The sequence below is a fragment of the Drosophila melanogaster genome, chromosome X (assembly GCF_000001215.4).
Source record: "Drosophila melanogaster chromosome X".
NCBI lineage: Eukaryota > Metazoa > Arthropoda > Insecta > Diptera > Drosophilidae > Drosophila > Drosophila melanogaster.
In genome coordinates this window covers 20,711,945-21,000,302 of record NC_004354.4, presented here as the reverse complement: position 1 = coordinate 21,000,302, position 288,358 = coordinate 20,711,945, and the positions used below count along the sequence as shown (strand labels likewise).

The 288,358-nt window shown below is 40.7% G+C and overlaps 13 protein-coding genes, 4 long non-coding RNA genes and 1 pseudogene across 27 annotated transcripts, besides 18 other annotated features; 10 read left to right on the top strand and 8 right to left on the bottom strand.

Annotated features, from left to right (window-relative positions):
* Window positions 1–3,701: 3,701 nt before the first annotated feature.
* Window positions 3,702–3,785: a mobile genetic element.
* Window positions 3,786–15,056: 11,271 nt separating this feature from the next.
* On the bottom strand, window positions 15,057–15,617 carry CG11666 (uncharacterized protein). The gene has a single exon (NM_167721.3). It carries the CDS (start codon window positions 15,580–15,582, stop codon window positions 15,292–15,294), a length of 291 nt encoding a protein of 96 aa, NP_728377.1. The 5' UTR covers window positions 15,583–15,617; the 3' UTR covers window positions 15,057–15,291.
* Window positions 15,618–21,434: 5,817 nt separating this feature from the next.
* CG44426 (uncharacterized protein) lies at window positions 21,435–22,017 on the bottom strand. Its single transcript, NM_001298575.1, has one exon. The coding sequence runs from the start codon at window positions 21,923–21,925 to the stop codon at window positions 21,656–21,658; it is 270 nt and encodes an 89-aa protein (NP_001285504.1). The 5' UTR covers window positions 21,926–22,017; the 3' UTR covers window positions 21,435–21,655.
* Window positions 22,018–34,883: 12,866 nt separating this feature from the next.
* On the top strand, window positions 34,884–35,776 carry CG1304 (uncharacterized protein). Its single transcript, NM_134574.2, has one exon. It carries the CDS (start codon window positions 34,900–34,902, stop codon window positions 35,680–35,682), a length of 783 nt encoding a protein of 260 aa, NP_608418.1. The 5' UTR covers window positions 34,884–34,899; the 3' UTR covers window positions 35,683–35,776.
* A 437-nt stretch (window positions 35,777–36,213) lies between these two features.
* Window positions 36,214–36,281: a mobile genetic element.
* A 516-nt stretch (window positions 36,282–36,797) lies between these two features.
* Ser6 (Serine protease 6) lies at window positions 36,798–37,698 on the top strand. Its single transcript, NM_078702.2, has one exon. It carries the CDS (start codon window positions 36,816–36,818, stop codon window positions 37,593–37,595), a length of 780 nt encoding a protein of 259 aa, NP_523426.1. The 5' UTR covers window positions 36,798–36,815; the 3' UTR covers window positions 37,596–37,698.
* Window positions 37,699–37,887: 189 nt separating this feature from the next.
* Window positions 37,888–43,258: a mobile genetic element.
* Window positions 43,259–43,496: 238 nt separating this feature from the next.
* Window positions 43,497–43,841: a mobile genetic element.
* A 14,278-nt stretch (window positions 43,842–58,119) lies between these two features.
* Window positions 58,120–59,525: a mobile genetic element.
* A 1,274-nt stretch (window positions 59,526–60,799) lies between these two features.
* Npc1b (Niemann-Pick type C-1b) lies at window positions 60,800–65,434 on the bottom strand. Its single transcript, NM_134573.3, has 6 exons — window positions 64,175–65,434; window positions 63,719–64,020; window positions 62,631–63,587; window positions 62,161–62,570; window positions 61,876–62,030; window positions 60,800–61,686 (listed from the first exon to the last, which is right to left on the bottom strand). The coding sequence occupies exons 1-6, from the start codon at window positions 65,348–65,350 to the stop codon at window positions 60,922–60,924; spliced, it is 3,765 nt and encodes a 1,254-aa protein (NP_608417.2). The 5' UTR covers window positions 65,351–65,434; the 3' UTR covers window positions 60,800–60,921.
* A 1,309-nt stretch (window positions 65,435–66,743) lies between these two features.
* Window positions 66,744–69,331, top strand: CG11227 (uncharacterized protein). 3 transcript variants are annotated; one of them, NM_167719.2, is made up of 3 exons: window positions 66,744–66,949; window positions 67,040–67,446; window positions 67,529–69,331. In NM_167719.2, exons 1-3 carry the CDS (start codon window positions 66,820–66,822, stop codon window positions 67,541–67,543), a joined length of 552 nt encoding a protein of 183 aa, NP_728372.1. In that variant the 5' UTR covers window positions 66,744–66,819; the 3' UTR covers window positions 67,544–69,331. The 3 variants fall into 3 exon arrangements, with proteins under 3 accessions (NP_728372.1, NP_608416.1, NP_728371.1); NM_134572.3 differs by having other exon boundaries at window positions 67,040–69,331; NM_167718.2 differs by having other exon boundaries at window positions 66,744–66,982; window positions 67,040–69,331.
* Window positions 69,332–69,447: 116 nt separating this feature from the next.
* Window positions 69,448–69,804: a mobile genetic element.
* Window positions 69,805–70,540: 736 nt separating this feature from the next.
* Window positions 70,541–71,333: a mobile genetic element.
* Window positions 71,334–73,252: 1,919 nt separating this feature from the next.
* On the top strand, window positions 73,253–239,232 carry shakB (shaking B). Of its 8 annotated transcripts, NM_001258859.2 has the most exons (12): window positions 75,211–75,325; window positions 76,690–77,005; window positions 82,830–83,468; window positions 171,006–171,868; window positions 194,320–194,476; window positions 207,565–207,698; window positions 207,759–207,948; window positions 224,055–224,209; window positions 224,741–224,805; window positions 226,746–226,912; window positions 226,973–227,151; window positions 227,530–239,232. In NM_001258859.2, the coding sequence occupies exons 5-12, from the start codon at window positions 194,426–194,428 to the stop codon at window positions 227,720–227,722; spliced, it is 1,134 nt and encodes a 377-aa protein (NP_001245788.1). In that variant the 5' UTR covers window positions 75,211–75,325; window positions 76,690–77,005; window positions 82,830–83,468; window positions 171,006–171,868; window positions 194,320–194,425; the 3' UTR covers window positions 227,723–239,232. The 8 variants fall into 8 exon arrangements, with proteins under 8 accessions (NP_001245787.1, NP_001245788.1, NP_001285503.1 ...); NM_001258858.2 differs by lacking the exons at window positions 75,211–75,325; window positions 76,690–77,005 and adding an exon at window positions 73,253–73,341 and having other exon boundaries at window positions 83,352–83,468; window positions 227,530–234,712; NM_001298574.1 differs by lacking the exon at window positions 75,211–75,325 and having other exon boundaries at window positions 76,334–77,005.
* Window positions 105,258–105,522: a mobile genetic element.
* Window positions 109,521–109,586: a mobile genetic element.
* Window positions 117,677–118,489, top strand: I-3 (Inhibitor-3). Its single transcript, NM_167716.3, has one exon. The coding sequence runs from the start codon at window positions 117,762–117,764 to the stop codon at window positions 118,407–118,409; it is 648 nt and encodes a 215-aa protein (NP_728367.3). The 5' UTR covers window positions 117,677–117,761; the 3' UTR covers window positions 118,410–118,489.
* Window positions 119,685–120,178: a mobile genetic element.
* Window positions 125,000–125,362, bottom strand: CR11235 (annotated as a pseudogene).
* Window positions 130,906–132,314, top strand: CG1314 (uncharacterized protein). Its single transcript, NM_134567.2, has one exon. It carries the CDS (start codon window positions 130,964–130,966, stop codon window positions 132,098–132,100), a length of 1,137 nt encoding a protein of 378 aa, NP_608411.2. The 5' UTR covers window positions 130,906–130,963; the 3' UTR covers window positions 132,101–132,314.
* lncRNA:CR43193 (long non-coding RNA:CR43193) lies at window positions 134,572–135,490 on the bottom strand. Its single transcript, NR_133533.1, has 2 exons — window positions 134,972–135,490; window positions 134,572–134,917 (listed from the first exon to the last, which is right to left on the bottom strand). It is a non-coding gene; the product is annotated as a long non-coding RNA:CR43193 (long non-coding RNA).
* Window positions 140,500–140,575: a mobile genetic element.
* Window positions 143,215–143,421: a mobile genetic element.
* Window positions 155,978–163,522: a mobile genetic element.
* On the bottom strand, window positions 174,662–178,157 carry CG15450 (uncharacterized protein). The gene is made up of 2 exons (NM_134565.2): window positions 178,020–178,157; window positions 174,662–176,013 (listed from the first exon to the last, which is right to left on the bottom strand). The coding sequence occupies exon 2, from the start codon at window positions 176,009–176,011 to the stop codon at window positions 174,788–174,790; it is 1,224 nt and encodes a 407-aa protein (NP_608409.1). The 5' UTR covers window positions 176,012–176,013; window positions 178,020–178,157; the 3' UTR covers window positions 174,662–174,787.
* Window positions 178,525–178,667: a mobile genetic element.
* Window positions 193,831–194,173: a mobile genetic element.
* Window positions 217,022–217,537: a mobile genetic element.
* Window positions 218,282–218,762: a mobile genetic element.
* On the top strand, window positions 219,083–220,153 carry CG32507 (uncharacterized protein). The gene is made up of 2 exons (NM_167715.2): window positions 219,083–219,968; window positions 220,034–220,153. The coding sequence occupies exon 1, from the start codon at window positions 219,150–219,152 to the stop codon at window positions 219,729–219,731; it is 582 nt and encodes a 193-aa protein (NP_728363.1). The 5' UTR covers window positions 219,083–219,149; the 3' UTR covers window positions 219,732–219,968; window positions 220,034–220,153.
* Window positions 222,496–222,537: a mobile genetic element.
* A 117-nt stretch (window positions 239,233–239,349) lies between the features above and the next one.
* lncRNA:CR43838 (long non-coding RNA:CR43838) lies at window positions 239,350–240,567 on the top strand. Its single transcript, NR_073666.2, has 2 exons — window positions 239,350–239,929; window positions 240,154–240,567. It is a non-coding gene; the product is annotated as a long non-coding RNA:CR43838 (long non-coding RNA).
* A 109-nt stretch (window positions 240,568–240,676) lies between these two features.
* On the bottom strand, window positions 240,677–241,814 carry lncRNA:CR44710 (long non-coding RNA:CR44710). The gene is made up of 2 exons (NR_123972.1): window positions 241,269–241,814; window positions 240,677–241,192 (listed from the first exon to the last, which is right to left on the bottom strand). It is a non-coding gene; the product is annotated as a long non-coding RNA:CR44710 (long non-coding RNA).
* Window positions 241,815–254,337: 12,523 nt separating this feature from the next.
* Window positions 254,338–255,338, top strand: CG15452 (uncharacterized protein). The gene is made up of 2 exons (NM_134563.2): window positions 254,338–254,622; window positions 254,883–255,338. Exons 1-2 carry the CDS (start codon window positions 254,556–254,558, stop codon window positions 255,161–255,163), a joined length of 348 nt encoding a protein of 115 aa, NP_608407.1. The 5' UTR covers window positions 254,338–254,555; the 3' UTR covers window positions 255,164–255,338.
* Window positions 255,339–259,994: 4,656 nt separating this feature from the next.
* Window positions 259,995–260,765, bottom strand: lncRNA:CR45059 (long non-coding RNA:CR45059). The gene has a single exon (NR_123971.1). It is a non-coding gene; the product is annotated as a long non-coding RNA:CR45059 (long non-coding RNA).
* Window positions 260,766–264,342: 3,577 nt separating this feature from the next.
* On the top strand, window positions 264,343–265,848 carry CG1324 (uncharacterized protein). Of its 2 annotated transcripts, none has more exons than NM_001298573.1 (2): window positions 264,343–264,509; window positions 264,573–265,848. In NM_001298573.1, exon 2 carries the CDS (start codon window positions 264,604–264,606, stop codon window positions 265,480–265,482), a length of 879 nt encoding a protein of 292 aa, NP_001285502.1. In that variant the 5' UTR covers window positions 264,343–264,509; window positions 264,573–264,603; the 3' UTR covers window positions 265,483–265,848. The 2 variants fall into 2 exon arrangements, with proteins under 2 accessions (NP_001285502.1, NP_608406.1); NM_134562.2 differs by having other exon boundaries at window positions 264,573–265,559.
* Window positions 265,849–288,358: the final 22,510 nt, after the last annotated feature.

The window sequence follows — 288,358 nt, the reverse complement described above, 5'->3', positions numbered from 1 at the left end:
GGAAATAATTTGATTATGCTTGATTTGCTTTTGAGGCATATTTGTGGTGTAAACAGTGGAAAAGCTTCCCCTATATCAAGCTACGCCATTTCATTGACTTAATGCGCATAATTTATGCGACTTTAAAGCCCTGCCCCATTAATTAGCTGTTAATCAACACTGGGCAACATGCAAAACATCGGGAAATTGCCAAAATGCCACATGCATAAAAGTTAACCAAGTTGATATTTAATTGTCAATTTGCACGACGCCATGTGCACTCCAATGATTTTCCGATCCGCGCGATTTGCCCGCCAAATCGCTGGCCATGTAAAGTGTTAATAATGGGATTAAGTCCCTTACACACGCCTACACGCACACCCACACACACACACAGGCATATTAAAGCAGTTTCCAGGGTATATCTACATATGTTTAATTGCTAATCCTGCAAAATTAATGAGCGGCCATCGAGAAGCCTCAAAGTATGCTGTACAAGCGTTTTATATGTATTTAATCTAATTTGAAAGGGTTTCATCAACAATTCAATGGCAATTCAATTAAAGCAGCTCGCAACTTCTTTATCCCTCCTGTTTTTCCATAAGCGGATAATAAGTTATAAAGATCGGACAATTAATTAGCTGTTAATAAACTACTTAATGCTAGTACTTACACAAGCAGATAAGTCTCGAATTTACATTCCATAGACAATAGGACGTGCTAATTGCATATCAAGTATATTTTGTATTATCTTCTACAATTAATTCTAATTAAATTATAAGATCTATAAATTCTTTTTACTGTTAACAAATCAAACCAAATTAACATGCAGTCATCACTTTTTCTGGCAGTGCGCCTTATTGGCCGAATTAAAAGCCATGTCCATTTCAGAGAAGCTCTTACTGTTTATTTTCAGTCAAAATTCGTATGTTTATGTCCTTTACAGTGCGCATACTTAATTCGCAGCTGTTCGTCCTTTTTTACAACTACTCACAGATTTGTTGGCTTAAGTCCTTGTGTCTAACTCTCGTCTACGAGAGAGACAGACAGACAGACAGACAGATAGACGGTCGAGGGTGTGGGAAAGAGAGAGGCAGCACACGTGACTAACGCTTTATTACCATTTTTCTTCATTAATTTAATTTTTTCGTCTGCAGTAAACTGCTTTCGTATGCAATTTTATTGTACTTTTGCACTCGTGCCTGGTGCGCTTTGTTGTTCCGTTATGCTGCGCACAGTTTCCCAGTTTCCCAGCTACCCAGCTTCCACCCCAGTTTTCCCACCACTTTTCACACGGACTTTCCATCTTTGCTCCTGTGTTAATCCCGTACTTCTCTGCTTTGCTGGCAACAAAAAAAAAATAAAAATAAAAATAAATAAAAACATGGCAAGTTCTGCTGCTGTTGTTTTATTTTTTATTGCCGCGCAAAAATACAAGTTTGACTGCCTCGGCAATTGTTTTCGCATCGTCTGTGTATGGGGCTTACCCTATGAAACTGGGATTGCCACTTGATATTTTGGGCAATGCGAAGTGTACGTAAGTCAATAAGCCTTAGGCCAATGACACATATTTTCCAATTTATTGACACAACCCATTTAAGAGCCGTCACCTCAACAGATTAGTTAACATATGGTTGTAGTTAAAACATATCGATCCTGGCCACACTGGCCACTAGGCTCCGCTTTTGAGCGGAGTTATTAAGTGATTCAAAACTATCGTGACAATGGCGTATTCTTATACAGAGTGTTTGGGCTTCCATGTGCCAAGCGGAGCGTTGTGAATTCTACATTTCTGCGTTCGCTGTTTGTTGTTGTCTATACTTTCACCGCCCCATTCCTGCCCAGAATTTTCTTTGTGGGTCCTTTGTTTCGTTTTCGTTTTGCAGTTCGCTTTGTGTGCCGGCTTTTTGCAGAGAGTTTTCCTTTGCCAGTTGAGTTTTCTATGCCGGCAAATTGTTTGCATTATTTATGGTATATTTTCGAAGATTTATAATGGAGTCGCAACCGAGAGGGCCGCTCTCGCTCCAGACTCAATAATATATTAATGAGTATTGGGCCTGGCTACCTTATTATATATTCGATCAAATCATTTTTCCAGATTTCTTTGAGTTGTTGCTTTTTATTTATTTTTTACTTTCCAGCGTCTTTGAGTTGCTGTGCTATTTTATTATTTATTTTATTTTTTTTTTTTTTTTGGCAGTTTTTTCGCTTTTGATGAAAGTTGTGTTGTTTGGGCCAAGTGTTTGGCTATTTCGGCTCTTTGAAAACTTCCTACTTTTTCACATTTTACGAGCAATTAAGCGAAAGATGGCAAAGTACTTGGCCAAAAAAAAAAGTGTGTGCTTGCACTGGGAAAAACCGATGTGTAAGTGGGTCACCAATCATCGTTTGTAACGCTACTTGAATGCCATTGTCCAGCAATCGCCAAATTATTATGATCGCAAAATTGTTATGGTGCGAAAATATATGGCAATATGTATCTGAAGCCTATAAACATTTTTATGTTTTAAATCATATCGAAACTGCAAATACCAAATTATAAGTTTATGGGTTTTTCTTGGTGCACAACATATACATATATTTGAGTGTGGAAAAGTTGCTTAGACTGGGAAACTCGTCTTTTCTCTCCTTCGCGCACGCTTTCTGCAAAATACCCTCTCACACAATCATAAATATTTTAATATGCTCAAAGGATATGTGTGAGTGTACGTCACTGGAGCAGGCATCAAAGTTTTAACCACATGCTAGCAACTATTTTCGCTTCCCAACCTCGAACCTGCCCGTTTTTCCGAACCCCCCTTCATCTGAATTTTCCGCCCCTCCGGTAGAATGCAAAAAGTTAATTAATAAAACATCAAAAAGTTCTACGTTTTTGTGTTACAATAAACTTTATATAAACTCCATGCATTTTACGCTCTTAAGCGGACCTTTCTGCAAAAAAAAAAAAAAAAAAAAATACCTCACACACAGGAAAAAGGACTAAACTAACAGCAAAATCAGGAGCTGCAAGGACGTCCACATCGACGTCGACTGAGGCAGCGCGGTCGCCGTTGACTTTGACGTTGCCCGAAAACTGTCTGAAAATTGCAACAAAAACAAATCGCTGGAAAATGCGAAAGAGCAAAAACAAACGTTCCTATAGTTTAGTTTAATTTTCACGAAAAGGGTGGAAAATGGAGCGGCAGCCTTCCAAATGAATGTTAAGTTAAGGAAGCGGTATACACAAACTAAATGTTTTTACCTAATTATGCTGATTGCTTCCGTATTTTAGATAGGATAATTGGCCAAAAATGCAATAAAAGTGTACGGAAATCAATTACTTGTACAGTTTTAGAATAGCTGTGAGTATTAAAAAATATTACAAATATTAATTTTATTGTTACAATAACAACTAAGAACCATTAGGGCTTTGATAGTTATATTATGCCTTGGCTGAATCTTTTAAATGAGGATGATAATAAAATTTGGTTAGATTGCTTCGACATAGACCTTGCTGAGATCGAACCAGTGATTTGTAAGGGAATTCCCGATCTGGTCCTCTTGTGTATTCACCAGATGGACTTCTTTGCACTGCAGGAGTTAGTGAGTAAGTGAATAATTTCGGAGAAATATCACTAACTACTATTGTTCTCATCACATATCTTTAAAGATAAAGATATCTTTAACACAACGACTACCAACAGATGGAGCCACAAAGTTAAGCGCAAAAAAAATCTAATTTGAAACGGACATGGCCAGATCGACTCGGCTAGTGATCCTCGTTAGGAATACACATGAAAACTTTAGAGCATCGAAAACGCTTCCTTATCCAAAAATGCCGTGCTTTGGTATTATAAATTGTGCTTTTTATTTAAATTTTTAAATTTAAATTAAGTCTTTTAATAATCCAATTATATTTCAGTCAAGCATGTGCTCAAAAGGAAATAACCATATAATGTTAGAAGTTATCGTGATTAATAAACTCGGAAGTGAAAACTAGCTCTCGACTGTCTTAATTTTTTTTTTTTGGGAAATAATTTTCACGTACGCGTCGTAAATTTGGTGCTACGTTTCGAGTGCCATCCCTAACACATTCAACATGCACGCTGCATACAATACATATATACATAGATATATGCATACATATATATATATATATATACATACATATATACATATATATTTATGTATATATGTACGTATATGTAGGATATATAGAGCTCTCCTTCTGGAATTGGGACATGGGGTTTTTGGGTTTGAGTAAGTGCAACTGGTTTATTTGGCGCTCGACAAAGCGACATCGAAACTTTCGCCAGTCGAAAAAGTTTCTGCTACGTATTCAGCTTGCAACAGCAGCTGCTCCTTCTTCTTTCAGCCAAACCCCCTTTGGCTACCGCCCCTGAACGGGCGCTCCAATTGGAGCGTCCCTCTGGCTGTGGCAGCTTTAATTGGAGTCCGACTGGGCATTTAATTGGACTGTGATTTGTGGTGCGCATCGCAAACGTATCAATAACATGCTGCAAATGTTTAAAAAGCAAAAACTATACACACACGGAAAAAGATACCCGGATGGTAGATAACTAGTTCGAAATGGAGATACTCTCATTTGTGACGACAGAAATGTTCGATCTAGATAGGTACTATATATAGAAAATGCAACCAAACAATCAGAAGAGGCTTGACCTGTTTTAAAAGTGAATTTGAAACTTATAAGCGAACAATTCCATAGTTTGGCAATGCGTTCTTGTTAATGTCAAACTGATATACAGAGTTGCTTTTGAATTTCCAATCGGCACGGAATATAAACATCTTGCTATTCATTCGCATTAAGATTAAACCCATATACACCAAAAAACTATGATATGCAGCTCTACCTATTGGCTGAGGGGTATTGAAATAAAGGACATTTCAGGTAAAAATTATGCGGGCTGTTGTCGACATTGGCGAGGACTTGTTTTTGGTCCTCTCCTAGGTTATATTTTTTTTTTAACTCGCTTTGCGGTTGGACCACACAAACCGCAACGGTAGCTCAACCAGAAGAATCTGCCAACTGCAACTCCAACACCGCACATATTGTGCACACAAAATAACCATGCGAAGAACTTCCTGCCCATTCCGCTTTTCGGATGGCCAAAGCATTCTGGGTTTGTCGGGATTTCCCGCAAGACGAGGCTAAATTGTGCTGACTTCAAATCGGATGCCAATTAATTCGCTGGCATGCCACGAAAATTAATAATATTGCGGTGAATTTTCTTGACCCTTGTGGCAGCAGCTTGGACTCCAGAAACCAGAAACCGCGAGTGTTGTACAATTAGAGGATAATACAAACAATTACTATAGATTTACACTGAGAAGTTACTTGGGACGGCTTACAAAATAAAACTCAAGTTTTATTTCTTAGATATTTTTTTATATTTCAAATTTCTATTTCAATTGAAATCAACCAGAATCTAGAAATGTAGTTTTTATGATATGTATTACTAATATATTTACTAATCATATTATAAAGTGAATATTGTCTATTGAAATTAATTTTAAAGCTTCAATTGGATTGTAAAAGTTATGTTAACATATTGATTAAAATCAAGATGCCATCCATTAAGTATAATTATCATATCCAGCTTCTAGTAGATATATACATTTAAATTAACGAAAATCAAATAAGTTGGATCCCGTTTTTGAGACTATGTCCTTATCAAACAGGCAGATATCGCATCTCTCGCTCATCAATATTACATTTGAATTAATTGCGTGGCTGTTAACGTTTGTTACCTTCAGCTCGATTTATTTCCCACTTTTCCCAGCTTTCACCCATTTGCTCTGTGTGCTGTGTTTTGATTGAGGGACTTGCGGTGGTTCTTGCGCACAGAAGGGCCCCATGAGGGTTAAGGGGGCGGCGAGGGGTTAATACAGGTGGGCCTGCGGCACACGCACAGTGCACCTCGCCAAAGATTAAATCATATTTAGCACAATGAGCCAGGAGTCCTGGGATGAATGAGGCCTGAGATTGTTTCAATATTTGCCAGTCGTTTATTTTGCGCTAATTTAAAACTAACAGTATAAATATTGATGGGGTTGGAGCCCCTGCCACGCCCCATAACCTAATCGCAATACGAAAGGGAAAGCGAAAAGTGTGGCATGCCCCCTGTGGCCTTTGCAACGCCACTGGGTTCACTGACTGGTTTTAATAAGCATGCACTGAAAGAAATTCAGTCGATAAAAAGTCTGATTTTTGCTACGTAAAACATTTTTATAAAAAACAGTTACCAGTAGAAACGGTATTTTCTATTTAATTTGATATTGCGGTATTTGTGTTTTTGGTGATATTGATAATAGTTTTATTTACATTAAAACATTCATCACTATTTTTTTTCTTCAGCTAACTCGTTAGGATCCCACAATCACTGCAGATTTCCATTTCTTGGTGTATACATATGTATATATGTAGTCGCACACACCAGCTTTGGTGCGCTTCGTTACTATGTCGAAGTTCAATAGCTGAGTGAGTGCTGTCATATAGTCGAGAAACTCGTCATTTTTGATTAGTTAAACCAGAAATATTCAATTGAAAGATTATCAACATGGCGTTCATGCTTAGTTTTACTTTATTTCTTTTCAACTAGTTAACCGTTTAAAGCTTAAACTTATTTTGTATTCACATTTGTCAGCTAATCAAACGGTATAGTGTTGATTTCTCGCGGTGTAGTTAAACGTCTTTTCCGGTTGGCAAACATTTGCCGTGCGCTTAGTTAACGGCCTGCCACAGGTACGCGTACCGGTTGCCGAACATGGTTGAGTGCCCCTGACGCGGAGCGGCGCGAATTAAGCGCAAACAAACAGGAGGCAGCCACGCCCCTCCACACGATCCAACCAACGAGTACCCACACCCATGGATTCCCAAAGGCCCATCAAATACACGCGTGCCGAGCACCTGAAAATCAGAGTTGGCGGCTTTCTACACGGAAAAGTAGCCAAACTAGAGTAGAGAGTAATGTTATGCCATTGCATATCTAAGATAAATAGTTCTTCAAATTATTTATAAATTTCATTTTTATTAATTTCATTTTATAGTCATAACTTATTTGTTTCGCCTCTCCTGTTAAGAAAAGTTTATTGCAATTAAATTTGGCTTTGATTTTATTTCAGCTTTTAAAATGGCCAGAAATAGCCTTGGCAAATTATTCGTTTTTCCGGAGGAAAGCATGAGCAGAAGCTGAGGAGCGTTCGTGAGTCCCTCAGCAATTGGTTTGCCGCTTTTGCTATCATTTTCAACAACTGTTACAAAGAATCAAGAGGATTACCCCTATATCTTAGGTTTAGCTAACTGGCACACTCGATGAGAATATTACCCAGCACATGAAGTTGTGGTAGTTATGTATTGCTTTGCTCGAAACATAAGTTAATTTGACATCGCAGAGTTATGAATTAGATTAAGGGAGAGAGTATAAGAATTAGCTTAGTTTTCAATTAAAAACTTAATGGCAATCTGAAAAAAAGTATTTAGCCGGCTTATCGTGAAAATTCAGGCTGATAAACCCTTAAGAATTTAAGATTCCTGGCATACCCCATGGCGATACCCATTGACCTATTGAAACAGTTGAGGCTTGAAAAGCATGAAGCCATGATTCGTGAGTGGCCAAAGGAGTCCAAACAGCAGCCCAGTTCCTTTTCCTTTTGCCATTTCCCATTTTCCAAGCCCCCCTTTCACTTTTTTTCACCCCTGTGCACCATTTTCCTGCGTGGGCGCGAGTTGCGATGATTGATGACAATGTTGGGAGTCGCTTATCCCGGCCTTTCACTTCCCATCCCTAGCACCCCTAGCCATCCTCCAGTGCACTGAAAGAAATGACATGTTGACAGTACAGCAGTTTTTATGTCTTTAACGATGAAACAACAATAAAAACAATAAAAACCAAATCCATTTTATATTTAATTCAAATGTTTTCGTTATTTATCTGATTCTTATTAAAAACCTAATTATAGAAAAAAAAACATTTGGCTTAAATTGCTTTAATTTTAAGGAAATATGTGTTAGGTGGGACAGCTATAGCTTATGTTCAGGTCTCCTGATCGTCACACCACATTTTTTTCCGTGCATTTGAACCATTACGTTTTGGGGCACACCTGCTAAGTTTCGTTATGACTGTTGTTGTTATTCCTTTTACTTTTCTGATTTGTATGGATTTCCGACTTTCCCTCTTTTCGCGTGGGTTTATTTCTTTCTAATGTTTATTTCATTTTGGTTATGCCCCTGTCTTTTTGGTTTCAGATTCGGCGCTAGAAACATATGTAAAATTCATAAAGCAGCGGAGCAACTTTTCCCTTTTCGAGTCATGGACTTTCCTCTTAATTCTCGCTCCTCCTTTTGATACGTGGCTTGGGACATCAGGCAAACATTTTGGCCATGGCCAAGGCAAACACAAACGGGAGAAGAAATGCTTTCTCGGCCGGTCTTTGTCTTTTTTGCGTTTCTTTGTTATATTTTGCAGGCAGTCACTTGTGTGTCCAGCATCCCAGTTGCTCTGCGCTTGCTTTTGTTGCACGGAATGCCACACTTGGAGAAATCACATGAACTGGTCACACTCCTACATTTGGTAATTATGTAATAATGTGCCCGATGGTGTTCAGCAGACTAATGTCAATATGCTTACTAATGATAGGAAACTCTGATGAACGGATGCACATTGTATATATCGTACAAGTTTAAAATGAGTACCATTAACGTTCTTTCCCAAAAATATTACATATTATATACATTAAAACAGTTTTTAAACATCTTAGATACATAATACTTTCGAGCACACTGTTTCACAGTGAAAATGACACGATACGCGGCTAGAAAGGAGAGAAAGAACCGCGATTGATGGACTTCACTTATGCTGCGTTACAAATTTGAAGCTGAAGCGGTCAGCATTTTTCCCACCTTCATAAAAAAAAAAACGCCGGAATGGAAGGAACGAAAATATGTAACTTCATAAAAATCATCCAAACGTTAAAGTTTAAATTCCGTTTTTTAAAGCATAACGTTATGATATAATTTGATATGATTGAAGTTACTCGTACTAATGCTTTACAAAATAAAAGCAAATGAAAATATTTGGCATTTATGTATGTTTTTGTATATATGTATGTATATGTATTATGTTTTTTAAATATATACTTTTAGTTTTATGTTATGAGCTGAAATACCGATATTAAAAAAAAGAAGTCGTTAATACATTTATGCTACAAATTGTTTTTTAAGTAACTTTTTAGTGAATGCGAATGCCAGTAACGTTCAACTGTTGTCCTGTGGGTAGGTGTCCAGCTAATGTACTCATACTGCTGCCTGGTGGGAAAATCCCTCCCATTTTCTTGGGAAAAACTCGTGTCCTTGTCGCTGTTATGCACAAATGTTTGTCTTTAAATTAAACTTCATTTCGGCAACTTTATGCGGCCTGTCCCTGTTTTTCAGTCCCTTCCGCCCAAATTCTACGTGCCTCGCTGCCACTTCATTTTTCGTGGAAAAGCGGGAAAAGTGGGAGAGCCGGGGGCGTGACCGTGGTAGTGGGCGGTTGAAAACGAGAAATTCATTTTTCAAGTTGTAGACCGGCCTGGTCGGATGCTGCTGCACGTTGAGACTTTTACTTGTTAACGGGGTCATAAATCATGCGTGAAAATATCGAACGGAAAACAGATTTTCCTGCTCTGTACCGCCCGTCGCGACCCTACCATCCACAACCAGCCCACCAACAAACAATGAAGAGAGGCTCAAGCTGATGCAGCGACGCTTTTTGGCCAATACACAATCCGTGTCCGAGTTTTGGACTTCTCAAAAGACTTCTCAAACAAAAAAAAATAAAAATAAAATCCCCACACTCACAAAAAGAGGAATAAATCCATCCTTAAAAAACCATATCCCGAACCCTTTTCGGTATGCGAGCTAATAATCGATTTGTTTGTTTGTTTTTAATTTCTTTAGGTCCGAACTTTGACTGCTCACGTAGGACACCACCAACTCAATGGCAATCCCCGAATCCTCGAATCCTTGAGTCCCGAATCCTGAAACCTAAATCCCGATCCCAAACTCTTTTGCTAATGTGCAGCTGCTTCCGCTTTTTGGCCCATTCATCGTTTTTCTATTTGTCATTTTTGATACTTATTATTTTGGAAAGGGTATGCTCCTAATGTAAAAACTTCTTAAATAAAAAAACAACTTTTTCAGGAAACTATTTGCAAGACTCTGCACAAGACTTGCACGGAAAGAACTGTGTACTCACTTAAAGAGCGTATTGGAAACGCCATTTTTAAGGGGTATTTAAAACACAATCAGAGTTATCATAAATTCTCAAATCATTATTTTTTTCTGTTGATTTTGTAGTTTATTTTTCGAGCGGGCTGCGCTTCCTTTTTTTTACAGCATCGCAAAGCTGATTTAATAACGATTTTCTTTTCAATACCTGGGTATAAAAAAATAAGTTCGAAGCCCCCTGAAAACCTGAACCACTCACGTGGTTTTGTGCACTGCGTGGCTTTTCAGTCGTTCCTTTGGTCCTGCCCCCACACCCCGATCCTTGTGCCTTGTTTTGTTGCTACCTGTGCTGAGTTTTTAATGAAAATCACATCAAATCGATATGCACAGGACGAGACCCTTTAAGCCATCAGTGGATGGCTCCCTCCCAGCCGGGCCATGTCGCCACCGCGCTAAACTTGAAACGCTCCACAAAACGCAGCTCAGGCCAGAGTCCTTTTGCCGCTTGCCAGAGGCGTTGGCACAGGGGATCGGTCAAGGACCTTTCAAATAGGTGATAATAATGCCCCTGTGTGAAACGAATTGGATTGTAGTATTTTTCAATGCTATCTAATAGCTGAGACTGCAGTTCAAGAGTGAGTTCTATAAAAAGAAGCAGCACCTTTTATATTATTTATGATATATATCTATTTTTGTAAAACTGGGCTATATCAATGCAATATTAATTGCTTACTATTGATTTTTTTGATAGATAACTTACTGGTTTTTAAATTTGTTTGTTTTTAGGCAAATATCTTCAAATGGCATAATTAATTAATTAGATGCATTTTGCCTTTTCTCGCTTGTTTTCGGTCGTGTCTATTTTTTCAAGAATATTTAAGTATTATTTTGAAGGAAAATCACGGTCAATTTGCCAAAACCTTACTTATTTAGCACATCTTACGCCGACACCTCTGAATCCTGGCAACGCTTTCAGACTCTTCAATATGCACCGGTGTATTTTCAACAAAGTGGATTAGAATGGTCCTTATGACCAGGCATGTCCAAGACAGAGGTCCCTACAGGGGAGGACTTTCAGAGGGTTCCCGGAGCCAGAGACAGCAGTTAGATGAATGACCATCGATGACTAGATGGAGCATGGAGCATGGAGAATGGAGCATGGAGCATGGAGCATGGAGCATGGAGCATGGAGCCCGGAGCATGGAGCATAGAGCCCGGAGCATGGTGCATAGAGCCACAGTAAACTGCGGTTAAGGTGCAAAGAGTCCCGATGGAAAGAGACAGGCAGATATCGGTCGAAAGGGACGGGGTATTAGCCCAATGCATTTCATATTTTTCTGTTGCGATGGTAAAACCACCGCAAAAGCTCAATGGCCAAACGATGGCCCAAAGCAAAATCACAGCCAAAGCCCCCAACCAAATGAACCATCACCTTTTTGGGGTTTGCCAGGATTTTTATGCCGTTCGGTTTGGGAAAAGCCTTTTACCCATACGAAAAACTATTTTTCGATATGGTTTTAAATACCTCTTCAAATGGAATTAAGGTCGTCCGGGTATATTTCCTAATTCACAGGCTGTTAAGGGAAATTTCAGGAACCAATATATAAATATAAGGGTTTAACCTGAACTAAATACACTAAATGAGCTAAATATACTAAATAATACGAAAAGCGATATTTGTGTTTTTACTAAATCCATAATTAAATAATGCAGCTAAATATGGATAACTGGAAATTTGCCATAAGTTAGTGCATTCAAACTTTAATGATCTTCTAGCTCTCGTGTTGGGAAAATTTTCTGTTCTGTTGGTATTTATTTTATATTTGATTTTCGACTCGTGTGTGTCTTCTGTTATTTTTTTTTTTTTGATATCCTGCTATTTTGGTTTGTTGACGATTTTTTTTTGTTTGTTTGTTTGGTTGGCTACAGATTTGGGAAGCAGAACAGCAGCCACTGACAAATTCTAATTGAACTCCGGTGCAATTGGCAGGGAAAAGTTGGCCGTGTATGGTGGAAAGACATATTGGGGGAGTTGGGGATCTCGTTTGAAAGGCGCTTAGCAGGCCGAGACAAGGCAGAACAAAAATGTTTAGTTACAGTCGAATGACGGTCACCTTTTACCCTCCCAGGTGTTTTGGCAACTGTCAAAATACAGATGCATGCCAGGGGCGTGCCAAAGGGGCTGGGGACTTTTAAAGAGGGGGGAAAGCAAACAAACACCGCAGACGTGAGACGAACCGATGATGCCGGCACACTCGTATGCACACGGTTTAAGCCGCTGGTCATTCGTTGATTGCCACACTATCTCTCTCGTTCCCTCGATCCTTGTGGCAGGCAACCAATTAGGTGACCCTGTATGACACTCGCCCACCTGGCAGCACCTCCCACGCACCTAACCACCCACCGGCCCTTTGAACTGGGGTCATGATGTCAGTGAAAATGCAAACTTTTTCATTCCCCTTATTTGGACGGTATTTTGTGTTTGCAGTTAAGGCTATGTTGCAATCAAATAGACAAAGAAAACATTCAGAAAATACTTTTGTCAAAAACTATTAATGGATTATATCTGAAGAATACCAAAAAAAAAAAACGAGGTAAATTCTTAATAAATACGTATAACAAAAATCGATTGTACAGTCCATGTACAATTACACCATATCCAATTTTTCCCTGTTTGATTATGTTCAAACATTTTGATTAATATTGGACACAATAATCTAAAATGGTTTTAAACAACACAATATTTATTTAATCATTGTGGCATACTGTATTAATATTGCACATATTTGGAGTATTTACACTGCACATTGGTAAAAACCTCATTAAATATTAAGGTATTTTAAATAATATAAGATTCCCTCAAGTTTATATTCTACTAACATATTATTACGCAACCCTCATATTGAGGCAGCATTTCAAAGACAGCGGCTTGCAAAATGTATTATAATATACATTTGAAACATTACTTTATCAAGCAGTTTCGCGTTATGCGTGGTCGAAATTCAAAAATGAAAGAATGTGAAATTCAAAGTAAAAATCTATGGTCAAAAAAGCAGCATTTCATCCCATTGTGTGCTCCATACGCATCCTTTCCATCCAGTTTCTATCTCCGGCTCGCCAGAGTTAAACGCACATTTGCGGTGGCCAGTCGGCTTGCCACTCACTTACTCCCACACACAGGCAGCTATGATGATATTGATGCACTTGAACTCCGATGGGAAACTGGCAGAAAACTAGACATTGTTTACATAATTGCAAAACAATATTAATATGAAATAGGGTAATCTCGATATAAATAAGAAATAAGATATATAAATAAGAAATTTAGAACATGAATGCTAAAGGGGATTTGTAAATAAAATCCAATAAGCAAATCCAAGCAATAAACGGTTTAAACTATTATTATTTGCTCAGTGTCACTGGACTGCGTTTTGTATGTTGCACATGGAGTTGCAGCAGCTGCAGTTGTTGCTACGATTGTTGCTGCAGCTGTGCGCCTAATGAGGAGGGGCGGCCATGCGGCACGTAGCATCCATCGGTGGCAACATCGGGCAAATAATCAGCATATGTCCTCCGGAAGTGCACCTGCCCATTAACTGCCCGACTTCCTTGACCCTACGCCACTACCCAGTGCCGAAAAATAAACGAAAAGTCGCACGACTTTGTTGAGGGGTGCCAGAAATTTAACAAAATAATAGTGGAAATTACACTTATGCTTATTCATTGAGATGAGGGATAATTGAACTACAATAAATAATTGCCTTTTTCAACACTATAACATACAGTGGTAGTAGTCAGTTTAGTTCTAAAGGCACAGTCCCCAAAATTCCAGGTGGCAGTTCCCTTGGGCCAAAGTTCACATGTCCTTTGCAAGTGAGTGAAGCGAATCACGGTGAAAAAAAAAAAAAAAAAAATGGAAACCAAGATGGCACACGCACACTGTGTGCCTCCTGCCTGTGTGTGGGAGTGTGTGTAAATACGTCAACAATTTTGTGCAAAGAAGGATTTCAATTTCCTTTAAGCGGAAGCGCGCTGTCAGTTTCGCATTTTGCGCCACAAATCATCAACTCTATCTGGCCCTCTGTCCCTGGCCATGGACTTTTCACCAGATACCATACCACATAGATTGCAACAACACTGCACTTTCGGTAGGGCCTCCGGGTTGGGCTGAGAGCTGGGGGCGTGGCTGGAGCAACAGCTACACATCATCCATCCATCCATCTAACAATAAGCGTCCAGCAACAGCTACTACTTCAGGCCAAGAAGCGGAGAAACGGAGCGAAGTCATCCATCTAGTCAGCCATCAGTCAGTTCAGGGCAGTTTTGCATCGCAAGTTGGGGCCACACTGCCCGGCGAAATGTGAACTTCTGAGCCCAGCATCTGGATTCTTCGGAGAATACCAATTGGGCCAAAGAAAATGGTGTGCACTCTTTTCGGGAAATACTATAAGTGGGTCAAAATCAAAAACAAGTAAATTCTAAATAAACCAGTCGGGTTAAGGCAACACATTGATTCAGTGATTCATTCATAATATTTGGAATGTAAGGAAGCGAGTGTAGTTTCTATGCATCCATTATTTGAATATTTCTCAGTGTAGTTCTGTTTGCACTGGCCTTTGTCTAAGGGGGCGGGGCAGGACGGTAGACGGACCTGGGCCGGGTGAATTTATAGCACAATGTCAACAGTTGCCGCGTAAATATGTAAAATTGTTTGTAAATAGCAATTTCGTTGAGCCCCCCACGCCGTCGATGCCGAAAAGCAAACGATGTGCGTCAATCGATGTGGAGGAGAGCAAACTTAATTTACCTTCAATTATGCGAGAGGTGTTAGAAGGCGCTATGTTGAGTTTAGAGGACTTTTTGATTTCTGGTTTCGAAAGTCGAACGGACTTTAATCTCTTCAAATCGAGTATTTATCAAGGCACAATTAACTATCTTGCTTTTATTAAGCACATCAATGCATTGTAAGTTAAAGGGCATGGTGGTACAATGGGTCGTATGCGTATTCTTCTGCGCGTTACTCATACGACGCATGAGAGCCATAACTTTTTGTAAACTTTGAAATTGAATTCTAATTTGACATTATTTTATTTAATTTGGCATTAAGGATGCATGGCATTTAGGGCGAGTGGAATGGACATGGCGGGCTGGACCATTCGCTCACTCTCCATTTCCAATTTACGTTCCAAGATGTCCTCTCGCCCAATGTCGATGTCTATCGGCTGCCAGTGATGGTAGCTTTCGATCCTCGAGGACAATGGAAAAGTGCTGCACACGGTCGTCAAACTGGAGTTTTTGGTCAGGTCATGGTTGTACTGCTCCTCGCTGCTCGTGGTTACCTCGTCGAGATCCTTATCCACATCCTGCGCCTGCAACTGTTGCTTGACATCCATTGTGTTCGAACGATTTTAGTTTTATTTGAATTTTTATCGGAGTTCCAAAATAAATTGTCTGCTGACAACTAATGCTAATGGGAATGTAAAATGCTATGATTGGGACTCTAGGTCGTAACTGATAACCGACACCATTTTGGCTTAAGTCAACAATTTGCTCTATCCTCGCCATCGCGAATGAGTTTCTATAATATATGTTAACCTAGTTTTGTAATCGGTGAATAGCGAGTAATTTAACTTTTAGAGCTAGAACTTTATTGTTTTAACACCGATTTAGCCAAACCCTCTCTAAGAAGTAGTTTTGCTCCAAGCATTTTAAAGTCTTTTACATATTTCCTATGGAAGGGGATCTAAAGAAGAAATGCCAACTGGATAAAGGGAGACTGCATCACCAAATCGCTTTTGCATGCAGCTGACCATGAAGGAACCGCCTCCAGCTTTCCCTCGACTTCCCCTATTTCCGCTCCCTTATCACCCATCCCCTGTCAACTGCCAAATGCCACGCCCACTGACCAAGCTGCCCAGCCCCCGGGTCAGCAACCTTGATGGCTGGCAGTGCGTTAATTGATTGTTCGGCTGGCCCATCATTATCGGCAGAGGGAAGGTCCTCCCGACTTTGGATCTGGCACATATGCCAGGACGCAGAACGCAGGACGAAGGAACGCAGACGGTTAAGGCTGACCACTGGTCATGCCGATGACGCTGATGGACAGCAGTCGGTGGGTTTAGGGAGTGACCAAAAGCAAGGGAAAAGACCAAAACAAGCAGTGTTGACAAGAAAATTGCTTCGATTTGGGAAAACCAACTGTGGGTATTTGGCCCAAGCCAGAAGTAGCCAAATATTTGAAAATTGTAAACAGAAAATTTATTTAGTTACTCTGTCTATTTATAGATGTGCGGGGCATAAAATTTGAATGTACAATATGAGAGATTGTTAACAAATAAATTTTGTTAACTTATAAATTCAAGGTATTTCAAATTTTTAATTCAATATTGGATATAACATGATATATAACATGATATAACATAACTAAATGCTTCTTTGGACTTAGCCCTGTTTAAATAGTGCTTTAGATTCAATGAAAGAAAACCTAGAATTGAAATGAATTTTTTTTTCTTTGGGCTCTTGGAACGCACTTGTACATGCCCGCAAATGATTCGATTTTATCGATATTTCGATATCGTTTCGCTTTTCGTGGTGCGACAGAGAGGGCTGCCGGGAGTGACAGGGAGAGATAGATGTGGCAAAAATCGGCATTGATTGTCCGTCCGGTTCATTGCAATCGCTGCAATTTAAGCGGGCAAACTTTTTGGCTCACTTCGCTCCACTTCCTGCGCTCCTTTTCGCCCTTTTTGTTTTTGGCCTACATAGAACACGGATATGAAACGCCGACTCTATCTATCGCCCCATCTCTCGTACCCTCTACACATCGAAAAAAAACGTGATTTAGTAAGATACTTTTCTGTGATTTAACACATTGCTCAGGACAATCGTTATTTATCTGGATAGCAAAGTATATAATATTTCGATTGTTTTAGAAATGTTAAGTGTCGCTAATGTTCAAAAATATATATCGAACATTTTCTTACTCCATATTGTAATTTTCACGCTTATATTTGAAAGGCATACATTGCCTATTTGTGTCTTAAGCACATTTATTTTAAGTGTTTCTATGCCCGTCTCGCTTTAACAGAAGTAGCCATCTCTGTCTCACCGCAGTGGAACTTTTTTAATACGCAACACGAGTGACCCGCTTGCGGACAATTGGAATTGTAACTTTTGATTAAATTCGTTGCAATGGCAACCGGGTGAAAAATCGAAGGGAACGGTTGTGAAGTGGGAACGGGTAAAAAAGAGCGGCATAGGGGTGGACCGGGTAAAAATAGGGGTGCACCGGAAGAAGAACCGGGACCGCTTGTGTTCAAGGCAAGCCAAAGGATAAACTTTTTGCGCTGGTTTTTCAATTGCATTTGATTACCTTGTTGCGTGGGCGGACACTCCGCTTGTTGCTCTCTCTCTCTCTCTCTTTTCCTCCGTTCACCTTCATCACTTTCGTTCGCCTTCGTCGCTCTCTTTCTTTTCAATCTGTAACGCCCACTTTCGGGAGTTGTTTGGACGGCACTTGCGAAATCAATTCGAAAACTATGCGAGCCCATGGTAAATATCCGCCCATCCTTATTATTTCCATATCCATTCCCATTTTTATTATTATGATATTTATGCGTACATCTATCTAGCGCTTTATGTTTGCTCGGCACACTTGCAGAAAACATAGGAATTTTATAAAAACAATTTGTTCCGATATGCGATATTATGTGTATATAGTTTGTGCTCTATTCCGCTCTGATCCATGCAAACACACAAATGGACACGGACACAGATGCAAATATTTGCATTGAAAATGTACAAAGCACACACAGTCGAGGTCAACAAAATAGTGGTATGTACATATATACATATATGCTTGATAAAATAAATAATTGTGCAATAATAAAAAAAAAAAACACTTTTTCTTACCCAGTAAGCTGAAGTGCTGCATTTGATAAAATAAAAATTGATTAATATTTGATTTTACTCTTATCTTTATACTTGCATACATTTTTATCAATGTTTTGACCACCATCGTGGGTAAACTCTTAGATGGGATAAAACATTTTGTTTTCGCATTGGCCTCAAGCTAAACAAATAGGTTTTTCAAAATTACAACAAAAGAAACGAAATAACAATTGCTGATGCGCAATAACAAGCAGTTCCAGAAGGAAAAGGCAAGGGTCAAATAAATATATTTTGCATTTAAGTGCACATTGAAATTATTTAAATCAAAACATAGCGATGACATTTAAATTTAGAATTGTTGCGCACCTATTGTCAGTATATCTGCTGTTTAACATTTTAAGTTACTTTGCTCATTGAAAAACTTTGTTCAAATCCCCAAAGTGTGTATGTACATTTTTTTAGGATTTCCTGCGGCTCAGCCCGAATTTTGGCATTTGTTTTTTGATCAATTAACATAGGAATTTATGGGGAATTATCGCTTACGAACATAGGCATTGGCAAAGAGGTTAATGAAAAGGACCATGATGAGCAGGAGGATAGAGCAGCAGGCGGCAGGATAATAAAAAGAATTCTCTAACCATTTTTTTGTTGGTTCGAAAATCAAAAATCTAGTAAGACCTCTTCTTTACCTCTGCCCAAAATGTGTGAGTGAAATATTTACTCTGGAGGAGTCTCAACCTCCCCACCAACTCCATTTTATTGCCCCGCCCACCCTCGCTCCCATCGCTTGTTTCACTTTGTGCTCACTTTTTGCAATTAGGCGAAAAATTCAAATTCAAATCAATAGACAAGGAAAACTTTTGCTGCAGCACGTCGTCACGGCAGAGGGGCATGTGGAATTCATATAGGGCTGCAGGACCAAGAAGGACCCAGACCCAGACCCGACCCGACCAGACCAGACCAGGCCAATTGGCCAATGCCAGCGGCTTCGTACGTGTTCGTCCAAAATAATGCCGGTACACGTCAAAAAACTGGTTAAAATAAATTATGGATCTTTGCTTTAAGACGTTCACATGACTGTAAGTGAAATGGTATTAATAATCAATTGCCTTACAATCCATAGATTCTTAAGCATTAGCCGTAATTATTACTATTAGGATATAATAGTATACTTACTTAAAAGCTTAAGTTATGGTCGTAACTCATTTGCGGTCGTAATAATTCAAAACCCACAATAACGATGATTAGTGATTAAACCTAAATAAATTTAGTATCAGCTTCAAACTTTTAGGAACCCGATATATTCATATACTCTATACGTGTTAAAGTCGTTATTTTTAATCAATTCGTTGTCAATTTTTTGATCAATTGTTGATGTCAACACTAAAGTTTGTATGTTTAAAGTGTACTGTTCCGTTTAAGGATCCGGGTCCTCGGCCTGCGAATATTTGGGTATGGGCATTCTCCCCAAGGAGACGCTGCAACAAGCGAAGATGCTGAAAGGACATGCTGGATCTGGAGCTGATTCCGAGGACTGGGGCTGACGTTGGGGCTAATGTGATTTCGTACGTTCAATTTGTGAATTGCCTGGAACACACGTACAGTGGCGGAGGGCTCGGGGGTCAGGGCAGGGGGCTCGAGGGGTTTTTGGGGCTTCAGGGATCGGGGGTCCTGGGACAACGGCATATGCATAACTACGTGGCATGTGCATTTTGCTGGCTTTTCTTTTCTTCTCCCCATCTTTGTTCGCTTTTTTTGGCGGCAGCTTGCTCATTGTCGTGCAACAATTTAACATACAACGTGGAGGAAATTATTTGGATATCCGACATTGGAAATACCCAGTGAAGTGCTTCAATAAGCAGTAAGATATCTGCCAAAAATGTATAGAGCAAAAATATATTTAGTAACCATAAGCAGTGAACTTGCATCCTGACTCCATACTACTACATTTTTTGTACATATCGTGTACATAAAGTTGTGATAATAACTCGAATTAATTGATAGCACTTAGGAAAATTTGTCTTAAAAAAGGATGCATTCAACAAATTGCATCAAAAGGGCCATTCGTTTGCATTGCCATATGCTTCAAAATTTTCCAGGGTATCAGGAAGAACGAACTGTGCGGGAACAATGCTGTCAGCAACATGATTACCTACAGCGAATGAAGGAGAGGCAAGATCCAGGGGCGAAAGAGAGGCCAGATGGATGACTCGGCCTGCAATCTGCAGTTGAATGCAATTCGTGGCGAGGAGTTCAGTTGGAGTTCTCAGTTCCCAGCTCCCAGTTCCCAGTTCCGATTCAGAAATCGCAGTCCGATGCCAGCTGGAGTTGGGCTGCATTAAATGTAAGGCAGTGTGCCAGACACACATATTGCTGAAAGAGACGGCAAAATACATAGGCGGCGAAAGAGACAGAAAGATGGACTGACTGCGGCAGAGACATTTTGCATTAAAATTAAGGCAAATTTATAATGAGCCAAAATTGTCGTTGCGATGCAATCGCCGCAATATATAATATATGGCGCATATAGGATCATACATATTCTGTGTATATATCAGCATATATGAGTGTATGCATATGAAATATATGTGTGCCTGGACGTGACTCCTGACTCATGACTCCTGTCTCCGTATCCTGGCTGGTTTCCTTGTCCTGCTCCCGAGCCCATTATTGGGGTAATTTATAATTTGTTCATTTAAATGATTACAAAGGCAGGGAGCACGGAGGCCAAGTATGTATGTATGTGGGCACTTGCAACTATAAAAATGAAATGCATTTTTTTTAATACCGCCAAAGAAATGGTTTTTTCTATTATAGATATCGGTTAAAGGACTTGAATGAAGCTGCTGGCTTTATTTCTTATAAGTTAGTTTGACTATCCTTATTATGTGCATTTCAAGGCTCAATCGAATCGAATCAATGCGAAACGATTATAATTAGCTCTTAATTATTATCAGTTTTGGCTGTATAATTGGTACGAAGGAATATAGCTAGTTTAAATTGGTTTTAAATAATAAATTGCTTGTAAAAGAATGGAAAATTTTCAATGTAGCATGGATTTTGCAAAGAAATAAAATAAAACTTCGCAGTATACAATGGACTTTAAATTACTGAAAATAATAAAATATTTATCTGTTTTCACTGGAAAATCGCCATTTTGCAGGAGTGCAAGACATCTGAACTTTAGGGAGCATAAGAATAGCCCACATCTTGCGTATAGCGAAAATGACATTCTCGACTAGATAAAAGAAAATATAAGTTAATGTCTTAGGAGAGTGCAAGATTTTACTGGAAAATAAGCACGTGTTTTTGTTTTTTTTTTAAGGAATACAACCATTTGTGGCACCTGGTCATTAGGGAGCATGTGTGTGCGCATCCGACTGACACAACTGAAATTTAAAGTGCAACATCAATCACTGGTGCAAACGGGGACAAGACTTCTTCTTTTCTCGCCTTTTGGCAAGGAGCATTTATGCCTTGGCTAGGCCCAGAATATATATCCTCGCTTCCTGTTGCTCAACACTTCAGATGATCCCCCCGCAGAAGTCCCAACTGGAATTGTAATGACGCAACAATTTAAAGTTTGTCGTTGATGCTGCAAAACTCGGTGCTAATGGCGTCAGCGTCAACGTCTCTCAACTCATCTTTGAGCCCCCTTCTCTGCGCAGCTCCTATCCTCTGTCCTGTCCTGAGGAACCAGGACCCAATCCTTTCGTCCTGATCCTGTCCTGCCATCTTGTTTTTGTTGTTGTTGATGACGGCGATTATTTGCGCCATGAACACATGGAAGCAGCTGCAAAAGGTGGCGTCCTGCATCCTGTAATCCTCCTCCATCGACGTCCCCATTTTTAACCCACACCGCCCCGGCTGCATCACAGTTCCAACCTTCGGCCAGGTTGTCCAGGCGGAAAGACACTGCTATACTTTCAAAAGTCCCTTGACATAATTCTCCATTATATTCTTGAACTCAAATAAATGGGATAAAATAAAATGTTACTGTAAGTGTTCACTTTAAAAAGTTCTATTTCGATTATTTCTCCAAGTTAAATGACGAAATAATCAATGCCCCAAGTGCAAAAGCTAAAATTCCTGGGATGAAATGACAATTTCAGTGTTAATCGCGATAAGAATTAGTTTTACCAGCAAGTTTCTCTCAGTGGATTAGCGACTCAGTGTGCAGCAATTCAAACTTTAAGCTGTCGACAAGGCAAAGTCGAGCACTGCAACTGCACACAGTGCGGGAGAGAGAGAGATAGAGAGAGAGAGAGGGGAGAAACCAGGCTAAAAGAGACAGAAAGAGCCAGACACTTGGCAATACAAATTGAAATACTTCTTCCTCAGCTTCTTCTATATCTATACATATATCTATACCTGTCTCCGTCTCTTTCGCTGTGAGTTTGACTGTTGCTCTGCAGGATGTATTAATATAAATGAATTATTCGGATGAGGCAGTATACGGTAGTATTCCCCTCGTCTCCCTGATAGATATTATGATGGATACGCCTTAACGATGCTGCCGACGACAAAGGACGCGGAAGGACGAAGCCGCTTGTCTCCAAAAAGTTGGCCACAACTTTATGGCTTTATGGCCACGAAAACCTGACACTCACAACAGAGTCTGAAAGTCAGCTAAGAGAACATGAAGACTTCACTAGAGTCCTGCGTCAGGATCTAGCAATTGAAATGACCAATGATCGATCAATGCGATCAATTTATACACTAAGGTATGTAATACATTTGTAAATACCTATAACCCATAACAAACGAGATTGTAATAAGCAATCTAAACCTTGAGTATCTATTTCTGATCCCAGTTGGAGTAAGTTCAGTTCCAGAATGTCACTTGAAGAACTGCACTAGCTTTTACTTGGTTACAATCCAAGTACAAAGCACACGGGCACACATCTTGACCCGAAAATTATCGTCATACCGTTCGAATTTCCATATCCCATTCCATTTAAGTTTTCGGCGTTGCACCCGATTATGGCCATGGCCCTGTGGCCGTAACTGCATTTTGTTTGACAAGTTTGTTTATATAAATGTTCGGCCACGGGCAACACAACGCACACAGCTTAGCACACGAGTGGTACAAGGATCTGCGTCCAAGGATCTGCACCCGTTGTTGCTGTGTTGGAAACTTATTGTCGTCGCATGGCACATTTCGAATGCGCCCGGGGCAAGTTCGCCCGTCCGCTGGTAGCTAATGATATAATGAGCTAATCAATACAATTAATTAGCATTATCTGCATCTTAAACGGAGCAGTGGCAAAAGGCAATCGGCGATGTGGAGTGGAATGGAAATGGAATGCAGTAGAACTGAGCGAGGTGACCCCAAAAAGCCGCAACCGAATCCCAATTTGACTGACTACTTGAACGACCGAGCTACGGGGAACTTTATACCCATACACTCGGCGAAATGAATTGCATATAATACAGGAGTCGTAGATGTTAAAAAGTTTGCTACGCTACCCTGTTTAAGCTTTAAAAACATGCTTTTGGACACTAGCTCAATTGCCTTGACTATAGTGTAGACACTAAATAAGATCGAATGAAATAAACTTATCGAATAAAAAATGCCGTCCATTACACTCCACAGCACCATAAGCTTTTAATGTAGATGTGCGTAAAGTAATTTCATTTTTCGGCTTGTGATCCGTCCACATTTTGTTTTGGGTGTACGGATGGGATGCCTGAGAAGGGGTCACTCGGGGCACCTTCTGGGGTTGGGTGAAGGTTCCATTCCGTACTCCGGTTCCTGTGGTGCCTTTTGCTGCGTAAAAAGTGGGCTAAATGTCGTTGGCAGTCGGCTGGCAGCACAGCTGGGATCTCCTCCCAATCTCATTCCCATTTTCAAGCCCAATCCCAAACCCGAGGCAACTTGAGCGCTGTGAAGCGCTCAACGAAATGGTCCAATTGCCGGGCAAGTGGACCAAAAGTGCCGACGTCGCCTGCTGGATCTGTGTCTACTTGCTGTCTCCCATTTTCCCCTTAACTCGGACCACCGTCCTACCATTTCCGACTTTATATATTCAGCAACCATATCCGGATAGTTCACACCTTGGTTTTGGTCCTCTGCTTAAACTTAAGCTCTGAAGGATTTATAGCGTGTACAGCCTCTGTTCATATACAATATAAGCAGCCGATTAACTCTTCGTTTTTCGGGCAACAATTACGTTAAGTTGATTAAATGTAAACCAAACAAAAGTTAATTACAATCAGTGTTATCAGTGTGTTGGGGTCGGAGGAAATTAGTGCTTTATAGCTAGCTTTGTAAAAAACATTCATTGTGCCAGCTGATGTATTTCAGCATATTTAAACGCTATGTAATTGACACAGGCAACCTATTGAAGTGCAACATTTTTCATATTTTAATAAGCTAAATTTTCATTTTAGCTTCGGCGTTTGAAAGTCATATTGAAAACAACCCGATCAATGGCGAGAAATCCCTAAGCCCCAAACAATTTACGCACATTTGCCAATTAATTATGGCACGAAATTTGATTTCGTTTTGCAATTAGAATGCAATTCCATTTTTATCAACGGATATGCGAGCCACGATAATTTATGATGGAAAAACAATTAAATTTATTCAACCCAAATGTGCTGTAATGAACGTGGGCACAGCCAAACGAGCTATATCGATGGATAGTTAGTTGTATATATTATTGATAACAATAACAAATAACTTAAGCAGCTTTTTGTGGTTGCAATTCCGCAATTGGGGGTTTTTGTTAAATGTTTTTTTTTTGTATGTTGTATATACGGGAGGAATTGCACAAATATGTAAGCATAATGTAACTACAATGCATGGGAGCGTGGAGCTGAATGCGAGACAATACAAAATGGTTCGGCCAAAAATTCTAAACAAAATTGTGGGCACTAACCGAAATTGCATTTGCTGCACTCCAACATTCTCTATTCTCAATTTTGCACTTTCCACCCATTTTCCGGGTCCGCTTTTATTGTTGCATGTCATAAATGATGCTGCTAAAGAGTCAAAAATAATCCGCTTTTGTGTGCATATCACAATCAAATGCTAACCACCAAAACGCACAGCGATACACTCCCCCCCACAATAAAAATATACGAAATAAAAAAATCCTCACAGTTGGCTTATCTACAACACTGAGGACGATAGGTTAGGTTACGATGGCTCTCAAAGGATTCAGAATGCCATGGCTCCCGTTAAAAAAGGTACCTGGTGAAGCTGCATCAAGTGAAATCTGGTAAATCAAGGCAAAGGAATTTCCCAAGGGTTTGAGGTTAGACTTTAGAAAGACCATTTGTTAAAGTTTCTTAAATCAAATCAAATAAAGCAGGATATATATATTTCTAACTTATAATTTATATAAATTTCATGACTTTAGTTTCCTCTATTTAAGTTTAAAGTTCTACAGTAGCTAAGACGATTTTTGACTTTACTTTTATATCCACTTTCACCAAAGCAGATCATTAACAAAAATTGCAACTCTCTGACATATTTTACCAACAATTTCTCCCAAAATGGGCTTAAGGTGGGGTGGGTGTGGCAGGGGGTCAGGGCAACGGTCATGTGTGGAGCATGAGGAAGTTACAAACAACATGGCGCAGCATACCAGCAACAAAAGTTACAACAACAGCAGGCACATCAAACGCTGCAAGAACTGGGACGCTCATACACACGCAAACAAACACAAGTACTAACACATACTCACACATGCATGACCCCGTGGCACCATGGAAAATTGTACCAATATTGTTGCCAAATCCCATTTAAAAAAAATCTAAAATTAATACAAACTTGAAAACTCCCACTTAATGTTGCAAATCGGAAACCTCAATAGATGGCGCCACTACAATGATATTACCTATGATCGGGCGATTTTACTATTGCCCCAATAAGTCCTTTTATTTCAAATAATGAACGTAGGCTTAATACTTTATTTTGCCTTCTTCTTTTGTTACGTTATTTAATCTATTTTCTTAAATACATTTTTTTATATTAGTTCATTTTTGAATCAGAATTCAAGTTATTCCAAAGTTTATTCCCAAAATTTCAATGTTCAGCCCAGAGTATATGGCCAGGATCTATTCAAATGCCCGCTAGATAGCGCTGGACCAGTCGTCATACACACAGAAATATAGTATTAAATAACAAAAAAATGCTGACATTTAAATTAAGGGAGAATTATTATAGAATTATAGATTCTTAAGTAAGCAACTAATCTTAATTTTCTGTTTAAGGCAGCTATAATTTAACAATATTAGTTTTTTTCCAAAATTATTATTAAATAATTATCAATTATAGATTTAAAATGAAACGTATTTCTTTAAGCATTTGTAAAATCTTAATTTTATTTTAAGATATGGGTCTTCGTAATTTCTTTCACTGTACTCCAAAGTCTAGGCTTAAAATTCGATGCCTAAGAAAACGCAACAACAGCTAGCAAACAACAACAAAGAGAAGAAGGAGAAGAAATCAACAGTAACACATACTCACCACAATCACACTCACACACATGCCGCCATGCGCATACGTATACACACACACAAATTAAAAATGCAGATTTCTATTGCAACATTCGGAAGTGCTTGAAAAATTGTTGTTGCCACTGCCGCTGCATCATTCCCAGTCATCGTTATTGCCAGCTCCATTCCCCATCGTCTTCGTATACTTCCTCGGTCTATATAGTATATCCCCATAGCTTCCTGCTGTTCCTGCTTCGGTTTGAAAAGCCTCGCAGAGCTCTCACCCTCATTGTTTGCCGCCCCTTTCTATACCCTTATTTCATCCTTCTCCGAATCTCCACCTCTTCTGTGCTTCATTCGGTTGTTTTGAATGCTCTGAATAGGGTAGCCATAAATTCGTGAATATCCTTTAAATTAAATATAACACCGGGTGAAAACCTAATATAAAAATGGTCATGACATTTATAAAAGAACATTTTAGGCACCTCGACGACAAATACGATTGGTGTTTTAAAGAACAAAAATATTATGATCATTTATAAAAAAAAAAAACAATTATTTTTCACATGTCAAGAAAAAAATATATCTAATTTTTGAAGAATGATGTGCGTATGCTTATGCGTATCTGTGAAATATATCGATTAAACTGTTGCTTTTAAAAGTTTACAAAACAAAATCTTCTAAGAGTGTTAGAAACTTCGTTTACTCTGAAGTCGAGCCTCACTCTTTGTTTTCTCGTTTTTGTGTTCAGCAATAGCATCAAAATTGCAAAGAAAAGCCAGCAAACAGTCAGTAAAATATTGTAGCTGGCAGCTGCGCGAGGGCTCTAAAAGAGGAACAACGCAGAGGACTGGGGCTAGTTTTGTATGAAAAGCGAGCGTAACAAAACAATGAAAACATCGTCGTCATCACAATCATCGCCATGCGGTGTTTTCTTGCCATTTGTTTCCCGAAACTCTTTCACTCACTCCTCTGGCTATCTCTCACCCTCAGCGTTCCCCTTCTCGCTTCAGCACGCATAAAACCAACAAAATGAAAACGCAACAACAACAATAACGGCTAGAACATCCGAGTGAAACGTGGCCAACAAAAAGTACAAATAACCCACAGAAGAGGCGCTAATCCAGAGTCCTGAGTTTAAGACCAACTTTTAAATATCCTTAAAAACAAAGTAGCAATGCACATCGATTGAATTCAAAAACTAAACTTAAATCAAGTTTTCACGTTTTATAAAATGTGTGATCAAATCTTAACCCAATTTCCTTTTTTTGGCGCCCAACGTGGGGCCCTCAGCAATTTCTCCTGCTATACCGCTGCTTTAGGTACATCGCAATTTGTATTGGATTTATTGTCTTTTTTACATGCCCGAAAGCTTTGAAAGAAAAATTCGATGACCCGATGTCTGTTCCTAAGGATCTTGGCACCAGATAAGCTCCTTCTGTAGCAATTCTTCGAGTTATGAGTGTTATTTTAATCAATATGCTTATAATCCCATCACGTGTTTAATGGTTATTAATGAATAAACAGTTTAGTAATAGTTGAAATAATGGTAAAGCATGAGATATTGTTGTCTAAGATTTTCGTACAGAAATTTGGTCAATAAACCGGTTCTAAATGACAAAGAAATCCGATAGCCAAGAGTCAAATGGAGCTTACAGATTTTCTTCGTTTGATACTACACCCGGAATTAGGGAAACTGAAATTTCAGCTAGGAATTTTGCCAGCCATCGGGTGGCCCGGAGTTAAGGTCTTACACTGCCGTCGTGCCGGGCCCATCTTCTTTATTTTAGCCAAACCCAGTTACCAAAGTCTGGTGCTGCTGGATGGGCTTGCATCGAGTTGACCCCCTCCCCTCTTATGGTGCATGTGTGCATTGTCTTTGATGTTGTTGTACGTTCGGCTTCATCTTCAACTGCAGTTACAGCTCTGCATTCGCATTCTCGCACTCGTAGCCGTAGTCGTACTATGTATATCTGTGCCACGTCTAAGTCTAATGTTTCAAGCGTCAGCAGCAGGAGTACTGCACAAAAAACAACACACAAGAAAAAAGTGCACAGGGGGGAAAAGAACAAAAGCCATGGCCAGACAATTAACCAGCCATCAGTCATTTGGTTTTCTGCATGGCACGCATCAGGGAAGGTTGGTTAAGTCCCAGTTTCCCAGTACCATCCCGGGCAGAAGGCAATGGGTGGTAAGGAATGATACCGAGTGAATGCGGCTCCAGGGGAGGTAATCCTCCGCTTAGGACAACAAATATCAACGAAAATTGTACAAAAGCAGGTCATATCGTTTACAAGCGACTAAGAAACATACTACCCGTGTATGCATGCGAATTGCTGTTTGCAAACATTTTATGTGTTGAATAAGGTTACGAGAGTCAGATAATTTAGCATTAGACAACACCTGATTGTGTGATTTGCGAATTCAATGACATAAACAAAATAAATAAACAGAATTTCATAAGCAGATGACTCTTAAAATTAGTTGCCATGCTTTCAATTGACACTCGAATAAAATAAATAAGTATATTAAATCAAATTGCTTCTGTGCGGCATCTAATGATTTCCATATGAACACGCCTGTGAAATATGTATATATATATACTCGTCTGTGTATGTGTTTGCGCCTTTGACTGCACAAAACTTCGCATTGAATTTTGAGAAAATTTCAAACATATTTAAAAGATGGCGCATAAATTACGTGCAGACATATTGGCCAAGTGCAAGACAAGGCTTGAATCCTGCCCGAGTTCGAGTTTCCACACTTTTCGTCCCAGTCTCACCACCCCCTAAGTGTGTATGTAGAAATTTATGGCCACCATAAATTGCATATTTCCCATTTATTGAATTAATTAATTTCACAAATAAAATTGTGAAATACGAAGCAGACAAAAGAATTAAGAACTCGAAATTGCTAATATTGATTAAACTTTAATTTTACGATGGTAACATTGAAGTTTTATTGATAGATTTAATTAGAACATTTAGTTATTACTATCATCTTTTGAAAAACACAAGCAGTAGAATGCCTAACTTATTCATGGCACTTATTGGGGAGTGCGAAATACATAATTTTACTATTTACTATTTTACTTAACGAAATATATAGTTTTCACTTAACCTCAAGATTCAAGACTATGTTTATGCTTTATAACTATAGGCCATTTTGTTTTTTTGTTTTGTTAAATTTAGCACTTGCCATTTGATGCCACCGTCTATGCCACCGAATTTCACTTTACATTGGGAAATTAGACCACAACTGACAGGCGGCCATCAAACAAACATACCCGAAACCGAAATAACCAACTGCAGTGGATTGCAGGCCTTGAAGGGATATTCAGGCGGTGGAGCAGGGCAGGATCAGTCAGAGAATTGAGTTCCTGGCCAATCCTTTGGGCTGACAGACAACAAGTAAATTCCATTAAATGTACGAAATGGAAATTAATTTCGGTTGCATACCAAAACACATATGTGGGAGGATTTTTATGTTTTCATTACGGAGTCGAATCTCCAAAGGGGAAATCATGCGCCAGTAGTGAGAAAGTGAAATGAGCTGTCAGCGGATGAAGGGTGGTGGGTGGTGGGTGGTGGGTTGTGAGTGCCTGAAGATGTGAAGAAGGGGGGAAGCTAGGGGGTCACCGGGTGACCCCTGGCCAGGACAATGTTAATTTGAATTGCCTGGTGCATGGTCCTTTGGCGCATGTCGTTGACTCCTTGCGGCAACTAAATCAAGTGCTGCACGTGGCAGATGCACTGGGCCATTCCTCCTTTTCGTCTTTCTCCATTTCTGCTTTCTTTTCCGTCCCTTTTCCCGCCTTATGCTTCTCAATTTTCGTCCTCTTTCTTTGCTCTCTGTCTCGAGCGAGGTTGATGCTCTGTTATCGCTGTTTGGCCACACTGGAATGAAAATCGTAGCGCGTTGGTAACATCGTATTGTTTTTCTGAATTTTTATTCGCCTCCCATATGTGAATAGCAAGTTATAATATATCTTCGTCTACAAATTTTTCAATATTTTTATTTTATTACAATGCATTATTATTAGGAAATATAAAATACAAATAATTTTGCGTCTAGTCCTTTTAGTTTCGTACGACCATGAAGTAAGGTTATCTGAAAATATTGCAGCTCGTTTAAAGCCAGTTTCAAGATCATAAAAGTTTTTTCAGTGCTCGAAAAGCTGAAAAAGCTGATGGGCGTGAAGGACGTGGAGGGTTTGGTTGGGTTGGCAGAGTGGCTGTACGCCTCCTTTTTTGGCAAATGTCGCGAGTCGCGAGGCGTCGCTAACGTGGACATGGACATGAGCAATGTGCAATGGCGATAAGGAGGAGTTCCCGCAGCGGACATGGGCATTCCCATTCGAAAATACCCCCACTTCGGTGGCATAATTGGCCAGTCAGTCACCCCACTTCACCCCGCCCCAGGCACTCCACAATCAATTGAAGCGTAATGGCAACAGTTCAATATCTTTTTGGCCATTCTCCACGGGATTTCGTTGCAGGCTGAAGATGATGGCCACCACGCCGATGATGATGCTTCAATTATCTATTATGGATCTAATGAGTTGTCATGTTCGGATATTACGGGAATTGATTCGATTGCGACTGTTTTGTTAGTTGCAGACGATAAAAATAGTTCAAGTTTAGGGGGCTCATCATATTTGCCAGCTTTTAGTGGCTTTGTATTGGCCTCGCTGGCTTTCGATGGGTCAATAACCCTGCGGAGTCTTTTATATATATCCATAATTTACCTGACCACTATTTCTACTACTAATATCTAATATATCTTAAAGACTTACAAATACAACTGGCTATCCAAACTGGCAAGTCTACAAAATGAGGGTAAATATAAATTTAATGGTAATTAAAATATCTTCAAAGTATTTAAGAAAAGTATTGAAATTACCTGTAAAATTAAAGTATAAAAAATCGTTGTTTTTTTGTATATGATGACGCGAATTGTGCGTAGCACTTTAAGGACTGCACAACGAAGTTTCTTAAGAGCATCTTAGCCTTCGCTTAAGCCAAATCTGTGCCTTTGAGAAATGTCCGTTGCATTAATCAAAAGCCAAAGAACTTAAAGGCAATGACTAATATTTTTGCTATCAGCAGCGCCAAATGGCCAACGCTCGCCACCCCTGGGAAACCGCCTGCCCATTTCCACAGTGTTCCCCCTTGGCCATCACCTATGTGCATATTTAAGCTGCAGGGATGTACATACATACATACATACATGCAATTGGCGGAGTACATGGTTTACCTGGCTTCGGGTTTTTGGAGTCGCTCGATGTGGAGTTCGAGGTTCCTGGAAAGCAGGAGGAGGTGGGCTTTTCCGAGGATTGATGCTGCTGGTTTTGGCTTTCGGTGGTTCGCTATCATTGCACAAGTGCGCAAAATTTTGGACTCAATTCACGTGTTCGGCTGCCAAAATTGTTGCCTGGTCTCTGTACCGCCCAACCTACCTATAACAAACAGCCTCCCCCCTTCACCTCCCCCTTTCCGCGTATAACTCTGGTACCGCCTTTCGCTCCATAAATTTGCACATTGATCGCCCTGTGGCGCTGCCTCTATATATGTCTGTCTGTATGTATTTAATTCGATAACAGCGGCAACGGTAAAGGGAGTTGTTCGAAAGATTTTTACCCAACTCAGCGCAACCCCAAACTGCCACCCCCCTGTTCGCCCCCTTTGCCACTCCCCCTGCCACCAGTATTGCACTCTCAAGTGCAGTGAAATAGTTGTGAAACACTTTGCCAAAGATGAAAGATAAATCCAAAAAAAAGCAAATGGCAGTGCACAGGCAGCGCACCAGACCCGAATCATTTTTGCATAACTTTAAAAAATTTAATCAAGAGTATTTGAGATATTATAAGTGCACTGGGAAAAAAAAACATTATTTGTGTATCTTTGCACATAGTATGCTTTCGAAGCTCTACTATAGTATTCCATCTTTCATTTCGAGTTATACTGTAGAAGATACTTGAATTTATTCGCCAAGTCAAAAAACATTTCTATTACGGCCCAATATAATCCTATAACCAAATTTCGAACAATTACACTCATTTTGATAAGGGGTATTTATTGCGTTATTTTTAACTTAAAACTGAAACGGGCTAGCAATTAAAAATGTGTTGATTAAACCAGTGCTGGTAAGTTCTCTAACAGGTCGAACGAAAGCTGTGCATAATTTAAATGTCTAGCCCTCATCCCGCTGCCGCGTCGCGGGCCCTTTCACTGACCGCAGCCCGTGGAATGGCATGGAAACCTGGAAAAGGGCAAAAGAAAATGCGGAAGGAAAACAGAAGTTCATTTCCGCAAACCGAAGGTTAAATACACTTAATGCAAAGAAGAAAAATTTATGTGTGTATACTTTAAAAAACATCGATTCAAATTAATTGAAATAATAAACTTAAAAAGAACAGAAAGTTATCCCAAGATATGAGTAAGCACTTCAAATATCGCCAATATTTATCTATTACCAAATTGAAATAGAATTTAATATGCAAAAAATAATATTTTGTTAAGAAGAAGCATTTCGAGTGTGGCTGCGTAGGGAACACAACTTCCCTCTAGGCATTCCATTTATCAAGAGAGAATACCTCAAACATCCGGCCTGCCACTGTCAATAATTAAGTGCGAACCTTGATATAAACTTTACGCCAACTCCGCTGACGGTCGACGCCTCTTCCTTCTCTTTCGCTGTCGGTGCACTCGAAAAAAAAAAATCAAATTGTTAAGTACATTTTGGAAATTGCACCCAATGCAATTCAAGCCTTAGCTACTATTTCTTGATAAAAATGATATGTGAATAGTATTGACCTATATTCCGTTAAATGAATGTGCTGTCATAATAACTTAAGTTAGAATCAAGGAATGTATTGTTGTTTCTTGATATCTCATATATCGATATCTTTTGTTAATATTACAAATCAATGATTTCTTTGAGTGTTCTGCTGAAAGGTCAGTTTCTTTTGCTCTGTCTGCGTTTATCCTTTCGAAGGCTCTTCTCTTTTTGCGCTCGCTTCGTTTTGATTAAATTAAAAAGTTACCACAGCCCCTCACCCGCTGACAAACACAAACAAACCCACATTCGAATGCAACCAAACGAACAAGCAAGTGACGAGAATTCCCTCAATTTCCCACCGTTCTTCTCTAATTGTGTCTTCAGCCGTCAATTGTTGCTGTCCCTTTCCAGCATGCCACAACCGCTCTCTTTCGCACACCCAAGAACAATGCGACCCTAGATGAGCTAATAGATTTATCATGAATCGTTTTACAGTCCGTTACCGTTATTGTTTATGTGCTACAGGTTGAGGGATTGTCCTTTAGGTGTCTTCTCTGTATTCTCCTCCAATTCTCAGTGGCTTTTTGGCATGCCTGTAGAATTCTTTTTTAGGGATTCACCTGTTGAGTTAGTCATTCCCATTAGTATTTCGTACAGCCACACGGCAATAAAAAATATAGAAAATTGGAATTCAACATGACGCATACGCAGTGAAAGTATGTTTCAATTCATTGACACACGCACGCACAGACCGCAACACCCTGTCATGCTCACATTATTGAAACATGTTCTAATTTATGTATCTTGGCAATATAAACGAATATGCCAAGAACATTTGGTGCCTAAAGCATTGTTTTATTTTAGATTGGAAGTACACATAAAAAACGAAGATAACATAAAAAACGATTTAATGTATATAGCCTAGCCACTAAAAATGAAATGAATCGCCGTTCCATCTCCCTTTCAAGAACTGCAAGCAAAGGATATATTAAAGTCGAGGTATGCGACTGATTAATAAGCTTTTCATTATCGATTGGCGATTCATTTTTGTAGCACTCACCAAGAGCCTTTGATTATGTCTGTGAATTTAACCATCGAAACATTTTTATGCCGCAAAGTATGCATCTTTTCAATCGACTGACAAGGTCAAACTATGGACTGGATTGCCCCATCAAGATAAGTCAAGCTTATCTGGCCGAATCTCCGCGATAGTTGAGAATTTCGATAAGATTTGCTCATACATAAGGCCAAAATAGATCGATAAGATATTACAGGCTTAACCGCTAGCTAAGCCAAGGGGCCAAAATGTGAATGCGAATGTTCACTACTCAGAGATAGCGACAGCATTTGAAAAAATATGGTTTCAAAAATATCCAACAAAAAAATTCTATTTACGGAAATGAATTCTCAAAAACTTTTTAAAATTTGTGTGCCCATTGGGCAATTTTTCGTTCGACTTTCGCACTAAATCATTTATTTTAGTTCGGAAGTACACATATTCGTTAAGTACAGATAATGAAGGTGTTATAAATTAAGTAAAATGCCAATCTATATAAGAAGGTACCCCTCTTTGGGGCTTGCCCATTTGGAATATGAGATCCGTTAAGGCAGCGATTTTGCTCGGTAGCTTTTTGCTGCTGTTGGCAGTGCCCGTACATTCGGCACCTGGTAGCCTCAACGGTCGAGTGGTGGGCGGTGAGGATGCCGTGAAAAATCAGTTTCCCCACCAGGTGTCCCTGAGGAACGCCGGCTCCCACAGCTGTGGAGGTTCGATTCTGTCCAGGAACTACGTCTTAACCGCTGCCCATTGTGTAACCAATCAGGACTCAAATGGCAATTCCGTTCCAATTGCTGCGGAGCGTTTCACCATTCGAGCGGGCTCCAACGATCGATTCAGCGGTGGAGTCCTTGTCCAGGTGGCCGAGGTAATTGTCCACGAGGAGTATGGTAACTTCCTTAACGACGTTGCTCTGCTGCGACTAGAGAGCCCACTGATCCTGTCCGCGAGTATTCAGCCCATCGATCTACCCACTGCGGATACTCCAGCGGATGTGGACGTCATCATTTCCGGCTGGGGAAGGATCAAACACCAGGGAGACTTGCCACGCTATCTGCAGTACAACACCCTGAAGTCCATTTCCTTGGAGAGGTGCGACGAACTGATCGGCTGGGGAGTCCAGAGCGAGTTGTGCCTCATCCACGAGGCCGATAATGGAGCGTGCAATGGGGACTCCGGTGGTCCGGCCGTATATAACAACCAAGTGGTGGGCGTGGCCGGGTTCGTGTGGTCCGCCTGTGGAACGAGCTATCCAGATGGATATGCCAGGGTGTACTACCACAACGAATGGATTAAGAATAACTCGGATGTGAAATAATGCTGGCATAGCTGTATTGAGGGAATTTCATTTAAATAACTGCTCAACGATAATAAGAATTGTTTGTGTTGACTATCAATAAAGTTTTCATTTTAAATAGCTTCGTTCTTAGCAAATGTTTAAAATTATCTTAAAAGTTGGAAAAAATCGGGCTTATTCTATTATGATTATTCTATGACGTTTTTACGCAACCAACTTGTGTATATAAATCACTTTTCATGAATTATCTAACATACGTCTATGAATTCAGCCAGAGTTCGTGAATTGGCGATTGTACAATTTATTTGACAGCGCCATCCGATAAAGGAAAAGGAATTAGATACGTCTTCAATTTTCTGAATTGGTTTTCCCTTGACCGGTGTCAATTCGAAAATAATCTTTTCTATTTGCTTTGGTGACTTTTGAGCTTTTTATTGTAAAAGATTCATTGAAATATATGTAACAGGTAGAAAGGAGCTTTTCCGACTCTTCTAAATCGATCAGGCCAAGTCCGTCTGTCCGGCCGTATAAACGCCTCGTTATATTGACGCTCCACTCTAACGCCCACATCCGCTCAGAACTGCCACGCCCACATTTTTGAATTAATATATTATTTTTTTTGTCAATGTTTATAGGTATTCTAAACATACCTATAAACAAACCTATAAACATACCTATAACAAAACATATTGAAGCCTTCTAATTAAGCGTAAAAATTGTATTAATCACCAAACATTACGAAAAAATGCACAAAAATTGTCTGCAGCAATGATTCTGAGCTATTAAATATGAGATATAAAATCTATCTGTTTCACACATTAACCTATTATTGCTATATGATACATTCCCCCTTTACAGTGCGATATTTGGAATATGTTTTATTGATGACTATGTATTCAAAACTGGTCAAAGAAAGTACTTTCCTTAGATTTGACCACAAGTTAGGCCAACGAGCCACAAAACAATTAGTAATGACATAATTTTCAATCGCCATGACTCCTCGATTAGATTTATTCACATTGAAGCACCTATAAAATAAATCTCACGCGATTAGATACGGATAAGATAGTGTCTGCTGGAAATCAGAAGGCTAAATTACCGGGTGTCCGAATATAAGAGGCAGTCGCCAAGTTGGGCATTGCCCATTTGGAAAAATGACATTCGGCAAAGTAGCGATTTTGCTCTGCAGCTTTCTGCTGTTCTTGGTGCTGCCCGTACAGTCGGCGCCTGGTAAACTGAACGGTCGAGTGGTGGGCGGTGAGGATGCGGTGAAAAATCAGTTTCCCCACCAGGTCTCCCTGAGGAACGCCGGTTCCCACAGCTGTGGAGGTTCAATTCTGACCAGAACCTACATCTTAACCGCCGCCCATTGTGTCTCCAACGAGGACGTGAATCATGTGATTACGCCAATCGCTGCGGAGCGTTTCACCATTCGAGCGGGCTCAAACGATCGATTCAGCGGTGGAGTCCTTGTCCAGGTGGCCGAGGTAATTGTCCACGAGGAGTATGGTAACTTCCTTAACGACGTTGCTCTGCTGCGACTAGAGAGCCCACTGATTCTGTCCGCGAGCATTCAGCCCATCGATCTACCCACTGTGGATACGCCAGCGGATGTAGATGTCGTAATTTCCGGATGGGGAAGGATCAAACACCAGGGAGACTTGCCACGCTATCTGCAGTACAACACCCTAAAGTCGATAACCAGGCAGCAGTGTGAGGAGCTGATCGATTTCGGATTTGAGGGCGAGCTGTGCCTGCTCCACCAGGTGGACAATGGTGCTTGCAATGGCGATTCCGGTGGCCCGGCCGTATATAACAACCAACTGGTGGGCGTGGCCGGATTCGTCGTGGACGGATGTGGGTCCACCTACCCGGACGGATATGCCAGGGTCTTTTACTTTAAGGACTGGATCAAAAAGCACTCTGATGTCTAAGAATGTCAAGCACGCAAATGAATTTAACCTAGAATATAAACCAATTTTTTTTGTATAAATTTAAAAATGTATAAATAAAAAATTGTTTTATTTATGATAAAGGAAGTGTTAAAGGTTTGGTATTTTTTTTAAATGTTCCGTAAATCACTAGCGTTGAAATTAAAAATGATTGGCGTTTTGTTTGCACTTGAGAGATAAGCAATCTCGGGAAATCAGGCGTGTAAGTGTTTCGATCTATACAATAAATTAATGTTCAGGCTAGATTAATCATGATAAATAATACAAGGGCTGTCAGTACCACTTCAACCTCCGAAGAGATAAGTCGTGCCTCTCAGTCTAAAGCCTCGCTTCGCGTAAGCCCAAAACTCTTATCAGCAAAATCTTGATAAACAAATATCAACCACAAAGAGAAAATAAAAAACTTAACAACAAAAACAACAATACCGCTAATCCGGGCTCAAGCCCTTAACCAACAATCATGACAGACCCACCAAACATTTACAAAATCACTTCAAAAACATACCAATCCCAATTAGGCGAACCTAAATTTATAATTATTAAAAGAAATGACAACAACTCTTTCGAAAGAACTTCACCATTCATCATAAAAAAATCGGTGGACTTTGCCTGTGGAGGAGAAGTTGAGGGATGCAAACGTACAAGAGACGGCAACCTGCTAATAAAAACCAAAAATGAATTACAAGCCAGAAAACTCCTAAAACTAACAAAAATTGCAGATGAGGATGTAACAGCAAGTGAACATAAAACATTAAACTTCTCTAAGGGAGTTATTTACTGTAACGACCTTAGACACATCGACGAAGACACAATTCTACAAGAACTAAAACCACAAAAAGTATCTGAAGTTAAAAAAATAATGAAACGGCAAAACCCCAACTCTAACTCCGACACCAACAACATCACATTAGTTGAAACTGGACTCATAATTATAACCTTTGAATCGCATAAGCTCCCCGAGATAGTACGAATCGGGTACGAAACAGTCCGAGTACGAGACTATATCCCACTCCCACTTCGATGCAAAAAATGCCTCCGCTTCGGTCATCCAACACCCATATGCAAAAGTGTAGAAACTTGCATCAATTGCTCTGAAACAAAACACACAAACGACGGAGAAAAATGCACAAACGAAAAAAACTGCTTAAATTGCCGAAATAACCCAGAACTTGACCATCAACACAGCCCAATTGACCGCAAATGCCCTACGTTCATAAAAAACCAGGAATTAACAGCAATTAAAACCACACAAAAAGTTGACCATAAAACGGCCCAACACATATATTTCGAACGTCACGGCTTCCAAACGAAAAACACCTACGCCAAAACACTTACAAACGGCACAACCCAGAGGACAACAAACACTCCATCACCTAATATTCACACAAACACAACCCAATCACAACAACAAAATCCGCACCACACACCCAAATCAGCAGCACAAAACACTTCAGCTAAGACACCAACAACTGAACCAGCCAAAACAACCTTACTATCCAACCAACCACACCAACACCACCACCACCACAGCTACGACAAACTAGAAGACATGGATACCGACTACACACCTACCAGAAAACCATCTACGGCATACTCATCACAACTCACAGAAGACCTAAAAATAAAAATCTTCCCTAAAGATAAATCCAATAACCTATCCATAAACCTTAAAGCATCAAAACTAAAGGCCAAAGCCCACAAAAACAAGCACACTAACAACAGCGACAGCGAATCCATATAGAACTCTACACAAAACCCTAACCGTTAACACTACCTTTAAGTAAGTTATAAGCTTTAATTTTCTCACAAATGTCCCTAACTATAATCCAATGGAATCTAAAAGGATATCTAAACAACTACAGCCATCTCCTTATTCTAATCAAAAAATACTCCCCCCACATAATTTCCCTCCAAGAAACCCATATACAATACACTAATAACATTCCAACCCCAATAAACTACAAACTATTAACAAATATTGCCACCAACAGATTTGGGGGCGTAGCACTACTAGTGCATAAGTCAATACAACACACTGTCCTCAACATAACAATCGATATAGAAGCAATAGCCATAAATATAGAATCTAAACTTAAATTAAACATATTTTCCACATACATTTCTCCGACCAAAAACATAACTAACCAGACACTCCATAACACATTTAACATACAACAAACACCCTCTCTAATTACGGGAGATTTTAATGGATGGCACCCATCCTGGGGCTCCCCAACAACAAATAAACGAGGAAAAATAACTCATAGATTCATTGACAACATGCACCTTATCCTGTTAAACGACAAATCTCCCACACACTTTTCAACACACAATACATACACACACATAGACCTCACACTCTGCTCTCCAATCCTAGCCCCCCACGCCAAGTGGAAAATACTAAACGATCTTCACGGTAGCGACCATTTCCCTATTATCACAACACTATTCCCAACAACCAATCCACAAAAATTCTACAGACCCTTTTTTAAACTCAAAGAAGCCAACTGGGAACAGTTCAACGCTCTTACCCACCAAACCAACAAGAAATACCCCACCTCCCACAACGTAAACAAAGAAGCCGCTCTAATCAATAGAATCATCCTTTATAGCGCAAACCTCTCCATCCCACAAACCTCACCTAACACACATCCATACAGGGTTCCATGGTGGAATAAACACCTCGACCAATTACGTAAAGAAAAACAACTTGCCTGGAAAAAATTAAACCGCACAATTACTGTTGACAACATTCTAGACTATAGACGCAAAAACGCAATATTTAGATACGAACTAAAAAAGAGGAAAAAAGAAGCTTCCAGCTCTTTCACCTCAACCATCCATCCCACTACTCCCTCATCCAAAATATGGGCCAATATAAGACGCTTCTGCGGACTTAACCCAGCAAAACAAATTCATGCCATCACAAACCCAGTAAATAACGAGACTACATTGGCTAGCAACGAAATTGCTAACATATTCGCACAACATTTCTCTGACCTCTCCGGCGACTGGAACTTTTCAGAGGAGTTCCGGAACAATAAATATAGAAATAACATACATCTCTACACCCCCTCTCCAATAGCCCAAACCATAGAAGAGAACATAACGTATCTAGAACTTAGCTCAGCACTACAAACATTAAAAGGATGTGCTCCAGGACTAAATAGAATCTCGTATCAAATGATCAAAAATAGCTCCCACACAACAAAAAACCGAATAACGAAACTATTTAATGAAATATTCAATAGCCACATACCTCAAGCCTACAAAACAAGCCTAATCATCCCAATCCTTAAGCCAAACACCGACAAAACGAAAACTTCCTCATACCGACCCATCTCCCTCAACTGCTGTATAGCAAAGATACTTGATAAAATAATTGCGAAAAGACTCTGGTGGCTAGTGACATACAACAACCTAATTAACGACAAACAATTCGGGTTCAAAAAAGGCAAATCGACTTCGGACTGTCTACTCTATGTAGACTATCTCATAACGAAGTCAAAAATGCACACCTCCCTCGTCACTCTTGATTTTTCAAGAGCCTTCGATCGAGTAGGTGTGCACTCCATAATCCAGCAATTGCAGGAATGGAAAACGGGTCCCAAAATAATAAAATACATTAAAAACTTCATGAGCAACAGAAAAATAACTGTCCGCGTCGGTCCGCATACATCAAGCCCGTTACCCCTATTCAACGGAATCCCCCAAGGTTCACCCATATCCGTAATACTTTTCCTCATAGCATTCAACAAATTATCCAACATCATATCCCTACATAAAGAAATTAAATTCAACGCATATGCCGACGACTTCTTCCTTATAATAAATTTCAACAAAAACACAAATACAAATTTCAACTTAGACAATCTATTCGACGATATAGAAAATTGGTGCTCCTACTCAGGGGCATCGCTTTCCCTATCCAAATGTCAACACCTCCACATATGCAGAAAACGTCACTGCACATGCAAGATAAGCTGCAACAACTTCCAAATTCCTAGCGTTACGTCCTTAAAAATTCTAGGAATAACCTTAAACAACAAATACAAATGGAACACACACATAAACCTACTTCTACCCAAACTACACAACAAGCTAAATATAATAAAATGCCTATCTAGTCTTAAATTTAACTGCAACACGCATACACTACTTAATGTCGCAAAAGCAACAATTATAGCCAAACTAGAGTATGGTTTGTTTCTGTACGGCCATGCTCCCAAAAGCATTTTAAACAAAATAAAAACACCGTTTAACTCCGCTATCCGTCTAGCTCTCGGCGCATATCGCTCTACCCCAATAAATAACTTACTTTACGAATCGAATACTCCCCCCTTAGAAATGAAACGAGACCTTCAAATAGCCAAACTATCCCAAAACCTAATCCTCTCCAAAAACACACCAATACATAAGTTCTTAAAGCCTAAAAAAGCTAATAAGAAAAAAACATCAACAATAGACCGAACAATCAAACTTAGCCTAGAACTTAATCTACCCTACAAACCAATAAAACTCCATAAAAACAAACCACCATGGACCCTCCCCAATCTAATAGACACGTCACTTAGAATCCATAAGAAAGAACAAACATCTCCAGACCAATACAGAAAATTATACGAACACACAAAGAATAACCTCAAAACACACAATTTCATATTCACTGACGGTTCAAAAATTAATTACACAATATCATTCGCCATTACAACGGAGACAGACGTCTTGAAATACGGCATACTGCCCCCATATTCATCCGTCCTCACCTCCGAAACAATCGCCATCCTAGAAGCAATAGAACTTACTAAAAACCGAAGAGGCAAATTTATTATCTGCTCCGACTCCCTATCAGCAGTAGATTCAATTCAAAACACAAATAATAACAGCTTTTACCCAAGCAGAATACGATCGCTAATAACGCAACACGCACCTAAAATTAAAATAATGTGGATTCCTGGCCATTCAGGAATAAAAGGAAATGAATTAGCCGATCAAGCTGCAAAATCAGCAAGCAGTATGCCACTTATCCTCACCCCAAACATAAATACCACAGATATAAAAAAACACCTTAAAGCCGACCTTGCGACAAAACAGAAAGAACACATAATAAACTGCAGTCCATGGTACCAATCTATTAACACGAACACCTCACACCCATGCGATTACCTTAAACAATCCCACCCAAATTGGACCAGACTCGACCAAATAAAAATAATACGACTTCGACTAGGACACACAAACATAACCCACCAACACTACCTAAATCCCAATTCAATACCAACTTGCCCGTTTTGCCAAGGTGATATTTCTTTAAACCACATATTTAACTCATGCCCATCCCTCCTACAAACCAAGCAAGATATATTTAACAACACCAACCCTCTAGACCTTCTTAGCAAACCCAATCCAGATAACATACAAAAACTCATACTTTTCCTCAAAAAAACTAAATTATACCACAAAATCTAAAAACAAAACAGGCATTTGTACATAACAAGCCAGCAATTAGTTACCAAATTAGATATTAACTAAATTAAGATATAATAACATTGTAAATAAATATAGCTGTAAGCCCCGTAGCTAATGCTATACTATCTAAGTTAGTCTAGTTTTGTAAACTATTCTATCTATCATAATAATAATAATAATAATACAAGGGCTGTGAATCTATATCATAAGGCTTTGGTACCGTATGATAAGGTGTTAGCTTGGGAACTGTTTCGTCGACATACTGGACATGGGTGAACAGATATTAATATATATTTCTTTATGAATCACAAATTATATTTGTATACTCTTGCAGAGGATATATTGATTGCAGTCAGATCTTTGCAACGCTGTAATGGCGGCAGTTCACTTCATTTCGACCATATAAAGTAGCCATGTCCGTCCGTCCGTCTGTCCGTATGAACGTCAATATTTCAGGAACTATAAACGCTAGAAGGTTGAGATTCAACTCTAACGCCCATAAACCTCACACTGTTGAACCATTTTATTTAATATTTTTATTAGTCTTATAAAAATTCTATCGATTTGCCAAGCAACTTTTTGACACGCCCACTCTAACGACCTACGTCTACTCTGACGCCTAAAAACAGCCCAATTAAGTATATAAAATGAATTTTTCTCCCCAATTTCTACCGATATTTCTTAAAAATGTTAAAAATTGTCGGTCTCACTTGGACTAGCTCAGTAACGGGTATCTTATAGTCGGGCAAGTCGACCATAATGGTTAACGGCTGTGATATATACCCTAAGTTGTGATTCTTAAAGAATACCTAGTGCATGCTCATTAACTTACATGGGTTTTGTATAATTCACTTTGCTGAAACGGTGAAATTTCTGGCAGGGGTTCTTCTATAAAGTTTTGGATTCCCCATTCTGGCGCCCCTTTTGTGTGTTACACATTTTTTGCATATTTGTCAAGCAATTTTACTCTAAATTTGCCAATTATGCGCATTTTTTGAGCGTGACCCGAATGGCCACCAATACCCAACTGAAAAAACACATACCAATACGGAATTGTACTTGTGTGTGTATTGAGAATATGGCCCTTTATCGCTTTGGCTACATTGTCTCCTGGCCATTGTTTTGCACGAGGGTCGCTATCAAATATTAAACGCTGTCCAACTGGGCTGAAAATGAGGTGAAAAGATTACCTATTATGGATGATAACATGGTAAAATAGTAACTTTTTGAAACATATTTTATGAATTTTTTTTAGAAAATTTTTTCCTGTCCTTTTGTTTCTGGTTAGCGTTTCGTTTCAATGGAGAAGTATTATATTGTTTTAAGTCATGAGCATTTGCTTTTGATACCAATTGTTTTAGCTGCCCTCGCTTAACTTTTTCTCACTTATGGCCCATGTTGTTGCTGCGATCTCGCGCATTTTCCAACTTATATTGGCATAATTTATACTTTAGCAGCATTTTTATCGCTGCGCTCCGCGCGATACACCAAATACAAAATCAAATAAACAATGGGCCGCTGCACAGGAACAATAGCAATAACAATATGCCAGTTCATCGTTAGCCCCACTCCCCACCAAACAAAAAAAAAAAAAAACGTATCTATGTACATATATGTGTATTTCTGCCCTTAACCCTCTGCCTTAACCCTTGCTGGTGCATTTTTCGTGCAGTGTTCTGTGCGTCACTTTGCCCGCTTTATTTATTCACGATTTTTGCGTGAGCCCCGTTCGATTCTTGTTTTTTTTTTCGTTTATTTATTGATTTACAATTTATACATGCTCGGTCGCACATGCAGTCACACAGTACGTATGCGTTATATTTGCCATCGAGTGTGTGTTGTCATCATCGCAGTCATCATCGGCATCTTTATTTGGCTTCGGTTGCGAATCCGCCTGAGTTCTGCGGGCCGCCCTCTCCCCTCGGCCGCCATGTCAATGCCATCAATCATTGGTAGCAGCATTTTTATGTAAATAATTAAAATAGAAAATAATCGTGAAATAAGGGGACCGTGTGTAATTCTTTTTTGGCGCAGTCTGCTGAAGAAGATGATTGCAGCGCAGCAGTTTGTGGCGATAAAGTGCCGGAATTTCCCATGAACCTTGTCGCGTGTCGCTCTTCATAATTTTCCCCTTAAATTATCGCGAATGAAAAGCCAGAGGCGTGGAAATGAAGTGGAAATATTTGAGTCCATAAATATGGGGAGAGCAATGTGGGTGCACCGCCCACATATCTATTTGTTTGCAAGCAATCCGCCTATTTGACTCGCAATTAAGGAAATATTAAAAAGTATTTCGTACACTTGTGGCGGAAAATGGTTTTATTGCTTGTTTCGATACAGGTTCGTTAAATTTTCCACTGGAGTGAGCCAGGAAGTGACCATCAAATTGTTGGCCATCTATCAATCCATCCCTATAAGCTGACACTCACTCGGCGGCCACTCCCAGAAGCACTCGCAATTTGAATATTGCCTTCTCCAAGTCAAGAGTTATTAAATTCCACAAAAATAAAAACATTTCATTCATTATTTTTCTGTTATCTGCTGCAAATGGAACAAGTTCGCAGCGGAAATTGTAAACAAGAGTGGACGGCTCGTCCGTCCACTGGAACTTCGATCTGGCTTCAGATCCTTCACGCCCTTTTCGGACGGACACGTTTTGCGATATGTCATCATTCGATTTGGCATCGATGAAATGGAGGGACTCAACTATATTGTCGATTCGACTAGTGCGGGCACATTGGAATTTTAAATGAAAAGGAGCATCGGGCTCGGGACTTTAAATACTGGGCGATGAGGGGGCCGAACCGTGTGTGTGTTTGGCATAAGAATGCGTCCAAGTGTATCAACGATATAAACTTCTACGTCCACGTAGACAAACGAGTATAGCCCGGCATATAGCCATGTTTGCGCACATATCTGGGCATATATGTGTTTTTATTTAAATGAATTGCACGCAACAGCAATTCCGAAAATTGGTTTCGGCAGGAGAAAAGAGTTGTGCGATAAGAGATATTTTTTACACCATGCTTTTGCAAGGAGCCAACGAAGTGAGAACTTCTCACTGAGATGGTGTGTGTTCGACACTAATTGTCTTATAAAACAATACTTATTTTGTGTCTATTGCAATCTATCATCATGTAACATCAATTCTAATTGTAAAGCCTTCAAAACTAATCATTTAACCATTAGTTCTCATATGATGATGCACAGTTCCAGCAAATTATGTATACGACACGTGCTCGTTGGAGGTAATTTTTCAATAAAATCAAATTTTAAAAATTGCCATGTAGCAAATATGAAGTTGGTACATAAAACTTAGAAAGGCAAATCCTTTCTAAAGACATTTAGTTTTAATAGTACGATATGGAGTAGCTTATTTAATTAAATCAATCAATCTGGCTTACAAAAATAACATACTTGTAGGTGCCGGTATGAACTATAATTTTGGTTCATTCCGCACCTTGGTTCCTACAATAATGGTTAAACAAAAATAATAGAAATAACTCTCTGGAACGCACACATAAATAAGTCCACACACACACACAGTCAAAACAAGCGGGGGCGACAGACATGTGTAAGTACATACATCTGTGTATATTGGGAAGTGTCGTCGGTTGGTGCTACTTTTGCCGCAGGAAGCGGTCGCAGCTGTGGGTTTTAAAATTTCAATTCATTTCCGTTGTGCATACCGTATGTACGTGTGTACATACGTGTGCCTGTGTGTGTGCGTGTGTGTACGTGTGCTCTACAACAGCCAGCCGACAATACACACGCAGGAGGGCACGGGCACACGCACTGGCAAAAATGAAAAACAAAATGCGGCTAAATGGCAGACAGGCCCAAAAACAACATACCAACAGAAACAGCAACAGCAACGGCAACAACACGGCCAGGTCCTTTCTGGTCTGGCCAGGGCAATTTATGTGCCGAAAAGGCCAAACAGAAACGAACCTGAGGCCTGGTACCGGAGATCCCCCGAAACCCGAAACCCGATCCCCTATACCATATACCATATACCCTATACCCTATACCCTATACCCGATGCCCTATCCCTATAGCCGATACCCGTGCGCCCACCACACCAGAAAGCCATACTGAAGCCCCATGCAAACAGTGACCGGACCTATGGAGGATTCTACATACATTCCAGATCGGATTCGAATCGGGAATTTCCTCTTATAACTTCTTTCACCATGAAAGGACTATGTAATTGAGTTGCTACATTTTCACGTTATCAAAATACAGTACGCCTCAACTTGTTGGCAACTTTTGAATAATATTTGTAATTGGGCACGCTGAGAGATGTATTATGGTACGAGAATATTTATCCTTGTTCTATGCACATGAACTCTATGGAATATAGGGTATATCCTGGTCGATCTTGTCGACAAATTGCTTCTGGCTTGCTTTATGTTTAAAATGTAAAATGCTTCAAGTCACAAAATTCAATAAATGCTCAGTGCCCAGTGCAGTGCCACTCCCTTTTCGCCACCCACCGCCCCGCCGCCCACTCGTTGGGCGTGGCACAATGGGGTAAATTGCATAAATGTATGACAAATGAATGCGTTGAATGCAGCACTAGCACAACGTTCGCTCAGGTGGCGGCATATCATAGGTGCTATTGTGTGGCATTGCCACACACACAAACACGCAGGCACACACCAACACACACACGCGCACACACGCACACGTGAAAGGGGAAAAAGGGGTCGAAAAGGGGTCAAAAAGGGGCTTCCCAGCGGTTGGCACCCTCGAAATTAAGCGATTGATGAGAGGCTAATGAGCGGGAACCGCAAAATGAAATGCAATGAAAAGTCCGCTCGATTGTGAAGCGGTGACAAAAGGAAAATGTGCAGTCCATATATCAGTAGGCATTTTGTGTGATTTGGTCACTCTGAGGTTGGTTAAACGATTTTAGACTGCAACAAAAAAGGTAGCGATTTGGCACAAATTATACAATAGGCGAATATGAATGACAGTAAGTTGGGTATAAATATTTGTGTCACTGGATAATTGGTATGGTGTATTAACCAGCAAACACGATGAAATTCGGATGAACTTCTTACGAAAAGAAACATCTGTTGACATTTTTAGACCACTGCTCTGAAACTAAAATGGTTTAAATATGGCAAATACGTTTGGTATGTATATAAATATTCGTTGCATCTTTAAAATTGATAAATTGATAAACAAAATTTGAACTTTAATTTGGATTGCGAAGTCGAAATGAATTGGTTAGAACGCCCGAAAGCTTTAGCTTTTCAATTTGCCTGATTGGGCGTTATCCCAATACAAACTAGATGATGGCTTGGAACAACAAACAGGTAGAACGAACCGATCACGTTGCGAATTCCCCAGAGCAAGCAAACATTGAACATTCGCCTCGATGTTGGTTATGAGTATCGCATAAAGTAAACATATTTTTGGGGCTACAGCATTTGGCCGCGCCTACCATGGGCCAGCAACAACAACAACACCATAGGAGTATCCAACGAATGCAACTACAACTACAACACGGCTCCAACAACTTTGACCGCAACAATGTTTGGGTCTCAAAACTTTGAGGACATTGCAGCTTGGCCTACTCTATCCACAGGAACCGTCTACTGCAGTTGGAGGTTTGCGACTCATTTGCAGGATAATGTAATGTATCTATCTATGTAGTAGGAATACAGATTTATTGGTGTTTCAACGCCTTTACTTGAACACATAAGATGTGGGAAAGCTGAAACTTCTTTTTAACATCTGCATTTAATTTAATTTTGTACTAATTTCTATCATATTTATATCATATTTGTAATGTAATGATTACAAACATTACGCAGAGCAGCAAACAGTTCGTTGGGAAAAATAGCGGACAAAGTTTCTCCATTTGCTCAGGTTGCTTTTTGTTGCGCTACTGGGAACGTGCAAAGATTTAGCAAAAGTACTTAGGCAAGCAGCCAGTTTGGCCGGGAAAATGGAGTTCAGCCCGTCTCGAAGCTGAATCTGAACCCGAATCTGAACCCGCATCTGCGGCTGGAGCTGCTGGAGCTGCTGCAGCAGCTCTGGGCCATGGCAATAAAGGTAACCTTCTTAATTTGTTATGACTGTCATTTTGGGGCACGTAAATGGGTGCGGCTCCGCCGGGCAGCTGTCCTGACCCGTCTCCAATCCTCCTCCGATTCCTCTTTTTGCACGGAGTACTTGGTGGGTATCTGGGGTATTTGGAAATTCGCTTTTTCGGATTCTTAAAAGCTATGGTTCTATTTAAAAAGAGGTCGCCAAAAAACTAACTTAATTTTTTGTTTATTTATCTTCTTTGATTTATTTATTTATTGAGTATAATTTAGCCAAATTAACATTTACTTGTCCCTGGGATTAATAAATATATTAATATTTAAATGCCATTTTGCTCATTAAAGTACCTATTGCCCATATTGTCCTTTTTTTCATTCTGCTGATAGATATACACGAATTTTAATTATGAATCTAAAGATCTAGCTGTAGAAATAGAAATAAAGTTTTCGTATTACAGGGTATTTCCCAGTTCAATAGCTCCTGCCTGGGCTCTCCCACTGTTGCAGTTCTTTTGGCTAGTTGGCGTTTTTGCTTCGTCGTCGAAACACCGCTGGCGATTTTGGCCCAAAAGTGTGGGCCACGTCTGCGTTTTGTCCCAAAAGTTGTTGGAATATTTGCATTGGGCTGTCGCCGGCGTTGGAGGAACTGCGATTTGGATATAAAGTGTGCAAAACACAAAGAAAAGCGCCGCGGCGAAGGGGTGGAAAAGTTTGCATTGTTTACTCTTTGTTTTATTTTTCTTGTTATGTATATTTCTGATAGTTTTCTTTTTTAACCACGTAGTGTTAAGCGAAAACTAAGGCTAATACAAGATGAAATTGAGATGGCTGACAGAATTTTAGAAAATACACATTTTTGTCTACCAGCAATGCCAGTACTTATTTTATTAGAACAAAGTTTGAACATTTGTTGCACGCAAGATATCGTATCGACAAGGGCTTTTAGCTAATCAAACTCGAGTTCCATGGATATAGATGATCCCCGATGGAAAATAAGAACAAATCCCCATTGAAAACTAACGTGTGGGCAATGCACAATTTTGTGCTTAAAGCGAGGAGAATTCCCTTCAGGTCATCCATCGATAGAAATGTTACCAGGAGCATGTTCATCCCGCTGACTATTTTCAAACACCCCAAAAGCCGCCTGCTGTGCTACCTTGTGCCAAGTGCTCTGGATTTTTCCCCTCCGTATTTCCTGTGTTTTTCCTCATTTTTTTTTTTTTTTTGGGCCCACGCTAAGCACACAAAAACATAATTTGTTTGCTTGTCATTTTGCCATAATACGCTGACAACAACAATAACAAGGACGAGCACAGCAAGGAGGCCAGGAAAATTCTGGGATGTTCGGCAAGGGGGAAAGGGTGTAGGCTCCACATAAGAAGCGGGCGAAAAAGAAAATCAGGCACAAATACTAATAAACGTGAATGTGAGGGATGCTGCAGAGAAAAGAAAACTCGCGCTCACCACTAATGTGTTTTAATTTTTGGTCATAGTGTGAAATACGCAAGGTGGGTCGTTTCCATTGGATCATAGTTTCTAACACAGAAAGTTTCCATTTTCAACACAGAAATGTAAAATTATATAACATTCCGAAAACTTTCAACCTTTTAAAATAATGGTTAATGTCAGCTTAACTATAAAAAAAATTCTAAAAATATACGACTTATTCATTTGCATTTAATTGTAATTGTAAGAAAGAAAACTTTGAATTTTCTAGTTATACGCACTACAATCATTAATCATTTCTATTGCACTTTCGCTGCATCCTATTAGTATGCGTATTCAAGAGTATTCAAAATGTTTAACATTGTGATATGTATATTAACATTTGGTTTGGCTTGCTGTGACAAGACAATACTTAACCAATAAATAAAATATATTAAATTATATCATTGCCGTAAAGGGCATCGCCTTTAAGCCACGTTTCGCTGACCCAAGTGGTCAGTGTTGGATGATTTTAAAGGTATCTGGCTACTCAGGCCACTGGCATGCCTATTTTCGGACTCAGGACTCTGCTCACAAAGCGTAATGAATGTGCTTACGAATTGGTTATTATATTCCTAGGGGCAGAACGAAGGACTTGCAGGACACTGGGCAGGCGGAGGATGCAGGGCTTTCTGTTTGTTTGTTTGCTGTTTGCCGTTTGCTGTTTGCTGGCAATGTGTTTGCTTTTTTGGCTGCCTGTTGACCTGCAGAGCGCAAATGGCTAAAAAGAAAATTGAGCGCAAAATGCTTAACAAATATTTTATGACTCCGAAGTTCAAACGCTTAAATGTGGCAACATTGTTCTTGGCCCTGCTTTTCGGCTCTTCTTTTGTTGTTGCCGGCAAATTACCCACAGCAGCAGCAACTATTTTCCGGCATGGCATATTTTTGGTCCTGCTCCTCCGAAACAAAGGGACAACAACAGCAACACACACAGCACACACAGGGAAAAATAGCTGGAAAAGCAGGGAAAATGAAAAAATTTTATATATACGAAAATCAAAATAAAAAAAAAATCGGCAGCAGCACAAGAAGCCAAAAGAGTGGGAAAAAATGGTTCGAAATTCCTAACAAAGCATTTTAACAATTTGCTGACATTATAACGGCGACAAGTTGAGCGAAGTCAATAAACTGTTAACTGAAACTGAACAACAAAATGTGACAAAACGAATTCGGCACGCCGACGTTTAAATACCCTGGCAAAACAAGGATATGTTGTCAATATATGTACAAATCGATTTTGGCAGACTAAATCGGCTAGGTTCAAAATATTACGACACTAATTAATTTTTTTAATAAGTTGTACTGATGGGGTATAATATCGTAGTAATGTGGGTATATGTGAAAGGTTATTGTTTTTAGTCTTTTTTGCGATACCCCTTTAATTGTTTTTATGTAATATATTTCTGTTTCCTAAAAACGATCGATCAAAAAATGGGAAAAATTTAAGAAAGTTTATGTCACGACTTAACTAAAAAAGGCTAGCCCTAATTAAGTCCTGACAATATATATTGTAGTACCATGTTTCTAAAGTCCGTTCAGTGTATTAATTTCTTTGTAATCTTTGCATATTCTACCCGACCCCATGCAATTTTCGTTCTGAAAGAACAATGCTTCCTTGAATACCGAGTATATGATGGGTATAAAAACCAGGAAAAACGAAGTGCGCCAAACTGAAAAAGTGCTGATAGTAATAGACTGGAAAGACGTGCATCAATAGCGCCTCAAATGCCCCATAACATTGCTCGGCCAGGATGGGATAAACGGCGGTGCGGATCCATAGAGGACCTCGCCGTGGGATTGACGAAAAAGTTTTTAACAAAATTTCCGCAGCAGCAGCATCAATGTTTGGCAGCTGGCAGCATAACCGGCATGAAACTTCATTAAAGCGATAAAAATCAGAATCGAGGTGGCAACCAAAATCGAGCCACTGAAATGGTCAAGGAAATTACCAGACAATTGGCTGCCCTACGATCTAAGCCAAAAATAAAAATATTCCGAAAGTTACAATAAAGGGTGAATATATCTGATAACGTTCAATTAAATTAATAACAATATTGAAAATGTGTGTTCCATTTATATATTTTTAAAATTGTATCAATAAAATCTTGTTCTGTGTTGTGTAAGCTAATTAAACCGCTTCCAATTGGAAAGAGTAAAGTCAGAGGATCCGAGTAAAAATACGGGCACAAAGCATGCTTCGCTCGCCGCAGTCAAAATATCCGGCGGTGCCACATCACCTAAACGTGCAACAGTCGGCAACAGGGGGTTAGGCCACGCCCATGGATGGACCGCCGCCGAATACGAAGGCTCCCAAAGTTATTAAACTTGTTCGAGAGCATGTTTATGCAGCAGGATTCCCGCTGATTCCCACTCACCTGAATGTGGACCACCCGTCTCACCTGATTAAACGCCGTTCTGGCCAGTCAAAGATTTATGACGAATTGTCTGGCCTCCGCTCCGAGTGGGTGGATGTGGTGGTGGTGCGATTATTAATTATGGAGTGAGTTTGGGAATGGCTGGCCGCCAATGGGCGGGGGAAAAAGTGTGATTTAATGTGCAGGTGCTGCCAGCACATATTACTATAGCCATTTTGCACTCACCGATGATGGACATTGATGGACGTGAATGGGGAAGTTTATGCTCTGGTATTGCATATGCCGCAGATCGCCCCGAAAATGTATAGGCTCGTGCGAATAGGACGATATTCACTTGGCCATGGCAGCCCGAAAGTAGGCATTACACATTTTCGGTAAGCCAATTCCCCTTAAAAGCCAAAAGAATGGTGCAGAATGGTTACTGTGTTTAATAAACGTAGTTCAAGCTGAACTATAACTTAATGAACTTTTCAGTGAGGAAAAGATAGACAATCAGATTTTGGGCGCCACAATTTACCTTGAAATGTGGCTTGTTAATTAGGGCCAACTTAAGTGGATCTAACCAAGTCAAGACTTTTGACGTTTGCGATGTGCTTGGCCAAGATTTTAGTGGCCAACCATAATGGACCCGAAGGTCGGAGAGAAAATATTATGTAACGAAAAGAATAAAAGGGCAGCAGCAACAAAAGAACGGCATAATTTGTGCCATATCAAAAATAGTTGCCCGGCTGCGTGTTTTCTTCGCTTTCGTCACTTTTCTGCTCCAAGCTCGTCGGACCCAAAAGAAAAGCGGGAAATCCGGGGGGAGATATACAGACTGCCATAAAGGAAATCAACTATTTTGATTGAACGCACACACACACACACATGAGCGCACAGCGGAGCTGAGCAGCGCTTTTCGGATAGCAAAGATTCATAATTACGATAAACAACGCAGCACTGAGAGAAAACATGGGGTATCGTATCAGTGGGGGGGTGGGAAAATGTTGGGCGGCAAACAGCAGCGTAGATAAGCAAATGCTCCCCAGGCCGAGGTTTCCTTCTTGTTGCCACACGCCGCTGCCGCTGCTGCTGCTGCTGCTGCTGCTGCTGCTGCTGCTTTGTGATAAATCACAAGGGGATGCCTCCTTCGTCTTGGCGGGGCCATAAAAGATACCAGAAAAAAAGGGGAAAAGCGTGAGGGAAAACTGCGGGAAACAACAGGGGGTGCGAGAAGACCAGTGGCGGAGGCCCAAACGCCAGTGGCCCAGGGATAAGAGCCGCTCTCACCGCAATCAGTGTTCTCTGTGCTGTGCTTTTAATTGATATCATTGGCCATGATTTTAATTGAACAGTGGCTGGCCATAAGCCAGTAAAAATTATCCTTGCTCGGCCGCATTCCACAAAACGAATTCAATAGGATAGCTTATAACTCAGATATGTAGGAATCTAGAAAACAAAAACTTTTAAAAGTGAAATATAAGAAAGATGTTTTTGCATTGACGATTTTACAACTTGAGTGATATCTATGATATCTATTATTTCTATGATATCTATAATGAGTAAGATCCTCTGAAATATTGAATATTTTTGCCAAATCCGGGAACATCTGTCTAGCCCCTGCTGTATGTGTATCCGTACGTGTCTCTCTGTGTTTACCAGGCCATTAATTGGATTATCTAGCGCTTCGTGGCAACACAACAAAATAATTATAATTTTTATAGTTTTCACTCTCGCATACATTCATGGGTTCATTCGCATTCATTGTGGGGTGAAAAAATTAATTAAAAGTTACTATCTTGCGTGTTGCAATCTATCGAAGGCCAATCAATCGATAGTTGCATTGCCATCTTGGCTGCCATTTTGCATCGCATTTATAAGCCACCACACACTACTACTCCACACCACCCCGCATTACCCCCTCATCATGATTTTCCACCAATTTTCACCAGCTGACGACAACGCAGTTAGATGGTGGGGCATTTTCCGGGCTGCTGTTGAACTCATGCTGTGCAGGCCTTTCCATGTGTTGGTCAAATGTGTGTTTGACATTTTCGTTATGTTCGGTGGACGGAGGCGGGCTGCAGGGGAAATTGGGGAAACATTTTCGGAGGGCGGGGAAGGTTGGTGTTCGGTGGAAAACGTGCGCCATTTAATGCAACCAGCTGCTGATGCTGATGCCTTTGTTGCTGCCGCTTTTTGCGGCATGTCCTGCGTCCAGGCTCCTGCATTTTGCATGAAATTTCTCAAAACTGTGCGCATTTGTTGAGGTTGTTGTTATAATTTAGTTGGAAATTGCTGTCACACCCACACAATCGCAGCCTCCGCACATATGTACACACACACACACACACGCACGCACATTCGTTCGCACAACATTAACCCACTGAGGCAGCGGTGTCAGCTCGGCTTGGATTTAATCTCTAGTAATTTGTTTGATTTCTATTATTGGCCTGTCACCCGACTGCCGGCCACAAGAAAATCCGGCAAACATTCACCAAAAACTTGCAATGATGGAAAGACTTTCTTTCATTTTCCCTGCATTCCTAGCGTGCGTGTAGTTTATTGAATCATGTATTCAATCATTTAAGACAGCAGCAGCTTTAGCTTAAGCTTGTTTTTTGATTAGGTTACTCTTTTCAATTTGCAAACGTATTAAAACTAAGTTCCAGCTGATATCGTTTAACAAATTCTACACATTCTTTGCAATTGCCTAAATTTATGCTGAACGCTTTGCCAAACCCTTCTATCTAGTTATAATTTTAATTATGCTGCTTAGGGTTAAGCTTTTATGAATTTCCAATTTAATTTCAGAGGCAAAAATAAAAACAGAACTAGTTGCAAAAAAAAAAAAATGAAAACCGAGCGCATTCGCTCACGCGCTTTCGCTTGGCTTCAGTTTCAGTTTTCAGTCTGGCCAAAACCCCTTGGACTGACTGGGAGCTAACCAGCCGCCTGTGCTGTGGAACCCCCACCCCTCCTCACCACCTCACTGGGCCAATTCCACGGCCATGGCCATGGCCAGTTGGCCAGTTTTGAGTTTTGTCAGTGTTGATAACTTTTCTGGCTAGTGAAAAACGAGCAGCGTGGCTAAAATGGGCTAAAATGGGGCAAAACGGGCTAAAGTGCAGTGGCGTGATGAGGGTGCTGGGGGGAAAGCTGTTGGAAATGGGTTTTTGGCCTGCTGCAAGTGTAATTTTAGCTAAAACGCGAATTGCGAATTGGATTGCGGCTTATAAGCACGTTTATAAATTACTGATTCGTCTATGGACTAGGTTAGCCGTAGTCCCCCGGTCCATAGTTCATCGTCCAAGCCGGACCCGGGCTTATGTCAGCGAATGAATAAATTAAATATTCCATCTCCATCATTGAAAATGTGGCCGTGTGTTTATGTGTACTCTGCTTTAATTAACTTTTTTTTTTACGTATGCTTGTGGCAGATTGGGAACTGCTAAAAATTGAATTTCCTCTTTTGTAATTAATTTGTATTTAAAACCAATATTAGACGGCAGCCAGCATTGCCAATCGTGGCCAGAAATTCCGGCTTAGTCCGGCTTAGGCCTTGTCATTTGACCCAAATGCAACAACTGACTTTGGCCCTTCGGTTGATTGCATTAATTAGGCCCGGCAAAAAAATGGACAAGTACATATATGGCTATGGAAAAGCAATAAAGTGTATAATCCAAAGCAAATACAACTGCTAATTGGAAAATAATTGAAAAGTTTTCACCAAAAAGGAGTGCGAAAATTTGGGTATGATGAAACCCGAAAGGTGAATATGTTATGTTATGAACCTTGACTTAATTAATAATATTTAAAATAATAATTTAAATTCAAGCCATTCGATTGCGCGTTTTGAAGTGTAAATTTATAAAATGAAAAATGGCAGAACACGAAAAAAGCCCCCACATATCTCATTCCAATTTCCGTTTCACTCTTGAACGAATCCCGAAATTCCCCAACTAATTAAAAAACGCATTATTTAAAGTGCCACAAAAAAAAAATATTGAAAATGAAAGGAAATCCCCAAGGGCAGCCAAGTGAGTTTCCCTTTTGGAAATCGGGTTTTTGTTTGACCGCCGGTTTTATGGGCAGATTGCAGATACGGAGATACAGATAAATACGCTTTTCCGGCCTTGCCACGCATCCAATAAAATCGATTAATAAATATGCGCAAATTTTATTTTAATGCCTTCCTCGCCGGCACGTGAGTTATGACCTGGTTAAGAGTCCTGGCCTTTGGCCTTTTGGCCTTTTACGACCTATGGCAAGCCGCCTAAATTGGCCACAAATCGTGCGAAAATAGCAAAGATCTGTTCTGTTTCTGTTTTGCATTTTGTGGCCTTTGCACATGCCGCAGCCAGCGTAAAATCAATTAATTTAAATTTTTATTGCCACACTTGCCACATTAATTCGTTGATTCGCCTCAATTTCTGGGCGAAATGTGTTGTCTGCTCACACGGATGATTTATGCGAGTCTGCAAAGATGCTTCTAATGGATAATTCATCTGCATGGTGTTTATGTGTCTTCCCTTCCAAATGGCAAATCTTCACTTCTCGACAATGATCGGGAACATGGCCCATGATGCGCACTTTGGAGAATTGACTATTATCGGCTAGTACCATATTTGTAACATTACATTATCATTATAAAATACTATGTACCTTATTTTTTTTATTTTCGAAATTCTAAAATAATTGCAACGCTTTGTATTTGTAATAAAATATTACGTGGCTTACAGGGTATTTATAATGGTATAATAAGAATTCATACATTGCCAAATCGAACTTCTCGTTATGAAATTCACTTAAAATTCACAGTTTACGAACTCAACCGCACTTGTCCTGCTTTACGCCTCCAAAAATACTCAAAGATTATTTAAGTATATGGATGGGCGCCATTCACGTGTTTATTTTCTGGCCGAGATGTTCCAGCTCATTGGGTTCATTTTTGGCATTAGCACTTGGCATTGTTAAAGCACTTTGAATGGCAATTAAGTAGAGGATGAAAACCATTCCCACCCTACAACACACGTACACACACACACACACACACACACACACGGGCGCGCGAGCGCAGCAATGGAAATATGGGAAAATACACACACTCTCACACGGACAACTCAATTTGCAGTGCAGAGAACTGCAAGGGTGGCACTTTTTTACCACTCGACTCACACCCTACAATTTTGTGTGCGGGTGCTACTCGCCACGCACATCGCGGGTACTTACAAACACACAGTATAAATCTGAACATGCAGACAAGACACCCCGTTGTGTGCGCACCCGAATCAATACGGTGTTTTGCGTCGCGGGTGCCGCTCACACAGTGCCTAAAAAGGGATGAGTGAGAAAAACACTTGTGGGTATACCGTTAAACACATGGGTGTTTCCAAAAATACTCGGGTGTTTCCAAAAATACTCGAGTGGTCTCGTAGGTAGTCGAGTCAAATGGCGCCATACATAATGATTGTTGAGTTCTTGTGTCTTTGGTCCAGTGTCTCGGCTGTTAATTGCCCCTTTTTTGTTTTTTACGATGCAATTACTAGCTTGTTAGGATTCAGTATTATTTGGAAGCCAAAGGAAAAGGTCACAATAATGGCAGAAGCGGCTGATTTCGTTAAAAATAAAATTAACAATGGAACATACTCAGTTGCCAATAAACATAAAGGAAAAAGTGTTATTTGGAGCATTTTATGTGACATTTTAAAGGAAGATGAAACTGTTCTGGACGGATGGCTGTTCTGCAGGCAATGCCAGAAAGTGCTCAAATTTTTACACAAAAACACCTCCAATTTATCCCGCCATAAATGTTGTCTAACATTAAGACGACCAACGGAATTAAAAATTGTTTCGGAAAACGACAAGAAAGTAGCTATTGAAAAATGCACCCAATGGGTTGTCCAAGATTGTCGGCCGTTTTCTGCAGTAACCGGAGCCGGATTTAAAAATTTGGTGAAGTTTTTCCTACAAATCGGCGCTATCTATGGGGAACAGGTAGACGTCGATGACTTACTACCTGATCCAACAACATTAAGTCCTTATATTTAATAGATACTTTTTAAGCCCACTATGTTTTTATTATTTAGATTGAGACATTAAAAAACGTAAAAATCAACAAATGCCGTCTTTAATTGCAATTACTTTATGTGTTTGAAATGGGAGGCACCCATTGAGTCCATCAAAGAGCAAAGACATGAGCACAAAAATTTTCTTGGGTATTCCCTTTTACCCTTCATTTCTTATACCCGTCACGCTTCCACCCATACAAATTTTAGGCGTACAAAAAATGACCAGAGAACTGCAGCCCGCATACAAAAAATGACCTGCGGCCGATCGTTGACTGTGCGTCCACTCACCCATACGGCTCTTGCGCAGCAGGCCTCGGGTGGTTTTTTTACTCGTAACAAAAACACAACGTCGGTAAAACACTCGAGTATTTTGTGTTGCCGCAAGTAGGGTGTCAAAAAAAACGGGGTGCCTAGAGTACCGAGTGTTTATCGGGTGGACGTAGAGTGCGAGTGGCGGGCTGCAGTTCTCTGATTTGCACTTCATCTGTTGATGTGAGTGTGCTGGTAATTGCTAATTGATTTTGCCATATGCATTAGTTGATACATTTATAATTATGCCTTTCAATTGTCGGCCGTTTGAAGTGCCGGCGACTCGATGAGGCATGAATCTTAATGCCGCACACATTTCTCTTTCTCATTAGGTGATTATGATTGAGGGCGAGAAAATCTGGAAAAGCGGCAGAAGCGGGAACCGCATCCCTCAAATTGCTTGGCTTACTGACCACGGTGCATGCGGAACAACACTCTAAACTTTATTAATTTTAATTAAAAACACTCGACTCATTTCGAGGGTTAAGCGATTTTCCTCCAGCTTTTCTCTGTGTGTGTCTGGTTTCCATAAGCCGCAGAACACTCGACTGGCCAGCATGCGGCGAGAACAGTTAAAAACAAGAAAGCCATCATCAGGAAAACTTACTCCATTCGCCCTTTTGGAGCCTCGACGACCCAGCAAGTTCCCTTTCTCAACAGGTTGACCTGAGAATGCCGAAAATGGGTAAGATGGGATAGCTGATAGCTGATAGGCGTAAAAGTTAATTGTTTCTTGACAAATATATTTATATCCCCCTATGCAAAAACTCAACATAATCATCTCGGAAACTGTTAGGCAATCGTAATCCGGGTAAGAGCACCCAAGCTTCGACCAAAGCGAATAGGAAATATCATTAAAAAATCTGAACTGAAGTTAAACTTCTGCCCAAAAGGCGTAAGACGTTTTGTGTATTCCGAAAGTCCAGGACCAGGGCACCAAGGATTCAGGATAAACAGGGGTTGGCCAGAAGCCCGGGGCCGGGAAATCGTTGGGTTGTGCGACTTTTTGTTTATTGTTTTGACGCCGCACGCGGCAGTTGGTCGCTTTAAGCCATAAAACGCAAAGGTGCGACGACGATAAACTATGGGCAAAAGGCTCAACCCCCCATTGTTAATTGTCTTGGGCCAAATGCACGTTTTAAAGGAGAAATTATCTTTATAAATATACGTAAAACTGTACAAAAAGAATGGGTAAACTCTATTTCCACGAACTTAAGGCTGGATTAAGTGGAAAATAGCTAGTAGGTCTCGAATGGGAAATGGCGTTCACTTAATTTCATCGAAATCTATCTAGTTGAAATTTTATTTACTATAATATATATTTTGTGTAATTTAAGCTTAACAAATATTACGAAATTAAGTTAAATAGTCCATTTAATTGTCAATTTTGTCGGTTTTGTTCGATTTATTTTTACATTAAAAGCTCTTTGTGCATAGAAAAATCAGACCGTTTAAGGCAGGCATACAAAGGATTTCAGACACACACTGACAGGCACACCTTACTGACTAAATATATATATATATATATATATGTATATAATTATTTTTTTTATTGCGATCAGTTGGTTGTGATGGTGATAGATGCGGTGGGCTCGGCTCCTGAGCTTCTGGCCAATTTTTGTGGTGGACCCAGGAGACTGAGGAGAACAGGCAACAGGATCAAGCCGTGGGCTGCTCCAATAAGGACAATGCCCAGATACATCCGGAAGTAGAACACCTGGAAGATTTGCGAATTGGAGAAGCCCAGGACAACGATGCCCGCGAATTTGGTGAGAGTTATGCCGGAGAGGACACTACTTCCGGTTACATTAAGGGAGTGGCGTGCCCGCTCCTGGGCAGTTCCTTCCGCCCTTTTAAAGGACCGCACTATATGCGCCACAAACTCAACTCCAATGCCCACGCAAACCACCAGATTCACCAGCGATATGGCATTAAGATTAATGCTCCACGCCCACATCATGCCCAGCATATTGATCAATATGCAGATCACCATGAAGAGAACGATGAACGTTGATGTGATGTCCAGACCAGTGATCAATAGAGTGACCAAGAATATGGCCACCAAGGACATTCCTAGCGAAAACATTGCATCTCCCCAGATCGTCAGGTACTGCTCGTAGTAGATGTAGAAAACACAGTACGCGAATATCTCCGCGTCCACGTTATTCTCTTTGAACATCGCATTTATCTCCCCAGAAATTCTTCGCACTTCGCGCAGCTGCGAATAGAATTCTTCTGAGGTGGTCGATGTTGTGGAATATTGCATGAAGTAGCTGTCCTGTACAGTGGACATTCCCACATCGTCGATGGTGTAGATCACGGCCTTAAAAAATAAAAAATATGTAATTTGATTCAGTTATATTCATTTCCCAAGCTTAAGAATGTAAACAAAAGTTAAATCTAAATAAATGTATTCTATATCTGCAATATGTCTATTCTAAATGCTATTATCATTGAAAAAAAAAGTTATTTGTAGTTATAATTATAAATCCCTAATTAGGATATTACTCACATCAGCGTATGAAGCTCTACCAGCCTTGGCACACTCGGCATCTGGCAGATCGAATAGAAAATAGGGAATGTACTTGTTGAAGGTTTCGGCATCAGGTCTTAGGCCATTCTCAGTAAATCCTCGTTCACAGGGCAGACAGTCTTCACTTTTGGAGTCTAGAAATAACAATAATAATGGTTACATGCTTTTTATATCGTTTTGATTGTGACCTTATAACATTTTTCCTATAATACCATTGCAATATTATTGAAGTAGAAAAAACGAAAGGATTCGATGAATACTCACTGCTGGAACAAAATCCGCCGGTGGTGACGTTGTACTTGCAGCAATCGCTGATGGCCAGCCAATCGATATAGTCATCCAGCCAGGAAGAGGCCGGTCGGGCCAATGACGTAATTTCCGGGTACTGGGCCTGCGTGTAAAGCTGGACGGACAGTGAGTTGTTATTGCACTCGACTCCGCCGCATATGAGATTCTGTTGCAGCGGTTCGGAGTAATTGAGTCCGGGCTTGAGGACCCAGTAGACCGGAGCTCCCATCGCTAGCAGGTCGACCATGTAGCGGAAATACTTGACCACATGGGAGTTTTTCGGCATGGACATCTCTTGATCTAGACCCTTCTCAATAGAGGGCGTCACCATAAGCGAAAGGCAGGTAATCACGGTGAAGATCAGCAGCACGGACACCTTAACGGGCCTAAAATGGCAGTTAAAATTAGGATAGTATGTAAATGAGTGCCCAGGTGCGCTCACTTACTTCGACAGTAGGAAGGGGGAATAGAAGTTCTTGAACAAGGTCTCCAGCAAGCCGACCTCCTTGGGTCTATCCACGCCATCGCCATCCTCGTCATTGATCTTCTTTCCACCACTCTTTACACAGCACAACATGTCCAGTCGTCCGTCCAAGTAACGCTTCTCATCGATGGCCATCAGGGCCACAAACGCGGTGATCTGGAGCAGAAAGTCCAGGAGAATGGCGATGGCGGCATACATGGCGAAGGTTTTTACAGCGGGCATATCCGAAATACACCCGATGGCAAAGCAGGCCATTTCGCTACCCGCCGTCTGGAGTATCGATGGACCCACCTGGCCAATGGCCTCTCCGATTGCCTCATGTGTGGTCTTAAATTTCGAATGATCCAGTCTCTGGTACGTATGCACCATTATGAAGATATTATCCACTCCAACAGCGAGCACCAAAAACGGAATCACTTCGATCGCCAGCATTGTGGTGGTTACATCGAGGTAACCCCAGAAGCCCAAGCTGCACACCACTGATGCCAAGACAATGACTATGCCTCCGATGGCCAGCATTATCCGAGACTCCCTCAGGAAGCCCCGACAGCTGCGAATGTGACCCAAAGCTATGGCCACGTACACGAACATCACCACATAGCTGATGACCACAGTGCTCACTTCTCCCTCGGATAATTCCACAATCGCATCCTGGATGGATCTCTCGGCCATGTAGGCGATGTCCAGTCGATCGCTCTTGTAGTCCCGCAAGAAGTCCACGAATAGCTTTTCCCACTTCATATTCGGCTCCAGCTTGGACTCGTCGTTATAGTTCCGACCCAAGAAGGTGAGCACTAGTCCGGTGGCCAGCATGTAGTCCGGATCCTCACCCACCGCCACCTTAGGCATGCCACCGACTGCAATTCCAGGCTCAATGGGTCCGCCAAATGTTCCAAAGCAATCCTCCATCATGGGGACTCTGAAAACACGAAATGGTAAATTTTGGATGAACCAGGTCTGGCAAGAAAACTTAAATATCTTGACTTAATTAGCTTTCGTCATTATATTTGTATTTGTATTTTTTTTTTTTTTTAGAAATATGTTGCTCACCGAAGACAATCCTCCAATTGATTGAGGTAGTTAATGGTATAGTTATTGCTATCGACATAAGAGTTCTCAAAACGATCCATATCGTGCTGGAAATATCCATAAACCGACTGGATTGCGCAGCGATCGACTGTGGGCGTTTCACCAGCCATTAAGACAGGGGCATAGCAGATCTTATCGAGGCCCTCATTATCCGCCATACCCAATTTCATAATAGAGTCCTGCAGCTCGAAGACTTCCTTTAGGAAGTTATACTCGAAGGCTGGACCAAAGTTCAGGACACCATTGGAAGTTTCGTGGGTGAACTGTAAAGAGTATCGAAGATTTTGATAGATTTTTAGGAGGGCTTTTAAACAAGTTACACAAAACTGGACAATTTTAGTGTCTATTATTGTTGCGATTTCAAATGACCTTTTTACTTAAACTGACATTTTAACAGCCTAGTTTATTGCTACTTACATATGTCTGATTGACGGCCTTTACGAACATCTGGTTGGTGCGATAGAACGGGCCGAAGTGCTGATCGAAATAGTCCTTCTCGATCCTCGTCTGACTTTCCTCGCCTGCCCATAGTTCCACAGGATCCGTAGTGATGGTCATGTACCGAATGCCGAAGGACAGTCCGGCGATGGCCCAGGAACAGAGTGCCAGAACTATGACCGGGTGTTTGGCACAAAAGGTGCCCCAGATGCGGAAGCCATGGTAGAAAAACTCGCCGAAGAGGGTGGGCATGCAGACACTAGGAGCCGATGTCTTGCCAAAAGCACCCCAGAAAATAAAGAACGAAAGGGCGCAGGCGATGATTAATGCCAGAATAAAGGTGACTCCATACAATCCTGCGATCTTCCACAGCTCGTCGGGACCCGTAGGAGCATCGGTCAACGGGCAGGACTCCTCGCAATCGATGCAGGCGCACGCGTAGCTGTCCTCGTAACTCTCGCCGCACTTCAGGGGGCTCAGATCGAGGTATATCTCATTGGAACCCTCCTCCGCGTCCTCCGACCATTTGTAGTTGATCTGGAACGGCACGTAGTCGCCGGAAACGTCGCCCATGAACTCGTACCATCTCCGGTAGTTGCAGGTCTTGGCATTGTAGCTGCCACAGCCCAGATCCATGGCAGGACGTCCGGTTTGCGTGTGCTGTATACCAATGCAGCTGTTGTAGATCTTCGATACCGTATCATCTGTAAGTCGATAGTCAATGTATTTCACATAGTCCACTCCTGCATCGTTTGTGTCATTGTAGGCGGTCAAGAAGAGAGTGTGGTTCTTGGCACAGGTCATGGCGCATACGGTCAAGGCCATGTTTCTTGTGCAGGTGGGACATCTGGAGAAGACACCATCTGCTTGTGATAATCCAGATTCCATGGTCTCGATTTGGGCCGCATCGCAGCACAGACTGAGCTCATCCTCCCCACTTTCACCTTTGTACTCCTTGTACAACATTGGACATCGCTTGGCGAATATGGCTTCTGAAGTTGGGCTATTCAGAGGTCTCGCTGGATTCGTGTCGCCCTTATTCACCCAATGGGCACCTATCATGTGACTCTGACCATACCAAATGCATCCCAACTGCTCTGCGCTTTGCGACCAAGCTCCGGCTATAAGCCATATAGTTGCAAAAATCACTTTCATTCCGACACTAAAAAAAAAAAAATATAAACAAATAAGCCTATAGAACTCTACTCTTCGTAGAGAGTGAAAACAATTCGCGCCGGCAGCACGCCACTAACTGAATCAAACCCAGCCCAATCCACTGACCATTAACACATTAAAAGGTGGGCAGGCTATATCGGAAATCGGGTTGAGTACCCATCGATTAGATTTCCCCCGTTTCCAGTTTCTTTCGCTATTTTTTTCCCCCGTCCTTATCGCCAGGTGATAAGCTTCTGAATTCATTTGGATTTTGTGTTGGAGCAGGCTTAATGGGTATGCAGAGGGACCTTATCTTCACGCGGATTAATATGTTCACATAGCGACAGGTGATCGAAAAACGATTAGATATTAGAGGTCAATTCCGAATCTAAGTCCCTTGCAGCTAACTTCTTTGGATGGCAGAGTAACCAGACAGTAGCTCTCTTCGAAGGTCTTTCATGCAGACACAAAGCTTTATAATAATACTTAATAATGAAATGATTTTACACTTAGATTTGTAATTGGCTTCCCCCAATATTCGCTGTTGATAAGAAACTTAGTATCTGTAGCTCGTGGAATCTTTTTGATTCTGTTTTTCAGCGCTATTGCCGTTACCTTTATTTTACTCAAACATTTACTATATTTGCTCTTGGCAAAGGTGCACAATAATCCTTAATTCAAACTTTTTCACGTTAACACTTCGCTGGAACTGCACCTGTGCAGACACCTGAGCTTGTATCTTGGGCTTATCGTATGGTGAATTGGCCCCAGAGCAGCTGGCTCAGCTCGACGGCACAATAAAATCGCGATCGGCTCTTGGCTGGAACACCTGTTCCCTTCTTTGTTGATAAGTTAAAAGACCTCTCGAGACCCTCGACTGCCGTAAAGTTTATACTGCTCGGCAACTTCGGCGCGAAGGTCTTAATCTGCGCCGGATGAGTGATTCACTGAGAAATACCAACCACCTGAAGTAGCCAAAAAATTGTTGGCCAAGCGAGTGGCATACGTTTGGTTTCCGGGAATCGAATGCTTCGTTCCTGGAACTAAATTAGATTTGAATAATCTCCAATCGCATTTGTAATTGTAATTAAACATACTATTTTATATTTGAGTCTTGGCAAGTTCTCCACAACGTAAATTTATATATTCAATTTCAATAGATGTTGATTTAATTGTGATCATTTAGGAAGAGGAACCCAGAAAATGATTCGTGGCATATATGTACATAAGTGTAGAGCTTAAAATTAAAAGCCTTCGTTGGAAAGTATTTACAGATGTTAGTAAATTTTTGGGAAAATTCTTTAAAACAATTGCCTATGTGTTTATTCGATATTTATTCGAAGCAGAAAATTGTAATCGTATCTCGTTCGTTTTATCAATCAGATGGCAAGCAATTTTTTTGCTTGATCTATGTGAAAGTCTGGTAAAATTTCATGTTTAGGTACAGTTTTTAAATTAGTCTAAATGAAATGGCCAAAAAGTTCTGCTACTCGGAGAAAAAGACCCTAGCGCGTATTAAAAAAAAACAGAATCACCGTGGAGTTCCGGATTCCCAATTTGAGAATGGTCAGGATGCTGAGGAGGAGGATGGTGATGGCGGTAAGGCAATGGGTCCAGAAATGGCACCGCAGAGTATGTTCTATATCTTATAAGTCTATAGTTCAAGTCAACTTTGTTTCAATAACTTAGAGTTGGGCATTCTGAAAAACCTTGCCAACGGTTATTTGAAGTTGGTCCACGAAATCGAGACCCACCTCTGCCTTCCCGCGCCTCGTATGGTCGAAGCTAAACCAGAGCGTGAGGTGGGTGGGAAAACCGATCAAAATACCGAAATCGAAGAGGAAATATCGCAATCTTCAGAGGATACCACTCATCCAGGAATAGGCTTTGTGAATTTGTATAGGCGCAATACTCATTTTGAGTGCTTGGGAATTCCTCTAACTTCCTTGGAGCTGTTCTCTATGGAACGCCAAAGAAATGCTGACACTGAAGAGCCGGCTTCATTGAAATCTCTTGATGAGCGGTTGAGTAAAGAGACCGAATGGGTTCCTGAAAGAAATATATCGAATGAAGCTGATTACGATCCACTCGAAAAGGTAAACATCATAGAAAATACTTCTAAATCGACATTGATTCCAAGAAAACCTGATATAAACAAATTCATTCAAAAAATCAAAGGTAAAACTGTCCTAGATCAGGAAACAGACGCAATGCTCAACGAGGAACATGAAAATCAATGTTCAACGATTGAGCCATACCAGGATTTGCCCAAATTCCAGAGTCGATCCACCGGTTCACATTTAAAAAATCCAAAGTCCATGCAATCCTATAAATGCGGTATATTTCCAGCTAAATATACTACGAAAAAAATAAAATCATTATGCCCAAAAATTCGTGAAGTCGATAACTGCAGTGAAACGACCAAACACAGATGTCATATCGATTTTAGGAACGTTGGTGGGCCGAAATCGTCTAGATTTAAGAATAAGTCCAGAAATACCATGATCAATGAATCGATGTTGTTTCCATCATCATCTATCTGTCCTTGTAGACCAGAAGGTGAATCGAAACGATGTTATCCCGATAAAACCATCGCATTACATGGAGGCTCAGGGCCCAAGGCAGCCATACCCTCAGCGTTGAAGACTCATTTATGTAGTAGTGACAGTGAGATGTTTGGGGGTTCACACGACCCTAATCCAGTGGAGAGCTCTTCTATGAAAGTATCCGGTAATTCTACGCCAGATAAATTGTGTTTGAAGAAGTCTATCAGTCCGATTGTTAAATCCGATTTCGAGCCACTAGAGCCTTTGCGTTCCGACGATAGCTTTACGGAGGCGTGGATGAATTCGAATTTTAAGAGGGTACAAAACCAACAAGACCTACGGATCGGCGGGCTTTATCGTCGGGGCGAAAAACTAAAGTTCCAGCCCATTGATCGCCTAGACGCGGGCTGGGTTGGTCTACCGCTGTTCAAGGACTCGGAGGAGTCCCTGGAAAGGACACAGTACTTTGTGACCGAGTTCGATAAGCTGAGTCACGCTGATAAGGTGCAGGACATAGAGTTGCGAATGAGCCAGTTGCGGTGGCTGCACGCCACGTCGGATCATGAATATCGCCAGCACTTCCGGAAACAGAGAATTCCCTTTAAGAAGGTCTTGACTAATTCGGTGCAGTATGCGTGTCCTTTAAACAACGACGAATGTCCGGCTGTGATGAACGACACTCTATTGGCACACTTTGTATCCCGGCATTTGGATGAGCCGGGAAAGGAGTTGCGTGAGATTTTCGAGGGCGAACAGATGCTAATGATCTTCAGTCCCAGGGCCTTCCAGCTGGCCAAGACAGAGTGCATTTCCGTGCTGGGCTACGGGGGCGTTCGGAATAAGCCCTGCACCCTGCCCGCCGTCAGATTTATGCTCACACCGAACTCAGGCTTACCAGAAGCCTACGACCATTTCGACGGACATTTGCCACTGCTCGTGATGATTTGCAGGAACCCGATGGGCACTGTGGAGGGAAGGAAGGAGCGGTTCGAGGGTCTAGAAGACGAGGACACCCTAGCTCTGTGGATGGTCAGCAGGGATCTGCCATGCCCCATCCACGTGGCGATGACTGTACTCAGCCGACGACTAGATATCACTAGGAGCTCCATCATGAAGGTCCGCGGTCTCCACAAATCGCAGGATCCTCTCGACTTCATGTTATCCAACAAAAACTATATGCGCCTTAGCAATCACGACTTGCGCGTCCTCACCAACGATCATAGGGAGCCAATATATCTGGAGATTGTTGTGAAGGAATACGTCGATATACCTTAACGCGTCTTTTCAGCTCATTTCCAAGGCGTCGACTAAATCTATCACATAACCCTTAGTGGTTGGGCCCAGTTTTCTAGACATTTCAATACTGGAGGTCTAACATAGTTTAGAATTTACTTTAATCTATTTTCGGCCAAAATTATAAAATATTTAATCTGTTAAGATACTCTATTTGGATGAGATTAAGTAGATTTACGACAGGGGAGACTGTGGTTTGCAACTCAGAAAAGGAAATGTAACTAGCCAAATACTATAAAAATCAGCAAATTTAAGCGCCTAATAAAATTATGAAGAACATCCAACAATTTTTCAAAAATGTGGCGGTTTTAGGGCGTGGCACAAAGTTTTTTGGAAAATCTATAGAACATGTCTAATAAAATTGCGAAAAATATCGCTAATTGGTTTAAAAATGTGGGCATGGCCATCAAGAATCTTTATGTTGAAACTCAACATTCCAGCCTTTAATGTTCCTGAGATATCGAACTTTATACGGACAGAGCTAGATCGACTCGGCTATTGATCCTGATCAAGAATATATATAGTTTATATTGTCGAAAACCCTACATTCTGCCTGTTACATACTTTTCATCGAATCTAGTATACCCTTTTACTCTACAAGTAGCGGGTATAAAAATGTTGTACATTTGGTCTAAGATTGTTTTAGTTGCGTTATTGCAACGTTGCAGAAGAAGTGTCCTGCTAAGCCAAAGCAGATATGCTCTTTGAATTACGTAAAACATTGAGTGGACAAAGCGTTTCTCCGAAAATTCCAAATTTTGCAAATATGTATAGAACCAAATGGAAAAGCGTTGGCTCTGAAGTTCTAACTTTAACACATTTTTATTTACCAACTTCTTCGGGCAATTGGCATTTAAAGGGGTTAATGTCTAAAACTTTGATCTTGAACTCAGTATATACTTTGTCAGATTGGCCTATTTATATAGCTTTTTGCATTCTGATCATACGAACCCTCCTCAGGTTTACTTCCTTTTTTCATTATTTCCCTTTATTTTATTTCGAGCTTTAATTACATTTTTGTCGCTCTGCAATTGGTTTGTGGTAGTGATTCGTTTGCTTCCTGAAAAGTTTACGATTTGAAAATCAGAAAAATAAAACTTGCGATAAAATTTACATAACTTTCGGTCGTTGGCAATCCTAAGTGTCATCATGTGGCAAGCACATACACCCACCAAAAAAAAGGGACTCCCTCACTTAAGGAAGGCAGCATATACTTGCAACACCCAAGAAGAATAATCGTTTTCCGGAGGGGGAGATTCGTCAGCGCCAGTAGAAAAAATTCAAATCAAGCTCATCGGGAGGCGGCAATGACTGGCACGCCCACTAATCACATGGGAACTGAAAAGTTGTTGAATTCTATAGTCGAGTTAGCCGACTTTCAGATACCCTTTACTCATCTATTGGAAATGTCAACGTCAAACTTCATATTTTTTCTGGCTAATCGATAGATGTTACGAATTAAAATACATAAGTGTGCTAGGAGGGAGCTTCCTAACTTTTATAGTAGAGGTGGAGAAACATCAGTGTCATCGATGTTCTCGGAAAATCGCCAAAATCGATGTTTTTCCATCTCTACTGCGCATTGGAGGAGAAAATTGTAAGTATAAATTAATTTTCCATATTTTCTAATACAATTATTTAGAGCATATTGCAAATTTATTGTGACTTGCTGGTTGGGTTGGCTGGCGTCGTGGAAGACAAGGATAAATATCTGAAATCTTAGTTTTCAATTCCCGTCTAAGGGTGCATGTATATATTTGCATACTGGATTACTTCTTATTTTATTTAATTGCATTAATAAGTATATTTTTTTTATAGGTGCATTTATCGGACCAGCCGCGGATGATAACGTAGATGACAATAAGTTCGTTATGTTTTAGTTAATATACTGACTTTTTATTTAAGCCATATTGAAAAAGAAAAAAATCTTTTAACTAAACAGATACTTTTTTGTTTTTATTTAAAACATCCATGTTTAAAAAATCGATATATATTTCGCCAAAAACATCGAAAACATGGACGTCCGCCAACATCGATGTTCCTTCACCTATATTTTATAGTTCCTGAGATCTGGACGTTCATATGGTTGGACAGCCAGACAGAAATGGCCAGATCGAATCGGCTATTGATCCTGATCAAGAATAATCCACTCTAAAATAAATGATTATTTTTTGATAGTCAATGCTTATTTTTTAAAATACTTTACAATACCAACTCCTACAATAGATAACTGAAATCATAATTTAGAAATAAATTGTCTAGTTTAGTTTACTTAGTTGAGTAAACTAAGTCACTCTACTACATCGTTCATGCCTTATAGCTCCCATCTGAACATACTTCACACCTAAACATGTTCCCATTGTTATGTTTACTTGCTGATTTTTGAATTAACACAATTTATTGTAGAATGGGTCCTTATCACCCCTCCTCCGTATATTAAACGTATATTTTATTTACCGGTCGGTCAAACAAATCCAAGTTCTTTTTCTTACTCATGCTTCTCAAATTAAAGCACACTAGATTACATGCTTCCTTAGCGAAAACGTTTCCGAATACTAATCTTATCCGGGTTGTGGAACTTAAAGATAAATAGATCACTACAAAGTGGACACCGTCGAGTGGTTTCCATTCCTTTTATATTGAGCGATTTGATTGAGACGAGTGAAAACTGCTTATATAGTAATAATTATTGTCTAATGTCTTTTCGGTATCTACGGAGTCTAAGTACATACATGTGTTTTTAATCATTATCACTAGCCTATCAGATACGCTATTTTAAAGAATCAGCCTTTAACACCGGAATTAAAAAATATGCATATTCCATATATTCCATAGGAGTTCCACTCCTTTATCGTTAACAAAGAACCTCTTAAATAGGATGACTTTTATATATATCACCTGAAAAGGTGGTAAGTATCGTAAGTACCGATGTAAATTTTACACAGCGTTAAGCCTAATATAGACTATTAAGACTATTTTGTAATAAATATTAATAAGAATTAGTATTGTAGAAATATATTAATCCCCTTTTATAGGATATTTCGAATTGTAACCGATAAAGAAATTTATATGTCTTTCTCTTAGCTTCATTTCAAAACTGAACTTTGCTTACATTTGTATTTCACATATTTCAGATCGCCTAAGGGAAACGATCACTTTGCAGGGCTATTAAAAGTCTCTTGGCCAATATTTTTGTCTCTTAAAAGCTTTTCCTTTAATCTCTCGAAGCGTTAACAGACTGTTAAGCTATCTGTCTCACTTCAGCCTATCTCTCTCCCTTTTGCCAAGCCATTTTCTCTCTCACTGCACTGCAGCTGCAAACTTTTGGTTTTATTTATTTTTTATTTGCCAGCCCAAAATGCTATTGAACTCACACGCACACATACTCAACCGCGTACAACCGGACTTACACACACACATGTACACAAATTATAGGGAACAGATTTAAATATGTATTTAGCTTGCATACCTATATAATAATAGGAACCTGTATAATTAATATAATTCTGTACAATTTTCAAATAAAATTAAAAATATTCGAGATAAAACGAAAATCGGCCAATTATAAAGCCCACCCACTGCAGGACCACCCAACGCAATACCGCCGGGGACACGTGTCCTGAAAATCCAGACCTACATCAACAAAAGCAGAACCGAGTTCCAAATCCCGAATCCCGATTCCCGATTCCCGAAGCCGAAAAACTCGTAATGCGCCGCTGCAAAGCTATACCCCTAGCCCCGATTACCCGCAAATAACCCCTATATCAGTGCTCCCGTTTTTGTTACTGGTTTTCGGCTGGCTATTCCTCCGCTCCATTCCAGGCGCATTTTCTGGAAAATTGTGTCAAGCTGACGACACAATTTTCAAATCGCATGCCCGGAGTTTTGCACATTGCAGTTTTCCGGCTGCACGTTGGCGAAAATGCGGTTCTGCTGAGCGAACTGCGAGCGGGTAAATCGGAAAATCGCAACGGAGAGGCAGAGAGAGAGAGCGTGAGCGAGAGAAGTGCCGTTCTTTTGCCGGCATGCCACACAAAATAATAACGGTACAGTAGCCCAACAGGAAGTGGTGCATTAACACGCGCCGCTTTTCACCTCGAAAATTCGTGCTAAAATCAACACAAAAAGAAAAGTGGAAAACTTCGCGTAACAGTAAACAACAAAAACATTTTAGAGTCCTTGTGTGTTCATGTGTGTGTGTGTGTGCGGAACGCCGTGTGTGTGTGTGTGTGTGTGGGTGGAATGCGGCATTCGATTGCATCACCTACTAGTAAATAAAGGAGAAACAACAGCCACAAATGCCTTTTGTGTTTTTTGTGAATGTTCAGGTGTGTGTATGTGCTTGTGTTTGTGGGGAAAACTCTCTTAAATTAGTTGGTTTATTTTTTAAAGCCAATTCAAAATAATTTCGGGAGTTTCCTGAATTAACTGAATTTTTTAAATTTTTTTTTCGGTGCCTCAGTTTGTTTGAAGTTTCTCAAAAAACTAGAACTCTTGATTTGTTTTAACTTAAGATGTGGAAAAATATTATTATCAGCACTTCGATTTATAAGATCTAATAAATGTTATTGAGATTAGGTTCTGCCATAAAAGATTATTTAATATGCACATGGAAATTCCGATTTTTATTTGAAAATTGCCGATCTAGAGCAAAACTGTATTTTTATTACAGTACAAATTAATAAAAAAAAACAATGAGAACGTATAGTTAAAAAACCTGCGTATTTATGAATACAACTTATGCAAAGTTAATGTTCGAATGATATACCTCCGGTCTACAACACACATATAATAGTTTACACATAGTTTGGCGATAGGCCTCGTCTTTTTTATCTAAGCAAGAAATTGATAGAATCTGTTGTATTTATTCGCATCAATTTGAAACATTTTTCGATGAATGTGCCCGCATTAATATGCAATATTTTTGTTAACCGCAAAAAGGCAAAACCGGCGGCAGGCCAAAAACCCCACAAAAGGCGAAAGAGTGACCAAGAGCGAGGCGGTGGGCCAGGGGCGTGGGAATGCGAGAGAGGGGATGTTCGGCTTGAAAACGTGAAAAGCACGTGCAGCACGAAAAGGGACGGAAAAGCGGCGAAAACTTTTCGGTGTGAATGCCTTCTGCACAGACACAAAAACGAGTTTTTTTCGGCCAGCGTCGCTGGAGACGTCGACTGCGCTCCCGGCGCTAACAGCGCTGCAGTTGGAAGCGATCTCTGTTAGGCGCTAAATGTTAACTGGGGCCAAATGTGAAAGGACGAAATGTTAGTAGTCAGCTCTTTAGATTCTGTTGCATATCCTGCGTATTTTAAGTATTTCACGAAATATGTGATTGCAAGCTGCCAAATATATTAATATACAAAAAAAAAAAAATGGTATAATGTTTAGACTCTCAATTAAATAACTAATACTAATTTATTACCGTTTTATTTTAAATTAGATTGAATTTTTATTTTTAATTATATTGATTGTAATTTTGTTAATTCAATTATATTAAATAAAAAGGAAATATTCTAGTTTCGTACTTATATATGTGTTTGTTTGTTATATGTTTGGTAGCTTTTCTAAAAATAGTTAAACAAATTTTTACTTGTATTTATTAAAGGCTAATTTATATACGGCTAATTATTAAAAAGCCAATGTGTGAAAATGATTTTTCTGAATATATTTCTTGTATTTGTTCTTACCTACTCCAATCCCACTTCCCTTTGTTGCACTTCTTTCTCTTGTTGAAAAATTAGCGCTTCAATGTAGGCAATTTGTCAATTACTGATGGCAATGCAGCAAGCGCACAACAGGAAGACAAACAGCTGCAGGAGGAGCTGCTCGTCCATCTCTCTTCGAAAAGCTCCGCTCCCTCGCAGGAGAGAGCGCGGCAGCGACGTCGGCAGAGAGACACGAAGTGGCATCGCGTCACTTCGAGTCACTGCCGAGCAGCTTGCCCTTCCGCTCCCGCTTACACACGCTTACCGCAATTGTCTGTCTGCTTAAGACTTCGGCTCCACTTCGGGCGGCGCTTCGGCTGTGCTGCCGTCGTCGGCGTCGCCGTCGGCTTTTCAGCTGAATTTCGTTTTTCCGAATTTCCCTGCAGCAAAAACAGTTTGCATTTGTTTTTCCGCGTGTTCGCACACGTTCACGGGTCTGCGTTTTGATTTGGTTTTCCCACATTCCCATATTCTCCACCTGCCACACATCCATATCCACATTCATTCAAATTCTCCACTACTCCTTCTTGCGGCTTTTTTTTTTTTGGGCAGCCGCAACACCGTTATTGCACCGCGTGTGTGTGAGCCAGTGTGTGTGCTTGTGTGTGAAGGATTCGAAAAACTACGCTTGGGATTACTTCTTTTTAGGCTATCTGGCGTTTCGCTATTAAATAAAGAATGCGCTTTTTCCATTTCCAAAATTATAAATTAGTTTATAATGCTTTAAAAACATTTGTTAATTGATAGTTGGTTATAAAGATTTTCCGTAAAAGTAGTTTGATGTTGACAGGATTTTGTTTGCTAGAAAATTTAGAACAAATTTGGTAAATAATTTTGATTTTAAACTAGACTTTTTGTTTTTGCAAAATGCTATTATTTATGGTAAATTTTAGAGAAAAGCTCATGGTGAGCAGTGATTTGTAAAACTTAACCGTAGTTACTGAAAATATAATGGCATTTCTAAAGGCGCGCATCCTGTGTAACTCTGCGGGCAGTTAAAAGATTTACAGAAAAAATTTTGTTCACATTAGGTCTTTTTAAAATTTTCTTTAATTTTGTTAAAAACTGTTGTTACGGAAAATTGTGCAGTCTAAACCCATTCAAATTTAGGGGCTTAACGAAAGTAACATCAAAAATGACTTATTAAAATGCTGATGATAGTTTTAAAGGTTCTTATTATACTTAATGGGATACGGTTCAATGTACGGAATTAAGAAAATATCTAGAATATAATTTCGAAAATTGTCACTGGTTTTAGACAGAGTTCGTAGCCAATGCAGTTTTGGAGAGAACCGAATCTCTCCAGAAGTTGCAACTCCGCAGCGCCGGCGGTAACTCTCCCGCTGCCAGCGCTACTGCTGGCGTCTCTGCCGACCGCGATAGCGACGTCGACTGCGGGCAGAGCAGAACTGAAACTGAAACATGGAAATCGTGAAGAAAAGTCGAGTCGTGTCGAGATCGAAGCGCCGAACGGAACGGAACGAACGGAGCTGAACGGAAGTGCAGTGCAAAGCGGAAACGGAAGCTGGAGCAGTATTCCCACTTAGTGCTTGGCACGCACACACACCAGCTCGCGCGCACACACACACTCAACCGAACACGCACGCACACACACACGTGCGTTTGGCGGCGTTCCCCATAATATTATTTCCTATATTTTTTCAAACTTACAACGCGTGCAAGCGATTGATTTTTTTTGCAAATTTTTTTAACGTGCTCTCTCTTTATACATTTATAAAAATACGAAATAAAAACGAAATATATAAAATCAAATGTAACGAAAAACAATCCTAAACAGCAGCGAGCTTAACAACGTGCGGTGTTGTATGTAAGCCTGCCGCAGAAATCAAATGAAAGTCCAACTGCAAAGTAATGCTATAAGAAAGTCGACAAAAGTGGCAATATGCAGTGCGTGTGCATTGAAAATCCAGATATGCAGCGGCCACAGGGTATAGTACTTTGGACAAGTGACATATTCCCCAAACGCCAGTGAAAATCGAACGAAAAACCAACGCCAACCAAGCATACGCAGACAACACCGGAATCGCTGGGAAACCGGAAAAAATGCTTGGCAGCCAAATTGGCTGCCTTTGAGGCTGAGTGAGTGGCTCAAGGTGTGTAAACCTATATATTCCTTCATGTACGTATTCTATATGCTGATATCGAAAATTAAACACCAGTGTGTAGCCCCCATGGTTTTTTTTGTGTATTTTTCTTGTGTTTTTTTTTTTTTTATGAGCTAAGTTCGCTGATTTGTGGCCAATTTTTGCCAAACACTTCCGCTTTTTGGATGTACGCGCTGATCGGAATGACCTATTTCACCGGGAAATCAAAGAATATTTCAAACGAATAAATATTGAGAAAACTATATGTTTTCTCTGCTTAGCCATTGCGAATGTATTCAAATAATGGAATTCCATCCCAGTAATGAAGTGTGAAAAGGCAATTGTTTATCAATTGTTCAATAATAGAAAATGAATAATTAAATATGCCAAAAATACTTTCAAAAAAGCAATGGCTCATCGTACACATTTTTTTTACTTGGTTTTTCTATTAAATTACTGAAATTAAAACGCGAACATTTTTATTGAAAATTCCTTGTGGTTTGTTCAACAACATTATTTTAATGTTATTGTACATTTTGAAGATAAAAATACTATTTATTTGAATCTATCGGTATTGCAGCATTGATGTTTATTTAACTATATGTCATTCCATTTGCTTATTTGAGTTATTATTTTTATTGCATTTTCTTAAAATATATATTTTTTAATTATATCGCAACATGCCAAATGCACACTTATTCAATTGCCTTTTAAATTAAATCTTTTCACGTTTTCCCATTGTATTTTCTTTATGATTTGAATGGGCATTTAGCCCAAAATCTGCATATTTTTTTTGTATAGCCCTTTTGTTTTGTAGTTCAAGCAAGTTTGTAAACAAACTATGGCGTCAGTTGCCGTCGCTAGACTAACATAAACAAAATAAAAAAAAAAACATTCAAGCGAAATAGGAAAAAGTTACAATATTTTTAAAATAAATGCCGAGTTGATTTGATGATTTGTTCATGTCTTTCGGCATCTTTGCCAGGCCATCGCTCATTGAGAACCCAGCGAACCGCAGCGGGAAAAACATCTCCCGATCTCAACGGTCTTTTTCTGACGATCTATTAATAAATTTGATGCATAGCCATCCCCTTTGGTCCATCCTATTGGCCAGATCGTTCTTATGCTAACTTAAGAGGGCCTTTGGGCATTTAATAAACGAGTGTTTCGACATTTACCGCGAATTACACAAATTCTTTTATGTTTGCGGGCAAATTTTGCAATGCTTTTGGGAGAGTAAAATTAAACAAATTTCTTTTGGTTTATATTTCTGATCAAAGCTAAATTTCTTTATATTTGGATAAAAAAAAAATAGCAAAAAAATGAATAGCCACAGCTAAATACTTTCCTAAATAAAAAAGATATAATGGCCCTCGGTATAATTGATTAATTATTTAAAACACAACTGCACAAATCCTCTCCCAAGGCAAAATAATTACTCATCAAGTCTTAAACATATTTTCATTTTTTTGTTTAATTTGGCTATATTAAAAAAAACGCTGTCACATCCATTAATGCTCAATCGTAAAATTATTCAGAATTTCGCAAAGAAATGGCCACTTGGCTTCCTCCATCACAAATAATTATTGTCAGGGGCCTTCTCCCCTCTTCGTTTGTTTTTTATTTCAATGCATGCATGTGTATGTTTCGGAATCGGTTCCGCACATTTTGTCATATTGAATCATCAAAATGGAGGAAAAACATCAAAATGGCCACAAAAAATTAATGCAAATGCTGGCGCTTTCGCATTTAATATGCACAAATGACAAAAAAAAAATAAAAAACGTTCGATGGGGTAAAAAAAATTCAGGCGGAGCAAAGTTGAAAGCAAAAAAACAATTGGAATAATTGTGCAATATAAGGACATATGAAATTTCATTTCAATTTTGTTTTTGCATCTCTTTATTTATTTATATAAGCAGAAACAGCGCAGAGGAAATCATGTCCATAAACTGAAAATTGCCACGCCAGTAAAAACTCAGCCACACACGAAATGAACAACAAAGACTGCAAGCCCAAATAAAAAAAATGTATGAAAAACCCCGAACAACTAAATTGATGAAAAATATTATAAATAAATTAAAATGAAATAAATTTACTCGGAGCCAGCATCATCAATTGGTCAGGCAAGCAGAAGAGAAATTGTCAGAATCATAATCAAACTTTTCCGGTACAGGGTAATCACGGGTATACTTGCTTGGAGATCATTTGTTTAAACCCAAATTAAGCAATCTATCACAATTATTTCATATTCAATAAATAATCATATTTTGACTTATATGCTTAATTATATTAAATCGCAAAATCCTTTCATCTTGAAAACCAACAATAAGATAATAAATATATTTTAGGAACAGGAAGGGTTCAACGCGCCAGTCATTGCTTATTGCGATTTCGGTAGAAAATCAGTTTTTTGATAGATTTCATTTGAGTTATTGTCATTTCACGCTTGACCCAATTTACGAGCAGGAAAAAGGAAACAACATCGCAGTAGAAAAATCAGATGACAGGATATTTAGGAAGAAGGAACATGGACGAAAGTGTCGCATATTTGTCGCTATTTTCTTTTTTTTTTTTTTTTTTGATTTAAGCCTGGTAAAAATCTATAGTGGAGCACACTGCATAATGGCGAATAATGCGGGCTGAAAACAAAAGTGACTTCCTTTATTGTCGTCTCGACATATCCTTCCATTGTGATCTGAGTTTCAGCTACGGATTTGGGCTTTGGATTGTTGGTTCTGGGTTTTGGGTTTTGGGTTTTCGGGTCCTGCGCCTGGCCTCATTTGTCCTAGTTTAAATGGTCTTTAGGTCGCGCATTAAACCATTGCAAAATTTTGCATACATACATGCACACTGCCAGCTCTCTCTCTCGTCTTCTTTGTGTTGGTAACTATCTCTGTGTGTGTGTGTGTGTGTGTGCGCCTTTCTTTGTGCTTGTATTTATTTGTTTGCTGTTGGCTTTGATTTGGTTTCTGGCCTGGCCTGCTATCGCCATCAAATCAGGCACACAAACATAATTGTGCATGTGTTCGTGTGTTTGTGCCTGCGCCAGGATCTTCGCTCGATGTGTGAGTGAGTATCTGTATGTGTGAGTGTGCCAGTGTGCCAGTGTAAATAGCAATTACAGGCCAACTACCCGCGACCCCTTCTTCCATCCATGCTCCATGTGTTAGGGTAAATATACATAATCAAGCGAATGCCCCCAAAAACGAAAATGCAATGAGGCAGCGCACAGAAAACAACAAAAACACTATTTTACACTCGCCCAACAACAACAGCAGCTTGGGTACACTTGAAAATAAGTCAGCTCTCAGTTTTAGATCGGCAGAAAAGTTATTAGGTTCAAAGATAACAATTTTAAAAAATTTATGAAATTTATGAAATTTATTGCCAAAGAAATAGTTGCAAGTACTAACTGTAGATTATTATTATTTTTTAAATATTTTCCACCGTTGAGTTGAAAATCCTTAGTAAATATTGAAAAAATATAGCAAACGACCGCGCTAATGCCCCATATATTTCAAAAGTAGTTACCGTTGTGAAATATCCATGTTTGTTGGAAGTAAATGTATAACTTTTTTCCGTGCAAGCCCACAGCAACAATGTTGCACTTAAGCTTCGCCTGCGCCCATAAGTATGCTTCGATAAGTGAGAATAAGCGTGCCTCGTGATGACGATGAATAGCGAAGAAAATGGGTGGCTAAAGAGGAGAGTACATAACGATGCACTAACTTAGTTAAAGTACTTGAATGAAGATGAAAAATTGTCTAGCTAAAAATAGAATAACCAACGTGCGCACTTAAAGGAGAGGAAAGCTAATGGTTGAACAAAATGCCAATAGATGGATAGAGTGCTGTATGTAGTTGCTTTAGGACAAGTTTCGGTTGGATGTACTAATTTTAATATTATATTATATTTCCAATATACGTAACAACTAAAATAAGTGATATTTCGCATCGAAGAAAATATTCTCCGCTGGACTTATACACGCTTGAACGCCATCAACCCCATCTATCCACTGTCCGCTGCTTTTCCATTGAGTAGTTCGCCCAACGAGACTCGTACAACTAAAATCATCTTCTTTACCTTCAGCAAGTGGCTTCCACAAAGTCCAAATGAAAAATCCGACAAAACCGCGTGAAAGGGTCGCGCAAATGGGTCGCTTCCCATGTCCGGGCCCATATGTAAATTTCTGAAACTAACTGAATCAGACAAGTAAAAACACCAAATTTAATTACATAGTTCGGAACGCAACATTGGGTGGAGGCAGACGGCACATTACACAATATTTATTTAATGGCATGCCCTTTCATACATAGAACCGCCGCCAATTTATGTCGCCCAACACAGAGGTCTTCTCCACCAAAGCCATCCCTGTTATTCGCCCTGTGACCGAGATTCAGAGCTGGCGATGACGATGAAGAAGCCCTAACTCAACCCCTTTTGGCCCACAAGAAGTTCGACTTCTGGCTTTGTCTTGAAAACGAAAGCAGCCCGGAAATGTTTGTGCCGGCCCCATCGTATATAGTAACTACTTAACTGTTCTAGACCGTACATCAAACGATGGGGATTGGCAAGGGGTGAAATGGCGGTGTGTGCTTATATTGTATTATTATGCAGCTACCTTGCATATGGATCGAATATGAAGGAATAGAGTTCTCCAGTATCATAATATTTTCCAATAATTGTTACTTCAAAATCAGAAAATCAGATAAGCGGCGAAGAGTGGAGACCTCAAAATATCAGATTAGATGTTGTGGAAAAGAAGAAAAACCAAAAAAATTGTAAAATGTTCAGTGGGCTGTATGTTTAGAAAAATTAGCAATGAATATTTCCAATGACAAAGTTTCTTCATTTTTTTTTTGTCGTGAGTTTAAAAAACTCTTTTTGCCCAAGTGAATCTTTTGTACATATTTTATCTTTTCTCTGCCGCTCCTTTTGCGCTATCTCTTACCAACTTTTCGCTTGCCTTTCGCAGTTTCGCTTTAAGTTGGCTTTAATCACGGCCCGCATATGCATGTGGGTAAATGCACTGGCGCACAGATATGCATATAGCATATATGCATATATATATATACATATATATATATATAAACGGATATATATATATATATGTATATACATCTATATATACCGACAAGTCTGACAAGCCCGATTTTCCACTTCTCCGCCACTCTTCTGTCTCAATAACTTTGGGCTTTGCATTTTCGTTACGTTTCGTATGCAGCTTTCGCATTAGTCTATCTCGCTCGCACTGCGGATGGGCGTGGAAAATGGGGCGGAGGGTGGCGGACAGTGGGCTGGTGCCACGCCCCTCTGCTCGCTTGTTTAATAGCATCCGAAGTTGCTGTTGTTGTTCTTGTCGATGGTACGTGTTGGGAATGTAGGACATTGTTATGCAGGCAGGCGGCACAAAAGGAAGAGCAAATGAGTGCGAAAGAGACGGGGCTGGTGGGCGGTAAGGCACGATGAGGTGGGAAACGGTGGAGGGGGGGGTGTGGCAGGAGTAGGCCAGCCGCATGGCACGAAATGTGCAACTCAAAAGTTTTCGTCATTATTGGCTTATGAGGTGAAATTTATTGCAGCATAATTCAATGGAAGACGGCAACGATCGCGGCGTCTCTTTCGCACTCTGCCGTCCCTTTCTTTGTCTTTGGGTCAAGCAGAAGGCAATAAAATGAAAACCAGACGATGAAATGTGATGGAATTGAAAAATGATTCCACACAGGCGTCTCCTATTTAATAAGTATTTTATACTACAATATAAACTGCACCATAATAAATGTGTTTTGATCTTACTCACTAATTTCTTTCGAAACTTTTCTCATTTCAGCACGGAGACCTTTTTTAAGACAAAAGCCTAGAGAAACTAAAAAAAAAACTTTCGAATTATTACGAGAATCTTCTATATTTGAAATATTTTCAAATTCAAATTTAAATAACTTTATTCTTAATAAACTAATTGATAATTAATTACATAATAGTAAACAATGCTCAAATAGACTGAAATAGAGTCCAAATATATTACGAAAGTAAAATGCAATTAATTCAACATATCATATAAATTAATTAGAACAAATTGCATTTAAGTTATTAAAAAGCAAGATCAACCAAAACAAAGCAAAACAAGCGTATAATTAAACAAAATATTAAAAAAAAAAACCAAAAAAAAAAAAAACACAGGGCTGCAAATCCAATGAACAAAAGTCAAAAATAAACACGAGAAGACTCGAAAATTAAGTGAACAAAAATATAAAAGCAGATCAAAGTGCAAAAAGTGTGTGGTGGCTTCATCGCGAAGAACAAAAACCCATCAAATACCGCCTAATTCATTTCTTTCAAATACTCCGTTTAGTTCGCGTTTCAATTCAATTTAATTCAATTCAATAAATTAATATGTTAAGCCCAAAAGCCAGAAGAACGGCGACATAAATGGATCATCAATCGTAGAGGCAGCCGAAAAGAAATCAAGGTAAATAAATTGAAATTCCGCCAAGATCTTTGGGATTATTTGTAGTAATTTTCCGGAATTCAAGACATGCATTGGATGGGATGGGATTTTCCTGGGAAATGTATGAGAGGTCATGGCATTGCCCGCTATCTTGCCTCTCTCTCTCTCTCTCTCCCTCTCTCTCTCACACACACTCTCGATTAATTTTCAACAAGTGCCTGTTCCCCTAGGTTTCTATTCTTAGACAAACGATGCCTTCCCCCGGTGCCACCATTCAAATTGTCTTCATTTATTTGTTGCTGCCGCCCGTTTGTTTGTTTGGCTCCTTGTGAAAAATGATTTCTTAATGAGTCGCAACTGTGCGGTAGATTGAACAGAAAAGGCCCCGAAAAAGATTTTCGGAATAGATTGGCATAGATCATCGCGAGTGTTACACCGACAAATGAGCGGATGAAGTGAAGTGATGCATGAGAGTACAAGAGATATCGAACAAATTGTGGGGAGACAAATTGGTAGAATATGTGAAGTATAAATGCTAGTTCACAATTTTAATATACATATTCACAAAAAATGACACTAATCTAATATAAACCTTTAAAAACTGTCAGCTACTTGGTTCGTTCGTCTGAAATTCAATCGATATCAGTAAAATTGTCAGCTAGACGAAAAACGAAAAACCACAAAGTAGCGAATAGCTGAAAGGAAGTTGAGATTTCGGGGAATATAAGTGAAAAATCAAAAATCACACTAACACACACACACACAGCGAAGAGCACACGGTGCTTCATTAACATCATTCCACTTTAGTAACTCAATTTGGAAGCTGAAAATTCGTGGCACATGTGCGACAGCTCAGGAAACAAGCTAATTTCAGAATCAGACTCTGAATCATGCACACACACATTTATATGTAAGGATAACGCTGACGAAGCGAAACCAATTTCAGCGCTGAAAAATCGAGCAAAAAATCATAAAAAGGGGAATGATTTCTCTTCTTTGTGGCCATTCTTCGGGATTCATTCATAGAGCAATCAGAAGAAGATGGGGCGGGGTTAGCACTAATCAAATCAAAGAGTTCGAAGGAGCAAAAAAAAAAAGGCACTTCCGAAGGGGAAGGCAAACAAACAAACTCGAGACAGGAAATGAGGAGCCATGCGAGGTTTTCTTCAGCCAGCCAACTGAGATGATAAAGAATCCTACAAACGCACGGCGAGCAATATCAATAACATGTGTTTCAAAATGTTTCAAGCTGAAAATGTTTCGCAGTTCCATACGTGATGGCATAGGTAATGGAAATGAAATAAAATTGAAGAAATTAAAAGTGAGGCCATGTCGCGGCCTACTCCACCTTTTGTTGGCAATAAAAAAGCTCGTTTATAAAACAAACATGCCAGACGTGTTTTCCCTGCCTTGTCACTCGGCGGCTTGTAAGACTTTCCAACAGATTCACGCCCCCTTTTCCATGTGCGACCCCCGTTCCCCACACGATTTTCCACTTGACTCGGGCGGCAATAAATACAATGAAAATCCCTGCATTCGAGAACAACACATTTCGTTTAAATTTCTAGCCAAATTCCAGGAATGAAGTGGTGCTCATATAAATTAAAGAAGATTGGCTGAGTTGTGAGATTATGTATTTTATAAGTGCTGACTTACATATCTTGGAATTGAGTTTGATTCCCCAATTTATAAATATTTAATATGTCTTTACCTTTTAATTTTACCTGAAAATTTATTTCAAGTCTGTTCTGTAATTTATATTTATACTTTCTTTCTTTAATTCGGTTTGGTAACATTTATATGTTTTTACATATTCATTTAACAAAACGTTTCGCAAAATCCCCTTTACTTTATATGGCACTAGAAGATTATACAAAATTCGGCTTCGGCCTTTGTTCTCTGTGTTTGCCTTCCAATTTGTCCAGCGGGAAAACACCTTTCAACGTTGTGTGAAAATCCCCAACATGTGTCCCATTTCTACGGGGGGCGTGGCAGGGAGAGCTGATGGATTTTTAGTTGTTACGGTCGCCGAGTGTCGGTCCTAAAGGCGTTGCGCATACGCCCCGTGGGATGCCAATGGCATAACCCTTTTAATGCGCTTCCATATTTTACGCCGCCCACGCAATTTGTATTCATCAGACGTAGATTTCTGGGCTGCGATTTCAGTTGTAATTAATTTTAATGCAAACATTTTTGCGGCTTGAGGCGGCGTTTCATTTGTTCCCGTTTACCGCTTGATGTTGCTAATTTTTATGAGCATAATGATTGATTGATTGATGGATGCCTGAACGGTTGAAGGGGTCGGGGTTGAAACCAAATGAATGCTGATGGTTCGGTTGAGTGAATTGCTTTTTGATAGATCACAAATATGTCAGCGGGGATGAAGGGGGCCAGAACGGTCCCAGTTCATTGTTCGTTGTTGTTGGGCGGACCAAATGGAAATCGAAATGGAAATTCCATAAAGAAAGAGACAAACGAAAATAGAAACGAAATTCAGTTTATGAAGCGCGAAAATGGAACAGCGACAACTCAAATTGGATTAGCCTCATTACCCAAACTAAGTTCACAAATACTAAAATAAAAAAGCGATAACTGCAGTAGTGTATACGTATGTATGTATATGTATTTATGATATATATGGAAAAGGCATTTTGAACAGAAGAAAAATACAAACCCGCAACTTTAGGGCATGTAAGTACAGGCGTTGACCTTTCTTTCGCTTTAAGAATTAAAATATTACAAATATCTGCATATATAAACTACAACTTAATCAGAAGCGTATTTGGTTGCTATCTTAAATTTCAAAATAGTCACAAGAGTACTGCATCTTTCCGGTTCCTTTGTTCAAAAATACTCTTTAACTCGTTTTTTCACTCGCAGTGCAGCCATTTTTCTTTGTCCCGATATCAGCATTTGGTTGAACTTTTTGCATTTGGCCAAACAAATTGTAAATTTAATTTGAGCCCCAAAAAGAGCGAAGGGTCGTGGGAAGCACACACATATAATTGCCACATGTGGATGGGGCTCAAAGGAAGTTCAGTTGCAGTGGAATGCATTTGGTTTTGCATCTCGCATAAAGTTAAACTCTCATTTTTTGCGCCACGACGTTCACAATAAATAAAACTCTTTTTTCAACAGCAGAGGCATGAATAAATTTTGCACAGTGAATGCCTGAATGGGTGGGAAAACTGAGACACATTTGACAAGTTCATAAATTATCAGGCATGGCAGAAAAATGTGTGTAATTTTTTTGATTGTTGAAAATTTCTCATTGAAAGCCATTCGCCTGCGTTCCCACTCCTTTAGAATGTATTAAACACAATATAAAATGGCTGAGAACATTTCCATTTCAAATGGGGCGTGGCAGGCACTTGCAAGGCAGGAAATAAATAAAAGGAAAGTTTCGCTGGCGCAAAAAATATAAAGAAGAGAATAAAAACTTGTGTACAGCGCATAAAAAGCAACAATAAAAATCCAACAAAGTGAGACACAGCCACCAAAACTATCGCCAAGTATAGTTATCCCGTTCCCCAAAAAGGGGAAACTCCAACGTATAGTACAAACAAAGCTGGTAGAAAGCGATTTGGGAGAAGAATTGTAAATGGAAATAATGGCCAATGCGGCGTATGCGCGATTTAAATTTTTCATTTCCAGTGCGCCAATACAAACAAAAAAAAGGGTGCTGAGCGGGGCTTTAAATTATACAAAGATGTTTTGCAAAAGGGGAGGAAACACTGGCAATAGATTATAAACAGATTCCATGGAAACTGCGGGGACTTAAAATAAGTTACAGTGGACAAGAGAATCTATAAATCGTTTTATGCACCAAATAAATTGAAAAGACGAAAAGGAAAAAAATACAATAATTTATTCGTAGATTGCTTTTGGAACTTTTGTCTTTGGTAATCATTCTTAAAATCTAATAAAATTATATGAAAGCGCAACAATAAAATTGAAGTAAACATTAAATATATTGATTTTCTCTTTTTTTTTTTTACTTTACACTTATAAAATAAATATTCCATTTTCATTTAAGTATTATTTTCATAGGAAATATGTTTTCCCCACTTTTTTTCCATTTCTTGTTTTCAATTTTTCAACTACTATCCGTTTTGCCTGTAAATCTGTAATTTTCTTCAATTTCGAGCCCGCTTGACTTCTTCATTTATCAATCATCCGCCCAGTTGCACTTGGATGACTTCATATGCAAATAGTTTGCTCTAAGTGAATATTTTCTAATGTGTTTTGCGCTCGCTTCTGGGGAGGAGCCCGGTCAAAAGCCTTTCAAGTGAAATGCATTTGCCCCTTTGGCCAGGTCATTTTTTTTTTGTATTTCCCCAACCTTAGCCCCAACACTATCGCATATATACAAAATTTTTGAGGGTCATTTTTCTTAGGGGCAAAACAAACTTCTTTCGCCCCATTTTCGTCGCTGCTTCTTAACTATCTCATGGGGTAAAAAATGAATCGGGGCCCCGCACACACACACACATGCACGTATACTTATGTGCGGAGGGGTAGCCTATATGGCATACAATGAATAATGGAGGCCGGGGGTCCTGGAAACCAAAAAGAACGAGATGCCGTAGCTGAAGCGTTGACAACTATAGAAAATATTATAAGGATATGCGACCATAAAGCAGAAGGAGACCAAGAACAACGACCAGCGACAACGAACGTCGCCGGGGAAGACAAATAAAAGAGAAATCGTTTATTGCAAAAGAGCCCATAAATTGATTTTTTCAAATAAAAATAAAATATCGACACACGAATGGGGAGCACCACCAACACCACCATCGCCCGAGAGTCAGACAGATAAAATAAGCCATCTACCATAAGGAGTTGGGTGGTGTTGGGCGGTACGACTGTTGGGCTGTTGGGCTGATGGGCTGATGGGGTGATGGGCTGTTGGGTGGAAAGGACTAAGTGAGATGCTGCCAAGATACACGACTCAATAGCCTGCTTGTGGTCCAAAAAGAAGCCGCCTCCAAGACGCCAAGTAGAAAAAACCCACAACCGGAGAGGAGCGATGAAATGGCCAAAAAGAGTGGAAGATAGTTGGGGCAGAAATACGTAGGAGATGGCTGATGGAGAAACATTGTCCTCGGCGTCTTTGTCGTCATCAGAGATTCGCCTACGTCCTTTTTGGCCAAGGTATATTGTCTCCCAGCCCATTTTCCTATTTTCCCATTTAAGTTAAAAACTATTAGGAGGCACCCGCAAACCACCCACTCTAGTAGTACATAAATTACATGAACCCACACATTTACCCAAAAAAAAAAAAGGAACTACGGAGTTTCCTTTGGTGAGGGTTGGATGAATTTTTATTAAAAACTATGGCCGTCTCTTTAATAAAGATGTGAACGGCACACGAACACATGGAAACACGGAAACCATCATCAGCCAGGGAACATAAATAAGGACACACACAGACGGCATTTATCTAGCCCAGAAAAAAAAAATGATACAAAAAATGGTAAAATGGTAAAATGTTAAAATGGTAGAGGCAGTGGAAAGTTGGTAGAAAGGGCGAAATGATAGTTTTCCGGAGGAGAGAAATGGTGGTTACATAAGAAGGATATTTGATTCCATTTCAGTTCACATCATTCAGCTGAAAAAATATGTTTTCCTTTATGGATTTTTGCGATGCTGGTAGTCTTTTTGGCCTCAATTCAATAGAAACCGAAATTAGTTGATAAATTTGACCTAGAACCTTTCTAATGATCGTAAACCTATCCTTGGCAGATTACCCAGTAAGCACCAATCCAATTGATTATGAATTATTTATAATTGCCAAATATAATTCAAGGAACATGCCGTTCCTAATACGATTCTTACTTACTTGCTCGTTTTAGTTTTCAGACATGGTAGCCGCAGTTCTACAGTCTTTCAATCCCAGTATCCCCGCCATAATCCTGCTCTAGAAAAAAACCGCACTCCAGTGTCGTTCGTTTCTCCGCCCATAACTCGCAACATAAATCAATTTGGCCATTTATTTAGCAGCAGGCAGCAGGCGACATTTGCATTTGCTTATTAAAAGCGGGGCGAGAGACAAGGAAGATGGAACGAGTAGTCGTGACAAATATATTTCACAATTTTAATTGGCCAAACAAACTTGAAGTTTTGAAGTTGGAACCGAGTTGAAGTTGAGGCTAAAAACTTGATTCCTTTCTTCGTTCGCTGCAGTTTCTGTTTTTGCCGCTTCCTTTTCTTCGTCTTACGCTGTCGCATCTTCATTGTATTCATATACCCTTTTGTTTCGTGGGCATGGCAATTATAACGTGCAGCTTAGAATTGGATGACTGATTTCTGGAGTTTTTGTTTCCGAAAATGTGTGTTTTTTCATTTTGGATACGTTTTGAAATATTTGAAAATGAGAAGAGCCTTAGCAGATAATAGATCGCTTTAAGCGTTAGCTTTTTACGGAAGTGGCGCCCAACGCGTGCGTTATTTTATTTTAAACTTTTCCACCGATTTTAAATATGCTACCTGCAAATATATCATAATTTGGTGAATCTAATTCACACTGATTAAATTTAACCCACATTCAGTGGCCACCATCAAGTGTATTTGAAAGTTGGAGAGCAACTGAACTTTCGGTTGGCCTGTTTTTGTTTGCTGCTGGCAAGGGAAAAGTTTCCAATCCAAAAAGGCAGGTTGGCTAAATTAAAAAGAGTGCGTGGTAGGAGCGGGGTGGAGATTCATTGGCGGCAGTTCCAACTTGGCCATAAACTTTATCGCCAAAGCAGAAACAGGCGCATCTGCCGGAGGTTCTCGATGTTCTTGGAAATTCAAGCCTGGAGAGTCTGGGGCAATCATACATCCATATCCTCATGTTTATTTAACGATGCTTTTTATGTGCAGCGCGAAATGCAAAAAGGATTAAAAGTCATCCCACTCAGCCCTCATCTCGGGATCTTTCAAGTGGCGTGAAATTTGGCACTTTGAGTGGCGTTTCTCGGTCTTTACGTAACTTTTAACTAAACTGAAAGCACTTTTGTGTGTGCGTGCTAAAATATTAAAAAACATCATTTACTTTCGAGTCTCATAAAGTGGTCTCAAAAATGTGGTTTTCGTTCCCTATTCCGGATATGTGTAGGCACTCGCCAGAAACTTTTTCGCTTCGATTAGTAGCCTTTGATTTAGTTGCCATAAATTTCATTTGATGCTAAGCGAATATTATATTTTTATAAATAAATTGACAGCAGGGAGTAACATCAAAGTGTTATGTCCTTCCATCGCGATTAGCTATCAATTTTTGATTTTAAATTTTATGGTTAAGAATCGGAGAGACAAACTTATGATGAAAAGAATTTTAATTTCTACTTTCAGGGGCCAAAAAGTAAGTCATATAAATGGCAATGTGACTCGTACTTTTTTGTGTGGTATATCCACACGTATTGAACCAACACTCGTTGGTATTTCCGTGTCCTCTAAATGTTGCCTTTTCTTTTACATATTTCTCATACATTTTCATACACTGTACACTGTCATGTGCACTTTTCCCCCTTTGCTGACAGGTTTTATACTGTTTGCATTGGCCAATTACGTCGGGCAAAAGCAAATGGAACGAATGCCAATTGGTTGCCAGATAAAGAATGCAGCTGCAGACTCGGATTCAGATTCAGATCCGGATCGAGATCGGCAGAGACGCAGATACGAGGATATGGCTACAAATGCCAGCGCGGGTATATTTTTTAATATCACAAATGGAAGGAATTATTATTGAAATATTTGCAAGGCAGGAGGAGTCAGGCTCCTTCGTGTCCTTTTGCTCCTGTTTCAGTGTCTGTTTCAGTTCCTTCCTGCTCCAGACCGAGATGACATTATTTATGGCAGCTAGTGGAGTGGAGACAAGTGTCCTCCAGCGGTCTCCCTCGAGCAATTAAAACGCCAAACTAATTAGATGAATTCTGTGTGATTTCCGTATAATTAAATTGCCCATTTGAGTGAAGTCGAGTAGAGAGGAGCCTTCGTTCAGCTGGAAGATACTTGATTTCTAAAAAGCAGGAAGCAACTTTAATTTTAACGGAAGGTGGAGCGATAGATTTGTACATTTCATAGAAATATGCCATCATAGACTAATTAGCTGTAGCTGTCTTTTAAATATTCAAATAATGGACTGTAAATTATTTTTCCGCATAACCACAAATACCTCTATATATATTATTTGTCAATCCATAACTCTAGTTGTGTGGCAAATTAAAAGCTAAAAGAAATTCTGTTTTGAAAGTCTATTTGAATTGAAGTTGAACAAAATACCTGCCGTTTAACATCTCCTTTATGTCTCTCAGTGTGTGAAGATGTTTTACAACATTTATAACATGCTAACTATACACAACACACGGCTGGGACTTTCAGTTGCCACCCACTCGACGTTTAAGTTTTCGGTACTTAACGTAATTTCCTTTTGCTGGCAACTTTTCCACCCACTTTCCGGGTGGATGGGTGGCTTATTTTTTGTTTGGTGGGTTGGTGCGTTGGTCGGTTGGTTGGGTGGTTGGGTGGTCGGGTGGTCGGCTCATGTTGATGGAGCCTCTAGTTGAGCTAAAGATAAATAAGCAAATAGGCAAATAAATCTTCATTTCAACTTCTTGTGAGGCTTTCTTAACTTTTTCTCAGCTGCTCAGTGATGCTACACCGCCTCATGCCTTTTAAGTTTTTGCGTTTCGCTTCCTTTCCGCCCTGCATTTCCCCCTGAGCTCCTTGTGCTTCTTAGCCAATTCAAAAATTTCCAACTTACGCTAGTAAATTGTTCGGGTAACATGCACTTAAGTATGCCGTACCCCACTCCGCCTGCCGCCGGAAAAACCTCCGATTTTCCTGCTCTTATTTTTGGTACCCGCAGCTGGAACATGTGTACCATGCACACGCTTCTGTCTTTCGACCCTGTTCTCTTTGCTCTTGCCATTAAAAGTTGAGCCCTGCAGGGCGAAAGTTTTCCCCGAAAACGCTTAGCCCTGCTAACCAGCCAGCCATCCTGCCAACCAGTCATCCAACCGTCCAACCACCCACAACCACCACCCACTTTTCCAGCTTTTCATTTTTGGGTTCTTCATTGTTCGAGTATTTTTGGTATTTTACTTTGGTATTTCATTTGCGTTGTCTTCCCTTTTTATTTGTTCTTGCCATTCCCGTTGTCAAGTGCAACATTTTGGGGTTGCAATTGGGAAAATGCTCGAGTGGGCGGGGAGTGGTACTGAAAATGGGGCCGTGAGTGATATGTAGGTGACACGGCAAAAAGAAGAGGGAAAACTTTGCTGGCCGTAAGTTAAGTGTCAGGCTTCGGGAACTAATTAACATATCGAGTAGCACAATTAGGTCAGCACTGAGATGGATAAATTATTAAATCGAGGGCCGAGTATAAAGTTTCGAAATTAATATTTTATCCGTTTAGCATGGCTGTCCGTTTAAAATTGAGATAGACTGTTTTAAAGTAGTAGTAAGTAAGTAGTATCACATTTACATTTATGTGATTAATCTCAATAAGTAAGAAATTGATTTATATTTATATGTTCGGTTTCACTAGGGAGTCCACGAAATTTCCGCGTTTCTCCGGTTACTGAGTTGCATTGTTGCATTGATTTAAATTTATGATGCCCAACGTCAGCAGCATGCCAAAAATTTGATTACAAACGTAAAAGTTTATTTGTTCCCTCGGCTATTTTTTTGTTGCTTGTTTGTTCGCCGTTGTTGGCAGTTAGAAATGAAAGAACTTCGTGTCCCCTCACCTTGCCTTAGCACTAATTTCATTTTGCAGGTGAGCCTGCTCAACTATTCAGCGAAAAAAGGAGGAGAGTAGAATTTCTGCCTTGGCTGTCCGGTAGAAATGCCCTCTAGTGCCTATTTTGGAAGTATACCTTTCAATCAAAAATTTGTAAGACAATTTGGCGAGCAAATAAAATAAACAAATATAGGATTTCGTATGGTAGTCAATATCTTATTATGCATAGTTTTATAGGCCAAGGGAAGTGTTGTTCAAAAGCGTATATGTTGGTTTTCAATGCTATAATTATTTCCTTAAAAATTATAAAAAAAATACCATATCCTTATGAAACAATTAATTATTAACAGCTGAAGTGATTCTTAGCTTTTTTGTGAAATTCTAAATGCAATGGGTATTAAATAGTTTATTCCATTTAATGCTGGTTGCCTCCTTTTTTCGTCATAATCCGTCGTCTGTCTGCTCTTCTAGCCTGAGTCATTCACTCAGTCAGTCATTTATTCAGTCATTCATTCGTACACTTCCTGCATACCTTTGCATATTTTTGCAATTCAGCGGAAAGTTCACTTCGCTCTCGCGCTCCTCGCCACTTCCTCTCGCTTTTCCGCTCTTCGTCTCTTCCGCTTTTCCGCTTTTCCGCCGCCGCCACCGTCGTCGTCGCCGCCGTCGCCGTCGCCGTCGCCGTCGCCTTTCTTCTTCTAGAGCTTTGTGTCCTCGGCTTATGTCAGTAAACTGTAAATATTTAATTAATTTGCATGGATATTTTTTTATGCCATCTAAGTTGAGTTTATTAGTCGCGCTGAGATGATGGTGTGGCTCTGTGTGCGGGAGTGTATGTGTGCTTTGCACCCGCTTTTTCGCTTTTCCGCTTTTCCGCTGTTCTGCTTTTGCTCTTCACTTCGCTTGGTTTTCACCGCTTTGTGGCTCTGCATAATTTACCAAGCTCTTTAAATGCGTACACGTGTGTTTGTGTGCCCGTGTTACGTTTGCTTTTTTGCTTCACCTCCCCCATTCCAAAAATCCAAATCCTGTAAGTCGGAAAATGACCACAGCTGGAGGACCGTCCATATTTTCTTGCGCTTGAGACACAACTTGACCAACCGACGGAAATTGTAGGGTGCAGTAATTAGATCCCAGGCCGTGGGATCTTTCACAAGAAAAATGTTAGTGCAAACTATTTAGATTTTTCAATTTTTAATTGGTATCAAAATTTGATCTTTTAATAATATGTAATAACTTTACACTTATTTTTTCTGTGTCTTCTATAATAATTTTTCCTTTATGCGAAAAATAAAAAAAAAAAAATTCTCTACACAGCAGAAACTACTTGGGAAAAGGTCTTTTACTGACCCCACCTCCTTGTCACCCCATAGTCCTTTTTTATCCGCCCCCATTTTCCATTTTCCACTTCGCACCGCTCTTGTGCGTTTGTCCGTGTTCATTATTGCGGTTAATCTGTTTGTTCTACTCCACTCGTTGTTTGGGTTTCACTGACAAAGTTTGCCCAAAAAAAAAGTGCCCAAAAATGCCATTCCTTTTTGTCCAATTTTTTCGTTTTTTATTTGAGGTGAGTGTGTTTTTTTTCGTCGTTTTTAATAAGCTTTACTGGATGGTCAGGTGCAAAAAAATGAAGCGAAAGTGTTGGTCATTGGACGAGGGGATGATGTACAAATTTTGGAGGTGGAGTGCAGATTTTCCGGGGCAATCATCTGCCTGGCACGTTGTTGACATCCAAATAATGGCTTTGCTGCGGGGGGCTGGAAAATGCGGGGATGGTGCGGTGAAAATGACAAAAAAAAAAATGGAAGCTGTTATGCGGCAACAATGCAAACATATGCTAAGGATACACCCGGAGAAAATACACTGTTACAGGATAAAGAATACTTGTTTAGGACAGAAAACACTAAAGTTATGTGAAAGAAAATACACAAATTTAAAGAAATTAAGAGTATGTGCAGTTTACACCTCTCTGGTGAAAGAAGATGGATATACACTGTGTGAAAGAGATGGCAAGAACGAGCTCTGTGATGGCTGACACACAAAGCCCGCGCTGTTCATCAGCTTGCCTTATTCTTCACATTTCCCTTATCACATTTGTTGCTTTCCCTCTTCATCAACATTTCCTTATCATTTTCTTCTTAATCAACATCATTATCATCATCTTGTTTTAATTACAAAAAAATGCAAAAGCACGAAAATGCCGCTGTTTACCAAATTAAATGCTACTAATTGGACGAGTTTAGCGTCGCTCAAGTGTGTGCTTGCCCCGCCCCCATTTTCCCATCTGCCCCACCGACAATTTTCCACCGCCTGTCATCATTTTCCGCACACATAACAGGCCCACGCCCCTATCGGCGGTTATGGCTTTTGACGGCGGCCCATAAGAATTTTTAATGAAAGAAGTTATTAGTATGTATCAGCAGCATCGTTAGCAGCCCAAAATGAAAGTTGAACGATGTGGCCGGGGGAGGTACTTACATATGGATGTATGTAAATTGGTGAGGGAGTGGCGAGGGTTAATCGTACACAAGTAGAAAATACTTACTAGTAAACTTCTGACTGAGTTAAAGCCCCGAAACAAGCACTAAGCCACCGTTAAGCATGTTATGGGGATTACAAAAAACTAACACTAACACGCTGGGGATAAATAATATTGTTTGAAAAGCTTTTGTGCCACAAACTTGTTGTACTTCCAGCAAAATATTTAAATGCACCTTAAGCTGATTTCAAACTTCCGGGCCTTAGTTGCTCCTAATTCCTGAAGGCTCACTAATCGCTGCTGTCCTTAGGTTTCTGATGATGCAAGAAATCCATAGCAACGGACCAACGATTCCACTCAGCTGCATGCCACATTATTTATTTAAATATTTTTCGTATTTACTCATTTCACGGGCGCTGCAGCTGCAACCAGCAATGACATACTTTGGAGAAAAGGCAACCAAATGCAATCCACTCGGCGAATGAGTAACGTCAGATGAGCCGCTCCACTTTCCACTCCCCCACTCACCCACTCGCCCACTTGCCCATTCGCCCTTCTAACTGCTGCCCTCTACACTCGCCGCCTTTCTCCTCTCTCCACTTTCTTCGTACACACTCTTTGGCGCTTTATGTGGGGCATTAAAAGCGCCGACTGCCTGCAACATTTCCTCGTAACCCCATCAGCCCTTCAAGTATTATTAATAAAACGTTGTCGCATCGTTGAGCGCATGATGTAGCCGCTTAGGAAAAGTGGGCGGGTAAAAAGCGGCCAAATGGGGCCAGTGGGCGTGGCCTGACAATGCTTATGGAACAGCGCACATTTGCAACAAAACAAAATCCGGAAACCACGACAACGACCAACAAATAAATACGGGAAAGAAACGGGCGAAAATGGGCGGCATGGGCGGAATGGGCGGAATGGGGCGGGCAAAAGCTGGGTTAATAGGTCTCCATATGGGAAGGTCTAGCTCGGAGTGATTGTGCCCATCGTATCGTTGGCCACCGAGATAAATTGCACTCATATATTCGCAGAAATATCGCTTAGTTTCCGGTTTCAGCTCTACTTCCCATAGATTTCAGCCTTCATAATGATTGTAGCGAAAGAACCTTTGGCAATAAAATTGGTCTAAAAACCAGGAGTCGTTGTTAAGGATTTTGAGAACTATTTAGTTGCATGAGAAACATAATAGAGTAGTATCTTATTAGTGAGGCAGGTTTTTTAAAATCATCGTTCTATTGCAACTGAAACAAAAGTTATTTCTAGAAAATTATATATTTGAAAATATATAAACTGTTTAATATTATTTTTAATTTGAAAACAATAATTGTAATGGCAAAATGTTCTCGTAAGCCTCGTTTCTCAGATTTTGGGCATAAGCATGTGCAATTTCTGCGACTTCCAGTTGCGCACTCATTTTTTTTTTTCACAAACAGATTCCCGCACAGCTAAAAAGTATTGCATCCTTGCACTCACACACTCAAACATACACACACACAGAGAACAGGCACAATGTGGAAATGTGATGACGTAGATGTTGATGAGACGTCGACGTGGCCTGATTGACGCTGCGAGCCATTGTTGTTGACTTGGCAGTTGGTTGAGTGCCAGGGCGGAAGTGGAAGTGGCTCCCAAAAATATAATTCATATTTAATACGCACGCGGCTTAGTGTGTGCGGTGTGTGAGTGGCCGAGCTCACATAATTAGTTGCAGCACACACACTGGGGCACACACACATACGCACGCACATATACGCGGGCAGACAACGGAAATCAGAATTTATTTGTACCAGAAATAAATAATTAAAAATGCTTGGGCGGAGGTTTTTCCGGAGATCTTCCAACGAAAACTGTGCAAAATTTAATAAATAAATAAATAGCAAACGAAGTACACTCACACACACACACTTACAAGTTTTGACATGCCACACAGCTTCGAAGTTAATTAAAAATCGCCAAGAAGAGACGGAAAATTGCTACCAGTTTTCCCCGCAATTCGGTCTGAGGAATGCCGGTATTAGTAAGATATTTGGAAAATCTAGCATCGTTTTTCAATGAACAATTTTGCCTTATCTTTGCCGAATTTCAGTTTAGCTAAGCGGCAAATTATTTGCTTAATTTACTATATGCACATATTCCCTTGAATAGTTATTGAATAATATTTTCGATTAGCTAGTCTTAATACGACAAACGTTGTTCGATTAATAATATATGTAGTTATTTGTCAATTTAATTGAATTTTGATAGTCGTAACAATTTAAATAATCAAATTAAAGGTTTCTACAATAAAATAAGTAATATTTAATGCTCTTCTTGCTGTTCCAATTGTAGTCAAAATTTCTTGTGGGGTCAATAGGTATTTTGTTCATTGGGATTACCAGTTTATTCCCTCCTAGTTTTCGGGTTGCTTAAGTAATGTGGGAACTGGCAAAATGTGGCATAAATATGCATGCAGCTTTCCTTTCGTGGCTCATTTAAATGCAAACAAGAATGAAACAAATTGAATTTTCTATTTAATTAGACAAGCTCGAAATCGATTTTATGTGCAGATAATATTCTCTACATATTTTTGAAGAGTATTTGCAAAGATTCGCCATTAGTGAAATGCGAATATAACTAACATAAATCCCCTGTGCGGAAATGAGTTCACAAAGCTTCAAATGATTTCTATCTTTGGGGCGGGGCGTGGCGGAGAGGAGGGGCGTGGCGGAGCTGCGCCTCATTAATTTAAATTTTCAGCTTGTGTGTATGTGATTTTATGAAATTAATTTCCACTGCATGGCACATTCTGTGGTTATGAATTTATTAAAATTGCTGGGCAAAAAGAGCACCAAATGGCAAATTAAGCAGTTTAGGAGCAGATTTATGTGGGGCCACTGTGTAGGCCAAAAGTCTTTATGAAGTTGCTAACATTTATGGCCAATAAATATGCATGTGTATTCAGATAAAACATTTGATTTTTATACCGCTGACAAATCAAAGCGAAATTGCGTATACGCCATGTGCGCCCTTGTATCTGTGTGGCTTTGAGTCAACCGAATCGGTTTTTATCGCCGCCAATTAGGTTTGATGGCACGCAAATTCTATGGATTATCTCTGACTGCCTTTGAGTATTGAGTATTTTTTCGGATACATAATCTTTAGAAACACTGGCCTCAAATGGCGCTCAGTTGTCTTTCCTCTTTTTGTACATTTTCCCTGAAATTTTTGCATTTAACGCTCAGGGTCACTGCTCGTTTCAACCTGACATGATTTTCCTCTTGGTGATCATAAATTTCATTTGCTGTTCATTGTTTTGGCGTGTGAAAATCAACGCATCAAAAAGATTTGACCGATACAGTTTTGCAATGTCGAAAGATTTAATGTTACAGAAAAGGTGGGGTATATAGTTTCTGAATATGATTCAAAAAGTTTTTGTTTTAACTAACTGAACATGCTGCTTACAACAATTTCATTGAAAAAGTATTAGTAAAATAGTATATTTAAAGTTATGGTTTTCCAAATCGTAATTAATTTGAACGGGACATTCGCGAGTAAGGTTTGCTAGTTTTAAAGCTGTTAAATAGTTGTTTTTTTTGTACTGGATATCTTACATACCTTAACTCTCACATAAACTTGAAATTTTAGTGGTTTCACTACTGTGCTTCTACATTTGCATTTGTTCGCTGGCTTTGGTTTTTCTTTCTTGTTTATCTCGGTATTTATTTAACATTTTCCGCGCTGTTTACTGGCCAAATAAACTTTTCCACACATCATTAGCTGGGAAATGGCAATCAATGCCAGACGCGGGACAACATCAAGCAGACTCATCGCTCTATAGTTGCAGCCCGATTTTTCCATAGTTTCCCCCTTCAATTTCCCGAGCTCGATTTTTTCCCTCTACTAATTTGGTGCATTCTTGCAAGCAGCCTGGCTTTTCCAGCTTTTCTTGATTTACTCGGGAACGTGCTAAGTGCTGGGCAGCAACAAAAAAAAAAAGTACATTGCACGATCAAGTGAGCAGCTCCATAATGGTCGTTTTTAGGCCACTGACTTCACGATGGGCTCGTCTGACAATCTGGTTAAACAGGGGCTGGGGCCACTGATGAATTCCCTGTTATTGGTCACGTACAGGCGGAAAAGCCGGGAAACAGGGGCTGGCGGAAAAGCCACACAAAACAGTTGACTTGTGCACTTTGTAAAGAAATTAATAAGTGAACGTCCTCAAGTGCAATTTATTAATCGGGAGAAGGGGCTGCGTTTTTAACTATACTTGACTAAAAAAGATAATTCTTAAAATCAAAGATAGCATAGCATTGCATAGCAATATATGCATATATTTGCTGTGTAAAATAAATTGTTTGTCAGCTAAAGGAAGAAAATCAAAGGCACGCGTATAAGCTATAACAACTGCTGTTATTTGTATTAACAAATAATCGTCGAGGTTTTCTGTCGTTTTTTTTTTATCACTTTTGGTGATCATGAATATAAAAAAGAAACAATTCGATTTAGCTATATTTATAAATCGAAAATGAAGTCTGCTGAATACCATACCAATGCCATCCTGTGGAAAAGAAAATGCTGCTAATTTGCCCCTAAACGTTTCTTTATTAATTTATGGCCCTGAAACGCACTGTAGTCGCCATAGAAAACCAGCAAATCAAATTTGTTTGTTGCTGGTTACATTATTATGCGTATTATTATCATTAGCCCAAGTCCTTCCTTCCTTTGGCACTTCCTTTCCCGATTTTTCCACAACCCCCCCCCTCCCCCCACCAGCGCACATAATTCTATTTTCCTTCACGACATTTCCTTAGCTGATTTTTTTCGCCAGCGTCTTTCTCTGGTTTTTATGACCGAAAGTCGTAAAGGCAAATACCAGAACTGGAGACGAAACTAGATGGGGCTGTCACGGAAAAGTGTGTGGAAATTGGGGGGAAACTCCGCGCTTGTGGCAGCGTTAATGCGATCTTTCGGCCACGTTTATGGCATTGTTTAAAGCCACGAAAATCACAGGACTTGACATAAAACTCCTTGCAAATCTATAAGGAGATATATAAGCATATAGTGTATATGAATGGAGTGGCAGTTGAGCGTTTACAAATTCAATTTAATGGCTCGTATAATGCTCGTTTACGATCCCTTATATATTATGCTCGAGCACAAGTTAATTATGCTGAACGTTAAATAAACATCAATTAAAAAGTTGTTGCCATGCAAACATATTTCGTGCATTTTAAAGACAGGAGCGGAAAAGGCGGAAAATGGACGCCCGACACGACAATAAATATTCATAGCCGAGGCTGAATCGTAAAACAAATCAAAAGTCATCAAAAAGTGCACTTTGCTCTAATTCCCTATCACTCTATCCCTCTCTCTTTTTTTTCTGGCTTCTCTTATTTATTTTTGCCCATTTCCCTGACAAGTCATGCTATGACCTATGACCCCATCCCCAGAACCCACGAATAAAGTATCGAAAAAATGGGAAATCAAGGAGAAAACACACAGCAGGAGCAACAATCAGCATGGCAACAACTGAGCCGGCCGAAAAACTTATTAATAAACGTTATGACGACAACAACAAGGCACTGTGCCCCACCTTCCCCTGTTTCGCCACCCCTGCACGACCCCTTTTGCCCCCCCCCCCCCCCCTGAAGCACCGAACGACTTCCAAATTGGCAAAGTTGGTACGAAAACGAAACGGGCCAAGCAAATAACAAAAACCAAAAAAAAAGGGGGGGGGGAGGAAAGCCAGTGCAAAAGCAATGACAACAAAGGCAGCAGCAAAGGAGCAACATCCACGGCAGCAACCAGCAGCAACATTAAGAAATTTCGAAAAACAGAGACGGAAAACCAGCAGCAACTGAAGAAGCAGCAGCTACTGCAACAGCAACACCAAATACGAAGCCATTCGAGCGGTATAATTGAGAAACTGTTTTCATAAAGCCCAGCAGCAACATCAGCAGCCTAGCGGCAACTCGCAACAGCAACAGAAACTTGCAACAATGAGGCAAGCTGGCTGGAAAACAGGGAATGCCGCACACAATCCGAGCTCCGAAATGGCAAAAGTCTAGAGTACAGTGGAAACTCTGCCGTAATCAATTGGATCTTATGAACCAACACATCTCATTGTTTTCTGTGAGTATTTATTTATTTATTGGAGCAGCAGAAAATCAAGAAATGCAGCAGGCATTTGCAGCTCCCATAAGCAAATAAATACCACATATATATGTACATATGAATAAAAGGAAAAAGGAATAATTAAGGCTGCAGGTGACTCCGAACGAAGAAGAAGATGCAAATTTATACGTAACTTTTCAATAAATTTGTATGTGCATAAATGTATTATATTTAGTTTATTTATAGTTTTCTACTTCCTTTGGGTAGCGAATATTCACATTTTACCGGACATATATGTATTGGTTAAAAGGATCGATAGGTTCTATGCCCTAAAATCATATTTTTCATCAATAGATGCTGAATTTTTGGTCAATCACAAATCAAAAATTTTGGCCTTGCAAAAAGTAAATGGCATAAAAACTCTCAAATTGAAGTTGTAGGTCTTCTATCTCAAATATGGATGTCAAATTTGAATATTATTATGATTCTCCCAGCTTATGGGGCCACTGTCATCGGCACCCAGGACAATTAGCATTTTGTGGGCGATTTCTTGGCCATTTCTCATTTACCATCTTTCCATTGTCTGGCAGGAACTTAAGGAGCACAGCGAACGTAATAGTGTTACCCCTTTTGTGGGTTTTGTTGTCGTCGCAGCATTTGTGGCAATTATAAGCGGAGGTATCGTAAGTGGGCAGCCCGGAAAGTCGACAGGGGGAGGCGCGGAGTTGATTTCATCATTTTATGGGCCCCGCGGCGTGTAAACAATTTACAATCGATGCCCAGCTGCTGCGATGTCCGTATAATATGTATGAAAATGAAATTAGTTTCGTCATAAAATATTCATTAGTGCCGATTCCTATTGTAATTTGCATTAATTGAATTGTTTGTTAAATTGGAAAATTCTCGCCAACATTATAAATTGTGCTTAGTTTCCGTCCCCGAACTCCGGTCCAATAACCATAACCATTTCCTTCTCGACAATCCCGCAACAAGGACAATAACCATAATAATAAAATGAATTAAATATGACCCGAAAGCCGGCATCAAAGCCCCAAGCCCAAACTCAAACCGAAGCCCAAAACCCCAAGCCCAAACCCAAAACCCAAACCGATTCGCACCGAACTGAACCGGGTAAATCCAACCGCACTGTGATTAAACAGCTCAAACAATTGTCGCACGTGCGTCCATCTCGGCACAATGGCAAAAATCTCACACTCGACCGCAAATTGAATTTAAAATGAGATCCGAATATGTACGTGTACAGTGGGTTTCGGGAGTGTAAGGCGGTTGCCGGTTGGACATTCCTCGGACCAAGTCATGCTTAGGAAGTACACTAAGCAAAAAAGCGGAAATGGTTGCTTCCAATTTCAGTATATTTCATTATAATTAATCCATAATATAATGCATTTCAGTATAATTACATTTGTTTTAGACATTTAACAATAACCATTGGTTAATTAAAGTTTGGCTTATAACGTATGGGAAATACCCTTCAAATCTTTGATAAACGTACCGTTTTATTCCGCAAATCGCTTGCTAAAATTTACAAACATTCCCCTTTTCCTCTCGTTTTTTTCCAGGTAAGCCCACGTGAATTTCCCCCTCGAGCATCATCAATTTATGCGCCCAAATGTAATGATGTGTATGTAAGTGAAAAGACGATTTTCTTATTGATTAAATTACACACACATGAGCACACACACTGGAAAGAATATATATTCCGATTCCCCCAGCGGCGATAAATTTCGGTAAAATCTATATCTGTAAATGCGATTTCGGTTTGTTGGTTATTATACTTTGATGGCCATTGGATTTGGCCAAAATGGGCATATTCGATTTGGTTTTTTGGCCAAACGTTATACAATCGCTACGCAATTTACGCAGAAGAGTTCGCAGAATAAGTGCAATTTTGTATCCTAAAAATTATGGGCAGTAAAAGGACACTGGAATTGCATGAACGATTTCTACACACAATAAAGCGGATTATTTTAAGCGATAGTTAATTTGCGATAAACACCATAAAAGAGATAACCCAGAAAGAGACCCGGGAAAACCGTAGGGCATCACTTTGACCTCAATTCAAGTTTTTTATGCAAGTCTATTAGTGATTTTAGTGCGTGTAATAGGCTTATGTGAGTATGAGAGTCTTGGATGCCTATTTAATATAAAAGCTTTAAAATATCTATAAAATATATCTTGTTAAATCAGAAAATAAGTCCTAGTCCGATTTCAAGTTCGATTCCACATATACATAATTGGTATTAGTTTTTCGGTTTATATTTACGGAGCATTATAGTATTTTTTATCTGGTAAGGGAATTTCCTCTATGACTTAAACAAATCTTTAAGATCTGTGCGCTTTAATTGGTAATCTCCATCTGCAGTTCTGCCCATCCTTCTTTGGCTGGCCATATTAATCTCACAATTCGTTATGGACACGATTCCATTGCCGCCACTTAATTAATCCTGTCACACATTGCCCGGGCATCCCGCACTGTCTCTTTCCAGCCGTGTATGGCCCTCTCTCTCGAACACGTCGGTCCCTCTCCCTCTGGTGTTCACCTTCGTTGACCGCATGCGGTGCTTGAATTTTATGTGTGGCTCACGTAAGTATGCTACGCCATTTGGCCCATGAATTAAGCTAGGGGAATTTCCCTTCCGCCCATCGAACGGCGAGGCAATCCTGCTTTGCCAGGACCTTTTGCACGCCTTCGTGAGGAGGACACGCCAAATAGTTTTGATGCCCATTTAATAAAATTTTCTATCTATTTTCCTGTCTCAGCTCGACGACTTCACCCTGAATTCGTTTTGTCATTTATAGTGTTTTCCCCACTCTATGGCCACGCCCCCGTTTGGCGACTGCGGAAAACACCGCCCAGGCCGTCACAGCTTTTCCTCGACTTCCTTCTCCAAAGCCGGAAAGTGAAAAATCCCAAACGGAAATACATTCATTTGCTTGTTTTACTTTTCCAATTTCAATGCCAGAGATTTTTCTCTCTCAGTCGCACACATCGTTACATATGTAGGCAATGTGGGCGGTGATGGCGGAGAGGGCGTGGTCGGGGGACCTCGTGCCGCAGTCACGTTTAAAACATTAAAGTTAGATTTATGACTTTTCGGGTTATAAAATGACTTTAGATTGATTCCCGTCACATGATGACAGTTTTTCGTTTTTCATTCGCCAACCAGCAAAAGGACTTAACCCCTCCCCCATCGACCATCCACTACCCCCAATCCATTTTCCCAGGAGGTCCTGCGGCGAGAGATCCTGGGCACCATGTGTAGACAATGAATTTTTGAGTTGCTCGAAAGCCAGGCAATCGGGGGGGGGGGGGGGGGGGATTTAACTTTAGTATAAAGTTGGAAATGCTCGAAATTGTCTTAAGAGTTGCTTACTCATTTGTGGTATTACTCACAAATATTTTAAACAGAATAGGCCTTATATCAATCTTTTTTTTGTCATATTTTATAAATACAAGTGATTACACCCGTTACTCGTAGAGTAAAGGGGCTTACTAGATTCGTTGAAAAGAATGTAACAGGCAGCGTTTCCGACTATATAAAGTATATATATTATTAATCAGGATCAATAGCCGAGTCGATCTAGCCATGTCCGTCTGTCCGTATGAACGCCGAGATCTCAGGATCTATAAAAGCTAGAAGGTTAAGACTTAGTATACAGATTCTAGAGACACATACACGCAGCTCAAGTTTGTTGACCCATGTTGTCACGCCCACTCTAACGCCCACAAGCAAGTGCCACGCCAACAATTTTGATTTTTTTTTGTTTTTTCTCATTTTATTCCCTAATACCAATGGATTCCAGAAAAATTATGAAAATCTGAGCACTCTCTTTTGTTTTTTTTTTTTTTGTGTATTTAACTGTTCCATATATTTCCTTTAGATTTTGTAGCTAAAGCAATAGACCACCCTGCTTCTCAATTTCGCAGGATACTAAATGAATTGCAGTTTTCGCCGCTGATAGTTGGCTTAAACCGTTGTCGCTTCTTAGCGCGCACTAATGTTAATTCAACATTTTGGCCTAATCAAAGGCCATTTTTAATTAGCCGCCGTCCATTTGCACGCTTTTCCCCGCTGATCTGCGTGGATTTTCCGCTAACCTCAAATGCTGATGAAGAAATGCCATGACAGAGTTGCATTTCCGATGGAAACCCCTTTTGGAAAATGAAACGGGGCCATCGTGCATTCATTAGCGTGTCGTTGGGATCTGCTCTCCACTTTTCTCCTGCTCCTCTGCCTCACTCCTGCTCACAATCTCTCTCGCTTTTGCGCTGGCACTCTGTTGGCAAATGGAAAAGTCGGAAAAGTGGGAAAAAGGAAAATCAGTGGCAACCGGACCGCGATAGAGTTATCAAACGTAGCCACAGCGAACTATTAATGAAGGCGATGGTGCGGGGGGACTTGCTGCGAATTCCGCGGGGAAAGTGGGCGGAAAATGGTGGGTGTGGGTTACACTTTACGTGCCACTGCACACATTGTGGGAGAAAGGGATGGCAAGATGTAGAGCGCACAGAGAAGGATAGATTCGAAGCGCTAATTACGTGGTCATTAATTGCGCTAATTATTTTTCATTTTGCCCCCGCCCCCCTTGACACGTTGCCCTCAGGTTTTCAATTTCCATCCATTTCCATTTTTGCGTCATTTGCATTCCGTTTGTTCCTTGTCTCCAGGTTCCCCATTTTGTTGTCCTGTTTTTTACGCCTTGGTATTTTCAATTTGCAGCCCGTTGTTCCCGAGGGGTGAAAACAAAAAAAAAAAAAAAAAAACGCTTGGAAAATGAAAATGCAGGGCAGGTGACTTTTCCTCTGTTCCATACCATTGCATTTCCCGTTTTATCGCATTTTTTGCTCGGCTTCACTTTTTCAGTGTTCTTTCCTATTGAAAAATATTTGATCACCACTCTGGGTTCTTTCGTTTTAAACCACATTTCCAATAGTTTATTTTCTGTTTTTTTCTTTAAAGAACCTTTCTGATTTCACTTCTTTTTATCTTTAAACATTTGCTTTTTTCAATGTGATTTCTAATTTATAGATTTTTCCATTTTTAAATGTTGATTCATTAGTTTGAGTAATACGATATTGCAAATATCAATAGGCTTCTGTATTTCTGTATTTAATATTTATTGAATTATTGGCAATATTATTTATTTTTTGTGTACCCTTTTTTTGCATTACTACTTTTAATGCATAACTAATTGTTTTATATTCTCTCTCGGAAAATCCCATTAATTTCATTTGAATATTTTAAAACAAATGGTTTCATTTCCGTTGAATTCCCAACAGGTATTTTTCACTTCGACTATTTTCCCCCACTGCGTTTTCCGCCTTCATTCTCTTCTCCACCACCTACCACCCACAATCCACAACCCAGCTCCATCTTGTTTCTTGTTGTTGTTATTCAGATTTTTTCATTACGTCCATTTTCTTATGCACATTTCTGTAATAAGAAAATGCGCATGAGGTAATTTTCCTGGCTATTTGCAGCATTCTACAAATTGAGCACACTGAAGTGCGGGGCAAGTGGTTTGGGAGGGAGAGGGCTAAGACCGGTGGCAGGGGCTTTGGAAATGGTGGAGAAGGAGGTGGGGCGTGGCAAGTGGATGGTTTGGGGTAAGCCGCAAGTGACCGACATTTTGTGTCATCGTCGACCAGAAATGAAAATGGCTAAAACCGTGGCAACGGAAAGATGAACACGCTGAGGGGGGCGGGGCGAGGAAGTGCTGAGGGGCTTGGCATCCACCCAGCGCGAACGGATGGGGGAGGGGCGCCAGGGAATCGGTTGTGTTGGTGTCACTGGTAATTTGATGAAAATGATGCCACCGCTGCTCCATTTTACACTTGGCGCTAATTGAAAGTTTCATCAGTGGGAACGAACTGGCTATGGGAAAGCAAAGGGGGCGTGGCATTTGTAAAATTGAAAATGAGGCAAAATAAAACGAGAGCAGTGAGCATGGGATTTCCTTTGAATGCTAGATGATCAAAAAGGATAATTGAAGGAGATTAAAGCGGATTAATTAGATGATGAGATAATGAAGAGTTAAGGTGACTTGTAGATTCTTCAAATCTGTAGAGGCTTGATGTACTAAATATGAGAAATAGGTATGATTTCAATTAGTAAACTGATAACTATGCAATAACGAGTGCGAGTACAAATTTTTTTAGTATAAAATGTATATAATGAAATATGTGAAGCTCTCTGGATAACCGGAGACTTTTTTATTTTAACAAATACGCTCATGGAAAATCGGGGTTTTTTCAAGACAAATTACGGGAGTGGGACATTCAAGCACACATGTTTCCAAAGTCATTTTCTTGGCACCCATTTAGGGTCTTTAGTTATCCGCAAAAGTTTTTGGCTCGGGATTCCGGTTTGTCTAATGAAATAAATGCGAACTAATTATTTATTTAGATCTTGCTCCCTCGCTCGCAGTTTGCTCAGCCATTCAGTGAAGAGGGGAAAACTTTTCATTTGGCTGTCGGCGTAAAAAGGCCAACGGAAAATCGGGAAAGCCGAGGAAAGCACAATTTTCGGGGCACACATAAGAGGGCATCAACATCATCATCATCATCATCATCATCATCATCATCATCAACATTGTGGAATGTTTCAACAGTTTACACAAAACTTGAAATTAATCAGAAAATTGTTTGGCCAGTCCAAACTGCAATTTGCAGTTTTTGCTGGCCGCCAAGTTGAGGGCAAATATATGATGGCGCACTGTTATGATGACCGAAGGACCAGCAGGACATAATCTGTGACACTGTGTATCCCACCGACCAGCCCAGCGCCAGTTATCCCTTCCATCGCCGCCTTTGTTTGTTTAAAGCTCAAACAATCGAGGAAAGAGAGGGATTTGGCGGGATGTCCCGATGTCCTGGACTTGGGTGGGCACGTATCTAATTTATGCCATCTAAACAAAATACAAACAACAAAGGACCAACACAAAAGTTTTCCTTACCACCAGGACATGTATGAATGGGTATGGGTGTTGCCCGATTTGGCTATCTATAAAACGCTTTTCCACCACGTCTCTTTGCCAAAGTGTTTTGTCTAACTTTTGTCTTTCGGCTTTATGAATTGTATCTTTTACGGTTCTGGTTTCTGGCTGGCTGCCGTAAATAGCCTGATATGATTGTTTGTCTGTCTCCCGATATTAAATACAAATATATAAATATATTCTCGGGACCAGGGGAAACAGAGACATAAACGGACAGTTGAGAATTATTGCCGATAAAGTTCAGATTGGAAGGGACGGACGCAGACGCCGTGACTTGGACAGATTGAACATGTCGCCGCTTTTCCTCTTGCCGGCAAAAACGGTTACGCTCCAATGTTCCTTATATATATTCTATTTATTTTCGTTAAGTTTTCTCCCAGACGGACTGGCGAGGCGTGTAATTCGATACTTGCCACTCCACGGCAATCGCCGGGCCACTTGAACGGGGTAAGATGCTAATTCCCCTTAGGAATACCTCAGAGGGGTATATAAACAAATTTTATAGATATATTTATTCATAGAGCTGGCTAAAATTTGTAGAGTTCATCCAGAATTGTTCTGGTTTCACTGGCTGCTTGCCCAGCAGTTTTACAACATTTATTTCGGGTTTCAACTTTTCAAATTGATTGACCAGTGTTTAGTTTTTCGGCATTTTCATAGGTTTAGGCAAGAAAGATCAATTTAAACACAGCGCAATTAAAATTGCTTTACAATAGTTTGAAAACAATTTGCGCTGCATAGTCGGCACAAAATTAACATGCTGAATCCCAAAACTCTGTTTCTATTAGTTCTGAAGAATTTGACGTCCATACAGACAGACAGACGTACTGTACAACGCGTCGCAAAGGACGAACAAATGAAAATGTGCGGCTATATTTATTATACATATGGTCAGAAAGAGCTAATGCAAAGTATTAAAGAACTGGGCCACATGCTTTTAGAGGCTTCCGACTTAAAATTATGATCATGTTAGAGTATAGAAATTTTCGGTCTTATATTTTCTATACGGTTTCTGGGTTTTTCTCTAATACTTTTAGTTCTACGGACTTGCAACACTTTTGAACTTTATAGCTCATACTTTGCATACATTTCTGCAGAGCTCCTTGGCCACACAAACGCATATCCAATATGCAGCACATTTCCCATGTGTGTGTGTGTGTGTGTTCACTGGCTGGGTAAATATTATTTGACAACATTTGGCTTTGCAAAAAGCCAAACGGCAAACGGGAGCAGATGTGGCAACGCCTTATCCGTATGTCCCTACCTCCTCGAGTGTGAATGTGTGTGTGCTTAAGCATGTGTCAAGTGGCCGCCATTGTCGAGGGAAAACGAGAGAAAAGTGCGAAAAATTGCAAAAAGTGCAGGGAAAAGTGTCCGCAAACTTTGCATATTCGACTGCTGCTTGCATTAATCAAAATGTTAAATAAGAAAGTGGAATTGAAATTGATTTGCAGGCGAGAAGGCAAATCCTCAATATTATTCCACCTTTTTGCGTTCGTCAAGTGGCAGTAGCAACATCATTTATACTTGGGCACCCGGTGGGCTGTGCGACACCTGACAAAAGGACACTTTTTTCAGCTCCTTATTGGACATGGTCCAAGGAGTCGATCTGCAGGAAGTTTGCCTCGTGAAAAACTGCAACACCATTCGTTTATCGCCCCTGCGAACATTGATTGGCAAGTTGACTTCGAATTTGGCGTCTTGCTTTCTTTATATTCCAGCAACTTTTAGTTCGATTGGGATTGGTTTTATCAGGCAGAACGGTGAGCGAGTTTGGTTGACAGTGAGAAAACGCTTGGGAAAACCCAGAAGTATTCACAAACTATTAAACGACTCATTTCCATATGGATTTCAAAGAACGTCTTTCGTAAAGGTGGCAAGTGTTCCATATGGATCCAATATATATTGTAGTTACAAAACAACATTTTACGTAAGGCTAAATGTGTTTAGTTGTTTCTAAGTCTTGAAGAAAGCTTGTCTGCGCTCGAATCCCTAGTTGTGAAATTCTTAAGTGTTCTGAACGCACTGTGCCCTGTGTTTTCATATCGTACATACATCTGGCCATAAAAAATTCGTGTCGAGAGCTGGGTTTGTCGATTGTCGAGAGGTTCGCCTTACAGCCTTATGTACGTCTCCTTTCGCTGGTAATGCGCTAATTAAAATGCCTGAGCTGTAGCAAAAAGCCGAGCATTTTCCTGGCTCTCAGCTGCAATGGAATGCAACTTGCCACTCGAGTGTGTGTGAGTTTGTGTGCGTGTGGTGTGCGTAGAGGTTCTTTGGGGAAATGGAAAGAAATAAGTGCGAGGGGTTCTGGGTCCAGGGGATAAGCTTTTTGACTTGCCACTTATTAACTTGCCAAGCAATTATGGCCTGAAGATGGAGCTGAGAAAAGATTTCAGGTCGTTGGACCTTTTCCTTTTAGCCTGGTTTCGCTATCCTTATCCTTATCCTTATCCTGCCGATGCTTTCTCTCTAATTGCTCGGTGCCCGGAGAAGTTCCAAGGGACAGGAGCAGGAAGTCCCCGCTCGTGTGTGTGCTCCTAATAGGTAAGAATTTTCCAAGAGACAGACAACGTCCGACTATCTCCATGGATCCAGATCCAGATACGCATCCACATCCACCCTTTTCCCCTCTTCTCTGACTGACTGACTGTCATTATCTGCATCAGCACGCGTAAACTTCGTTTGCACCAAAAAAAAAAAAAAAAAAAAAATAGCAGAAAGCAGAAAACACCTAAGAAAATAGAAAAAAACATTTATAAGGACAAAAAAGGAACTCTGGATATATGGGCGAGAAAAGATGGCAGAGGGGTAACTGCAGGCGGAACAAGAAGTCATTTCTTTTAAGCTCAGCGGAGGCACTTTGCCAGCTGCAGTTTGAACTCGCCGCCTTTTGCCTGGACGCACAGTGGGACAAAAGTGAAAAAGAAAAAATTAGGAACACCTGAAACATAGTAATACAAAGTAAAATACTCTCAAAAATGGTCATGCACTTTTCTGTCGTAAACCTGGTTAAAGTATAGGGAAAATAATAATACATGTCTGCGTTTACTTCATTAATTATTAAATCTGTGTAATATATAATATGTTAAATATTTATATTAAAGGAAAAATGAAAAATGGATGAGCACTATCAATTTGTAGTATTGTGTGCCGTAGGCATAACATTTCTTTGCCATACACGAATACTTTAATATATTCAAAACAATTTGCAGAATTAACAAATTCTACCAATTTGATACATTTTGTGGATTTTCATTTAATGCCTGCACTCTGTATTCACCTTCATCATATGTCCTTTAATTTCCTGCACCTTTACGTTGCCTTTAAATGTTGTTACATTTTTGCTCCTTCAAGTTGAATTATTTCTATTTCTTACATTATTTGCTGCTGCCTTTTGCAATTTTTTTTTTGGTTATTTATTTATGCATGTAACATACCACACACTTACCTACTTACCCTCTTCCATCTCCTCAGAGTCCGCTTCTCTTTTTATTTTTTGGTTTCATTTCATTTCCTCGGCTGACTTTCTTCCTTCTCCCTTATGATGCGTTTTCTCCGCACCGCCGGCGCAATTCTAATGGGAATTTACAATTTTTCACCAAAAAGCGAGCTTTTTCTCCTGCTTTCCGCCAGCGTTGTTTCTTGCATAAAATGAAATTGTATTGCATTTTCCCCCATTTTTTGTGTTTGCTGCTTTATGGCTGGACACAGAACTACTGCCTCAGCAGTAGGGCACCAATGGAGAGCACTGAGAAAAAGTACGATACTTTAACCATCGGAAGAGTGTCAATTCTAGAAATCGTTGCCTTTCTGTTCTGTTAGGTTACGGAAAATCAGGAATTCACTTTGATAGTGAGTTTGGCCAGATGTGTCTAATCTTCAGCATTCCAACGGGTACGGTGTTCAACAATATATCACTTGAATGTGCAATGGCACATTTTAAAGTGTTCTACTTTAATTGTGCTGAGGTGTGCATTATTATAATAGTTTTTCTACCTGTGTACTACTTGGAGGCAGCTCCAGTTACTGCTACTCCAGTTGAAAGTTGCCGCTGTCTTGGGCTTGGCTTTTTTTTTTTTATTGTATGTCCATTGCTCGCCACTCTCCAGTGAAGCACAATGGAAAATCGCGAGAGCAACATGAAAATTTATGATGCATTTCTTTTGCTGTCCCTCACCGTTTTCCTATTCCCCTTTTTTCAGCTGGTTGTTGCTTAGTACAGTACTCCCTCGCTTTACTCGCTGCTGTCGCATCTCAGGCTTTCAAATTATTGCGATCTTAAGTGAAATGTATATAATTGTAATGGAATTTATATTAGATTTTTTTCTTTGCTTCACTACGGGAAACTGACAAATGGTTGGGTGCAGGCAGCCCAACGAGCTCCCAGTCCATGGGGAATACCATTGTCAACGGCTTCATCTCGTTCCCTTACCCATTCTGTTATTTATTTTGTTTACATTTTGCTCGGCCAGATGGTAGAAAATCTGTGACACAGATTCCGTTTTATTTATTTCGATTACTTAAGCTCAAGAATCATAAAAATAGTTTGAGTGAGCCAAGGACGGAACGGAAGTGGAGAAGGAGACAGAAATTAGCTGGAGCTTAAGCTCGGACAAATAAAAGAAATTGAAAGGATGCGAACGGGCGAAAGGAAGTCTCAACTTTCAACAGCAAACTTATTTGATTGAGAGCAGTGCAAAATTGACATTTATTGTGGAGCGAAAAAAATAAGTGGGGAAGTGAGCTCGAAAAGTCAAATGAAGACGTGGAAGTGAGATAAAGTGGCAGCAAATGTAAATGGTCAATGGGCAGCTAAAGTCTCAACGATGTCTCACTGTGTTGATTTGGAAAACTGAATATGCAATTTGTTAGGCTAAGGATGATGGTCAATTTACTATAGTTTTAGAAGTGACTTTCATGTATTGGTCACACTACAATATTATTAAGTTAGAAGGTGCATTAAAAGAAAAGGGCGTTTTGCAAAAGATTGTGTTTCTTTTTATATTCCAAATCAAATTTCGCCTGTCTGCGTCGTACTTAAAAATGATGGGAGTTATAGATTGGTTAGATAAGAAACCAATGACAGGAAAGGCAGAAGCATACAAAGGACTTGGAGGTCCCAAGTGAGGAGCAGTCTTTCAGATGTTTTCCTTTTTTGTTGCCATCATTTGTGGATGTTGGATAATAGAAAGAAGAAAAGTGTGGCAAAATGCGAGCAAATAGTTTTCCGCATGCTGCCGCATACAATAGATTTTCCTGAGGGTGGATTAAAGGCGGCGGCAACTTCTTTATCAATTTTATCTGAGAAATATATTTCCGAAACATTTGCCATTATATTTGCATTAGTAGCCACAGCTTCCGCTTTCCTTCCCACCGTAACTATGAAATGTGCCTCAATTCCAAATCCTTGCCTTCTTTTTTGTTGGCTTACAGAAAAAATGTTTTTCCCAACCCTGCACTTGAAAAAATACCCGACTAGTTTCGATTTTATAGTGAATTTTAGACCAAATGCATATTATTTAAGTAGGTATGATTATAGTATCTTCTTTTGCGGAGTTCAATGAAATAGCTTTCTAAAATTAGCATGGCCACTCTTTACAGTTGTGATCAGTGAAATGCATAAGTCAGTCAAAAGTGTGTTAAAAAAAAAAACATATATTTTGTGCAACACGTAAAATATTTAAAATTTGACCAAATAAGCAGTCACAATATTAAATATTTTTCTATATGTGGGCATGTCGTGTTGGACAGTTTGACGCCAATGAAAAGAAAAAGGACGCAGCCTAGGCATTCAAAGAACTATCTTCGCACACCACGCTACATACATACGTATATATGTACATATGTATGTTTATACCCACTATATGTATATGTGTGTGGTCTATTCCCCAGCGGAAACTGCTTATCACACATTTCCACACAGCCTCGCAAAATCACACACACAATCCAAATACAATACAGGAATGCCAAAAAAAGAAGAAAAAAAAAAAAAAAAATACGAAATACACTATGGTGCGGAAAAGGGGAGTCGACTAGTAGAGTAATAGCATAAAGAATGATGCGTAGACATGATTTCCGTGCGGTTGATTTCGCTCTCTGTCTTCGTTTTTACCGGCACACTGCTTTCGATGCAAGGCGGAAATTGTTAAATGGAAATTTCCATAAATTTCGAATAGCATGGGGTAGCAGCTATATTATTGAGTTACTTTCGAATATTTTTAAGAAGCATTTTTGGTTTGCTAGCATAGATATTATTGGGTAGCACCTTTAAAGCAATGGTTCCTGAAATGAAAACCTAAAAATGGTCGTTGCACCACTAAACAAGGTACATTATTTAATTCATAGACATACTAAAATTCATGGAATGAAACGTTTTTGTAAAAATCTTTTAAAAAAGCTGATTTTTCCCTTTTCTTATTGTACCTGAAATGTTTCCCATTCGCAATTCTTCTCCTCTACTTTCTTTCTTTTCTGAGATTTTTGTTTGTTTATTTTCCATATTTCTTGGAGCCAAAGTTCCACTGTTTTTAGAGGGACTTCCTGCTGCGAAACTATACGCTCGGGGATTTAGTTTCTGGTACCTTTTTGTGCGTTATCTGCTTGATTTTGCATGCGGAGGCAGAAGAGTGCCGAGCGGCGATAGGGATTTTCAAAGGAGCAGGATCAGGAGCAGGAGCAGGAGCAGGAGATGAGGCATGAGAAGGAGGCTGCCTGAAGTAGCATGTAATTCATCTTATTCCCCAAAGACAACCACACCAGCGACAAAGGAGACACGGACGCTTGAGCTTACAATTCCGGCGGGTAAATTTCTCGCGCAGATGGGTGTGCCGGGAAATACGGAGAAGAGGCGAGGAACACAGGAGACCGTCGAAGGCGTTGCTGTCGTCGCATTTTGTGCGTGTCTCCATTGGGACATAAATGCCATTTGTGGGATGGGTCAGGTTCCGACCAGACACGCGCCTCATTATGTGCCACCCAGCTTCCCTTCTCACCAACACCTCCTTCCCCAATCCCAATCCCCAATCTCCTTTTGACGCATAAAATGCGTAATGAATTTTAGATTTCATTTCAATGGCTCACAGAAAGAAAGTTATGGCTCCAGCCGCTCGAGGATTTGGTTTTCCTTGGATATAACGACCCCGCGTTTTCACTTTCCCTGCTTTTCCGCCTTGCCGCCCACTGGAAACTTTTATTTGACCGTTAAGTGCGTGAAGAGCAGCCGCCAAGTGTTTACTCCAATGGTCTGCAAATAGTTTTAGGTGATTCCCCAACTGGGTGCCGCGGCAAGTGCCTTTAGTAAAAATACTACGCCCCACTCGGTGGGTTAAGGGAAAAGGGTGAAAATGTTTTAGCTGCGAGATTGAATGCTGCAAAGACGCGAACGAAAATAAATTTGAGCCAACAATTTGCTCAGAACTGAAATCCAACTAGAATGTCTTCAACGTTCTGTGTCCCATTTACGTGTTAATCTTATTTAATGCTAAAATATAGTAACACAAAATTATCCAAAAAATTATTTAATTAAGTAATAAAAATATATGGTTGACTACCGCTTATACCGCTTACTCATTCGATTCGAACCACATTTTAATGGAAAACAACAAACTGAACATTTTGTTCACCTCGTTTTCTGTCCTGTGCGTTGCACTTGAACCACTGGCCACGCCTTTTATCCGTACGGCAGCCGGGGAAGTCGTACCTATTCAAACGGCATTGAGCATAATTTTTCATTCAGGGTCTTTGGCTGGGCTCTGTTTGCATTTTGGACGCTGCGGCTTCGCTTTTATTATCTGCTGCAGAGCAGACAAAACCCCCTTTTTCGCCCGCAAACATAATTTTTCTTGCTTCTAATGCCAGATAAACGCAGACAAGAAGTAAAAAACACGAGGCCAACAGAATAAAAAAGGTTAAAAAAAGTAAAAAAAAAAAAAAAACTAGAGGGGAAAACTGAAAGCCAAGAAAACGAAAACGAAGCTGGCACAAAGTTCCTTAACCCCACAGAACAGCAGCCATCATATTATTTTCAACATTTATTTGCCATGCGTAAATAAAAAAAATAAATACGAATATATATGTATATATATATATATATACATATACATGGGGAAAGGGCGGATTTTTGTGCAATTTTCAAAGGCCAAAGTGGTAAAGTAAAACGGAAAATGACTTTCCCAAGCCGCCAACCGCCCCACCCATTTCTCACCCTTTCTACCAATAATAAATGCAAAACTGCACCGGGCAAGGAGGATTGCATTTTAGGTAAACATAGAGCCCGCCAAAGGAGCTGCTCTGGGAATTGGGAAACTGTTTGGTGAGGGAAAGCCTGGAGAGTGGGTGGGGCGAAATGCTGCGGGCTTATTGGGACGGGGGCACTGCGGGGTTAAGGCGTGTCCTGGCGCTTGTCCAATTGACGTAAATCGTGCACAAGTTTTGGCAGCCAAAATGACTGCGGATAAAGCTGGAGACGAGACAGCCAGAAAGAGAGGGGCAGGCAAGTGGAGAGTGAGGCTGGTGAACAGGCGGAGAAAGAGAAGAAATAAATGGCAAGAGGTCAGCAAACTTGGTGGCTCACAAGCTGCCACAACACCTATCGAAACTCGAAACTCACTAGCTGTAAATTGAATATCTCCTTAAAAAGTGATATGTAAAAAGGAATAAATGGAATAGAGGAATAAATAAATAATTTGTATTAATTCTCCCATTGACATAACTTTAGATGAACATTATGCACATACATGTATTATAACTAAATTATATATGTAAGTAAACATTAGGTAAATCCGGTAACTGACATGATTCTGGTAAAAAAATAAATAAATGATTAAACATAGTTATGTGAACAAAAGTAAAGATCACAAAGGCTCTTCTCAAGCTATCATCCTGGAAAACAGATATAGGACATATATAACTCAGTAGTATACATAACATGTAAATTGTAAAGTTTTTCTTTTTAATACATCCAAATTTCTAAGCGTATATTTCTGATTTTGTTAATATGGATTCGAATTGCGATTTATCGATGGTCAATGGTCAAACGGAGCCCAAAGACCCAAAATGGGCGTCGTCGTCAACCCAGATAACTTCTCGGGCATCGGAAACCTTTTCCGGAGTTGGCTCGGCGATAAGCACTGAAACGTCCTTGCAGCCAGTGGCCGCGCCCACGATGTACTGCCTCCGATTGGCGCAGCAGAGGCCGATAACCGAACGGCACGTCCACTTTCATGCCGGCGTTATCGATAACGAGCACATGAACCGGCGCAAATCGAAATGCTGCTGCATCTATCGAAAGCCACATCCTTTCGGCGAGAGTTCGTCCTCCACGGACGACGAGTGCGAACACTGCTTTGGTCATCCCGAGGTGAGAACTCGCAATCGGTTGGAAAAACAGCGGATACAGGAACAGCAAAATGGGTGCAGTTGCTGTCATCATCACCATCGACTTCATAGTAATCGGAATAATCGACCGCCTACCGAAGAGATCGCGCAGCATAAGGATGATCTGGCCAAAGAGGAACCAAAATCGGTAGTCAACAATGAAAGTAGTCTAAAACTTTTAAACGAGGAAAATGTAAAATCATCTAAACCAGAAAAAAAAAATAATTCAAATAACCGCCTCGAAGTAACTTTTGTAGAGCTTGATTAAAATTGGAATTTTGCAAGTTTAAGTACCCGATACTCGTGTTGAATTAGTAACCAAGAATAAAAAAAAACTGTATAACTTGTAAATGTATCTCTTTATGTTTTTCATATTTAATTTGATTGCTTAGGATAGATGAGGTTTCGTGAAAATAAATTTAGTTTATAAGACAACTCGATTAGTGCGAAGACCTCTTACTTCCCAACTTTGTATTCGAGATGCATTCATCCGGCTTCATCGGTTTACATGTCGACGTGAATCAAAGTTCAGAAAGATTAATGAAAGTAAAGCAGAAGTTCTGATGCCGATTCTATTCTATTCTAACTGCTCTATTTTACCGATACAAATTTATGATTATAATTTGGATAACTTCGATAACACTATGACCAATTCGTTGCATATTAACCTCGGCATTTGTATATATGTGCTCTAACTTAATTAACTTTTCACTGTTCCTCTAGCCGTTTTCGCAGGCAAAGAAAAGCCGAAGAAAACCCGCTTAGAAAATGCTCTTCTGTTCTTGTCACTCAGCGGGCAGAAAACCGAAAAAAAAACTGACACAACGAACAACAGTGACGCCTACCTATACAGTGGCGTGTGGTGTCCTGCGGAGGGGCGAGGTTTTCATCATGTTTACGCCCCAGAATTTCCTGCCCCTCGCCGAGGAAGCGCCATCGTGTGTCTATTGATTGATTATGCGAACTGTCTGCGCGAACTTGTAACTAGATTAATGAACTTTTTGCAGTGGATGCAGTGCATCACAGATGCTAGTGGAAAACCCGCATTGAAAGGCATCCTCGCACGCCCGTGCGAAATCCCTCTTGAAAGCAGCGCTCTATTCGAACTCCGTCCCTGTGTTGAGTGGGGGAAAAATTTAAGTTGCCAGCGAAGCGAATGTGGAACTCGATGAAGCGGCGGGAAATGGGAAATTGAAGTGTTGCTGTGCTGACGGCTTTGTGGTTGTCGCCCTGTCATCCTAATCCCTAATTCCAGTTGCGTTTGCAGCTCTATTTTAAATTGAAATATCACATGCAGATCTATTCAGAAGCTTTCCAGTTCGTGTATAATATATAAATATATACTAAATATATATAATATAATATATAATATAAGTATATATAATATATATAATATAAAAAATACTAAATATATTATGTTCGGCAAATTTTTCGCCACTTTTTGCGAACTTACTCTTAAGCTTCTTTATTTAAGGTATTTCATTGCTGTATATATATACCATTATTATGTTGAGTGAAATTAATTTATATATATTAAACTCATTTTTATACCCGTTACTCGTAGAGTAAAAGGTCATGCTAGATTCGTTAAGAAGTATGTAACAGGGCAGAAGGGTTTCCGACTATATAAAGTATATATATTCTTCTTCATGTCCGTCTGTTCGTATGGACGTCGAGATCTCAGGAACTAAAAAAGCTACAAGGGTGAGATTTAGCATACAGATTCTAGAGACATAGACGCAGCGCAAGTTTGCTAGCCCATGTTGCCACGCCTTTCCTAACTCCTACAAACCGCACAAAACTGCCACGCAAACACTTTTTATATATGTGTTGATATTTTTTCACATTTTTATTAGACTTTAAAAAATTTTTATTGATAAGCAAAAGCACTTTCAAACAATTTTAAAATTTTTTCTTATTTTATTCACCAATATCTATAGATATCCCAGAAAAATGGTGAAATTTCGCGTTCGCATTCACACTAGCTGATTAACGGGTATCTGATAGCCGGTGAGCTCGACTATAGCAATATCTCTTGTTTCATTTGAAGAACTAAAATATTTTCCTTTTAATTACCTTTTCCCAATTTAATTACATACCTCAATTTTGTGAATTAGTCTTTTTTTAATTTATAGTTACGGCTGCTGTTCCGGCTCCTCATCCACTTTCAATTCCCTGTTTAATCTGCGAAATATTTCTGTTGCCAAATGAAGCTGTGGCTGACAGGGGCGTGGTGAAAGGGGCTGGGGGCCTCCTGAAAAGGGGCTTATGCAATCCTGAGCACATGGCATGACACAAATTTTGTGGGAAGAAAATATTAAAAAAAAAAAACCTCGTACAAAAAAGTGGAGCGAAATATTTCTGTTTTGGTTTTTGCGCTCCTTCTGCCAAACTTTGAACCCCTATGTGTGTCCGTGCGCTAGTGTGTGTCTCTGTGTGGCATTAAGCCACAACTCAATATGTGCGCCAGTGTGAGTGCGTATCTGTGTGAGCCAGTCGCGTTAGTCGTTTTTATGAGGTCTCTTGGCGCTTGATTCCGCGGCCCCAAACCGCATTTGAAGTGCCTCCGCAGCAAGAGGAAAAAATATATCATATATATGATATATACATATATATGATTTGCATAACTCACACATGTGTGGCCATATCCCCACATATTCCGTATAGCTCTAGCCCTTTTAACTTGGTCAATGGGTCGCCGTCAACGAAGCTGAATGTTTCCTCTTCTCACATTATTTATTTTCCCTCTTTTCTTTTTTTTTTTTTTGTGCTGCGCTCTGCTCTTTTCTCCGCTTTTTCAGTTTTAAGCAGGACGCTGCGAAAAGGACGAAGGATCTGTGCAAGGCAAATTGTTCCTTCTTCTTCAATGATTAAGTTGATGAGTCCGCGGATGACATCAAAAAATGGATGCTTGGAACATGACACAAATGCAAGGAATAAAAGGGGACAAATTATGAAGACATATGTATATACACTAACATACGCACATAGCAAGCAAAGAAGCTCTGCGCCTAAATTTCACTCAATTCATGTGTGTCGGTTTTTCCTGGTGCTCTTCGTCACTACGTGTGCCGCTGACTGATTTCAGTGGCAAAAACGTAGGTGTATACTTTTAATTTATCTGTAATCCGAAAATTAAAATGACCAAGCTAATTAAGCTTTGGGATAAAATATAATTGTAGTCGCTTTTCGGACAACAGCAATAAGGTAATGCCATAAACTCTTCTCTAATTTCATTTACTAATTGCCATTAAAATTAATCCAAATCCAGCTCAGTGGGTCAAAAAATAGGGACAATGATGGCCAACACCTTGGCTCTGTTGGCCATGGTCCCCAAAATAGCTTTGAGGTCAGCTATAAACAATTTGCGAGCAATTCCACAAAAATATTGTGGTTAAATGTAGGAAAATGTGGGAAATGTGCTACAAGCCCGAAGGACCCGAAACTCAAAAGACTCGGAAAATGAACCACAATTAAAAGGGGTGGAGGAGTGACTTTTAAGAGGGGAGTGGTATGCTATCTGCTTTGGGGCTCGCCTTTCAACCGCTTTTCCACCGCTTTCCCTTGACCAGATACAAATAATGAGGCAGACCACAACAATTACAGCAAACAAACAAACGGAGCGGAGCAAATAAAAAAATATAAATCTGGAAAAAATAAAAAAGCAATTGAGGCAAAAGAAGCTGGGGAAACACTTGCACGAGTTTGTACGGGTATGTGCGTTTGTGCCAAAGTGAATAATTTCTTTTTAATTTCCACTTAAGTGACTTTTAAATGCTTCACATACCGAAAAGGAGCGGGGACTCGACGAGGCGCGGAAAAGCAGGGAAAGCCAAGGTGGCAAGGAGAATGACGATGGGGCCGAAAAAGAGGGAAACGAGGGAAAAGCGGGAAAAGGCAGCAAGTCAGACGACACGTCACTTTGACGCCCTCTGGTGTTGGAAATTGGCAGGTAAATGGAATACGCGGCAAGGGGCTGGACTGGGGGGCGTGGCAGGTGTTGACTGGCAGCTGACCCCATATTTGATTTCCCCCCAAGTCAGTTTTCCTACTCAGGTTTATCCCCGTCTTACTTCCGCCTTCTTTGTGACTTGTTAATTTACTCACCAATTAATATAATTATATTGCCACCCCTTTTTTGTATGTCTCTTAATATTTGCGAAGCACTTGTTTCTCCGTTTATTCTCTACTTTCTAGACCTTCTTATTGGGTATTTCAATTCTTTCTACTGAACATAAAATTGGGTTTCTTTTTTATACATTTTTAAATCTACTTTCAAAATAAAATATGTATTCGTATATGTTTGCCTAAACGAATTTTCAACATGTCATCTAAATTCACTCCCCTTCATTCTTTCATATTTTTATTTCAGGCTCTTCAACGTATCATTGACTACCTCATGATTTCCAAATTTTATGCCCCGCTTTCATTTCTCCTTGCCGTTTATGTAATTGACTTCATTGCCAACCATCGATTCAAGTACAAGAGCAGTCTTCTTCCTTTGTGCCCATCACTTGGGCTTTCTGTCGCTTTTTCCCTGTTATTTATGGATCACAATTTGAAGGCTTTTGAGCAGTTTTTGAGCATCGAAATGAATCCCACTTGAGAACGCACAAAAAATTGGTAAATGTGATATGCAAATGGGGTCGAAAGATGTGACTGTGGAAGGGGGAAACATCGACAGCTGAGTCAGCGACAAGAACAACAAATAAAAGGCAGTTAAAATGCTGCATAAGCGGTAAAATGGAGAAAATTTGAAGAGGGGCGAAAAAGAAAGTGGTGCGTTTTTACCTTTTAATTGTTTTGTTATTCATCGTTGTTTAAGGAACACGCAAGTTACAGACGAATTGAAGAAATGTTTTTAATTTATTATTCTCAGCTACTTTGTGAATTTTTATAAATTTTTTATGACTATATATTATGAACATCTTGAACACATCTATAACAGTCCGACTCAAACATTGATTCCCCAAGCTCAACCATAAGTTACGCTCACTCCTGGAGAAATTAAGTATACGCACACGACCTAAAAATTTAACTTGCTTAGCAAATAATAAGAGCACTTCTAGCATGAAAAGTATGCATTCAGTTTCTCTTATTAAAACCAACTAGCTATGGTTTTTTCCGATACACGGAAGCCATGTTGCGTATACGCCCTGTGCATCAAAAGGGGCAAGCAAATCTGGCCAAAGAGGGCAAAACGTAAACATAAATAAATAACAATAAACAACAATAAAAATTGACTCCTTGTGGCATTCCTCCTCTGCCACTTTGACCAACACAAATCATGGGAGCAAATCATGCGAAGCACCAAATACACACACACACACCCGAAGTCACAGGGGTCGGAGGTCATCTTTACGCTGATGTCTATGACATTATCAGCAGAATTTATTAAATGACAGACACATAAATATATAATATATTAGGCCATAAATATATGGGGGCAGGCAGGAGAAGGACTTAGATAGGCGCTGTTTATGCGACAAAGGTCGACCAGCGAGTTACCCTGGAAATGTGAGTTCACAACGCGTGCACAAGTCCTAGATCATACACCAATTATTAAGCCACATGCAGCGAACTGAATATATTTCCTTTTTACAGGGTATTTGAGGGAAAAATCCCACCAGACAGGAACAGCAAAAAAAGAATACATGAAAACGAATTACAATATTTTAATTTGATGTTATTATTATCGCGCACACATGCTACACATTCTCTCTCCCCCGCAATATTATATACATTTTTTTTTTTTATGATATTTTATTTATTTTCCAATGGTTTTTGGAGTGGAGTGCGAAAATAATGGCAGTGGCGAAACCGCACGCACATGTACATGTATTTCTGCTGGGGGTGTGCTATTCAAACGAAATTATTGACATCTAAATTAGAGGAATTCGGGATCTCTGGCTTTCTTTTTTGCTATTTGGGTGCTTCGTTTTCGCTTAATTTCGATTTTATTCCGTTTGATGTTGCGCCCTGATTGGAAGTGTTCTTTAAATGCAAATAAATCTGGATTTAAGAACACTCAGCGTGAAGTGGCTTATGAACATTTCGCGGCTTGTTTTTCGCCCCATATATCTGTAAAGCATTTTTAAGTTCGCACCTAATTCGCGTAATTTAATTGAGGTTTGTCCTTAATGTTGTCTTCAGAACATAGTTCTTTGATTTTTATTTTTAGAATTCAATTATTTTCTAACTTGTAATAGTTCGTATATGCATAAAGTGCACTGTGTTTTATTAGTAAGATTTTATTTGGATGGGTTATGGGTATAATGGGTTATAAACCCCGGTTGAACCGCCGACAATTAAAAGTTATGTGCTCAGAAGTTGTGGTCAACGTCCTGAAGCATCCATGCTCACTTAGAATCTGGTTCGTCATGCCCTCTTAGGGTCCATCTCCTCACTTTCTGGATGATCCTCTGGGTCCATCGCCCCTTCTTTGACTTCTGCCTTCGACTGAGCAGTGCTGTACTCTCCTTCGATCTTCTTTATCTTGTCATAGATCACCTTTGCATCCACCGCCAACATGACTTTAGGAAGAGTTCCAGCTATGACTCGGTCTGCGTCGTCCGAAAACCGAAGCACACCCTCAGGGCACACATGGGGCAGGGCACATATGAAAATTTTTCGGTAGCTACGTCCCCTATATCGTATTGACGCCCTGCAGTCATACTGGATGAGTAGCTTGCGCTCCTGCCTTGGACCCCTGCTGTTTTATGAGCGCTTACGCCATAGCGACGCTCGCAGTCTCTCTATTTGTTTCCGCCGGGTGTTCTTTGATCGACAGCCTTGTGTGTAGCATGACCCACAGGTGTCTTATCGTGGCGACTCCGACTTGTATGGTGGTTGACTGTCCCTGGACGCCTCCACGTCGTCGAAATGGTCCGCAAAGTAGAACTTCTTGGCATCGATCGCAGGGCTCTCGAATGCCTGCTTCTCATTGCAATCGATGGTGGCGGGCTCATCCTGCACATCCTCAACATAGCCATTCTCAAAGTCGTCCGACTCCGGGCCTAAATCATCGGCTTTGGCTGCTCTCAGCCGTAGGTTTGGTTTCTTTCGAATTTCCACGCCATTTTCACCGACTTCTCGCTCGCTCGCTGGTTGGCCGCAGAAAACCTGGTGGTGGACTCAAGTATGTTCACTGTGCTTTTTAACAGTTTTTCCGTTTCTGCGGACTGTTGCGGAATAACGAGAATCGAGATCTGGCAAGACGAAGACTATAATGAATTTAAATTACACATTTTCTCTGCTGTGCTTCCTCTACCCCTGCTCTTCCTCTTCCCCTGCTCTTCCTCTACCCCTGCTCACAGTGCCTCCTGTGTGTGAGTATGTGTGTGCGAGAGGCGCTTATGGCTTTGTTTGCTACGTGGCCTGCTTTTCCCGCCCCCTTTGCAACACACCCCTGCCGCATTTACTAGCCCCGCCCGTTCCGTCTCTGTTTACTCCTTACAATCAGTTACAGTCTCAGCTGTCAATAGATTGTTGACATTTTTTCCTTTATACTTTCGCTTCGGCGAAAGAGACGGCAGCCAGGGCCGCAGAAAGAGAAGGATAGAAGTGTTGTTTGGGCCATGTTCTTTTTTTGTTTTTTTTTTTTTTTTTTTTTGTTTACTGCTTAAATCTGCCAATTTACTCGTTTACGTTTAGGCTTTGTGCGTGCGTGTGCGAGTGAGCGGAAAGTGAGGGGCGAACTGGGCGGAAAAGCGGGCACATGTGTGCGGAAAATTAATATCTGTGTCATTTTTTAGGTTAATAAGGCCAAATTGAGTATATGTGCCAGACACACACTTAATTATCATCATATTTATGGCCGTCACGGGGCGACACTTTTGGGTCCCGTGTCCTGCGTATATTTCCCACGCTTTTCTTCGTTTTTTATACCCGTTTATTATGATTACGGGTAATTAGGTCTAATTTCTAATAGTGCGATATGTTATCGAAGCCACCAGTGGAAGGCGAACTTATTTTTAACATTCTCCTCCCATAGACTGGAAGTTTCAGCATTTTGGGGAAAACTTAAAAAATGGCAACCAATATGCACATTTAAAGGCAAATCAGTTTTGAAAATGTACACTTTCTCATCATCCACACTACATTATTTTTCAAAGTGGTTAATGGAAATTGCCTCTTTCTCATTCTCCAGCACTTGCCTAGGCTCTCTGTCTGTTTCCTGGTGTCGATGATAAAGTAGATTAGAGGCAATTTAGTATTCGTCGGAAAATGACTGTTGAGAAGCCATCGACAGATGTCTGTCGTCGTGCCGGCCATAATATATGTATGTAGCTGTATAAGTAGGTCCCCCATTATATCTTTGCCGATGTCTCAGGTCAGTGCGAATGTCTAATCTCCGGGCTGACTGTCTAATCGCATTTGATGATGACTCGACTTGACTCCACTTGATTCGATTCCATTCGATTCCATTCGCTTCCATTCGACTCCCTTCCATTCAATGCGACTTGACTTTTCCCGGCCTTCCCCCGCATTTCCCTGGGAAAATCCGGACTTAATCAATCATTGGCCGTCCGTCTGTGCGCTCTCTTTCGCTTCCTGAACTTATCTATTCGCTTTCAATTAATTTTCCAGCTTTTATGCCAGCTGCATTGGCCACAAAATTTTGTTTGGCCAAAAGTTAAGGCTTGATTGGGGTATCCCTGAACTTTGAACTGGCCGAAAACCCAGGCAATTGAAAGTTTGTCAAGTGTTTAGGGCAACAGTTCGGAAGTGACCTGAAAAGTGTGTTCGGGGAAATTTGATTCGATTAGATGGGATTTTTGGTCTTGCTACTCGCTATTGCTGCTTTTTTTTATCATTTTGCGTATTGTTCAACCTTTGTTGAACATTATTTTGCGCCGCAAAGTTTTCCCCTACCTTTCCTTTTGTCGGGCACACAGGTGCAAACAGAAAGTAAAACAACAGGAGCACCAGCCTCAGAATTTACATAAAAAAGTTTGTCATGCCCGAGGAAAAGCGGGTAAAAGCCAGCACATGCATGTTTTTGTGTATATTAAAACTGAAAACGCTGCAAACGCCTGAGCATCTGGAAAAGCCTCGTCTCCGGGTTCAACGCTTCGGTCTGGGCCTTCCAAGCTCCCTTCAGGTGCGATATATGAACTATACATACATATATGCATGATCATGTCTGGATTAGCTTAATGAAGGCAAAGACTCTGGCGAACAACAGCTGATGGGACAGACGGGAAAGCTGGGAAGCTGGGAAGCTGGCAAAATGTTAACAGTCAGTGCCAAGAAAATGCTGTCACGCAAAACGCTGAGACGATGACAATGTAACGTTTTCCCTTGGTTGTTTCGCAAGTGGAACTTTGCCGAAACTGCTCTGTTCTAATAAGTAAATATTTACGGACCATTCCATGTTATATACATTTTGTATATTGAATCTATAGCTTTTCTATAATTTCCGTATAGCATTTCGTAACTTCTTTACAAATGTTTGTATTTTTATTTAAGTATTATTGATTGTTTAATCATAAGTCTTAATATTTTCAATTAAATTGGGGCATAAGTTCTTAGCTTCCATCTTTTAGCATTTAGAATGTGCTACGATTATAAGAACGAAATTTTCCCGCTCATAAAGGGCACTTAAAGGGCGACTCTAGCTGCGTTTTCTGCCCCAACATGTGCTTACATGTGTGTAAGCGCATTTTGCAACGTGTTGGGGGCTCTGACATGCTGACGGCAACATGCAACACAAGCCACCGAGCGCAGCGGCAACATCAGCAGAACATACGTGCACGGCAGCAACGGCAAGAGGGAACGTTGGAGAAACGGGGAAGGCTTTAGCTACCAGCCATGAAAATCCTTCAGAGTCGCGTCGAAACATCCGCGTGACGACGTCATCGTCGTCGTCATCGTCCTTGTCTTCTATTGTTGCTGTTGCAGCCAGTGTTGCTGTTGTTTCTGCTGCTGCTGCCGCTGGCAGACATTGCTGCAAAGATTTACGGAAAGTTTACAGCCTCAGACATTTGTTGTGGCTTTTATAAATTGTGTCTGTGCGTGGGTGCCAAGGTGTCTCCTCTGGACGCGTTGTGGGTGAGGGGCGTGGCACGGCTGCCTTTGTTGCATTGCAGTAACAGCAGCGGCATCATCAGCAGCGGCAGAAGCAACACGAAACACGTTAAGCGCATTGCCATTTGTGCCACATCACGGCAAACGGCGAGGGAGCTCCTTCCTTGGATCATGGGAATCCCCGCATCTGGCACAAGTTGTTCAATTCAGCAAACAAAATAAGGCGGAGAATAAATAGAGAAAAATACATATAGAAGAAAAAATAAAACACGAAAAATTGCCTGCCTTTGTGCAACCGAATGGCTTAAGCGGGATTTATCGGCATGCCGAAAGGTGAATTCGATTGATTGCTCCGATAAAGATGAGCGATGATTCGGGCTATTGTTATAAGCGAAATTGTATGAGGCCTGTTGTTCAGTTAATTCTACAATTAATCAGTGGCCAAGCGGAAATTGTTGTCAAAAGATTTTGCTCTCCTCGTTCATTTGCAACATTTAAATAACTACCACAATGATTTCGTGAAGGATTCCCCTCTTTCTAAAATTTATTGCTGTGGAAAATATACATATGTACCACGAGTTTTAATTTACGGACTCATTCGTAATTCGTGCATCCATCACGCATCAATTTTTCACGTTTATCGATTACGGTTATTAATCATTCCTTTTCAGGACGATTCGATGCACTTTTGTCGACTCATTCGATGCTGAATCCTTCGGCTTAAGCGCGTTCAGCTTGTTAAATGCGCTGCTGGCAAATTGCATTCCCCATTTCCCTGCCATTTTCCATTTCCCACCCACACTTTCCGCCCACTTCCCGACAGGACACAGATGCTGCCACGACCGTGCGACTGAGATGGATAGCTATACTCGCGTCGTAATTAACATTAATTTCGTATAAACTTTGGCACATTGCGTATACGCCATGTGTGCGAGTGTCACTCGCAGTAATATTATCATACAGCATACACTGAGCATTCAGCAAGCGAACAAAATTTCAGGCGATATTCGCAATTAAAATCATTAAATGCTTAATAAACTTTGGAGATAATGACAATATTAGCGCAGTTTACTTTGCTCAATATATGGTTCCTTGTCGATATTCCATCCTTTTCGATAAGAGAACCCATGTTCTGCGCGTTTTTTCTTCGAGTGCTGAGGTGATACTAGATTGTCGTACCACACAAATTAACTGCGAGCACAATTGTTTTACACATTGTTGTCTGGGTTGTTGTCAAGACAGCAGCAGGGAAATGGAAATCTTTATGTGTGGATATGTGCCTTATGAACCCTTCGCTTAACCCCACTGCATCCCGGGGGTCTGTGTGCGTGCAAATGTGCGAGCTCAAAGTTGAATTTTCTTCAATTGACCTTTTAAAATCCTTTCCTTGTTGGTTCTTAATACAAGCACTTCTTGAATGCTGATTCGCTGACAAAAATGTTTTCTTATTTGTTTCAGGTGAGGGTTGCTTATGATGAAGAAGGCTACTTTCCTTTTAGGTAGATATCAAATTGTAAAAACTCAATTAAAGCAAACGGTAAGCAATGAAAATCCGTCTTAAAGATATCATCGAATCTAGAGATACAGCGGCTTTGGCCTGTTTGCCATTTGCGGTTGGCTGCACTGTAAGCTGACAATTGCAGCTCAAAAGCTCGAAAAGGAAAAGCGATACCAAGTGGGAAGAGCGGAAAACCCAGGGAGCATGGCTAAGGAAAGAGAGGTGGAGTTTTCCCCTCGAAACTAATGAAGTAAAAGCGAAGTAAAAGGGAGAAAGCCATAAACAAACGGCGCGAGCACGTGACTCAGCTCGTTTTTATTATTGTTACCAAGTTGCGCGACATAAATGTATAAAAGGTCCCAAAAAATACTTATTAATTGAAATAACGTTCTTCATTTATGTTTTTATCTCTTCATGCATCTTGTCCTCATTAGCTTAAATAAATTACAATCGGAATCAATTTAAATATACACTTGCTATACAGAAGTTTTTAAATATCTAATACATATTACAGTGAATAAATTAACAAAAGCTATCCAAATAATCAGTGTTATTATGAAATTGGTTTATGAAATTGGTTTAAAATTTGTTTTGATTTAATCAGTCATAATCTTTTAAATTTATTGAAGGTCTTGACATATGTTGATTGAACTCCGATTTTACTGCAATAGACCGCACTTCCTCTGCGGCGGTTCATTCCATTGTCGATTTGAAACTAAAGGAGTTGCCAGTGGGAGGTGGACGAAAGTAGTGGCGTGGGAGGGGGGTGGCCACAGGGAGTTTGCAGTCCTAGTCCGACTGTTGCCCTCTCCCTTGGAAGCGATTCCCCCTCCCCCCTTTTTACCCCTAGTTGCATTTCGTTGTTCTACAGAGGCAACTTGAGTTTTGTTTGTGTTTTGCTTTGTCTTGTATGTTGACACATTTTTCTTTCGCATTTTCTTTTTCAACTATGTATGCATGTGTGTGCGAAACCGGAAATTACAAATGCAACAAAATGTTCTCCAGAGTTTTGATAGCATTGTCTCAGTTGCAGTCTAGGAATCTCTTCTAAAGACGATAATTCCACGCTCGTGACTCCGTCATGGAACTCATTAAAAGAATCACATAATATTAACTTGAAACCGTTAGAAAAAAAAAATAAACAAGTAGTTTGTGAAATAAGTAATCAAAAGTTGATTTCATTTGTTCTAACCTTCTGTCATCAGTATAATTTTACGTCGAGACGTCAACAGTTCGACTCACACAGAATTATAATCACAAAAAAAAAAAACCGACATTTTCTTAAAAATTCCTAAATGGAGAACAACAATTGCGAGGGCGAGCAACCATCGACATCCGGTGCATTCTGTAGGTGCTCCGAGTCTGGCATTGGTATATCTGCCGTCCTGGATCTCGCTCAGTCGGAGTACTCCCTGGACACCACGCCGGAAGCTGTGATGGCGAGTGCATGTCGTCTGGAGAACGAGAACGATGGTAATGATACCGATGAGGAGGTGGAGATCTGCTTCACCAGCTTGATGCCCGATCACCGTAGGCGCTTGTATATGGACTGCAAGCTGTCTCTTCCGGCGGGCGGAAGAGTGCCCATGCGCGGCGGCGCAGAAGCCATTTCCGCTTCCCCACATGGCAGAATCAGTTCTCCGGAAATTCGCTATGAGCGGCTGAGAAATACTGCAGTCGAGGTGCGCAAATACTGGAGATTGCAGAAGCTGGACATGGCTTGTCCGCTGAGCAATTGCGACTTGATGTTCAATCCTGAGCAGCTCCTAAGTCACTGCCTGATGCACCACGAGCACATTATTACAATGGAAATGAAGCCCAAGGAGCCAAAGGTTCTGAAGCTGTGTGGAAAATCCTTGCCCGAGGACAGGGGCAAAAGCAACTGTGTGGGTCTGATGATCTACGAGAGTGGCAACAACGCGACCAGGAACTTAAATCTACCCAATATCTACAAGGACTGGGAGTGCCAATTGCCCGTCCTGATAATGCTGTGGAAGACTTCCTGGGACTCGATGCCCGTCGGACCGCGAGTGACCCATATCTATATTCTGTGGCTGTGCTGTCCCCAGGCCCAGACGCCTTTGTTGGTATCCGTGAATATCGGAGAAAACACTCCGGGAGTGCCACGTCGGCAGATGATTCAGACCTGTCAAGGCTCGGAGACCCTGAAGAATTGCGATCTGCTTTCGGACAGTCCGCATTTTATGCGATTCACACATCGCGAAATGAAGGAGCACACTGAAGACTACACGCTGGACGTCGACCTACAGTTCACCATTCTAGAGGATGAGGGTAGAGTGGGGCCCATATCGCCTAATCCTAATGAGGGCACCTTTCGCGAAGACGACATCGAAATAGAACTTGCGGAAAAGGAGAATACCTCCAAGGAGGAGGTATTTATTGGGAACTCAGAAGGGCCTCAAGCGAACTAAACGCAGTCTATCACAATGATTTTTGGAATGATTTTTCAAAATTATTTGCATTACTTTGATACTGTACCTAAAAATTGTTTCAAGTTTTTTTAAATTATTTTGGATCACTTTGTACTTGGACGAAATACCATATCTCATAAGCAATTCAACATATGCAATCTTGTAAATTTTCATCAAAATTGTATCAGTAAAGATCAAATTCCTTATTAGAACTAAAATTAAATTGTTATTAATTAATGCGATGACAAATTAGTTTGAAAGTGCCATTTACATCGTTCAATAGGTTTAAATAATTAATTGTTTAGTCGATAATAAAATAAAATAAATAATAGTTTCGAACTGCCATTAAATCGGCCCTTTGAGTTCAAACTTGTATGTATGGTATGTGTACATTTGAAAGTGCATCATAATGTTGAGTGTATTTGCAATTTTCTCGGTCAGACTGACAGCTTAATTTAATTATTCTTGAACACAAATGTTGTGGCAAACTCGCCCACTTAACCCGCTGTGTGTTTGCTTGGCCAAAAAGCTGTTCGCTGGAAATTTTTCGCTTACGCCGCAGCGTATGCAACATGTTTGCCATGTGGGGCAGGGGCGTCGTAAAAGAGGGGGACAAGGGCTGTTCGGTTTTGCTGTCCAGGTCGTTGGCAGCCATTAGCACAAATGTCGTCGCAAAAGGGGGCGTGGCGGGCAGAAGGAGGAGTAACTGCATCAACAACTTTTTAACCAACTTGCCAGCCCAGACTAACAAGACCGCAGAAATTGTGAACAGGGGTGTTGTGGAGAGGGGCCAAGGGGACTTGTGGCGGCAAACTAACTAACTCGATGCTTTTGCCTGGCACTTGTAATGTACCGTTATTGTTGCAACAGCACCGCCGGGGGTGGGCGGAGGTGGTTTTGGCTGCTTTGTCCGCGAAATACTTTTCTGTCCTTTTTATTCGGTTGCAAAAAAAAAAAAAAAAGAAAATGTAAGCTCAACTTCAGCTGCAGAGATTTTTCGGTCAGCGTTAATGCAGCAGTGTTACCCCCCTGAAGAGGACTACACCCCCCGCACCATTTGTGCCAGGGCCGCTGAACGCTTTATGAGCAATGCATCCGAGCACTGAGAGAAATGGGTCGACCTGTTTCAAGTAATACGAATATCCGCCCGAACAGGATTGGTTTCGGTTTTCGGTTTAACGAACGTAATCGTAGATTAGTGACAACGATCAAGTACATTGATATAAGGCTGTCACTACAATTTTTATGCCGCCGCAAAAACAAAAATATTGTAAATAGAGAATACCCATTTAAGGACCCAATCCTTTTCGCTTATATTTTGCGATGCTAGATTGCTTTCTTCTTTTCGGTCAGTGAATCCCCGCGGTCAGTTCCATTGCGGTCTGCTCATCTGTGTCCGTGTCTGCCAAGTTTTTGGACCCCTTGACCCCGGTCCCGTCCCCATCGCCACGCCCCGAAGAACCACGGTAAAATAGTGGCCAACTTTTTGTGTATGTACCACGGAGCACAGGGTCCCCCTTCGGACACTTTAAATTGCACACAAATTGGCAGAAATGGCTGTTGCCAGAGTTCCATTTTTGGCCGTTGCCTTTGACAATTTTTTGCCCGGGAAAGTTGCTGTTTTCCGCCCGAAAATAAAAAGAACGCATTTTAATAAAACTAAGACAATAACGACTTTGCGTCTCCCTTTGTTCGAACAACCTCCCCCCCCACCCCACCCCTTTACAGCCATTCTACTTTTTGTCTAGTCTGGTCTTCGGAGAATTAAGTGGTGTGGTTTGATGTTGTCCAGGGGCAGCCGCAGAATAAGTGGCAATTGAGCATTTGATTGGGCAGTGAGTCTGAGAAGTTTGCAGCCACGGCTGTGAGCATTGAAATATGGCTCGACAATCAGATGGCTGGCTTTAATTATTGTTTCAGCTTAATTTGTATATTTGCGAACTTAACTGGCGCAACATTCGGCTATAATTGCTGTACAAATTGAAATTTGTTCGGCTGTCTTGCTGGCCCTTAACAATTAATCATACAATTGCATTCAATTTATGTTTATTTGTTTTCATGGCTTGTTGTTTTTCGCTTGAACAGGCCAACTAACCAATTAAATAATGTATTTTCAATTTGCATTGGCAGAAACAGGAGCGAGTTCGCACGAAAATGTTGCCTACTTTTTAGGATCGCTGTAAGTGAAGGGTTTCGAAATCTATTGTTTAATATGGATACGTAATACGTATGTATACACGTATTTGTTTAAACTTTAACTAACAATTTCAGTTTCTGATTGCGTGCGTAAATAATTGCCAAAACAATTAAATCATCAAGCTCTGATTAATTTACTTTAATGCATTAAAGCATTTCTTGCAAGTACTTTACTATTCAACTGCGTTGTGATCTAATGTGCATGTAAAATATATATTGTATCAAGTCTCATAGTCGTATTAGGTTTGTAAGTAAATAAGTACTCTTACACAATTAAAATAATTTATGTTTATTAGCAACAGAAAATAAAATTGAATCTATTACTTATTCATTCAACGTCCGCCCACAAACACGATAAAATTATACTCTTCTTTTCGTTGGCAAGTCAAAGTAACGCTCAAGTAATCCATCAAATATTGCCATTTATTGCTGGTTACTGGTACTTTCTGGGTCACTTGCCCGGCCACGTTTCTCCACAGCTCCAGTGCTCCGCCATTCGCAGGAGCCGGAGCAGAAGCAGGAGCAGGACAATAAACGGCAGCAGTCACCCTTTGTCCGGAGTGCTCAGACCTGCGTCCCGTGTCCTTTTCCCCGGACCTCTGCTCTTTTGCGACGTGCAAGCTGCATGAATTACGAGGTTAATTAGAAGTTTGACACGAGGCATGGGGCACTTACAATATGTACATGGAATAAATATATATGCGCACACAGGGTCCCAAAGTGGAGGCTGGATTCTGGGTTCTGGGTTCTGGATTCTGAATCCTGGGTACTGGGCGCTGGATCCAGGATCCAGAATCCTGGTTCCGGGTAACTGGGGCAGGAGCAGCTGTCGTTGCAGTTCGAGGCACGTACATGGCTCACACACACACACACACACTCACGCACGAATGGTGGCCTGCATAAATAATGCAAGAGTGTGAAAAGACACACACACCCACACACGCACACACATTGACGCTGGGCAACATTTGCTTAGCTTTGCAGGCAGCAGTTTTCAATATCAGCCTAGCAACTGGGAAATGGAAAAGCCCCTACACCTTCACATTCCCACTGCCACGCCCATTTGGCCAGCTTGCACTTGTTTATCATTTATTACTGCAGTCGGAAAATCTGTTTCAGCTCCTTCTACATTTCACATTGTTTGTCTTCTGTATACCAGCTTTGCATGTTTTCCTACCATTTTACCCCAGCATTTTGCCAGTTTTTTTTTTTTTTTTTTTTTTTAGATTTTCACTCCTGCTGACACTTTTGCTGGCTGCTGGAAATGTTAAATTGAATGTGGCAAAGGTATTTTGCCCGATGAAAATCGTAAATGTAATCGAAGGTAACGAAATTGTATTTATAAATGAAATTTGTGTCGTTCTGTGCGGAAATTTAATTGCATTTGAAAGCCCAATGCTTCCTTTTAGTTTTGATTATTTTAAATGCCCTTATCCATTTTATACGCAATGCTGTTGAATACAGATCATTTTGATTATTGTTTTACGTACATCTGACTCAGATTTCAACTGGCTACCTTTGCATCATCACAAATGAATATCAGACATCTACATCCAATTCTAGTTGTTTGTGCCTTAATTATTCGACACCTTCCAAGCTGTAAACCAATTTAACGCCACTCGGGGACTGCACAAATTCGTGACACCCGAGGCAAAACGTTTTTAATGATGTTTGCAAATTTAATGCGTTCTTTAATTTAATAAATATAAATGCAGGCGCAGCAATTCAATTTCATAACCAGAAGTGGAGGGCACACACAGACAGTCGCACACACACACACACACACACACACACACACACACAGAGACGCAATTGAAGCTGCAATTGCAGTCGCATGCAGTATGTGTGTGGGTTGTTTGGGTGGGTGTGTGCACCTCGTTTCTTGTTCGGTTGATAAAGTTCATGAACCTTTTGGCGTTTATCTAAATGTCCTCTCTCTTTCTGGCTGCCTCGCGCCGTCTCCCTCTTGCAGTGGCAAAAGTGTAATTGTCTATCTTATGCCTTACATTTGCACACAGATACACAAGTGCACTGTAAGAAAATAGCGCAATTATGCTCTTAATTAACGTAAAAGTCCATTTTAATTCTTAGGTCCTTGAATGGGACATGCATATACTTTGCAATAACTTCGGTCCAATCCAATTTTTTGAAATTTATAAATACCGCAGATACTTGTATTTTTTTTTTTTTGTTTTTTGAGTGCAAAGAAGCCAGCCTTAACTTTGTTTGCTTGTTTGCATTTGCCAATATGCCTGAGCAGACTGGCTAAGTCTCTTTCTCTTAGTGTTCTTGCCTCTGTGTGCGTGTGCTCTTGAGTGTGTGTGTGTGTGTGTGTGGCTGTGTGTATGGTCGTATATGTGAGTGCTTGAGTGTGTGACAGCGGGTTATGCCAACGTCTTCTACTTCTTCGCCGCTTCTGCAGCTGGCATTTTCGCGCAATTTGAACTTGGTTTTATGGCCGGAGTCGAAGCCAAAGTCACAACAGAATGAAATGCACAAAATTAAGTAAAACTCGGATGGGTAAAGTTTTAATTTTAGGTTTTAGTCGAAAACATTTCCAGTTGCATAAGGGAAATTGAAACTTGTGTTTTGCCAAATTCAGGCAACATTCAGCAATTTTTAGAAAATTAATTTCTACTGACATTTCATTTTGTGATTTGAACTGAATTACTTTTTGTGGGCAATATTAACGCATTCAAATTGAAAAAGTATACAACATTTTGACTTAATTTATTATACTATTTAGCGCTTAAATAGTTTTGGTTTCTCGCGTGCCATTCATTTGCAGTCATTTTTTATTTCGCTTAGGGGAAAAGGAAAAACCAATGGAATGTCCAACTTAATAAAGGCATTCATAAATATGTGGACTATCCCTTGCAATTAAACTATTCGGAATTTAATTTCGAGCTTGTTTCGCTTTCGATTCAATTTCCATTTTCAATTTGATGCAATTAGCTGAAGTTCTGTGCAGAAAGCGAGCTCAATAAATTGAATTTAATTTGCTCCCCAGCCCCGCCCATTTCTCCATTCCCCATTTAATGCAGGCCCAAAGGTATATACTCGCATATATGTATATATTTATTCGCACAAATATCGGGCATTGTGCGGTTGGTGCAGTTAACATTTATTGCTTTTTTATACCTTCATGCTGTTAAATGAAATGTTTTATTTCCCATTTCGCAGGGGGCTTTCCATGTGTCGAATGATGGGTGGCGGGGAGGGGGGATCTTGGTGCGGAAACCCTCTTGGCATTCCATTTCAATTTCACTTGAAAATGCACTTCGAATCGCACACAGGCACAATCACATCGATTCGCGAGCCACTCGGAAATCAGAGAAATCAGAGGAGCGCGGCCAAACGCAATTACACGATACCGGCTGCCATGGGTTAAGGGCCCATCGCTGGGTTACGTGATGCGGGAGCGGCGCGGGGCAGATGGTCCATATAAAGCATTGGCAAAACTTCATTACTAATTCCATTTCCAGCACAAATTTACCCACATATGCTCGCAAATGCCGCTGGAAATTGTACGCAATTTATTTTTTAAATCTCATCTGCAGATGGGCGGTATTCGTAGGGGGTTGGGTGGTGGGCTGTGGGTGGTGCTGCTTTCGAGAGGGTGGGCTCGGTGCTTTTGTGGTGAGCTAGAGTTCAATTTTGGGAAATCGCTGGGAAATCGTTGCTCACCTGCCTGCGGAGAATGTATGAAGTCGAAATTTTAGCTTCAGTTCAATTCTAATTTTAATTGGTTCAGATAAAACAGTGCACTGCCATATAATACGAGCACATGGCGTACAGTTTTGGATTGAGCAAGTAAGCTAAAAGTAAGAATGGGATCCATCCTGAAATTCAAGTGGAAAACGGCGAACGGTTCGCGAATTTATTCATCAATTTGTGCTCCCATCCCGCGGTTCAATCAATTGTTGCCGTCGGTCCCTGTATTTCGCTAGTCGACTATTTCCCCGGCAAATATCTCCTCTATCGCATTTCCCGCCCCGCTGAAGTCGCTTTTGCCCAGTTTTCCATTGCTTTTCATTTTGCTGCTCACGATTTGGTGCACCCAATCGACCCATAAACCCAGTTATTTACTTAGAAGCGCCTTTTAACATTTTTTTGCCACTGCTGCCGCTTCTTCTTCTTCTTCTTCTTGTGCTGTTGCAACGGTTTAATGGCAGCCCGGCGTCGCAGTTGGCGTCGCAGTCGCCGCAGTCGGCTTTTTGCATTAAATCAACGCGCGACCACCGCCAACAATAATCAACAAAACATAGCGCACAGAGAAAACTTTGGCCGCAATAAAAGCCGGCACCACCCACTGCATTTTCCAGCTTTTCCACTTCGTACACAGAAGAGAAAATCCACTCTATTCAATATTCAGATAATGTTAAATGTTAATGCAATTTTTAACTTAAATTTGCATCAACATTTTTAATTTGTAGCTTTTTACTCCAACTTTTGCGATACTTTATACTTGATTTCCAATTTCTATTTCTAGAGTTTGGTTGTTGAAGTTTAAGAAATTAATTAAAAAAAAAAAAATAAATAAAAAAAAAATCAAGCCTTTCTGCCATACTATAACATTTTTTTATCTACCATAACATCAAACATCGAAATGTATTTTGTTCAGTGCACATAGCCCACTATGCAGTGCAACCAATCTCAATTGCAATTCGAACTCCAATACGAGAATTCGTTTCAATTTGTTGGTCACCCAACATCCATCGCCCCTTTTTGTGGAACCAACCGCAAAGGAGGGATCTCGGATGGGGGCAGATAGTTCGGTAGGGTGGTGGGCTGCCAGTGGGTGGTTGGGTGTCTACCATCCTGCCAAGAATTGATTCGCGCCGACTCGCGGCGCATGCAAATAAGGTCAACGTGCGCTGGCCAAAAGCCGGCAGTCAGTCAAGGAGCGGCTGAGACGAATGCGACTGATTTCGGCGGTGCACTTGGAGAAAAACTGTCGAAATCATATACAAAATCCCATAGAAATAATTTTAATTACTCATCATGATGTTCAAATTGCGCAAGCTGAGCAGGAGATTTTTGGTAAAGACCGCTCAAGATGTAAAGCGATCTTATCAGCTGCAAAGTGTTTTCCTCTCTCTTTTTTTTAAAAACTAGCACCCGTGAAATATATATTAATTTAAACATACATACGCACCACTTCTTTCCCGCAATGCACCTAGGCCGGAAAGTATGCAACACTGCGGCAACCGCTCGACTGAGTGACGGTTGATGTAGAAGGGTGGCCAGGGTGGTGTTTGGGTGCTTGGGTGCTTGTGTTGGTTGGGTGGCTGGGCGGGTTAGTGTCGGTTGCCTTGTCTGTGGCGCTTGTTTGCCACGTTGCCATTTGGCACATTTCGAATGAGCGAACGAACGAATGAGCGTGCCACAGAACAAGATGAATCGGCGGAAGGGGAATAGGAATTTCTCTTTGGTCTTTGCCGTTGTTGTGCAATTGCAAACATTTAGCATGGCGACCTAAAACAGTTGGCACACAAACGAACACGCTAGAAGCGGGAAAAGCAAAGAGAGGTCTTCAAAATGGCGCAAAAAGAAAGTAGGGAAACCGTGGGCGAGGGAACAGGGAAAAGCTTCCAAGGGAGTCACTAAAAATTCAAATCGAAATGAATAATTGAGTCAGCTCCAATGAACAACAAGCTTAATGATTCCGTTGACCAAGAAGCATGCCACAGATCTTAAAAGCTTTAAGCCAAGTTTTGGGGAGTACGGAATAACGTATACGTATTTCAGTTCAGAAGCGGTCAACCTTTTCTTTGCTATTTTTAGCCGAGCTTTAATAAAATTCGAGAGCTCCATTTTTGTTATTGTTACCAGAAATTTAGGGCAAATATACTAGATAGCTCATTGATGCGCCGCCAGGGAAGATCTGGAAGCTCTTGCCCGATTGGGTCAAGGGGAGTGACGGGCTTGGAAGCTAGGAAGCTGTTATATAATTCTAGTGCAGTTAAATCGGCCTCCTATGCGGCTGCGCAACTTTCTTCAGTGGCCGGCTATGCAGTTGTGGAGAATTTTCTTTGGAGTTGGCAATGATCGGTGGTTCAAATGACCTCTGTACCCGTGCAGACTTAACCAATATTCGTTAGTGAACTTAATCAGGGTAGTCCCGATTAGTGACAGCTTTTCCTTCAGCGAATGTTTGTTTATCATATCTTCCAGTTTAGTTTAGCTAGCTTCTAATTTTCGCAACACGCTCAATTTCTTGTCTTGTTAATAATGATGTGTAGTTCGTACCTGAGGTCTGGGTAGCAAGACCACCACCTCCCCGAAGAGTTAGATCCTGAAATATACAGCGTCCCAGCAGCTCAGATCCTCCCAAAAATAGATAAACAAACTTATGCAATGAACACCAATAAACGGAACCTAATGGAATTATTAAAAATCTAGAAGGCGTTCAATAGTTTGAGCGCTTCTTTTTGCGCCGTGAATCATAAAGCCTGATTTTAATCCTTAGAAAACCCTTAATATTTCATTGTTGAGCAATTAAATACATATAAAAAATTCATGAAAAAACACTGATTTATTCACACTCATACTTGGTAAGCAATACATTTTGCATCGAAATGCTCGTTTTCCGACAGAGCTCGCAAATTAATTAAAGCCATGTACCATTTATAAATTGCATAAACACCTAGAGCCATTCACAAATTGCTATGTATTGAATGAATAAATGAACTGGGTTGGACGACCACCATCTTCATTTCCCTTCCTTTCATATATATTTTCGTATTTATTTGGGCTCGTGCGGCAAATAAAATGTACCCACCCACCTGGCGCCCTGGTTGAGACTCACAAATCAACAAATTTGAGATTTAAATTCAGTTTACCCACAACACAAAATCCCCCCGCCCCTTTTCCCCTTATCCGCTACCTGTTAATGGCTTGCATTGTCATTCATACAAATCTCATAATGGATAGTACGAAAGAGATAGCCTGTGTGTGTGCAAGGGAGATGGGAGAGTGTGACAGGTGGACTGGCAGCGAGTGGTAGCGAGAGGCAGGGGGAAAAGTGCATTCTAATGAAAAGCGTTTAAGACAAAATCAACAACTGAATTGGCCAAAAATGCAAACAAATCTAGATTGGCAGGTGGTAAAATTCGGTGGATTTTGGGCTAGCATGAGTGCTTTTTCGGTTTTACCAACTGGGGACAAAAAATAAAATCGTTAGCCATTTGATATATCCTTTCTATTGCTATTTACCTATTAAGCCTTAAAACATGGAGGACAGTAGTATAACGCAGTTATTAGCTTTTTTTTATTGTATATGAAAAGCATATATCTTTTTATCTGTCGACACTACTGAGTTTTGTTGTGCTACACACGTGTTGAAACATTAACGATTTTATATAACAAATCACTAAATTGAGTTCGGCAGTGTATTTTCATCATTGGTTTTGCGTATAAGCTCCATTTTCAATTCGTTGGCACAGCACGTGAAATGGATCAAAATGCGCTCTATTTGGCAACAACAATGGGCGCAAGCAGGAATCTGTTGCGGGGGAGGAAAATGTGGGAAAGTGGAAAAGTGGAAAAGTGGAAAAGTGGGGGCTTGTTAAGCCCTGTAAGTGGAACACCAAAAGCATGGAAACAAGAAAGAGGCAGGGAGTACTCTCGCTTCGTTTCAATCAATTAAGCGCCAATAATTAATTCAATTGATTTCATTTCAACCGGCTTCGCAGTCTCCCCCCTCCCAAGCGAAATTTTCCGAGCCCCCAACCACTCAAGTCCCCCATCGAAGCGCCACAATGTCGCTGAGGGTGGAAACGTCGAGGGTAAAATTGTAAGCTGCCGAATGTCTTAGGCCATTTCAATCTCGAGCGCCATTAATTCATTTTAAAATTTATGGCTTACAAATTTGCGGCGCTCATTTGGAAAGCTAAGCGTTTTATACAGATTTTACAACTCCAGCACATAACAGTATAAATTAATATTAGGCTCATATATTTCAAAGTGAAATATTAACCAGTTTTTATTTCTCTGTTAGGGCGACAGGGAACCCTTTTAACGAAACGGCGGACACACTGCGTATGTGTGATAATCCTTAAAGCTTTGTGGTAGACCTTTATAATCATTTTAACAACCTTAATTTTGAAAAGCCAGCAGTGGAGCACCCTACTGTTTGAATATGTATATTTTATAAATTATTGCAGATTTATTTTTCGGTCTTTGCGGTAATTTAATGGCTTCGACAGCTGCTCTGGGACCGAATACCGAATTCGTTTGGGCGAGTTTAATGGCATGGCGGTTGGGGCTAGAGACTCTGTGAAAATATACTTGAATCGAGGCAAAGCATAGTGAAGCGTTGGGAATTTATGAAAATATTTTATGAAAATCCTAGTCTTCCCACACTTATTCCACACATCTGAATCTGGCTTAGCATCTACATACTTGTCAGCATTTAATATGAAATAATTTCTTTTTGTTTGCCCTTCTTTTTGTCCACTTATCCAGCAACTGAAATCTTTTCGGCCAACAACTTCATAAATTCTCTCTCTTGCCGTTGCAGGTAAATTCCCACAGCAAAGACGACTCAACTCGAGACTTTTGTTGAATGTAAGCCAAAAATCCATTTACATAATAAGATACCAGAGAAATTCGAGCAAAACAAGAAGGCAAGCGAGGCAAAAAGACAAATATGGACACTGAACTCGGTTCGACTAATGCCACATAAGTCATGCATATGTGACTCTCTCTTGAATTTGGCAACAAAATTAACAAAACATAAATCCTACCAAGGCACTTTACATGACAGAGAAAGGCACAAGTGCTCGCATATATATTGTACATAAAAAGAAAAAGATTTAGCAGCCACGTGAAATGGGCAGCACCATTTGAATTCATATATATATATATTTAGTCTTTTAGGCAAAATTTCCCTAATTTGAAAATGCTTCGATTCATTATACCCGATACTCGATGATGAGTAAGAGGGTGTGCTAGATTCGCTGAAAAGTATGTAACAGATAGAAAGAAGCGTTTTCGAACATATTAAGGATCAATAGCCATGTCGATACGCCCACAAAACCGCAAAAAACTGCGCGTCTACACTTTTGAAAAATGCGTTGATATTTTTTTACATTTTTATTAATGTTGTAAATTTCTATCGAGAACATTTTTTCTTGTAAAGTTCTATCGATGTGCCAAACAACTATTTGCCACGCCCAATTTACCGCTCTAAAGCCGCCAAGCCGCCAAGCCGCCCATGCTTTGAATAATTTTTAATTTTTTCGTAGAGCGTAATTTCAACAACTCTATGCAAAGAAGCCACAAATCTGAACGGAATATAACCCAGATTTGGAGAGATATATGTACATACATATATATGTATATGAACATATGTAACTCTCGAGGGCCAACTTGGGCTTGTGTTTTCATCATTTATTCGAACATTCTTCAGGCTGCAAACGAAACTTCGACTCTCAGACGCAGCCATTACTCTTTCGACCCCCTCGAAACCCCTTTCCATCGACGCCACTGCCGTACACTTGAGCCCCTCGCCGTTGGGGGCGCCACTTTAAAAAGGCAAAACGTAGGAAGAAAAAATTCACACTATAAAATCATAAATTACGCCATTTAAGTGGGTCAAATGGAGGCATTTGTGCGGAAGACACCCCGCTAAGGGGTTTTCCAGGGGATGGGGCTGGCTTGGGCTAGGCCTGTGGCAGGATGGGGGTTGGCAGGACTAAGAGGATACAACGACTGCGGCGTTTTCCATGTTACTGGGTCACTGCAGGCACACACAAATTGCGGTGAAAGGGGGTTTCAGATCGGTTTGGGGAGGGGGGCTTCGATATAAATGAGCAATGTTAGGCCTGCCAAATTCCCCCTCTCACACTCCCCTTACTACGGACGCCACTGGTTTGTTGTTAAGTAAAAGAAGCCGCAATAAAACAAACGAAAAATGGAAAGCGAAACGCCAACGGAAAGCGGCAAATGGTAACTGGGAAATGGAAAACCGAACGCGGACGACGTCATCGTAGTTGTTTTTTGTTTTTGCTGCCACAGTGGCAATTATTGCAAAACAAGAAGGAACCCCTTCGGTACCCCTGCTGCATCGACCTTGTCAGCATTTTTCGTCTTCTGCTGCAGTCACGTTGACAATTTTTCCAATTGCAGTTTTCCACAGCGAACAGCAAAAACTTCGCCGTTAGCAGTAATCAGTTAACGGAGGGGGGATCCGCAAAAATGGAAAACGGAAAATGGCAACTGACGACCAAGAGACCTAATCAATAATGCCTTCAATGTTGGATCTGCTTTCTATTAGTTTCTATTAGTTTTTCCGATGCTCTCCAAAAGGGGGCATGTTGCATGTAAGGTATATTTTCTATTAAACATCCATTGCTCTCATAAACATGGTATGTATAAAATCGATGGAATTATGATTACATGTACATACGTACATACTATCTTTCGGTGTGTTAATTCATCACCAATGATGTTGGAAATTTATGGCGTACTTGAAAATATATCTAGTAAAAATGGGGATATTTTGGGAGCATTCAATCTTAATTATTCAGTTTCAGTATAATTGCATTCAGTCGAACTGCGAATATCTAAGGAATTGCACATTGTAATGCACAGGAATACGAGTATAGTGTTTGCCCAACTTCAAAATAACTTGTAGTTAAAAGGGATTTAAATCTTGAAGTGGCTAGATATAAAGTGATACAATTTGATCATTTAAATCAATCTGTTTTACACTGATCTTAACATTGCTAATTAGAATTTACAAATAATTCCCAAGCAAATTCGGATAGAAGACGAAGGGTATACTCATAGCAGCCTTTACGTCTTACATTTGTTTCTTGCTCGCCGCAGTCGGAATTTCATTAGCCCAGCTCGAATGGGGAAATGGGAATGGGACCGGCAGGAACACAGAGGCCTCACTTGATTCGCTTTCATGTTCAGGGGTCGTCCTAGCCCCCAGCCCCCAGCCCACAGCCCCCTTTTTCGTGTGTCATGTCACGGTTGACTGAAGGGAGTTGCGAGTGTCGAGGGTTATGGCTCATATGTCGCTGGCTTTACATTATTTTCCAGCGATTTCCCCCCCTGCAGCGCCCTTGACCCCAATTGATGGTAATTCAGCTCACTTTTTCCTGGGTTTTTCTCATTTTTTCTTATTTTTTTGTTGCTGTTTCTTTCTGATGAGCGAGTGTCCCCACTGTGAAAAACTGACAGGAGCGCTGAGATATTTGCATGTCACACGGCTCAGATGTCGAAAAATACTTAAAGCACAAGGTCGGTAGATTTGAATCGGAAAAATGCCTTCCTCAATTGGGAATACTAGGCTCTTAGCTTCTTAGCGCATTGTTTGAAGACCAATTTTCTTTGGATTAAAGAAGGCTTTTGTTTTCTAAGTCCTGTTTCAGATTACGGTTTTATCCTCTTTTTGTGGGAATATTCTGTACTCCTTTTCCCATTTCATAAACTTCTGGTGTTAGCATTTCATCTAAGCCATTAGCGGCTTGTTTTTAGTTTTTTTTATGAATGGCTTTTATTTAGCTATTCAGTTAAATTAGCCATCCAAAGCACTTTCACTATTAAGCAATTTATTTCGATTTTTATTTAGTGCATTTGTTAGAAGCGTTTAATGCGGATTAAATTTCGCATCGACTTATCGGCCATCTTTGTCTAACTATGCAAATGATATATGTATGCACAGCATGTCCATGTGTGTGCTTGTGTGAGTTTGTGTGTGCTGGTGTGTGTTGGTGTGTGGCCATATACCACTGATATCTGGATCACTAATCTTAGATACAAACAATATATTCAAATAGCGACCTAGATCCTTGCTTAACGTTCGAACAACAGCCACAAAACCAACAAGGATGGCGATAATAATAACAATGCTGGGAGTGAATGAGAGGGTTCGAGTGATGGTCAGAGGGAGAGGGAAGTAGGCCCACGAAAGAGAGGGCGAAGTATTTCACAAACAACACTCCAAATGAAATGTGGCCCACAATGGGTTGTCTCACTCACTGCTCGCCATTTACATTTTTGCTTTCCGGAAACCAGGCTAAGAAAGTGGGCAAATGTCAGTGCAAAGTGCAATGGAAACAAGTGCAAAAGGAAAATCTTCTAAACCCGAAAATTGTGCAACGGAAAATGAAATAAGTAGAGCACACATTAACGCTATCGAGACCCTTGAAAGAATCCTCTTTTCCGTTAATGTGGTGAAAGAAACAAACAAACAATACCAAAATGCTTTTACTATATCTAAAAATAAGTGAGTATTCACCTATATATGAGTAGTATTGGAACTATTTTTTAAATAAGACTGCGCACATGCAAATATCTGTTTTAGTCTAGAAGAAGTTATAGCAATCAGTTTTGTTCTATTGAAATCTTTCCTTGTAATGCTGCCAAAATGACTACTTGGTGACTCATTTCTCCTACACTTGGCTCTATGGAGTTAGCTATCATAGCCCCACTGTAACTGCCCCCATTCTGACCCAAAATGAACTTGACTGTAGCACTCTGTTCGCATAATTCAGGCCCTTGAAACCGCGAGTGAGAACATTAAGTTAATTTAAGTGGCTCACTTGCTTCCATCCAAACAATTGTCAGTGCATTAATGCCAAGTACATCATGAGGGAAGTACCCACAATCCAAATATGGCCAAGATGGCGGTGGTTAGCAGGAAACGGAAACGGGCCAAGTCTCGACGAAAATCCATTTCCATGTGCTTTGGACTCGTTGTGGGATTGCCTGCAATTGTGCGGGAAAAAGGAAAACAGAAGCATAAAATCAAATTACAAACTAATATTACTCACAGTGCGTTTACTTTTCCGTATCGTTAGTTTTCACTGTCAATTGACAAAAGAACAAAATGAAATGGTGTGTTTTCCTATTTTTGGGGCGCTATTCTGGGGGCTGGGTGGTGGAAACTGCAACAGCGGCGAAAGCATAAAGCAAGACAAAAGAAGGGCCAAAAGGAAGGGGCAAACAAAACACACAAAGGAGAAACAAACATGAAACAGCAAGAAAGCCAGTTATGCATGTGCTTGGTGGGTTTTCCAAGGGAGCTGGGGGTGTGGCTCCAAACAATGCCAGAAATAATGTAACGAAAATTTTGCCGACGTCATCGATACGCAAAAATGACGCGGAAACCCTCAAGCAACCCCAAATAGTGTGGCATATTCAAGGCAAAGATGTTATATATGTGTATATACATATATATTGTATATGAGTATCACGACATTTAGGGAGCTGTAATGTTTTATACGAATATCCTTACAACTACCAAAATTTTCCTCACTTTCAGTAGTAGTATCTTTAATTAAATTTAAAGATTTATTAACAAAACAATAATAGTCGATATAAAAGGAGAGGATTTTAATATTCATCAGTTCGTATTGTACAATATATAGCTATAGAAAAGCCCGGAACGATTTGAGAACTGAAAAGTGGGCAGGGTATTCGATTGATTGGCGTTCTTTAATCTTTATTCCCTGTTTGGCTTGCATGTTGGTTTGTTGTTACGCATACTCTCACACCCTTACACACACACATTTATGGACATGTACGTATACATTATGGAAACGGGGCCAGCAGGCATCAAAAAATCACGTATACGTCAGCGCGGCCGGCGGCGACGTTGGAGCTTATCTGGTTTTCTGTTCTGTTGTTGCCGCTGCTCCCATAATCGCACAGGCCATAAAAAACGCATTGTTTATGCGACGTAATTGGACACCATCGAATCGCCCATCGCCCATCGGCCACCACCCACCCACTGGCATTTGGTCATCATTGGATCTTCGGTGCGACCATTTTCAATGCCATTAAAAGCGGCCATTGGGCTCGTGTTCGCACAAAAGGGCGGTGGTGGCGATGGTGCCACGCCCACTCTCCCCAGAGACAGCCCCTTGTTGTCCGCTAATCCTTCGCGTACTTTATACTGTTCCCTTGGCTTGGCAGAGCTCCCAAAAAGCCAAAAGAAAATGAAACATACCCAGGAGTTCAACGATTTCCACGCCAATTTCTGACCTGAACAACAATAAGGAACAACGGGTGGGGAATTAAACTTTGCGCGACTCCGAAAAATGAAGCCCCGGACAATCTAAAGTAAAGAATCGCAAAAGCAGACGATAAGGCCTCAGTGAGATTTGATACCACAAAGTAGGTCAAAGTATTAGCATTAAAAGCCAAAATATCAAAGTATTAGCATGAAAGGCCAAAATATAATCCTAATTATTTATCATAGCTTAATGTGAAAAATGGAAACACAAGGGCAATTTAGAAAAGGTTGTGCATAAAAGTCAAGCGACATTGACGTTTTAATTCCTTTAAATTTAAAAAAAAAAAATTATTTTTCCTGTTCGTCCAGCCCGAAACGCACTGTATCAAGTGTGGCCAAAAGAGATCCTTCTGCAGTTTCGGTTTCAGTTTTAGCTTATGTAAATGGCTTATCGGGAGCGAAAGAGCGAGCTGCCACTGGCCGGAAAGAGATAGACAACTTGGCAAACAAGTTTTGAAGCGATTTTCGCTTTAGTTTATGTTGGCACATAATTTCATCCTCCTCTCTCTTTTCCTCCGTTTTTTCATTCCTTTTTTTTTGCATAATTTTTCGTTTTTGGCAAATATTTTGCCAGGCAGCCAAACTTTCTGTCCACACACACACACACACAGCAACACTCAGGCTCATATACACACACGCACCGAACTCGTCGAAAATTTCAAATTAAAATTCTGCAAAGTTTGCCATGTTCTCGTGTGTGTTTGTGTTTGGGCAAACACTGCGCATAATTTTGCTCAAATCTTTGACAAATATTTTCGCATGCTAATTTCACGTGAGCGAGAGCGGCCCAAATACCAAAAAGGCACATGAAACTTTGTTTGCCGGCCCTCACCTCTCTACCCCACCCTTTTCGTTTTTTTGAGTCCTTGAAACCACGCCCACAACTCACGAAATGGACCAAAGGATTTATTGTTGCATAATCAAATTCCTGGGGATAAAACAAGCCAAGAAAATTGTCAGCGTTCCTCAACTTTTAACGCTCTCCCTCTCAAATTTTTGGTTGGGCCGTAGGGCATCTCGACAAAAGGGGGCGTGGCCGGCTGAACTATTCACAAACTTGGCAAGAAAATAGCTGAGACACTTGGCCTGGTAAAACTCTTCTACTCCGCCGCTTTCCGCCTCTGAATTAAGTGCTAAACAAACGAAAATGATGGCGAAAATTTGACTCTTTTGCCGAAGCTAAGTCGCGAGTACAGTGAACTCTGGAACGATGGAAGGAAGCACACATACTCGACATTGCATCCAGAACATTAGGTGATCTGGCATAAAAAATTATTACGACTGGGTGGGTGTTTTATGGTGGAGACCTCCTTGAAGAACTCCTTTTTAAGTTAAGCGCCCTGGATTTCGCCATTTTCGTGCTTTTAAAGCCGGAAAGTTCACATTTCCCGTTGCGCGACTTTAATTACAGCTGGTTTTCCGGGTGGGCTGGGGAAAATGGGTGGGGAAGTGGGCGGGTAACTGGGAGGTGCCGTCTTCCACTGGCTCTAAAACCGAGCCACAAGAAGCATTCCTTCAGCCCGGCACAAAATTACACACAGCACCACCTAGTTTGGCCGCCTAAATTCCGCCTTTCCCCTTGCACGTAGTTAAAAACTTTTCGTTTGCAATTTTTCTTGAGCTGGCAGAGCCATTATTTCTGGCATTTGCCCCCTGAATCCCGATTCGTGAACCCGTAGCCCCCCGAAGCGCCACAAAACTGCAGCAAAATGGGGAGCATGTGCAACGTGCAGCGTCAACCAAAAAAACTCTATCAATTCCCAGAGTCGAGGGTAAATTTAAATGCGGCTTCGTCTGCTTTTTTTGGTTCCTGCACTATTTTTGGGGGTTAATGTGGAAACTTGTGCACCAGAGAAAAAAAACATCTGTCAGGGTTAAAACCTTGTCTGGCAGAGAGCGGGTTAAAGTGGGGGCGGAAAAGCAAAAAGAAATAAAGTAATCTGGCAGCCCCCAGAGAAAGCTGACAAATCTAAAGGCATTGCCTCCGAAAACTTTTGGATTTGTGTCAGCAAAACTCCATCTCTATCTCTCTCTTTCTCTCTCTCTCTCTCTCTCTTTTCCCTAGCCGTCTATTTCCGGCTCACTCTAGCCATCTTTTTCGTCTACTCGTGTGCGAGTTTAATTTTTGCTTTCAAAAACAAGACTGGTCGCAGAACGCATCAATCAACGGACAGAGATTGATGTGTGTCCACAGGCGGGTTAACAAAATCCACCCCCACCTCCTCCTACACCAGACACGCCTCCGCCGCCCGCTTAATTAGCCAGAATGAAAGGGAAACAGAAACCAGAGGGCGAAAAGGCAAATCAAATCCAAATCCTTGGCCAAAAGAGCAGAATCATTCTCGATTTCCAGGCAATTCTATTACCAATAATTGAAACTTAAGCATGCCATTAGCTTTTGCTTTAGTTGGCTCCCAGGACATATAAAACCCCCCCCCCCCTCCCCATGCAGCACACAATCGGCCTACACTCACCCACACAGATACATTAATGGGATCAGGTGGAGGAGGGGCATGTGGCGGGAAGTTAGTGCCCAGACAAACATTAGCATGTATTTTTATCATTTATATGCATGGCAGGCACATGAAAGTCATCTTTATTTTATATACCCAACTTGGGGCAAAGTTATGCGAAGCAACGGAAAATAAGAGGCGAATACCCTTCGTAAAATATTTTCACTGGACTGGGAATTGGTATTCCGCGAATTTCGCAAACGGTTTTCGTGAAAAGATTTGGAACAAAGTAAAAGTGACAGTGATTTCCAGTTTTCATGATAGCTTAATTTCGCCATTAAACATTCTACATTATACTATTGCACAAAGTCTCAGAATATATAATGTTTCAGGCTCAAATCTCCCTTCTAGAACGCTGTACACGTTCAGCCTCCAAAAGTTAGGGCATCCCAACTGCACTTTATTAGGTGAGAAGGGACTGCGGGTCCTGTCGAGTCCTCGAGTCCTCGTGTCCTGTCGAGTCCTCGAGTCCTGGACTCCTCTGAGTTACGACCGCTGCGACAATAAACCGACGCTCGAAGCCGTGACGTAATAGATTTTACGCGCCCATAAACATTCATAAAACATTCTTGACCGTAACTCACATAATCGTGTAATCTTTCCGCCTGTGCCACCCACTCGCTTTTGTGTTTCATTAAATAATTCATTTAATTTGATTTCGGTTTGGCGCTCCTCTCGTTATTTTTTTTATTCGCGCCAGCAAATCGATTAGGAATTCACATGTATATATGCGATGCATGCAGGATATATATCCTCGAAATATATGGGGCAGAGCGGAGCGGCCAGTGGCTTTTATGTTCGCATAGCAACCCCAACTCAGTGCGCCCCTATCGGAATTGCAAATTCACTCTGGATGAGAAACATCCGCTTATCCACTCCCCCCCTGGCAAAAGCCATAGCAGACGTACACTTCAAAAAAAATTTAGCTTATGCCGAATCAGAGAACCAAAACCGTGCAGCAGTACATATGGTTTTGGCCTAAAATGGAGAACAGGACAATTGACGTTTCAACAGTCGCATAAATATTGAAAGTACCTTAAGGATACACGTGAATGCCAGAATTATACAACTACTAACTGCACTTAAAGCGCACAAAGGTTTCAATAGGCCTATTAGCGATGGCCCCACAGTTTTAAGTGACTTTCAATAAACTAATTTGACCAATAATATGGATAGGAACAGGAATATTCTGCCAGTGAACTGCACCTATACCACGAATATATATGTGGATATTTCCCCCCCATATCTGTTTGTTTTGCCTCTAAATGGCTATTTGGTTCTCGTTTGCTTTTCGCTTGCCTTGCTCGTGTTGCCTTGAATAACTTAAAACTGATTTAGTTGTTTGGGGACTTGCCATATTTTTATGGACCCTGTGCACGCTTGCGTTTTGCAGTGGCTCTCTAATCGGTTATTGGAGTGATCCATTTAACTGGGCGCGGAATCCCTGAGTCCATGGAGCACTGCAGGATGAGTCAACTAGTTGATTAGGTTACGTTTGCGAGCCATTTGCCACTTCCCCAGCCCAGCTTTGGGCACGGTTGTTGCAAGCAGTTTTCCGTCTATCTGGATTAGCAATTGACATTGAATTGATTAGCCCATAACCAATTTTGAAGCACTTCGTCGCCCCGCTCTTGGGCCCATCGTCAACCAGTCTTTGGAAAAAGCCTCTTGAGTTCTAGATGGCTCTTTGTTGGCTTTTGAAGGTCGTTGCTGGCTTAATTAGAAAAAAAGGCAGTCGGGCTTTTTCGAGAGGCGCACACTTTTGTTAGCATATTTTCCGAGATTTCCCCTTGATTTCTGTGTGCTTGAGGTGAGCACTAGCCGAACATCAATCAATTGGCTGAGACTTGTCTCAAGGTGGAGCTCGTCCACCTTGATCTCTTCTGCGAACCTCTATGGAACTATGGAACAACGGAAAAATGGAAAAACGGAAAATCGGAAAAGGGGCGGACTCAGCAGAAAAAATTCCCTTTTGATGTCGGTGCAGAAAATGAGATGGGAACGTGTTTATCTAGTCGCAGGGCTGGTCTAATCAGCTGATGATGAGCGATGAGCTCGGCATTGTCCTCAGTTCGGTGTTGATTTAACCCTTGGGTGCCCATGCTTATGGGCCCAGGCCCATGTCCATACCCATTCATACACATCCTTGCGGGACACTTTGACTAATTAGTGCGCCAGCGGAAAATGATCAATTTGCATTTCACAGACGCCAATTACTATGGCCTAAATAAACTTGGGCACACAAACAAGCTGGGTGACTTGTGTGTGTGTGTGGGGGGGGCTTTAGAAACAAAAGATCTCAGTAAAGGGTTAAGGGATTCGCCTTTTTTCTTCTCCGACTTAACCCAAACAAATCGTAAATGGCCAAAGGTGAGGTGGCACATTTGAAGAAATTGAATTTTCAATTTATGGTTTCACTATCTCTGGCCCCTTTTTTCTCTCTCGGTTAACTGCTCGTGTAAGCTAAAAATTTTATCACTTGACAAAAACATAAATTTTCCCTTAGCCCCCTTCCGCACCCCCTTCAGACCCCGTTAGGCCCCTTTAACCCTCGAACGGCCCAAGGCATGAACCAAATTTTATGGCTTTGACGAGGTGAGTCGAGGGGCAGCGCTACTTCATATTCAAGTCCCGAAAGGCTAATAAAGCATAATTTAATGAAGCATATATGGCAGACGCTGGCCCAGGACTTCCGCTTTGTGTAAACAATAGTTTATAATTCGCACACACACACACACACGCACACGCAAGGGGCAATAAAAGTGGCCCGGCAAAAGGGTTAAACACGCCGAGACTGAAACGAACAGGGAAAACAGGCCCACAAGGGCCGGGGAAGGGTTAAGGGAAAGCCAGGCGTTTTTCCTGATTACGGGAAATACCCTTACCCATTGAGAGAGAGCTCACAAATAATTCAACAAATCGGAAAGTATTTTTTCTAATATGAGTGGTTTCAACTTTCAAAATTAAATAATGAATGCTGATACAGTATACAAATTTTATAATATTTGCAAAATTTTAACACATTTAAGATAAGAATAATTATTAGTGGTCAGTTATTTTTGGATTATTAACAATGATCCCCTGGACTACAACGTATTATTGCATACTTTTAGACACCTTTGTATTTTTAAAGCACTTCCTTTGTATTTTGAGATCTTTTCTTAGCCTTATAAACTAATTTAGTTGACAACAAAATGAACCTTGAATAAGTGGAAATGCCCTGGCTGGGTAGTTTCCTTGGGTCCGTACTTGCTTCCCGGGTTAAAGGTTTAAAGTGTCCGTCTAAAATATGTCCTGTGCATGTGTATGTGTTACCCAATGATCCCTGTGCTGGTGTGTGTGTGTTTGTGTTAGCCCGACTGTCGCTCGCTTGAGCACGCCTACGTGCCTTAATCAAAAACGGGAAAGAGGAAACGGGGAGTGCTCCTCTGAATAGGCCGCAAAAGGTCGTGATAAGGCCAGCAGCCAGGTGAATGAAATGAGGGCCCCAAGATGAGTGCCACAATTGAAAAACCTCCGAGTGGGCGCGACGGGCCGAGGGGTGGGATAGCCAAGGGATGGAAGGGAGGCCGTTCTACTACTGACCACTTTGCATTAAGTATGATTGCACTTGGTCGAGATCTGGCAATTATAGATATGCGCTGTGAATGTGTCTGGCCGGCTAATTACTATGATGGGGACCATGGGGCTTCAAAACGGGAGGAGAACCAATATTTTTCATTGAAAGCAATGGCTTACAATGAAAAGATCTGCACTTTAATCTATTACTGGACTTTCAATCTACAGGAAAACCTGTAAATTACTTTATAGGTCAGGTAGTAAGCACAGAACTTCTCGAACGTGGGAATGATTCATGTACCAATCTCAGACCTTAGACTGACCACAAAATAACTTTAAAGTATTAAACGAACGCTCGCTTTAAATTCAGGATAATATTTTGAATTTCTGTTCGCTGTCATCGGTATCGCGCTGTCCCCACGACTCCCATCTGATGAAGCTCCAGCGAAGGTCCCAAGCTATCCCAATCTGTCCGCTGTCACCTGTTTCACCTGTCCGCTGACCTCTCAAAAAAAAAAAAAAAAAAACGAAAGAAAACAAAAGCAAACAGAAAAAAAAGGTAAAATCCAGTCAAACCTCAATCGTTTTTTTGTGGCATTTAATTTGGCCACACTTGTGCGAACGGAGGGGGTTCTTTTTCGGGATGTGAGAGGTCCGATCATAAAAACCAGAAGGGGAAAATGCCCCAAAAAAGGGAACCCCAAAGAAGCGCAAACACACATACACGCCGCAAAACGAGCAGCGACACAATATGCTTGGGCTTTCCCTTTTCCGATTTCCCCCTTTTTCCGCAACCACCCCTGCATTTTCCCGACCAGTCTGTCCTTTACATTTAAATGTTATTATTTTTTATCGCTGCGCACATTTTTCAATGCCCTTTCTATGGGCTTACCTAATCTTTAGCCACAAAAAGAGAAACTGGTATAAATTGTAGTCCATCACTTTAAATTGTTTAAATTATATTTTAATCTATCATAATTGAGTTGAAAAAAATTCAAAGGTTTTTAAAAGTTTTGCAAAACTTTCGACTTAAGAATATTTGGAAAATATTGATGTCTCTTTATCTGGTTAATATTATTCATTTGAGTATGGTTCCCGTTAATGAAACAGAGTATCTTGCAGTTCTGTCGCCTTAAATAATAATTTATCTGGCCTTTTGTCTTACTTTCTCGCTTTATGGATTCCAAACCCTTTCGCTCGCCTGGCAAAATATGCTTTTTTCCAGCAACACCTTTGTGGAACTGAGTAGGTTTATTGCCGCCTTTTGTCTTTGGGTCCTTCGGTTATGTCCTTTGGTTTCTCCCACCGAGCCCTCTTTTGTGTCTTGTGTTCTGTGTTATGTGTTTTCTTTTTCTTCGGACACCTTTTCGACTTTCTGGCCACATTGTGTTGATTTTCGCAAGGAGCCAGATAGACGGGACCTTCCTTCCGCCTCCTGTTTGAGTTTCTTTCGTGGAGCTGACAGGTAACTCAGATTACCTGAGAAAGTTAAACAACTCAAATAAATTCTAGCATTAGTGTGCGGGCTTAATATTTGCTTTATTATTTTGTGGGGGATGTTTGGTGTGATCAACCTGTAAAGTCCCAAATGAGAAGACTTTACTCGTTGAGTTTTTGTAAGAAACTGATTTTATTTGGAAATATCTTCGGTTTAAATAGGTGACATGAGAATCGCATCTTAAAGTAAATGGCCTACGCAGAGGCCTACGTAAATAGTCCCCGCCTTATCGAGGTCCCACGCTCGGGCACATCTGCCTATCTTGAGCGGCGAGGACCTTATCTGTGGTCTCCCACTAAGGGACTATTTTAGGAGGCGGGGAACGATCTCAAGTGACTGACTCATGTAGTGTGCACTTAAATTACATGTTTTTGAGCAATGCACCCATGTCGCCTTAGATAACAAAATCCTAAATATAATTTATCGCTCTCGATTCATTTACATAAGATATGAACGGAGCCCAAAATTGTAAGTCTTTAAATATATTCGTGTTCATGTGTGAACATTCTGCCAAAGGGCCAGCAAAGCTGAGATGTACATTAGTATATTAGTTGCATTTATAACAGTAGTGGACTGTATTTATTTGATATATGTTCATTTATTTTGCAACTAAGATTTCAATGGGCCTAGTTTTTCTGGCTTTTAATTTTATTGGATTACAATTATGGTTTATATTATTTTTAATTCAACAATTTGTACTTAATTAACTTATTTTAAACATTTTGCTTTTTCTATGTAGAAGTACATTTTCTCTTAAACAACGATATAGTGGACTGTATATATATTTTTTGTTATATAATTTTATTTTTTATTTACTATTGATATTTATAGTACTGGCAATGGACCTGCAAAGGTTATTGCTTGCATTCTTTGTTGCACAGCACATTTCCGTATGAAATATATTATTAATACTACCATTATTATTAAAGCAATAATTAATCCAGCATGTCCGGAAATATGATGGAGATCTAAATCTTTCAATTTTTTATGGTTCTCTTTCATAAATTTAATTTCATTATTCAATCGTTCAAATTCCTCAGTATGATTTAATATTGATAGTTTCAGCGGATCCCAAATAATCTTCGGCACTCCACTAACTTCTCCTATATAAGGTGTTGATAATAATTCTTCACTTTCGGACTGAATGTTATGGTGGGCAACTAGAATTTTATCGTCGGTTCTTGCCGTACAATATGGCGCAATGCTTAAAACTCCTTGCTGAGGCAAATCAAACAATTCAATTTGAGAGCCAGTACATTGCAGACGGACTTTTGAATTCACAGGAACCTTATTCCTTTGCTGGAGCGTATGCAAATATTCACTTTTCCACTTAACCCAGAAATCTTTCCTCATTTTCTGGATAAGTCTCCACCTATCCAAATTTCCGATTTTTTCATCTTCCATTGGTTCGACTATTTCTAAAGGTGGTCTTCCAATTAAAAAAAGACCTGGTGTTAAAACTTCTTGTTGGTCCTTCTCACTAACTATAGTGTATAATGGCCTTGAATTTAAGCATGCTTCTATTTGACATAAAAGAGTTGACATTTCTTCGTAAGTCAAAATAGTGTCGCCGATTATACGCTTTAAATGGTATTTCATTGACTTAACTCCAGCTTCCCAAATACCTCCGAAGTGAGGTCCTGCCGGGGGAATAAAATGCCAATCAATCCTGTCCTTTTCAAGCTGCGCTGCAATCGTTATATTTTCTTGTATTGCATTAAATAACTCTTGATCTAATTTTCTTGCAGCTCCTACAAAATTTGTTCCGTTGTCTGAATAGATATTGGAACATTTTCCCCGTCTAGCAATAAATCTTCTGAGTGCTGCTAAAAATGCGTCTGAAGTTAGATCGCTTACCATTTCTAAGTGTATGGCTTTGGTGGCCATGCAAACGAATACAGCAACGTATCCTTTAAATGTTTTTTGGCCACGATTTTTTGAACATTTAACATAATAAGGACCTGCGTAATCTATTCCAGTATTAAGAAACGGGAATGTCATCGTCACTCTATATTTTGGCAAGTTACCCATTATTTGCTGAGCTGTATTTTGTTTATACCTTGCACACGTTACACATTCTCTTAAATACTTTTTCAACGAATTTTTCAACCCGAAAATCCAATACTTTCTTTGGATATAGTTTCGCATTAGGTTTATCCCTCCATGCAATGTTTCCTTATGAGCATTTTTTATTAATAAGCTTGTTAGGTGGCATTTTTCTAAAATGATTGGATGTTTAACATTAAATTCTGCATTGGAATTTTGCAATCTTCCTCCAACTCTTAGAACCCCATCCTTGTCCAAAAATGGATTCAATGACAATATTTTATTATTTGTCTTGATTTCCTTTTTGATTTTAAGGCACTTTATCTCTTGCCTAAACTGGTATTCTTGTTGTTTCTTAATAACAACTGTTTCCGCTATTCTTATCTCCTTTACTGAAATAATTGATGAATAGGCTTTATTTCTTGTTTTCATCTGCACGAATCTATTTATGTATGCTATTATACGTATAAGTTTTTCTATACTGGAATACCTTTCTATTAATTCGTAAATAGGATCATCTATTTTGTCATTTAATACCGTATTTATTAAGACAGGTTCTTCTACAGACTGCTGCCGAGGCCAAAGTTCTTTTGGGTCTGCTAGCCATTTCGGACCTTTCCACCAAAAATCACAGTTGATCAACTGGTTAGAATCCACTCCCCTGGATGCTAAATCTGCTGGATTATCCTCTGACTTAACATGATTCCATTCAGTATTTTTTAATTTCCGAATGTCATCCGTTCTTCTTTTTATAAATTTGATCTTACTTTGACCACTGTTAATCCATGCTAAGGTAATCGTGGAATCACTCCAAGCATAGATCTCCATTATATTGTCAATTGATCCTTTTAGTCTTTGGATTAATTCACTAAGCAGGTGAGCTGCACACAGCTCGAGTTTGGGAATTGTCTTCCTATTTTTTATAGGGTTGACTCTACTTTTGCTAGCTATTATATTAACATGAGGTCCTACTTTAGCATAGACTACTGCAGCATATGCTTTTTCGGAGGCGTCCGCAAATCCGTGAATCTGAATGACTGAAGAACTGTTTGAATTAATCCACCTTGGGATTCGAATATTCTCTAACAATAATAAATTTTCTTTATATTTTTCCCAATAATTTTTATCTTCTATGGATAATTCCTGATCCCATTCACTTTTATTTATCCAAAGTTTTTGAATAAAAAGTTTTCCTGAAACCGTGACTGGTGCCAACCATCCTAACGGATCAAATATTTTTGCTAGCGTTGATAACACAACGCGCTTATTTATATTTTTTGATTCATCATTACAATTTACGCTGAACTTAAATAAATCCTTTTGAGGTTCCCATTTTAGTCCTAAAGTTTTAACACATTCATTTTCGATAATATTGAGAACCTTATTGTCCCCTGTGTCCTCCACAGTGGTTAATATTTTGGAATTGTTGGAAATCCATTTCCTTAAGTTGAATCCAACTTTCTGCAATTCATGGGGAATTAATGTTATTAATTTATTAGCTTCTTCTACCGAATCAGCTCCAGTCATTAGGTCATCCATATAGAAATCATTCCTAATTATTGCACTAATAACTTGGTTTTTACATTTATCTGCAATATCTACCAGAACCCTGGTAGCCAAATATGGTGCAGATGCAGTTCCGTAAGTGACTGTGGTTAATTTATATGTTTTAATTTTTTCTTTTGGAGAATTTCTCCATAAAATATATTGATATTTTTGATCATTATTATCTATTTTAATTTGTCGGTACATCTTTTCAATGTCTGCCGAAACAACAAATTCCCATTTTCTCCATTTAATAATAATGTCAAAAATATCTTTTTGAACTCGTGGCCCAACCCACATTATGTCGTTCAAACTTTTGTTATTCGTAGTTTTTGCTGAAGCATCAAAAACTACTCTCAATTTGGTCGTAAGGCTTGAATCTCTAATCACTGCCTGGTGCGGTAAAAAATATTTGCCTTCATCACTCACTTCAATCATGTGTCCTAAATCCATGTATTCATTCATGAATTTAGTGTAGTCAACCTTAAGTTTTTCATTTCTTTTTAGTTTTTTCTCCAGATTCATGTAACGAGCTATCGCTTGTTTCTTTGAATCTCCTAAGGTGACATCCTCCTTGAATGGAATTGACACAATGTATCGCCCATCTGAATCTTTTTTTGTCGTTTTGATAAATTTATTTTCACAGATTTCAGACTCGATATCATCTTTTTCTTCTTCTTCCACTTCCCAGTAGCGATCTAACTCTTTTATTTCTATTGTTGTGGCTACAATGGTTTCTTTTCCTTTGGATTTTTTACATCCAGAAACTATCCACCCGAAATCAGTTTTTTGCCCAAGGAGACCGTCTATTTTTATAACTCCATTTTGCAGAATGTGAGTATATACGTCTGCTCCAATGATTAAATCAATGCGACCCGGTTTATTAAAATCGGGGTCGGCTAATTTAAAGTTCTTCCATTTTTTCTGATCAACATTAATCGTGTTGACTGGAAGTGCCTTCATAAGTTTTGGGAGAATAATTGCTTCAATTTCTAAATTTTTCGGAGAATTTCTTATCGAAATAACCGCTTTGTGCTTGGAGATGCACGTTCCTGTGGAAGATACTCCACTTATTTCAGTATGAGACCGAAATTTTTTCAATTTTAGAATCTGTGCAGACTCTTCTGAAATAATTGTGCTTTGAGAGCCACTATCAATCAATGCTCTTAATTGTTCAAAGCCTCCATACCTCGACTTTACTTGAATCAAGGCCGTGGCCAACAAGGCTTGACCTGTTGTTCTACACGTATTCACTTTTTCTGGATTATGACCTGCAAAGTGAAGTAACGTGTGGTGAGGTTTACGACAAGTCGAACAAAGCTGCTCGCTTATACATTTTTTACCAAACGGATGCCTCAGACATCTTAGGCAAATCCCATTTTTTCTTACCCAGTCAGACCGTTCTGCTGGATTCATTATTTTAAATTTATGGCATTGAATTAAATAATGCCCTGGTAGTTTGCAATATGCACAATTGTCACTATAATTTTTATTCTTGTTATTATTAATCATTTTCTTTACAGGTTTTACTTCCTGTGAGAATGATGATATAGAATTGAGCCTTTGCTCTAAAAAGTCCATGACATCAGAAAGTGCCTGTATTTCTTTTGTCTTTTTAACATGGCTTTCATATAAATTGAGTGATTCTTTATTGAATTTCCGAAGAATTATGTGAGCGAAAATTGCATCCACATCTTCTGGTAATTGTGCCTTTAATTTTATAATATAAATTGACTCGTTAATCGTGTCAATAAATGTCTTTATTTGCTTATTGGATTCTAAATTTAAATTTGGCATATCCATAAGCCTATTCATATGATCTGAGAATATGTTTCTTTTATTCTCATATCGCTTGGTCAAAAACTCCCAAGTGGCTTCATAATTTTCTCCAGAGCCGAGCAGTAAATGAGTAACCACATTTCTGGCTTCTCCTTTTAATGCTGACTTTAGATAATTAAATTTGAGAGAAGGACTGAGATCCTCTCTCACATGTATGAGCTCTGTAAAGAGTTCATTAAAAAGATCCCATTCTTTGGAATCACCAAAGAAAGTGGGAATCTGTATTTTAGGCAGGGTTGGTAACTCCTCCGCCTTAACAACCGTCGACATTTCAGCTTTATTTATTGTGCCACTGAGTCGACTATTAATGGCTGTAAGAATATTTTGTTTGTCAAATTCAAGTTCGCTAATTTCTTCTTCGAATAGCGAACTCTCAAAATGACTATTCACCTGTTCAATCAGGTTATCTATTTTATGCCATAAAAATTCAATTTTATTTTTCCTTATTTTAAGGAAATCTGGACTACTGTCTATTAGTTTAGACGTATCTTCTAGATATACTCGAAATTGGCCAACATTATTACGAAATGCCTGCTCTACTTTTAAAGCGTTGTTTTGTGCTATACCCTCTTTTTCAGGGTGACCACGCATTTCAAGGTTTAATGTAGGGGGAGGGTTTGATTTAGGGACAGTGTTTGATTTAGGGAAAGTGTTTTCTACCGACTCGCCCTTAATTTTTTCATTTTTATTTTTAATTTTTTCTAACACCATCATTATTAAATCATACTGCTTCGCGTTAAAATATTCATGATCGACAACGCCGATCTTTAACAAATTGCTATGATTAGCAATGAAACATTTTTGAAGCTCATTTAATTTTAGAATTTCTACATCTGTTAATGTTGGTTTTACTTCCAACTTTCTAATTTCCAAAATAATTTCGGACTGCTTCTTAAGGAATTGAATAGTCTTTTCTGACATCATTTTGAAAATTTTTTGTAATTTCTTAATATATATAGTACGTGTATATGTATTTTATATGTATTTATATATATATGTGTGTTTGGATAAACAGAAAATTCTTGTTTTGACTTAGCTGATGTCGTTGTTGTTGCTGCTGCTGTTGCTGCTGTTGTTGCTGCTGTTGCTACTGCTGTTGCTGCTTCTGCTGCTGCTGTTGTTGCTGCTTCTGCTGCTGGTAGAGGCTCCTTTGAATTTGACTTCCTTCTCTTCTTTAAGGCTCCGTCGATGTTTAAAGATGATTTTTTTTTTTTTTGGCACGTTTTATTATTTTTGTAGTCCAGTCAGATTTTTTGTTTTTTAGCCATTTATTTCGGCATTTATGCTCTTTTGGCATATACACTGCACTCTCTTTATGAGCTGATTTAATGCTATTAGAGCATTTATAAGGCACTGTTTTCAGGCACTTTTTATTTAATTAATGCTCTTTTGGCATATACACTGCACTCTCTTTTTGAGCTGATTTAATGCTATTACAGCATTTATAAGGCACGTTATGCACTTTTTAATTTCACAATTGCTGATGTATGGCCTCAAGCACGCCTTACCACAATTTATAATGGTACACAAAGCAACCTTTAGCTATAGACTATAAGGTGCTTGTTTTAAAACATAAAAGATTCTTTTGTATCTTTTTGCTTTTTATATTTATACTCTGTTCCTTACCTTTGGTAGGGGGAAACAAGAGTCACTTATTTTTGCTACCTTTAGCTGTAAGATGCTTAAAGGAGCTGGCCTTTCTCTGAGTTCCTTACCTTTGGTAGGGGGAAACTGCAGAGTCGATTAAAGGCTCGATTGACCAAATGTAAAATCCCAAATAAGAAGACTTTACTCGTTGAGTTTTTGTAAGAAACTGATTTTATTTGGAAATATCTTCGGTTTAAATAGGTGACATGAGAATCGCATCTTAAAGTAAATGGCCTACGCAGAGGCCTACGTAAATAGTCCCCGCCTTATCGAGGTCCCACGCTCGGGCACATCTGCCTATCTTGAGCGGCGAGGACCTTATCTGTGGTCTCCCACTAAGGGACTATTTTAGGAGGCGGGGAACGATCTCAAGTGACTGACTCATGTAGTGTGCACTTAAATTACATGTTTTTGAGCAATGCACCCATGTCGCCTTAGATAACAAAATCCTAAATATAATTTATCGCTCTCGATTCATTTACATAAGATATGAACGGAGCCCAAAATTGTAAGTCTTTAAATATATTCGTGTTCATGTGTGAACAAACCATATCTGTTGCTTACTTTTCGGGGCTGTGAGAAATAATGAAAAGTAAATTTCTTTCAATTCTCTAATTTTCGTTATGACTATTTAATAATAAAAGAGATTTGAATACAATTATGGTTCGGAACCAAATATGGTTTAGAACATTTAAGATTATAAATGCCTAAATGTACTTATGCTTACGAATTCAGCTTTCCTTTATTTCTATAATACATATATGTACATATTAAAAACTCAATAATAAGGCATTTGATACTTAATTAAAAAGTGAAGAAGTGAAAATTAAAATTGGATTAACCTGTTTGTCATTCAGGTACTTAATCTCAAGTGCGTTACTTGTAGGAATTCAAATATTCCTAAAGAATTTCCACCTTCAAGCCTTTCCACGTTTTGATTGCAATTTGATTTAACGAAAATCGCTTGTGAAAAAGGCTTTTATAAGTGCAGCAAGAGGGTACCGACGATATCCTTTGGATTCAATCTGTTTTGCATATTGAATCAATAAGAGATTTAAGCCGAGATGCAACGGGAGATGACCAGTTTCAATCCGTCTCTCTCAGTTCCAATGGCCGCCCTTTTCCCTCGCCTTTTCCATTTCCATTTGCGGTGCCTGCAGCTTTTTATGGATAATCGATGCTTAAAGTCGAGACATACTCAAAGGAGGGCGGTGAATGCGGGGAAAAGGACGAAAGGCGAACAAAAACCTAACGACAGCTTAATCCTTTTAAAACTGAGACCACATAAAAGCTGCAGAAACAACAACAACAGCAGCAAACAGAGAAATAAACCGCAAAGCGGCAAAAAAAAGTAAGGAAAAAAGTAAGAAAAGCTGGGAAAAGCGAGGAAAACTGAAGAAATCGACGACGATGGATGATGGGCGATGAGAACAATAAGGTGCTTGAGAGAAACACCCATTTCCCACCCGCTTTTCCACCCCCATTCCCTCATTCCTCCTTCCCCACTTCCCCACGCTTTCCCACCTATTTTCCACATCCCAAGGCAAAGAGTTGAAGCGACTGCGTGACACAATAAAGACAACCCACGCCACAGGCAGGGTGTAATAACTATAAAAATAAACCGATGACAAAAAAGAAAAACCAAACAGAAACAGGGACGGGGAAAAGCCAAAAACAGACAGCGGAAAAGTAAGCCCAGAAAAGGGATTAAGTGGGAAAAACGGGGAGCTATAGTTCGCCTTGGCCAGCAAGAATACCTAGGAAAGCCCCCCTCGGCGAAAAAGCATTTTTTCCATGAATTGCCTTCACTTTCGGTAAAAAAAAAGCCACAAAAATTTGGGGAAACAAATCTGTTCTTTTCGCAAATTTACAATCTGTCCTTTACCGCCAAAAGGAAGTGTAAAGTCGAAAGTCGAAGGCTGAGCCAAGGCTTATGCAAAAAGAACCATAAAGATGTAAAATTGTCATTTGATAGGCGATAAAAAGTAGCTTAATAGTTTTTAATAGAAAACCCCTTTTTCTTTTAATAAATCTGTTTGTTAAACCACATGACCAACTTCTTCGACTTGCCGTTGTTTATTTTTCTTTTGTCTCAAATTAGATTTCAAGTCTGGGGTAAAAACTCAGCTGCAAACAACTTCTGTTCTGTGCCACTTATTTGTTTTTCCTGGGAGCCATTAAATATTGAGCAACACTTGAAGTGCAGGTCCTTTCCTTGATCCCTGGACTTCTCCCCAAGTTCCTGGGCCATAAAGCGGAGCAAATTTGTTGCTCTTAAGATGCTCATAATCGGTTTTGCCAGGATACAGCACACACCCGCACACAAGAACACTTTATTGCTGTATTAAAGCTGTATTTTGGCCTGAAATTTTCACCTAAATTGATTCTTAGACGGCTGGGAGGAAAAAGTGATGGCAAAACTTTCTAAATTTCAACACGTATACAAATCCCATAACAAAGCCTTTTAATGGCACCCAGGAAGAACTAACAAACCACATTAGCAGAGGGATTGGATTGGATTTGGTTGTGGGGTGCTCTGGGTGCTACGTTCTGGATGCTGTGTTTTGGGTCTGGGAAAATCTAACTAAAGTTGCCACGCATATTTGCCGAGATTTGCTACACAACAGGAAGACATTACACACATCCTGCCAGCGGACAAATCCAATAATAAATCCAGGACACTTAACGCCTTGGCCGCAGCCACCATGACCCACAAACTAGCTAAGGGATTGCCCAAATCCTGGGGAGCGGGGATAAGAATGGGGCTGGGCAAATTTGAGTTGGCCAAGTTTCCCAAACGAGGGATGCAAATCGCCGAAAACCCAGCGAAGCGTCAAGGAGCCAAGGACTCATGGGGAAGTCGGGGGCGAACCACTAAGGATAGTGCCGAAAATCCATATCACCCATTTTCGGGGCACTCTTTTCCACGCCAGGACACTGAATTTTCCTTGGCTTATTTCGGTTCAATTGGCTGGGCTATAAGCTGGGAATAAAGTTGTTAACAACACTCGCATCGATCGAATTTACATAAACTTCAACTATAGGATCTTTACGTTTTACTATTTTATATACAATACTGTTTTTTTTTTAGTAGTTAAGATTTTCCATCGAATTACAAATTTCGTTGCAGTCAATAAAATTTGAGCAATTTAAGAAACGTTACGTAAACATAAAAACAAAATAGTTTTTTTGTGACTACAGTGTGCTAATAGGGCATCGCCTAGTCCATTCGATCCGTTTTCCAACTAAGCTGACATTTCCGGATTTTCGGTAATTTAATTGAGCTTGCGGTCACAGCGCCGAGGAATCATGGCAAATTACTTGATTCTGATTTGATTTGTCTGGATAACAACTCGCCCGATTCGGGCTTCCCCCATTCCCGGGACTTATCCGCCCCTTTGCCGGCGCCAGAAGATGATTTTCTTTTGTTTCAAGTGGCCGCAAACACTTTTGGCCAGAAGGGCGCATCCCTTTTGCCATGGCAATGGCTAAATGATTGGACCAGTATGGGAGTGCGATTGGCAGTAGGCTCGTCTGATTGCCCAAAACTAATTTGAATTTTATTGATTCGATTCGCGGTCCTGGAGCCAAGGAGTCCTTGCCGGCTTTTCGCCTGTCCCAATCCCTGGCAAAAGGATTGTGTCCCCAGCTGAATGCTTTTGATCCGCAATTTCTGGCCTCGTTTCCTCCTTTTTTAATATGCCAAATTGTCTTTTAATGTGATAAACGCATATGCTCATTGAAATCGCATTATCAACGCGTCACTCGGATGTCCTTTTGGGGAATTTGCATGCATTTATACCCGTAAGTAGCTTAAGTCGATGTGACAAATTTTTGTCCTCTTTTCGGGATGCCTGTTGACACAGGCTCTTTTAGCTCCTTTTTAGCTCTTCGGCGTGTATGTGGTATGTGTGTGTTCAAGGACTTAGGCTAGTTTCGGCCGGATTATCGGGATTTTCAGAGCTGTGCTGTTAGATCTGAGTGCTACACCTCAGCTTAAACTTTTCAGTGAACTCTCGAAGACCCCGTCGACATGGGCAAATATGCCCTGCCCCACGGATATAATATTATTAGTAATTACACAGGAGAAAATGAAATTTGATTAATTCAATATTTGCACTCGCTTTTTCCCCCTCGAAACGTGCTGAAGCGAAAGTTTCTCTCGGGTGTGTGTGTGAATTTCCATGTTTGCTTGGCTAATAAATTCCGAGAGCAAAAGTAATCAAATAATTGCAGAATATACAGAAACAGAAACACGCACCCACATACACATGTTTTTCGCCATGTTTTATTGCCATTTTATTTCATAAAATTTACGAGCCACAAAAAGTTTGCCACTGCCACCGGAAAAAGGCCCAAACACACAATGAAAGTGCCCAGAAGATGTAGTGAAAGTGGAAGCAGTTTGCCAAGAATAATAAAGTTGAACAAAGCACTGTGAGTCTATCAGTCAAAAGTGGCGGAAATCGTGTTTTTTTTTTTTTTTTTTTTTTTTTGTTTGCTGGTAACTTAATATTGATGACGCCGCTTAGAGGAGCCCCGTATCTCCCGCTCTGGATGGTAAAAACCCAATAATTCTGATAAATCGCGGTTAATTCTATGGCTAACCAAGTGACGCGCACTTTATACTGTAGAAATTAGGACAACTTACAACTTTACTATTCCGCTCTAAAGTAGCATTTGATAGGTAAAGTTTTTAAGTTTAGACAGTTGTTGGCGGTTGTGTGAAGTACGAGCAAATGAGTCATGCGATTAACAGGTTAGGTTATTCAGAACGCGTTCATATATTTAAATACTAGCTCCAATCGTAATATTTATTTCCTGGTTCCATTTTACGTTTATCGCGCATTAAAGAAACCTACTTGCAACACACTTCGTTTGATTTTTATTCACTCAGAAGTGTGTGCATATGTGTGTCGTGGCGAAAGGATTCGAGTTATTTCCTTTACAGCCCATTCCAGTTCCAGTCCCGTGGTCGTTTTGTGATGTCTGAAATTTCATTTCGCACGACTCGTGCATATCGAATTCCCCTTTTTTTTTTTTGTTGGGGCTTCGTTCGGGGATCGGAATCCTGGTCGAGGACCCCCAAGGAACGGGGCCACCCACATTGTCACTTTTGTGTGCCTTCTACGTGCGGTTGATTGATGGATTCGCTTGTTTACTTGTCAAGCCGCAACAAGAATGTACATTTGGGTTGTGAAAAGTGCGGGCGGGCAAACGGGAAAAGCGGTAAAGCGATAAAGCGGGAAAAGGGGAGAAAGCTGGGGAGAACGGATTTCAAAATAAGCAATAGTCAGCAGTAATCGTGATATATCATATTGCAGACCGTAGGGGAACAGCAGCCGCATGATGTGGGTCTTTTTCCGCATCGATTTCAGTTTTCCCGGTCCAAAACTCTGCTGTTTTTTAGCCCCCGTTTTCCTTTTTCTAAATTTTTCCCTGACAGCTGCCGCGGGGCATTTTAAGAATAAATTTTTAAGCCGGCAAATGTAAATTCCGACTCGATCGGAGACATAAATCATAGCAATTCATTGCCCCCGAGCACGCACTCCCGGGCCATTGACGCCAAGACAAAGCGCTTCCTGATGGGGTTAAATTGGCCAAGGACTCGGGGGAGCCGCGGTAATCGGGCTCCAAAGAACGCTCAGAGCGCCAAAGTGACACTCACGTTTTACGGGCTTTTAAATACAATTCGGATGCAATTTTCATTTCTGAATGATCCCCGAACGAACAAATCACAAGTGAATGAATTTGGTTTTATTTGGTTTATTAAACTAAAGTCCTTAAACTCTTTATTTTGCTATTTATGCGATTCAATGCAAAAGTAAGCCATTAATAGACATATTGGTTAATAGTGTACTAAATGAATAACATATAAAAATAATGAAAATCAAAATAAACATATATGTTGGAAAATTGTACAATCCAAAGATGCAAAAAATGAAAGCAAGTTATATTTTTAATGAATAAAACTTTATATCTTATTTTTCCTATAAATTTTGTGAATTTCTTCAAGACGGTCATCGTAAAAAAAGTATGAGGATGAGTGTGTTTTATACTAGTATTTTACTTTCTTGGATTTAAACAGCAAGTGTCAGAAGCAATTTAGCATAAATTTCTCGAAGGGAGACCGTCCGACCCGGAGTTTAGCTCTATTCGGACTGTCAGCGGATAAAGTTTTTGGGAAACATGAAAAACTTATTTTCCACACAATCTTTAATAATTTGCACCCGGACATATTCCGAGATGATCTAATAAAATTGCCTGAATGTCAGCAAAATCCCATTTGGAGTGGCTCAGAATGGCACTGGCCTTTCAGTCTCGCATTTTCATTTCTGTGCGTGTTGCTTGAATCTCATTACAATTGCAAAGGAAAGCAGGAAAGGCGGGGAAAAGCCACGCAGCCAGTTTCCTTGAGGCCAAGAATACGCATTTCATTTGCAAGAAGCAAGCGCCACTAGTTCTCCCATTTCCCGACCCCCTGAACTAGCCGGGGGAAAACTCAGAAAAGCCATCTAAAAGTTAATTACAATTGCCTCAGCCAGCTCCGCTGCAACTTTAACTGCCGCAACGAGTTCGCATTACGCAGAAACGAGGCAAGCGAAAAAAGGAGCACGTGAAAAAAAAATGGGAAAAATGTGCTATGCGAAGAGGAAAATACCCTGGAATGCTAAAAGAAAAGATCTATAAGAATGCATTGAAGATGTTCCCGGAAGACCTGTTCGCAGCATACAATACATTTGTGAGGAGCAAAAAAATGTTGCCAGTGTTGAATAATTTGAATAAGTATATTGAATAATATGCAGTAAGAACAGATCCGTCGGACTCAGAAGGCCATACTTGCAGCACAGTTTTAGACAGCTTTATGGCTTCTTGTTGTTGTGTTTCGAAACTAAACTTCTGTGTCCTGAATAATTAGTAATTTTAACGATTCCTATCATAATTGGACAGTTTTTTCCCACCCTTTCCAAGCTTATGCTGTGATACAAGCCGTGAACCTTATCCTGCGACTTTGGTATCCTGCCAGGGTATCCCGAAAAAGCCAGCCCGCAATGGTGCTCACCCGTAAGCTGTGCCAGTGGCGGGAACAGTAATGTCAGAAGTAACTGGCAGTGCCAGTATCTAAATGCTGCAGTTTTCGCTGCGAAGGGGGCGTATAAATATTAAAAAGAAAATCTGCTACATGGCTACGTGCGACGCATTTCAACGCAGCCAACGCGACCTAAGTGAACGCCTGCCCCTTCCACATTCCCGACCATGTTCCACACACACACACGCACACAAACGAGTATGCAAAGAGGGTGGTGGGGAGAGGGAGGATGGTGAAGATACCCAGATACCCAGCAGGTCGGACAGAGGGAAAAAATGAAGAGAAATTTACTTTGACATATTTTTGTGCTTAGCAAAGCAAATACTTTCATTATTTTTGCTGTTGGGCACAAAATTTCCCTCTCTCGACCACTTTTATTCGACCCGCAGGAAAAGCGGGCAAAAAGAATGGAGCTGCATTTGAGTGGCTTAAAACATTCTGCGGTCCACACCCACAACTTGACTGGAAAATGACGGAAAATCCGGGCCGGTGGCGATCGGGGGTAGGGCAAAAGTCCACCCAATGACCTAAACGTGGACGGCATCTGTAGTAATTTGGCAGGGTTTTTTGCCTCTTCAACGGCGCTGATTTTAGATAGGTCACGAAAAAGTTACCGAAAACCAGAGTGCGATTAGAAATTTTCATATCTATCGATTATTTGTGGCATCGTAAAAGCGCTAAAGAGATTTACCGAATTATCAATCCATGTCATAGAATAAAAGAAAGCTTCAAAATTTCAGAAAAAAAACTTAAATTGATTTTTAACAAATTGACGATAAAGTTTTGCAGAGAACTTTGGTTTTTGGTTAAGATTTAAATATTCAAGGACATCTCTTGCGGAACAAAGGCAACATAAATATATAAATGATTTAATGAAATTTGTCATTTTCATAGCTAAATCTCTGCTAAAATGCATTCTTTTTTCTTTATATTTTCAGATCGTCGAGTGTCTATGAGGACAGCTGAAAGTATTTTCTTTTTTTTTTTGGGGGCGCGGCTCCAACTGCCCCACGCCCACGCACGCCTACAGGAGCAAGTGAGACGGCAGACAGAGCGAGTGAGAGGGCGACAAATGTGCAAGCGGCGGTGAGTGAGCGGATTCGGATTCGGTTTCCGGATTCCGGGGGGCTGAGAAGGAGGTAAAGGCGCTGAAGGACCCAGGAAGAAGGCCATGGATTGGTCCCGGTGGCAAATGGCCAGAGAAAGAGCTGGCAACCCTGGACAAGTCAGGAACAACCCTGGGCGCAAGGATTGCGATCACGAGACCCGATTGGAGTGGTTGCCCATTTGATTCGTTACGTCACACGTAGGTTCTATCAGTCAGTCAGTCAATCAATCAGTCAGTCAGTCAGTCAGTCACCCAATCAGTAAATCAATCGTGCCACAGTGCTCGGTTATCGTTGTCCCCTACATCATCAGTAAAAAGCAGAAATACAATACCAAGCGATTAAGACATGCACATTACTGTAAATACTCAAAACTAGTTTCATAAAAGTAAAAACCAAAAACCGAATACCAACAACAAAAACCGAATAACCAAATTGAGAAAGTGCAGTGCTCAGTGTTTACCGACAAAGGAAAAAGAGGCGGCGTGGAATATCGAGTGGGGAAACTTCAAAAGTGAGAGGGCGGCCGGGGGCTGCCCCGCAAAAGAAAATCTTCAAGATCAACAACAACGAAATCAACCAGAAAATCCACTATAACAAGAGAAACAACAGCATAACGCCCCCAACACTGCCAATGACATTGCCATTATCAAGAACAACGTTCGTTCATCATCGTTCGTTTAGATTTGACACAAGTGAGTCTAGCTTATACTATCATACTATCTATTTTATCTATTAGGTGGTTTCACTTTAATTTAAAACTCGAGTTCCGTGGCCTAAAAGTATCGAAGTTACAAAAATATTGATACCTTTAGTCTACTGACCTAGAGTTTTCTTTTTCGTGGAACTTCGATATGCATTGTAAGCACTATTAGTTATAAGTGAACTGTAAATATTATCCCTCGTCAAAATATAGTTGTCATACATATAAGACTAATACTCTTGCCGCATCATAAAACATTCAAAAGTTTTAAGGAAGAGCACTTCCTACTCTTAGAAGATCTTTATGAATGTAAAATTCATATTTCAAACATTGATAGCTATATTTGGTAATTGTATATATGTATATTCCCTGTCTAAAACCTAGTTTCCATACATTTTACGGATCTCCTTGCTGTGAGCCACATCTCCAAAAACCAATTCTACTTTGCTTACTTGAGACTACAGTTGCTTTTGCTGTAGCATGTTAATCACGTCCAAGAAATCTTGATGAGTGAATTATTAATTGGAACTAAACACGTTATCCAGAACTGTTTCGTGATTAAACACTATTCATTACGAAGATGCCGTGAGAAATTCAATTTATATGATTTACCTGTTGATTACCTGCCAGAATTGGTTTTAATACCTAGCCGAGTTCTTAATGTGAAAATCTGAATTTTATAATTAATTTATAAAGTAAATTTAAAGGATAAAAATACCTAAAACGTAAAGTTTAAAAGAGTAAAAAAATTAAGGGCCATAAAATAAATTCTTTACCACAACTTATACTACAACTGTAGGAACTTGGAACTAGATTATGCATGTCCCACAAAGTAAGTGATTTAGGGATCTCAGTGAAATACTCATTAGCGCGTCGAGCTGATTACTGAATAGCCCTTAGTGATTAGCGACTAGTGTCAAGTGCCATCAATCAGAGTTGCTTTCGATGAATCACTTAGCCGACAGCTGCCGCGAATGCACTCGTTGCAAATGTGGCGCGTCGGAGGGCGAGTTGCACTCGCCATCCATCAATTAGTTGAGCACTTGCCACCCCCACCACCCAGTTGCCCACCCACTCAGCATATTCGTTTAGTCAGGCGCAACCCCGCAGGGGAACTCCCGCGTGTCCATTCCCTATCGCAATGGCAATCTGCAATCTGACAAATCAAATCTTGTATGCAAAGCAGCCAAAGCAAAGCGGCAACTGGCGACACGAGCAGCAGCAAAAGCAACAAGGCGACGAGCAATTTGTACGAGCATTTGTGCCAACAAAACGCTGGCACGCAGGCGAGCAGGAAATAAGGCAAGCTGGAGAGCAGGAAATCAGGCAAGCAGTGAGACAGGCAAGCGAAGTGAAAGCACGCAAGTGAACTGGAGACAAAGCGAAGCAAAAACAAAAGCATAGACGCAGCTGAAAAGCGCCCAAGCAAAAGTATCGAAAGCAGCAGAAAAGGTACCAAGACGCAAAAGTAGTGTAATAGTCAAATCAGATAGGTTAGTAAAGTTAGGTAAGGCAAGAAGGAATTCGTAGGCTAACAAAAGCTGCAAAGCACGAGAAAAGCAAAAGCACGTAATAGATATTTTCAGAAGCAAGAAAGCGAACCAGCAGATGAAAGCAGGATCCAAAAGAAGAAGACTAGTCTGAAGAGGAAAGCAAGAAAGCAGCAGACAGAAGAGCTAGCAGGCAAAGCAAGTTAGCAAGCAAGCAGATATAACAAAAAGAATAGCAGGAAAGCAAGATAGCAAGCAGGATACCGAGCAAGATAGCCTTATTCCAAAGCAAAAATCAAACAGTCAAGTAACCGATAAGGAAGCGAACGCAAGCAGATTAGCAGTAGAGCAAGTTAGCAAAAAAGCAAGTAAGCAATATAGGGAGCAGGAGACGACGACTAAATAGTTGCGTGACCAGCGCGCTTTGCTCACTAAACAGCGTAATTGGTCATAAAGCGACTGCTGCGAATGACCCGCACGCCGGACTAACCGACCGTTTACGGCAATTACTAACCGGAGCAGAGGAGGTGACAAGCAATTAGGCGGTCGGCAGGCGGCGGCGGGGGGTCGGCCGGCCCCCCCAACCCCGGATGTATAAGCCGGACACGCTCACGCGCCGCGGCAGCCTGAGATCCCTGCGCAGCGCCCCGCTCCTGAGCACCGTGCTCGAAAGCACGCTTTCACTGACCCGCATTCACCCGATCGCCTCCTTGGAGCTACCCGGCCTCGACTATGCGGTCCACTCGCAGTCGGCCTTTGGCGCCTACGGGCTAGCCCACCCCCGGGATCTAGCCACCTGCACCTCGTTGCGCAGCGGCCTTGCGGCGATCACCGCGGCGTCCGCTTCCGCCGCCGGCGGCGTTTCCCAGTCGCAGAGCGCCCTCCTCGGAAGGTACGGGCCCAACGCCTCGATTCGCCACGGAGAAAGAAAGATTGTCCAGCCAAAACGGTAGGTCCTCGCTATCTATAAGGTCACCACCACCATAGGGACTAGAGTCATATGTCATGAGAGGTCTAGTATATCATATCTAGTTAGTGCTTATCTGGGGTCAGATCCAAAGGACTTACGACAGAATAACTTTTTATAAGTGGATACACAGCATCCGGTTTAACCATTTAATAGCTTTGTTTTAATCAATCAGTTGTCTGGCTATCAAGAGATAGAAAAGCATATAATAATTGGTTTATAGAATAGCCTACAGAATGCAAGGGGTCTTCCCTTCTGGTCATCGAGATTAGCTGCTCCACCACTTCGCGGCCAGAGAACAGTAAAATAAGTGAATTTATCACATTTTGCTCTCTAAAATATATCGATCGATTTACTAGTATCAAAAGGGTCATACAATCAATATACCAACAGCGTACGGTATTGCAAACGGCGATATGAAATAGCCAAGGTAAGAACCTAAGCTATGCTTGAACTATTGCCAGTCCCTGACGGGACTCCAGCGTTTTAGGTTTCCGTCCCAGGGCAGATCATCGATATTCGCCTGGGCGGCGATTGCGGCCTTCACTCGATTCGAAAACTCTACTGGGGACTCGTCGTTGCACCGGCTGAGTGCCGGCATGTACCAAACATCGCAGCAAATGCACCACGAGCTGACCACCATCAGCATGTATCTGAGCATAGAGTAACGGGTGCTGTCCCAATAGGCCTCGCCGAATCGGCGATCGTATCGAATGGCCACTGGATGAACGACGTCGCTGACCGCGAAGCTACCCTTTTTGAACTGCATTACGGCGGTGTTGTTGATGCAAGTGCCCTCGGGGAAGAGCAGGACCGGCGGCCGATCCTTCATGGAGCAGTGTAGGCGGAGCACCAGACCCAGAGCCTCACGATCGGCCAGTTCCTTGCGGTCGAACCACATGTGGTGGGAGACCCTCGACAGGGCGCGCTGCAGGACGCCCAGGATGCCGGTGTGAACCTGGCCCGTCAGCGAGTAGTTGGCATCGCACATCAGCACCAGGACGTCTAAGGGGCTCGTGTGATTGCACACACAGATGCCCTTGGTGGGCCGATACTCCGTGTTGTGGAATCTGCGGATCATCGGCAGGCAGGCGGCCGTGATTCGGAAGCACTGCCGCAATACCAGCTCCACCAACTTTTTCTTGAAGCACCAGTCGGGAATGTGACCCAGCAGCATTGAGACTCCACTGATCATGAACAGGCACAGCCAGCAGCCAATGGTCCTGAAGGGCAAAAGCAGTCCGTAGCGTACAACCCAGCCCAGCAGCCAGACCGTCCTTAAACGCCAGCTGAGGTATCGATTCCTCTGACGAAGGTTGCGGGTCAGCAGATTCCATTCCCCAGCTGGCGAAGGTGGGGCCACAAACCTCTGGGTCACGTCGTCCTCGAGCACCAAGCCCAAGCCGGCGGTTATGAAGTCGCAGCACTGCTCCACTCGGATATTGAGACGATTCTTGATCGGCGGCGAGAGCAGCTTCTCCATGCCATCGCCCTTATTTCCGACCGCCCACTTTTTGCCCAGGCGGCACCGTTCTTCGCGAGCTCGCCTCCTGCGAGTTTCCGCCAACTGATTGCCTATCCAGGCGAAGAGGAGTTCCAGGACATCCAGGTAGCGGCACTGCAGCCAAAAGAAGGACGCCCACAATAGGATGCCCAGGAAGACCAGTTGAATTAACATGGCTGTTGAAAGTTGAAAAAGTTTTACAAATTTAAGAGAAATGTAGATCCTCGTGTTTACCTCCTACTCCTATCGACAACAAAAATCTATTGAGCCTTGACAGCTAAAGCCCACGGGCTAAAAAGCCCATATCTTAAACTTATCCAAACATAGCCCACTGGGAAAACGTTCCATAACAATAGCATTGGTTGTGGTGCGGTTTAGAGGTATTTAGGAAAAGGGTTGTCGATAAGAACTTCCAGCCCGATACAAATTTTAGTAATTCTTAATGAGCTGCATTAATACGAGTATTAAGTATAGGAGTTCACCCACAAATTTCGCCATTAAAGCCCTAATTCAATTTGGCGCCGACTTTTTGGCTTTTCCTCACATTTTTCCGTTTTCCGAATATATATATATTTTTTTTTTTTGCAAGCGCCCAAAAGTCTTGATTTATTTTGCCCGAGATGTGAAGGAAAAATAAGAAAGCGAACAAGAAACTTTGCCATCGACTTCCCTTTTTTTTTTGGCTGCCAGTTGGGTTTGAGTTTTTGGGTCTTTGGGTTCGGCGTTTTGACTGGGGTCTTAGCCCATATTTTGTTTTTTCATATGGCAATAATTCAATTATGCCATAACAAGGCCGCAAAATGTTTGCCTTCGGGCGACCCGAAATCACTTAAAAACCACAGAAACTTCTGGCTTTGTTAATTCGTTAATTAAATGGGGTTTGCGCTTTCGCCACCGCTCCTCGAGGATTACGCAATGAGCGATGATGGCGATGGCTTGGCGGTATGTTGGTATGATGGTAAGATGGTGGAGCTTCCTTCCGCTGCCCTCCATTGATTACATTGGCTGGCAACAATCTTGGCTTATCAAATGCAAACAACGGCGACAGGCAACGTCAACGTCACCGACAACTCATTTATGCCCAAGCCCGGGCCCTTAATTAGCATAGAATGTGTTTTAAAAAGCCACTTGAGCTAAACATTCAAAACACCTACAGGGTGTTTTCCCCAGCCACCAGACACCAACCTTCTGCCCCATCCTCATCCCCATCCCCATCCCCACTACCTGTCTCGCGCTTTTCCTCGCTTTTCCACTTTTCCAGCGACAACGACAACGACCTTAGGCGCTTTCTGCGCGGGAAAGTATCTGCGTGGCACAGTTTGGCAAGTCTGAGGCCGGACAGATTTAAATACCCTAACTGCCGAAAGCGAGGAATTCAAATGAAACCAGCGACTGGGGGGCCACCGGAAGATTCGCAGATCCTTCGTAAATGTCAGGGAAACAAATTAATAGAGTCAAATTCAATAGATATGAAGAAATAATCACTTTTTGAATACGGATTAATATATGGCAAAAATGGGCCTTCAATTTTCAAGACCCAATATGATCTGATGAGCACCGATTTAAAAGTTGAATTCGATTTTCGGCGTATAATCTATATAAGCTCTATTACCATTAAAAATCTTCTTCTTTAATTTCTTAACCATGCCGATTCTTCAGTTCGCTCACTTGGTAATCACCACACTAACCAGTAACCAATAGCCAGTAAACCCTTCATAACCACTATTGCCTGCTTTCCATATCGATCGATTCGCATACATTCAGTTAGGGTATCCGTGTGTCGGTGTCGCCGCAGCAGCGACCACGGCAGCACGTGACGCTCAAGTGTTGGGATAAGCATTTCCGCTCTTCAGACGCTACACGAAAAAAAGCGCCCCTCTTGTGACAAAGCGCTTGTTGTTGTCGTGGAAAAGCGGTGGGAAAGCGTCTGGCGAGGGGAGGGCGGGTGGCAGGGCAAATGAGGGAGCACAAAATTAAATTGTGACGCTGGCGCTCCGACACGCCCACATGACGAGGCGCCGCCACGCCCTCCTGCCATTCAAAAGTAATTTAGCGTTTAAAAAACATTTTTCTGCCTGACTTTTAAAAAGTTGCGCGTAATGCGAGTGTGTGTTTGGGTATTTGCGTGCTTTGCGCAGGTGAAAAAGCGAACCAGCGCTCGGAAAAGCCGCCACTCACTCACCTAGCTGTTGTAGCCACGTTTCGATTTCGATGTCGTCGTCTGTCTGATCCGCCTGATTGTATGTTGTAATGGCTCGGTAAAGGAAGCGAAAAAACCTACTGCCTTCGAAATTTTTGTGCTTATTGACTTTGACGTTTCACCAACCGGCTACGTGAGTGTATTTATCAAGGAGTGAACTGCCGGGAAAATCTGGGAAAATGTCTATTAAAGTGCTGCTTAGATTATGGAAAATCTACGCTATGACAAAAAAAATGGAAGAGCAGGATAATGAAATAAGGGAAGTTGTTAGCACTTTCGCATGGAATAAAATGGCATATTACAAAAAATAACAGCAACGCTTTAGTCGAGTACTGCGACTATTACAACGTTTATGCTATGAGGTATCGTGATCTCTTGAAAGTGTGAAAGCAAATTATCCCCTGATTATGCGGCATTTCAAAAATTCGTGAATTTATTGACCTCATTTATTGGCCTGATTTATTATGCCTTCGGAATCTTCCTGTCTAATCTAAACTTTTTAGCTTTAATAGTTCCTAAGATCGAGGCGTTCATACTGATGGAGTCGGCTATTGAGTGGGATCAGAAATATATATATACTTTATATGGTCGGAAACGCATCCTGTTACGTACTTTTCACCGAATGTAGTATACCCTTTTATTCTACAAGTAGCGGGTTTAAAATGCTTAATATGACGAACATTATTTAACCAATTATTTTGAAATAGTTAAAATAATGTTGATAATATAACTCTGAATGCATCAATTAAAGCTTAGTTTCTTGAACTATGTATTGTGTAATTTGAATTAAAGAAAACATTTAAGCCAAGTCATAGAAGCCAAGTCACAAGCTAGAAAATCCTTTTGCCATTAGATGAAATTAAAAGGCATCAGTCGAGAAATAATGTAAACAATCAAGTGGAATAATGACAATGGAAAAACATTCACCCCACTTCCCCGCATTTGCATAATTTTGGGCAATTATTTCCATAAGTTGTTCATCCCCCCGAAAGCCAGGGAAAATTATAATTTCCTTGGGATTTTTGTTCGCCTTCTTGTACCCCGACTGGAAGTTTGTATGCGGCTGTTTCGAGCCAAGTTAATTAAAAAGTGTTGCCATTTGACCCTCGAAACTCGGAACTTAGAGCTAGCAGCTCGCAACTCAAATCTCTTTGACACTCGATGGGGAAAGCTCGCCCGCACTTTCCCATAATTGGTTTATGCCATTTTCCCGGCTTGTTTACGCGCCGTCAACATTTGCATAATGGAACTGGAATCAAATACAAGAAATGTGATTTATAATTTTTCTGTTGTTTGACGGCGGGCATTTTAATTAGTCCCGGAAGAGGACCCATCGTCTAATTAGGTGGGGTTGGGGCAAGGATCTCCACCGCCATCAAATCATTATTTAATATAAGCCGCCTAGCCTGCCTTCCATGTTTTGATGAATTACTTCCGCCTGATGGACGATACGTGACGAAAGTTGTCAGAAAAGCCAAAAATGGGGTAGGAATCTGAGTCCTATGTATTTTTGATTTGCGGCCGCATCGAGCAGTTTGCCAATCATCCATCCTTGAGGCCTCGTTTATTTGCGGCAATTAATCAAGTTGGCCAGTAGCGGAGCGACTTATCCCCGAATAAGTGATAAAGATTTATCACTCAGCCGCCCCGTTGCCGAGGACCTTAAAGCGATTTAAAGTGCCGGACTCTCAGCGTTCATTGAACCAAACATTTTGACTTTTGCGTCTGAACGCACTTGAAAAGCGTTTGGAAAATGTGAAATGGAAAATGCGGGTGCAGGCGCTTATTTTGACTAAGAACCGACAGAACTGCAGGCGTAATAAGTAGCGCACAGCAACCTAGTCGCACAAAGTATGCTCTTGCTTCCACTTAACTATTTCGTTTTTTAAATCATAATTTTAATAGTGATATTTGTTGAATATTGTTATATAATATAGCTCCCCGATAAATTCCCTGATTGGTAAAGGCAAGTCTGAAGCGAGGGCAATGCTTCGAGAATCCAGAGCTACAAACGATGGAAATGCTGAATATAAATCTTTAAAAGTGAAGAGCACAGGATATATACTGCTCTGTCCGACCCCCAATTTCCCGACCAACCATCCAGTTTTCCGTCCCACCATCATTTAGCCGGCTGCAGTTTTCGACTTTTTTTAAGCGGCTCCGTGTGGGAGAGAAACGGGGGTCAATGCACCCGGAAAATGAGGGAAATGGCTTGTGCGGCGGGAAAAGAGAAGGGGAAACCCAGTCAGACGACGTCGACGACGACGAGTCGTTCACGATGTTTACGTTTTGAGCCACGCTTTTCGGGGCTTGTCAACACCATCCTCCCAACTTATTACTGGAAATTCCGGCCAGGAGAATTTCTTAGGTGCAAAAAGTTGCACTTCACCTGCAGCTTTAGGTGGTGGAAATTGTGGGTGGTGGGTTGGCTGATGGTTGGGTGGTTGGGGGTTGGGCACTGTGTGCCGGTTCGGCGGCGTTGTGCTAAGTGAAGTGTAGGCGCAAAGTCGAAACACGCGAAACTTGTCGGTGCAATGTAATAAATTTCGAAAACGTCCAAACGCTCGACCCATAACGAATGGCTTGCCCAATGCACATGGACAGAAGCCACCGAACCACCCACTCTGCACCGCCCACCTAGCACCACCCAGTCTAGCACCACCCGCTGCACCGCCTTGTTAGGCCGCTGCAATAAGTCTTTTATGGCTTAGAGAGCCGACGAAAGAGAGCTGCGAACTTTTATCATTAAAGTTGAAAGGTAAAATTCGGCCACAAAAAGTGCGCGAGAAGAAAATGGAAAATGGGCGAAAACCGTTAAGAGAGTGTGGCAAAACTCGCGAAACGTGACTCACAAAATCCGCTCACGTGACCGAGTCAATAAAGTGTGCAGAAGATTTCCGAGTAAATGAATTTCCCCCTCTTAATGTTTGCGTCGATGCTATTTGACTTGCTCAAGCTCTTTGCCGCTCATCCAACACTGGCGTATATTACTTAATAATAGAACAAATTCAATAAATGAAATACACTTACTCTAAAATTATACAAAAATGATTGTATTGTACTATCAGAATTTGAAAGATTTACCCATTAACCTGTTTTCTTGAAATATTCTTTGAAATACTTAAAATATTCATGATAGGGCCAAAATCCATCGCACCTAATATAGTAGTGTCCAAAGTCCTGTCCAATTTTCACCCACTTGTGCAACCCTAAGCACCAAATCGATCAACCTGACCCCGGTTGTCGAACTTGACTTTGCCACTTGCCCGGCCCTCGAATGCTCCATTATGGGCTCCTCGCCGATTCTCCGGTGTGGCAGCACTTGCTCCAATATCCGCAGGGTTTCGCTGAATTTCCCAGCATTTCCCAGTCCGTTCAGGTAACTGAACTCGCACGTACTGCCGCTCCACATGGAGTTTTCCCTTCCCCGGGCGCCGCCTCACTTTATTTCATTTCATTTCCTGCCATTTGCAATTTTCCATTTCGGGTGAGCTGCCAGTGCACATTTTATTGATTTCGAATGCAATATTTTCGGCTTGAGGGATGGGGATGGCAGTGTGGATAATGGTTATGGGGCGGGGGCGGGGGGCTAGGGGCTTAGAAGGCAAATATTCGTTTATGGGTCTTTTCGCCCTGCTCTTTTCGGGATCCGTTCCGACAATTTGTTAATTGTATTTCATATGCAAGCGTCGCATGCATTGCAAATTTTATTAGCTGAACTACCAGTGCAAATAGATGTGGGCGGCATTTTGGTGCTGGGAGCTCCCAAACGCAATAAATTGAAACATAAATGGAAATCAACTTAAATATGCATGACATGTAAATAAAGCGTGTAGGATCGATGCCTTCTAGGGTTAGTCGTGTGTCCTTCGTCCTTTCTGTTTAATTCTGTTAAATATTTGTGCATGGTCTTTGCGTTTTTCGGCCTGTCTGACAGCCCTGGGCAAAGTTTCCTTGGCATTTGCACTTGGGTTTCGGCAAATGGGTCTTTACACAGAGGAACACGCCCGAAGAAAGTTTAAAGCTGCACAAAATTGGTTAAACAATGGCGGCTTTTGTAATCTTTTCTTCGCAGCTCATAAGAAATTGCAAACTATTGTTATAAATAAAACAATTGTTATAATAGTCGATCTATCTAAAGCAAAATTTAAGAAAAATGTTTAATTATTTGACATATTTCAAGTCTTTTCAGCTTCTTCACTGCCTCAATTGGCTTGACGATTTCTGGTCAGCGACTTGAAGTTGGCTTTTTTTTACATTCCCCAAATTCGGGTGGCCCTGATATGCAAATTTTAAATATTACTTGCACTGTAAGCCAGTGGGGGAAGCGGAGACTGGCGAGTGAAAAGAAAACCAAACAAAAGTACACACAAAAGTTTAGCTTGGCGAAAAAAGGAACACACATGTAACTGCAAATATTTTCTTACGCTCGTATGAAATGTAAGCATGTAAATACCAGCACTCGCACACACTCACACTGATACTTTGGAAAATACCCACAGACATGCATAACTTTGCTGCAGTCGCTGGAAAAGTGGGAAAGTGTGGGTAAAGCGGGGCTTTCTCCAAAGACAGCTGCGTGACGACGAGGGCCGCTTGAATAGTAATCTCAAATAAAGGAAATGCCTGCTCTAAATCAAATTTGTGTTTTTTAAAGCACACTTTTTAGGGGCCGTCCCTCGCAGATGTGAAAACTTTCCTAACTCGCTTGCTTTCTTTCTCTTTCACGCGTGTATTTTTTGTGTAAAATATTAATAACAAAAGAAAAATTTAAACTTTCAATGAAGAGGGGCCCCGTCCCAGTACGTGTTTTTGCGTGTGTGCTTCGTGTAGATTGTATTTGTAAACAAATATGGAAATTGCTGCCGCTGTTTCTGCTGTTTTAAAGGAAGCTGAATGACAAGCAGTCGCCCAGGAGGGGCGCAAAGGGGGCGTGGCCAAAAATCACCATAAACGCCGCCAGGACGGCAGAAGTCGTCCATTCACTTTACATTTTGTTTTTTAAAGTGCCTCGAAAATTTGTAAAGGTAGCAGGGGACTCTTCAGTATTGCCGACTAGTTTTCAATGGGAGGCTAAAGAAACCGGGTAAAAATAATAGCAGATTTCGGTGGTTAAAGAAAATTGAAACTTAAAGGGGCTCTGAATTATTAATATTTAAATTGAACAGAAATGACATAAGCTCCAGCTTTAATAATTGATTCGAAGTTCAATAAGCTAGAGAGCAAACAAACTTACAATCATATTTTCTTGTATGTAATGAAATACGTATGCTTCTGTTTGCTATTCCAATCCCTTTGTTGTCCATGACATAAATTGTCACTCTCTGTTTCACATTGCAGCTGCAGTTCAGAGCTTAAATGTTATGGAAGGCAATATTTAGCTGCCAAAACGTTAGACAATTTAAAGTGAAAATCGCCTTAGAATACAAAAAACAATGCAGTGCATCTTCACACATGCAAATTGAGCAACTATTAAGAAATTAATCTACGGGCAGCCTAGCAGTTAAGCCCAGATGGATGCGACAGCACTGCGGTCCCTTTGACAGACCGATGCGTCCGACACTTAAGCGGTTTATGCGGGGGTGGCAACTCTGGCCGCACACAGTGTTGAACAGTTCGCAATATCCTGATGGGCATTTTAATATCGCAAAGGCTTTCACTTGTTTGCCGTTTTATTCAAATTTCATTGTGAGTTTACTGGAGTTCACTGGCTATGGCTATCCTTTGATTTGTGTTCTACCTATATATGCATGCATGTGCTTAAGGATTTCCGTATGCACGGTGGGAGCGGCATATGCACACATCTTTTTGAAGGAGTTGGGCAGTCACTTACGTTCATGGGCAATAAAATAAACATTGGAGGAGCATTAAAATATTAAAACTTTTCAAGTGGGCGGCATAAATCAATAAGAAATATCTTAGGCAGATCTCCGGCATATCAATTGCCAGTTCAATTTGCAAATTTCTCCATCACAGACAATGAGCAAATGGAACACTGAGAGAAAAGTCTGCGGAATACTCCTTATAGTGTGATTACAGAATAACTTGGTACTATTGTTCTAAGGTATCAATTTGCACATCGTTTTGCGAAGAGACCACAAAAAGTGTACATTATTTGCTTAATTTAAAGTACAATTGATTTTGTTTTTGTAATTGCATTTTATGTGCCTGCCGAACATTGCAACTTTGTGCAACTGCTCCTTCCATTTGCTCATTACGCATACGCAGCGTTGCCCGTTGGGGTTCAATGGGAATTAATTATTCGACTAAGTGAATATTGAATAAATTCATCATTTGCGGGCAGAGGTCAGGCCAAGGGCTGTAGGCACAATTAAGAAAATTATTCAACAAATGGTAATGCATAGTTAAGTCCAGCTCCAGGGCTCTAAAGGGGGCGGGATTGCCAAAAGCAGCTTAAAGCAAGTAATTCGATTGGCATCTGGTTTATTAACATGTGTGCCGAACTACTACCTTTACTCATTTCAACTGGGAATTTCTCAATTGAACTTACGGCATTGAATATAGATATTCCAATCGTTATTAGATTGGGTAGAATTGGGTGAATTAATTTAATGAATACATTGTCTGCATAATTGGTTCAAGTATATAATATATTTATATTGCCTCAGTAACTAGTTGCCTTGAACTGGAGCTAAAAAGGAGAAAAGGAGAGTACCTTTTGATCAACGCAGAGTTTTTTATATTCCAAAACGAGAAAACTCATTGACAATTATTCGGGTTTCATTGACAACTGATGCCCAGCGATATCCCTTTCACTACCCAACATCACAACCTGTTAGCCAGCACTTAGGCCAAAGACCATTTGGTCATCGCAAATTGGCCCATTCAGTTGGCCGCCCACCAGGTTAGACTCCACCTTGGGTTAGATGTATACATAAATATATATTTATATGGGCTTACATAGGGCCCTAGATATATGTACCTATAGGGGATCCCCCACACGCCGCCTGATCCTTGGGCAAAGTGTAATTAAATATCCATTTAGTGTACATTACGTTTCCTTTCGGCCCGCCTGAGACGGGTAGACACATTACCAACTTTGCAAGAGCAAAAAATGAAAAGAGATGGACGCACACACTCACTCTGATACGGAAACCGTCAAGAAATAGGCAGAGGCAAGGAAAAGCTGGAAAACTCAAGGAAAACAGGAGTACAGGAAAAACACGAACCGCTTAGCTGGTTCTAAGGCAGAAGTTTAAAGAGCTGCTTATGTCTAAATTAATTTAAAAAGTTCGTTCACTTGAAAAATCGCACTGCCCCGCCCACTGGCGCATCTCTTCCTTTGGCATCCCCTTGTCCATTTGCGGCCGCTTGAGAGTTTTCCCGCGGCTTTTCCACCATCCCCACTGTCCCAACTTCTGTTGGTTCCCTGGTGTTCACTCGTTTATTAAAGATTATGCTTATAATGACGATGACAATGACGACGACAAGCACGGTATGCTGGAGGTGGGGAAGCGAAGGGAAATGGTGGAATACCCCCTTGGGCTGACGATGATGCTGCTGTTTTCCAACATTTTCTTTCGCCGAGTCTGGCTTCGCTTCATTTCATTTTATTTCATTTTATTTAATACTTCTATTTTCTTCTTGCAATTTGATCTTCTTGGTTTCCCTGCTCTTCAGAACTGTTCAGGGTGTTTGCAACATTCTTAGAAATCTCTCTTTATACCATAATTCACTATTACGCTAATATTTAACCAGAATTTAAACAAAACTAACAAAAAGTGTGGTAATTTTTGTTGCAAAATGGAAAGTATTCATAATAATGCCTTTTATCATTTCTTAAGCTATCACTTCCAACGTGACTGCTCATATATAGGGAATAAATCGGGTGCGTTTCATTTCCCTGAACTCTTCAGTTTCGGCGTACCCCAATATTTCCCCCAGATCCGCGCTGACCTGAATCCTTGCCCTGTTTTTGTGGGCTTCTCGCTTTCCCGAGGGTTTTCTTCCCCCCACTTTTCCGCCTCGATTCGCAGCAAAAGAGAATTCCGTGACCCATATAGATATCATATATGGGTTAGACTCCAACTTTCGCTTGCGACACAGGATTTGTGCCACTGTCGTCATCGCTGTCGCCGTTTTCTGTCATCATCGTCATTTTCATCACATCGGGGCTTTATCCTTATTCTCGGAGCCAAGTCATTTGGCCATTGTGTGTTGGCCCGAAACCTTTGCGGTGAGAGGTGAGAGATGGCTTTCATTGTGTTGGCTCTGCCCCTACCCAGGGCCACGCCCCCTCCTCCACAACCAGCCCTTTTGGCGCCCCCGTATACTGGGCATTGTTTCTGCTTTCTGATTCATTTCTATGTCATTTCCGCTGCCCTTCTGCAGCCCTCTCTTCTTCTTCGTGGGCACACTGGTCAGAAACTTACAGTTTCAAGCACGAATTCAAAACAGGACAGGACCATACTTACATCGTGCTTACTTATCGATTTCAGTATGGCAGTATTTTATAGCAGAAAAGGTAAGATGAGTGGTGTGGTCACATGCTAGTATAAACATACAAAGTACTAGTCCATCACGAAGAATCACTTCTTTATAATGGATATGGACAATTTATACTGCGAATAATTATCGATATTATCGATTTGGCAGTTTGTATTCTTTTTGAATTGATCGATATTAAAATAAAATTATGCACATACAAACTGTATATCAAAACTGAAGTGTGTTCCCTATAGAGAATTAAATTATCAAAATTTATCGATGACAACGTGTCGAACGTTATATTCACGACCGTTTTTCGCCGTGTTTTGAGCAATGTACCCATGCCTGTCGGCATTTCACAGCTAATTTCAACGAGCGTTTTTTTGGATCGTGAGATTAGTGGACAACGGGGCTTGTGCTGGTTTCAGTGGAGGGGGGCTTTCCAAGAGGCTTTTCCGGAGGGAGGCGTGGGGTGCTGCTCCAAAAAGAGGGCCTGGTGTTTCGGGCAGGACAACCATAAGTCATCCGACCGCTTGCCAGAGTGCGCTTATGCAAATTTGTGCCAGCTGACAAATGGGACAGCATTTGCACAATGCCGAAAAGAGGGGGATCGCAAAGGTGGCTGTTTGTCGGGGGCGCTGGGGCGTGTCTATATAAATGTCATTTGTGTTGTTGTTCTCTTTTCTTTCATTTTTTTTTTTTTATTTTATTCTTTTCTTGTGGGGTGAAATGGGAGTTCTCCTCGCTTAGCCTGACATGATGATGATAAAGTGCACATTAAAAAATATTTTCCTATTGCCTTTTTGGTTGTTTCTCGGTTGTTGTTTGTTCTTGATTCCGTTGTTATGTTGTGTGTGCTGTTTTAGTTTCTGTTGTTGTTTTTCCCGTTGCGGCTGACTGCTTAACTCTAGTTGAGAATTATTTATGGCCGGAGAGCGCGTTTTGAATTTTAAAACTATAGGAAAAATCCAATTTTTGTCATAAAATGGGATCAAAGCGCTGATGTTTGGGAGCACGTGAGTGCTAAGCTGATATAACGAGGATTTACTTTTTCAAAATTGACGAGGAAGATCCGAAGATCTAAAGTCATTTACTTTACTTTGGTATAACAACATCGCTTATTCAAGATTTATTTGTTATATTTCAGTAACAATATGTAATTTTGCATAGAGTATAGAAATTTAATTATCAGCCTGATTTGGTAATACGTTGTCTTGTATTTATTTACTTTTATTTTCAATATCGATTTTTGCGACCAAGAAATTTATCTTACCCAACTGGTGTGCGAAAGTGTGTCATTAAGCTCCATACACATTTGAGTGTATGTTAGTATATAATCATTATTACACATTATTATATAATGCTTGTGCAAATAATTCACACTTGCCACGCCCCTTTCCTCGGTGGACGCATCTTATCATCACTCTGCAAGCCGCAGGAATGAAGTCTTCTCTTTTAATTTTCCGTCTGTACCTCTCGCTCGCCCAGTCGCACATAAAATTATTTTCTCCATATAATAAGTGTAATAACTTTCATGTGACGCCCGTTTGAAGCGGGAAAGTTGAGCAGGCGGAAAGCACTGCGCCAAAATTGAAGAGCAACGAATATAGAAAAATGTTGAAGGAAAATCTTTTCATAACGGTCGAAAAGTAGGAGCAAGTTGAGTTGAGAATTTTCTGAACACTGGTGGAAGTGATAAGAGTAAAGTTGCTTTTTCATGGAAACTCTACGTTAGAGTAAGAAAACTGTATTGCCGAAGAGAGTACGCAATGATCTATGTAGCCATTAGTGTGACCAAATGAACGTAAATAGTTGCAAATTAGGAAATCTGGAATGTATTGCGTGACACTTGACAATTATATTTTCGGTTGTGAAACCTTCAATCTACCCATAGTCGTTCTATGTACATAATATCCGCACATGCGGGGTGTACAGCACTTTAAAGGGATTGAGTGCGGAGTAAGTTGTACTCATCTGAATCAGGGCTTACAAATCGCCCATATGACAATTAAGAAATCTCCCAGCGATGGTGATAGATGCTCTATCCCGATATCCTTGGAGCGTGGTTTCAAATTAGTGCAGGGGGGAAAAGTGGCCAAAAAGAAAGGACGAAGGCAAAGCCTGTTCCATGCAACGCGACCACAGGCTATTTAACCACAAGTAGGGCAAGGTATGCATGCTAAGCTGTACCACTTTAGGGGTCATCAGGTGGTTTTGTGGCCCCCTGGGACATTGACAGGTTGTGTGGTCTAATTAACGGCAAACAAAAGCTTGAAAATAACAAAAAAAGGTCACAATAAAAATTTATGGTCAGTGAAAGAGACAGCATTGAGATGAAATCCGAGGTTTGAATGCTCTTCAAGATTTGCATTGAAGCTGGAGCTGGATTAGATAAACGCGCTGAAACATCTTTTGCTGTGCCATATATAAGAATTTAAAATAGTTTTCATCATAGGAATAAAATTTCAAAAATTTAACAGAATTAAATAAGTTTTCTGAACTGCGAGCTTTGAAATGCTTGGAAATTAACTGGGTCCTCATTTTGGCTTTGCGGTTAGTTAAATGTTCGCCGATTTAGTATGCTAATGATGGTGTCCATGCAATATGACCCTATTTAAATTTAATATATTTACCTTAACATGGCCAACTAGATACGTGGCCAAGCCAACGTACGTACATGGCGACTGTTTCATATAAAATGCAAAACGGAATTAGGCACAATTATTTTGGCATTGACTTTTGCTGCCCCCCCTTTTCATGCAATTTAATTGACGGTGGCTACCAAGAGCAATTACAGAGTCACATTGAGGTAACCTTGAAGTTCTCACAACAATGGACATATAAGACAAGTATTGTAGTTTGCAGTGTTAGAAGACGGCAGGGTTGTAAAAGTCGCCAGATAGGGATTGCCAAGTTAACATGCAAGGCAGATAATATTTTGATTATTTACCAAGTGATAACTATTTATTTAAATAAATAAATAAACTTTTACTGGGTTAGAATTTAGTTTAGTGTGAAATCATACAACAAGGACTTTTAACGCGTATTTAACATGCAAGTTCCTTGCTGACCACAATTAATTATGCGCTAACTATATTATCTAAAAGTCTTGTTTCCCCTTTTGAATTATATTCCCTTACCCACTAGACGTGCACTTGGCTTTTAATTCGCTCTCCTATTTCATGCTCAAGTGGCTTTTCTTGTACGATTTCCCTCCACAATTTTCCGCTTACTGTCCTGTCCCCTTGCTAATTGCGCTTATTACGCTGACAAGAAAATGGCAAGCGGATAAAATAAAAATGCACAAAATAAAGGGAGAACAAAAAATTAATTCTGAAATAAGCAATGCAATAACGTTGTGGTCATATACATATAGTATAGTATCTTTCCATCTCTGCCTTTTTTGTTGCTGTCGCTGAAACAAGTACGAGAATATTTTATTGTTAGGGATCCTTTGCTTTTCCTTCACTTTTGCTCAGATTTTTCCATTTTCCCCTTCTTTTTAACAATCGCAACTGCGCAGCTTATGCATTTAGGTTGGCGGAAAATATCTGCAAGTGCAACATTATCGGTTAGTAGTCGCGGCATCGCCTCAGAATCTAGATACAAAATACCCGCCCTGCTCACAATATATTCGAAATCGATGTATTGACTAAAAACAAACCTAAAAAACGGATCCGGTAATAAGCAATTAACTTGTAGGCTAATGTGATTTTAGGCTGATGTGATTTTGAATGAGTGCAATTTTCTTTTCATTGCAACTATTTATTTGTTGTGTGATCGAACCAATCAGAATAAATCGTAATAAAGTTGGTTTAATTTTGAATGCAGGATAAATTCTCTTGCGATTCGCAATTAGTTAAAAGTTTGCGATTTTGATAGTTCAATTTTAACATATGACTGACACGACGTCTACCTTTCGACCTGAGCTCCAGCATAGAAGGTTGCATAAAAAAAGCCACGATTTTCCTTTTTGTATCTGGGAAGGGAAATTTGCAATTCCATTGCTTCGTCTGTCAGATGGCTGAAGTGAATTGAGTGCGGCTGTAAAATAATCAGGCAATCTCTAGTTATTCCGTGTTACTAAGTACATATATAATACATACACCATATATTGCCCGCCACCCGATGCACAAAATTTGATTGCGACTGTATGCTAGTCGTGATTCAGATTCAAATTCAGTAAACCCTGCTGTTCTACTTGGTGAATTATGCAGTGCCTGCAGTATGTGCTGTTCTTGAGCGGCGTGGCATGCTATGTTCTGAAAAATTAAGGAAAAATACATATTAATTTAAATTGGAATTGACAAACACATTGGCTGCGCGTGTTCTAATAGTAAATAAATTGCAAACAAATAAGCAAAACCAATATGGTTTTAATGTCGTTGTGACTTACAAGTCACAATTTTTGCAATCAATCTTTAATTTTGTCAAAATTTTAGCCAATACCTTATTAAGTACCCAGCATGATTGCAACGAAATGTAAATTTTTCTATGTTGACTTTTCAAAGGCTTCACTTGTTTTTCGCAATTTCATCTCATTTTTCACAATTTGTTTTGCTAGCGTGCATTTTTATATACGGCAAGTAAAAAAAAATGAACGAGAAATATTGGCTGGCACTTCATTTTCACGTTGCCGAATATTTACTTTCAATAAATTAAAACAACATTTTCTGCAAGCGGGAAGCACTTACCACAGTATATTTGTCAACCCTTCACCGGGTAGGGTATTTGCTTTATCATTTAACACCAGCTTTCATATTTATAAATTGAGCAACTCGGATCACAAGCGTTTTTCCTCTTCAAAGCCCCAAACTGATGGCAATCTTTAAATAAAATTTCTTCACCTTTACCTTTTTTGGGTTTCCTTCTTTCTTTCTTTCAAATTAAATAATCTGTTCTTTTAACCGCCAACAAGCGATAGCCAGTGAAGTGGGAAAGTGAAAGCACATTTATCTCGATTTTCACGCTGTCAGCAGCAACTCAAAAAGGCGACAGTTTGTAAAAAAACACTAAATAAATAAAACAAAAGCGAAATATATATATATATATATAAAAGACGAGTGGGACCAAAGCAAAGCGAGCCCTGCACAAAGTCAATTTCAAGATTTATTTTTCGCAATTTAACATTTCTGTTACGCCTGTCAGCCGGGAAAACAAAAAGCCAAAAAAAAAAACAAGTCGAAAAGCGCCAAAAAACCAAGAGAAAAGTCTTCGGAAAAGGTGTGGGTCGTAAAGGCAGAAGGTGAACGCGGTTAAGAAAATAATAATAAATTAAAAGCCTCTGCCTCACCAGCCGAAAGGTCAAATAATTTCACTAACACAAGAAAGGTTTGGAATTGTAATGAAACGCCAAAGAAAAGGCCAAAAATTTAAAGAGGAAAGTATGGTAAAACCCCAGACAGTGTGGCAAAAACAAAAAAAAATGTTTTGAAATGTATTGACAAATTTTGCAATCATCTTGAACATTATTTGAAAATATTATTAAGTTTTATAGAAATTTTATTGTCAAGAGGTTTGAGCATGTACAGTCCATTTGTTTATGCTAAGGAACTCATATTTGTATTGATTTGATTACGTAATCGAAATATAGCATATACCAATCTGTCTTTTTGGAATTTGTGGTAGTTTTCTACTATTATTTCCAACCGAAAGCATTAAAACCTACACACCCTTCTGGTCAAGACAATAAGGTCAAAGGACAAGTTGAAAGTCCTGTTCCGATGCTTTTTAAGTATTTTCAATTTCACCAGGCAGGTCGGCACTTGTCACGCCCCCGAATCCTGTTTTTGTCTTTACATTTTTTTGACCCCGAGGGTCAATATGCAGAGGGGTCGCGCCCAAGAGTCCAAAAGCAAACGAAATGTGTGTGTTTCCGGCAAAAGTAATCAGCAAGTAAATGGGCACCGCCTTCGCTTCCCTCCCTACGTTTTTTTTATTAATAAAACATTAGAAGCACACCGGAAACGGAAATGCGCGTTGGCAGCCCGCCCAGTGCTACTTTATTAGTTTCTTGTTCGCCGCTTTTTGCCCCGGGAATATGCGTCATTGGCATGAATTAATTTTTGAATTTTTCAAGAATTAAATTCCGCAGATTCCGCCCTTGGTGTTTGCAGTGCAAGTATTTAAGTATACACTGATTTTTCGGTGCCCTTCTGTCTTTGTACTCACATGGGAATCCAATTAAATGCTCTGCTAATCCACAGAAATGTGGGGAAAATCACAGAAAATCTGTGCTCACTTCTGCTGCCGGCTGCTTAAGTCAATAGAGTAGTAAATGAAGCCTCAGTCTTATCAGCCAACTGAATGATGTACACTGTCGAAAAAGAATCCTAATTCCCAAGTAAAGTTACTGTTCCAAATGGGTTGGTAAAAATGTAAATATAAATAGTACGTTACAAGGAGCACACATTGATATTAGGAATTCTATTTTCAGTTGTGCGATAAAAAATAATGTTTATTCGGAGCGGAGTTTGGAGCAGAAAGCGTTTTTTAAATGCATCAATACCAGGTCCCTTTTTTAGTTCTGTGTAAATCGCAATCTCCGTTTCTCTGGTTAGTCACAGCTTAAAAGCTTGGCTAATAAAAACTAGAATTATGCGTGAGTGTGTGCCAGAAGAGCCAGAAGCAGCTTCATATAGAGATGTAGATGGGAACTCTGGTGAAAATTGAAGATGAAAACCCACCCACAGCGATCCGAATGAATGTGGAAATGGGTAACCTCCCTGTTGCTGGGAGCAATTAAGCGATAAGCTTAATCTGCGTTGTCAATTCACACAAAATGCGTAAAGTCGTCAGCCGAGGAGGATTTCAATTAGCCTGCACAAAAATTCCAACCGCCCTGGCAGCACTATCCTGTGCACATATACATTTCGTGGCCCGCACCCACATGCCGTGTACATACATAAATATAGTATATAGTGCAGAGTCGGAAAAGCGGAAAAGTGGGTGGGCCACTAAGTGCGGCCAATTAGCACAAAGGCTGGGGAAAGTGTTTCCGTTTAGCAGATGAGAAAGGCGAGCACCTCTCAAGTGACAATTTGCTTAGCGCTTCAATTTGGATGCGAGACGAGGGCCAAGTGGTGAGATGAAAAAGTGGGGGGTGGCAGGTGGAAAAGCGGTTCATGGTGACCTCGACCAAGAATAACCCACATGCCGCGGCACCAACATTGTTATGATGACTACAAAACTCACAAATCGTATGAAATTATTTTGTATCCTTATTTTATTTATGTTTATTGTTTTGTTGATCATTTACAAACATCTTTTTGGGGGCATTAAAGGGAATTACTCGGAAAGTCCTCTCTGTGAAACATTCCCCGTTACTCGGAGAGTAAAGTAAAAAAAAAAAAGTATGTAAAAGGCTGAAGGAATCGTTTATATATTCTTGATCAGGATCAATAGCCGAGTCGATCTAGCCATGTCCGTCTGTCTGTCTGTCCGTATGAACGTCGAGATCTCAGGAACTATAAAAGCTAGAAGGTTGAGATGCAGCAGATGCAACAGATTCTAGAGAGAATGACGCAGAGCAAGTTCGTTGACCCATGTTGACACGCCCACATTAAAAAAAAAAAAAATAATTTTAAATGTTTTCTCATTTTGTTCCCAAATAAATATCTATCTACACTAGCTGAGTAACGGGTATCTGATAGTCGGGGAACTCGACTATAGCATTCTCTCTTCTTTAAGCCCAGTTTGTTTGCCTGTGATCGGTCCCTACACAAACAGGGACCTAAAAGTCGTTAAGCATGGTGATGGAGCTCAATTAACCCATCTGCTTCAAAAAACTCAAAGACAAACCAAAATCACAGCTGATAAACCCGTTTTCTTGCAGGGTTCTATCACGCAAACTAAAGCCACATCTTGTTGCGGACACCGTAAAGCAGTATATAAGTCGGGCCCAACGCACAACCAAAAAGGGTTCTCAAGAGCAGCAAAATATGGAGTTTTTACGCGGCGTCTATGCGTTTATGCAAGTGAGTAGATCATCGGTGAGTGTCCACTTCCTTTTTAACAACCGTACTAATCCATGTGAACTTGCTCTACTTTTATACCGCCTTTGGTTGATTGATTGATTATACCATACCATACTGTACTACTACAACTCAACTCGAACTCAAACTCTAACTTAAACTCGAAATCAAATCAATTATATCTCTAATGCCAAATCGATTTGAGTCACAAAAAATCGCAAAACAAAAACGCAAAGCAAAAGCGAAACGTATATGTTACCAATACCTTCTACTACCTATGTATTTATAATACTACTCTACTACTATCACTCTTATAAGCGTAACTAATGGGTCAACCAAATACAAAGTACGAAAGACAAATAAGCCGAGAGTATCAAATGTACCTTACACTATGTTCTGACCCCCAAGAAATACATTAAAATATCAATTTATCCCATGTGTAAACTTCGGAACCAGACAGATGCCTGTAGACCGCCGTAATTTGGGGGTCTAACCCCAAATAACCATCGTCGAGTAACAATGCAAAAATATCTGTATTCCATGCCCAGACCATTCCATTCCAGTCAAAACTAATACCCTTCCCACCACTTAACTTCTTCTTTCTCAAGCCCCCTAGCATTCATTTTGTTTGTGTTTTAAGTTTGAAGGCCATGCCTTTTGAACCATCGCCATTCCATAAACCTCGGCCCTTAGATTATAACAATTATGCGAAATGCAAATGAAAGTAAGAATAACCAAAATAACAATACTCGTAATAATGTACTTAACGCGTGCCAATTCCTTTAACAGATCACAACAAAAGACAAAAAATAAAAGGAAAAAAAAAACAATAAAGACGAGAAACAAAAAAATCCAAATAAACATTTACAAGAAAAGGTCATCAAAAGTCAGAAAAAGAACACAGAAAAATGAAATTAATATGCGAAACATTCATCAAGTAGGAATATAAACATGACAAACCAGCAGCGGGACAAAAGAATACAACGCCTCTTTCTCGTCCTTCTAGAGTCGTCTCTTTCAAACGTTGCCAATTCTACATCGAGACCCATTTCTGAACCCATTGTCCATTAATAACCATTGTCCATCCAACATTTCCATCACTATATCTCTATCTCTCTCGGACTATCTCTCTCCTTCCAACACACACACACACACAAAATATACAAGTCTCTGTCTCTCTTTTTCTATTTGATGTCTCTACCTCTTTCTCTGCGTCTCTTTCTGTGTTGAATTTGATTTTTGTTTGTAATCGGCTGCGTAATTGATTAGCTAATATGTTTGAAGTCTATAAATATGTTAATGTAACCATTATTATATCTATGTCTGTCTGCCTCTTGCTGTTTGTATGTTTGTTTGTTTTTTATAAAACAAAATTATTAAGCGAATTTTCTGTTAAGCTCTATTTATAGAACTTCCAAATTGTGTGCGTGCTTAACCCAAAACAACTACAGCAAATGAACATCGACACTCTCACAAAACTCTAAACCCCTAAAAGCCCCTCGCTCCGAAAAAGTTTATTTTAGGGTATAGGGACGATCTACATATGTACATATTTAAAACCCCAACCAAATGCTTTATATATTTTATACCGAATGAATCCCGAAACGAAATGAAAATCGATTGTGCCGCCGTGAAGGTTGACTACAGCGGAAACGGATACGGAAGCGGCGAATATGAGGCAACCTTGACAACCCTGCCGTGCGACAACCCAGAGCCAACAGCGATAATCGAAAGCGGAATCAACAACCGATCGATAACTGATAATGACAAGGAGGCCGAGGCAGCAGCAGCAAAAGCAAGAGCTGGGGAAGCCGAAGTCCTTTGGCCAAACTCGTTAGACAGCTGTAATAACACTAGCTGTACCAGTACCAGTTCTAGTTCCAGATCAGATCCTGCCCAAAAAAGAAGAATACCTGGTACAAAAATATCGACGATCAAACCCGAAGACAGTTGAGAGTGCGGCAGAAATAATGGGCATCGGTGCCAGATGCGGTGAATTACGAGCAAGAACTATGAACTACGATCGAATAATGCTAACTAATGTGATAACTCGTATGTACATATAGCCACGTATATATCCAAGTATATAACAAAACATATTTACAAGCGAACTGCAAAACCAAATCAAAGCAAATCAAAAGTCATAACGAAACGAAACAAAGCGTGAAACAAAACCCTAAAATCAAAAAATCTCTAATCGTAAAACCAAATAAAAACAGGGCAACTCGTGAAAAGGTGGCCTTAGCTTGTGCGACTGAAAAACCAAACCAAATCAATTCATCGATTAATGATAACCGATAAGCAATAAGCTGATTAACGAATCAGCGACTAATCGACTTAAGAGCGATATCCCGAAATCGAAATCACGAACGATCTCAACGCAAGAGGCGGCGGCGGCGATAACAAATATCGATAGCCGATAGACTGGCTCTGAACCACTGCTGGCGGTGTGTGTGTGTGTGCGCGTGTGTGTGCGGTGCCGCCCACGCCCATCCATCCCCACCCCTGCCAAAAGCAAAGTGATAGAAAATGGTAATTACAAATCAAGCAATTCTAGTTCTCATTTAAACAAATCACCAACCACTCTCCACCCGTTTCCCCAAAACTATCGAAAGTTTAGAACTTCAGCTCTGTTTCTCCCTTAAACTACAAAATTAGGGATCTATCGCTTTCTCCCCCTCTCTCAATCACAACAGTCCAATCAGTCTCTTTACCTTCTCTATTTTTCTCTGTTTCTTTTAAACCACACTTGATCTGCGCCTTGTTTTTGCTTATTAACATTGCAATTATATAAGTAAATGACTATACCGTAGATAATTAGCAAAAAGTGTTATATTTGATTTATCGATTTTTGTTATCGATTATATGGTGAATCATTTTTCATTTTTTGCCCCAAAATCCAAAGTTAGCTAACCTATTTTTTACCGTTAATGTTGTATACTTTGTTTAAGCTTTGTCAACTTTCCGTCTCCCTTTGCATCTTTATTTATCTTTATACTAATTTTTTAGCGACGTTTTAAAAAACCTGAAGAGCGCGCTTACAGGATTTGAAGTTAACGAACAGGTTTACTCAGAACAGAAACAGAACAAATCAGGGGATGCAAATTCCATAAAACGATAATCGATATTTTATCAATAACGCAGCCGCACCGTTCCAAGAAAAGTAACAAGCGTAAAACGATAAGCAGAACTTTAACCCGACGATAACAGATTGCTCGCCTGCCACCACAGATTATGCTGTCGACGCCTTCGAAAACATTAATATAACAAAAACATAAACTTGTAATATAACGAAAAAGAAACGTATGAAAAGCTAAAGCTGAATACTAAATCAAATTTAATACAAAATGAATTTTGTATCGACTTGTGTCTCTTTCTCTGTGTTCCTATCTTGATATCTGTCTGTCTCTCTTCAGTAACTCTGACATACCACACAGTTACAGATACATATACACACGCAGACTTTGTAAAAGTATAGTAAAGTGTTGCGAGTGCCTAGCGATAACCGATAAACAAGTACGATAAATATTATGACAACAATAAGCTGGCAAGAAAGCAATCAGCCAAGTTAAACTTTTTCATTTGATTTTAACTATGATTTTCCACATCTATCAATAACGATGACTATTTATGCGTATGTAACTAGTTAAGTAGGTCAACCAAATGCAATCGAAAACTGTACCAAAATGCTATCGCAGGGCAGCAGGATGTGCAGAATCCTTTAAATACTGAATTCAGAAAACTATCGATAGCCCTTTAAATAGCTCTATTGCCGCGTATATGGTGTTCTGTGTAAATATATATATTTTGCCAAAAAGCGAACGCGTCCTTAACCCGAAAAAAAAACGAATTTAAAAAGAAAACACATAAAAGCAAACTTGAAATTGAGCAAACTTGAAACAATCCTTCTCATGTGGAACAATTATCGCCAAGAACCTAAAACAAACCCCTTTTGGATCTCTTGCTCTTTCTCGCCGCTCTCTCCGTCTCTTTCTTTCTCTACTAAACTTTTTTTTCTGTGAATCCAGATAGAACCTGTCCCTTAAGTCTAGAACAAAAACCTAACCTTACTTAAAATTCGAAGAAAAATACAAAAGTAAAACATTCCCATAATTCCGAAACAAAAATTGTTTGCCCTTTCCACACCGCGCACACTCCAAAAAGCTTATAATTTGAGATGATCTTTGCTCCGACAACGCCCCAGTCCCCTTTACGAACCCCCTTCTATTTACTACCCCGTCCCCTCAATCAAGTAGACAAAATCCCAAAATAACATCCCCACAATACCGAAAACCAAATCAAAAAAAAAAAAAGAAAAACCTTAAATATCCAAAAAGAACTAATTGCACGTGTCCCGAGCCGAAAACTGTACGCAACAACTCAATCAATTGCAGTATTTTGTGTTCTATAATATGCATACTCGTATCTATATCCATAATGCTACTCGTACTATACCATTTGTATCATTTGTTGTATTGTTTGCCGGATAACCCCGTAGTAACTTGAGCGTACCGTACACGGAAATGTTTCGATCGGCAGATCTCAGCAAGCAAGAAAGCAGTGATAATACCCAACCATATGCGTAACGTATCGTAATCAATAAATATCCAATAAATATTTCGTATTACGGCATTTGTGGTATTGTATCCGTATTCGTAATATCAAGTGCAAGCTACTTTAACTACCAACTAAGACAGATATATATCAACGCACATATATGCTCGGAGCTCGTATAAGGAGTAAAATTAATTTCATTGGTTTTTATTTTTTTTCGGTTTAACTATTTTTGCTTTTTTTTACTTTTTAGCTACCAGACACATATTTATATTTTTAAGTTTGTTCAGCAACAATTGTATGTTTATCAAGTTCACAAATGTATTCAATTCGAATAGTTAAAGATCCAAGGCTTACCTAACGATGATTAAATAGAGATGAGCTGGTATTTATACATAAATTTTTCGTTCAAGAGCGTATATGAGTGTTGACAAATAATCCAATTATAAGTACATATGTCGCATTGTGTATGTGTATGCTTGTCTGTATGTGTAATAAATTGTACGTATTTATCGGTGTAGACATATATTGAATTAAAATATTTATTTATTTAATGTTCGAACCTTCGAACATTTTTTTACGATATATATATCACCGAGTAATACCGAGCAAGCGAAGTTTTTTATTTTATTTTTTTTTTTAGTAATCGTAAGCGTCTTGATTTTCGATTGTGCTATCATTTGGTTTGTAATCGTTTGTAATTGTGTTTTTTATTTGAATTACCGATAAGCGGTCGATGGAATTGTGCCGAGCAGAACAACAACTATCGTATTCTACACCGTCTATATATATCTATATCCATCTACTCGTACTCAAACTAAATATATCTATAATATACAATACTCAATATCCATACATATATACATATATATATCTATATGCATATCTTTACATACATATACCTCCATATATATATATATATAAATATATATATATACATATATATATAAAGAAACAACCAAAAAATATCAATAAATATTACTCGTAATACCAAAAAGTAGTTGTCGTTGTTGATGTTGTTGAAAATGTGCAATTTTAATTGATTGAAAACGCAAAAAAGAGAAGACAAATGTTAACAAACGATTTTTTTGTGTCGAATGCCAAAAAAAAAACTGAAGCTGAAAACGAATAACCATAATCAAGTATAAACAAATATCACAACCAAATAGAACAAGGACAGGTTCGAAAGCCAAAAAGTATGCAACAGTATTCTTTTTGGATGACATTTTTGCGAACTCTTTGTTTTTGGAACCGTAAAGAAGTAACACCCACTAAAGACAAAGAAGCAGAAGAGATGAAAACCCAGACTAGAACCGAACCACCCCCACTTACCAAAAAACCCACCCACCACACCACCCCGAAAAAATAACCAAAAAATCATAGAAAACCGAAAAAGCATATACTTTTCTCCACTTCTCTATTTCTCTATCTCACTCAAAAATGCTAATTTCAATGTTTTTGTGTGTGTACGTGTGCTGCGTGCGCTTGTGTATGTACAATTCAAATGTATTAAATTTGGTTTAACAAAAAACGATCTTTACACAATATATATATTAACAAAAACCGATAATCTTCGCCAAGAAGAAAGTACCAACTGCTAAAAGGACAGGCAGCATATATGTTGGCAATCGAGCAATTTCTGTGTAGAAAACAGCCTTGTCTTTCTCCCTTCCTATATATGTTAATATACATATATCTATATATACATATATATAAAGATATATATGCATATTTATATACAAATACATATATATTCTAAAACCACACTCTCTCTTTCACGCCTACCCACCGAGCGTCCGCCGCTGTTTGTATTGTCGAATCTCACTCCCTCAGTTCAGAAGTATCGAAATTTGTTTTTGTTATAATTTTTGAAATTTCGATAAAAGAGAATACAAAATATGATCAACGAAAAGAAAATGTGTGAAATATTCCCAAAACTAATTACCAAAAGCGAAAACCCTAAAAAAAATGAAAACCCCACAGTTGACATGAACATATCTATACCGTATACTACCAATATACCGCATATATACTAACCAAATCGAAAAACTATTTACTCCAAGCTAAACTATATACTATACTCAAAAATATACCAAACTATCCATATACTTGTGCAACCTGAGCCGCAGAGACAAAAACTAAAAATTACACAGACACAACGTAGCAAACACCCAAATTTGACACATTTTTTAGTATTTGATACCACTGTATAACTAACTGTATGATACTGCGAACACCTATGATATACACATACACCTATGAGCTACCCATGTACAATAATATAACCTATAAATAAGCAACGATCTAATCTACCTAAACAGTTTCACTTATTTTGCTGCCAATTGTCCACGCTTGGCCTTGTTGTTTGCATTTTGTTGGCCAGCCAACCCTGGCAACCCTGGCTGTGAAAAACTCCCGTGAAGCATGCACCTCTATATCATTGTCCTGTCTCTCTATCTCTGTCTCCCTCTCCATGTGTATTTCGCTCACTCTGGAATCAATTTTTGTACAAAAAGATTAGCACGTAGAGGTTTACTGAAGTTTTTCTTAAATTTTTTTTTTTCGCTTATGTTGTGGCACGTTAAATATGTTTGATTTGTATATCAGTAAATTGAGTAACTAGCCTTAAAATGAGACCGCAACCAACCCAAGCCCCGCGAAGCCTGGACTCGTGTAAATAAAAGCCTAACCGCAGGAATATTAATTGAGTTTAATCAATCCATTCCAATAAATGGCTTGACTGACACACCAAAGAACACCTCTTATTCAACACAAACTTGAATAAAATAAAACCGTAAACACTTTATATACATCTACATATTTATAAATATATTACTATAATCCCTTGTATGTGTATCTTGCATATGTAAAAGCATCCAGTCTGCCTGCTGACTGAAAGAAGCATAAAAACTAAAATCCCGATAACTGATACCCCAAAATACATAAAACAAACAATACACTACCACCCCTGAAAAAAAAAGCCTGTTGTTAGTTTTCACATTTCTAGCCATTTTATACTTTCAGTTCTCTGTTGATTTTTTCAGCTCAATTTTCCCAGGACCAATTGTTCGTTTAAGTCGCCAATTTAAAGTCAACTCCAATGATGTGTAACTGGGGGGCGGTTTAGGCGGTGGTTGGGAAGGGGCGTGGCCACTGATGTGTATCTGTCCTTGTTGTTTGCTTGTTTATTGCCACCAGGCACTTGGCACTTGGAGCTCAGTGCTCTGGAGCTCCAAACTTCGAGCTCCAGCTTCTGAAGAATAAGGGAGCTGGCATCAATTTATTATTGACTGGCTGCAAGAGTTCTTAGACGCATCCTAATGAAGCGTAAGTGGCAAGCACTGTGCCAGGACCCATAACAATAACAAATACGAGGCAGCAAGTACAAAAACAAAAACACAGACGCAGCCAGTGCCAGTGCCTTCTTGGTGTAGAAAAGCTTATTTTTATTGCCCAAATATATTGCCAATGTTGTTCTAATAGCAGAAACGAGCCGAAGCCACTGAGCTTCGCATTCTCTGTCCACACTGAGAAAAGTTCTAGCCCTCTATTCACTTGTATAAATTTCCACGTTTACAGGTATTTATCGTTCTAGTGGTTGTTCCAATTGTTTCTAGTCCACCAAATAATTTTTTCTTCTTGTAATAAATAATAGATTACCCAATGAAGGCGTCTGAGCACCAAGAATTGTTCTCTCTGTGCACCAGCAGTGGCACTAACAGTCGACAGTCAGTGGCAGTTACCAGAATGGCGGGTTGGGGTCCTTCCGAAAGGGGGCATAAAATTCATTGTTATGGTTCCTGGGCATAAGTCAGTCAGTCGGGGGAAGCTGGAGTCGCAGAATTATAGTCTCAGTCTTCTGGACCTCATTTCGTTAATCAGTCCTGAGTAAGTCAGTCCAGCGCACATGAAACTTATTACACATGCTACTTACTACTTGCTTCTAACATGGTCGTCGAACAAAAGGCGATGCTGGTCTTCTCGGGGAGGGGAAAACAGCCTTTGCTCATCCACTTGGGCTGAATTCCATTATAACCCAAGGGTGCACTTGCCCAAATTGGGCAAGTCAAAGGATTTTGGAGTTCTTGGGGAGCGGGATCGGCGTACAGTGCGTGCCGGGGGTATAAGTCCAGATATTGGGGATCTTCAGCACAGGCTGAACATTTTATTTTGAACCCTGTAAGGTTATTCTTTGCCTGAAATAGAGCACTCTGAAATACAAAAAAAAGTTAACTTTTTAATTGGTAACAAAAAAATAGGAAATACCTCTAGATTAAAATGATTTGGAAAAGATTGCATTATAACTGAATGCACGATAGTAAAGATTTAAACCACAGGTCCTTACTGCATGGGCCGCACTGTAGCTTTCCCCACCCCTGGAAAAACCATCCACTTCTCCTGTTTCTGTTTTATGTGTGCGCGCGTTTCCCATTTTCTTTGCTCGTTTCAATTCTGTTACGTAGACACTTTCGCTTTATGGTTTTCCTTACGTTTACTTTTCATTTTCGCCTTTCAAAGATCATCGTTCTGTCTCTTTCCGCAGCTCACTCCCATCTCTATCTGCTCACGCTCTCCGTCTCCTTCTCTATTGCCTCCTCTATCGTTGATATGAGATGAGTTTTTTGTATAGTGTGTGTTTGAACCCGAGTCCAAGCCCTGGAAAGTGCAAAAAAAAAAAAAAACTTTATAAGAAAAACACCCAGAAATCCAAAAGTAAACGCCTCACTTAAAGATTGACCTCTGCTAAATCAAATGTAAAAACTCTGCCAATTTGGACCCGACATCCCAACAGAACTCACGCCAAACAAACAAAACCAAAAGAAATTTATTTATACTGTGCCAGTTGTGATGAACGTAATGCAAAAATCTGCCTCTGCCTCTCACTAAAATCACCACAAAACTACAACAGCAAAAATACAATGAGTATTGCAAAATCTTAATGCCAAACAAAATGTTAAGCAATTAACAAAAAGACAGCAAAAACAGCTAAAAGTGAAACACGCCAAAAGCACAGGACACGAATAAACACCAATTCACGATCACGATCACGAGTTCACGAAAGTCACGTTTCACCAAAAGTCACCAAAGTCACCAAAGTCACGAATCAGCATCAAATTAGCAAATGCCGAAACTAAGCTCACACACGCCAGCACACTTTGAAAGCCAGTTAACCCGATTTATATTCCAAGTAATCCCGATTCAAAACTGAAAATCTTTGTCTGATTCAAAACATCCTTTTGCCCAGAAGTAGACTACACATTTTCCGATAATTTATTCATAAAAACTTTTTAGCAACTTTTTTTTTGGGGAACTAGTAGTGTAAGCTACTACTATACTTTTAATAAATGAACTGGGTTATTTGGTTTAATATCATTAACTTTATTAAATGCATCCCCAGTTACTTTAATCTATTTTTATTTAAATAACTATAATTTGATAATTAAGATTTATTTTAATATTGTTTGTCAATCATTAAATCAGTTAGCATCTAACTTCCGCGCTAAAATAATTTTTACGATTTTACCAATGTTTAAATCATAAATATGGAATTATTCGGTATTTTTTTGTCGAGAACCCGTTTGTTTTATTCTTAACACTTTCTAACTTCTCATCTATTTGGTATAAATCTAAACATGTAGCCTACTTTTTAGCAAATAATGTATTGTCCACGGAGATTTTTCAGCTTCCCGAAAACATAATATTTTCCCAACCTCACGCTCTGTCTCACAATTCACGCCGCTCTGTCTCTCACGTTAACTCACAATCACTCTGTCTCTATCCAAAAATCCGAACCCTCTCTTTCTCTATTTAATTACTATGGAATGGCCAATTTAATCGCCGTCGGCTGCCAAATCTGAAGGCCCCTTCATTTCCTTTCTATGTAGCTGTTTCTGCATAAGAACACTGAAACTAATGCGATGTCAATTAAATGCCAATAACTAAAGTAAAAAAAAAACGAACTAAAATAAACCTATATAAACCTACTCACTATATATCTCTCTATCTCTCGATCAATCAATCACGTATTCACTTACCCACCCAAAAACCAACTCAGTCTTTCTGTCTCTCACGTGAACTCACGACCCCACCTATAAAATAAACAAATTGCAACAAAAGAAAAAAAAGAAAAGCAAACGAAAAAAAAGCGTTACCATAACCAAAACAAAAACAAATAAAAGCAACTACAAGTTAAAAACCACACTCTTTATATTTATATACATGTATGTATCTCTGTCAGCTTTAAGTATCGTATATATAACAAGAAAGTAAACCGAAACCAGCAAAGAAATAAACAGCAACCAACAAACAACTCCAAACTCGATACCAACAACTCCAAACTACAAGATACAAATGCCAGACCTTACAGCAACAATATCCAATAAAACAACAACAGAGATCCAACAGAAACAAAGCAAACTATATTCGTACCATAATTATATCTTTATATAACTAATAGCTAGTTGTATGCTCTCAGTCCCAGATGTAATTGATCTCCTTGCGATTTTGTGTTTCAAAATTATCTAGAGCGAAGTTCACCCAGTTGACAACCCAGTACTTGTTATAACTAAATCAAAATTGTAATGCCAAAAAACTATGAAGTGTTAGAGCCAAAATATAATAAAACCAGGTGATAGTATATCCACTATCCACTATGGAAGCCCATATCCATTTGGGCTACCAAATCATACTAAACCGCATATGAAATCTGAATATATTGAAGCCTAGAACCCAGCTTTGCTGCGCTATCTGTCTTTCTCTTTTTGCCACAAACACTATCTATCTCACTATATATTTATAAAATACGTATCTCTCTCGCTCTGTATGTCTGTTTGTCTCACTCTAACTTGTGTATTGTGTTTGATTTTACTTAAAAACTAGATTAAACGTAAACGATATTCAACCATCTTATATAAGCAGCTCTCTTACATTTTCGCCACATTTAATTAAATTCAATTTAACTCAAAAAAAAAAAAATTCAATCTCAAACTCACTTAGATTTTTACCACGTATAAATACCTAATTCAACTAACATTCAACTACTTACATATATATTCAATTTGTTTCTATATTGTACTCACTCTCACTCGATATCACTCTATCTCTGTTTCGCTCGCTGTCGCGTTATCAAAAACCACACCACCACCACTACCACCAAAGACACAACTAAGCCCACCCAACCACCAAGATCACAGATCACAACTCACCACCAAGTGGCACCACTGATCACTTATCACTGATCACTGCAGTATTCAGTATTCACGTCTTAATGTATGTCTCTCACCACAGCTCAGCTCACGAAACTCACCTCGCTAAAGCCGCCACAAACGAACCACCACTCCAAATTTCAATTCAACTGAAACCACCGAACTTAAACCACTCACTTTACCACTCAGCCAATCAATCTGCATTACAAATCGATTCTTAACCAATTCAATTGTGAACCAAGCATTATCGAAATTTCACAGGTCTCTCCCTCCTAACTCTGTGTTTTCTTTTGATTTGTCAGCCATAGACAGTCAGTCAGTCGAGCGATTACATTTTGATAAATATCGATTAAGTGGTCATCGTTAAAATCCCTCTATTCAAATAATTCAAATTCGGTATCGAAATCTGCAGCGAACTTTGATTGGCTAAGCAAAAACCCCTATATGGCGGCCATTATGTGGTCAACGTTTCCTTCATCGAAAGAAGTCCTCATGTCTATAAATCTGTAAATTATATATCCGACATAAATGCAAAAAAATCTCGATAATTTGCATTCCCAGCAGTTCAATCACTCTTCGTTTCTCTCACACCCCTCTCTCTATATCTTTCTATATCTTTCTCATACACATAAAACTTAGTTTTTTGATTTCTTAAGTTTCACATTAATACCAAAAAGAAAGGAATGTTATGTTAAAGCTAGTTGAGGAAGTCGAATCAATTGCTGTGACACCTTACTATACTTACCTGCTATAAGAAAAACAAAAGCCAACCCGAAATGAATTCGAGAATTCTTCCAAAAGCAATTTGTATTAATTTCGCAATAATCCTTGAACTTCCTTATTCGCCTGCAACTTGAAAAACATATGCATGCCTCCATGATAAAAGTGAGTAACACAACCGTAGGCAGTAAACAAAAAGCTTCAGGTTGCAAGCGAATGGGGGTGCCTCTATTTAGTAATAAGCGAGTTAGCTAATTGTAAGGCCCCTGAACCGGAAAAGAAATTGCTTATGAAAGTACATAACCAGATATATAACCCCATATGAAAAAGCACGTGAGATCTGTTCTCTCGATTTCATTCAGATCAGACATTTGGCAAACGATTTGCGTTCCAGAGATTTGTCTCATCATCAGTTTTCATTAAACTATTTTGGGTTACATTTTGCGTTTGGTCTTATATAACTTAATCATCTGCCAATACCTCCAATAATAATGGTCTCTCTCTTCGTCCCCACCTAAAACACACTAATAATCCAACAAAACATCAAAACAACCAACCAACCGACAATCCAACAAAACGCACACTAAACACGATAACCTCCGATGACTCAACGATATCGTATAACAGGTGTCTCATGTCAAAATCGATTCACCTGTTTTTCGCCTGCACACCAACGCAACGGTTATATTACTGATCACATTCTCGATTGCTGTGACGACGCGGCAGTACGTAGGAAATCCCATAGACTGTGTACATACAAGGTGAGCGATCTTTTAAAGAGGCCGATAGATTTTCGATTAACGCGATTCTTTCGATTGCAGAGACATTCCCGAAGATGTTCTCAACACATATTGTTGGATACACTCAACGTATACAGTGGTCGATGCGTTTATGAAGAAGCAAGGTTCCGAGGTGCCTTTTCCCGGAGTTCACAATTCACAGGGCCGTGGGCCTCTTACAATAAAGCACACAAAATATTATCAATGGGTAGCGTTTACACTATTTTTTCAGGTAAGTAATGTAAAGGATCGCATCACTGTGTTAAAAGCTTAAAAGCACTGCCCATTTCCCACTGGTAAAGGAACTGTCTAAAAGCGTTTGGAAGCTTTGCCTGGGTTGGAAACTTTAATAAACATCTCCATGCGATGTTCAATACAATATCTCAGCAAAAAACGGTTTTCTTTAGGAGCTTTTTACTATTCTCTTTGCGTTCAAATGGTTGATTTTCTCAGGTCAAAAGATATATTATGAAAACAATTTTTGAAGTTCAGGGTAAAACACTATTGAATTTTCCTTAATTTGGTAATGGAATCGAATAAATTTTGTTTCATTCCCTGCACGTATCTGCGAAAATGTCAAAAAAGCTTAACTAAGCTTTTAGATACACTTTATACGTGCTTTAAGCTTAACTGCAACGAAATCCTGCACGATGCTTAAACATATTATCTTTGTCATAAGCATTTTCTAATTAGTTGTTGTTATTAACCTTTTAAAAATGTATAGAAAAAGGAGAAGAGGATGTTATAGGAAAATTATTCAGATAATAACAGGTCAGCCATCTGGCATAATAGCTTTTTATCATATTCCTTTCTATACATTTTTTAGCAAGGCTTTTCAATGACAATTATCAGGAAAATGACAGCAACAGAAACGATTATATTCTGTTTTTCGGTTTTATGAATCTGACGTCTAAATATGTAAGCTGCCATAAAAAATGTGCATTACTCGTTTGCGATAACTACGTTGTTTTACCTTCTAGGGTTAGTAAGTTTCTGGTAAACGAAAGTTGCTTTATTTATCCGATTATATATATGTACTTCAGTGATCGCATAAACAATTTTTTTGTATTAGTTTTCACACAAGGCCTGTGTGCCGATATCAATATGTCAAAATATGTAGAATAAGCCCTCGATATTGACCACTAACATGGGGCAGCCGAAGGAACCCGTCTAGCCGCCGCCTGGGGAGATGCGGAACTGGTGGTCACCGCACCGCTGAAACACCAACAAGCAGCCACCAGCCACTGGCAACAATGACCTTTCGCACTTTTCGAGGCGTTGTCTCTTTTGTTTCGCCGTCAAACCAAGGATCGGGTGTGTGATGCATTAATGCGTCGCAGACGCTGCAGTTGCTCCCCACCCATGCTGCATGTTGCACGCTGTGCGTGCAGTGGTGCAGCGATGTGGCTGCTGCACCGGAAAAAGATGCAACAACTATTTTGGGACGCCTCGCTTTCTCCAGTTCTTCCAGCTCTGTGCGCTCCGTTATTATATTTCGTTGCGCTATTTTTGTTAAGAACAGAAAAAGCACTGAATGCAATCGCTTGACCCCGTTTAAACCCAAACCGAACCGAACTGATGGGTGGAGCCCCGTATTTTGCCCCCAACATTTCGAACTTCCCCCAATGCGGGAACGTGGACGTCTTTTATCAATTTTATGCGCACTGTGCTTGATATTTCCATTAATTTTATTTATTTACGCCACCGTCCTGCTGGGCGAGCGGGTGCTGAAAAAAATATAATTTATGTTGCGTGTGTGGCTCGAGGGGTGAAGATGCCGCCCGCGTATTTTCCACCTGCCTCCCCTGGGGAATACCCAAAAAAAAAAAAAAAACAGAAGCAATCAACAAGCGGTGCAAACAGGCGCTCGTTAAAGAGTTTTTGATATCCAATCTTACAAATCATATTTCTTACCGATCGCAACAACAACTGACGCAAACATTTGACATCGCTCATAAAATCCGCGTGTGCGGGTCGCTGTCGATCATAAAATTCAAATCCAGATCGAGATGATGATCGGGGAGGTTCAAAAAGGGGATCCCAAAGGGGCGGCTCGCCAATAAACCATCGAGCAGTCCATTAAAGTGATTGTCGGAAACGAGAAACTACATGAAAGTGGCCGGGGAACCAGCCAGCCCCGACTCAGATCTGCCCAACAAGCACATATTTTATGGGATGAAGATATTCCCTAGCATCTGGCCATAAGCATATTTAAATTCTCTTGACTTTATTTTATATAGCAACGAAAAATATGGGAAATTTCACCTGAACACATTCTACAATAGACCCTTAGAGCCGAAGACACCTTTTCCAAGTCCAAGGCATAATTAACGTTTCTGTTTCGCCTTGGCCGGCCGTCTCCCTTCGGTTTTAATGCATCATTTGGCGCTGGGCCCAATGGCGAGAAATCGGAAAAGTAGCCATGCATTTCCCATACGGGTAATGTTTTTCGGATGCATTAATGAGGGAAAGCAAGGCTTTTTCCGGACATTGTCGACGCCGCGTCAATGTCTGCCAGAATCCCCGGAAACCAGGGCCAACAAAACATAGCCTAATGGCCGAATTATGCAGAGGGATTCGCTATTGTCTCAAGACGGCGAATTTTTTCGGTACTGAGTATGCCAGGCGACTCACGTAGTGTCTCAAACCAATTGAATTTTGATGGCCAGCCAGCCTCCACTCATTTTTGTGGCGACTGCGCCAGCTGCCGAGATAGAGATACAAACACAGAACGGGATTCGGATACAGATATTGCCACACTTGAGGAGCCAAAAGTAGGAGCGATGAGCATTTCGATTCCAAATAAAGTCTTCCGAAAAACATTCAATACAAAAGCCTCCCTCGCCTGGGTCTTGGTATTATAAGAACTTAAGAGGCACTTTTATAAGAATTAAAATGAATAAATACAAAAAACCAAGCCCGAAATTTGTCCTATTCTTTTGGCCAGCTATAAGCCGTGGCAGCTGGTCGCGATGGGACAACTTAATCAAATCGACCAGCGGATATGTCAGACAGTTTTTATGCCCACCACTCCCAGCTGCGCTCGTCCTCATAAAACTCCAATTGATATGCTCCGCATGATGTCTAGGCGCAGGAATCAAAATACGCATAAATCCCTACTCCGGCCTCTCGCCACGTCACATGTCCTGCCACAGGACAAAGGGCTTCGGCCGCCTGATTGCAGCAATAATGAGCGGAAATCGCAACAATGCAAAGCGGAACCCTTCTCTCAGACACGGAGCGAAAATAATGTATGTGCGAAAAATCACTAGATACTCGTGGCTCATATTATGAATATGGTAATCGGGAAAAAACACATTTTTTTTTTTAATTAAACGACAAAATAATAAATCAAAATATATAGAATTTCCTAAATCATGATTTTACATGGTACTGCCTATGCTGTTTCAATTAAAATGTTAGGATCCTCTTGATATATTCACACGTTTCAGCAAGCAGATAAATAATACCACCAAGCTCGATAGAAGTTCATATAATTTTTTCACGGTGCATTTTTGCAATCCCCTTTCCGCAAAGAGCTTGCAGCTCGAAGTCAGACTCCTTATGATGTCGCATCAAATCATTAGATATCGGGTCTTCGTAGGGTTGTCGCTGTCGTTTTCGTTGTCACTCGGATTGTGCTTTCTCCTCCTTTCTCCTTTCTCCGTTCTTAGTTCCCCTTTCTCCGTCTCGTTGTCGCTTTCCTTGTCATTCGCGAGCGTGCGAGAAATAAATACGAATATGTAAATAGTTTGCCCAAATGCACAGTGGACCCAAGCTGTTATTTTTTTATTCCGAAATTTAACTAATATATAATATTTCTCGAAAACAATGTACCAACTGCCAACATTAAATAAATGCGAGAAAGACTAACTACTACAGTATAGGTGCACTATGTCAAAGAAGTGATATTCATTGACATTGGCTAAAATTAAATGTTTTGAAATTCAATTATGTTCCAAGTATAATTGAGTATGCTTAGGATTTTGTCCCACCATCCTAACCAATGTTTTGATGCCTTAAACCGAAAAAGGGGTGGGCATTCGAATATAAGTGGAAAGGGTGTGCTCAGGCCTTTTGTTTTAGGCTTTGGGCCTGGCCGCAGATTGTTGCAACTACTATTGTTGTTTATGGCCGGCGAGTGCAGCTCCTGGTGTTTCTCTACAGCCGCTCCCTCCGCACCACACCATTTTCAGACTCTGTTCCCCCACCCGCGACTGGGCCCCCGCTTTTCCCACCGGAAGTATGCGTGCCTCGCGAGCAGGGAACGCGTTGCTGCCTCCCAAAAATTGTTGGCAGCACAGAGATCTGCTCTCTGGCTTTTCCCCGCTCTCTGTCACTGTCTGGATTTCCCTCTCATTCTCCCTCTGTCTCGCTGTCTCTCTGCCTGTCAGCTGTGGGCAGGCCATTTTCCGAGTGGCTTTTCTTGGCCAGTGCCCGCCAGTGTCTGTTGCGTTGGCAAAGTGAACGTGCGCGTCTTTTTTCCTGCTCCTGCTGCTCCAAAATCCGCAGTTTCTCCGCCTGAACTGATCTCGAAGAAAAGCACGGACAAAAAAAAAACCTGAAACCGGGGAAAAGCCGTATTCCGATTTCTTTTCCGTAAACGCAAACCCATCGAAGTTTTTTTTTTACCAGTGAGCGATCGAAAAATGTGAGGTTGAGGTGCACAGAGTCACCCAGAGTCATATAAGCTTCGACCATGTCGGACACGTGACCCGCGCTTATGCCGCGCGATGAAACCGATAACACGAGCTGACTAAGCCGATTAGGCCGATAGCAACGATAGCGTCGATAGCCCAAATCAAACGACGAGTGTGAGAATTAAATTCGCGCAACTAGTGTGCAAACAAACACCGAGCGTTTTCTATATTTTCACAACACCCACGAAAGATCATTGACTGCAATGCGGGATCATAACATATAGTAGGAAGCCACATGCCCACAGAATCAGAAATTATATTTATATATACACGTATATATAGTATTGTAGGGGCTGTGTGCAGGCCACCGCTTGATCATAATTAACTCTTACAAAGTAAATAAACCAACTGCGAATTCGGGGGCCATGTGTTGCCCCCGAAACCGAAAACCAAAAACCGAAAACAAACAGGCGATCCACAAATTTTTACAATTAACATTCGACACGATTGTCCAAAAACCAAAATGGAAACCGAAAAAACCAAAATACAAATTTTATTTTTCATTTTATTTTTATATTTTATGTGAGTTTGTTGTCGTCTTATCATTCGCACATAATTGGGCATGAAACATAAAGTTTGAGTAACTTTTAGAGTAACTTTTGCTTTAATTTTGTTAAGTATTTACTTTCTTGCATCAAACTGATTGAAGCCGGAAATTGAATGGGTTTGAATAGCTTGATCGTTTGTGTCTAAATTTAATACGAATTTATTGTATCGGATAACGTCTAAATTTAATCAAAAAGTTGTTAAACTTTTTATACAGTCTAGTTTCTCATCGTTTACAATTCCAATGTTAAAGTCCGTTTTAATACTTTAACGGAAGACAAATTAAAGTAAAGTAAAGTAAAGTTTTTTTTTTTAAATATAAAAAATATGAAGGCAGCCGTTTAGATATAAATATTCAAAAATTCGATGGAAAAGTTCTGCCAGTTTTACTGATCTCCCTGTAGGCATTTTGTAAAAATAAAAAAATAAGAATTATTGAAATCATGGATTTTTGATAACCTTAATCGGTCGCATATAGGAATTTGGTGTTGGGAAAGCGTAAGACAGGGATTTTCATTGTCTTTCTACTGACAACCACATTAAGACCCATCACCTGCACATAAATGTATTACAAGTTTTGAAACATTTTCCCAAATCGAACTTCTTTGGCCACCTCAACCATATTGACTCTGAAAACATTGAAATAAAATCAGTTTCATTTCGGATTTTGATGCCAGTGGACTTCAAAGTGTGCTGGCCGCTTTTGATCGGGGGAATATATGTTTTTGTTAGCATTCTCCACTGGTTGCATTCGAAAGTGAACTCAAATCGAGCCGATCGGCTGTTGTTCAATTTTACGAGTACCATATCCCGGCGGAAAATATTCTTCCACCGTATTTTATTTTTGTTTCTTTGTTTTTGGACGAGGGAAAATCCCAATTAGTCACCTTTCTAAATTCTTGGAATGTCGTATCTCGCTTTCATACTTTGTCCACATTATAATAATGAGCACGCGCTGTGGGGAAAAACAGATGAGAAGTCACCGATTTTGGGTAGTCCCTGAATTTTATCTCCGATCCCTCCATTATCTTGCAGCATTTCTGGCATATTTCACAACGCCGAGCAACGAAATAGTTTCGTTGAAATGTCAAGTGCAGGCAGGAAGCCCAAACAGGTCGATGGGGAGATATCTGTTGTGTGTTTTATAAACAAATCGGAGATCGGCCTGAACTCTGCTGGATTACGAAATAGATTAACGATGCTCTCGCCTTGGGCTATATCCCCCGATCCGATTCGATCTGATACGATCCGGGGCGAATTCTTAGACTGCCGCTGGTCAGCCTTCGCCTTTGACTTTGCTGGCCACGTGTGCGTATACGCAATTTTCACGGTGTGTGCGTGGACTTTTCTTTTTTGAGTACACAGAAGAAAATATAGTTCTAGTCTAGTGCTAAATGCAGAAACAATATTTTACAAGAACGTTTTCTTCTAATTAGATATTAAACTATTAATCTAATATGGTTGCTATGTGTCCACTAATATTTTACACATGATTTTATTGATATTTAATAAACAAACTTTCAATTTGGTCAAAACTAATTTTCTTTTGTGTACTCAAATTAATTTTTCGCTTTTAGCTTTTTGCTATCGCTGTTGTTTTGATTTTATTATCGGCTGCTCGGCGGGAAAGTTTGTTTATAAACATTGCAATTTTAAAATTTACAGTTCATTTGGAAACAGTTGTTCTCCAGTTTTTGGTCTTCCATTTTTCCCCTACGTCAGTCAGCATAAGTTTATTAACATATGTGAAGGAGGGGGTGATGCCACATTTTATTTATATTCTCGAATAGTTTTTTATTTGTTTTGTTTCTTTGCGCAATTTGCAATGGTATTTAAGCATAAAAAAATTATTTTAATACCGAGAAAAGTGCTAGCACTTGATTTCCTATATAGTCTAGTTTCCTTCGTGTTGTTTTAGACTAAAATACACAATATAATAATATTAAACGTGAGCCAAAAATAAATATGTTAGTAAAGAATGAGGAGGTAAAAATGTTCGTTTTTCATTCAGAAAAAAAGTTATCTTTTCACAATGATTGATCAATGGGCATGTGTACAACAATGAGGAAAGCACATGTGATTTCATAAAATAGTGTTTCCGCTAATAAACTTAAAAATTCGTTATGCTAAATTTCAAGCAGGCGAGAGATCTTGAAAAGTCCCATAATGCATGCAGTGAGCTTTGTGAAAATATAGAAGTGAAAGCGCGAAAAATTGTGAAATCAAAATTGTTCATCTCATTGTCAGCAGTAACCATTAAAAAAAAGACCAAGCTCAGATAAATCACAAAAAAGTGCCAATGTAAAACAGCGGGTTGAGAATACCAGAGAGCGGAGGAACGGACCCGAAGATGCCCAGCTCTGCGACAGTCACATCCACTACAACGAACACGCCGCAACCCGAAGAATTGGAAAGCCATCCGCGCCACCTGCAGCACCTGCACCACCCTCATCACCGGAACTACCAGCAACCGCGCTTCCGGTTCCGGTTCGAGTCCCGATTAACCGATGCGTCGATAATGGGCCTGCCGCGCAAAAGAAAGCACAGCCAGGATTCGGTAGCTCAATCGATCGGTAGCCACACGATACTCTGATATTTTGACACTGATACTATCGATACGCAACGCGAACCAATCGATAACAAACGATAAAAGCAAGAAGGGAGGCTAGAGAGAATCATCGCCGATCTTGCCAGCTTTCGCTGACGACAAACCATGTTAGATATATTTCGTGGATTGAAAAACCTTGTAAAGGTCAGTCACGTTAAAACAGATTCGATAGTATTCCGCCTGCATTACTCAATAACTGTGATGATTCTGATGTCATTCTCGCTAATTATAACCACGCGCCAGTACGTTGGCAATCCGATCGATTGTGTGCACACCAAAGATATTCCAGAGGATGTGCTCAACACTTACTGCTGGATCCAGTCCACCTACACGCTCAAGAGCCTCTTCCTGAAGAAGCAGGGCGTGTCGGTTCCATATCCGGGCATCGGCAACTCCGACGGTGATCCGGCGGACAAGAAGCACTACAAGTACTACCAGTGGGTCTGCTTCTGCCTCTTCTTTCAGGTATAAGAAGGTTGTGTCTCCGGACCACTTGAAACATTAATTAATTTCAAAATATCGACACCGATAGTCGTTGTCGAATCATTGGTACCAAGCTAACAAATTTTCATCCACGATAAATTTGTATTTAATTTACTTTCCAATAACTATCACTTTGATATAAACGTGTAAATGGGAATAGCTCAAACTGACAGTATTAAGTCACTTCTGCATCATTTAAAGCATCACAGTTGAAAGCGTTTTCAAGAAATTAAAGTGTCAAGCGAATAAGGGAATCTATTGGCCAACGGTAATTAAGCATCTCTGTTTTTTAACGCAATATTAATTAAAATTCGACGCCATAGCTCATCCTCTTAAAAGGCTACGCCTGCGCAGCGATTAAGCCAGAAAAAGTCTACTGAGAAATCAGCCATTTATCAGTGGTTCGTTATGTTTGGGGGCGTTGAATGATTTGATGGATTAAGTAATTAAGCGATTTCTCGCCGACTGAGCGCACCATTGGGATCTATACATACTTTTCAATATCCAAATATTTGTTCCACTTATTTCCGATTTTCTTTTTTTTATTTTGTTTTGCGGTTTTGGCCTTTTGTGAGCCAAATGAAATTGTTTAAGTATTTCGTGCGTGTTTTGTTATTGTTGCTGCTGAATGGGCTGGCCTTGTATCGCTGCGAGTATCCCAAAGATAGTTCGATCTATGACGTAGGGGATGTCAGGCAGAGACGGGGATACTGGGCGAAAAAGAGAGGGGGATAGAGAGAGAAAGCGACAATCTAAAGATATTATAATAAGAAGATGCGTAACGGCCGTGTATGCACTACTGGCTGAATGATACCTTATTGTGGCCAAAATAAATAACTTCAAAGCGGAGACAGATATTTTTTTTTTTGTGTTTTTTGTATTGGGTTACACAAGCTCATATCATAATTTTGGGAGTGGCACCATCCCTTACACATTATTATACCCGTTACTCGTAGATTGAAAGGGTATACTAGATTTGTTGAAAAGTATGTAACAGGCAGAAGTAAGCGTTTCCGACTATATAAAGTATATATATTCTTGATCAGGATCAATATCCGAGTCAATCCAGCCGTCTGTCCGTATGAACACCGAGATCTCAGGATCTATAAAAGCTAGAAGGGTGAGACTCAGCATTTAGAAAGTAGAGACAAAGACATAGCACAAGTTTGTTGACCAATGTTGCCATGCCCACAAACCGCACAAAACTTCCACGTCCATGTTTTGAACCATTTTTCGATATTTTTTTAAAATTTTATTAGTCTTCTAAATTCTATCGATTTGCCAAAACATTTTTGCCACGCCCACTCGTATGCCCTAAAGCCGACAAACCGGTCACGCCCACACTTTAAAACAACATTTTAATTTTTTCTCATATTATTCCCCAATATCTATCGATATCCCAGAAAAATGATGAAATTTCGCACTCGCATTCACACTAGCTGAGTAACGGGTATCTGAAAGTCGGGAAACTCGACTATAGCATTATTTTTTTTGCATTAACTTACAGTAGACATTATCTATGAGAATCCCAAAAATTTTGGTCGTGGCACCGCCCCTTAAATTTAATTAATTCATTTTCGTATAGGGATTTCTCTAATTTCGTATGCTCTTTCTACATACATTTCATATCATAATCATACATATGATTACATATTAAATAATTTTACAAATAATAACCACAAAAATATTGAAACAATTCAGCAACAGCCTTGTTTAACCTTGTTTTAGCTAAGATTACTCCAAATTTGAAAAAGTAGGGTTAGGTCCTAAAAACTAAAATTTCTCCATAAATATTGCATTCAAATTAAGAAAAATTTAATTACCTACAACACAGTATACATATTATGGTGAAACTATGTGAAACTCAGTTTATAAACAAATAAATAAAAATAAATAAATAAATAAATATAAGTTTTTGTTTAAACACCTAAAAGCGCTATTTACAACACTCAATTACAGGGACAAACATAAGAAATTCAACAGTTCACAATTACAAACACATAGTATAAAACAGCACTTTTCGATCTTATTACATCCCGTTTATTTGGATAAGAACTTTTCTTTGTCCCTTTTTTATTAACTTAAAACCGATTGTGTTTCTTGCTAACAAGCGCATGTAAGCACGACACTCCGAAAAGCTGTTTTAAACAGCTGATATATTGTATTAGCCGTACGGGACTTTTTTAATATTTCTGTTATGTTACACTTAAGCCCAATATTATACTATGTGTGCGTAGTAGATAGATTTTTGGGACCGAAATCAATTTTGATCTAAGAAACGAATTTACAAATTTGGGGTTTTGGCCAATTTCGTTATTTGATTTTTTGAGGCACGACGTGCGGTCATAAGCACCTACGAATCGAAGTCTACTAGACAATGTCCACTCTAATTTTTCACACGTTGCAAGCTGAATTATTGAATTATTCTAATATAGTCATTTTTGAAATTTATTTTGCTAGATTCGGCTACTACTATTTCTGTGCTATATTCAAATAATTATAGCGTTAAGGCAATGCAAAACAAGAATTTTTACATGGTTCAAAAATAATATAGATTTAAAGTCCAAGAACTTTTAAAATGACGGGCATATTTTGTCAAATTTTCAATGCATGAGCATACGTGTGTACACATACAGTAGTCGGCTGTTACTGTATGCGTAGAAGAGAGCTGCTGGCTGTAAAGCTCTCCACTCTCTGGTTCTTGAACAAGATGCGTTACGCATCTCATAATCTCATACCCTTTATTTTAGGAAAACTTTAACATCGGAACGTTTTCCTAGCAGAAGGACCTTTACATAATCAAATATCTTAAGAAAAACACCATATATGCACATATATGTACATACGAACATTTTGAAACGCTAGGGAAAGAAACTTAATGAAACTATAAACGATACTATCATTGCGATAGACATTTCGCTCTAGTCAATAGATTTGCAATCAGTAGGCGATGAAATCTATGCATTCTATGCATTCATAGGGCTTCAGCGAACCAGTTTCCATTCGGAATCGACATCGAAAATAAGTGTACTTGTGTTCTAAGCATTTATCATAAAGCTGAGCAATATGAAAATTTTCAAGAAATTACGCAATCGTATGGTTCCTTACTGCATGTCGGTGAGATTGAATCCCAGGAATAGCCGGCATCGCGTGCAGAATGCGTCAGCACCACAACCTTACAACTCTGTTCAGGATGAGGCTACTCCTGGAGAAATATTTCCGAGAATTGTTGAAGTTTTTGTTAATGGTGAGTATACTGCTGAGGCTGACCCTAACCCGGAAGTAGAAGTTGTGACCGAGGTGGACCCTCTGGCAGAAGTTGAAGATTGGGCCAAGGCTGACCCTAATACAGAGGTTGAAGTTTTGGCCGAAGCTGACCCTAATACAGAGTTTGAAGTTTTTGCTGAGGCTTACCCTAAGATTGAGGATGAGATTGTAGTTATGGAGGAGGCTGACTTTAAGACTTATACTAAGGATGATGATATGGCTGATGCTGACCCTATGACCGAGGTTGAAGTGATGGCCGTAGCTGACCCTAATACGGAAGTTGAAGTTTTGGTCGAAGCTAACCGTAAGGCAGAGTTTGAAGTTTTCGCTGAAGCTGACCCTAAGGTTGAGGATGAGATTGAAGTTATGGAGCAGGCTGAGAATACTGAGAATGATGATATGGCAAGTTAGAAGTGATGGCCGTGACTGACCCTAAGGCTGAGGCTGAAGTTTTGGCTAGGGCTGACCTTAAGACGGATGTTGAGGATCAAGTCATGGCAGAGGGTCTGGTTGAGTCCCTAACTTCCGTTTTTAAATGAAATGCTGCTTTTGAAACATATGAAGATAACGAATTTATTGCTTTGAAGTAGCAGACACTTCAAAATCTTCAGACCCAAAGCGCACCATTATCCTAGAAACACACCAAACGTAATTACTAAAATGTTCTACAAGTCCGCTTGATAATAATTCCTTGCCACGTGATATATTCTCAGACTGTTATCGTTAATTGCTCACATCGCTTAAAGGAGATTGATTGTATCATTGATGCCATTGTCCCCCTTCCACATTTTCCACCCCACATAATGGAGCAAATCGGAGACGTTGCCGCCCATATGGCGTATATGAATACATATATATTGAATCGCATATGTATTTATAAAGAGGCTATGCTTACACAATAAGTCTTACCACTAACAATGTACAAATATTAAATGTGTATTTTTATCACACTTGGTCGGGCGGGGAAATCGGGGGAGCTTTTCTCGGTTAGTGTCACAGAGCGATTATAGAGACGTTCTAGTCACCCAAATTCCTATAAATACATTTATCATGGTATTCTCCCTGCTTAATGACGCGAGGACGCGTTTCTATAATTTACACTTTCCCCCAATATGCCTTGCACGATTTATTAATAACAGAAAACAAAACGAGACATGGGAAATAATGCTGGCTTTCGTGGATCATTGATTTTCGAGAGCAATGGGCTGGGATATTTACATACGAAAAAAAAAACTCTGTTCAAGTTTTGTAAGTGCAAATTGTATTCAGAATTCAGAATTTAAAAAAAATAAAAGTTGGCATTTAGTAACCGGACTTATGTGATCTTTTGGTTAACAGCACCTGACCGACCCAATCACCATTAAATCTCTGTTATTATAGACTAACTACGTACAATATATAGAGCTGGTTGATAGATCGTCATAAACTCGGACAATGCCGCAATAAAAACTAAAAGACCTGCACCCATCAATTTCCTTTCAATCGATCCGGTCTTTCCCTCCGATATGTCAAGAATTGGCCTTTCTTCTCCAACGCCACTATTTAGCCTCTCGTCCGACTTTCCCCGCTATTTCTTTCATATTTCTGCGCCCGGCATGTCTAGATATTTATTGAAAAGGCGCAGACAAACATAAAAGTGAAATAATATTTCTGGCCAGATGCCAGAGGATTGCTGAAACAAAAAGCCATGGCTATGCCAGTGGGAATCGGGAAAGGGTATCGGGAACTGGTACTCTGGAATTGGGAACTGGAAACCGGCATCTTGGGGAATATGGCCAAAGGTTCTTGGGGTGGGAGCTGTTTATATTTGACTTATGTGCGTGTATTTTTGGCCTCCCCTCGGGTTTCGAAGATTTAAGGCAGGGGCGTCGCTTGGGGGAGTGGCAGGTCGGATCAGATGCGATCAGAGACTTCGTAAGTGATTCCTTTGCGACACAGTGGGTCATGCTTGGGAAGTATACGAACTATGTTTCGATTTTGAAGCTAGAGCTTTCAAATTTGTATTTATGGATTTTAAGCTATTTATTGTAAAACTGTTGATCAGTCAATAGCCAGTTGTCGTATACTCTGAGTTAAATGAATACTTCTTTTGGAAAACCCTATAAATATCTTTCTATATATTTTTATTATTGAAATTCTACTGAAGAGAAGTTATGAAGTTTGGCATTTGATAAGACCACCCGTATTCCTAACAAAGTTTTTTAAAATTTGTGTTTATGGTTGCCTTGGATAATTCAGTTGCCCAACTCTCTTCTCAGCCTTAAGTAGCAATACAGTACTCTTATTTAAATACTAGTGTAAATTGTTATTTGCAATCACAACATTTTAAAATATAATTAGATTCCGTAATACCGGTGGACACCGATACCGAAAATACTAATCTTTACTCCCTATCCATAACTTTTTATTGACTAAGTTATTTGCTGCAAAATATTGTATTTTAGCTTAACATAATTAAGCCCTCTACTGTTTTAAGCATATTCCGAATCAGTGTGCATGGAGCCCGCAGACCCAAAGAATTCTTCGGAGACGATTCTTTTCTCTTTTAGCCTTTCGCTTTGATTGTTGCTTCTGTTGCAGTTGCATTTACGCGATGCTTTTGCGATTTGAACGCTTGCCAAATTGCTTTCCACACACGCACAGAGGAAAGTGGAAAAGAGGGTTGGAAAAGGGTGGTGGGGAGGCCACCCTTCTTTTCTCTTCCTTATTCGTGTTATCGTCGGGGAAATGCAATTGGCGATTGTATACACAAAAGGGCAGACTGAGATGATGGAGGCCAAAGCAAATCAAACGCATCATTTGACTTCCGGCAGGGCGTGGCAACATACCTCTCCCTGATAATAACAGATCAGTCCACAGCAATAGCAGCGATTGGCTTTTAAAAAGTCCTCCTGCAAATTTATTGGTTCGAAAAGTGATGTTATGCAGGGAAAAGCAGACAAGTAATATATGGTCTGTCCTATTTGTAGAAACTTTTTTTACTTACTTGTAGTTTGTGGCCATTACCCATAGATTAAGTTAGTATGTATAGTGGAAGGTAGAAGTATATATATAAGTATATATTTTCTTGATCTGTCCATGTCTGTCCGTATGAAAGTCGTGTACTAGTCAATGTACATGTATAAAATTTTTAGCTTAACATATCCATCTCTCTCGCGCGGCAATTGGTTGAAGAAACGGGTATCTAGTAGTCGTGACTATAGCGTTCTCCCTTTTTATTTGTTTAATTAATGGGGATAGTCAGTATATTGAATTTGACAGAGCATTTAATAGCCAACTTTAGTAAGATTCTAAAATCACCAAAATTAGCTGAAACAATAAAATTAAAATTACTATTATTTATTTGAATATTATTACGTATGTGATCCAAATACATTGACCACTACTGTCCATGACGACTGCCGTCATCAGCCGATATAATGCGGAACAGATGTTGCCTGGACCAATTGCAGCCAAATGCCAACGACAATGGCAAATAGCTTGGAACTGCAGGCCCCGAAAAGAAAGAAGTGAAAGGCCAACAAATCCAAACGGAATCGAATGATCGCCGAGATGCACAAGCAACAGCGCGTGTGGGGAAATATTTTAGAGTGGAAAATCGCTGGCCAAGAATTGAGGAACCGCCGCCAGTCGGGCGCCCACTAAACAAACTGAACTTTCACCTCTCAAAACGTAAGACATAGGGATTACCACCTGCCAGGGACTCAGACTCAAGATCACGATGATGGGGCGACATTGTCATGTGCCAAAGCAAACACACCATATACAATTTGCACAACTTGCCCAATCCCCAGCTGTCTGTGGATTGTCCGAATCCGCTGCTAATTTACGATACAAGTTATTATTAATTTGTCATCGGGTCGGCATTAAAATCCCCCGGCAAAAGAAAATACCGACAACTTATAATGAGCAGGCGGGTATTTGGGACTTTAACATATCCTGTACGATAATGTTTTCAATTCAAGACATTTACATAAAGCACTCAATTAGGAGAAATAAATGATATATAAAAGGGAATATATTAATAATTTCATATATATATATATATAAATATACATTAGGTTTTTACTTACAGGTGCCTAAAAGGGGGCACTGAAATAAGGACGTCGTCTTTCGGATGTTAAACATACTTTTTCATACTTTTAGCCTACGAGTAGTAATGTTTTTAGCATCCAGATAGACTATGTCTATAGACTATAATGACTATAAATGACCGTATTGCCGTTTTTATTCGTGTTCCGGGTCAAGATTTTTCATTAAGCGAATACACCCCACGATTGGCCAATTAATGGGTACAATTAAGCAAGAATTCGTGTCTGCCTGTCTGTCTTTTGGATCGCCCGATATTGTGGTAGGTAAACCGTGCGGATAGACGTCCCCTAATGGCTCACGGCTAATTGACAAGGGCCAACAAAAATAAATGAAATGGAATGGAATGGTATGGAATTAGCAACGACAATTATGTAGCTGGGGAAGGTCAGTCTTTAATGTCTATGGCTGTATGACATTAATGCTATTTGGCATTGTTCTCGGCTGGAATCGGGGGTCCACAGTCTAGAATCTAGAGTCTAGAATCTAGAGAACAGCTGGCAAATGTCACTTGTCAGGGTATTTTTTCGCTTTTACGACAGTTCCAATGCGACATTACGCCCACACGGAACACACCTTTGCAGATCTCTATAAATACATATACTACATCCCCACCAATCTCTGCTCTTTATTCGCTTTTTGCAGGCAATCTTATTTTATACACCAAGATGGCTGTGGAAATCTTGGGAGGGTGGCAAGATTCATGCGCTCATCATGGACTTAGACATAGGCATTTGTTCCGAAGCCGAGAAAAAACAAAAAAAGAAATTACTTTTAGATTATTTGTGGGAAAATTTAAGGTAAGTACGGCCCATCCAGCTCTCTGACTAGCCAAATGTACTTAAAGGAGTCCTTTTAACAATAAGTTTTTGTTTTGAATATTCAAATTTATCCTCCCAATATTGAAGTAATTGAATTTCCAGTTAAATGAAAATTACCAGTAATAGAAAAAGTGCAGATAATTTTCCAGTTAAAACCTTAATTACCCGATATATTATTTTCAATAAACACAACCAATGTAAAGCATCGAGTTCAAAAGAATAAGCCTATCTATTAAATGAACCCTTCACAATTTATAATGGAATTCAGGCAGTACAGTGCACTCGAACTCACCTTTGTAGAGGATTTCCAAAACAAACATTTCCGGGTAACTCGAGTAGTCGCACTAATTAACAAAGAATTATCCGGAAATCAACTGTGAGTCACGAGCCAGAGTTCTTCAGAGACAAAGGATACTCCGCCAAAGGTTTTTGGCATCCATACATATATTGTATATTTATTTACATCTGAATCACAGCTAATGGCTAAATTTCTGGCGATTTCGTTTGCAGATATCACAATTGGTGGGCGTACAGATATTACGTGTGTGAGCTGCTCGCCCTTATAAATGTGATAGGTGAGTACTAGTGCACGGCAAACAAAAAAAAAAAAAACCTAAATATAATAATAATACCCAACCGATGGGTCCTGAGATCGTCATGTGCCATAAGGGGCCAATCGAACTCAGTTCGCATCATTTATTGCTGCAAGTATATTTCTTTGACCTTGGCTCATCGTGTGTTTGAACCAAACAGATCAAATTGATATAATAATGGAAGAATGCTATGGTCGAGAGTCTTGACGGGGAATTACTCGGTACTCATATTGGGATATATTACTATAAGAAAAACCACAAAGGTTTACGTATGATTGATTACCCACCCAGTTCAAGCGACAAATTAATATACTAGTTAAGTAAGAAAATCTTGCGATGAAACAGAACACAGTCGGGTGTTTTTCTCGGTGCACATGCCAATCTGTCGACTTCTCCAGGTGCCAGTGGGATCGGTAAACAAAGTTTCGGGGTTAGCAAAACGGTTTCTCGCGACGGGACTCATAAATTCGGCATTCATTAACATTCCCGTTCGATTTTACGCCGAAAAATCAATGACGAATTTTTATCGACTGACCGCCCCGCATCAAAATAAACAAATGCTTCCCGATTTTCTGGTCCCCTCGTGGGGCGCGCGCGCCTAGATTCGAACTCTGACAAAATAATGAACTGTCAGAAGACATGGGAAATAAACAATAATATTGCGAGTAAAACACGTTTATAAAATGGCTGACATCGCTTCAAGAAGTGCGAGGGGCGATTCGTTGGAAAATTTGGGCCTAAATGGCTAGAAATTTGAAATGGGTTAATTAGGCGGCAGGTAATAGGATAAATGTAAATGTGAATGGAAATGGGGGGGGGGCATTTTCATTGACTGAATGGTGGGGCACCGCGAAAATGCAGTTAAGTGCACACCCAGAAATACAATACACACGCATAATACAATACAAATTTTATTTATTATCTTAAAATTATATGGGATAAAAAATTTGTGTGATCGAAATTCCATTTAAGCGGTGAAAATTTAGCTTTAACTGAGTCTTAAAACAATCATTTTCTTATATCATACATACATCCCCAATTGAGTACGTCGAGACCCTCAACTATAGCCTTCTTGCCTGGATAATGTACATTCGGTCGGGATGTAGAAATATGTGTCAGTGGAATCAGGCTTTTTCCTCTGTATATGAAAAATCCCATCAATCTAGCCCACTTAGTTGCCAAATGAATTTAAAAGTAAATTAGGAGTTGTTCAGCAAAGGCCATCTTCATTCAATAAGCAGACTTCTTTTGAGAATTCATTGGTTATTCTTTCAAAAGTTTATTATGCATATAATTATGATTACAGTGCTTGCGCAGAAAGTGATCGTTAAAAAATTTTTAGTGCCCCAGGGGCAGCATATCCCAATGGTCATTCCTTTATTGTTCTCTCGATAAAACCAATGAAATGCGCATCAGTTCGCCATAAAAATTAACGTACCTTGGAGCATTGTTTGTTCATTGACCTCCATCTCCATCCCAATTAGCCGCGATTGATGGATTTCGATTCCGAATCCGATTCCGATTCCGCATCTGCATCCAATGTCGGTCTATCTGCCATAATTAATGGGCTGTGCGGCGGTGCGGGTGAATTGTAATTGAGGAGAAAATCAATTCATTCCCGCCCCGTTGGCCTTAAATCGATCGGTCAAGCGAATCCGAATGCATCGGATCGGGAAAAGTCCGTACCGATACGTAACGCCGAATTTTCCAAAGAGCACCTATGCACCCATGCACAAATTGGGGGTTAATGGAAAATGAAAGGTGGGAAATCGGTGGCAAAGAACCCATCAATCCCTGTGTCCGGTCCGATAAACAGATATTCAAGTAGGACAGATGAATAGGCAGATAAACCGAACGAACGAAAAGTGTATCTCTGTATCTCTTTGGTGCTGATTTGTATCTTTTTTGTGGTTCCTTTGCAGGTCAAATGTTTCTTATGAATCGATTTTTCGATGGCGAATTTATAACATTTGGCCTGAAAGTGATAGATTATATGGAGACCGATCAGGAAGATCGCATGGATCCGATGATTTACATATTTCCCAGAATGACCAAATGTACATTTTTTAAATATGGTTCCAGTGGGGAGGTGAGTAACGAATGCAGCACTCGACAAACCCAAGACTCAATAATAATTTAATCTTTCTAGGTGGAGAAACACGACGCCATTTGCATTTTACCATTAAACGTTGTTAATGAGAAGATTTACATTTTCCTTTGGTTTTGGTTTATATTATTAACGTTTCTCACATTATTAACGCTAATATACAGGGTGGTTATTATATTCTCTCCTCGAATGAGGGTCTACTTATTTCGTATGCGATTTAGGTGAGTTTCATAGACATTGCGGGTCCTCACTGGCGGTGATATGAGAACTAAAAAAGGGAAAATGTAAAGCTTATTAAAAAGTTGCTTTCGAGCTAAGGATTTGCGTTTCTATGAGATGTGACTTATGTATGACTTATGTATGTGGGTTCCACAAAAATCCCTATACTCGTATAGGTAGGTGCCTAGAAGTATGTAGCCAAAACAATTTTTTTTTCACTACATACTTCGTAGAGCCCTATGTGAAATTTAAGCCTTAGATTTTTCCGTGACACCGCCCAGGTTTCTTGTCAATATCTGTTTCCCTATCAAGCTAGTGATTCCCATTAGCTTACATAATGATTTGAACAAACTTACTTAATGCCATTTCTTTAATTGCAGGTTAGTGCGTCGTGACGCTATTGAAATAATCGTTCGTCGTTCAAAGATGGGCGATTGGTTTTTGTTGTATTTACTAGGTGAAAACATAGATACAGTTATATTTCGTGATGTTGTACAGGACTTAGCGAATCGTTTAGGACATAACCAACACCACAGGGTGCCTGGCTTAAAAGGTGAAATACAGGATGCATGATATTGGGAGTATTAGAAACAATACAAAATGCAATTTGTCGTCTCCATTTAAAAACCATCGAATTCAATAACAAAAATGTCGAAAGCAAGAAAAAGATTAAGAAAGGACAATTACAACCACAAAGGAATCTAGAGATCTTCGCAGCAGCCGCTTCATTAAAACTTACAACTCAACACACCGCTAAAAAATCTTTAAAAAAAAAACGTATCTCAAAAATACAACCAAAAAAACTATCGTCAGCTCGCAGTCAGTCATAAATCAGCATTATCAACCTTGGAGACTAAGTCTATCGATAGTCGGTACAAACACATCCAAAGCCACAGGACATAGAATACAACATAGAAAAATGGAAGCGGAATGAAAGCATGGAGAAATATGGAAAAATAGGAAAGCATTAACAGCCACGCAACGAAAGGAATTACTAAAAATTCAATACCAATCAATTAATGTAACGTAAATGAGAAAATGGATATCAAATAATCAAGAGATCGAGAATGGAAGTCCTGGGACTTCCGGACAGGACACCCAAGCCGGTGGCAAGTAGCGCCTGCCGTCGGCCAGGGGTCACAAGGTCACAAGTCACAAGGGATCGCTTAGGAAATTAGCGATCAGCGACCCATAGAAGTGTTGCCCCAAGGACAAGATCAAAGTGTGAGGAGAACAGCAAATGGACAGCACCGGCAACGGAAACAACAGACAGATACGCACACACACAGACGACGCCACACATACGCTTACAGCGACATCACTCATACGCCCCGTAGAACACATCGCACTTTGCTTGTCATGCAGCGTTAACTAAACCAAACATCAACAAAGTCGAGACGACGCCCGCGGAAAATTGCATTTCTGTATTAACCCCAAGAGTATAGAAGAGGAAGAATCGAAAATCAGCATCACTTTCACCGAGAAAAAGCGAAGTACCATACAAACGAGATGCTAAAACAACGCAACAAGACGGGGAAAGAAAAGCCTCCCCGCTTTGAAAATGCAGCAAATGAAAGTCAAGGAAATCGCAGTGGAAGTGGCAGAGGAGAGTAACAGTTTAATTAAATTAAATTCAATTCAATTAAATTAAATTACTTATTAAAATGATATCTTGAAGTGTTCATGTATTCGAAAGTAGGTTAACTAAGTCAAACATACAAGTAATTCTACATATATGTATAATATATATATTATATATATACATATATATATATATATATATATATATAAATTTTTTTTTTAACTCTAAGCATTTGTATTACCCGCTAAACAAATGAACAACAAAACATAACGAAAAAAAAAACCTAGAAAAAAAAACCAAAAAAAGCAAACTGAAAACAGAATTTTTTTGTATACAGAAATGAATGAAAATTGAAACCCGAAATGAGCAGATAGCGAAATAATGATAACGAAAAAGAAAGAGTAAAACCTAAAACCGAGACGAAACGAACAGAAAATATCAGTAAATATCAAAGAAAGTTCAGAAAATACCATACCGAAAACAGAAACAAAAGATACATTTACATAGTTTAATTAGAAGAAACTATAGCGCGCATCATTATATAACCGAAAAACTGAAAAACCGACCGAACAGAACGTTACTCTCAACTTACAAAGACAAACAGACAGACGGAAACGAAAATGTTTTAAGCTCACTCACAATTACACACACTCACAACACAACACACACACACACACACACACACGTATATAGCATGTAAAGCATATATAAATATATATATAATTATCAATCGATCATTCAGTAAAGGAGAGCAGCCAACATTCGCATTATAAAGCAATTAACTCCTCTAATAATAGAGCATTCTCAACTCTATCTCTCTCTACGAAAAATACGCCTAGTACTCAAGAGGTAAATGCGAAAATAACCCAGGAAAAACGGGCGGCACACTCACGCTTTGTCACATGAATCAAGTGTAAACGCAACGATAATAACTTTATAATACCGCTAGCGAATTAAGTCCTAAACAAGAGGGTACAGTTCGGGAGTTCGACAATTCCCCCAGGCATTGCAGGTGGTCCTACAGTAAACGCCTTCTATGACAAACATCACCCCCTTCGAAAAATAGTCACCCATCCACGAGTTCATCATGTGCTACAAATCGTAATATCCGTCCAAAAAACTTTTTGAAGCGCACTTCCCGCTCTCTAACTTCAATCTCTCCTTCTTTTTTGGATTCCGATCCATGATCCAGGGTCCATCCGACTTCCGCCTTCCGCCTTCCGCAACACCCAGTCCCAAGCCCCCAATAAATGGACCAAAGAACCAGTTACACAGATGCCTCAAAAGTTTTTCCCCTTCCCGTCGCATTTTCCCATCTCTTGAAGGACGACCAAGAAAAACAAATACACAGCCAGAAAAAGCCAAGCCAGAGATGCAAATCTAACAACAAATGTCACTGCCAACAAAACCAGTAATTGTAAAATCAAGTTTAAATAGTTAAAGACCATACATATATGAAACGAAATGGGGACCTGATATGAAATGGAAGGTATTTCCGTAGGGCTAGCACTGCAATGCCGAAAGTAGTTACAAGAAAGCAAAAGGAATTAACACCCGATGATTGTTCCTTGTCAAAGAATCAGGAATTGCCGATGTGGACCTGCTCAAAACCTCACTCCTTTCGGAAATTCATTTCGTATTTAGATCACCTAATTTGAGTGTTTTTTCCGTCTACTCACACTACTCAGCATACTCAAAGACGCATTAAAATTTAGAGGGAGGAGAAAGTGGGTGTAAGGTTGAAGCGAAAAAACAATAAATGTAACAATAAATGGTAATAAGTAATTTTAGCGTATTTTTTTTAACAGCTTATAGCCAACTAAGTGAAGTAATTGTAATTCTAGTTCAAACTGAACCATTTTTGTCTGCGTTTTTTTTTTTTTGTCGTGGATTCGTAGGTTAAGCCCCACACACACACACACACTTATAGCCACACAAAACACAACCACAAACATGGCAAATGAAAAGCTAATGTATAAATATCGAGGATACTTAAACTGTAATTAAGGGTGACGAATAAGAAGGAATACCATACCAAAACGTAAGCATATTACAAGGAAATTGCCATTAGTCGATAGTGTTAAAGCGATACGTATATGATCTACATGCTAGGCTAACGAAAAGCAAATAAACGAAAGAAATAATAGAAGGAATACTTAGTGTAGCTCAAGATGGAATCTCTCGTATCTCGTAATTCGTAACTCCAACTAAAAGCAATTGTAAAATATCGTAATAGATCTAGGGGCGATCGAACAAACAAACAAAAGCAAAGCAAACGAACAATACGCAAGACTTTATTTTTTAAAGTATTTGCCGCAATATTAGGTCGAAGAGTTCGAATTGTACTAGCTGAATCTAGAAAATAAGAAGAACATTTCATAGACGCAATCCTAGAAGCAATAAGCACACCCGGAAAAGGAAATGAAAGTTAGAACGGAAACGGAATCAGGCAGAGCTAACGGTAACAACGATGACTCGTCACCACGTTTCCCCACCTCCGGTACAATTCTGTCTACTTCTCACCACACATCACTGCACTTTTCTTGCTCTCTCTCTCTCTCTCTCTCTCTCTCTTTCTCTGTCTTTTACACCCTTTTTGCATCTGAAACAATCTGTTAACTATTTTTTTAACCAAGTAGTCTGTTTCCACTTGAACAAAAAACAACAAAATGCACGCATGCCAAATATCAGTGTTATAAGTTTTGTCACATTTATGGGGAACGTAAGTTTCAAGTGTGGGCACTTGTGTTTAACACGTTTTACAAGCATCTCAACATGTGATAGTGGAGACAGGCTCAACCTCGTATATCCCCTTTAAGAGAATCTGAATCCGTACGAATAATGCAAAATTCTGTTGAAATCATGGTTTTTTCGAGTGATTAATGTTTGTGTTCGTTTGTTAATTTGTTTGTCTGTTTGTTTGTTCCCGGTCTGAAATTGGTTTCTGCCATATTGTTTGTGTATAGTTATTATGTATTGTTTGGTGGTTAAGTTAAGGTTTTAGTTCTGTAACTTTTACCGTACTTTCTCACTCATTTGTTCATACGTGCAATAAAAAAAGAGACTTGTATACATATCATTGTTTTTTTTTTGGTTTTATTTTGGGTCTGCATTTCAGATTCTCCACCCACCTGTTCCTCTCTCCCTCTCTGATCTTATCCCCTTCACTATCTATCTGTCTCTTTCTTAGCACCCGCTCAATGTAAAGCGACGAAGAAAGTCAATTTCTCACGGCTCAAAAACGCAATAAAAACTGAACCTAGAAATCTAACGAACTAAAGCAACAATTAGTGAAGCATATTGGTGAAATACTCGTAACTTATATTTTAAATCGAATTAGTGAGTGATTAGCGCAACGGTAACGATAAAAAAAAAAAACAATTTAGTTGAATTCCCTAGCAGAATCGAATCGAATAGTGAGAACTTTTTATTAGGAAGCGAAAGCGTTTTTTAATTGTATATTAATCGAATCAAAATTGTAAAGATCAAATAAAAAATAACGAATATAGCATACAAATTGAAACTGCCAATTCACATTCTCAGACAAATTTTTACGAAGCTTAAGCTAAAACCAAAACTTAAGAACATCCAATTAATAGCACTAAGCGAAAATATACAAAATTGCTGAAAATTACCGAAAAGCGAAACCAAGCTGAAGAATCGCAAAATCGAACTCGTATCTAGATCATTTAACTAGGCCCACGACTTTAACCCTCCTTCGTTTCGGTATCTCCCGATTCTCGATTTCGATATCCAATATATCCGATGGTCGTCACTTGATTAACCATATCGGATTGCGGTTCAGGATTACTTTAGGCACTTAGCGTATATACCAATTTGTGTGTGTGTGAACAAATAGCAGACAATAATTAGTGAGGGAACTTTTTAGGCGAGATCGAATGACCAGGACTGAAATGACGAGGGAAAATAAGTTTTCCTGGACTAAGTGGGCGTGGCAGCTAATTTATTGTCTTCCAACATAGCGTATATATATTTCACTATTTTAGTCAAAATACATTGTTTCCCCAATTGAAATAACGTTGCAGCTTAAATGTGATTAAATTCTGATTTTTAATCGTTATTCGTTTTTGTCAAAGTTTTCTATACTCCTGGCCACGCCCCAAGATCTCAAAGGCTTGAAAATGATGGAAAGAGATTTATTTCGTTGGTGGCCCAGAGTTCAGCAGCAAAATTAGCGATCCGCATTTGATGGAGTGTATAGGAAAACTGCCTTAAAGATTTTCTAGTGAGACCGAGATCGATAAGCCAGCAAACCGTGTATATATTTATTACATAGAGGCCGAGTCGGTGAGCATTTTTTTTACTAAATACAATTTACGAGTAAGCATAACTTTTAACACAAATCAACCAATACACGACCTGTACATAGCCGACATACAAAAAACACCCTGCATATATATATTAATATGTATACAAACAAGCATATACATACCTATATATAAAGTGTTTTACAACAACGTGGATTAATTGGTAACCGTAGAGCGAGACATTCTTAGCAAAATTACACCTAAGTTTTCCAGATTCAGATGACTTTTTAACCAGACAAAGGTAGACAAATTGTGAAATTATTAAATTATGTAGAAAAGCAGTCAGAGTAATAAACTATTTGTATTTCAACTTGTTTTCCAGGAGATCCTAAGTTTAGTAAAACGTAATATAATGTAAATGATAAAACGAAACGAACGTATGTAAAATAATTGCATAAATAATTTCAAATATATTCGCCGATTGCCTTCAACTAGAGGAATTTTGATTACACTTAATAACGAATACTAAATATTTAATAATAATTGAATAATGCATTGAATATTTATACAAAACAAAAGGCAGAAGCAACTATTAATATATGGAAGAGTGGGTAGAAGAGGTCAAGAAGTAAGACGCAGAAAGGCAGGCGCATACAGAAAAGAACAAATCTACACAAAAATGAAATTCAAAAAGAACTGAAGTAAAAACAAAGATTTTAAAGCAGTAACAAATGGCAAACAAAAGAGAACAAACGAAAAAAAAATAAAAAAATCAAGATAAAGCATTCATATTTGTACACTAAAGATCCGTTAAGGACTACGCAACTTATACACGCAATATTAGACTAAACCGACTTCGATAACCAATAACCGATAGATTTCCCCCAGCCCCCAGCACAGAAGAAATGAGAGGGTTTCCGAAAAATCCCCATCTTCAGCTGCTTAAAATTGATTAATATTTTTTTTAACTAGAGACACTCGCACATATCCAATGAAAGACGTCGATTACTTTCCATTCCCATTCCTATCGAAAGACCACCACCCCTAGATACGCACACCCCCAAGAATCGAATACGAAAACGAAATCGATGGCTGAAACGAGATTACAACCACAATTACGATAACTATTACAATGGCCACCATAACCACAGATGCACAACCACTGGAGCGAAGGACATGCGAATTAAGAATGCGGATGTAGAAGCTGAAAGGAGTAGATCGAATCTAGTGAATACTTTAAGGCGTTAAGCGTACTTCTAGTTTGTATCTCTTATATACACGCAGATATATCTAGGTATATGGACATAGCATAATTATACAGATATACAGACCTATGAATAATTCAGATAACGCATACAACTAGCCAGTGGATCGATGTCGAGTGTAAGTCGCTGAATATCGATAGTAATCGATCGAAGTCGATAGAGATGTAGTAGATCCAATCTTTTTTTTTGTACTTGTACTTGTATGGTTATGCTAACGGTAAAGGTAATGGTAAACGGTAACGATAAACGGTAATGGACATTTAACTAGTTATAACGTGCAGTTATCGTAATTTATGATTATCGATTATTGAGTCTTGAGTACGATTATTACGAACGTTTAATTTTGTTAATACGAAAACAAAACGCGAGCATGGTTAATAAAGCTTTAATTTGAAGCTATATAGGTATATATATATACGCAAATATATATATATATATATACCCACACACTAATACACACCCGACGCAATACACACAAATAGACACATACAGACAAGGAAACGTCCTCAGTTTATAAATTTTCAAATGAGTGACACGACAAACTTGAAACGAAACGAACGAAACGAAACACGTAGGCAGTACGGATTAGGTCTTAAGGCCCCATATAAGTAATATACAATTTAAATTATTTAACAATCAATTTATTATTGATGGCAAACGGAAGAGAAAGCGGAACGATGGCGATAGCGATAGTGATGACGATAACGACAGCGAGAGGGGAGAGCCAGGCAGTATAGATCGGAGCCGCGAACATATACATGTGATCATATATCCGATATCCGTCGATATATATGCACGTCCGATATATGCGCACGTGCCCCGATCGCCATACATATACACACACATATACTATATGCATAATACCAGTGACATACATACATATGTACTACTCGAATCAATCCGATCGGAGGAGGAAATGAGGAGGCAAAACAAATCTATATACAGTACATGGCATACACTTATATAAAGCCCCTATATTGAGGATATAAACGTGAATTTTTAGCAGACTAAGTAATAAATTATACACTCACAGGCGGTCATATTCGAACTACACACACACAAGGGCGGTATGCAGATATATATATAGAATATATATATATATTCTATACGTCAGCAAAACAAATACCAATAATAATAAAATTATGCAATAAAGCGAGGAGGAGTGAGTACTAAGCGGAAACGGAAGTGGAGGCGAGGACACCTTACATTTAAGACACTGAACAAAAAATCGACTTGTAAATAACACGCATACACACAGCCAACACACCTACAGACCGCAGACAGTCACATCAGTATACATACACCCACTCACACATGCCCACATACACACATTTTACGATTAGTTAATTTTACAAACTAAAATTATTGCAGCAGGCGCATTACATAAAATGAAATACAACTAAAACGCGGCAAAGAAGAAGAACGAAGAAATAAAACCAAAAATCATATGCATTAAAAGTAAAGTAAAGGCAAAGACAAACAAAGGCAGAGGCAAAGGCAAAAGCAAATGAAAAAGCAAAGCAAAAGAGCCCAGTCGGAAGAAAGGGGCGGGTGGTACTCTCTCCCCGAGCAACTCCCCGCCCTCGTTACTTCCAACAAAAAACAAAAGGCCATGGACGTTGATGGGAATTAATAATTACCAAGTAAAATTATAAAATATTATTATATAAATTATTATAATTATAAATTATTATTAAAGCAAGCAACAAACGTAAAAACCAAAAACAGACAAGATTAAAAATACGAAACGAAAAAAACGAAAAACACAAAAAAAAAATCAAACAAAACCAAACATAAACCAAAAACACATTATTATAATGCGATAATTGAGTAATCAACAAAACGAATTGACAACGTTGTATGATTTTGATCAGAAAGTAATAAAAACAATTTTCGATTTGTTACGAAATATACATAAATATCCAATGGCTTTCATTTCATCGGAGGGGCGAAAAACCATTTACGCTTAGCACTGTCTTGTATTACAACAACATAATAGAGCATGTGGTGTACACACAAATATGTAAGAGAATTTAATTTATTGTTTATTTCATGCTTTTGTTTTAAACAATTTAAATTTGTAAAAAAAAACATTTTCTGGTTCTGCACATTGGCTTTAAATCGCATTCCTCATACGCACTGTTGCAGTTGATTGAAATCGCAAGTCGGGAGAGGATTAGAATGCTGGAACTGTGGGACCCTGGAGCATAATTTCCGGAACTGCACAGCGGACGACCGGACACGGTGACACCGAAGTGCCTCGAGTGCGCAAAAGAAACTATCGGTTGGGCAATCCGAGAGCGGGAGGTATTCGCCCAGTCACGAATCCTGCGAAGTAATCGTGGACAGAGAATTAAGTAAGTCTAGTTCTCAATCTAGGCTAAGATTCTTGCGAGCGGAAGAACGGATGCGACGGTATTTAGAGGTCCTAAATTGGATCTTCACGGAAGACCAAATGAGCGGCATGCGACTAGTTTCGAGGAAGGTTCAAAAGGCGAGGGAAGAATACAAGATCAGGAGATCTAAGCGACGCGAGGCGGTGGCCGCCGTAAAGCGCATCGAATCTGGGGATTCTAGACCCTTTGCAGGCGTCACAATCCGGGGTAGGCACCTGATTAGTGGACACGGGAGCCAGTGTCAGCGTGCTCGGCAAGGACTGCGGGGAGCTCGTGGAAGCACTAGGTGTTCCGGTTCAGTCTTACTTCTCGACTGTGAGAACGGTGTCTGGCGAAGATCGGTCCATCATTTAACGCTTGGATTTGCTGGTGGATCACGGAGGGATAAGTAGGACAATATTTTTCTACCTTTGCCCTTACCTGGAACAAGCTGCCTACTTTGGAATCGACCAGCAGTCGTTGGTGGATTCGTGCCGAAGTCGGTGAAGAAAGCAGCGCAAATCCATGTCAGGCAAATGGAGCACTACGCCGACCGAGAGAAGATAGACGAATTGAAGGAGTACCCGAAATCCTGGAGCCTGTCAGCGCGGCCGAGGAGTGTCTAGCTTGGAAAGGCATTCTATAAGGAGCCCGATTCATTAAGGATCGACCCTATCCCATGTCTCCAGCGAAGCAGCGAGATTATTTTTCGGAATGCCGGAGTGACTAGGTATGTGATGAATTTTAATCTGTGTCACGCGGGCATTATTAACTATTTTCTTTTTAATGTTACAGGTTATATAATTATCAAGGATAGTGTTTTGAATTGCAATGACGCTGTTCCTGCTGTCTGTTAAGATGGCAATTTGGGAAATATCGAGACAGAGAAGTCCAGAGCTTTGTCTATCGCTAGCAGTTCAGCATTTAGAGAGGACAGAGTTTTGTTTATATCTTTTCTGAGGCTTTGATTAGTGTGCACTTTTATTTTATTTATGGGTGCTTTGAATAAACTGCTGAATGAGGAACATGGATATTCTAGCTAACTCCTTAGAAATGCCTTGTGAAGGAGCAAACATTTTATGGGGTTGGTGCCAAAGATGCAGCCACTTAATAATCTTGAGAAAGTGCACGCTTTGTTGGCTGAAGAGACCGCTCGTTCGATATGAAGAGTTATTCGCGGCTATAGTTCTTCCTAAATATTTAATATTTTCCACTTCGGTAATTGTAGTGCCATTGTGAGTAATTTGTAGCGATTAAAGGAGAGGCTTGGCTCTCCAAATTCGATTTCTTTGATTTTTGCCAAGAGTTCTTTCCTTGCCCGGAAAAGGTTGATTCGAAGCATAGCTATGCTTAGATTGAAAAAAGTCGGCCTGAGGCAGATAACTTGAGATACTCTTTTTTTAAGCTGTACCTTACAGTTTCTCTTAATTAAAACTCGTTATCTGAGAAAGTCTGTTAACCAATAAATATGGTGAATGAGGGAGGGTTTAATTGGAACTGTTTTAATATAGACTTCCTATACATATAGAATTCCTATGTCTACGTAGTCGAAAGCCTTTTGAAGGTCAAGGCACTCTGCAACTACATGAAAGACTTTCACATTAAGTTATTGGACTTTATTTATTAGGTCGTTTATGCGGAGAGTGGTAGATCTGGATTTTCAGAAGGCGTAGGATCTATTTGGTAGTAGACGATTACACGAGATGTAGTGGTCCAATCCAATTTTTATTAGCCATTCTGTTATCCTAAACAGAAGGCATATAAGACATGTCCAATGACCCAAGTCGGGAGAGGATTAGGAATATTTAATGCAAATCATGATTAAATGCAAATCCTAACTCAATCGCAGCCATTGCGACGGGAACTTACTCACCATCTGCCCCAGGCGATCCCGATACCCGAGTAGCTGAGCGCAGGGAGGGCCACGTTCGTTGGATTACGAGTCTTCCAGGGCAACCTCCAATGACTCCCGTAGATTCCTTGGACATTCCGAAGGTGTGGCAGTGGTCGTCAACCGCTGGCGCTGAAACTTATTAGTACGAATTGTCGTTGTTCAACTGCGCTAAATTTGGGTCGCGAAAAGTAAGTTAGTTGGACAAGGGAAGCAACATCCACCCTTCGTTTAGCTCGCCCGTCCCTTCTGATCCTTTGGAGCTCCTCAGGATTAGGTGACCCTACGTATGTGATAATATAATATTAAGTAATATTTAAGTAATTCCCAATCAATTTTACGTTAATTGTAAAGTTTTTCTTGCTAAATGTGAAGATCAGGCCGCTTTTATTTAGACCAAGAACCGCAATCAAGTTTCAGCCACCTTCGAGGGAGATCGATCTTTCACCGGTGGACATGATGCGTGAGCGTTAATAAGAAATATAAATATAAAGTTATAGTCATGGAAGTTAAACGAAAGCATAAAGAAATTACAAAAAATTCCAACCTATGCTAAAAGTTAAACCTGAATTGAGCATTGCTAGCAATTAATTAGAATAGAATTAACTAATTCTACTTAAAATTAAACTTTAATTCTATGAATTAGATTTAACAAATTGCATTTTAAACGCATTAAGCTATTAAATCTAAATAAAGTAAGCCCCAACAATTAAATATATTACTATCAAATTCTATAACTAATATTTAAATGATTTATTTCTCTATATACATATATGCACCCTATACATGCATAACCTATTTAACCTATTTAATTAAACGTAATATTAACCTTCGATTTCGTAGGTATGTGGAGTCGTGAGATGTCGATAGTTTTCGATGCTTATGCTGCGAGCTGTTTGGCATGGGCAATACTTCGCCCTGAAAAAAGTCTGATCTAGCGGTACGGTCCCTAAGGAAAGAAAGCAGTTCAAAACAGAATCTACCATTTTAAAGTTGGGTTGTTGATAATATATCAAAATATCGATATATCGATATAACAACAATCCTATTTTAAAGGGCAAAAGTACGTACGCTCAGAGAAGCTCCACCTGGCGCTTATTGTTAGTTTTGGAAACTATGAAAAGCGCTACTGGTGCCGCGGTGTAGTCAGGAACTAAGGATTCTGCCTCGCATTGGTGAAAGGCGCTTTTACGGTACTTTTTGGAACTAGAAGTTCTTTCTCATGAAAGCGCCACCTATGAGGGCGCAGCTTATAATACTAAGGAGCCATGGATATGAAAGTGCGTTCTACGACCGCCAGATGGCATAAGGAAATTAAATGTTTGAAAATCTGCACAGCTCAAAGGTCGGCAATGCATTTTATGCAAATTTACAAGCAGCCCAAAAGAAGGCTACAAAGGTTGGTGAGCTCGGCACATCCTTTTTTAATTTTCAAATGAAAAAAAAAAAAAATGCAAATGTTTTTAATTATACCTCTTCCTCTCTCATTTTCCGTTTTAAGCTGTTAGTCATCCACGTTTTTTTAATTACCAATTTTATTACAACCCTATCGAGCTTCAACTTTGAATTTAAACATAAACCCACCTATTCTAACTTTTTTCGTCAATCGTTTGTTTATTACAGAAATGCACAAAACGCTAATTTACCAGCAAATTATTGGTCCCACTTGACAATATGGGGTCTTGACAATATGGTTCTCTGCGGCAGCGACTCATTGCAAAAAATCCAAACGGTGCTAAACAAGACCATGATTCTTATTACTGGCTCTGAATGGTACGTCAGCCGGTGTCTCCTGTCGAAGAACAGATATCGTTATATTCCAGCAGAAATAACAATAGACTACAGTACCACCGAAGCAGACTTGCCCGACGTCTCCATATACGAAGAGAAGGCACTCCACTTCTATTGAACTAAAACAAATTACAGTTCTAAATAATTTTTAAACTAATTGATATTAAGCAAACTGTACAATACAATGAATATAGATATTATAATTCGATATAATAACTATAAATACTTAAATAAAATTATAATTATAATTAATCTAAGAAAACTACCAACATTCATAGCCCATTAGGTTTTACTTATTTACATATGTGTTCTTTTTCCTGATGAAAATTTAATTAAAATAAATAAATAAATATATATATGCACTGATTTTTTCTTTTTATTTTGTGGATGGCTTCGAAAAATACATTTTAAAATCTATTGTTAACCCATTTCTTTCCCATTCCTTTCAATGGCGACTGAAATGAAAAAGATCAGAGTGTCCTGGAGTATAATACATACTTGCAAATAAATTTATGATATTAACATTAGCTGCATGGGTGTTCAAGGCAGACTAGGAAAACATTATCTTGGACTGCTTTTTCGGCTCGGTATATCAAGTGCCAATTGTGTTACCTGTTTGCACGTCGTCGCTGCAAATAAACCTCTTCTATCGCTTTCCGCTGATCTCAGGTGCAGTGCGCAGATTTGCGATTTGGAAATCGACATCCGGCCCTCGGATGCAACACTCGGCACTGCCAATATTATCATCAGGCTACTGCGTAACTAAGCCCTTTGATAGTCATCTGAATTCCATTCACGGCTGCTTTTAATAAACACGGAGAGCTAATCCCTGGCCCTTTTGGTCTCGGTTTCAGTTTCAGTTTCAGTTGAGCTGTGGGTCGGTTTTGAGTTTTGAGTTTCGGAGAGATCTGCCAGGACGATAAAGGACTTGCATGCGACATAATTACCGCTGATTGAATTGGGCCCGTCACAAAGGTGATGAATCGCATATCGCAGATGTCGGATAAGCGCACCGTTCGGCTGTTTACCCATTTTCCCAAAGTTTCCTCCGTTCCGTTTTTTGTTTTGCTTAGCGGAAATGCGCACTCGCAAAAAATGCAGAGTCCTGGGCCTTTGTTGACTCACTCGCTTGTTTGCCAGCCTGTTTATTTGGCTGTTTGGCTGTCAAATCAATGGGACATTCGAGTAAATGTGCACTACAGTGGGACTTCGATGAGGGGGAGCTTCTCCCTTGGCAGGCCATCCTGAGAGGCTCCACTGTGTCTGCGTTTTTCCACGGCTGGCGTTCATTAGTTTATCCACCAGCACCATATTTGCTCACCTCTTGCGAGAAAAACTGAACAAATGAGGTCCTCGAACATAGGCAGCTCTTGAACGTCAAAAGGATCAACACACCAACTAGGATCAACTAACACTCGACGTCAATTTTAAAGGCAATTTTTACGTTTTAAGCTTTCCGATTAAAAATCAATGTGTTAAGTGACACCTTTTTAATATGTTTTGGGATAAATAATTTTTGACTAAACCAGAATTGTGAACTGCCTCAAAATACTATTTTAAAAATATGGCAAAATGAAAATAAAGTTCCGAATTATGTAAGTCATTTATTTTAATATTTGGGCATATTTGAGCATTAATTGAAATGGGTCGCTCATTTTAGGGGCAAAGAAAGGATAATTGAACTGCCGGGCGGATGAGGAAAATATGTCAAAGGAGTAACCATCACTGGGGGACCACATCTCATCGATTCTGGGCGGATTGAAAGGGCTTAGCTCGGAATCCGATTGCAGTTGGAGTTCTAAGAGCTCCGGTCTTCCGCTTTTGCCCGGTGCTAAATGGGATTTTATTTGGGCAACGCTGCATAATAGATGATATGATATAATATGATTTGCCTACACAAAACGAAAATCAGGCTGCTGCCGCTCGACAATCAACTTGTCCATAATACATGAGTTTTGCGGGGGTGTGTGGCGGGTGGTGTCGGCAATCAGTCAAATGTAATAATAAATAAATAAATAAATCAGGAGCAGGCACATAAACAACGGCACTCGCTGTTAATGGCAACACAAATGGAGCAGTCGGGATTAGAAATCACAAATGGAAATCAAAAATAAAAATGCCAGCCTCGACATGTACTTGTCTTTTTCAGGTTCCAAATGTCTGGTGATCCTGGAATACTCGATTTTGGGATTGGAAATGGCAAATTATTATTTATCGTGAGCCCATCTCCAGCACCTGACAAAAAAGCCAAGTAAAACGAAAAACAATATTTACAAATGCAAATATACGATTCGAAATGACCTAATCTCTTCTTTTCACTGATAGTGAAAATAGTGATAAAACATTGATATTATCTTGGAATTTAAAACATTCGACGAACAATGTAAGTAGTAAGTTAAGAGCTGATTGATGATTTAAGCAAGCCTCAAAAACGAGAAATTTATTTTGAAAACCTTCTTACTATCAATGGACCGGGCACACGTTAATATATCGATGAAATTTGAAAAGCTATTCCACATATCGAACCCTCGGAAAAGTGACTTCTGCCCCGAGATCGGGTTTTTGGGTTCGAAGGTCCTGGGGCCATTAGCAAAATCAACAGCCACACTCAGCCAGCCATTCACTCGTGCACCCATTCACCACTCAGTGAATAAGGACACTCGCAGTTGCATTCACACTCTCGCCCCGAGAAAAGGACATTTCGTCCCACTTACACTCACTCACCTAGAAGGCATCTACATCCGCCATCCTCCATCCGTCGCTCTCTTTCGCTCCGCATGCGGCGGTCTCTTTCTGCAGGACTCGCTGCGGCACCGTCGATGTGGAAAATGTTACGCTACAATTTAATTGAAAGGATAATCAGGCGCACAGCGGACGAGCGTTATGTGAGGAGCGCACTCATTCAAAAAAAGAAATAAAAACGGTGTGAGGAGGAATGAGCGGTAGCGAGAGGGAGATGGGGCGATGGGCATTAGAAAGGGACAGGACGATAAGCACGGACAAAAGGCAGCGCTAAAAGCTGCAAATGAATGAATGAGGCGAATAGAAATAAAATAGCAAACGGTGGCAGCACAACATCGGCTTTTGTTGTACCCGTCAAGTGTCCTTTTTGATGACGACGACACACAGCAAGGCGACGACTCGCAAGACACTGCGAAAAACCAGAGCGTAATTTTAATTAATTGATTCAATTCCTCCGAAATAAATAACAATCCGAGAGTAACAAGAACCAATATTTAGCCAGATTTCGAAGATAACAGAATGGTGTAATAATAAGCTAGAAACTGAACGTGTAAACGTGTATGTATAAATAATATATTTTATTAGGCCACGGTTAGTGTTATTAACTTTTTCATTTCATTTAATATAGTTTATGTATTATCAATTTATTAATAAGTCATCAAACAAATGATGAATGCCTAGCTAACCCTTCTAGACTTGCACTGAATTAAATCATATTAAGCTCTCGCAAAACCCAGTGCAACCACCCATTTCGCTCAGTGTGGCTACGGGGTGGCTTCTGGTAGACCTCGCTTGTGGCCGGGTACGTGAGCCCACAACGTGGCCAGCTTTGCTTCCTGCCCGAGCCGCCCGATCCTCGCCAGAGCCGGGGCCAGAAAACCAGTGTCCTGTGGCGCGGAAGGTCCTGCGAAGGGTTGTCAACTGCGAGTGGGAAACACGAAATACAAAATACAAAATGCGAAACACTGAATACAAAATAAAATAAAATAAAATATAAAGCACGGGGGCTGCGGGGCGGCGATTGGCAAATGAAACTCGAATGAAATAAAATTAAATGCGTTGCACAAGTTGCAAATGCGAGCGAGCAACAATCAAAAGGATTCACGCTGCGTGTCCTGTTCCTCGCTGTGAAAAATGTAATTTTAATCGAATTCACTCACCCCTTTCCAGTTTCCCTTCCCCTTTCCGGGGTCCTGGTTCCGGCATAGTTTTCCTCTGCCCTCCAAGTGCCAACCGTATTAGAGCAACTAAGTCCCGATCCTTTCCTGATTTGTGTTGTGCCAACAACAGTGGCCGAGTTTGTCGAGCTGCCGAGCTTACTCAGTTTTTCGAGTTGACGCAGCGGGCGCCGCCGGAGGCCAAAGGCATTCTTCCGCGAGAAATGCAATTAACTTGGCCAACGGCAACTAACCCCTTTGTTTTGCGACGAGCACGAGGGATCGGCGGGGGGCGGGTACGGCCAGCATCCCCCCGCAATTAAAACAAAAGGCAGGAGTCGCTAATTAACATTGTTAGCATTAGCGCAGCTCAGTAAAACAAACGGAAGAACAAGCCAGAGTGCTCAAAAAATCGGGTGGCTCTGGGCAAACTTTGACCTTTTCGGTAGCAAAGCACTGGTCCAAGTCGAACCATCGATTCTCTGCCGACTCTAGTTGCCTAAAAATGATCACATTTCGCACTTTTACTAGCTATGTAGATATACTTTCTCCGTGTGCATGTTCTGCCTCAAATAAAACCGTTGTCAGCTACCACTAACTAAGTTATTAGAGCGTTCAGAATGTATTTATATTAGTAAATTACAAATTTAACCCCGTTTTGTCTCAAATAGTATTATACTACAACACATTGAGCTAGGTTCTCAGGATTAGTTAGAATGCCGAAAGTCCTTCATATTTCTAAACGACTCGCTCGGAATCTGATCAAATTTGCAAACCGACAGCCCCCTTATCCGCGAATCTTTTTCTGTGGCATCATCAGCGACACATGTAAAATTAAATATTGTTTATTGTCAGAGCTAACCCGACCTTTGGCCCCGTATTAATCAACCTTCTGTGTGCCCAGCCCCCAGCCCCCGTTCCCGCTACCCACGCCCCCTTTTTCGCGGGCTGTCACTTGTTTATTTATCGACTTGCCAACCGTTTTGCACTCGGATTTCCCCCTTTTTTTCTGTTTTTTTCTGTTTTTTTTTCTCTTTTTTTGGTTCGTGTGTCAGTCGCTTGTTAAACAAAAAAGCGAAAAAGGGGCCACATTTATAGCTAATTTTCTTGTCATTGTTTTGACTTTTACACCTCCGCCGGCGCGTGTTTACCTGTGAATTCGGTGGCCAAAGAGAAATTGGGGATTCGGGGCTCTCGAGTGGCGTCGTCGCATTGTTTGGCCATGTAAAATAATATTGTATTTGGGCTGTTTGCCTGCGCAACTTGGCTAATGAAGGGGTGGATTGGTGGATTGGTGGATCGGGCAGATCGGTGGGTGTGCTCTACATAGTCCTGGCAAGGAAGGACTTGAATGTCGGCGAAGCCCCACAAGAATGTGTTGGCACGCGAACTGCGTATATGCATCGCTTGGTAGGCATTTCAGCTATCCCCAGAGTAGCTGGCTTTTATATCTAGTACTTTAGATATCAAGCACTTACATCACTTAGAACAACTTATAATGCAAATAATGCATTTGAAAAACCTTGTACCAGCAGGACAAATACGAGTGGGCAAATACGTTTTTTAATTATCTCAGGCTTGTGGTAGTTCTTCCTCTGGTCCATCAAGGATTAAATGAGCCACGAAACATCCAAATGGAACTGTCCGAGTCACCAGGACGATGTGAAATACTTTACTAAACTTGAATTTGGTTGAGGAATGTGATTAACTCTGTGCACTGACAAAAGTAACTTAAATGATAAACAAGAAAGCAGTATTTTAATGTTCAAGTTCAAATTTAAGTATTCTATGATTACAGATCTTCTAAAAGAAAAAATGCGTCCTAACTAGAACGCAACCTCGTTGTCCAGCTTGTACCAAAAATGTCCAAGTTGATGAGATTACGCAACTGATAAGGATAAAAATGCCTACGAAGAGGCAATCCCTGACCATCTCACTAACAATTTGAGCACTCGACACAATTGGTATTTACATAAACACCAGGAAGGAGGAAAAATTTGACACTTGACAAATTTGTAAAAATCAGACTGGCGCCACTCTCGGTTTTCGGTCTGATTTATGGGCTCCGTTTTGTAGCTGAAACCGAACAGCAGTTGTAGGCCCAGATCTCGATCTCGATCTGGATCAGGATCAGGATCGGGTCGAATTAATGCGAAGCACTTTGCAATTGAGTTGTCAAATGCGGACAAACAAGTGGCACCTACGTGGAAATAGGAGAACGGTAATTGAACCCGAACCGAGCCTCAGGACTTGGACGGGGAAACTAAGGACGATCCAGGACGAACCTAGGGCTAGCACCCATTTCCAGCTTATTACTCAATCAACGGGCTCATTTGTTTTTAACTGGAAGCAGTTGTTTTCGAACGCCGGCGTGGGATGTTGCCTGTTTTGACAGCATCCCCGGTGTAATTGGAACTTCAGTTAGTTTGAGATCCTGGGTCCTGTCGCTTCTCGATCCTTGGGCTGCCGCTTTTGGCGCGTCCACTGCCGGCGATACATTACCATTTGCAGTTCGATTTCCTCGATGACGACTATCTGACCTACTTACTACCTGATCCAAATGCGAGGCCATGCGACAGCTGTTCAGATTTGGCAACTGTCGTGGGTCCTTTATCCTGCAAGGTCCTTTTTCGATTTGTACTCGCTTACACTGCAAGAACACTTCGTGCTTAGCTATAAAATACAAAAGATTGCCTTTCTTCTTCATTTTATTGTAAATCAACTTCAGCTTTCAGCATTGGTAAATGGTAAGCCTGCGCTAATGAAAAGCTGAAGAGTCGACACACTTAACACCCGTTTTGTTCTCTTCTGCACTAAGCACAGCTAATTTCGTCGAGTGTACGACTGCCTCCGCAATGTTATCCGTGCGTCAGGAGGCAATTAGCCCGGCATGAGGTCCTCGGAATCAGCTGTAGATAAGCAGCCTGCTCCCAGGGCACCACATGCTTGACCACTGGGTGCCCTGGACAAATTGCCTCGGGGCCGGCCGGACTTTGCAGTGGGACTGGCGGACTGGAGGCGTGGAATCTGGATGGGCAATATTCACGACTTGACCGCGGAAGTGACCAAAAGGCAGGGGCGCATGCGCGGCGGATTAGCAGGGGCGTCCGAAGGGGCTACGCGAAGGAGGGGCGCCGAGATCGCATTGTCCACATCACGGACCGCCTGGAATGAAGCCGTTAGCGACTTCCAGCATCATAATTAAGGTGTCGTAATTGCCGCCCCTGAGACGCGACATTAGTGCCCCGGCACGCAGGCTCTGCCGCCCCTCAAGCCCCTCAAGCCCCTTGGAAGCCGACAAACACCGACCAAACGAAACCCAGCAGCTGCAGAACTCAACCTCAATGCCAACCGCCGACAAAGTTGCCTTTGTTGGAAACTTTATCAGCATGCAAATAAAAAAATCCCATCCCGAGTCCCATTCACAGAAAGGCGAGAGGGACGGCAGCAGATTAGGCGACGGACACCAAGTGGCCGGAAACCCATCGGATAACTGACACAAGGGCTCCAAGTGGAGCACTCTGCCAAATGAAATCGAGTTTACTGCGACAGTTGGACAAGAGATGTGCGGACGATCCCCTCTGTAATGGTTGCATAGATATGGGCGATTTGTATGAGAAAGGTAACTGAATCACCGTTGAATTGCTAGAGGGAAACGAATTTTCTAAGGCAATAGTTTCCCAATTTGAATAGAACTGTCTTTTAAATAAAAGAAGTAAGCGATGTTAAGCAGCTTTAGTTTTCTGTTCAATCTTATAACTGGAGATCTTGTTAAATACCACAGAACGTGTTGATTGCCGAGAAATCTTGCCGTGTTTTCCCGTTCCCTGAAAACCGCCTCCTTTGACGTTCCAGTCAAGTTCACTCCCGGCAGCAGTTTGTTTTCCACGCGCCATCCCCACAATTCCAGCCAGAGCCCGGCACATCTCTCTATTTGCCAGGACTTTTACGTGCGCCATTTGCCACGGGACAGGAATATATTTTTGTATCGCATCGCACGGCCAATTTGATGACATTATTACGCAGAACTGCACAAAGTGTCGAGTGGACCGGCTAGGGACTAGTGACTAGGAAGCGGCAGAGGCGACGGACACATGGGAGTGTCCTTTTCGCCAGCGGTCTTGGCATGTGTTGCTGAGCATGAAAATTGCAATTTTTCGCCAGATAATCCTGGAATCCCAGAAATAGAACCCCAGAAATCAGGAACAATGCTGCAATGTTACTCGGCAATTGGCAATTGGCAATTGGGTGAGTGGCAATTGATTCGTTGCACCATCAGCATTGTCCTGCGAATGGATCCTTTATGTTTTTTGCTCACTTGCCTGTCATGTTGTGGGGTCGACCGCAGTCGTTTGGCCACAGCGGGCAGTCCAAAGAGTATACGTGGAATCCGTGCATCCCATCGATCGCAGCGCATCGAAAGGATGGACAATAGCTCAATTTGGCGCATTTTCAACGCTTTGCTGGCCAAGGTGTGATCCATTCTCCAGATCGGTGATCAGTGATGTCATTATCTGAAGTGCTAAGTGGCCGCGTGTGACCAATTTTCAGCTGGCCAGCGGCAAATGGCGGGAGTGTTAGTATGTTGTCAATCGATGCAATTGCTAAATACCTATAGCAAATGACTTGAAAAGGAATATTTATTGGTCCATACAGCAATTATCACAAAAATTAGTCAACAAATTCAAGATTTATATTTAATATGTATAAACTTTAACCTAGTGCACAACTATGTATATTAAGAAATAGGGAAATCTTATTAAAATATACTGAATTTAACAACAAGAACCGAAGGAATGTCGATACTACAAAAAATATTCGTTAATTAATTGAACTAAAACAGAACTAAAACAGAGTTTCTCAGCTTTCGCAGGCAAAGGTTGAAACTTACTTAAATTCTTTATTTGAAACAAAATTCTGAAAACACATGCAGCTCAATTTGACTTTTGGCTGTCCAAATTGACTTGTCCATTGGCGAACTGAATATTCTGTGTACATTTTCCTCCATTGCGTTTGGCTTTTCATCTATGGGAGCTAAAAAATAGGAGAGGAAATGAAATGACCGGAAGTTAAATCAAACCAACTTCAAATGCCCGAAATTGCCGAGGAATTCGAGACCAGAACTGAACCCGTCGCATTCCGAACACGTAACAAACTAAGCCAAAATTCAGCTGGAATACGTTCACAAACACGTTGCTGTTGACCTTTTGCGAATAATTCAAATAAAATTTACACCTTTGAGCCAAACGGAAGAGGGGCGGCGGAACGGGGGCGTGGCCGTTGGCCAAGGGACTGCAGGCGGAAATCCTTTTTCCATTTCATTTTATCACAAATGCAAACGCACACACTGCTGAAATATCGCATCTCTGCAAATTTATCGGCTAATGCTCCGATTTCTTGAAATTTTTTAAATCACCAACGATTGGTATTCAGTTTTTAAACAAATGGAAATCAAGAAATTCGTTGCACTTTATGTTTGCAAGACTGGGTCGTTCAGAATTAATAAAAACAAGAGTCTGAAGCTTAATCACATTTGATGCCCCTATTTTCTCACCGTGCAGACACACAGCTGCTGTAAGTTATAGCCGAAAAATAAATTGAGTCTTGGCCACTGAAGTTGATTATGGTCTACGCCTCAACAGAGCTCGGCCAACAAATTTTCTCGATTCGGTTGAAAAATCAACACCAAGCCGGCCTTTCAAAGTGGATGGGGCTGGTCATGTGTGCATGACACGTCCTACCTCCCGTTTCTGCCCTGCCCCCCCCCCCCCCATTCCCCTACTCACTTTCCCAGACCTTTTGCCTTTTCTTTTGGGCCAATGTGTCTGGCCTAAGCCCTGCGGCTCACATATCAGCGCGCATTAAAACAAAGTGGGCATCAATGTAGAACCCCAAGCCGGGCCAGAAACCTACACTGTCCCCCGCCGACGCCTCTGGTCCAAAGGGGGTAACTCAATTTGCACAAAAGAAAGGCAAAACAAAAACAATTTAGGGGAGATCCTTTGCATTAAGGCCCTGGCGAGCAGGTTGGGTTATACCCTGGAAAAATGGAATTTGAATTTTAAGACGCAGTCACGTGTGATATTTTCACCGAGTTAATTTACAGTACTTTGTAATATAAAAATATATAAATAAATTCAAGGCTTGCGTTGTATTTTCAATTTGTATTTAAAGAAATATGCAAAAATTAACGAAAAATAAGCCATTTCCGTTATTCAAAACTGTAAGCTGTACAAATGCTTAGGCTGGCTCTCCCACTCCCATTCGTTTTACAGGGTACTCTGGGAAAGGATCAAACGGACAGCGGCAGCTTTAACTTATCGGAGCGCTCGGGGTCCCAATTATTAACGCCCAAAGCTTCAAATCCGCTTAGCCGAGCCCCCGGAGAAGTCAATCCGTCTGCCTAAGCCCCCGCATCCCAGATCCTGCAGACTGGAATCTAGCAACTGGAATCTGAGTCCTGGGGCGTTTCACACTCGATATATGCTAAGTAGGCACATTCAAGCAGATGTCGCAGGTTCGAGTTTTTCGAATCTCCAGAGAGTTCCAGACGGAAGTGCTCTTGACACCATGGCGCCGGAATTCGTGTGAAAAGTGTTGCAGGACAACGCAGGGAAGATGCACTTGAGGAGCTAATAAGTTGAGGAGATGCGACCTGACCCTCACACATCCGAGGACAAGTGTGTTGGCCCAACACATCCTGCAAGGACCCATTAATCGCAGTTCGATAATAATTTCATGCTCGTTAACGGGTCACCTTCCCCTAATTTTCTGGCATATTAGTTACAGGACCTCCGACCCGTCGCCTCGTCCTTGTTATCGTTAAGCAGTCGCTAATTAGACGCACATGTGTAACACGAAACCGCATTTAAGTTTCGGGGAATGAAAAGTGGAAAATGGAAGGGACGCAATGGAAACACAGGAGCAACCACCGACACCAAAACACCAAAACAGCAAAACACCAAAAACCTCGCTCCTTTTTGTTCCGGCGAAGCACTAAAACTGTCCCAATTGTTACGAAATTATACACTTGAACTTCTCAACTTTTTGTCCTCCGTCTTTTCCTCCTCCTTTTTTTTTTTTTTTTTTTGCTTGCCATTTTCCACCCCCTCGACCAGCAGCGGGTTAAGTACTTGCCCGCAGGCCAGTCTGTGAATTGTGATCCTGAAACTGAAACTGTAAATGGAACTGCCCTGGTCACAGTCACACTTCCTTAGCGCTAATCCTGCCAAAAAAACATTTATTGGCAAAAGTGTCAAATGATTTTTAATGGTCTTCGTGTGGGAAATTGCACATGCGAGGGCTTCCAGGCGGAGTTTGGCGGGATTAAATCTATTTTTTCTTTATATTTGCAATAATTTCATTCAAAAATTCGAAGTTCAAACGGTTCTTCGGTAAATGCTAATTAAAAATTATAATATTTTTTAATATATACATTGGTATCTTCAACAGTATATAGCCGAATTGGACTTTATATTTTAAATAGCTTCAGATAATAATAGGTAATTAAGCTATCTTAGAGTAGAAATGCGAGGTAGAAAAACAGAAAATCTCCCCAAATCGACTTCGATTAAGAATCTCCGACAGATATCTGCTTGATTTCCTCCCCTTTCCGGATAACCTATTTCCTTAATAATCTTTCCGCGGCTAAGGAATGCGGCAGCGGGTAAGAGAACAGATTTAATATCTGGCCGCCCCTTTAATCTATCAGGGAAACAGCTGCGGCCAATGGCCAAAAATCGGACAATCCACCATCGAACATCGCTGCCGCTCTGGATATTGTTATTTTCCCCGGGCCTCTCCGCTCCGGATTTATTTTCGTCCTTCTTTGTTTTTAATAAATTTCAGGGCGGGGTGGGCCAGGAGAAGTAGAAGGAGCAGTAGCAGGAGCAGGACGTGGTCATGATAGAGCTGATGGCTCTGTTGCTGCGAGGACTCCCCTTGGCCGACCAGCTCTTGTCCTTTGTTATTTCGCCTGGCGACATTTGCATGCCTCATTTGAGGACAAGTTCCTCTTCATTTATTTATTTTATTGCGGCCTCATTCGCGTTATGAACTCAATGGCCTGTGGACATTATTTTAATAATTGCACTCCCATTCGCTCTGCGCTGGCCCCTTGCCCTGTTTATTACTCGCATTCCATTGATTTTCATGGATTTCTCGTAATAAACTTTTCTGTATTGTAATTTTTTATGTACACAATTTCAGCTGCCCGGTAATCTCGTTATGCCCTCTATATTGCGAGGAAAAGCAGGCAGAGTCGCCAAATTATTGATCAGAAGCAGATACTCGAGGGGCTCTCAATGGCTGACAATGGAGACACGAGCCTTAGCAGGTGGAATAGCTTTGGGAGTTCCATCGCAAAGGACATTGCTTGCGAAGGTCCTTACTGCAATAAGATGTTTTTAAAAAATTTAACTTCGAAATGTAGTCCAACTCTTGCATATATTGGGGTCTTATGTTCAAAATAACTTATCAAAAAAACATATATTCAGAGATCATGTTCGTGGTGTATACCACATACCTCACATGAAGGACGCAATCAGCCGGAAGACACGCCGTCTGAGATCTCCCGCCTACCTAACCCTAGCCTAGCACACATTCATGGGCCAGGAGCCGCGCTCAAGCCCCCGGAATGGAAACTAATCCGGGCTAAGCTTACACACACTTTGTGGGCTAATTTATCTTGAGTGGATCGCGGAGAGAAGCCGGAGGAGGACAAAGGGCTATCGATCGATCCCGGCATTCGGCATTCAGTGATCAGTATTCAGCATCCTGCGAGGTCCTTTGTGTCCGGGTGTGCTTTTGTGCAGTTCGATATGCATAGGTGCATCTCATTCGCCGGATGCGTGGGCAAGTGTCGGTTGCACAATGGCACACACGGATGGCACACCATGCAGCGAACAAAGGACCTGCACGATCGCCCGATGAAGGATTATCCCAGACAGCCAGTCTGCGGAATCCTTTTGCGGGGCATGCATATATTAGCCCTAAGTGCGGCTTAGCCGAATGCTAATAGCCAGAGAATGGGAAATACAAACTACAAACACACCAATTCGGAACTCTCAAATCCGCACACTGCAATCCGAAATCCGAGTCCACACATGGCAGTGCAACCTGTAGTCTTAGGTGGCTTTTATTGTGCGCCGCCCTTTGTGCCAATTGTTGCCACAAATTGCTGAACAAAGACAAGTGTAGCGCCGGCGCTGCCATCGATCCCGTTCCCATTCCCGTTTCCGATCCGGATTCGGATCCCTTATCCTCTCTATATCCATTGCCACCCATTAATATTTCAATCGCTGAAATATGCGGCTCGAGCTCACCAATCGATGCTGCCATTTTGTATTCATAGCACGGGATTTGCTTAGGTGGGGATATGTGGAAAACGGACGCTGCAGAATGTGGAAATCCAGGACAAGTGCATTTTGAAAGAATTCCCATTCGAAATCCGCCGAACTATACATTCCCTACATTTATTCAGGCAAGGCCTGGCATAACAAGTAAGCAAGGAACACAATGGGACAAGTCTCTAAATCAAAGTTTAAAAAATACAGCTTTATCATATAAGTTATAGATATCTACGACCACTTTAAAATATGTTTCCAAAATTCCAAAAATTTTTCCAACTAAAAAGCGTTAATTTTTTTAAATAGATTTTTGCGGTTTTAAACTCCAAAGTGCTGCCAATTCGAAATTCCTGCACTTCTTCACTGCAAACTCTTGGTCCCCCAACAAAATGGGAAGTAATCAAAGAGTGTGGGCATGTCGGTTCCGAAGGTTTTTCGATGCATTTTTTGGACACACAGCCAGTGTGCGTGCTTTTTTTCTGCCATCACCAGCAGTTTTTCAGCGTGGACACCACACTATGTTTCTAATCAGTGCAGCTTCCGTCTTTTTTCCGACTTTCCCGCTCCGCCGATGAATTTTCCGTCAGTCAACAGAGCGCGATATTTGTCAACAAGCGGAACTATAAATATGCATGCAAAGGGAGCGCTGGTGGACGGTGGAAAATGGGAAAATGGTGGGGAAAAGCAGAGTGGGAGAATGGAAATGGATGCCATCAGGTCATTTTTGGGGGGCAGGAGGCTTTGATTTTCCACTCACAGCCAGGCATTTCATTTCATTCCATTTCCCGTGCACTTTTTACTTTCTGGCAAACTCATTTTTTACACTCCCCCGGAAAAATCGAAAAAAGTAATACGGCATTCGGAACGCTCGCAACTTACCGGCAAGGGAATAGAAAATCAAGTGAAACCGTGTTCATCCAGCCAACCATACATTCCCCGTAAAACTTAAAGGCATCATCTCCTTTCGCAGTGATTGCGAATTTACAGGATGCTCAGCACATTCAAGATGCGATCTGTTCTGCAGACTCAAAAGATATTGCGATCGATGTGCCATGGTAAGTTAAGTGCAGAAATAGCTTAAGCATATCATAGACTAGCAAACAGCGAATGATAAGCTAACTTAAAGCAGAGCAAGAGGTATGTTTATAAGATGGACATAGCTATACAATACTATCTGCAATATGAAGAGGGCTTTGGGGAAAGCAGAAAGGACTAGACGGACATGGATCGATCAATTCGGCTTGTTATGCTAATGCTAACATCAATTTTTAACATACAATTATTTTAAAAAGAGCACACGTCTTCATCTTCACAGATTCGCAACGCATTAAGGCGCAGTTTCTTGTCCAAAATGGGGAGTCCCCTTCCAATGCCGAGGAGGTCGAACAGGATAAGGAGGAGCAGCCCGTGGCGGAGCCACGCCCCCGCGCACCCATGCACAATCCACTAAGTCGACGCCACACTGTGAACAGCTCTCGACTCCAGTACATTAATGACAAATACAAGGAACTGGCCAACGAGGTGGAGTTGCGCAAACCGAAGGCCAAGCCATTCGTGTCCCGCCACGCCCTCCATTCGGGGCGGTTTGATAAGTAGGACTCCAGTCGCCAAACCTCGCAGCCCCATTCCCAAGTGATCGAAAATGATTACGAAAGTTGCATTCTTTTCCGGTTAAAACAAAAATAGAGGATACTCCTCCGTCAACTGTTCGATATATCGCTTCCCCTTCCTGTTAAATCTCAATTTAAAATGCTAATAAATGGGCCAAGACAACATAATTTTCGATTTGTTGGAAAATGATAATATAATGTATCATAGTCGTAAGAAGGGAAAAATTGGTAAAATATGTGGTAGTAACAAGGCATCCAGGCAAATATTTTAATCAGACTGCACGTAGTAATATTTTCTACAAGCTTTATTAGTTCCATTAAGTTCGTCCTTATCACAAAACCAGATGAATACATCATGTGTATTTTTGTAAATGGGTTAATTGTGTGTCTAGGCCAAAAGGAAAATCATAGCGAGGTCCAAACAACCAACAACCAGAAACCGACAACCTGCAACATACAAGCCGTCATGTAACGGATGCGAGTGCAACATGGGCTACGTATGTTGCGTTTTCCTGGGACTTGCTCACTGGGACTTGTTTGGGGCGGGTGGAAAAAACTGAGCGTTTATGAGATACAGGTGGAAGTGGAAAATGTGAAGTGATTAAGCTAGGTCTGCCGGGCGTGGTAGTATGGAAATCCAGACACAATTTCCTAAGGTTAGAGGGAACTGAATGTAAAATGTACGAGTATTGTTCTTTATAAGTATTTATAAATAGTACAACAAATATTTCTCCATATAGTCATTTATGAATATATGTATTTCCAGATTCATATATTTCTGTTGCCTATGCGTTGATGGGGATCAAATGAAACAGCTAAAATATTTCAAAGACCACCGAAAACATAGATATTAGACGCTACTATAAATCCCGTAAGGATAGCCAAAACCACTGAACAGAAGACAAAAATGTTGTTATATATAATTACGTAATGTTAGACTTTCAGATATGCACTGAAGTAATTGTTAACGCAGGAATGCAGTTGCAGCATTCCCGAGCAAGGCAATCCAATGCCGTTTTCTTCATATTGTCCTTCTCCCAGGCTGAGCCACATCCATCTCCTGTTGCCGGCCATTCAAAACAGAATCTGAGTCCGGGATGTGGGTATCGATGGAAAGTGGGGAAATCGGGAAAATGGGCAGAACGGGGACTAAGCGTTTCACTTTCAGCTCCGTTTGATGGCCAGTCGCTTTTGAGCATGAAATCGCAATGCAAGCGTATCCCGAGCTTTGCGAGCCACCCCCACACACTTTCCACGGGCGCCTTTCATCCATACAAATCACACTAAACCGAATACGTCAAGGCGGCGACTGGATGGAAATGGGCGGAATTGGGTGAAAGAGCGGGGGGAAGGCACCAGCACTGGCTTTCCTTTGAGTGCCAGCCGGCTCAATATCACAGGGAAAATAGCCGCAGAAAAAAGCGACTCTCTCTCGATAAGAAACAAAGGCACGATAAAAAAAAAAAATCGTGCGAGAGAGGTGGCCAAAAGGGAAAACAGGAGCTGACTTGACTACAAAACCCAAGTCGCAACGGATGCGGCCCCATCGACAACATGGCTGGGAAATCTGTGTAGGGAGGCGGAAATGGTGGTCCTGTGCGAAGGATTGACTTTGACTGCCGAGCCATATGTATATCCTGTTTGTGCCGAGATTTGGCTTTGAGCTATGGATATCGTAGAGCAGCTCATCGATTTGGCACCCAGGGAGGGGCGAAAAAAGGGATGCCATGGGTGTGCCGAAGGGTGGGGTCGAAGGGTACTGTTGTCGCAACTTCGAGTGTCGTGTGCTGCAAAGTTTACAAGCTCGCAAGCACTTTTTTGTCTGCGCCGCCATGCTGTTGCTCTGGCCCTTTTTTAATTACATCCTTCGCAAAACAAAAAACAAAAAAGGCAAAAAAGGAAAAAAGACCTTAGGGACTGCTGCAAAAAAGGGAAAAGAGGAACCCGGCCAAACCAAAAACTTGTACAAATGCCATGGTTTGGCTTTGGCCTACGAGTATCACATTCTTTTTTCTACACCCTGCAGCTCCACGCTAGTTTATTGTGAAATTCCAATAAATGCAGTGGGCGTGGCTGCCATAAAGGTAGTTGTACGATGGAGCAAAAAATGCACGGAAATGGAAAATGGGCAGCAGAGGAAGCTCTGCCTGAAGAACGGTGCAAAACGAGCAGTTGAAAATCGTAGAAAATCGGAAAATTGGCCACGCAATGTGGGAAAAGGAAGGGCGCACAGAGAGTCCTTAAGAAGTCGGTTGAAAGGACCAATCGAAGGTGCTACTTCATATAGTTCGTATATTTATCGCTAGAAAGTCTCACTTATAATAGCTTCATTTTCATTTTTTAAATGTTTCACATTAAAGCTTAATTATAATTGTATGTCGTATTTAAGCCTTGATCAATTTCATTGGGTTGATCACATGTTTATATAATGAGATCATTTTAATCACAAACGTTAGCGCTTAATTGAATTTTTGCAACCGAATAAAATAAAAAAATATTGAATATTAAAATCTGGAATAGTTACATTACAAATTTTTTTGGAAATATTTCACATCATTAAATTATATTATAGGAGTAAACGGCGATTTTAAAATTTATTCGTATTAAAAAATTTGTTTTTCAAGCTACTCCGTTGGGTGGCCAGAAAATATTTCTTTAGCTCGGTGAACAATGCAGAAGACACCTGCAGCGCCTTGAATCAGTCACAAAGGACGAACACACCTAGAATAAGCGCCCGGGTAACCCAGCTCACCCACCTCCTCACAGGACGCCACTCGGTTCAATTGTGCCAGAGATTGCGATCCGATGCGATGCGATGCGATGCGCTGTGCCAAGGACATCATCGTCCTTGGGGCAAGGGGGGAAGGTGGAGCGGGAAAATCGGGACGACTCTGTGTCTTCCTTTGGGTACTTCGGGTACTTGGGTACTTTAGGGATTTTGTGCAGATTTACATGCAAACAATCAAGATATGCCCGGGCTTTCAAGTGCCCCGGGGTTGCGAATGCGAGCAGGAAAAGCGGAAAAATGGGGGCAAGGGACTGCCTGCCAATACGTCATGTGTGCCTCAGCAGCGGCTTACCCATGAGCAGCAGGTGAAAGTGGAGGAAGAGGTGGTGGTGGAGGAGAGGTGGCCGTGGTAAGTGGAAGGTGGAAAAGCGGGAAATGGGAAAAGGGAAATGGACGGGCGGTTAAATGCCCCCTGTGCACGTTTCGTTTGCTTTTCACATCTTTTCACCTTTGATTTTCCATTCGCATTTCGATTGTCGCCAGACCCTTTTCCCCAAACTCATCGGTTTTCCTCGCTTTTTTCGTTTCACAGGGTACAAATATTTACACTCCAACTTTTGTATGTCTCCGTTTATAAAGCATAGGACTTGGGTTATTAGGTTACAAATTATTGCTAAAAAGGATAATTGCTCTATTCTTTGAAATTTAAAACCAGTTATTTCCAAAGTGTTTACGTAACATCACTACTCTCAAGGAATTCCATAGATAATCGAGCTAATCATTTTCTCTCAGTGTGTTTTTTCTGCGTGCCTCTGGTTTCGTTCTTGTTATTTTCTCAATGTTTGTTAAATAAATATCTCTACACATGTTCCGTTTACAATCCCCTGCCCTTCATTCGCTCATCACTTTTGGTTGATATTATTGGTTTTTAATTCAATTGGCACTTACGTATGTTAAATGTTTTCTTTTGGGGATTACTTGACATCGTCTGAGCCCAGCAAATCCCTTTCCTCGCTATCCCCGTGTCTTTATAAATGTTGAATGCGAGTTAATTATTTAATGCCTGTCGCCCAGTGGCTAACACGACCCCTTCAAATGCAAATTGCCTTCGTCACCAGCTGGACTCTGGCTTGGGTAGGGATTTGGACGTGGACGTGGACGTGGACACAAACAACACGGTCAGCAGGATGTCGTACTATTCTGGCTAGGACGAAAAGTCTGCTAAAGGCCAACTTAAGAGTCGGGGAGGAGTCTTTAAAGAGGAATTTAACATACTTGTTTTTATTGAAAATGTACGTTCGTAAATAAATGCATAGACACAAAGACACAAAGCTAACATAGGTAAGCTAAACTATATTTTTTAAGTTAAGTCATATGCCAGGTTCTTTTTTATTAATAATTCAAAGCCAAAGGATAAGTAGTATAAAAAATTAACCCTTAGCACCCCAGCATCCCCAAATCTAGAAATTATCCCATCCATCCCCAGTTTTGGTCAAATATGGCCGCTAGGGTTGCTTCAAATCAGTGGGTCAAATGATGGTCAATATTGAAGGGAGAAGATTTATCTCTGCGCATGCTCATTAGCCACAAACGATCCAATTCAGCCGCTCTTTAATACTTTTCATCGCTATATCCACTCATTTGAAAGAAATTTTAAATACTTTTAAATGTGCTTTCCAGCATTCAACCTAACATATTTTTGGGGACAACAAACTCCGATATTATATGAATGATATTGAATGCGTTCTCTAGTCCAGTATCCTTTAAAAAATATTTTAATAGGTAATCACAACGCAGACGGCCCATCTCCGCGCTTCTCAAACAGCTCAGCTAAGCCCCCTCTAAATACCCTAGGGGTATATGCCCCAGATTCCCACATGTGTGAAAGGAATTTAGGGCCAAGATGAGAGGGTTTTCGGGATCTTTTGGCCAGCAGCAGACACTACAATGGTCAACGGCTGGCCCTACGATATTTACGAGTTTGCTGCGCGCATTATCATTAATTTAACGGATTAGCAGGAGCTGGGCACATCAGAAACCACAAAACCGCCTGGAAAAAGGACACAAGAGCAGTTGCGCTACATTCCAGGAATTTTAATTGAGTTGTTCCGACTGCTGGTGCGTGATTTAAGGCAAATCCCGAAAATTGTGATAATCGACTTTGATGCCCGACTGTCGCCGCCGACATTGTCGCCTGCCTATCTGGGTTTTGGAAAATTGAAAATGGTAAATGGAAAATGGAAAACAGAAATGCACCAGATACAGGGACAGAAACAGACGGTGACTGTGACTGGGACCGAGTTGTAGATGTCCTGTTGTTTTTACCAATGCCCCACGAGATGGAGAGATGTCCTTTTATTATTACGACAGGACGACACTTGGGTGCAAACGAGCCGATTATTGCCGCCTGATAATGTTCTAATTGCCCTGCAGTTCTCGATACGGAGCTGCAGTTCTCTCACTCGAGACTGTCCTCTCCATGGGCTCCTACTGTTTGGGCCCATTCTGCTCATTCTGCCCATCCTGTCCAACTTGCTCATCCTTTTAATCCTTGGCAGCAGTTGCAGTCGACTCGGTTGTCGGTTGTCCTTTTGTGTGGACGGCACGCTGGGCCTCCTCCTATCTGCCATATATCTGGCGTATCGGGCTTGTCGGTAGGTGTTTTATTTGCCAAATGCATCCGACAACGCCCCGGGGGCCCAGCTACAGATACGGATACCACTAGAGGACCAGCGAGCACTTCATTAGTATCTGCGTCCTCCAAGTCGGAGCCCGAGCCCAGCCGAAATCGAAGTCCAAACCAAGAAACCGAAAGCGACAACGATCGAAGTCGAAACTCAACCTGAAACCTAACTGACGGCCTGCCTATCACTAACCGCAGTTGGTCACTTTCCTGGAATTTTCGGACAGCATCGGTCCTTTTCAAGTTGTCACCAAGCCGGGATAATTGATTCCTCAACTTTTTCAAATTACACGAAAATACATCTTTATTTAGTATTTTATCGACGCCCAGGGCATGTCAATTTAATACATTTTTTAATATGAAAACATTTAGTTAACGCTCAATAGGATTCAAAAAACCCGTTTTCGCAATATAGGTAATGTATTATACTTTCAATTCATTTGGCTGCCCGATATAAATATAAATAATATTTCTCAAGATCAGGCTAGAGAGATTATGAACGGATTTTGCGAGCCGTGACACTCCGTTGCCAATATCTTATACGCTGTTAATTCAATCTGATTGCGCCCAGATGGAGACCCAATAAAACTGAATCGACGGCAGTAAGGGAAAATTGAAACGCATAACAGCCGCAATGGGATACCCCCAATTGGGTCGCCAAATCGGTGGAATGGGGGCCTCGAATGTCCAACAAGATTTGATTTTTATCGCAAGTATATTTGAATTTTATTGCGTACGAAATTCTCGATACAATCGCCGGCCATAAAAGCGACTGGAGCCAAGTCCACCTAGCCATGGCCAAAATGGCGAAATGGTCAAAATGGGGTAAACAGCTAAACAGCAGCCGGAGAGCAGTCACCATTTCTTGGCCACGTTGGCGTCATTTTCCACGCAATAAAATAAACATTCAAAACGAAATCAACTTAAACGCCTCAAACTGACCCGGCCTTAACCCCTTGGGTCCAACTCCTTGTCCGTTCCTCAATGTGGCACATTTAGTTTTATGCTTATTTTTATGTCACTCTTTCAAGTGATACTCTGTCCAGAAGGTATTACTCAATTTTCGACGAGAGTTGCACTCACTTATGAGAAACTATAGTTTTTAATTACAACTATTGTGTATGCGTCACTTTTATGAAATTATCAACATTGAAAAAGCGGAACAGTGCTTATTCAAAGCAAGTGTGAAATGTCAAACTAAGAAATTGCGGCTAGCTTGTGTCGAGATAATTAGTTTATATTTGATATTATATAGAGCACGTTTCTGAGTTATTTAATTTTAAAAATGCATCCGGATGTCCATCTTGTGTTTGTGTTTAGTTCTGGGGGGAACGATGCCTTTTTTTAAAAATTAAACGCTCTAAAATACGTATTGTAACATAAATATACACACAGAGAGTGTATGGTCCTTTGCTACGTTTACGTAATTTTTGTGTTGTTTTTGCTGCCTTTTTTTTTCCAGAACCCTCCTCCCGGGTCAAAGTTTCAATGGCCAGTGGCCGCAAATCCCCGCCAGCTTGCAGCTAATAGTTTGGGTAAACAAGGGACTCGGGCAGAAAAGGGTTGATTTAATAAGCTGGACCGATTCGATTCGAATTCTATTATCTGTTGTCCCCCATCAGGACCCAAATCAAATGCGTATTTATCGGGACTTAAATGAGCCAAGAAGGGGGCTGGAAATCGGAACACCCACGAGCTGCTGAATGGCCCAAAGTGCCTTGGCCACAATGGGTTCGGTTCGGTTTTTGGTTTGGGTATAGGAGTGGGAATGGGTATGGGTATGGGCATGGGCATGGGTGTGGGTATGGGTATGTGCTTCTGTTTCTGTTTAGGTTTCGGTCTGTGGGCTTTGTTGGCCATTTGATGGAAGCCAAAAGTCAGGGCACAGAAGCAGCAGTAAACAATCGTAAAATCTCGAAGGAGACAATGGGCTGGCCAGGAAGTGGAAACGACAATGCCGGCATCTCGTTCTCCGTGTGCGGTGACATCATCGGCCAATGCCAAATAGCAAATGCCAAACAACAATTACCCAGGGCTGTTACCATTTTCTCGGCCCTGATTGCTTCATTTTCGGTGGCCAACAACTCCGCTGGATGAGTTATGGCCACATGGATGGCTCATCTCCAGACCAGCTTCTGTCGCAGTTTCAGTTCAGTTTCAGCTCAGTTCCAGTCCACAATAAGATCTCAATGGGATGTTTGAGGGATCCTCGGACGGGTTTGATTTATACTGCGGATGCGTCTGGCATCGACCAGCCGTTGGCCTCATAAATGTCCCAGAAGGACCTCCGGCAGCTGCCAGTAACCATTTCAGGGTATTTTTAAGCCATAATTGTATTACGACAAGCTCATTTTAAATGGTCTCCACCTTTCAAAAGCCTACGTATCCTTACAGTATTTAATTCGCAGCTAAAAACCTCGTGATTCTTTTCGCATCTCAAGCAAAAGTTTCGATGGTTCTATATTAAAGAGAATTATTAGTTGGTCAACATATTATATGCGTTACTTCCGAATTGGTCGGCGGTGTAAGGCGTCGTCATGCTATGAAAACCCATTTTCCCGAGCCCTAAAAACCTTGGACCAAACAACAAACGACTTTTATGCGTTGACATAAAAGGGCGCAGCATCAGAAAATCAAAAACGATAAAAACGGTCTCTCAACTTTTATTTTACCCCGCATGTGGAGCTGCAAATTGTCATTAGACATGCCGAATTTATGATTTTCGACTGTGATTTCGCTCTCTTTTTGGGCAATCTGCCATTCGATCCAGCACCACCCACCGACGCCCGCTTAAGTATGCTACACACATTTTTTTGGTAACCCTTACCAAGGCCCAAAGCACCCCTTTACTTTACCCCTCCGCCGCCGATGTGTATGTGGCACACAAACTCATAAATTGTATAAATTGTTCGGCTATTATTTCTCGTGGCTGTCAACGCAATATTGCAGGCAAATTGTCCTGGACAATGACGACAACATGTTGGCGGGGAAATGGGCAAGCAGGGGTTATAGGTCGGCTTGGAAATACATTTTTCTATGTGTTTTTATGAGCCCCGAATGTGAGATGGAGGCACATCAAAATGGAGATTACCTCTAGTTTTCCGACAACCTGTTTTATTAACAAGTTTTCACCTCTCGTATCGTACCTTCTAACGTGTATGATTTAGGTACGATTGGTCCAGCTGTGAATCTGCTGCTTATGTTCAGTGATTCTATCAATATAATCTATCATTTTCAGACGACAATTTCGGTTGCAGACCGCCAACCCCTTAATCCCTAACCATATATGGATTTTTTATATAACCATTTTTATGGAATTTTCTGCTCGTTTGTGTCAGATTTTTACCCATTTTTCGCAATTGACTTTGCAGCCTTGACTTACGCCAAATGACATAATTAGCCATGGGCGGGGGGCGTGGCAGGTAGTCGTTTTAGGGCTAGGGTTATTATATAGCACGTAACCCTAGCGCTGGCCATGCGCCATAAAAGATGCAATTTCGCGCGAATTCTAACCCCAGCAAATCCTTTTTCGTCCTGCACTTTAATGCCCGTTTTTTTTTCCACCGAAAATACCCGGGTTTCCTCCCTTTTTATGCCGTTTTTATTATTATTTGCGAAAACGGTTAGAAAGTCAATTGTTTTATGGGATTACGGAAAAGCAGCAGGCGGGGCATTCCAGTAGGTGCTGCCTCAAAAGTCAGCTGCCCAAACATTTGGGGCCTACAACGCTACGCCCAGATCCCCAGTCGTTCTCCGAGCACCGACTCGACAAGACCCAAAATATATTCGAGCTCAAAAGTTTACAATTTCGAACAAAGTCAAGGCTTCACAAAATTTTCATATAAAATTCACCGTTGAAAATAACTTTTCGTTCCGCTCTTTTTTCGTTCCTTTTCTGTTTAAATATACAATATATATTAGGTAAAAAATAACATACTACACGTACAACTTTTCAAATTCAACAAAAATATATATTCCATACAGATTAAACGGCGTACGGACCCACTGAGTTACAATGCAACGTTCCATTTTCAAGAGTAGCTGTTCCAGGACACTGATCCTGCTTAACTCCCTGAAATCCATGCACCACAAGAGCCTGCACGTGGAGCAACTGTTGGAGGCAGCTCCAGCGCCCAAAAACCGCTGCCTGGATCTGTTGGGTCGCTTGATCCATGGCCGATTGAGTCTCTTGGGCGGTCGTCCTGTCCCGCCCAGATTCTTACCGCTATTGGCGGGTGATCGAAGCCTGTACTTTAATGCGGACGAGGACGAAGAGTTTCGTAAGCGTTTGGCCATGCAGCTGAAGGAGTTGCGAGAGACCCTGCAAGAAAAACAGGAACTTCGCGAGGGACAAGAGCAGGACTTTCAGGAGCTGGAGCAACAGGACGAGGAGGAGGATCAGCCGTATGTGCCCAGATCTCGGGAGATCTCCATGGAGGATCTCACTGACGAGGAGCTAAGTGACGTGCGGGGGCTGCGGATGAGTGCCAGCCAGGATGATGGCAAGTCTGGTAATTTCGAGCAGCCAGAAACCAGTGAATTGGAAAGCGAGGAGACGGCGGATGCTAAGGATCCCCGGGAGTCCGGGCAGCCGCGAGAGCCTCAAGATGCCCACGATGCCATCGAACACGTTCGCGAGGGTGAAATCGAAGGAGTTTACTGGACGGGCGAGGGCAAACGGATTGTCACTCAAACGCCACAGCGTAAGACGGGTCATTCGGGATTCATCGATGGCCATGGCGAAGAGATTCCCCAGGAGGACTCCAAGCAAGAGGTGGCTCCCTATCACCCTGAGCCTCGGGCCCAGGCGCAGGCCACCTCCAAGGTGATAAGGAAGGGCCGCAAGCCCAAGTCGTCAACCAAAACCAACACGCCCAGCGATTCCGACGAATAACTAAATTGCCAGTAAATGAAACCAAAACCCTCGAGCTGGGATCGCTAAAATAAATACAAAAGGCTAAAGACAAAACGCTCTATGCCGTGTTTCCCTTTCCCAGTAACCATCTGAGGTTTCTGCGGGTTGCATTCAGTTGAGTCATCTGCAGCCAGCACTACCTGGCCACTGCTTAGCAAATTTTATGCAATGACCAGGAGTCAAGGACGATTTACCTGGGCGGACAACACACGCTTCCCACACGCGGCGGTGGGCACTCTCACTCTTTTTTGCGTCCTCTAAAATCCTTTTTTACAGCCCTATCCTTTTTTTGGCTTTTGGTGGAATTCTGGGAAAATTTTACATAAAGATCGTAGAACACCGAGCATGTTTTTTTTTTTTAATATAATTTTTCAAATAGATTCAAATGTTGCTAGCCATTGGTGGCTCGTTTAATGGTTTAATCAACATGGACAAGAGCCAAGTCCATATTCTCCCCTGTCTGTGGCTGTTCCTTCTGTACCTGCTCCATTGACCCAAGATGATAAATGATGTTTGCCAATCTAGCTGACCCAAGGCCGGAAATTAAATTTGTTCGAAAATTTGCCACTTTTCCCCGTCTGTTTCTTATTTGTTGTTTGTTTCCCCCTCAGAGTCACGCCCGAAAAAAATCTGGAGAAAGGACTGTGGGAACAAAATGGGGAGGAGATATGGAGAATTAATATCGGGCTTTGGGAATCTTGTAGAACAAAAACATATACATATAACAAAATAATGTTCTTGATGTTCTATTTTTAACTAGAAGAATCTTGGGATTAAAATACAAGTTTTTATTGACTTTTGATACAAGACTTGTTTCATAAATATAATAGCAAATGAGTGCTCGCCGGTTTTCAATTTATAAACGTATTTGAACGTAGGTATCCGAGATAATTCTGTTGGTCAATTAAGTTGTTAATGTCTCTGGACTGTAGTATCTCCAAAACCGGTTATTAGTCAGATGGGAGCTCCTAGAGAATGGGACGACCTCCCATTGAGCAGCCTGCAAACTGCGACAGTTTATTGAAACATTTTTCAGCATTTCTTACACAAATCCGTGGTCTGGACAATAGGGGGCTACGGAGTACAGTGGATCCTCATTAATCATGTCACATTTAGACCGTATATACCGGCTGCGGTTGTTGACGGTGCCAGTTCGTCTGCCGAGATCCCTGAAAGTGAAACCCTAACTATTATCAGGGATTTTTCACTCTCGGCTTTGTGCGGTTTGTTTGGGGTTCGGTTTCCCAAAAAGAAAAAATCAAATAAAACGAAAAAACGCGGGGACAAATGAAAACATCATATCATTCATAACACTTGTTTAGCTGGCATTGATTGAGCCAACAACACACACCCCATGATCCTGACCATTTCCTCTGCATTGTCCTAAGCGATTTCTCAGTTCTCCGTTCTCGATTCTCAGTTCTTAATTCTCATTTCTCGGTTTTTATACCCCATTTCTCAGTTGCCAGTTCTCAGTTCCCAACCTGTTCACTTTCATTGATGGCCAGATCCTTATTGTTTACGGAAAACATTTCGAGTTCAACTGAATCGCTCATTGTTTGATTGGAATTGATTAATGTGCCCCTGGTTCTGAGTTCTATTCATCGTTTAGCGTTTCCCTTTTTTTTTTTAAGAAAGTCGGTTGTGTACCAGCATGGAGCGGGACCAGTACAGGTTGGCCTGGGTTAATGAGGCCCTCAATAAGTCAATTAGTTGGCTGCAGCGGGGATTAGGGTTGATCCGGTCTTTGTTCGAAGGCCTCAACTCGTTTCTGACTTGGTCAATTGACTTGTTTGCCTCTTTTTAATTTTAATTTTAATACAGCAATAAGGATTGGATCAAAACTCAAAACTCAATTTTCAGTAAGTAAATCCTTACCGAAAATCATAAAAAATACAATGATCTAATTAGCAAGCAGCATAAATGTACGAGAAGGTTTTTTTTGGGCTTGGAGCATATTGATAATGTCTAATATATGTACATATTGTATTGCACTGCAATTATAATAGGTTCTCTGCATTTGTGTTATTAAACCCCATTCATTGCTTTTAATATATTGACCCAATGCCAATCGACAGCTTGACCTTTTTGATCTATTCGACCCCGCAAAAACACTTTTTGATTGCAAGTCTCCTGATTTTTGGGCAATTAAAATTTCACGCCATGGCAACGCAAAAGATACAAATGTATCTTCAACCGAGAAGAGATACATTGTGCGTGTGACACAGGTGGCCTACAGTGGTTCGGTGGTTTCGGTGGTGCTGGTGGTGGGTTTCCCCTCCGCACTTGTTTTGCAAAATTCGCAACGCCCGGGATATAAATGATATCTCAGCAGCTATTTCTCCACCCATCCTTCCACCCTTCGATTCGCCTTTTTTTCGGTTTGGTGATAACGCGAAATAATTGCGTGACAACCATGTTGCGATAATTTTCAATTAAACTGCGTTTTCCCTTTTTTTTCGGCGAGCGTAAAAAGCGGAGAGCGGTGGCGTGAAATTTCATATTAAAATCAACTGATTTTCTGCTTTCATTTATTCATGCTGTTCCTTGTTCTCGTTTCTGTTGTTATACACTGCGAGAAACGTCAAATTCGCCTATGCTTTGCCATCAGGCATTGGGACCATATTGACCCAATTCACATATTCGTTATTTTTCTTGATGATTGCACTAGACTCTAGACAAAAAATACTTGTGTATGTGTTAAAATGAAAAAAACAAAATAGTAATTGTAACTTTAACACAATAACAATTTTGGCATAATATTTTATTTTTTATTTCGTTATCTTACCTTTAGCAAATTCATATTAACATAGCTTTTCATATATTTATAGTGGCTATTTTTCGACCCAGCACTTAGAGCTTTGTTGAACCACTGTGCCTAAAGAGAAAAGTGTCACACTTGTGCGTCATTAACGCCGTCGGGTCACAGCTGGTGGATGGGTGGTTGGGTGAACTGGGGTGTTGGATGGAGAATGGGTGGTGTGGCCTTGTGGGCTGGGTGGCTTGGTGGTTGGGGACCGCATCTTTTTGACTGTTTGACTGGGTGGCTGTTTTTGGGATACGGGATCTATTCGGTCGGGTGGGTATCCTTTGTGGCCCTTTGCTTTTTTGGGCTTTGCGGGGATGGCGTGCAGGATACGCCTGCGCCACTGTGGTTGCCAACGACATCGCCAACCATTTTTCTGCGGTGCAGGACGCGTTGTTAATTTGATTTGTGCGCTTTGCAATTTAACAATAATATTGTCATCAGGTCTCGCTGGTTTCGGTGGTGGGCTTCAAGGGGCCGTACTGAATGCCTCGCGGACGGGGCGTAACCAATGCCCATTTAATTAGATCACACTGCGCAGCTCTTCGATGGCCTCAAAAGCTGTGAGGGCTACCATCTTGTTGGTTCCACAAATGCTATGGGGAAATGTTCCATTTGGGTTTCGTTCCAATTAATTCTAGCTCCTAAGATACGTGCTAAACTCTTAGTGTAATGTATTTTTCGATATTTTCAAAAAGTTGGATTTTAATAGTTTAAAATATTGTGTCTTTAGATCATTCCTTCGACTTTCCCAACAATTGAATTGAATTCACCCGGAATTCGCTTGCGGACTTTTTTCACCAGCCACTTACTTCAAAGACATGATTTTCCTTTCCCCCACTTGTTTCCCTTATCAAAATCAAATCCTTCGCGATCTGAAGTCCACTTAACCCCACACTCTCCTCGCTTTAACACTGCGTAGGCTTAACCCACGCGCACGCCGCAATAACCGCATGTGCACCACCCAAAAGCAACCACCCACATGTGGATGGGTTATTGGGTTAATCAGCACGCACGGGGATTTCCAAGGCGGCGGAGCTTTCGACCGATTTTCGAGGGCATTTCAAAAGGACATGATTTTGAACTTAAGGGCAATCACTTTTCGGGCATTCGCGTGCGAATCGCGTCATATGGATAAATGAGTCCTGGAATAAAGGAACCAAATACCGAAAACCAAAAACTGAAAGCCGAACTCGACGACTTGTAGGGCAACAAGTTTTGCGTGGACACGTGTTCTTCTCACCGAAGGAGAGGGCAGAATGGGACTTAAGCCAGGACACGAGTCCTGCATGTCTATATATACATATATCGCGCAACCACCCCCAATTGTCGGGCGATTCCTGAAGTAGTTTCTACGTGCCTGGCCATTGTTTGATGTGGATTTTAATTGAACTCAAGTTGATGCCTCGATGGCTTAACAACAGCGACAACCGCAAATATTAAAAAATAAAACCGAAACCGGGCATCAACAACGCATAATAAAGCGGAGAAGAAAGCCAAGAGCCCAAAACATCAACAAAGGACCTGCGGTGGGTGCTCCAACAGCAGCGGGAATAATTATAGTGACGGTAGTAGAAATAATTGTTAACCTGAAAAGAATTACAGTTGAAACTTATACGAGAATTTAATTCGAAAAGGTTTAATCCGACTATGCTACTATATGCAACACCTCGTTTAAAGCAAACAAACTTTTTTATAAGATTAAAACTCCTATTAGGAGATATTGTAAGCAGCAGCGTTATTGTATCGATGCCATTATGCAAATCTCCTACCATTTGAACCCTAGCTGTATATCCTGGCCCAAACAAAAACACACGTTGAACTCATTAAAAAAAAGCTGAAGAGCGGAAGGACGGCAGGGGGATGGCAAAACGCATATGTCACTCAAATGAGGCGAAGGATAACGCCGTTCCGGGGTGGTTAGGGTGGACCTTGTTGTTGTTACTCACTTGTCAGACCCCATTGTTAATGACAGGCACCTCTGCCGGCCGAAAAAATCGGCAATTGCGCTTTAATTTGAATTCGGACGCGAGTTTGATAAATGATTGACTGCAGTTCATGGCAGTCCCGAAAGTCACTTAAGTCAAGGCCCTTTTGCCAGTTTTTTTTTTTTTTTTTTTTTTGGCTTCCTGTCGCGGTTTCCTCTCAGTAAATGGTGTGCTAAAGGAAATATGGAAAAAGGCAGGCGGCTTACATAAATTGAATTATCCTTGTAGCCCAGGGCAAATCTAATTTTCCCAGCTCCTTAGGATTCGCCAGGAAATTTTTCCCCAGATTTAAGAGCCTTAAAACGGGACAAAGGATCCTCGTTTCACACATTCAATGGGCTAAGAGGATCAATCCCAGCGAGGGGATATACTCTTACTATATATATATGCATAAAGTGACTCATCCAAGCAACCTGATAAACCATACCATTTAAAGTCCCCCACTCCGTGCGTCCTCTTTCCGGTTTCCCGGTTTTTTGGTCAGGAGTCAGGGCAACGTTGGCCAAAAATGCGGGGAATGCCTTGTAAGCCAATTAATGCGCCAACTTATTAGTTTTTCGGACTCAGGCAAGGGCAAATGGACGCGGGGGTGGGCCAATTCAACCCCGGGGCAAGTGGTGCAGCTGCCTCCTCTTAAATTGCCCCACCCACCGGACCTTTGATTTCCTTCGCTGCCATTCCGCATTACCAACCACCCACAAGTCCGCTTCATTATTGAAATCCGAAAGAGAGACAGACTCGCATCAAAAGCGGCAAAAGCAAACCAGCAAGTTGCAAACCATTGTGGCCACCCCAAACATCCAAAAAATGGGTATATATGGGTTTATTCGTTGGTTTACATAGGCGAAATGAAGGGGAGAAGCATTTGTTCGATTTCTCAGGATGCAGGACCTCTCGTGTGGGCCCACACAAGAGGACATCGAGTGCAATTAATGTTAATGTTGAGATATTTATGATGCATCCCCTTTCAAGTTTATTCTTCTATTTTTCGCTTTTTTACAGAGCCACAGAGACACCCTTTGAGGCTGGCCGGATATTTGCGTACACGGCAATAAAAGAGGAGTGGACTTGAGCCAGAAAGTAGTTAAAACATTTAGTTTCGACGGGATGCCCTGACCCACTAAGTAAAATCTTTTTTTTTTCTCTTAAAACTCAATTTGAATAAGGGTTATCTGTGGAGCACATCTAAGTGATATTAGGCATATTTGTATTTCGCAAAAAGTATTTCGTATATATTTTTTTGAAATTGCCTTCTAAGTTCGAGCTCCTTCTCTGCGCTTTCTCTCAGTGTAATCGCTTGGCACATGCAAATCCGAATGCCACCCTCGTGGCCTTCGGGAGTTCAATTTCTGTCAAATAGTTTCGTATTGTTCGAGGATTTGTCAAATCAAAAACTTATGTTACAGCTGGATTAAAATTATACATGTCACTGCGCTCGAGGGGCGGCAGCTGAGGTCCTTCGTCCTGCGAATCCTTCGAGTCCGGCGCTCTGATTCGAGCGCTATATCGATGCCCCTGTTTGTTGTGCCCGATTTAACGGTTCGGCGCGCAAAAGTAAAACTTTCAAATGAACAGCTAAATGCGCACTAATAGGGGTTCGGATTGCAGATCTCGTCCTCTTGGATTGATTGTGACATTAAGCAGGATTTATTTATTTATTTACTCCTTTCGATGCCGCCGCGAGATGCAAATTATGCCCGCACTTTTGTTCCGGTTGAGGTGAATCCGCCTGCAAGTCTCTAGATTTGTATTATTTCGCCTTGTTTTGGGGTTGAGGCCTTAGAGAGCTTTCTGTTTGCCATTTGATTTTGTGCATTTCGCGCCTCGACCTTTTGTTTTCCATCGGGCCTTTTTTTTTTTAAGGTTTTAGACAAACAATTTGAAACCGAAGTGAAAATGAAAATGAAAATGTTGCGCGCTGTGTTTCAATTTCAATTTGGCAACGACGGACTTAGTGGTAAATCGCCCAGTGACACTCCCCGAATCGAAATCGAACAGAATCGAACAATGAACGGATTGCCGGGACATACAAATGTCCTCCTTCCTTCCTGACAGCTTTATGTTTTGAATTTGTAATGAAGCAATCTATGCATTCCATATGGACTGCCAGTGCCGCTCCAAATAAGTGAACAAAAACCCCAAAAACCGAATCGCAACTATGTTTGCGATAGTTTGTCCAGTTCGGTTCGGTTTGCTTGACCACTTCGAGTACCCTGCACACCCAACCAGTCTCAAAGCCACAGAAAATAGTTCTTAAAAGCACATCAGCCCTATATACTTATCCTCCTAGTTCTTGTTTTCTATTACTTAAGCTGACTTCTTTTGAAGTATTACTGACTTTTATGTATCCTTCAACTGTTTCCTTTATATGCGTCGTTATATACTATACTATATACTATTACTATATGTATAGTAATAAGTTTAAACTTTAATGCTTATATTATATTGAAATATAAGTTGTCCCAGAATTAATTTCATATGCCTAGTCCGTTGTCCTCCGAATGGTCCTTTATGCATCCGTATCCGTGTCTGCAGCTTTATCTCTGATCCTGTCGTGTCAATAAGCCCCAATCAAGGAGCATCAAGTAGGGCATCGACGTGTGGAAAATCTGCCCCAAAATCTGCACATATAAATCCACAGGAGCAACAAAAAAAAGGACCTGCGAATTTATACATACATATGTATATGGATAGATGTGTGGATAACAGAACAGAAAGTTTGCCGATTTTATTTTATTTTTTGCTCGCCGTGATTCGGTGCACGGTTTAGTGATTCAATTATTTTTGTGCGCAATTTAGATTTATTGAGTTTGAAGCCGTTCCCCGGCTGACTGGCTATGGCAGATGCTGTTGCTACACTGCGAGAAGCGCCATGGGTGTTTTTACGTTTAAATGGTATAAGTAAGTGTTGACTCTTCAACTGCATTATCGGCCCACACATGTGAATCGAGGAGTTTTGAAGCAATATTCGACAATTATTCAAACATGTTTTGAGTGATTCACAGACCGTCCGTGTCCTGTCCGTGACCCAATTTTTCTCGGCGTGTGTTGCTGTTGTGCAGTTGGTGCTGCTGATGTGTCAGTTTTTTGCTGCTGCCGAGATTTGCAGCAACAAACTGCATAATCAATACTAAAACGCCAGCGTGTTTGCCATTTGATGGAATACGAGAATACGACCTGGGGATCGGTTGGGATTTGAAATGGGACTAGGATTGGGATTGGAATCGGGACTGCACCGGGATATATCCCCGTAGAATCGTACTGGCGTAGTCGTCGCCGTCCTGGGGATGAGTGGAAATCGGCGCTAAAAGCTTAATGCCCGGCATGCGTCCGCTATCCGTCCGTCTGGCTGTCACGTGACGCATGCAATTTGCATCCGCTTCCGGCAGTGGCGGGTTAAGAGGAAGATGATGACGAGGGCGGCGTGGGGGGGGGGAAGTGCTGGGTCGGGGGGGTTAAAAATCATTTGGAAACCATAAAAAATAAACTCACTCGCGTGTCTGTCTAAAATAAATAAATAGCGAGTGAGCATCGGCAAAATAAGAGAAATATTGTTGTTTCGGCATCGCCAGTGTGTTTATTTTGTTTTTCGCATTTCTTATTTAGCCCTTTTTGATTCCTGTTTAAGCTTTTCACGTTTTTGTTGGCAAATCCCTTCACTTAGCACGTGATCTGCTCCCTTTTGTGTGGGCTTGTGGAAAAATTGCAATTTAGAACATTTGCCATTCCCTTTGCCAGACCTTTGCCTAAACCTTAACCCCCGACTGCCCCACCTCTGCATTTGATCCCACGGAAATGCAAATTGATGCGGCAAAGGAATTTCACAAATTCTTTGGCCAATTCGGCTGGGATTATTCCAAGATTCGGTGGTGGTTGAACGGTTAATGGAAAATATTTCCATTGCTTTTATTAACGAATTCCATTAAAAAATAATTTGTTAATTAATAGTAAGTAGCTCAGTGTAAGCATTGACGTCGTGCGTTTATTAATATTTCTCAATTATTTGCTTGACTTTGTTTAGAGTTAAGATTGAACCTCAGACTTATTATAAGTAGAATTGACAAGAACTGCAGTTTCCACATTATTCTTTGAATAGACCTTTTATCTCATGCAATGACATGATATTTTCAAGGAGTATCTTGGCATCTTCGAACCTTTTTTGTGAGCCATGTGAAGGGAGTGTTCCCGTGCTCATGTTCCGTGTGCTGGGACCTCAATTAGCTGGGCTGTCACAACCGCTCGGGATCTGGTTTCCGATCCGATCGGCTCCATTTCGAGTCAGCTCTTTAGCCTGCGGACTTTATACCTATCGCCTCGCCTGTCGCGCAAATTGCAGATTCCATTATAATGCTTAATTTTTCATTACAACATCAACACCCTGTGTTGGACAACTTGTGAACATGACAATGCAATTGAGCGAAGGCCTCACCCCACTGGCAGAAAAAAAGGGTACAAAAAACTGCTTAGGGGTTGGCCGTGTTTTCGGAACCCCTTTTTTTGTGTGCGCGCCTCATAATTTGGCCTTTGTGCGTCAAATTTATTGAAGTTAATATTTGTCGCCGGGAAAACTGCAGGGCGAAAGGATGAAAGGGTGAAAATCGCAGCGAGCATAAATCATGCAACATATTGCATAATCATCCCAAGCAGCCGCGTGATTTGTCGTCCCCTTCTTGGCTAATAGACTCTCTCCTTCGCTGTTGCTGTTGCTGTTGCCTTTGCTATCGCCTTTCGCTTTTCCCTTTGCCTCCTTTTTCTCCTTTTCCTCCTTTCGTTCGAGTTGACCAGTTTTCCGGGGCATTTTCCTCAAGGTCAGCGCTGTGCGGGTGATTTGCATAAATGCAATGTTGCATATTCTGTCCGGTTTTATGATGCAATTTTGAAATTCCACATTGAATGCCCCGTTTCACCCGCTGCGAGTTCCCGGAAAACTGGAGTTATGCACACTCCGCCGTCCAAATTGCGAGTGGGTTCGGTTTAATGAGAGAGTTTTCCGCGGAAATGATGCCTTGCCGATGATACCTTTTCGCTTTTGCCCTTCTGTTTGCTCTACTTTCGCCGCCGCCTTTCACTTCCTTTCCCCGGTTTTTGGGTTAACTTCGTCCAGATCCTTTGTTTTTATATCTATGCAAATAGCCCCGTCCTTCGAGTCCCTCTATTGTCGCAATGTTATACAAATATCGGGCATGCCTCAACCCAAAAGTGGCCAGAACAAAGCAAATGGCCGAGACTCAAAACCTATCCCAATACCTATTCCTATTACTCATCCTATCCCGATTCCTATTCCCATTCCGAATCGCGGTTGTCGTCTGCCCGCTGCATTTATGGGCCATCATAAAAGCGTTTTGTGCTCTCATAACTGGTAACTTGTCTTAGCCTTCGGGGAAATCCTTTGAAAAGATTTTCCGAAACCCAAACAAAAAAGGAGTCTAAACACACAGCGATTCGTAACGCCCGTTTAGCATTACACGAACTTTTTAACTCACCCCTTTTTTTTTGTGAGCTGTAGTTCTTTTTTGGTTACGGCGGCCGACCGTTAATCTCTTAATTTATCAATTGAGCAAGGACAGCATTTCCATTTGCATTTACGGTTTCAGTTTCAATTTCAATTTGAGTTTCGCAAATTAATTTCCATAAATGCGCGACGAGTCGGGTGAGAAACGTGTCAAAGGGTTCTTCGAAAATCGGAACTCACGGTTAGGGGGGTTGGGGGTTGGAAAAGGGTTCGGCCAGAGTTATGTTTACATAATTAATTAAACAACACAAAGCCGCCGAAGGAGACTGTGCACACATGTGCCGCCGGAAAGTGTGAAATTTCAGAGGAGCGAAGGTGAAACAAAGGATCTGCTGCACAGTGGTTGAAACTCGAGTTGTAATAGTAGGTTTTAGCTACTTTTTTTTTTGTTAAGTGGAAGAGCATTTATATCTGATGGATACTTAAGATCAGATATGTTAAAGCGAAATCATTCAGTAAAGCATCTGATTCTAGAATTTAGTAGCTAATTGACCCTTTAGGGAATAACTTTCGTCTAAAAGCACCTATTTTTCTTACTGCATTTATTTCTCACCTCACATTTCTGAGCAGCCGCCCGAAACACATTGTTCACTGTTCGTTGTTCATTGTTCCATAAGATACATATAAAGTCGGAGGTATATATTGTAGTTCCTCTGAAGGGTTGCTACTGATGCTGCGTGGTAATAAACTCATAAAAAGCGAACTAAAAGGGGTACATTAAAACAAAACTAAATTGTCATCTACGCACGCCCAAAAGCCAACCCACCGACAAGGCCGCATAATGGTCTGAAAGGGGGTGGGGCGAGTCGGTGAGCGGCAAAGGGTTAACAGCAGATGCAGATACAGATACATTTACACGGTGGGCGTGCCACTTGGCCCATTTGTCATCAAGAACCGGACCGAACTGGTTCCCCACATACAGTCGGGTTCAACCCTACAGCTGTGGCAAAAATAATAGTAATGCTCTTCGTTAAATCATTGATTTTATTTTTTGAGGAGATAAGATACATGAAACGAACATTCTGCTTTGGTGAATAATTCAACTTAACTAAGCATTTTAATATGACACCTTTAAAACACATTAGTGCATATTATTAATTCATTTTTGCTTTGTTAAACGGCACGCACTGATGCTGGTTAACTTGCAAGTACACTGGTGACTAACGTCTGCAAATTATATATTCTTGGCCGCAGCTGTACACCCAAGTCGACTAAGAGAAATTACTTTTTGATTCACTTGCGCTAAACAGGCGCAAATGTCCCAAAGGAGTCGGACGAGTTTCCACCAGCTGGCGCCTCGACTTTTCCGCTTTTCCTGCCTTTCCTGCTTTCCTGCTTTCCTGCTTTCCCACCCCGCCCACCTTGTCTCCGGCCAGCCCTCGAGTGTGGAAATTAAATCGCAGCCATTTGGTGTCGCCATTTTATGGCACTTCTGTGACGCTCTTCCACTTGGCCGCCTTTGCTAGAGCTGGAGCTGGAGCTTCGACCTCGGCCAGGTGTGAAATTAGCTCAATTTTCCAGCCCACACACACATGACTGGGTTGGGGAATCGCCCAATGTGGCCAAAAATCTGCGGATAGGCTAGAAACTGAGTAGAGAAAGGGGGAAGTTGAAGGAAAGTTGAGGAAAGTGAGGCAGGCTGTTTATTCGACTTAAGCAAGTGAAATTTTAAATCATTTCCATTCAATTTTATATTTAGTCGAATGCTTAACTTAAGAGCCTTACTTTTTAATACCTACGTTAAAATAATACTTGCAAGCACTTAAAATGGATTTACATTTGCCACACTTGTTTCGTTTCATATATCTATGATTTGGGTTAGTTGATTTCGTTAATAGAGCCGGTTAAATATATTTTGGTATAATTTATTATAAAATGGGATTGTGCTCATATCTGTTTGTCTTTTCAACAACTTAAAACTCCGCATTAAGGGCTTTGCCTGGAAAACATCCCCCCAACTTCGCAAATCATACCAAAATTTCATCGATGGACCGACAACAGTTCTTATAAATGCCCCATCTAGTTGGGCGACTAATCCCATAAATTTTCGGCTATTTAAGAACTCAATCGCCCAAATGAGCGGCACGAAAACAATTGTCTAAGACTCGAGAGGGCCAAAAATAAGCCGCCAATGAAGGGGGCTCCCTCTTTCCAGGGGCGTAATCACTTAATGCCGCACACGAAACAAAAGTTCAACTCGAACCCCCCCCCCATTATTTTCCCGATTTCCACCCATTTACCGCTTGCCCCTTTCCACGGCGACACTGTTGTTTTCTTGACAACATTCTTGAGATGCTTTTATGACGCACGGCTAAATGACGACGAAGTCGAGGGAGTAAATCACATGACCCTCTGTGACCCACTGCCAGAAGCCCCCTCCGAGTCCCAACAACCCCCCTCCTAGTTGCACCCCTTTCTCCGACGCAAACGCCTCTGTTTGGCGCGTGAGTAATGCGCCTGGCTTAATTTCAGTTTGTTGTCACATATTTTGAAGATGTCCCCCACTAAACACTTAATACACTGCAATAAAAACTTTTTCACTACAAGCTGCAAAAAAAAAATTAAAAGTATTGTTGATCTATGCCTATATAGTACTAACTGGCAACAAAAGTACCTTTAGTCGAATGTATTTGATGTTATTTTAACGTGCATATCTTAAAAATCAAAATTACTGACGTGAAAACTCAGTCTGTCGTTTGATTCGAGAGTCCAGGATTAAGTATGTCCCCTCCAGGGTTCAGCAACTTATGTTTTAAGTGTACGGTCGGCATAAACATAAATATTTATAGCGCTGCAGCCCCTTCGCAGATTAGAAAACGCTCAAGTGCGACTTTTGGCTCGTGACTTGTCTTAAGTGTCCCAGGTCCCCCGTCCACGGCCACGCCCCCTTTTCTCCTAGGTGATCCGCCGCCCATCCGCCCGCATGTGTTTTATAGTTTGGGCCTTGTGTAATTTGAGGAATCCTCCTGCTTCCTCTACGCCACTCGGTGATCTGACTTGTTTGATTATGTTGTCGCACGCGCTGTTTAATTTTGAATGAATATGAAAATAGAGCCAACCCCTCAGGAAAACACGAGGGTGGTTCGTTTCCATGGGTTTTCCACGGCGCCAGGGCGGGTTAATTGAAAAACTTAAGTGGCAACAGTCGCCCCGGATTAAGGCATGTTAAAAATTTAATTAACGCCTTTGGAAACTATCTAAGCCCCCACCGGCTGCCTTGCATCTTCTTCTTTTTGCCTTGTTTGGGCAGATATGAAGACAACAAGGGGGCGTGGCTGCCACATAATGAGGTTCAATTAGTCGCAGGCGAACACGTTAGAGTTCTTTTGAGTTATGATAATATTTCTGAAAATCGTATGACCTCTGTTTGCTTTTAAAGGGAGAAATATTAAAAACATGAACATGTCTTAACGACTTTCTCCAAGTCAGCTTAATATTTTCGTGATAAATAACACATACAACTAGGAGTATATTTCGATATCATTATAAGAATACATCAGATAACGAACCTAAATCATGAGTCCGGGAATGAATTGTAAAAGCGTCATTAACCAGTAATCCCTCAGATCGGCTTTATTGTTCGGCGGATTAACAGTTGCTTTATTGGTCAAATCGCAGCCTGCAGCAGTGGAATTTGCGACACCAACGTGCAACCTCAACGGTGGCAACTAGCAACCAGCAACCAGCAACCAGCCAGCAGTAACCGGCAACGGGCAACCGGCCGACAGCAATCAGCAATGGCCAGAGGGCATTTACGGCCTTGTAGGGCAAGTAAAACACTTTTGGTAATTCATTAAGTTACGGAAGTTGAACTCAGGACTGCAATTTCCCCTAGAACCAATTATAGAAAAATTTAAATTCGTTTTAAAACGCCAGACCAGAGCAGACCGACGACCCGTGTCCAGTGGCTCACTGTTTGCCAGTTACCAGTTGCCAGTTGCCCAGTTGTGCCGAGTTTTTCCCAGCTTCCGAGAGAGTTTCCCAGACATGGAAAACGAGCAAGATGGATGAGTGTAATGCCACGAGTGTGGGTGTGTGGACAGCGGCATGTTCATAAATTGAAATCACTTCCATATCCACCGAGTGTGGCGGGGCGGGTGCGCAAAAGTTCGGCAACAAAATCGAGCAAAAACGATGTTTTCAGACCCAAAAAAAAAAAAAAAACAGAGCAACAAGACAAAAAAAAATTAAAGGAAGGCAAAACGAAAATAGTACGATTTCTGGCCCGCTCCACAGGCAATAAAAAATTCCGTTTTAAAACCGGGCAGTGACTGGACACAGGACCAAAATCGAGGACCCAACCATGTACGACAAGTGGGCAACACTTGACACAGTTGCCACTTTCAATTGCCAACATAACTCGAGTGCCACTGCCGACTGAAGATGCCTCAGAGGGGTGGGCGCAGAGGGTTTTGGGTAGGTGGATTCGGTCGCTTTTGGGTGGCGTTGGGTGGTTGTGGGTGGCTCTGTATGGTGCTGCCTTGTAGCTGGGCCTGCATATAAATACCGCCTGTGGCCATAAAAGTGGAGGCCAGCCGACCAGTGACGGTGTAACAAGCTCCACTTCCCATTCGCATCCCATCCGCATCGCACAGAAAAATACGCCAGCAGAGTTGCAATTGAACCCACCAGCAGCAGCACCACCCCAAAACCAACCCAAACCTCCCATCCATCCAGAAACCAGATCCAGTGGCCAAAGTGGGCGGGGTGGTGCACTAAAAAATGGCTAACCGAATGTGTGTGGGCGCGATGCTGTGGGTGTGTGCATATGCTTGCCGTGGGTCACGGGATGACAGCGACTATTCCGATACCCTTTCAGGTAACTCGGTACGAATGGGTGACTAACGAATATATTTTTAACGAGGTTTCCGCTACTTACCTTGATACTTTTGAATATTGTTTATCCATGACTTATCCGCATATAGTACGCCGCAATTTATTATTCACGATATTTCACATATATATATATATTTCAAAATTTACTAATAAATAACAATAAAATCAAATCGAAATTTTTTTTTAGTTACCAAAAACTTGTATATCTTATTAATTAATATATTATAGTTAGTAACATGATTATTTTTTAGAGGTAACTGAATATTGGTATAATCAAGAAAGCACTTATGCACGATATAAAATAACAAAATATGGAGTATATATTCTTATACAACGGACATAAAACTATTTTTCTTTTGAATATATTTGATTTTTTTTTAAGAACATTAATCATGTTTGAAGATGCATACATATGCCAATTCACGATATCTGAATATTTGAAGGGCATTGCCCATTCGTAGTTCAACTGGCGGCGGTGTCTCGAAATGTTGCCATTCCCCCCTTAACCCTTGATCCTCCGGTACTTGCTGCCCTCTTTTGCTTCTTTTGCCGTGCCATCCCGGGCATGTCCTTTGGCTCCTGCCGCCGATTTCGCCACTGCTCCTGTTGTTTAGTTACTTTGGTAGTTTCGTTATATTTATTGGCCCACATCGGGTGAAAAATGTTCAACGCTTTGGCAATTTAGTTGAGTACCCCGTTATATGCTGGTGGAGCTGGGAATCCCAGTGTAGCTGTGGGTGGTGCAGTGCCAATGTCGGTGGCTGAGGCGCTTGGTCAAGCTCATAAAAAGCGAGGCGAGCCAAAAGCAAAACAATGAAACAAGACCTGGCAGCGGGATTTCACCTAGTCAATGATGAAGTGGAAGGGTGGTGCATCGGGTGGATCCGGGTGGGTGCTGGGTGGTTCGGGTGTAGTGGAGCTGCTTGACGATTTACGATTTGGCATTTTGCTGCTCAACTGGGCCGTGAAGAGATGCCCAAAGCCAAATGTGGAGAAGGCCAAAGAGCACAGGAAAACTCACGGGAAAAGTTCGGAGGCAAAGCGGTTCGGAGGAGGCGGAAAATGTGGACTGTCCACCTGAACCTCAGCTTTATTTCATATTACATAATTGGGCGTGTAACGAGTCTAATTGAGTTTTTATGTTTCGAGCCCAGACAAAGGTCCTGCAAATTTCGCTTTTGTCTCGGCTTCTTTTTTTCACTTTTTCCTTTGGCGTTTCATGTGTTTAGCCACCCCTTTGAGACACACACATGTGGCACATTTTATGGCCGCTGGTCATTGCCACGCCCACCCAGCAAAGGGGGCGACGGTGGCGGATGTCTAGCTCATTTTGCCCCCGAACTGGGGTCAGCAAATCAATTAACTCCGCCGGCAACATGTGTTAATATCCTTTCCAACTTCCGACCTGGGAATGGATTTTCAAACAGCAAACTGGTTCAGGATCTTTGAGAGAAGAAGCCTGATTACTCTGAAAAGTGCAGAGGCGCTCAAGTGTCGAAATATATAGATTAACAATTTTTCAGTTAAATATTTACACGATACATTTCAACCTGAGAAGCTTGTTACAATATTTTCGTTAAGCAGCTATTTAGCACTATGTGCCTATTAAATTTTCCCAATAGATCCCGAGTCCTTAGGCCTTTAACTAGGGGCAGAGGTCCTTTCCGCTAGGTGGCGTGTGCCGCGTCTGCTGCGCAACGAATCGCTTTGGCCACGCCCTCTGCAGACCGCCCGCCGCCCCCTATTTTGGGCGTTTGTTATGTTCGGCCTTGGGCGAACGCTAATGAGAGGACTACGAGGTGCCCGCTGTTCGATGTCCTTGCTGATACCTTTGCACGCGTGCACAGAAGCCATGTACCTTTTCTCAATTTTCCCTCGATTTCTCCCTGATTTTCTCTTCATTTTCCTCCAGATATTTTCGGTGTTTCCTCTGCCAGTATCTGTCAACACTCGGCAGGACACCAAAACGGCAGCCAGTCGAGGAGAATCGCAGGGCCCGCTGGGCTGCGCACGCGAATTGCAACCAGAGAAATACTTGGGAGATTTCGGATGGTCTCTCTGCGGAGAGCGAGAGCGAGTGAACAGGACATTCTGCGAAGGCAGCTCGCGCCTGTGGCTTTACGATCTGCGCTTAGCTGGAACGCAATCCCTCGGATATCTCGGATATCTGGCACATATCTCGCATCCCTCGGATATGCCGGATCTGCGGGATGTCCTGCCGAAGGATCTCGCAAGCTGCGCAAGTCCCGCTGCGTCAGTCGCGTGCATTCCGCCCGCTGAGCGCGTGCAAACTAGAATTCATATAGATTGGTGCACGTATTCACCTAGGAAGAGGGAGGCGGAAAATCGGGTACAAGGGGGGCGTCGAAGGCGTGGCTGGGCCTCGCTAAATGCAGATACATTCAAACATGTCGACCGGCAGCCTCATGCCGAGCAATTGATTTCCCGTGACTACACTTTTCGGCGCAGCTAAAGTGATTTTTCACAGGGTCTTAATTAAAGTACACAATCAAACACCACCTAATGACCAGAAATTATGTTCAGAGCCAAGCGATAAATTCAAAGATTAATAGTTTTGCATCTATCAGATTTGTATGTATTTGGTTGTTAGCTAATTTATTCATACATAATCATTACACCTAAAATCGAATGTTTTTCTTCATGGTAAACTTAATTGTGAGGTTTGTTATGAACTGCTATATTTCAAGTTAACTGGAATTCGAGATAAAGGATATTGCAATAGCCTGTTTCTAGCCATTTTTTATTACTTCTTCTTCCCGAGAAGCATTTTAGCCATTCACTTTATTGTTCGGCTAAGCGCGGCCATAAATTAAAGCCGCCTCATATCACACTTATCCCCCAGATGCATCCACAATAAATGTTCCTCACTGTCAGAGGCTTTTCCTTCCTTAACCCCCGGGCGGACCCCACACTTAACCCCCATGTGCCCGCCCATCTTCAGGTTTTTCTGGAATCGGCTTGGCTCGAGGGCAACAAGGATCCCGTTCCTGCGGCCCCAAATTGCTAACGGCTGATGCAGTGTGGGTCGAACCCGCCTTTAACTTTTAACCCCTTAGCTCATGCTGCTCTTAACCCATTCTGTTGCGCTTTGTCAGCCATTCAAAAAAAGTGTAGGAAAAGAAATGACGCTTTTTTGTGTGATTTTCCGTTCTGAATGCTTTATGGTGCAAATTTTGTTCGTTTCTTTGCTGCTTTTTGCGCTTCCTTGCAGTTTCTCTGCTGCTTTTGCAACATGCTGCAATTGTGCCACACCCGCATGCCCGCCCCCATTTTCCAGAACCCCCCCCCCCCCCCCGCTACACCTCACTTTTGTTCCGATTTCCCTCTGCTTTTCAGTCCGCTCTCATACATTTTTTTGCGGGTATCCGATATAGTTGGGTCAGCGCTTGTGGCCAGAACGGTTCTGGTTGCCAACTCCACCGCGTTCGTCGGAGCGGGGGCTAAGGGGTGGAACGGAGGGTGGATGGTCAACGGGGAAGGGGGTGCGGGTGGTGCTGGGTGTTATTGAGTGCAAATAGCAATTTCGCAACAATTCTGCCGAATCTCTTCTCGTTCTCTCATCTCGACGCAGATTTTTTTGCCGCTCGTTTTTGCTTTCAGCACTTTAGGCCGAGATTCCTCAACCCCTTACATGCACTCGAAAAAAAACAAATACAATCTCTCCTCAAACATCCCTCTACGGCCCTTCTCATAATAAGATGTATATAATATATTCGTATAGGTACAAATTGCGCGATGTTAAATGAATGAGATACAGTTTTGTGATAGAAGAACAAGTTGTAACATTTAAACGACATGAACTTTCTTATAGATTTTCCGAGGCTATAACTGTGATTTTTTTTTCCAGCGTAAGCCCCTATTGTTGCCCCCTCTTCGATTTGTGCCACATGCAACATTCTTTGCATCCATTGACTTGGCTGGTTGTTGTTGTTGCTCCAAACGCAATCACAGGGGATGAAGATTGCCGCGGGTTTTCCTATAACAGTTTTTGGCTTTTTTGGGGCACTGAAATTTAAGCGGGAGGGGGGTTCGGTATTTTAGCCGGGGTTTCGCACAATGAACTGTCAAAAATGCTGCTTTTTTTGGGCCACCGCCTTTGCTGCTTTTTTTCGGACGGCAACATTCCTGCAGTCGATTTTATTGGATTACGGTTTAGATTGCATTGGCGAAAAAGTGCAGCAGGCAATTCATGTTGCTGTTGTTGTTTAGAAAACATGCAAAAAACTTAACGGCACTTGGCCGCTTGTCCTTGTCATCCTTGCCGCCTTTTTTCCGCCTCGCCGCTGTCCTTTTTTGAGCCCTTTTTTCGGGTCGCTCACTCTGCCGCAATTTGTTGCTGCCGCTTGTGTTGCTGTTGCAGCTACATCAGCAGCAGCAGTAGCAGTAGCAACAGCAACAGCAACAGCAGCAACAGCAACAACAGCAACAACGGCAACATCTACAATAGGCTGGGCGCTAACGAATTGAAATTTGTTTGTTTGTTGCTGCTGCTGGTTGTTTGCCATTTGTTGCAGTTGTTTTTGCCAATTTTTCCAGTTGCTTTTTGTTATTTTTGCAACCGTTGTTTGTTGTTTGCTGTTCGATTTCGTGCGCTTCCGTTTTTAAAATGTACGTGCACCACTGCAATCACTGGGTGGTGCATCCATTCAGTGGTGCGGGTGGCGCTGGTGGTGCCCGGGGAATACACGTTGATTGTCTGATGGATGAGTGGACGAAGGTGGGCTACGGATATGGCTACAAATACCTTCAAAAGGCTGCAGGAAACGGCGGAATCCTCCAAGGTTCGCTCAAAATCCCCCACCTTCCACTGAAAGTTACTAAATGCCACTATTTTGTTTAAAATTATCTAGTAGTTAACATATATTTAAGCCAAGTAAGTTTTCAAAAAACTACAAAATTTTAAATAAATTTTTTTTATAATTTACACCCAAGTGTATATGTTTTCTTTCCATCATGTCATTTAATCATAGTTAATAAATAAATTTAAATTTCTTTTACAAATATGAGACATCGTGTCCGATTTTTGCAGTGTATGCATATTTTGGCCTGGTCATTTGCATCTTTTTTATTGAAGTTCCCATTACCATTTCAGGATATTCGCAGCGTGTTGTGGCAACTGACAAATCCGCCCGTCCATCCAGCACATTTCTAATGCAAAATCCGAAAATCCCAAGCAAGAAAAAAGCAGAGAGGAATGCCAACGGAACCGGAAGTGAGTTAGATACTCGCACATGCAAATTTCGACTGTTTTTTTGCCCGCTCCTCTGCAACCAACGGAGATTCCTCGGCGAAGTGTTTCTTTTTGGCCTCTTGTCAAAGGAGCTGAAGCAGCTAAGCTAATTAAATTTCGGCCACGCAGTCGGGGTCGCAAAAGGGGGGCACAAAGTCCGTTCGCCAAAGTCAAAGGTCAAAGGCAAATGAGCCGGCAGGATTTTAATTAAAAAATTTCCACTAAGCAGGAGCATGGATCAAAAGCTATCGCTATCGCAGATGCGGCAACTGGCGACCACAAGCTGCAGGACACGAGCACGAGCACACCGCCCAACCACCCACTCCCCAGGATTAGAATCATGTGTGTGTTTACAGCCAGGGTCGCAGCAAACCGCACGAGTTTGAAATTAAAATAAATTAAATTTAGAAAATTATGAAATAAATTAAAATTATTAAGCTAATGGTGGCATAATTCATACATGCATGTACATAGGATAATCACCAAATCGCAACATATAAATTGCACTATTTTCCAAATCCTTTAACTATTCGTGTTCCACAGTTTCAAAGAGTGTTCGAAAATGCTGTTTAGTGCTTGGAAATCTAAGTGCAGCGCTCCTAGTATTGTACCCTCTGCTGTGTTCGAGGACGAGTGTGTGGGGCGGTTTGTTTAGCTTAATGCGCTGCGATGTGTGTCCAGCGATAATCCCAAAACGTTCGACTAATTAAATTGTCAAATATTTTCGTTTCGCAGGGGCGTACCTTCGTGTCCGAGAAGTGCAGGTAGGAAGCGGGGATCTGGATCGGGATCGGGATCAATCCTTTTTCCTTGGGCTGCGGTCAGAAAACGCGAACCCAAAGGAGTGAGGCCATAAAAACCCTTTCTTCCCGCCCATCGCTGAAAATTCGTGTTTATTTATGCACTTGCATTGTGTGGCGAAAGCAAACTGTATTTTCCGAACTGATTTACCGTTCCACTTCTCTGCTGTCCGTTTCGCGGGAAATTCGTTACCCTTTCAACTCGTCCTTTTGCCGCCGTCTTTTCCGCGCCCACTCCCGCTTTCCCCGCTTTTTGCAACTTGTCAGTCATTTGAACAAAACTAATTTGCATGTCATTTCTTTAGCACTCTTGAAATTCGTGCACGAAATGTCCGAAAACGAGGGTGGCTCTGAAATTTACAGGGAACTCCACGATTTGCCATTACACCTTTGTAAAATATTTTATTGGAGTGTAATAAATGAATGTTATTATTACCAAGCTGTGCTCTACGTTTTTATAAAATGATAGATATAGTAAAGTTAAAAACTAATTCAAATTGTATGTTTATTTTTATACTAAAAGTGAAATAATGTTATGCTCATAAATGATTTTTAGCCCCAGCTGTCTTTTTTTTAAATGGCTTTATTCGCTTCTTCTAATTCTTCACCTGACGTACCTCGACAATTTGCAATTCCACTTGAGTAAATATTATTTGCCAAGGCGAAAGGCAAGTGGCTCAAGGTAGGTCTTAACCCTATAACCCCCTATCCTTATGAACCACCCTATAGATGCACATTTCTATATCCCTATATACCACACAACAATCCGCCTATTCCCCAAATAATAATAATGTATTCCTAGGACCAAACATAAAATATTAAATGTATTTAGCTTAATAACTATGGTATAATTAAAAAAAAAACATTTTATAACTTAAACACCACAGAAATGCAGAACTATTAACCTTGCATGCACTTTTGGTAGTCACTTTCTTTAAAAATCCAAATACATTACCTGCTGCGAGTTGCCAGGAGCACGGACAGGACCTTGGCCAGGACATGCTCATAAAAACAAGGACATTCGAGCTGGCCAACAAATCATATTACAAAACTTTACACGCTTAAAAGCGCATGTAATTGGCTTTTGAAATGGACGCGCCTCCAACGACCGGCGGCCAAGGGTTAACACGTTGTTGGCCAGGTCCTTTTGGCTTTTTGGCCCGGTCCCGGGACCCAGGGATGCTAATAACAATAAGTGTCGATGTCCCTGCGACCGGCGGACGGCGTCTGTGAAATATGAGGAGCAGCCGGAGCAAGGACACTGCGTTGGCCAACCCCCAGGACTCTCGTTCCCCGCTCCAGTCCTTTTCGGCATTGTGCTCACCTCACTTGGGGCTAATTTTGGTCCTCCCGAAATGGGGTGGAAATTACCGGCGAAAAGGGTTCGTTTTTTAGTGGCATTGTCGGTTTTAAGTTTTACTTTTAATGAAATACAATGAAATCGATAAATACACGCCAAGACCTCACATTCCAGCCTGAAATGAAATCGATTTCGACAGAAAACTTTACTAGGATCCATTTAAATATAAGATCTGTATGTTGGTCACTTAAAAAGAGGTGAATTTATACAAAATTTGGTTAACATTTAGATAGATTATTCCACGAAAATAGTTGATTTTCAATTATCACTTCTTCCACATTTTAATGAAATGAGCATGTAAT

What these genes read in the sequence shown, in the direction of transcription:
- CG1314 (NM_134567.2), top strand. Translation starts at nt 130,964, where the DNA reads ATGGAGAACAACAATTGCGAGGGCGAGCAACCATCGACATCCGGTGCA.
- CG1304 (NM_134574.2), top strand. Translation starts at nt 34,900, where the DNA reads ATGAGATCCGTTAAGGCAGCGATTTTGCTCGGTAGCTTTTTGCTGCTG.
- CG44426 (NM_001298575.1), bottom strand. Translation starts at nt 21,925, where the DNA reads ATGGGGACGTCGATGGAGGAGGATTACAGGATGCAGGACGCCACCTTT.
- Npc1b (NM_134573.3), bottom strand. Translation starts at nt 65,350, where the DNA reads ATGAAAGTGATTTTTGCAACTATATGGCTTATAGCCGGAGCTTGGTCG. An exon ending in CAATTGGAGGATTGTCTTCG is followed by an intron (nt 63,588 to 63,718) that starts GTGAGCAACATA and finishes TCGTGTTTTCAG; the next exon opens with AGTCCCCATGATGGAGGATT. An exon ending in CGGCGGATTTTGTTCCAGCA is followed by an intron (nt 62,031 to 62,160) that starts GTGAGTATTCAT and finishes TGTTATTTCTAG; the next exon opens with ACTCCAAAAGTGAAGACTGT.
- I-3 (NM_167716.3), top strand. Translation starts at nt 117,762, where the DNA reads ATGGATTCGAATTGCGATTTATCGATGGTCAATGGTCAAACGGAGCCC.
- CG15450 (NM_134565.2), bottom strand. Translation starts at nt 176,011, where the DNA reads ATGTTAATTCAACTGGTCTTCCTGGGCATCCTATTGTGGGCGTCCTTC.
- CG1324 (NM_001298573.1), top strand. Translation starts at nt 264,604, where the DNA reads ATGCAACGTTCCATTTTCAAGAGTAGCTGTTCCAGGACACTGATCCTG.
- CG11666 (NM_167721.3), bottom strand. Translation starts at nt 15,582, where the DNA reads ATGGATGTCAAGCAACAGTTGCAGGCGCAGGATGTGGATAAGGATCTC.
- CG32507 (NM_167715.2), top strand. Translation starts at nt 219,150, where the DNA reads ATGGTTCCTTACTGCATGTCGGTGAGATTGAATCCCAGGAATAGCCGG.
- CG15452 (NM_134563.2), top strand. Translation starts at nt 254,556, where the DNA reads ATGCTCAGCACATTCAAGATGCGATCTGTTCTGCAGACTCAAAAGATA. An exon ending in ATTGCGATCGATGTGCCATG is followed by an intron (nt 254,623 to 254,882) that starts GTAAGTTAAGTG and finishes TCATCTTCACAG; the next exon opens with ATTCGCAACGCATTAAGGCG.
- CG11227 (NM_167718.2), top strand. Translation starts at nt 66,820, where the DNA reads ATGGCCAAAAAGTTCTGCTACTCGGAGAAAAAGACCCTAGCGCGTATT. An exon ending in TCCAGAAATGGCACCGCAGA is followed by an intron (nt 66,983 to 67,039) that starts GTATGTTCTATA and finishes TCAATAACTTAG; the next exon opens with AGTTGGGCATTCTGAAAAAC.
- shakB (NM_134566.3), top strand. Translation starts at nt 173,957, where the DNA reads ATGTATAAGCCGGACACGCTCACGCGCCGCGGCAGCCTGAGATCCCTG. An exon ending in TGCAAGTGAGTAGATCATCG is followed by an intron (nt 194,477 to 207,564) that starts GTGAGTGTCCAC and finishes ATCGTATAACAG; the next exon opens with GTGTCTCATGTCAAAATCGA. An exon ending in TTATTTCGTATGCGATTTAG is followed by an intron (nt 227,152 to 227,529) that starts GTGAGTTTCATA and finishes CTTTAATTGCAG; the next exon opens with GTTAGTGCGTCGTGACGCTA.
- Ser6 (NM_078702.2), top strand. Translation starts at nt 36,816, where the DNA reads ATGACATTCGGCAAAGTAGCGATTTTGCTCTGCAGCTTTCTGCTGTTC.